Source organism: Aegilops tauschii, chromosome 4 (genome assembly GCF_002575655.3).
Source record: "Aegilops tauschii subsp. strangulata cultivar AL8/78 chromosome 4, Aet v6.0, whole genome shotgun sequence".
In the NCBI taxonomy this organism is placed as follows: Eukaryota; Viridiplantae; Streptophyta; class Magnoliopsida; order Poales; family Poaceae; genus Aegilops; species Aegilops tauschii.
Genome location: NC_053038.3, coordinates 415609026 through 415897383, shown reverse-complemented (window position 1 = coordinate 415897383; position 288358 = coordinate 415609026). Strand labels below are relative to the sequence as shown.

The following is a 288358-nucleotide window of genomic DNA, read 5'->3' as shown; positions in this document are numbered from 1 at the left end:
GGAGGCCCATGGCTACCTTAACAAAGGTAGAAACCCTGTCCATTTGCACATGTAGCTGCAGTTCCCGAGCACCTTGCCGGACATGCGCTCCTTGTAACTGGGCACATACACACAATCAATACACAAAATCAGGAGAGGGTTTTACGATTCACAACAGCCCGAACCTGGGTAAACCTCATGCGTTTCCGCTGACTCTACTCTTTGTGCTCATCGATCCCTCTCATTGAACCGCACAGGGATCACGATGGTCCCATAGATGGTCGTACACACGACATCTTTGGCGTGCCAGGTAAGGGGCAAACCTGTGGGCTTTCACTTAATAAAGCTTGCATAAAGGACCCATTTCCCTTGCCGCACATCGACTAGATTGTTGACTCCACTGCTGGATGTGACTTGCTATCATTCTTTGATGCCTACTCCGGGTATCATAAGATATTCATGTCAAAGGAAGATGAAGAGAAGGCCGCATTCATCACCCCATGTGGCACGTATTGCTTCATACGTATGCCTTTCGGATTGAAGTGTGCTGGTTCAACATTTGCAAGAGCATTCCAGATTGGTTTTGAACCTTAGCTACACAGAAATGTCGAGGCAAATATGGATGACATAGTGGTCAAAACAAAGGACAAGACAACACTAATACACTATTTAGAAGAAACATTTGCTAATCTCCACAAGATCATTCTGAAGCTCAACCCCAAGAAGTGTGAGTTTGCTGTTCCATCGGGCAAGCTTCTCGAGTTCTTTGTTTCTCAACGTGGAATTGAAGCCAATCCCAAAAAGATCAAAGCAATTGACGATATTGAAGCACCAAACCGTGTCTAGGATGTGGGCCGCCTTGCTGGCTGCATTGCTGCACTAAGCAGGTTCATCTCCAAGTCTGTTGAGAGTGCCCTTGCAATATTCAAGATCTTGAAAAAGGCGGGTCCAATGAAATGGACTCCGGAAGCGGAGGCAACGCTGCAAGACTTGAAGAAGTACCTCTCTTCTTCGCCAACACCAGTTGCGCCAAGATCACAAGTGCCGTTGTTGTTATACTTGGCGGCAACAAATCAAGTGGTCAGTGTTGCACTAGTGGCAGAGAGGGAAGCTGAAGGCAAAGAAGCAGCGGATGCAAGCCCATCAAGTGATAAGCCGGAATCTTCTCCGGGAAGTCTTGGTGTTGAAAAGTCAAGTGCAGAGCAAGCAAATGAATCAGAGTAGCAAGCTATGCAGAAGAAGAAGTTGGTGCAGCACCCAGTCTATTTTTTTAGTTCCCTTCTCCAGGGGGCTAGATCAGGATATTCTGGTGTTTGGAAGTTGCTTTTTCGTCTCCTTATGGCCTCAAGGAAGCTCCGCCACTACTTTCAAGCACACGAAATCCCCATCGTCATTTGCTTTCCAATGCAAAGGATCTTGAGAATCCAGATGCAACAGGCAGGATTGTTGAGTGGGTGTTGGAATTGACAAGATTTGATCTCAAGTTTGAAAGCACTTCAACTATTTAGAGCAGAGCCTTGGTGGAGTTCATTGCGGAATGGATGCCAACACTAGATGAAGAAATTCTATAAACCTCTTTCCCCAGCAAGGAAACAACCCAGGATTGGAGTATGTACTTTGATGGGCCTTTTGACTGCAAGGTGCCAGTGCTGGAGTGCTCCTTATCGCACCCATCGGAGAGCACCTCAAGTGTGTAATTCAAATGCATTTCCCCAGGGAGAAGGCGACGAACAACACTGCTGAGTATGAAGGACTACCAGACCTTAGAATCACAAAGCTTATCATCAGAGGCGACTTGCACTTGGTTGTGAAGCAAGTCAATAAGGACTATCCAAGTCCGTTGATGGGAGCATAGGTTCATGAAGGAAGAAAATTGGAAGAACAGTTTGACGGATTGCAAATAGAGCACATTCCTTGTGCAGAGAACAACATTGCATATGATTTTTCAAAGTGTGCCACACTCAAGCTACCTGTGGAATCAGGGACTTTTGTGATCCACTTAACTTAGCCATCCGTAACACCATCAGTTGGACAGAACAAGAGAAGAAAGTTGAACTCCAACTAGTATTTTCCTGCTGAGCTCCTAGAAACTGTCGACAAGGATGTTGCTGGGGACAACGACAAGCTTGTCGGTGAGCAGCAGGCTCCGGCAAGGAACGAAGTTCTTGCCATCGAGACAGGCGCTCCCATAGCTGAAGAAATGCCTCTAGTCCTGGTTGTCGAGCCACATGCTTCGACATGGGCCCAACAGATTGTCGAATTCCTCCAGACAGGAGAACTTCCCGAAGATCAGGAAGAAGCTGAAAGAGTAGTCCCTCAGTCTAGTATGTATCGGTTTGTCGGCAATGACCTATACAGAAAAAGACAAATGGGATGAAATTGAAGTGTATTTACCGGGAAGATGGACAAAAGATGTTGGCTGAGATACACAGGAGGGTATGTGGCTCACACATAGGATCAAGGGCCCTTGTTGGCAAAGCTTACTGGCAAGGTTTCTTTTCGCTCATTGCCCTCCAGAATGAAACTGAGCTAGCTAGTAACCAAGTATGAAGCATGCCAGTTCCATTCAAAACAGTCACATCAACCAGCTAAAGCTCTTCAAACAATCCCTCTCTCCTGGTCCTTCTCGGTCTGGGGGCTCGACATACTAGGCCCCTTCCCACGCGTTGTTGGGGGCTTTGAGTAGTTGTACGTCGCAATCGACAAGTTCGCAAAGTGGCCAGAACTGGAGCCGGTGAGGAAGCTGGCAACACGGTCAGCTGTCAAGTTCTTTAAAGGACTAGTTTACCGTTTTGGAGTGCCCAACAGAGTCATCACTGATACGTCTCTGTCGTATCTACTTTTCCAAACACTTTTGTCCTTGTTTTGGACTCTAACTTGCATGATTTGAATGGAACTAACCCGGACTGACGCTGTTTTCAGCAGAATCGCCATGGTGTTATTTTTGTGCAGAAATAAAAGTTCTCAGAATGACCTGAAAATCAACGGAGAATTATTTTGGAATTAATAAAAAATACTGGCGAAAGAATCAAGGCCAGGGGGCCCACACCCTGTGCACGAGGGTGGTGTGCGCGCCCTCTGCCTCATGGGCCCCCTAGAGCTCCACCGACCTCAACTCCAACTCTATATATTCACGTTCGGGGAGAAAAAAATCAGAGAGAAGGATTCATCGCGTTTTACGATACGGAGCCACCGCCAAGCCCTAATCTCTCTCGGGAGGGCTGATCTGGAGTCCGTTCAGGGCTCCGGAGAGGGGAATCCGTCGCCATTGTCATCATCAACCATCCTCCATCACAAATTTCATGATGCCCACCGCCGTGCATGAGTAATTCCATCATAGACTTGCTGGACGGTGATGGGTTGGATGAGATTTATCATGTAATCGAGTTAGTTTTGTTAAGGTTTGATCCCTAGTATCCATTATGTTCTGAGATTGATGTTGCTATGACTTTGCTATGCTTAATGCTTGTCACTAGGGCCTGAGTGCCATGATTTCAGATCTGAACAAATTATGTTTTCATGAATATATGTGAGTTATTGATCCTATCTTGCAAGTCATTAGTCACCTACTATGTGTTATGATTTGGCAACCCCGAAGTGAAAATAATCGGGACCACTCCCAGTGATGACCGTAATTTGAGGAGTTCATGTATTCACTATTTGCTAATGCTTTGGTCCGGTACTCTATTAAAAGGAGGCCTTAATACCCCTTAGTTTCCATTAGGACCTCGCTGCCACGGGAGGGTAGGACAAAAGCTGTCATGCAAGTTCTTTTCCATAAACACGTATGACTATATTCAGAATACATGCATACATTACATTAATGAATTGGAGCTAGTTCTGTGTCACCCTATGTTATAACTGTTGCATGAATAATCGCATCTGGCATTATTCTCCAACACCGATCCAATGCCTACGAGCTTTTCACATATTGTTCTCCGCTTAGTTACTTTACTGTTGCTGCTGTTACAATCACTACAAAACTATTATTGTTACTTTTGCTACCATTGCCGTTACTTCCATAATAGTTTGCTACTAAATACTTTGCTGCAGATATTAAGTTATCCAGGTGTGGTTGAATTGAAAACTCAACTGCTGATACTTGAGAATATTCTTTGGCTCCCCTTGTGTCGAATCAATAAATTTGGGTTGAATACTCTACCCTAGAAAGCTGTTGCGATCCCCTATACTTGTGGGTTATCAATCACCAACAACAACACACAGTTCATGAGCCACACCTTCATTTAATACCTTGATGACCTTGGCAGCAAGATCAGTTTTGCACTAGTTGCTCATCCGAGGAGCAATGGCCAGGTGGAAAGAAAAAATGATGAAGTGTTGCGCGAGCACAAGACGAGAACTTTTGACAAATTGCACAAGTGTGGAAGACGTTGGATTGATGAGTTGCCTATGGTTCTTTGGTCAATCAGGATGACACCAAATTGAGCCACTGGCCAGATGATACGACTCCAACGTATCTATAATTTTTGATTGTTCCATGCTGTTATATTATCATTCTGGGATGTTTTATAATCATTTAATAGTCATTTTATATCACTTTTTGGTACTAACCTATTGACATAGTGCCAAGTGCCAGTTGCTGTTTTCTGCATGTTTTTTACATTGCATGAAATCAATACCAAACGGAGTCCAAACGTAGCGAAACTTTTTGTGGATTTTTTTGGACCAGAAGCATCCAGTGGACCGAAGAAGCACCTGGGGGTGCTCTGAGGGGAGCACAACCCACTAGGGCACGCCTGGAGGCCCAGGCGCGCCCAGGTGGGTTCTGCCCAACTCGGGTGCCCCCTTAACCGCCTCTTTGCTCTATAAATACCCCAATATTCCAGAAACCCTAGGGGAGTCGACGAAAATCAATTCCAGCCACCGCAAGTTCCAGAAACACAAGATCCAATCTAGACACCATCGCGGAGGGGTTCACCACTTCCATTGGTGCCTCTCCGATGATGCGTGAGTAGTTCTTTGTACAGCTACGGGTCCGTAGTTAGTAGCTGGATGGCTTCCTCTCTCTCTTTTGATTCTCAATACAATGGTCTCTTGGAGATCCATATGTTGTAACTCTTTTTGCGGTTCGTTGGGATCCGATGAACTTTGAGTTTATGATCAGATCTATATTTTTTATCCATGAAAGTTATTTGAGTCTTCTTTTGATCTCTTATATGCATGATTGCTTATAGCCTCGTATTTCTTCTCTGATATTTGGGTTTTGTTTGTCCAACTTGATATATTTATCTTGCAACGGGAAGAGTTGCTTTGTGATGGGTTCGATCTTACGGTGCTTGATCCCAGTGACAGAAGGGGAACCAGCACATATGTATCGTTGCCATTAATGATAACAAGATGGGGTCTATTTCTACATAAATAGATCTTGTCTACATCATATCATCATTCTTATTGCATTACTCTATTTCTCCATGAACTTAATACTCTAGATGCATGCTGGATAGCGGTGGATGTGTGGAGTAATAGTAGTAGATGCAGGCAGGAGTCAGTCTACTATTCTTGGACATGATGCCTATATAATAATCATTGCCTGGATATTGTCATGATTATTTGAAGTTCTATCAATTGCCCAACAGTAATTTGTTTACCCACTGTTTGCTATTTTTCTCGAGAGAAGCCACTAGTGAAATCTACGGCCCCCGGGTCTCTTCTTTATCATATTTGCCTTTGCGATCTATTTTATTTGTTTTTATTTTCAGATCTATTAAACCAAAAATACAGAAATACCTTGCTGCACTTTATTTTATTTGGCGTTTGATCTATCAATATTTACAACTCTCTCACGTCCGTTTGCCAATTTCTGGCGCTGTTACCCAAAAGGGATTGACAACCCTTTAACACGTCGGGTTGTGAGTATTTGTTATTTGTGTGCAGGTGTTGTTTATGTAGTGTTGCTTGGTTCTCCTACTGGTTCGATAACCTTGGTCTCATCAGTGAGGGAAATACCTACTGTCGCTGTGCTGCAGCATCCCTTCCACTTTGGGGAAATACAAACGTAGTTCTAGCAGACATCAAAAGGAATTTCTCGCGCCATTGCTGGGGAGACATCATCAACATTTACCAGGTTCCTAATCACAAAACTCATCTCCTCTCAATTTACATTATTTGCCATTTGCCTCTCATTTTCCTCTCACCACTTCACCAAAAATTGCCGTTTTATTCGCCCTCTTTTTCGTTCGCCGTTTTCTTGCCGGATCTGTTTTTGAGTGCAATCTTGTTGCATAGTTACAATGACTCAAGAGAACACCAAGTTGTTTGATTTCTCAAATCCCAACAACAATGATTTTATTGGCACTCCGATTGCTCCTCCCACCACTAGTGTGGAAACTTGTGATATTAATACTGCTTTGCTGAATCTTGTTATGAAAGATCAATTTTCCGGTACTCCTAATGAGGATGCCGCATCCCATCTTAACACATTCGTAGAATTATGCGATATGCAAAACAAAAAATATGTGGACAACGATGTTGGGAAGATGAAATTATTTCCGTTTTCTTTGCGTGATTCTTAAAAATTTGGTATTCTTGTTTGCCACGCAATAGTATCGATTCTTGGAATAAGTGCAAAGATGCTTTTATCACTAAGTATTTTCCGCCCAAAAGAATTATTTCACTTAGAACCCAAATCATGAATTTCAAGCCACTTGAACATGAGCATGTTGCACAATCTTGGGAAAGGATGAAAATGATGCTAAGGAATTTCCCAACTCATGGGTTAAATCTTTTGATGATCTTACAAATTTTTTATGTGGGGTTGAATTTTGTTTCTCGTAATCTTTTAGATTCTGCCGCGGCTGGTACTTTTATATAAATTACTTTGGGAGAAGCCACCAAATTGCTTTATAATATTATGGCAAATTATTCACAATGGCATACCGAAAGAGCTTCTACTAGTAAAAAAGTTAATTCGGTTGAAGAAATTTCTTCTTTGAGTGAAAAAGTTGGTGCTCTTAAGAAATTGGTTGCTAGTAAAAGTGCTCCTATTGATTTTAATGATTTCCTTTGTCTACTTTGATTGAGCAAAATAGTGATGTCATAGATATGAATTTTATCTCGCGAAACAATTTCAATAACAATGCTTATAGAGGTAATTTTAATCCTAGGTCTTTTCCTAGTAATTCCTCTAATAATTATGGTAACTGTAGGAGATATGCCCTAGAGGCAGTAATAGATGATATTATTTATCTCCAAGTTCATAATTATGTTTATGTTCCATGCTATAACTGATGTGGTTCCCGAGCCCGTATATCCATAAAGGCTCTGGGGAGGACCCATATGCACGTGTGGAACAATAAACGGTAAAATGTATTTCTAGTCGTGCCTCTAAGACTAGCTCAAGTGTTGCATGATGATTATGTTTTGCCAATCATGGGCATGTCTATGCCAAGCAACTTTGAGGGCACAATGTCAGGAAGGACATTTGTGTTCAATCGACCCGAATTGATGTTATGCTATGAGATACATTCGTCACAAGTTAATGGTTTATAACATAGAGATAGTTAATGTTTGCATAATTCCTTAGACCATGAGAGTATCGAGTTTCTTCATGCTTGCTTCATGAACTTTGGGGTTTGTTAAACGTCATCCGTAACTGGATGGCTATTACGGCGGCTTACGGGTTCATGGGAAAGTATGTTAAGTAACTTGATAGCTCGAGATTGGGATTTGCTCATCCGACGATGGAGAGATATACTCGGGCCCTCTCGGTGTTGTGATTTGATCACGGGGATGCCGGAACACGAAACGAGAAAAGAGAACAAAACCGGTAACGAGGTAACTTGCATAGTGGCCAAAGTGTTGGCCCACGGGGATGCAATAAATCTCACCTCAGGTGTTTGTGATATATTGTGAAGCAATAGGAATAGCTCACCTCAACTGGAGGTTCACTCGAATATTCATTCGTGTGGGTATAGGGGTCAATATGGGTGTCCACGGCTCCGATGTTGATCATTGATCGGAAGGGGTTCCAGGTCATGTCTATACTTCACCGAACCTATAAGGTCACACGCTTAAGGGTCATCTATCTGCTGAATACTAGACAGGGAGTCTGAGAGAAAATCACCGAAAAAGTTTCGGACACCGAAGAAGTTTCGGACAGCGGAAAAGTTCCGTAGAGAGAGGTCACCGGATGAGTTCCGGTGAAACTGAAAAGTTGTTTCAGGGGATACCATAAAGTCAAATTGGTTTCGGCACATGCCTGATAATTCTTGGAGGATGCCAGAATCATTCTGGAAGCTTTCTGGAATTTTCCGGGATAATAACCGGATATGCTCCGGAGCTGCCAGAACCACTTCAGATGTTTTTCGCAGATGAAATTTACTAATCTGAAATTGTTTCAGAATGAATCCAAAATCATTTTAGTGGGTACTGGAATTATTCTAAGACCCACAGAAATATTTTCGGATTTAGTGGACGCGAAAGATTGTCTTCATGAATAGTGAAAACGCATTCTTGTTTGCTTTTCGCAGATGAAAATCACTAAACCGAAATTGTTTCGGAACGCGTTGAAAATTATTTTAGTGGGTAATGGAAATGTTCTGAGCCCACATAAATATTTTCAGTTCGAATGGATGCTGAAAAATGTCATCATGAATAGTGAAAGTGCTTTTTGCTTGGCTTCTTGGAGAAGCCACCTTGAGGGCCTTTTTGGTATTTCCCCCCTTGGCTTCTTGGAGAAGCCACCCTTGGGCTTGGCCTATAAATAGGGGTGGAGAGGGCTGCCTAAAGGATCATCCCTTGCTCTCATACACATGCCATGCATTATCTGGCTTCTTCACTCCCTCCCACGAAAAGAGTTTCGTAGAGCCGTAAGGCTGTCTGGGTTCCGGCAGGAACTAGTACTGGACGGCGAAGCCCTGCCGGATAGATGACACCATATGTGTGCATCTGTGTAGAGAGATCGTAGTTTCGGTCTTAGTTCATGAGTGCCTCCCGAAGGGCTGTCCGTGTGACCGTCCGAGTTTCGAAGGTCCTCCCGAAGGGCTGTCCGAGTGACCGTTCGAGTTTCGAAGGTCCTCCCGAAGGGCTGTCCGCGACACTGTACGGGGGGCTATTCATCCGCCTCCCGGAGGGCTGTCTGAGGAGCAGATGAGGGTATACATCCTCGCGTTTGGGAGGTTGTAAATCCTAGCTGCGGGGATCTGCACCGCCGATCGTCATCGACTCTACTTCCCGCTGCGCTACGAGTCAGTAACAAAAAAGATCAAACCATGTATGCAGTCTCCATAGTGGTCCCGGGCTGGTGCGTAGGTCGGGAAATTTTCGTTTTCTGCTGCGTTCCCTTTAGTGGCATCATGAGCCGTGCTATGTGTAGATGCAGGTTGCGATCTAGAATACATAGAGATGTATGGGTATTGCATAATATAATTAGGTAGTAGATGAGATCTATTGCTGAAAATTATTCATGTGGGTGACAGATGAAATCTGTTACCCGATGTTCTTGTTGCTTCCCTAGAATTTGCGTTTGCTCAATCTCGAGACAGCATGGTGGAATTTGACAAAGTTCTGGGAATCCGTGATCCTGATTGATCATGGAAGTGCTATCAGTTCTTTGGGTTCTCCCGTAGTCAAAAGAAAGATGAAATTCGCAGATGAAAGGGCATTGCAGATATGATCTACACGGGGGTCATGCGTATGACGAAGTTTAGTATGGGGTTCGAGATTTTATTGTCTCGTGCTTCATACACCCTGCAAAGTTAATCCAGCGACATGAACTATCATACTTGATGATGAACGTTGGTCGCTGCGGTTTAAGTCAAATCCTTAGAAGCCACGTAAAATAAATTTTGCATAAACCGATTAGAGGCGTCTAACTTAGTTTTGCAGGATGTGCATGTGATGTGGTATAGCAGTGCTCATACTAATTCGATTATGTATGAGGTAACTATATGATGTAATTTGATTAACATGACCTGCGTGTCATGATTCGGCATGATGGCTGGAGCCATATGATTGCACTTTAATGACCTGCGTGCCAACCTTAAGTAATGCATTAATTTTATACGCTATGGAGATAGCAATATTATGTGGTGCATCGACAAGGTGGTGGCAATCTTAGCGAAGGTGAACACCGACGCGAATGCCGAAGACGAAGAAATGAAAGACTACTCCGTCAGAAAAGGCTATACCATATCATGCTATTATGAATTGCCTGAGATGTTTATCCCTTATGATGCACCCTTCTTGATTGCGCGGTAGTCACTTTTATTAGGGTGATCTCTCACAAAACTACCAAGTAGTTAGTGTTCTCCCAAGTGTAGCACCGTCACGGCACCTATCTTTTCGGGGTGCGCCGTGTCACACGGGTACGAACGATTAGAGAAGTGTGAGGCGGGTGAGTTGAGACCTCGCAGCGGGATCACTTGGTTGTCTTGACGTTCAGGCATGACCGTCATGAGCTCGGAACACACGCATCGGAAGATGAACAAGAGTCACATAGAGATGTGATTGGCAAGTTGGCCTACCGGTTGAGATTTTTCGTCATCAGTGGTGTTACACCAATGGCGAACAATTGAAATGTGGTTCTTGTATCACTCACAATCAATTTTGAGAGATATTGATTTGAGTGGGACCACACTATTGAATTAACATGTTTAATTCTTAGTGCAATTAATTATGAACATTGTCTAAGTGTTATATGCTAAATAGTTGTAGAATAATGGCTCGCGTTTCCACCTTCCCTCTTAAAATTGAATAGCTGTTAAATATCTAGTTAAAACTTTACGATTGGTAACGTAATATGAGGATTGTCCTCAAAAGTGCCGAGAAGGACTTTGTCCTATCGCATGCTTTCCGTATCCTCCCGCTAATGCTACGGATCATGTGACTCTCGTCCTTCGATCCAAAAGCTAGAATTCTGTTACGGTCAAGTGAAATATGTTTGCTTCCATGAAACTCGAACTTTGAAAGTTTGGGATAGTTATGTGATATTCATGGAACTGGAAATTAATTTTCAGATACAAACAAAGGCTGAAAGATATGAAATATCCAAAGCAATGTTTGATTGCAAATTATTAGTAAAGTGTTTACTATGCATTAGACTGATAAGAGAGGGATCCAGCAGAACGCTGGTCATATAATGAAAGGTGAATAAAACAAACAACTTAAAGAGAAAGGAAATGTCCAAAGGGTGTTAGTATGACTTACACGCCTAGGAAGTCCGGGGCTAACGCCACTCTTAAGTTGGGTGCTTCTTTTGCGAGTAGGAGAAATACTAAAAGTTAAACTGTTAGAAGTATAAAGGCAGAAAGAAAGATGACTGGAATATCCAGCTCATGTATGAATGTCATACAAGTTTTTGATGTATAGTAGGCTGGTCAAAGATATAGTTCTTGGGAATTATGGTTAAACATGTTAATCACTAATTCTTGGGTATTGTGAGTTAATCACAAAGATACCCACTCGATTGCATTCTGTTACGAATCAATGTAAGAGCTACTATGGCCTAAAAGGCTAGCCAGAAATGAGGTTAAGGTATACACAGGGAACATAGTAAATGTTACTATACCTTCCATCGGTGTATTGCCTTCTGTATTTATTTTCATAATTCATTTAGAGTTTTACAAACTCTATCCCATTGCATAAGGTATCTTGCAAGAAGGTTGTTCATAAGAGAACCTTTTATGTTCGATGTTATGAATAACACAAGGGCCATACTTTCATTATGAATGAGATGTATGTTATGAATATTGATAATAATACAAGACCTCTGGGTTTACTTTCATAATTCATTTTAGAGTTTCATAAACTCTAGCCCATTGCACAATGTTTGTTGCAAAAGAGTTGTTCATAAAAACAACAATTGTTGTTAAGTATTATGAATAACATGAAGGGCCATGCTTCCATCCAAGACGGATCTATGTTATGAATATTGATGGTAATATAATACATCCATAACACTGATGCTAAATGTCGCAAGACTATGAGAATACCACACATGTGTGGCACTGTATTTGGTCACATTGGAGAAACCCGCATGGAAAAATTCCATGATGATGGATTTTGAAGTCGTTTGATTTTGAATCATCTGACACTTGCAACTTTTCTCCGAAAAGTGAAGTGACTAAAATACCGTTCACAGGCCATAAGGAATGAGCAACAAACTTATTGGTGATCATACATTTTGATGTGTGTAGTTCAATAAATCTTGTTGCAAGTAGTGGATTTATATATCTTCAGAAATGACTCAAGTAGATATGGATATTTGCTAGAAGAGACGTAAGTCTGGATCTTTTGAAATCATTCGAAAGGTTTTCAAAAATGAAGTAGAAGTTATTGTAACAAGAAAATTATGTTTCTGCAATTTGATTGCACAAAGGAATATTTGAGTTACATGTTTAGCGAATGTCTGATGAGTTGTGAAAGGAGTTTCATAACATGCACCTCCCGGAACACCACTGCAAGTGAAAAGTCCGTGGAGATCTAATCTAACCATTTATGACATGGTAAGGTCAAAGATGACATAAATAAATTTGCCATTATCCTTTTTAAAGTGATGCTTTAGAGACTGCGGATTTTACACTGAAAAGAGCTACATCGGGTCTGTTGAAATGAAGCCATGGTATGGTAGGTACAACCATGTTATATCTTTTCTTAACATTTGGAATATGGGGCTTGTGTAAAAGGTTACAAACCTATTCCAAATAAGACAAGTGCTACTCTGCAGGTCATACCAAAATGTTGGGTATTCCTCCCTCACTATACCGAGGCAAATAGTTTTGCCGCGAAACGGTGTGCTTTTAAAGAGAATGGTTCTTTCAAAAAGGTGAGTGGGAGAATAGTGCAACTTGACAAGATAAACAGTATCTTCGTCATCAGATCAAAGGAAAGAGACCTTGGAAGTAATTGCAGAGTTTCCTACTGCGACTGATACGGAAGTCTCTACAATAAAATGTATGAACTTCGGTCGAACTTGCAGCTGAACCACGTAGGCAAGGCTCATGCAAACATCTCAGGTGCGCAAACGAGATATTGTTGTTAGACAACATTATACCTACGATAGACAAGGAAGCGTTGATGGGCCCTGACTCCAGAATTGGCTAAATGCCAATACAACCCGAGTTAGTTTCCATATAAGTGATTCAAGATTAAAACCTTGATACACCTTTCGGAAGACTTAGAGTCTAACGAATATTTATGGAACTTAAAACTGATACGGATAAAAATATTTTATCCATAAAGCTCGACTTGTTGAAATAACAAGTTTAAGTGTTGACTACGATGAGGTTGTTTTCATCATAGCGATGCTTAAAGTCGGTTCGGGTTGAACTAGCAATTAATACATATTTCAATCATGACATATGAAACATGGATGACAATAGGATTTCCATCTGATGGAAATGAAACCAAGGACTTGCATGTGTTGCAGTCCAAGGCATTTTGTCTATCCAGAGGATGCTAGTAAGGGTGCAAACTTCAGAGTTCCAGCGATGGACAGAAGAGAGCAAAATGGAGTTGGAATCTTCGTGCTTTGATGAAATGGTCAAAGGGGTTTGACTTCATCAATGGGTAATGAAGATGCTTGTAATTCAGGAAAGTAAGTGGGAGCGTAATAATATTTCTAAAAACCTTGTGTGCTTGACACATTGTTAATTGGAAATAAATTTCTTGACACGAATTAGGACTTCATTTGAAAATAGTTTTTTGATGAAGTGCTTAGGCTAAATTGCCTCAATATTAGGCATAATGATCTATGGAGATAGATTTACCTAATAGGGCTAAGCAATGAATACATATTGACAAGGTGCTAAAACCTTTTAGCATTTAAAACCGCCAGGGAGTGATTCTTGCCGGAGTCACATGGAAGAGTTTTTGCAAGACTCGGTGTCCCAAAACACTGATGAGCAAAATACATGATGCAGATTCCACACACTTTTGTGTTTGGATTAATCATGTATTCCATGGTATGTAAAACAACCAGATATGTCCGATACTCCCAAGGTGTTGCGAGTATGGATACTAAAGTGATCAAATTACTGATCATGGGACAACAATGAAAGATGTCACAGAGTACTAGAGTAAGTACTGATGACATGGTTTTCTCGCAAGCAGAGATCATGAATAGTTCGTAGTAAAATGTTACATCGATACAGTCTTCATATTTTCTCCATGCGATTTTCGATTTAAATTAAGGGTTTTGTGTAACACACAATGTGGTGGCACAGTTAGTTGGAATTGGTTCAAACTAGTTACTGTGGCGAATTCTATAACAAGGGCTAAGTATGTTGACGCTTTAGAAGCGACAAAGAAGATGTTGAATCATATAGTTTATTCATGAACTTAGTATGGTTCCAAGATGGCTTCTGACAATGGGACACTACTGCAGGTAGTTGCTCCATAACTCAGTCTGAGGAATCCAGGTTCGACCTGTGATTCACATACATACAAAGCGAAGTCCACACAAAATATGAATTTTGTGAAAACGTGAAAACGCGAGGACATGCAAAGATACACACGGAGCTGAAGTCGTCATATCCATTGGACATCAGGCTATACCACAAGCGAAGCATATTTACACCGGTGTGCCACAGGTGTGAAGTGCATTAGCATTAACTAGATTATTGACTCTAGTGCAAGTGGGAGTCTGTAGGAGATATGCCCTAGAGGCAATAATAAATGATATTATTTATCTCGAAGTTCATAATTATGTTTATGTTCCATGCTATAACTGTTGTGGTTCCCGAGCCCGTATATCCATAAAGGCTCTGGGGAGAACTCATATGCATGTGTGGAATAATAAACGGTAAAATGTATTCCTAGTCGTGCCTCTAAGACTAGCTCAAGTGTTGCATGATGATTATGTTTTCCCAATCATGGGCATGTCTATGCCAAGCAACTTTGAGGGCACAATGTCAGGAAGGACATTTGTGTTGAATCGACCCGAATTGATGTTATGCTATGAGATACATTCGTCACAAGTTAATGGTTTATAACACAGAGATAGTTAATGTTTTCATAATTCCTTAGACCATGAGAGTATCGAGTTTCTTCATGCTTGCTTCATGAACTTTGGGGTTTGTTAAACGTCATCCGTAACTAGATGGCTATTACGGCGGCTTAGGGTTCATGGGAAAATATGTTAAGTAACTTGATAGCTCGAGATTGGGATTTGCTCCTCCGACGATGGAGAGATATACTCGGGCCCTCTCGGTGTTACGGTGTCCGTCATCGCCTGGCCAGACACTTTGTGATTTGATCACGGGGATGCCGGAACACGAAACGAGAAAAGAGAACAAAACCGGTAACGAGGTAACTTGCATAGTGGACAAAGTGTTGGCCCACGGGGATGCAATAAATCTCACCTCAGGTGTTTGTGATATACCGTGAAGCAACATGAATAGCTCACCTCAACTGAAGGTTCACTAGAATATTCATTCGTGTGGGTATAGGGGTCAATATGGGTGTCCACGGCTCCGATGTTGATCATTGATCGGAAAGGGTTCCAGGTCATGTCTATACTTCACCGAACCTATAGGGTCACACGCTTAAGGGTCATCTATCTGCTGAATACTAGACAGGGAGTCTGAGAGAAAATCACCGAAAAAGTTTCGGACACCAGAAAAGTTTCGGACAGCGGAAAAGTTCCGCAGAGAGAGGTCACCGAATGAGTTCCGGTGAAACTGAAAAGTTGTTTCAGGGGATACCATAAAGTCAAATTGGCATGCCTGATAATTCTTGGAGGATGCCAGAATCATTCTGGAAGCTTTCTGGAATTTTTCGGGATAATAACCGGATATGCTCCGGAGCTGCGGGAACCAATTCAGATGTTTTTCGTAGATGAAATTCACTAATCTGAAATTGTTTCAGAACGAATCCGAAATCATTTTAGTGGGTACTGGAATTATTCTAAGACCCACAGAAATATTTTCAGATTTAGTGGACGCGAAAAATTGTCTTCATGAATAGTGAAAACGCATTCTTGTTTGCTTTTCACAGATGAAAATCACTAAACCGAGATTGTTTCGGAACGCGTTGAAAATTATTTTAGTGGGTACTGGAAATGTTCTGAGCCCACATAAATATTTTCAGTTCGAACGGACGCTGAAAAATGTCGTCATGAATAGTGAAAGTGCTTTTTTTGGCTTCTTGGAGAAGCCACCTTGAGGGCCTTTTTGGTATGTCCCCCCTTGGCTTCATGGAGAAGCCACCCTTGGGCTTGGCCTATAAATAGGGGTGGAGGGGCTGCCTAAAGGATCATCCCTTGCTCTCATACACATGCCATGCATTATCTGGCTTCTTCTCTCCCTCCCACGAAAAGAGTTTCGTAGAGCCGTAAGGCTGTCTGGGTTCCGGCAGGAACTAGTTCTGGATGGCGAAGCCCTGCCGGATAGATGACACCGTATGTGTGCAACTCTGTAGAGAGATCATAGTTTTGGTCTTAGTTCGTGAGTGCCTCCCGAAGGGCTTTCCGTGTGACTGTCCGAGTTTTGAAGGTCCTCCCGAAGGGCTGTCCGAGTGACCATTCGAAGGTCCTCCCGAAGGGCTGTCCGCGACACCGTCCGGGGGGCTGTTCGACCGCCTCCCGGAGGGCTGTCTAAGGAGCAGATGAGGGTATAGATCCTCGTGGTTGGGAGGTTGTAAATCCTAGCTGCGGGGATCTGCACCGCCGATCGTCATCGACTCTACTTCCCGCTGCGCTACGAGTCGGTAACGAAAAAGATCAAACCATGTATGCAGTCTCCATAGTGGTCCTGGGCTAGTGCGTAGGTCGGAAATTTTTTGTTTTCTGCTGCGTTCCCCTTCAGTAATTCCTATGGAAATCCTTCTTATAATAATAATAAGAACACCTCTGATCTTGAGAATAATATTAAAGAATTTATCAACACACAAAAATCTTTCAATGCTACAATGGAAGAAAAGTTGAATAAGATTGATGATTTGTCTAGAAGTGTTGATAGAATTTCTCATGACGTAGAAAATCTCAAGATGAAATTTTTTGTGCCCAAGGTTGAGGAATCAATTAAAGCTCTTTATGTTTCTATGGATGAAACTAAGAAAAGAACCGCTATGCTTAGAGCTAAAAGAGAATTTTTAGAAAAAGCGTTTTCTAGGGATTGCTTTCATAAAAGTGATGAAGATCTTAAAATGATTGGTGTTTCTTCTATTGATTCATTTCTTAGTAAAATTAAGATTGATGAAAAAGGGACTAGAGAAGAGTCAACTTTAGCTAGAAGGTGTCCCAATAATTCGGAGGGTGAAAATCTTGTTGAGAAAATTGATAAAAGTGGGTTTGAAGAGGTCAAGACTTTAACTAGTGATGTGCCCACTCTTTTGGATTACAAAGACTTTAATTATGGTAGTTGCTCTTTGATTTAGTGTATTTATTTGTTGCAATCCATGATAAATTCACCCCATGCTTATGAACAAAATAAAACTTTTACTAAACATATTGTTGATGCTATGATGAAAGCTTTAGAAGAAAAGTTGGAATTAGAAGTTTCAATTCCTAGAAAATTACATGATGAGTGGTAACCTAATATCAAAGTCAAAATTAAAAATTATGAGTGTTTTGCTTTGTTTGACTTGGGTGCTACTGTTTCTACAATTCCGAAATCTTTATGTGATGTGCTTGGTCTTACCGATATTGAAGAATGTTCTTTAAATTTGCACTTGGCGGATTCTACTATTAAAAAGCCTATGGGAAAATTAATGATGTTCTTATTCTTGCAAATAGGAAATATGTGCCCATATATTTTATTGTTCTTGATATTGATTGCAATCCGTCTTGTCCAGTTATTCTTGGTAGACCGTCTTTACGCACTATTGGTGTCGTGATTGATATGAAAGAAGGCAATATCAAGTTTCAATTTCCACTAAGGAAGGGTATGGAACACTTCCCTAGAACAAGAATCAGGCCACCATATGAATCAATCATGAGGGGATCTTATGGATCTAGAAACAAAGATGACAAAACTTAGATCCTTGCTTTATGCCTATCTAAGGGCGTGAAACAATAGCGCTTGTTGGGAGGCAACCCAATGAATAAAATTTAGTTTTGCTTTTTGCTTTATGTTCTTGAGTGTTTGCACAATTATGATACTGTTATGATTGTGTTTTTTGTGTTTTAATTAGTGTTTGTGCCAAGTGAAGCCTTTAGGATCTTCTTGGGTGATAGTTGTTTGATCTTGCTGAAAAACAGAAACTTTCGCGCCGACAAAAATAATTCTCATTTTTAACAGAAGCATGATAAAATACCAATTCTTTTTGCAGAAGAGTAATATACAAATTTCCTAGGTCGTACTAATTTTCAAGATTTCTGGAGTTTCAGAAGTATCCAAAATATCCAGATTGCTACAGGCTGTTCTGTTTTTGACATATACTGTTTTCTTTGCACCGTATGTGTTTCTGTCCTTCCTGTTCAAAATCGTGGTAGAATTCATGTTTCTAGTCTATGTCCTAGCTTCGATCTGTTCATCTACTATGCTAGTCCACATGATTAGTATAATCTCTGTTATAGCCGGCACGATTTATTTTGTGCTTATTCGGACTAAATATCGTAGTAACTTGCTCATATATTAAACTGGCGGAACGTCCCCTATAGCCAGTCCCGTTTCATGGACGGCCTGGTCGATGCCTCCAAGGAGCCCTTCGTCTACTGCTATGAGTGCCCGATGCCGTTTTGGGGCTCGTCGGTGGACATCGTGCATCACCTCACGCAGGCGTGCAGCGATCACTACTGGCCCTTGGCGGAGAAAATCAAGTACGAGACGTGCTACCCGTTCACCATGCCGGAGTCGCTGGAGGATCACCACCGCCTGCTAGTCTCGGAGGAGGATGGTAGTGTGTTCCTCTTGATCGTTGTCACCGGCGAGGCCCGCGCAGGCCGCCGCCCCGTCTCTGTAGTGTGCGTCAGGGGTGACGCCGCTTACGCTGACACTGACACGAGGCCGATGTACGGGCGCGTGCTCACTATTACTACCCCTCGGAGGTACGTGGGCGGCGACACTGGCTACGCCAAGCTGACTAGGACTGTGCCGAGCTGGGACCTTCCCGCCGATGTGGACATGGAAGACGCATGGAATGATTTGACCCCCAACAATGTGCACGGGGACTCCAAGGAGGTTCACCTGGACATATGCCTTACCAATTTAAATGTTGATCATTACTCTTCGCTCAATGTAATCCGCTGTCTAAGCATGTGGAGACTTCCATGCATGATCTTGCTCTATTGGAGTATCGCGCATGAATAAAAGTGTATCCATTTATGGTTTAGTCTAGAATCTTCCATGTATGAAATGTTTGCTAAAGTACTGGTGAAAGACTTATGATGAACTGTTTCTTACATCTCCTCTGCCCCCTTCCAAGTCATCCTGATTTGATGCCTCCGTCTAGGTGTATAAGGGCATGGTTAATACTTAATAGTATAGCCAACTATTGACTGTAAGAAAGTGCCATGTCATCTATAGCCAACATGTATAACAATAGATACTCAAAAACTAATTCTTAAAGATCATTTCTTGCAAAGCACAATAAGTGTTATTTCTTCACAAGTTTTGGATGCAGGTTGAACAGTTGAACACTTTTGTTTGCAAAAGATACTTTTTTATCTATTTCACCCGGATGTTTGTGAGCTCTAGAGATGAAATAATATCCAAAGAAACCTATCGATGCCCGTTACACATGAGATGACCCCCACATCCTTTGTCAAAATAAACAACTCCCCGATCACTGCATTTCACTCTTCGGTGCAACGCACGGGCACCTTACTATGTATTGGTACGACCAAAACTTGAACTAACATTATATATAGTATGATAAATGCTGATGCATGTCACCTAAAATTATATCATTGAAAACTATGTTCAAATTCGAATCCAACGATATATTTTTTGTTGACATGCACTAACATTTTGTCAGTTAAATCTTTAGTCAAATTCAATGGGGGACTAATAAACCATGACCGATGTAGTACTAGTGTAGAGGGCGGCGCTGCGCGTGAGTCTCACCCCGCTCGTGGCGCGGCAGTAAAGTCGTCATATCACAAAACCCAACCACTCCCAGTAATAAGTGGCCTGGTAAAATAAACGGACAAGCAACCATCACATCCCTTTGTCTTTTTTGCATTTCATCTCCGGTTCATCTCGCACACTCGATCCCTAGCTACTACTCCTAGTATCCCTAGCTACTACTCCTAGGGCCAGCTTTTGGCGGCTTAAAAAATAAGTCGTCTCTTCCCCGGCTTTTCCCATAAGACTAGTCACAGTGGAGAGTAACATTAAGGCCCTGTTTGGTTCATAAGTCCTAGGAGTTTTTCTAGTCCCAACTAAAAAGTCCCTAGTCCCTAAAAAGTCCCTCCCTATTTGTTTCCAGGGACTAAAAAGTCCCTAGTCCCTCCCTGGAGGTTATTAAATGACCATGTTACCCCTAGTATACAGAAAAATAACAACCAAACAACACCATGGGCCGGCTGGGCAATGGGTGCAGGGAGGGTCATTGTTGGAAAAGTTCCAAAATGTCCCAAAAAAGACTCTCCTTGAGAGTCTTCTTCATTTAGTCCCAAAAAGCCACTTTTAGTCCCTAGTAGTCCCTCCTGTTTGGTTAAAAAGTATCTAAGAGGGACTTTTTCTAGTCCCTACACCAAAAATTCCCTGGAAACAAACACCCCCTAAGGCGCCTCACTCAATTATTTGGGCCTCTAAACTACTACTAGTACCTCCGTCCTGGTTTATTCGTCACCACTGTAATTTGTGCTAAATTTTGACCAAAGATTTAACTGATAAAATGTTAGTGCATGTGACATGCACTAACATTTCATTAGTTAAATTTATGATCAAAATTTGACACAGATTACAATGGGGACTAATAAACCAGGACGGAGGTAGTAGTTATGGGATTAGTAATCTAGAAGCCTAAAAGAACTGGCCCCTGGTACTCCTACTATAGTAGTAGTACTCAAGTTGGAATTCCAATTGCACGACACAACTTGTTAGGCTAGCCATAGTGGGGGTAACTTAGATAGTAACTTAACACATCCCAAGACAATTTTGCTTATGTGGCAAGTATTTAATGAGGAAAGAGGTGCTTGTGGTAACATAATATGTTACTGTAACATAGCGTTTTTCGAGGCAAAATGACTCTACGAGCTAATAAATGAAGAAACCTATGACACTACTACTATGTTACTTTGCACTATGGATATTGTAACTTAGACTAGTGTCATATGGATGACACTAGTATAAGTTACTCCCCACTATGACCAGCCTTAGGCAAAAAATTCAATACAGTGTGTAGGAAGCGGTTTGGGAATTTGCATGCCTTTCCGACCAGTGAGATACTCCGTACAAAGTACGGCAGAGAAATAACCACATAGAAGGAAGCTAAAAGTAAACAATCAAACGAACATTTTTGCATTTTTTTGCATTGAATCGTTTCACAAGCTTGACTAGTGCTGTTTTTCTACTTTTACAAAAACCGCATCGTAATGTTAAAACGTGCATTTGCACATACATAAGTAATAGTAGTACTCCCTCTACCTAGGTGTATAAGTCTTCCCTCCTTCTTGGTCATGGTGCACAACCAAAGATGACTTATTCACCTGGACGGAGGGAGTAGCACAGTCTGCAAGCATATATAGAGAGAGACATGTAGTGCGATAGTATATAGGAGTAGTAAAGTTGGTGCTATATGCACGTACTTACAAAATGCGTATGGATACACAAGGTTTCCAAACTTTCCCTTTTACATACTTAATTAAGGATGCTAATAATTCCTGAACGTTCGGGATTTATCATTTGCGTCCCAAAACTAATGAGACCGCCTTACGAAACAAAATTATACTCCTACTAAAAGCCACGGGGCTCGGAGGAGCGCTTGCGGCACGCCACGAGTGCCCTGGTGCACGGCCGTTTCCCAGCGCGCCGACACAACGCCTCTTCCTCAGCCTTGCAACTCGCGAGGTGCTGATTGGCGGCTTATCGGTGGGCAAGCGCGATCTCACCGGTGTGCTGATCCGACACCAACAGGTACTCGTCCTAGCTGGAAGCGTGCACCCGGTCCACATACCGCCTAGCGTATAAGAGGTGCTTGGGCCCGACTGCACTCAGGGCTTTGGCACAGGCATCCTCCGCCACCATCACGGCCCTCGCAGGAGCCTTCTGCCAAAGAGCCAATTGGCTGACTCTCTCGGACGCGATATAGGCCTGCCAGGCAGCTTGTCCCGCGACGCGCTTCTCTTCATCGACCTTCTTCTCCGCCTCTATTTTGGCATGCTCTGCCGGAGGCAAAGCTTCCCACAAGGCGACATCCATTTCTTTCCAAAGCTCCTCAAGGCTGGGGGTCTCGGCGGGCGGCGCGGTGTTCTCCTTGTAGTGGGGAGCCGACACGTCCTCCGACGCGCGTGCCGACGATATTCGGAATGCCGACGCGTCGTGGCGAGGAGCGGAACTTTGATGCGTCCTCCTCGACTAGTGGCGGCGAGGAACGGAACGGCGACACGTGACCGTCCGCGCGGTGCAGCGAGGGGTGCCATGGTGGTCGACGTGAGAGGGAGGGGAGGAGATAGCGATGAACGTGAGCGTTCTTCCAAATGCCGTGGGAGGCACAGTATTTATAGCGAGCAATGGCACACCTAGTAAGATATGGACTGAGCTGCACTGACTTAACTGCAGGTCCAGTTGCATCACTGACATGTGGGCCAGACACCTGTTGGGCCCATATGTCACTGACCCAATGCACCTGCTGTTAAGTAACTGAAGTAGCGTCCCGTAAGATATGTTGCGTGATTAACATAACAACTACGTGGGCATATTTTTTGAAGTAAATTACGGGGGAGGGAAGGGGTGGAAATATTGCTGGTCACAACGGATTGGACGAGCGCGGGGGGAGGAGAGTCATGCATGCAGATTTTTTCCACACGGGGTGGAGTGGTGGGACCGCCGGAGGGAGAAGGAGAGTCAAGTAGGCATATTGTTTTCACACATGGAGAGGAAAAGATTTGGAGACGAACTGGCTTCTTGCAGGTATGGGGAACAGTGCATAATAAGTCATCTTGCATGCCGGGCTAGGTATAGTCTCAAGTCATTAAAAACATACACGCCCCACACATGTTCATATTTCAAGGTGCACTAAATTATTGCATGCAATGATTAAGGATGGCCATAATGGTGGTATCTTAGTTGGTATCATGCACACGGGAATAGCAAACATGCTGATGTGGCAAAAAATTAAAGAAGAGGGGGGGTAGAGTAACTAGTGTGCACGCATGCATGCAATGTGATAATGCATTGGTAAACACATTTTTTGTGAAGAACGACAACATTAGTTGAGTACTTATGCATACTACAAAAACTATTCCACCGCCTCTATCTTGGTAAGAGTAGGTGAAAATTTTTAATCGAGCCCTTTAAAGTAGAAGGGAGGTAGTCTCTAATAGCTAACCTTGTTGTGATGACTAGATAGGACATGGCACACACCTAGACGGAGAAACTAGTCTGCATTGTGCATTTAAGTTTTGTCTGAAGTCAATGTACCTCTACTTTGACCAAACTTTTAGAAAAATGTATCAACATTCATAATGTCAAATCAATAGTTTTATACTCATTATGAAACGTAGTTCTTATACTCATTATAATCAGTATTGTAGATATTGATATTTTTAGTATAAATTTGGCCAAACACATTGCAAACGGTTGACGGAAGTAAAAAGGACCAGAGGGAGTATGATGCATGCGGACTAGGCAAAGGGCGCGACCGCTTGAGGGAGGTGAAGGTCGTTGGAGGCGCGACGGTTGATGGAATTGAGTGAAGTTACATCCACGCGCCGGCATGGCGTGCGAACAGGCAAAAGCTATACCGTCAGGCCTACGATATGGGTCTAGTAGACATGACATCTAGTGGGTCCCGCATAGTACTCAAGAACTCTTTGGGGGCTTGCAGTCGTTTATCCACCGGGCAAGCCAACAACCCCACGCCGTTTGCACGGCCTACTCGTCCCCGTCTTCTCCTACTACCTTACACCAGTTTGCTCCCAGTCGTCCCGTCCTTTCACATTACACCGGTTCAACTTCTCCTAACCCTCCTCCAAAATCCATGGCCTCCCAAATCTCCATGGTCGCCGCTGAGTACCAAGTTAGAGCCATCACCGGGGATGAGTTCATCGTCATCTACACACGTGGATCCGCGACAGTGAAAGCATGCCTTGCTCGCTTCCTACGCATGTTCAACAGTTCAAAGGATGAGTGGGTCGCTGGGCAAGATGTTGAGTACACCACAGTCTTGGAAAGAGAGAAGATTCTAAAGGAGGCAGAGAAGAAGAAGCCCGCCATGATCCAGGTTAGCGTACATAACGTGTGTTGGTCTACCACATATGCCATGCCGACGTTGAGTGCCAGGATTTTAAGAACTTCCTCAAGGACGAAAGAGTGAAATTCGTTACCGTAGACTTTAGGAACGACAGGGATGTCCTGGGTCGGATAAGCCTCGTTGTAGGCTGGCCCTTCGATATCCAGAAGGCAAGCCGGGTGTCCTCCTCTCTGCTGACCCTGGCAGCAGCCATGATTGATCCTTTGTACGCTAAACTGAAGAAACCTCACCACGAGTTTCATCATGCATTGGAGTCGAAGACATTAGATGAAGATCACATCCTATACGCAGCAATGGATGGCTACCTTTGTTTAAATATCTACAAGGGTTGGATGAAGAAGCAGAGCCCAGTGTCCGGCTCAAGCAAAGAAGCGTCGGCGAAGAGGAAGAGGAAGAGGGACGAGGACAAAGTCGAGGATGTGGACTCGGACCCCGAGTAAGATGGCAGTGCCGTCGCTCATGCTGGTTCTACTGCAGTGTCAAGCGGACTAGTTGCTTAGTTTTATTTCAGGGGTGTGTTGTGCTGAGCCCCCAGTAGAACTATGTTTATGTTCTTTCTCGTTATTTGAACTGTATGTTCTTTCTCGTTATTTGAACTCTTTAGTATGTACAGTAGTACTAGTACTAGTATGTCTTAGTACTGTTCTTCTTGCAGTTGGTACTACTGCTCGTATCTTCGTGTTCCTAGTGTACTTAATACGTTTGTACTAGTAGTATAATTTGGGTCGGTCGATTTGTGAAAGAAGTTCGACGGAGCGAAGGAAGAAAATGGCAGAGAAGCTACCCCAGTATCTATATTAGGGTGGAAGGGTGCCCATGATCTATCTTATGAGTGTTTTTGTGTGGAATGCAGTTCACCGGAAAAAATGGATCGTGCCAGGGTTAAACGGATGGCGAGGGTGGGGGGAGCATGGTGGTCGCAGGCGGTTCAGGAGAGGGTGGGGCGGCGGTAGGCAGTTAGGCGTGTGGCGGGCTGAGAGGATGAACAATGCATCAGTTTTGGAGGTTGAAGAAGCCCTTCTAGCCATCCATGTTGCATCCAACGGCTCACAAGAGTCGACTAACCCAAATTGTTCATTCAGATTGCAGGATCCACGTGGCATTCAAGGTCTCGAAGGTAGATTCCGCGTTCGCACCCGGTTTGCGGGCTCGGCGCGGGCGCGACCGGCTTCCCACGCGACAAACACCATGCGCGCCTCCTCCACACGAGCGGAGACGACAATAACATGCTAGTTCCTCCTCGCCGGTGTGCTGGAGCACGCGCTCGTCCTCCTCTTTGTACGCTGCGTGCATAGACACGGCTCCACCAGCTGCTTGCGTGCTTGGCAGCGCGGCGGCATCGCGAGGAGGGACTGCAGACGACGTGAGTGGGCGAGCCTTCGGTTTCATGGCACTGGGATGGCGGCGGGACGGCGGTGATGGGCGAGAAATTGGTTGCCGGATCAGGCAGGCGCCGGCATGCGCAATGGCGTCGGCGGCATATTGATGAGTGCACGTATGGGAGCTTAGTTTAGTTTTATATAGGGTTGGTCAAACTTAAAAGAAAACCGTACTAGTACACGTAAACATTAGACTAAGGAAGCGCTTATATTAGTTACCACAGCCACGATACGGAATCTTGTGCAAGAGCGTGAACCGCGACCGCCCGGTCGATCAAACGGTGCGTCACTGTGTCGCGCTCGAAGTACATCCATCGAACCTTTTTGTGTGTGTGAAAACAATACCCGAATATTACTCAACTTTTGTTTCCTGGAAAAGTTCTTGACGCTACAATATTTCCATATAGTTGAATTTAGCTCCAGTTCGTGTTTATTTGGATTTGGACGTTTCAGGTGTGCCCTAGTTTTTTTAATACTGATTTTGTGTGTGTGACTGAGAGAGAACGTGTGTATGTGTCCATATGTGTGTTGTGGCGGAAGGGAGATGTGGAGACGGTGTGCGTGTGATAGAGACATAGAGAGGTTTGAATGTGCAAATGATCGTGCATGAGTGAGACATAGACAGATGCCGATACGTTGTGTATACATGAGAGAACGGTCTTCTATTTTACTTGTGTGTGTGTGTGTGTGAGAGAGAGAGGGGGGATCATCCGTAACACAACAACCATCTCTCTCGATTCGTTCGTCCCTCGCACGATCGCATGTAACACATGCATCAACGCACACATTTTGACACCCTCACCCGGCCCCTGCCCACCTCAAGGCCCGCACATCGCTCTCTATGTCGCACGCACGATCTCTTCATGAAAACCCAATATCTAAAACACACCACACACACACACACCCTCTCCCCCGAGCACACAATTCATCCCCATCCACGGTTATATGGCGACCACTCTCGCTTGTGCTTCTTAGCACCCCAACATGCACAACACCTCAATCTTCAAAGAGGGCATCAAGGAGATCGAAGACGGCGACCACACTGCACTAGAGAATGCAGGGCCATTTGGAAGCAGGATGATGTGACGACGGCTGACTGACTCCTCCCCCCCTCTCTCCCGCACAAAATTACTAATCCCTCTCTCCCTGCACAAAATGATCAATCCCTCAACACACGAGATCCTTCCCCTCTCATCCATGTTTTTCCAGCTCTCTCATCAAACCTGTTGTCTCTTCTCCTTCCACGTGTACAGAATCCCGATGCACACGCATTTCACGTATATTACATGTCTCCATCTTTGTCACAGACCTAACTTGTTCCTCTCTCTTTCTCTCGCTATCTCTCTCTCTGTCTTGTTAGGTTTGTCTCCTACTCTCTCGTCCACATACATACAATCTTTCCCGCCCTATCTGCTCCATCTTCGCAAGCTCTCTCTACATGTTTCATTCCCACATTGGGATGTGTTCAAAATGTTGCTTTTATAATGGATGATGTAGAGTTATGGTTGGTTTTGTTGCATCCTACAAAGTAATAACTATGAAATGCATTTAGATTCTCATTTGACTAGGATTATGTGAGTTTGAGCATATTGTGAAGTACTATAGACCCCGTATACATCTTGGAATTCAACAATGATCGCAACTATTGAATTGTATAGACCACTACATTCGAAGTCAGTAGCCTAATATATTTATTTCACAATTCTGACAAATGATTAATTCAGTACAAACTAAGAAAACAAATGTGTACTCCCTCCGTTTTTATTTAAGTCCGCGTATTAGCATTGGTCAAAGTCAAGTTTTGTAAACTCTCAGAAAGTTAATAACAAAAAATATTAACATATACAATACAGTAACAAATAAATACCATTAGATTCATTATTGAATGTACTTTCACATCATACATGTTTGTTATGGTAAATGTTTATATTTTTCTATAAACTTGGTCAAACTTTAGGAAGTTTGACTTCGGTCAAAACTAATATGCAAAGTTAATAAAAATGGAGGGAGTACTAGTAGTTACTAGTACTACTCGCTAGTTGCTTAGCCCGATCACCCAGCACGCCACACAGGGAGTTCAGTGTCACAAAATTTTGACGTCGGCGGGAAAATCTCCCGCGACCCTGATTCGAGCAGTGAGAAGTTACCATCATAGCCTTCGGAACAGGCCTACGGACGACGCTTGGTAGGGGGCTGTTTTCGTAACTTCAGGTTCACCCTACCCAGCCAACCCCACCCCGGCACCCAAAGTAGTACACCTGAATACTCCCCATTTTCTATACCCACCGCAAAATAGACTTCTCCACGGCACCGCGGCGTTCATGCTCCTCCCCTTCTACATTGGGGCACTCGTCCACCGCAGCGCATCTGCCTCATTGACGACCTCGTACGCCGCACTGGAGCCGGTCCACCGTTGTCGTCGTACACGGAGCCTCTTCCCCGGCACCGTCTTCCATGATCTCGGATCTGCTTCCCGGAAGCCGACGCCAAGCGCAGAAGCACCACCGTCGTGGAAAATGAACTGACTCCCGTTGCCGACCATGATGCACAGAGGCCGCCGCGACCATCGTTCTCCTCCTCGATTGGTAATGTGTGTATTGAATCACTTAGCAGTACATGTGCAGTTCCAATTTTGTTCATACCTACCCTTCAAACTTCCTGGTTGCTATTGTTCCCATAAAAGTAATTTGTTATAGTCTCCATTGTCCAACAGAATATCAGCTTGTAATTGTGCGACGCTCCTGTATCGCGCTGTGCTTGGGTAGGTTCTTCATCTGCAACCAGTAGTGTTGCAAATCATGAAAAGTTTTTTAGAACTAGCGAGATGCCAATGTGTTTCACGCATCAATATGCATTTGTATGAGTAGTTTATCTTGTGGGAGAAATGGATGAACGAGGGAAGGTCTTATTTGCAAATCTAGAGAATGTTGTGGGTATCTTTCTGCAAAATCAACATAGTTTCCTTCCAATCCGTCGGATATAAATCGGACGGCCTATATTACAGGATGGCAGGCACACCATCATCACCAACTCTGTTTGTTAATTAAAATAAAAAAGAGTAGAGAGTAGAGAACTAGAAATAAATATTAAATATAAAATAAATATAATAGTAGAGAAGAGAGTAGAGATAGCAGGGACGTCGGGAAAGTATCGCGCGCGCGCGAAGAAAATCGGCCGGCGCACTTTATAAAATCCAATGCCCTCCCACCGCTTTGTGCCTTGCCACCGCACTCTCCCCGCTCTGTGCCTTGCCACCACTCTCTCTTTGCTCTTTCTCGCCTTGCCGCCGCCGCGCCACCATGCCGCCGCGTCGCCGGAAACTTGGGGATACCGTGGCGTCCGCGCGTGCCCCTCTGGCGGCTCTCTGCCGAGATCCGGTTCGACAGGATGCGCCTCGGCCTCGGCAATTTTGACACCGCCAACGAGGCCGCCCGCATTTACGACATGGTGGCGTGGCGCCTCCAGTGGCCTCATAGAACATTGAACTTCCCCAACGTGCCGACGTGGGAGCGGGCGCAGGAGCTCGCGCCTCTGATGTGGCTTATCACCGACGAGGATCATCGCGACAACCGGAGGTGGGAGCACCATCTTCGCATCACCGAGATGGACGGGGAAGTCATGGCGCCGTAGCGCCAACACTTCCCACAGGACATCATCAATGAGCATGAGTTCTACGTGCAAAGGAGGGCGGAGAGGGAGAAGAGGAGGGCAGAGTGAGCCGCCTATCGCGAGGACAAGCGTACGTGAAAAGCAGACGCTCAACTCAACATGAGTCTAGGTGTAGCGTCGCCCTGGGAATCCGACAACGATCGGTATCTTCACGCCTACATTGAGACGTCGGAGGAGGACATCACCGAGGAGGAGTCGGACGACGAGGAGTAGTTGAACTATCTATTTTTTTATCTATCTATGCTGAGAACTATCCTCTACTCTCTATCTCTACTTCTCGATCTCAGCACTGTATCGCTTTTTTAAAGCGCCGCGCGTTGCGCTTCTGTTGGAGATGATCTAACATGGCAGAAGGGTGCTTTAATGTTGCCCACAAGATGCGTGAGTATTACTAGTAGTATATTTTTCTTGCCATGTTGAGATTTTAAAACCACGAGTGCGAACATGCAGAGGAGCAATGAAGACCAAACACGGGATATTGGGGACATCTTCAAGGAGCGTGGCAAGTTAAAGAGGAGCTGCACCGAACCTGTAAAACGAGCTTTGGTAAGTAACACCCTTTCAATTACTTTCGTTTAGCCTCGTGTTCTTCGATGTGTATATGTTGTAGTTTCTGTTTCACTTAGCCTCGTGTTCTTTGATGTGTAATAAGAAGATTCTTAATCCTCCTAATGATTTCGTTTTTAGCTTGATGTTGGAAGTGGGTGTTCTCACCTTGTTGTCTCTTTTTGTATTTTTCCTTTTGAATTCACTTCTTCGAGTCCTGTTTATCTGGTTTCTACTAAATGGATCTGGGTTGCTCTGAGTATTGATCTAAAAAAGAAGTAACTTCATGTCAGGATGCAGTTCCTGCAAGGAGGGAAGTATGGTCAACCTCGAGATCATGTTTCCAAAATGAGGCTGGATTACACACAAGGTGCCAGTTCCCTAATGATGCTGGATTAGACACAAGGTGCAAATTCCCAGATGATGCTGGATTACACACAAGCCAGGTGGAGTCGTCATCTATTCATGTCCTCGTGGCTCTAGTAAAGGCTAAAAGAAAGGGTGAAGTAGCCATTGAGAATGTAGCTGAGTTCCTGAAGAAGCAAAAAGAGCAATCAGATGCTCTCTTTACCCAAGCCAAAGAAGAGATGGAAGAAGCCACAAATAAGCTAGCAGAGGCAGAGCAGGCTAGGCGTCTCCTGCTATCTAAAACTGTTGTCAATACAAAATTTCCTTCATAATAGCTAGGTTCAAATGTTTATCCAGTCAGCATGCCTGTTGTGATGTCCGTGCATCTATTGATGTGGCACAAAATAATTTTTTTTGGGTCATGTAACAACAGCAATTACTTTCCAAACAATAACACATGAAGCATTGGACATGGTATAGTTCACGCGCAAGCCCGACATTTCAAGTTCAACTTCCACATCAAACTCATGTTCACAGATATCTGCACTTTCATAGATAATGTCCACAACCATGATTCACTTCAAAGCCAAAAAAATGTGAGGAGAGTTATGATTAAATAAAAACCTCTAGTTCCTACTACCACTGCGAGCAAAACAAGTCAAGACCATGCGTAATTAATTATATTTTGGTCATTTTTTGTGTTCTAAAATGCCGGCCGGCTCGCGGAAGGACGTGTTGCCGGCACACGCATGGATTCAACGGAGGCAGGCGGGGCAGTCTGAAGCCGGTTGCATGCGGCGAGGAGGCCTGTTCAGCCTGGCCTGCAGCGAGTGGGGCCCTCTTGGCCGGCGCGCCGGTTCAATGCCTGCGCTATGAGAGGTCGCGTCCGTGTCAGAGCAATCACTCCCTCTAGTCCTTTTTTGTCTGGGTATAACAAAATTTCGTTTTCCATTCACATTTTACAAGTAAAATTCGTGGACAAACTTTGATCCAAACTACGATGGGGACTACTAAACTGGAACGGAGGTAGTAGTTTTTTTATCAAAGAGGTGTTTCCCCTTCTGATTTTCATTACTGAAAACCAACATCTAAACCATAGTATTTGCCCTAGAACTACCAGGTTCAACATCTTGCAACATAAACCCATACAACCATACGCCAAGGAGGTAGTAGTTATGAATTCCATTTTCGCTCCAAACCAATCGTTCTAAAAACTACTTACTCCGCTAAAAAAATGATATTTTAAACGTGGCTACTTGATCTGTGGCAACTGGCGAGCCACCGCCTCCAGGACGTTCACCTGTGGCCCCGACCATCAACTCCTATGGATCAAATTATCACGCGAGCTGACTAGTCCTACAAAGGTGCTCTCCACCACGTAGCCGGTACCCGCGCATGCAGCAGTCGTGCACCTAGGGTTTTAGGGTTTATTTGTTAATGGTGCCTTTACATAGCTCTCATGTGTGCGAGACAGCAAGAGACCGTTTGTCTGGTGTCCAAAAAATTATACAGTGGTAATAACTACTCCCTCCGTTCCATCATGTAGTGCCTATAGATTTTTTTGAAAAGTCAAACCTCACAAACTTTGACCAAGTTTATGGAGAAAAATATTTACATCTAGAGTCCGAAACATATATCACTAGACCCATCATATGATGTAGTTTCGCATTATATATTTTTTTATTGTAGATATAAATATTTTCTCTACAAACTTGGTCAAGGTTTGCAAAGTTTGACTTCTTAAAAAATCTATAGGCACTACATTGTGGAACGATGCGTTGCCACACGATCAAAGTTGATTAATACATATTCACCAATTTGATAGAAAAAGAGTCTAGTTTTGAAATACGTATATCACTAAAAATATGTTATGTTTCACTCAAAATATATTCCTTTGGCGGTTTTGATGAGATAAGGGAGGAATGTCGTTGGTTTCAAGATTCGAGAAGTGGTATATGTCTAATTTCTACTCTTACTTGCAAGATGCCCTTGCGTTGCACGGAACATCAAGATCTTGTGGGAGAAAAGGACGAACGAGGGAAGGCCTTATCTGCAAATGTGGAGAGGAGTGCGGGTAAATTGCCATAGTTTCCTTCCTATCCGTTAGATATAGATCGGACGACCTATATTGCAGGATGGCAGGCACACCATCATCACCGGCTATGCTTTTTATAAGAGTAGAGATAAAAAAACAGCGTTGGTGATGATGGTGTGCCAGCCATCCTGCAATATAGGCCATCTGATCTAGCGGATAGGAAGGAAACTATGGCAATTTTGCCAAAATATACCCACACCCCTCTCCACATTTGCAAATAAGGCCTTCCCTCGTTCATCCTTTTCTCTCACAAGATAAATTACTCATACAAATGTATCTTGACGTTTCGTGCAACGCATGGGCATCTTGCTACTTCTTGCAAAAAGCCCATGTGTGTGTGAGAGAGAGAGAGGAGGACGGAGTGCATGTGTGACAAAGACACAAAGAGTGTGTGTGCGAGAGGTATCAGCTTAAAATGAGGCGATAGTGTGTGTGTGCACGATCGAGAGGGCGTGTCTCAAGAAGTGAAAAAAAAATCTACATAGATACAAGGAGCGCGAGAGAGACATGTATGCGATAGTGGAAGCATGAGTGTGCGGGTGTATAAACCTATCTAGAGGCTAGTCGATAAATGTTTGTGAGAGAAATACGAGTCGGGGGTGCGAAAGCGAGAGTTTTGTGTGTGTGAGAGAGAGACGGTAGTCGGGAAGGGGAGTGGAGCAGGAGTTGTGTGTGTGTGTGTGTGTGAGAGAGAGAGAGAGGGGGGGAGTTTGTCTGATCGGTAAACAAATGAATAATGTCAGTTTTATAACTGGGATGGAGACGGAAAGGAGACCGCAACAAATGTTGTGTCTACAGGAGAGAGTAATTTTAGTGGTATGAGTCATATCTAGAGACATATAGGGTGTGTGAGAGAACCCCATAGAGAGAAAGACAAAGTGAAAGACGAGTGAGACTGTGTGTGTGGCGTTGAAAAAGAAAGCTTAGGTACCTAGTGATACTAGAGAACGGTAGAGACGTAAGAGATAATGAAAACCGTGTAATGCATAACGATAGGGAGAGTGTGACACTTCTCAAGGGAGACGTCGAGAGACCATGTTTGCGAAGATAGGAGAAACATGAAGTGAGCGTGCGGGTGAGCTGGAGAAAAGAGAGTGATAGCTACATGAAGGAGCATGCATGCGAGAGAGATAGGCGTGAAAGGAGTCAACATAAAAGGGATTGAAATATTTGAATTCGAGATGATGATCCATGTAATTCATACTCGAACCAAAATTGATCTATCAAACATGCATACTCATATGAATTCACGCGCATCTATGTTATTTAATATGTAGATATTACTGATCCATACATTTTAGTAGAACATAATTTGGTTTAAATTTTTTGAATTCCACCTTATATATGATTTTGAAATCATTGTATTTGTAAATCATATTATTATACATATAAAGGAGCAGAATTCTTTGATGTGCTTCTGAAAGTATGTATATAAAAAATGATGTATGTAGAATTTTATTCCAATCGAAAATGGATCTTGCCTGAACAAAAATAGAATACAAACTGGATTCGAATTGAGTTGGCACGGTAAACATGCACTCTTGCTCTGCAAAAAATTGAACAAAGCGGGGAAAGTCGCAGTAACCGCCCGAAACTAAAATCTGTGAGATGGAAATTACTGCCTATCCCTGCCATGCAAAGCCTATGGGCTCGGTTTCTAAAGGTTTCGATAGGGGTAGGTTTGTAATTTCACTCAGACGTGACATAACTGCCTCGCACCCGGATTCATACACGGTGGGTGCCAAAACACAGTGTCTCCTCGGCCGAAATCGACTCCCTCCCCGATTCATACACGGTGGGCACCAAAAACAAACTCTCGTCGGCAAATATTTGTTGTATGCGAGATTACCGTCCTATCCCCAACCGACTAATATTGCTGTGATGTAGGAAATTTTAAACGGGGGCTAAGTTTGTAAATTTCCTCGCATCTGAGACAAGCGCGCCCTGAAGACATGGTTTCCCCCTTCCTCTCTCCCTCCATTTCCCCATTCGTACTCCGTGGGCACCAAAACACCCTCTCCACCCAAGCCTCCTCCGTCTGCCACCCCATCCATCGCCGTCCTCCACCACCATGCCAGAGTTGATACCCCGAACCCGTCGACAGTTAAAAGAGATCGACCTCTCTCATCCACGGCTTCGGACCGGGATCCTTGCATCCCGTCCTCTCGCTTCATCCCCGCCGTCGTCCACCTTGTCGGCGCCGCTCCCACGACCGACTCGTCCACCGTGCCCCGCCGCCACTGTCTACTCTCCTAGATCTGCTTCCACGCCGCCGACAGCCATCGCTACCACAGCACAGTCAAATTCTCAGCAGATGCATACATGGCGCCGCACCAGAGGCGATACTCTTTCGTATCTGCTCAACTTATTTTTCGCAGCAAGAAAATAGATCACCACTGCTTTACTCTGATTTCTTGTCCATCACTTACTTGTTAGTTGAAAGCAAACATTGGTTGCGAAGTTGCCTTCGTTCGGTTTGCACCTTCAGTTCCGCCATGGCACGCTCAACAATATACTCGGAATGCTTATGGTTTTCCCCTTTTATATTCCACACTAGTTAAATGACAGTAGACTAAATTTCAAAATTGGGTCAGTCGATTTTTGAGAACGCGCCGGAGTTCGCTAGTGCGAAGGAAGGGGCTCGGGTGGGAACGATGGTTGTGGGTGGCAGTGGTGGGGCCTCGCCGAACAAAGAAAACTCGATGCCGGTGGGGGCAGGGCTGGGGGGTGGGGGTGGCGGAGCAACACAGGCGGTGGGTGCCAGTGGTTTGGCCGGCGGCCCGTGCGGTGTTCTATATGGGAAGAATCAGAGACGAGGAAGAAGATGGGTTAGGAGACGTAGGATCTTCATCCAACCGCCTGAAATGGTCGACTGACCCAAATGACAATAGTCATGTGACTTGCATGCACACATGCCTTTATATTCAGTACCATCATCGTACCTGCTTAGCACTGCTCCTAAATCCATCAAGCTAAACAACGTGCCACTCATAATTCAAAACTTGTTGCTCAAATACGAATCTGATATGATGCTGATATTACTAAAACAGATAACATTTAATTGGTCAGCTAATGTTCCTACTTTACTTTCGAAAAGCACAAGCACCACATACAAAGAGACAGTAGGGAGTTTCATTCTTAATGCGCTCTGGTTCATCATGTGTGGGCACTGCACAACGAACATTTTATTATCCAAAATCTGCTTGCTCTTCTTTAGCATGTTCCTCTTCTGTTCTTCTTTAATAAGTACTCTCTCCGTTCCTAAGTACAACTCTTTGTATAGATTCCACCATGGACTACATATGGAGCAAAATGAGTGAATCTACACTCTAAAATGTATCTGTATACATCTGTATGTGATCCATAGTGGAAATCTCTACAAAGACTTATATTTTGGAACGGAGGGAGTATGATAGTAGTACAGTATGTTCCTTGTCGTGAAGATGAGCAGGGACATTTGCAGTGTAGAGGTCTATACGGTCGGTTGTGATGGACACTTTGAACTCTTCGGGCCTCTTTGATTCGTAGGATTTTGTAAACATAGGAATAGGAATTGTAATGGCCTGCCCACTTGAATCCTGTAAGATTAGCAAGGAAATGCGGGGAGCTTTGTCGTCTTTGATAGTTACACGGATATTAACAGTACCGCACCTTCAGTTGAACAGAGCTGGTATTCGAAGCCTTTCTAGCCGTACCGGCAATACTAGCACATATATTCCAGCAAGTTCCACTTGTTGATCTTACTTGTGATGCTTACGGTTTTCCCGTTATATCTACAATATGTGTAGCTGCTTTGTGTCGCACTAGCACCAGTCCACTCTTGAAGCAAAACAACACACCAATCATAAGTCCAAAGCTTACTTCTTCAAATATGAATTGTGATATGATACTGATATTAGTTAACAGACACACCTTTAATTGGTCAGGTAATGCTCCCACTTGATTTTCCAAATGCATGTGGCCACATATAGAGAGACAGCATGGAATTGCATTTCTTTGGGCGCTATGATTCATCATGAGTGGGCAACCAACACTGTATGCAATGAAGCGGAACCTCAATAATATGCGTCCTCTTCTGTTCTTTAACATGTTACTCTTTTGTTATTCTGTATTTAGTACGTACAGTATGTTCCTTGTCAGGAAGGGGAGTAGGGACATCTGCAGTCAATAGCTGATAGAGCTGGCCTGTACGTGATCGATAGGCTTTCAATTAGTGGCGGCAATACAACACCTTAATTTCCAGCCAGTTCCACTTTCCGATTTATATATCCCGGTTATGGTGTACCCCTTTTGTGTAAACTACGATCTACCTAGTTGTTGTGTGCTCTTGTTATCATGGTTTGGCAATAAACTCTCTATAAAGTAGATTATGAACATATCATCTGCCAACTATCCTTACTTCTGGAGCCTATTTTTATGTGTACTTGTGCCAGATTATATTAATGCACGCACCATATTACAGCACACATGGGCTCTCTCATCAGAATCCAGTGATAGCACACAAGGGTTTACAGGGCGCCCCTATATTAGAATATCCGCTGCATTAGAAAGATAATCTCACTACTATTTATGTTTTCATGCTTCTCATATATTATACGTAATCACAGCGAGTATCAGAATCTGTGCATCAGAAGAATATTGTGGAACACTGCAACGACTTACAAAATTGGCACCAAGGAATTCAGTGCCATTCTGGATGCAATGAAACTCATACGCTCCCCACCTGTAGATTCTTCTTCAGAATATGATCCTAATGACTATTCTGACCTCGAGGAGTCAAAGGCAGATGGCCTGTCCAATTCACCATCAAGGTGCCTGTTCTAATTTGGCAAGGTTTTATTAATTGCGCGTATCTTGCATAAGTTGTCTTGCATTTCTTCGACTTTGTAGCACCGCCATTTGCTTAGTTTACTCATCATATATGTCAAGATGCCATGCCCATCCATTATCAATACATATTCCATCTGTCATCATACCATGTTTTTTCACTCAAATGTTGTTCTTGTGCATCAGACATCAGAAAGGAAGAGGGTGATCGCTGAACCTGAAGGAGCACCAGCAAAGTCCTTGAAAAACGTGGTGGTGCCGGAGAAATCAGACAACACCCCACCTATATTGGCTCTACAACCAGTGACACAAAACGTAGAACCGACACCAGCAGACTGTACCCATACATCACTAGCCCCACCACACAGGACCTGCACTCCAGCAAAAGGTATGCCGATTTCAGTTGCCATAGCACCAGCCGTACCACAGAAAAATCCCACTCCAGCAGAAAGTACAGCAAGTCCACCAGCCGAAGACCTATCTTAACTGCAGAGACGGCCAATTCCTGCAGATTGGAACCCCATTCCAGTTATTCCCAGTTTAAAAGACAATGCTTTCAATGTTGTTAGGGACTGCATGCATATATTCCCATCATGGGAAAATTATAGTGAAGACAAACACCATTTTCACATCTTCCTGTCCCACTTACGTGTAAGTGCTATTATTCATGGTGATTATTTTCCTGTTTTCTGCTGATTGAACACATCAATGATTTACATTACATTGTTGTAAGTAGGTGAGGGTCAATCTGGATAGTCATGACGAGCAAAGCTTGCTTGCGCTTTTCAAGGAAGCAGCAATATCGATGTTACCTGAGGAAATCACACTTTGATGGCAAGTCTATAAACGAGTTTCCGGTGAAGTCTCATGTGCTAAATTTAGAAGACATTGAATGAAAAACCTTGTTATGCACTGGTCTAGTTCCCAGGATGAGGTACTGTCTATGATATCACATGACAACTTGAACTTCTACTTTTCCGCATGTGCCTTACGGATCTTTTTTGCAGGAAATCTGCTCGAAGAAGAATTCCGGTTTGAAAAGGACGACAAGATATCGCAAATATGTTGCCCGCTGCTTTGCTCTTGTTAGTACCTGTTGTCCTATATCACTATACTTGCATACATACCTGGTTCATTATGTGACAGCTTGCTTATCAATTGTTCGCTCCAAATTATCAGATCTGTATGAATGGTTGCATTAGTGTAGGATATATCCAATGCCAATGAATTTTTTTAGCTCTGCATTGTTCTTGTAAGTACATGTTGTCCTTTATCAGTGTACTTATATTGACAGCTAGTTGTACATGTACCATCACTGTGTAGCTTATTTTCCTTTGCCCTCCATTTTCTACACATCAAATCTATATTTACTCTTACCATAAGGTTGGATAACACCGATGGTACTGAAGAAGTTTAGCTCTGCATTTCTCTTGGTTGTACCTTTTGCCTGTATCGCTGTACTTACATTTATAGCTACTTGGTTATGTAGCATCACTCTTCATCTTATCTTAAATATTCTCCATTTTTTCTTATATTATCACATCTATATTTACCAAAATGTAGAATAAAGGCAATGCTTATGAAGAAGATTCGGTGGTAAACTTCTTGAATTGCCCCCCCATTAGCATGGATAAGCGCTTTATAGAGCCTGTCTTCACCAATAATGTATGGTTGTCCTTCTCAAGCCTTCAAACTTTCTTGTGTATATTTGGCTAGGCATGACTGCAATAGCTGTTTATTTTTGGTGTTTGCATCGAATTGCATGTTTAAAGGTTATTATGTAGTTCATAACCAAAAGTTTGTCCTTCTCAATTTAAGTTTTCAGTTGTACAACCAACTTCCTTCTTCATACCATGTAAATTAAACTATACAGAGCAAGTGATCTTCTTTTGCACTGCATGTATGCTTCTGTTCTTGATCCGTAATCCAGTGGTGTCGTGAACCTACCCACTATAGCACAATGTCATATTCTGCAATGTCTTAACTATGAACAAGGTCATATCATTCTACTATTATTTAAACCGTCTCTTTATTTGCCAATCTGAAATGGGATAAATTGACAACACACTAACCATTGATACTTATGAGTTCTTGATCTGTAATCCAGTTGTGTCGTGAAGCTGCCAACTCCTTCACAATGTCATTTCCTGCCATGTCTTGACCTGAACAATACCATATTGTGTTAATGCTATTTTAAAGTGTGTCACTTTATTCGTTAGTAAGAAATGTGATGAATTGTCAGCATTCATACTTATATGTGCAAAACATGTCATATGTCTGCTTGTTTATCTTTCAGAGTGAGGAGGATATAAGTATCAAACAAGCGCAGTCTCGTCAGCTTGCTCAGCTGCTTGCGCTGCAGCTCCCGAGCAGGGCTAACCTTTCTTGAACTCTATTGAAGTGCTGACGGTTTTTTATATTATTTTGTCGGAGTGTTTATTTGCACTGGTGGCGATCTTTGATGCCAAGTGTATGTAATTTGCTCTCTGCTTGTGCATTATTATCATAGTGGCGAACTTTGATGCCAAGTGGATGTAATATGCCGTAATTTCTTTATTGTAGTCTAGGTTTTTTCTTATTCACGATGCTACAATTATTTTACTGTGTATATATCATGTCTTCGCAGTAAACCAGCCAAACCGTAAAATTACGGTACATAATCGGGCCGTCATGCAAATCACTATGTATGATCCGCATCATGGGCCCAGTCATTTTGTTCCGTTAACAAGCCTAAATGTAATCTTGCCCACAAGTAGATTTGGGCCTTTAATAGGCCGAGTAAACCACCGGCCCTATTTTTGCAAGAAAACTCAATGGGCTTTTAGGAGGCTGAAAAGTAGGTTGGGCCTGAAACGTGCCGAACAGCTCACGGGCCGGCAGCAGGCCGAAATAGATCCCGGCCCATGATTATGCCAATCACATCACAGGCCGTTAACATGCCAAAATTGTCTCGGTCCTTGTTTGTCCCAATCAGATTATCTGATGTGAGTAGGCCGGATGCAAACCGGGCCGTAGTTAGGCCCAACTATATGACGGGCTTTTAACAGGCCGAAATAAATATAGGGCCGAAATGTTAAACGGGCCTTTAATAGGCCGAAACTAATATCAGGCCTAATTACTAAATGGGCCTTTAGCAAGTGGGCCCAAAAGTATAGCGTCCAGTTGACGGGCCGAATCTAATATGGGCCATAATTTGGCCAAAAGCCTCTTAAAGGGTCGGATCTTATCTGGGTCGTAATTTGGCCCAGATGTGGTAGGCTTTTAACGGGACCAATCTCATATAGGCCTTTATTAGGCCCAGAACATGGCAGGCTGTTAATGGACCGGATCAAATATGGGCCGACATTTGGCCCAAGACATGGCAGCATGTGAATGGGCCGGCCCACTAGTGTCCTCAAAATCTTGTGGGCCTTGAGCTGGGCCGGCCCATTATGGTCGGCAAAATCTTGTGGGCCTTTAGCTAGGCTTACCCATTATGTTTCGCAAAATCTTGTGGGCCTTTAGTTGGGCTGGCCCATTTAACCTATGTGGCCTTTGTTGGGCCCTGCCACGTGTTGAAGTATCATAGGCATGTCTCCTCCAATGGACGGGCGACATCTGGCCCACCGAGGAGAAGACACGTGTTTCCTCCGGCCAATGAGAATTTTACACATGGAAAATCACCATTGGTCTGGGCTGTTAATGGGTTATCGGATCCAAAACCGGACCCGATAGCTTAACGGCGAGCCGTTACGGTGGATGCCACGTGTCGGTCACCCTTGACGAAAGCACTTCTATGACGTGGGATTTATTGTCATGGAAGTGGACACTTCCGTGATGATAATTTTGGTAATATCATGGAACACTTCTACGACAGCATATGTACGACTATCTTGATTCTTTCATAAAATCGTCATGGATGTACATGCATGATCGAAAACGCGACCTACTGTGACAATCACGTATCATCACGGAAGTGTATTTTTTTGTAGTGAGTTCAAGCTGCCGGCAAGAGTCATCCCCCTGTGCAACAACACTGCCCTGACCTCGATTATCGCCATGAGGCCGGTGTTCAACGCCTATGGCCTTGATCAAACTTGGGCCGAGCTATCTGCGGAGCAGGTGGAGGATTTCTTCTACAACTTGTCGGAGGAGGCCGTTCAAGAAGAGACGAACTTCATCCGCCCCACCACCGACGAAGAAGTGGCCTACATTGCCAACAGGGCGGAAGAGGCGGCCCTTGCTGAGGAGTCGGCAGCGTTGGCTTCATGGAAGAAGAAGCCAGTGCAGAGGAAGATTTCGCCGAGTGGGGGAGCCTGCCAGAGAGCGCAGTGGCGCAGCTGCCGAGGGCCCTTTTGTCGAAGAGACAGCCGAAGAGACAGCTGAAGAGGAGCCGCATGAGGATCCCCCAGTCTCGGGGAAGAAGAAGCGTGTCCTTCGGTGAGTTGGCTCCATCGAGCCAGTTCAGTGAGCTTCCTCGCACGAAGAGGTCCCTGACAAGGATGTTGCCAGCAAGGCTGTTGTGTGGCAAGGAGCTCAACAGCAATCCGTGCGCCAGACGAGGTGTACGACTGCGACAGCGAGGAAGGCAGCTGAAGCAGGCTCACATCAGCCTGCTGCTCCGACCACAGCCGACCGGCCCAGGTCCCCATCTCCACCGCCTCACGCGGACACCATAGGGGAGGTCGACTTCGACCTCTCCTCTATTAGCCCGAGTAGGGAGAAGAGGACAAAAGAAGAAGACGAGTAAGTGCCTTGCCACTTTCTTTATCCCGCAGAGTCTCTGATTTGGCTATCCTATCTTATTTGATCTTGCCTTGGCCTGTCTCCGCAGGGACACGGAAACGTTGGCGCAGAGGATGGCGAAGAGGGCTAAGACTTCGACTGGCGATGAACCCCCGGCAAGCATCTCGAGTGCGCCGGAGACGATCATAATCAGCCCCGAGTCCAACCCATGACACAGCGCCCAACCAAGCCCCCAGCGTGAGTCCATTACTCATTTCCCGCTGGCGGGCATTGGGGTACATATCTTTACTGCTAACCTTGTCGGGTTTGCAGGATAAGAACAACAATAGGAGGAACCTCTGAGGGCCACCCCTGACATGCCGCCTCTGTCAAACGCAACGTCCAGGGAGGGGTCCCCGGCAAGGGCTTCCATTGACGAGCCCTCCCGCGGGGAGGAAGAGCCGGCAAGTAAGGGCGCCGACAGTCCTATACTGGCGACAAATGTTGCCAGGGAGGGCGCCACCTCCCAATAGCTCGACACAGGTAAGCCACCTGCTTCCTGGCCCTTGTCATTTTTCCAGTATGATCTTTTTCACTTTTCTTTCTACTTTAAACTTCAACCTTGGATTCATATCTTTTCTCCTCCTTGGCTTTCAGATCTCCCCTTGGCGGATCCGATGGATGTTGACGCCACCATCGAGGAGACGGCCAAGGATGCTGCCGCCGAATCCGCTAAAGTCGTTGTTGATGAGGCCGCCAAGGACGTGCATGAAGAGGCCACCAAGGTGTCTGCCGGGGAGGCCGGCAAGGAGACTGGCGTCCGTACTGACTGCATTCCTGCCGCAGGAGCGCCCGACGCTACATCGGTCCCAGAGTCCTCAGTTGCCGGGGGGACGGTGGTCGAGGACCAACCGTCTACATCTGAGGCCTCCCCTTGGGCAGATACGTGAAGGTTCGCGACAATCTGTTCGTCAGCATCGTGGGGACGGCAAGAACCATAGCGCCAACCAAGGGGGAGGCTTTTGATAGAGAAGTCATTGCTGCCGCCGGGCTCAAGGTTGTCAACGAGCCGTGCGCCAGCAGCATCGGATCCAAAGAAGACCAACTCCTCTAGGCCATGAGTAACAATATCTAGAAGCTCCAGACGCTCCATCGCACCCGAAAGGAGAAGCTGGATTCCAGGGCCGCAGTTGTCGACGCGGCAGAGGCGGACCTCCAGAAGCGCATCGAGCAGATGCAGGTCTGGTTTGGTGAGCCCTGGCAAGAGCTGAGGCCTGGCCAGGGGTAGCTGAGCCAACATTGGGACGTGGTCCTTTTGAAGCAGTCTAACATTGAGAAGGCACAGGAGGAGGCCGCTCAACAGGTTGCCAAGGAAGATGCTCAAGTAAGGGAATGCCGTGTCTTGCTTGATGCTCACGAAGAGGACCTTGCCGCTCGTGAGGAGGCGCTTGCCGCCAAGCTCCGCGACAAGGATGAATAAATTGAGAAACTTGTCCCGCAGCAGACCCAAGGGCTGGAGCAGGAGCACAAGAAAGCGCATGACGCTCTCGTGTTGGACCATGCCGGCAAGCTGAGGGAAACCGTCAATGCCGCCGAAGCTGCAGAAGCCGCCAAGAATGAGCTGGCCAGGAAAGTGGAGAAGCTGGAGCTGGATCTGGAGAAACACGGCAAGGAGGTCTCGACGCTCAAAAGCAACAGAGTCAAAACTTCCTATACCTTGGCGGAGTTGCAGACCACCATATCCGATAAGACCAAACAGATCTCTGTCGCCAATGACTCCATTGCAGATTTGAAGCTGAAGCTGACCACACTGGAGGAGTCCCTTGAGGGAAGCAGGGCTCGTGAGAAGACCCTGCCCAACGACCTCCAGGAGAAGAAACTACTTGAGAGGGCCGCTGCCACCTACAACGACTATGTGAAATGCGTGGGGATCTAGACTGAGTGCCTCATCGACGTCGCAGAGAGGCTCACATCACAACTGTCCACCATGGGCCTGTCGAATTTAATGTATTCCCACAAGGAGAGGGTAACTCCGAGTGCCAGATTGACCATGTTCTTCGAGGCCCTTCTGGACGACCTGAAGCTGGTCCACTCTAGCCGAGCGACCCAATTGGCCAATGAATCCCGCAAGCTTTGCCGGGCCGTCCTTCTGAAGGTGCTCATCAAGGTGGCATATAGGAACCCCGGCCTCGACCTCACCAATGTGCTTCACAGCTTGCTAGAGGATGCAGACCGCAAGGCGCTTGAAGAGCACGTCGTGCCTATCGTCGACGTGGTGGACCAAGTCAAGAGGGTGGAAGGCCAGCGCAGGGACTAGTCGCTTCGCTTCTCCTTGCCGCTATGAACTCGTAACCAAGACAATTTATCTTTAAGTTAGAACTATGGCAACCATTGATGTAATATAACTTAATGTGTTTTGGATGAATGCATGCTATCTTTCTCGTCTGATTTCTCTTTGTATGGCATACACCCTACGCTTTATTAGGAAAACTTGCCGATGCGCTTACCCTTGCCGCAAGTGCTTTGAGGAACGGGTCCTTAGCAGCCTGCTAGGGGTGTCGCTGCCGGCAAGATACCTTGTCGTTCTTAGCACAACCACTTGAACTGTTGAGCGGACTCGAAACAGTGGCAAGGGAGCAACCAATCGTGACAAAGTTCCTTCGCGTGCAGGATTTCCATACAAGACCCGAAATCATTTGTCAGGACCCCGATCCTAAGCCACATCGATCTAGCATGTAACACATCATATCACTTTGCGGCCTCACGCACGGTATTCCCACGGGTGCCACCTTACCTAGCCCGGGACAGTTTGCGCCTTTTGGCTCACGTATATGATAGTGTCGCTACCATCCATATGACAGAGAACCCGGGCCGACATGACTAGTCGTGAACCCAATGTGGCACTAACTTACAGTGACAGGCATACATGACCCAGCAATGAACGTGTCGGTCATCAGCGAGTGAATTCGGGCTGTAGCAACTAGGCTAGCAGGACTCCGGGCTGTAGGAGGCTAACAGGACTCCGAAAGACACCGCGTGACATTTCCCCGAAGGGACAGACACATGATCGAAGAAGGACACATGCCGGCCAGTCTAAGTGTTTCGGAGCAGTAGCAACAGGGCTAACAGGACTCCGGTATACCGGGCTGTAGCAGACTACCATGGCTAAGTGGAAGCACCAGACTACATTTCCCCATAAGAGAGGCTACCAAGGATGGACAACTAGGTTGTCGCGATCCCACACATACCAAGCATTTCAAATCATACACACAATATGCTCGATACTTGCAAATACAACATGGCATCACAACAAAACTCTACAACTCAAAGTATTTATTCATTAGGCTCCGAAGAGCCATATATTACAAACATGGGTCTCATGACCCAGAATTCAAGTCATACAAGCAATAGCACATGCGGAAGCTTATCTTGTCTGAGTATAGACAACTACAAATGAAAAAGCCTGAGAAGCCTGACTATCTACAAGACCCTCCCAAGGGTACAAGATCTTAGCTGAGGTAACAAGCTTAACGTCGATGTCCATGCGGTACTACTAGTGAGACTGAAGTCTCTCTACGAAACATATATTAAGCAAACGTGAGTACAAATGTATCCAGCAAGACTTACCTGATAACTATCTACATATGCATCAGTATCAACAAAGGGGTGGTGGAGTTTAACTGCAGCAAGCCAGCTTTGACTCGGTGGCTATCCTAAACTACGACTGCAAGTAACTCTTTTGAGGTGGCGCACACGAGTCCACATATTCACCAATTAATGCACCACTATGGATCCGCTTCCATCTCCCTACGAGAACGCCATCCATAGCACTCACGCTCATCTTGTGCATATTAGAGTATCCACTTTCACTTGTCTATGAACTATATAGGCAACATAGAGGTCCTTTACCGCGGACGCGGCTATTCGAATAGATGATGTTAACCCTGCAGGGGTGTACTTCTTCACACACGCTCTCACCACTTACCGCCGTTTACACGACATGTACTCGGCAACCTTCAAGCGGAAGCCCAACGAGGGTGTCGGCCACGGCCTACCTAAACACTCATGTCTCTAGTCCAGGTTTATCGCCTATTTAGGTTCCATCCGCAGGGAGCCCGGCCGAGGTTTCAACATACGGCCCTGAATGATGTGTACAGGGTTCGGCGTCACCAAACGGGTGCCCGGCATACCCGGCCACATGCCTACCGCATCACACCCACCCCTGGGGTCAGCGCTGCGCACGACCTCCAGCATACTACAAACACCAGAAACTACTTTTAACTCCTGGACAGAGGACAAGGGTGGTTAAGAAGCCGAGAGGGTCCATTGGTTTCGGGCCCAATGTGTGGTAGTAGCTGTTCATGGATCAGAAACACAGAACTTAGTTCCTGAGGACGGTTTCTATGAGACAATCCACCATGTACTCCTACATGGCCTCTCACCACTACCTTTACCAAATCGTGTTCACACACACTTAGCTCACACAAAGTAGGACATGTTCATCACCATTCCAATTCATCCCCGATGAATCAGACCTGACTCAACTCTTAGCAGTAGTAGCCATGACAAACAAGCATGAATGAGTAGGCACATTAGGGATCAAACAACTCCTACTCATGCTAGTGGGTTTCATCTATTTACGGTGGCAATTTCAGGTCATGCAGAGGAAAAGCGGTTCAACTACCGCAGCATGTAACAGTTGAATCATTGTTGTCCTAATGCAGTAAAAGAGAGCAGGAGCGAAAGAGTGGGATTGTATCGGAATAAACAAGGGCTTTTTCTTGCCTGGCACTTCTGAAGATAGTAAAGCTCTTCATCGGTGTCATCGAACTCATCATCGGAACCACGTCTACTAAGAGGGGACAAATACCGGCAAACAAGGAAGAACACAATCAATGCAATGCAACAATATGATGCATGATCATGACATGGCAATATGAGTGTGTTGGGCTAATGCAACTACAACCAAATGGGGTTGAGCCATTTTGAACCAAAGGTTCAACCCCAAACTCATTTGTGATCTTAAATAGTGCTTTATCATGTTTTGCACTAAACAGCAAGTTAACTTGTTTAAACACGCATGAAACTAGTACAGATGGATAGATTGGATTTTTTTAATCATTTTTCATATATAACAATTTACATTTGGAGTTACAAATTAATTTCTCTAAATTTTTGAAGTTAGCACTAATTCCTGGAATTTCCTTAGTAAGAATAAATCCAGAAAAGGCATTACTGTGTCAGCACTGCATCCGCAGGTCAACTGGGCTGCCCCTGGTCAAACCTGACCAGTGGGATCCACTAGTCAGTGAACCAGTGCTGGTTAGTGTCACTGACAGGTGGGGTCGGGTCAACAGCCACGTCAGCAAGTAAGCACAGACGTGTGGGGTCGGTCAACATGTGACGTGGCCAGGTCAAACTGACCTGTGGGGCCCATGTGGTTAGTTTAATCTAAATAGGAGCTAAACCAAGGTTAGTTAGGCAGCAGGGCCCACATGTCATTGACCCAGGGGAGGTCAAAACCCTGGTCAATTGGGTCAACTGGCCGGTGTTTAGCCGCCGGCGACGACCGAACGCGGCGGAGGGCACGGGTTTTGCATTCCGGCGACCAAACGGGCGGCGGAGGGCATCTACGCGTAGCTCGGAGCGAGCCGCGTCGAGTGGTGGTGGTGCTTGAGCTCGGGGTCGCCGGTAACGGGGCCGGCGACGAGTTTGGCGGCTGCCGGAGCTCGGGTGAGCTCGGGTTAGATACTGTAGTGAGCAAGCGGGCTAGTTCTTGCGCTAGGCATGCTCTACGGGGCACTACGAATGCGTTGGAGTCGCCGGGGTGACCAAATGGTCACCGGAGCTACGTCGGCGACAAGCTCAGGCGGCGGCGCATTTTGGGCGTAGGCGGTCCGGTGGCTACGGCGGCCTACGAGGAAGAGGAGAGGGATGGCCGGGGTCAGAGGCTCACGGCGAGTCGGATGAGCGGGTCGGCGAGGTCGAGGACGAGCCGGAGCGGGCGGTGCAGCGAAGGGGATCTCCGGTGACGGGAGGTGAAGGCGAGGTCGGTGCAGCGACTCCGGGGCGAGCGAGCGCTCGGGGCTCGGCCTGCTCGACGAAGCGGATGGTGGCGGAGCTTCTGGACACGGCGGGGCGACGAGGAGGCGACGGTGGGCGCGGTTGCGGCGGCGTCGTCCATGGTAGGGGAGGGCGAAGGAGAGGTGCAGTGGGGCGAAAGAGGTGTCAAGGAGGTCGGGGCGACGAGCAGAAGTTCATCCACGCGTCAAGCAGCTCGGCGGCAAGCAGGTGGAGGTGTGGCGAGCTCGGGCTCGCCGGCGCTCACCTCCCTGCCTGCCTGGCGGGAGGAAGCAGCTGACTGGCATGGGCCAGCATAGTGCTGGGCCACCAGGTTAGTTTCGCCAGGTAAGTGCCTTTTCCTTTTTTTCTGTTTTCTATTACTCTGTAGACTTTAGGGCTTTATTAGAAATACCAAAACAAATCCAAAAATCATGAAACTGCTCAAGGCTACTGTTTGGATTATTTCAAACAGTAAACATGTCAGTTCATGAATATTTGGACAATTAAAATATTATATAGCATTTAAATGCCCAAATGTAAATAAGGTATGATTTAATTCAATGAACCAATGTTGTCCTAGAAAGATGTGAACCATTTTTGTCAGAGGTCCTAGACCAAGGCAAAGATGATGAACATTTTTTAAGGGCATTTCAGGTTCACTGAAAAAGTATTTTAGTAACCCTAGTTGGATTCAGTGGGGCTGGGGGTTTCTGTCATCCCCATTTCCAAGTTTCTAAGGAATTTAAACATGATGCAAACCAGAACCCGTGAAGTGACTATGACGGGGAAAGGAACTACTTCACCAAAAATTTATAAGATGAATTGCAATGGGTTGATATCCTCGAGATACCAGGGGGTAATACTCGAAGGTAGAACAAAATAGAGGTTGGGCAGGCGTACTGATCTGCAGAAGGCAAGTACTTTAACTTGTCCGAGAAATAGAATCAGAGGAGAACAATCATGGTCGGAACCACGGTTGCAAAGGATCAATTCACAGCTACCAGATGATATTTGTCCAGGAAATAGTTACTATTACAAGAAGCTTCCATGATAGGATCTACATCGTGTCCATGGGCATGAACACAAAGTTCAAGGTTGACTCCCACTTCTCTAATGCATAAACTTTCATTCACTTCTCGCCTTCAATGAAGTTGTAGTGTTGAAGTTTTTTCTGACATAACAACAGTGGAGTATGACCCGTAGTAGTTTCTAGGTTCACACAGATTTGAAAAGGCCTAGGTTCAACCCATTGGGGCATCTTAGGAACATATACCACCAACTTAAAGAGTAACTAACACAAGTTCAAAGGTAGAGCAAGGTTGACCAAAGGAGAGGATACAATTTAACAATGGCATTATGTATCCAGGAAGAACTCACAAGGTGATTAAATACGAGCGGCATTGTCGGGTAATGATCCAACAAAGGATGTGGTGGTCCACAAGGGATCTGATGTGAGCATCGATACTCAACCAGAAGAAGAAAGAATGCAAGGATATCAGATTATAGAAACAACTAACTAATTCGAAGGATCAGAAGCAGACGCTCTGATTAAGGATGGATAAGTAGAATAGACCTAGGGGCACAATCGATGACAAATGGATTGGTCGAGAACCAGCTCATGTTCAAAATGACGTCTGAGCCGGAATGATAATTTAGAAGGATCAGCTGATGATTGCGCGCTTTCACACACATGTTGAATCCATAGGAACAGAATGACAATCACGAAGAATTTTAAAGAATATTGCTAGACATATGGAATTAATCCTAATGCAAGCAGGCAAGGTGAATCAAGAGCAATAGGCTGCAGATGATTTTCGAAAGATCAGATATTATTTCCAAGTATTTTGGAAAGCATATGAACAACTGGGGATGAGCGGACCCCGGTTAAGTTAATTATCTACAGTGCAAAAAGAAGCCACAAAGCAGAAGGAACAAAGGATTCTCAGAACAACAGAGAGTACTAGGGGCATCTTGTAATAACAGGAGCAACTGGGTATGAAGGTACAAGCGGCAAGGATGTTACTTACGTGGATTATCGGTGGTCAGGAACTGCAAGGCAGTGGGCACAGGGTCTCGAGAAACATCGAGGAGTATCTGCAGAATCTTCTAGTGAAGCAAGCGATCATCGGTAATGTCAGAGCTCTCCGGGAGGAAGTGGGTACGAGAACCTAATGTCAGAGTTAGTAAAATGTTTAGCCCGAATAGACAAGAGATCAGAGTCCCAGAGTATAGACGAGGAATAAAAGATCCTAATACCACCCAATGGTGGCGTGGGCCGGTAAGCCACACAGCCAAGTTAGTAAAACAAGTTTGGATGACTAGACTCAACTTCGGCCAATGAGTTGGAAAGGGGGCTAAGTACAGGCAGTGGGCTCTGATACCAACTTGTAACGCCCTCGATTTGATCATACACTAATCATACACGCAAATGTGTATGATCAAGACCAAGGACTCACGGGAAGATATCACAACACAACTCTAGACACAAATCAAAATATAACAAGCTTTATATTACAAGCCATGGGCCTCGAGGGATCGAATACATAAGCTCGAATACACAAGAGTCAGCGGAAGCAATAATATCTGAGTACAGACATAGGTTAGACAAGTTTGCCTTAAGAAGGCTACCACCAAAAAGCAACATCGATCGAAAAGGCAAGGCCTCTTGCCTGGGAGCCTCCTAACTACTCCTGGTCGTCGGCGGTCTTCACGTAATAGTAGGAACCCTCGGGGTAGTACTAGTCTTCGGTGGTGTCGTCTAAATCCTGGGCTCCACCATCTGGTTGTGACATCCGAGAAGAATGGAAAAATGGGAAAAGTGGAAGCAAAGCAACCGTGAGTACTCATCCGAAGTACTCAGCAAGCAAGGATCTACACTACATATGCAACATTATCAAAGGATGGCTGTATAAGTGGACTGGGCTGGTCCTATCGAAGACTAGCATCTTCTGGAAACCACCATCTTGTAGCAACAGGAGGGAGTAGGGTAGCATAAATTAAAGTAGTAGTAGTGTTATAAACCACGGCTAGAGATCCTTTCTCGACTCCCTGCGAGAAAGCAATCCCAGAGCCATACTATCCATTTCTCATATCCATGTCTCATCTCAAGTATCTAGTTCTAGTTGTATCGATCGGGATACAACTCCAAGTGTCAGTTACCGCAGGACAAGCTATCGATAGATGTTTTCTTCCCTGCAGGGGTGCACCAACTTACCCACCACTGTCAATTAACTCCGGCCGGACACACTTTCCTGGGTCATGCCCGGCCTCGGTCAAACAATACGCCGCAACCCGACCTAGGCTTAATAGAGAGGTCAGCACGCCGGACTAAACCTATGCCCCCAGGGGTCATGGGCCATCACCCCGGGAACTCCTGCACGTTGCTTACGCGGCCGGTGAGCAGACCTAGCTACCTCCTTTAAAAAGGCAGGTGCTTACCGGTCCAACCCGGCGCGCGCCGCTCAGTCGCTGAAGTCTATTAAGCTTTGGCTGATGTTTACGACACAGAACGCCCATACTATGCCCACGTGATGGTTAGTGTATCAGGCCAGAGGCCCCTCGGATCAAATATCCAAATCGTAGTGGATTAGGAGCACGCGGTAACAAGCAGAGACTCACGAAAGATGTGACCCCGTTGCCCCATCACGAGGACTTGCAGCAAGGGCTAGGAATGCCTGGCCATGCCTTGTAATTATCTCGCGGGCACCCTCCAGGTCAACCCGTCTCCACATCACTCGCGGGTACCCCTCAGGGTCGACCCACCTTTCCAAGCAACAGTGGTAAAGTCCAAGTATCCGTGTGTCAAAACATCAAGGGGAAAACCCGAGGAATCACCCCCGGTGAATTCCACTCGATGTAATCATCAAGGTGAACGTAAGAGGAACCACCCGCGAGGTTCACGCTTGAGGGGTTGCACGACAGAGTCATATCGGAAGTGGTTAAGGCGGAATCACCCTCGATGACCACGACCGAATAGCTACACTAGAGGGTTAACATCAGAAGTGCTGTAAAGGTCTCACCCTCGGCACTCGATAGTAACCAAGTAGTGTCGAGCAACTAAGGGGAAAGTGATGTGCGGTGTCGAGGCCTGGTCTTCGATCCCGTTGATCGGGTCTTCAATGATGAAGCGGGGGCAACAAGGACAAGGTGGGGGTCACTGATGGATCACTAACCAACCTATACTAAGCAGTTTAGGATAAGCAGGTAGGTATCAATAAGCAGGTTACAAAAGCAGGCTATGCATCAGAATAGGAGCCAACAATAACAGTAGCAAAATCTAATGCAAGCATGAGAGAATGGAATGGGCGATATCGGGATGATCAAAGGGGGGCTTGCCTTGTTGCTCTGGCAAGGAGGGGTCGTCGTCAACGTAGTCGAACACAGGGGCAGCATCAGTCTCGGGGTCTAACAGAGAGAAGTAGGGGAAGAAACAAAATATAAAGCAAACATAGCATCACAAAGCATAACATGGAAATACGCAGCGCTAGGAGTGTTCTAACGCGGCACTACACGATACCGGCGAAGGGGGATGTCAACCAGGAATGTTTTCCCGGTTTTGGACCTGTGTCAGACAGATGACCGGAGGGGGAAAGTTCCATGTTCAGATAGTTAGAGGCATATGACAGGTAAACGGACCGCGTGTTTGGATTCTTCTCGCCGTTCTGAGCAACTTTCATGTATAAAACATTTTCATCCGAGTTACAGATTATTTTCTATGATTTTCTGAAGTTTAAAAGATTTCCTGGATTTCTTTTAATTCGAAAGTAAACAACAGATTGCTATGTGTGTACACACTGAAGTGTACACAGCAGTGGCATTAGAGGCTGACAGGTGGGGTCCAGTTGACTATCTAGTCAGCAGTCAACTGAGACCGTTGACTAGTCAAAGGGCCCAGGGGACCCGCACGTCGTTCACTGGGTGATCCCAGTCAGCAGTTTGACTGGTCAATGGGACAAGTGGGACCCAGATGTCATTGACACATATTTTAGCATTTTCTTTAAGTGGAGATTAAGAGGAGGGGGGTCCACCTGCCATAACTTAGATATTTTAAAACTTATTTATCTTTTCAACTACAAGTGGGGGGGGGGCACACGTCATTTGCACATTGACTAATTAAACAAATAAACAAATCTAATGTATTCCTAGACTAATCTAACTCTAGTTAAATAAGCGGCCAGAAGCACATCTGGTTGTGCACGTTCTGCACACACGCACGACCATGGCAAGGCCATGGCCAACAGAAGCGTAGAGTAGCAGCGGCAACACAACAGTAGGCAGTAGCAACAGCAAGCAGCAGCGCTACAAGGAGGAGGAGGGAGCAGCAGGAGCTTATAAGTAGCGGCAAGGAGCAGAGAGCAATAGCGGCAAGGAGCAGAGCAAACTTGCAAGCAGCAGCAGCTTGTCAACAGCAGTAGTGCATCACGCAGTAGCAGGGCAGCGTCGGTCACGAGGCCATGCGCGCATGTGGGTGCGGGCAGGGGCGCGTCCGCACGGCTGGCGCGGGGCTGGGCTGCAGAGGGCGCACGCGGGGCGGCCAAGGTTGCGGCCGGGGCGAGTAGGGTGTGGCCCGGGCGCAACAACGGCAGACACCGGGCGCGGCTACGGCGAGCATCGGCCACGGCGAGCAATGGTGCAGAGGGGCACGGATCGAGACCGCGAAAAGCAGTAATCGGATGAGAGGCTCCCCACGAGCTCGATGGTGAGGTTGGGGGGGCCGGGGACGGCTCGTTGGCGACGTATCGGAGCAGCGAAGATGACCTACGGCCATGGCGGCTAGCGGGGTTACGGGGACGAAGGGAGTAGGGGAGAGGGGGGACGTGCGGTGCTCACTGGGGAGGCTCACGATGGCCCGGTGGGGGCCTTAGTAGCTGCAGTGGGCGCCGGTGTTAAAGAAGACGGCGGCGAGCTGTGACGCCCCGAGACCGACGCTCCAGATGCCTTCCTTGTTTTTCGTTGTTGCCGTGTGTTTTATTTGCTTGTTGCATTCATCATGTCATCATGAGCATTGCATTCTCATGTTTTCATAGAACTTGCATTCGCTCGTAGTTGCCGCATCCCCCTTGCTTTCGTTGACCGTTTCGAGATCAACCTTGTTCTTCGTTTTCCCTCTTGCCTAAACCAGAGTCTCTTTTGCATAGCGCATCGACCCCTTGCCCGTGACCGAAACTGTTGGGAATCGTAGCATAATTTAAAATTTTCCTACGCTCACCAAGATGCATCTATGGAGTCTACTAGCAATGAGGGGAAAGGAGTGCATCTACATACCCTTGTAGATCGCGAGCGGAAGCGTTCCAATGAACGTGGATAACGGAGTCGTACTCGCCGTGATCCAAATCACCGATGACCGAGTGCCGAACGGACGGCACCTCCGCGTTCAACACACGTACGGTGCAGCGACGTCTCCTCCTTCTTGATCCAGCAAGGGGGAAGGAGAGGTTGATGGAGATCCAACAGCACAACGGCGTGGTGGTGGATGTAGCGGGTCTCCGGCAGGGCTTCGCCGAGCTTCTGCGAGAGAGAGAGAGGTGTTGCAGGGGAGGAGGGAGGCGCCCAAGGCTGTAGGTTGCTGCCCTCCCTCCCCCCTTTATATAGGCCCCCTTGGGAGGGGGGGCGGCCAAAAACCCATCTAGGGTTGTGGGGGCGGCGGCCAAGGGGTGGAAAGGGGTGCCTTGCCCCCCAAGGCAAGGGGGAAGCCCCCCCTAGGGTTCCCAACCCTAGGCGCATGGGGGGGGGAGGCCCAAGGGGGGCGCCCCAGTCCACTAAGGGCTGGTTCCCTTCCACTTTCAGCCCACGGGGCCCTCCGGGATAGGTGGCCCCACCCGGTGGACCCCCGGGACCCTTCCGGTGGTCCCGGTACAATACCGGTAACCCCCGAAACTTGCCCGGTGGCCGAAACTTGACTTCCTATATATAATTCTTCACCTCCGTACCATTCCGGAACCTCTCGTGACGTCCGGGATCTCATCCGGGACTCCGAACAACTTTTGGGTTTCCGCATACATATATCTCTACAACCCTAGCGTCACCGAACCTTAAGTGTGTAGACCCTACTGGTTCGGGAGACATGCAGACATGACCGAGACGCCTCTCCGGTCAATAACCAACAGCGGGATCTGGATACCCATGTTGGCTCCCACATGTTCCACGATGATCTCATCGGATGAACCACGGTGTCGAGGATTCAATCAATCCGTATGCAATTCCCTTTGTCAATCGGTATGTTACTTGCCCGAGATTCGATCGTCGGTATCCCAATACCTTGTTCAATCTCGTTACCGGCAAGTCTCTTTACTCGTACCGCAATGCATGATCCCGTGACTAACGCCTTAGTCACACTGAGCTCATTATGATGATGCATTACCGAGTGGGCCCAGAGATACCTCTCCGTCACACGGAGTGACAAATCCCAGTCTCGATCCGTGCCAACCCAACAGACACTTTCGGAGATACCCGTAGTGCACCTTTATAGTCACCCAGTTACGTTGTGACGTTTGGCACACCCAAAGCACTCCTACGGTATCCGGGAGTTGCACGATCTCATGGTCTAAGGAAAAGATACTTGACATTGGAAAAGCTCTAGCGAACGAAACTACACGATCTTTTATGCTATGCTTAGGATTGGGTCTTGTCCATCACATCATTCTCCTAATGATGTGATCCCGTTATCAATGACATCCAATGTCCATAGTCAGGAAACCATGACTATCTGTTGATCAACGAGCTAGTCAACTAGAGGCTTACTAGGGACACATTGTGGTTTATGTATTCACACATGTATTACGATTTCCGGACAATACAATTATAGCATGAATAATAGACTATTATCATGAACAAAGAAATATAATAATAACCATTTATTATTGCCTCTAGGGCATATTTCCAACAGTCTCCCACTTGCACTAGAGTCAATAATCTAGTTACATTGTGATGAATCGAACACCCATTGCGTCCTGGTGTTGATCATGTTTTGCCCTAGGGAGAGGTTTAGTCAACGGATCTGCTACATTCAGGTCCGTATGTACTTTACAAATATCTATGTCTCCATTTTGAACACTTTCACGAATGGAGTTGAAGCGACGCTTGATATGCCTGGTCTTCCTGTGAAACCTGGGCTCCTTCGCAAGGGCAATGGCTCCAGTGTTGTCACAGAAGAGAGTCATCGGGCCCAACACATTGGGAATCACCCCTAGGTCGGTAATGAACTCCTTCATCCAGACTGCTTCCTGTGCTGCCTCCGAGGCTGCCATGTACTCCGCTTCACATGTAGATCCCGCCACGACGCTTTGCTTGCAACTGCACCAGCTTACTGCTCCTCCATTATATATATACACGTATCCGGTCTGTGACTTCGAGTCATCCAGATCTGTGTCGAAGCTAGCGTCGACGTAACCCTTTACGACGAGCTCTTCATCACCTCCATAAATGAGAAACATATCCTTAGTCCTCTTCAGGTACTTCAGGATATTCTTGACCGCTGTCCAGTGTTCCTTGCCGGTATTACTTTGGTACCTTCCTACCAAACTTACGGCAAGGTTCACATCAGGTCTGGTACACAGCATGGCATACATAATAGACCCTATGGCCGAGGCATAGGGGATGACACTCATCTTTTCTATATCTTCTGCCGTGGTCGGGCATTGAGCCTTGCTCAATTGCACACCTTGCAATACAGGCAAGAACCCCTTCTTGGACTGATCCATACTGAACTTCTTCAATATCTTGTCAAGGTATGTACTCTGTGAAAGACCAATGAGGCGTCTTGATCTATCTCTATAGATCTTGATGCCTAATATATAAGCAGCTTCTCCAAGGTCCTTCATTGAAAAACACTTATTCAAATAGGCCTTTATACTTTCCAAGAATTCTATATCATTTCCCATCAATAGTATGTCATCCACATATAATATGAGAAATGCTACAGAGCTCCCACTCACTTTCTTGTAAACACAGGCTTCTCCATAAGTCTGTGTAAACCCAAACGCTTTGATCATCTCATCAAAGTGAATGTTCCAACTCCGAGATGCTTGCACCAGCCCATAGATTGAGCGCTGGAGCTTGCATACTTTGTTAGCATTCTTAGGATCGACAAAACCTTCTGGCTGCATCATATACAACTCTTCCTTAAGGAAGCCGTTAAGGAATGCCGTTTTGACGTCCATCTGCCATATCTCATAATCATAGTATGCGGCAATTGCTAACATGATTCGGACGGACTTCAGCTTCGCTACGGGTGAGAAAGTCTCATCGTAGTCAACCCCTTGAACTTGTCGATAACCCTTAGCGACAAGTCGAGCTTTGTAGATGGTCACATTACCATCTGCGTCCGTCTTCTTCTTAAAGATCCATTTGTTTTCTATGGCTCGCCGCTCATCGGGCAAGTCAGTCAAAGTCCATACTTTGTTTTCATACATGGATTCTATCTCGGATTTCATGGCTTCTAGCCATTTGTCGGAATCCGGGCCCGCCATCGCTTCTTCATAGTTCGAAGGTTCACCGTTGTCTAACAACATGATTTCCAGGACAGGGTTGCCGTACCACTCTGGTGCGGAACGTGTCCTTGTGGACCTACGAAGTTCAGTAACTTGATCCGAAGCTTCATGATCATCATCATTGACTTCCTCCCCAGTCGGTGTAGGCACCACAGGAACATTTTCCCGCGCTGCGCTTCTTTCCGGTTCGGAAGGGGTGACTATCACCTCATCAAGTTCCACTTTCCTCCCACTCAATTCTTTCGAGAGAAACTCCTTCTCCAGAAAGGATCCTTTCTTGGCAACGAAGATCTTGCCTTCGGATCTAAGGTAGAAGGTATACCCAATAGTTTCCTTAGGGTATCCTATGAAGACGCATTTTTCCGATTTGGGTTCGAGCTTTTCAGGTTGAAGTTTCTTGACATAAGCATCGCATCCCCAAACTTTTAGAAACGACAGCTTAGGTTTCTTCCCAAACCATAATTCATACGGTGTCGTCTCAACGGATTTAGATGGTGCCCTATTTAAAGTGAATGCGGTAGTCTCTAAAGCATAACCCCAAAATGAGAGCGGTAAATCGGTAAGAGACATCATAGATCGCACCATATCCAATAGAGTGCGATTACGACGTTCGGACACACCATTTCTCTGAGGTGTTCCAGGCGGCGTGAGTTGTGAAACTATTCCACATTTCCTTAAGTGCGTACCAAATTCGTGACTTAAAAATTCTCCACCACGATCTGATCGTAAGAATTTTATTTTTCTGTCACGTTGATTCTCAACTTCACTCTGAAATTCCTTGAACTTTTCAAAGGTTTCAGACTTGTGTTTCATTAGGTAGACATACCCATATCTACTTAAATCATCAGTGAGAGTGAGAACATAACGATATCCTTCGCGAGCCTCAACACTCATTGGACCACACACATCGGTATGTATGATTTCCAATAAGTTGGTTGCTCGCTCCATTGTTCCGGAGAACGGAGTCTTGGTCATCTTACCCAAGCGGCATGGTTCGCACGTGTCAAATGATTCGTAATCAAGAGACTCCAAAAGTCCATCTGCATGGAGCTTCTTCATGCGCTTGACACCAATGTGACCAAGGCGGTAGTGCCACAAGTATGTGGGACTATCGTTATCAACTTTACATCTTTTGGTATTCACACTATGAACGTGTGTAACATCACGTTCGAGATTCATCAAAAATAAACCATTGACCAGCGGGGCATGACCATAAAACATATCTCTCAAATAAATAGAACAACCATTATTCTCAGATTTAAATGAGTAGCCATCTCGAATTAAACGAGATCCAGATACAATGTTCATGCTCAAAGCTGGCACTAAATAACAATTATTGAGGTTTAAAACTAATCCCGTGGGTAGATGCAGAGGTAGCGTGCCGACGGCGATCACATCGACCTTGGAACCATTCCCGACGCGCATCGTCACCTCGTCCTTCGCCAGTCTCCGTTTATTCCGTAGTTCCTGTTTTGAGTTACAAATATGAGCAACCGCACCGGTATCAAATACCCAGGAGCTACTACGAGTACTGGTAAGGTACACATCAATTACATGTATATCACATATACCTTTGGTGTTGCCGGCCTTCTTCTTGTCCGCTAAGTATTTGTGGCAGTTCCGCTTCCAGTGACCACTTCCCTTGCAATAAAAGCACTCAGTCTCGGGCTTGGGTCCATTCTTTGACTTCTTCTCGGTAACTGGTTTACCGGGCACGGCAACTCCCTTGCCGTCCTTCTTGAAGTTCTTCTTACCCTTTCCCTTCTTGAACTTAGTGGTTTTATTCACCATCAACACTTGATGTTCTTTTCTGATCTCTACCTCAGCTGATTTCAACATTGAATATACCTCAGGAATGGTCTTTTCCATCCCCTGCATATTGAAGTTCATCACAAAGCTCTTGTAGCTTGGTGGAAGCGACTGGAGGATTTTGTCAATGACCGCGTCATCCGGGAGATTAACTCCCAGCTGAGACAAGCGGTTGTGCAACCCAGACATTCTGAGTATGTGCTCACTAACAGAACTATTCTCCTCCATTTTACAGCTGAAGAACTTGTCGGAGACGTCATATCTCTCAACCCGGGCATGAGCTTGAAAAACCAGTTTCAGCTCCTCGAACATCTCATATGCTCCATGTTTCTCAAAACGCTTTTGGAGACCCGGCTCTAAGCTGTAAAGCATGCCGCACTGAACGAGGGAGTAATCATCAGCACGCTGCTGCCAAGCATTCATAACGTCTTGGTTCTCAGGGATTGGTGCTTCACCTAGCGGTGCTTCTAAGACATAATCTTTCTTGGCTACTATGAGGATGATCCTCAGGTTCCGGACCGAGTCCGTATAGTTGCTGCCATCATCTTTCAGCTTGGTTTTCTCTAGGAACGCCTTGAAATTGAGGACAACGTTGGCCATTTGATCTACAAGACATAGTGTAAAGATTTTAGACTAAGTTAATGATAATTAAGTTCATCTAATCAAATTATTTAATGAACTCCCACTCAGATAGACATCCCTCTAGTCATCTAAGTGAAACATGATCCGAGTTTAACTAGGCCGTGTCCGATCATCATGTGAGACGGACTAGTCAAGATCGGTGAACATCTCCATGTTGATCGAATCTTCTATACGACTCATGCTCGACCTTTCGGTCCTCCGTGTTCCGAGGCCATGTCTGTACATGCTAGGCTCATCAAGTCAACCTAAGTGTATTGCGTGTGTTCCGAGGCCATGTCTGTACATGCTAGGCTCGTCAACACCCGTTGTATTCGAACGTTAGAATCTATCACACCCGATCATCACGTGGTGCTTCGAAACAACGAACCTTCGCAACGGTGCACGGTTAGGGTGAACACTTTCTTGAAATTATTATAAGGGATCATCTTACTTACTACCGTCGTTCTAAGCAAATAAGATGCAGAAACATGATAAACATCACATGCAATCAAATAGTGACATGATATGGCCAATATCATCATGCTCCTTTGATCTCCATCTTCGGGGCACCATGATCATCTTCGTCACCGGCATGACACCATGATCTCCATCATCATGATCTCCATCATTGTGTCTTCATGAAGTCATCACGCCAATGATTACTTCTACTTACATGGCTAACCGTTTAGCAATAAAGTAAAGTAAATTACATGGCGTTATTCAATGACACGCAGGTCATGCAAAATAATAAAGACAACTCCTATGGCTCCTGCCGGTTGTCATACTCATCGACATGCAAGTCGTGATTCCTATTACAAGAATATGATCAATCTCATACATCACATATATCATTCATCACATCTTCTGGCCATATCACATCACATAGCACTTGCTGCAAAAACAAGTTAGACGTCCTCTAATTGTTGTTGCAAGTTTTTACGTGGTTTGTAGGTTTCTAGCAAGAACGTTTTCTTACCTACGTATGACCACAACGTGATTTGCCAATTTCTATTTACCCTTCATAAGGACCCTTTTCATCGAATCCGTTCCGACTAAAGTAGGAGAGACAGACACCCGCTAGCCACCTTATGCAACTAGTGCATGTCAGTCGGTGGACCCAGTCTCACGTAAGCGTACGTGTAAGGTCGGTCCGGGCCGCTTCATCCTACAATGCCGCCGAAACAAGAAACGACTAGTAGCGGCAAGAAGAATTGGCAAACTCAACGCCCACAACTGCTTTGTGTTCTACTCGTGCATAGTAACTACGCATAGGCCTGGCTCATGATGCCACTGTTGGGAATCATAGCATAATTTAAAATTTTCCTACGCTCACCAAGATGCATCTATGGAGTCTACTAGCAACGAGGGGAAAGGAGTGCATCTACATACCCTTGTAGATCGCGAGCGGAAGCGTTCCAATGAACGTGGATGACGGAGTCGTACTCGCCGTGATCCAAATCACCGATGACCGAGTGCCGAACGGACGGCACCTCCGCGTTCAACACACGTACGGTGCAGCGACGTCTCCTCCTTCTTGATCTGGCAAGGGGGAAGGAGAGGTTGATGGAGATCCAACAGCACGACGGCGTGGTGGTGGATGTAGCGGGTCTCCGGCAGGGCTTCGCCGAGCTTCTGCGAGAGAGAGAGAGGTGCTGCAGGGGAGGAGGGAGGCGCCCAAGGCTGTAGGTTGCTGCCCTCCCTCCCCCCCGCCTTATATAGGCCCCCTTGGGAGGGGGGCCGGCCAAAAACCCATCTAGGGTTGGGGGGCGGCGGCCAAGGGGTGGAAAGGGGTGCCTTGCCCCCCAAGGCAAGGGGGAAGCTCCCCCCTAGGGTTCCCAACACTAGGCGCATGGGGGGGAGGCCCAAGGGGGGCGCCCATGCCCACTAAGGGCTGGTTCCCTTCCACTTTCAGCCCACGGGGCCCTCCGGGATAGGTGGCCCCACCCGGTGGACCCCCGGGACCCTTCCGGTAGTCCCGGTACAATACCGGTAACCCCCGAAACTTTCCCGGTGGCCGAAACTTGACTATCTATATATAATTCTTCACCTCCGGACCATTCCGGAATCTCTCGTGACGTCCGGGATCTCATCCGGGACTCCGAACAACTTTCGGGTTTCCGCATACATATATCTCTACAACCCTAGCGTCACCGAACCTTAAGTGTGTAGACCCTACGGGTTCGGGAGACATGCAGACATGACCGAGACGCCTCTCCGGTCAATAACCAACAGCGGGATCTGGATACCCATGTTGGCTCCCACATGTTCCACGATGATCTCATCGGATGAACCACGGTGTCGAGGATTCAATCAATCCGTATGCAATTCCCTTTGTCAATCGGTATGTTACTTGCCCGAGATTCGATCGTCGGTATCCCAATACCATGTTCAATCTCGTTACCGGCAACTCTCTTTACTCATACCGCAATGCATGATCCCGTGACTAATGCCTCAGTCACATTGAGCTCATTATGATGATGCATTACCGAGTGGGCCCAGAGATACCTCTCCGTCACACGGAGTGACAAATCCCAGTCTCGATCCGTGCCAACCCAACAGACACTTTCGGAGATACCCGTAGTGCACCTTTATAGTCACCCAGTTACGTTGTGACATTTGGCACACCCAAAGCACTCCTACGGTATCCGGGAGTTGCACGATCTCATGGTCTAAGGAAAAGATACTTGACATTGGAAAAGCTCTAGCAAACGAAACTACACAATCTTTTATGCTATGCTTAGGATTGGGTCTTGTCCATCACATCATTCTCCTAATGATGTGATCCCGTTATCAATGACATCCAATGTCCATAGTCAGGAAACCATGACTATCTGTTGATCAACGAGCTAGTCAACTAGAGGCTTACTAGGGACACGTTGTGGTCTATGTATTCACACATGTATTACGATTTCTGGACAATACAATTATAGCATGAATAATAGACTATTATCATGAACAAAGAAATATAATAATAACCATTTATTATTGCCTCTAGGGCATATTTCGAACAGAAACTTCCCCAAACCTGAACCGGACTATCGTTACCGTTGGGTCCGAATCATCCCCTAACATCCCTAAAACATCATCGGTTTCTCGTTGGACTCTCCTAAACTATTCTCGACCATCCGATTAAAAATCGGAGGGACCAAATACCCCTAAACCTAGCCCACTTCCTATATAAACTAAACCAACCTCATACCTAATCTAGCCTAACCCAAAAACCTAGGAGGTTTGTCCCTCCCCGCCGCCCCGCTGCTCCGAGACCCAAGTCCCGTCGATCTGTAGCCCGAGCTCGCGCCTGTCCTCGCCGGAGTCCTTCTCCTCGCCGCTGCCTTCGCCAAGTCCCTCGCCGGAGCGCTCGTCCCCATGTTCCGCGCCTCTGCCTTCTGCCTCGTCCTCTGTCTTCTGCCTTGTCCTCGTTCGAGCAGAGAACGAGCGCACGCTGCCGCCGCGCGTTGACCCGCGCCTGGGTCGCGTCCAACACGAAGGCCTAGCGCCTCTTCCACCGACTGGGCCGAGCCCATGGGTGAGCAGCGCCCAGCCCCTCCCCTGTGCATGTTGGGCCAGTCAGTTTCAGCCCAGTGCATGTTTTTTTTCCCGTCGGACGAATTTCCTAATTATCCAGAAAACTGCCACTTTACAGTTTAGTCCCTAGTCTTCTTGCATATAATAACTCGTAAACTATGCATCACATGTAAAAACTTCATGTATGTAAAATGCTCAGAAATTTGTGTAGTTTAATAATATCCAACTCTCATCCATGTTTAAAATGATTAAAATGATGTTTGTTTAAATTTGCTCGAATGCCATGTTAAAATGATTTATTTCATAGCTAAATAACCGTAGCTCCATTTTAAATAAACTTGATATGTAAATGGGGTAGGAAAATGCATAGATTAACATGGTGCACTTTATTTTGCTATTTATCAACATTAAAATTGTGATTATGGCAGAACAGTACCAAATCTAAAATATGCACACGAGGATTTTCCGGAATTGTTGTTTGTTGTTCCGGCCTCATTTAAACTTGCCTAAATAGTTAGTTTATTTATGCTTCACCTCTTGCCATGTTAATCAACATTTAATATTGTTGGGTACATAAACGAGAGAGAACTAAATATTTGATGTGGTGTTTCGTCAATATGAAACTAGTTGCATATTGAGCTCCACTTAATTTGTAGTATTGCTTGTTGCATTTTGCCATGCCATGCCTCATTAAATCGGACATGCATCATACTTCTTTGTGCATCATGCCATGTGTATGTGGTGGTTGTTTACTATGTTGTTTGTTTCTTGTCGGGTTGCTTCTCTTGTTAGCTTCGGTTTCGTTCCGGAGTTGTGAGGATTCGTTCGACTACATTCGTTTGTCTTCTTCATGGACTCGTTCTTCTTCCTTGCGGGATCTCAGGTAAGATCACCATACCCTCGAAATCACTTCTATCTTTGCTTGCTAGTTGTTCATTCTATTGCTGTGTCGCGCTACCTACCACTTGCTATATCATGCCTCCCATATTGCCATGTCAAGCCTCTAACCCACCTTTCCTAGCAAACCGTTGTTTGGCTATGTTACCGCTTTTGCTCAGCCCTTCTTATAGCGTTGCTAGTTGCAGGTGAAGTTGAAGATTCTTCCTTGTTGGAACATGGATATTTTTGGGATATCACAATATCTCTTATTTAATTAATGCATCTATATACTTGGTAAAGGGTGGAAGGCTCGGCCTTATGCCTGGTGTTTTGTTCCACTCTTGCCGCCATAGTTTCCGTCATACCGGTGTTATGTTCCTTGATTTTGCGTTCCTTAGGCGGTTGGGTGATTTATGGGACCCCCTTGATAGTTCGCTTTGAATAAAACTCCTCCAGCAAGGCCCAACCTTGGTTTTACCATTTGCCTACCTAAGCCTTTTTCCCTTGGGTTCTGCAGACTCAAGGGTCATCTTTATTTACCCCCCCGGGGCCAGTGCTCCTTCGAGTGCTGGTCCAAACCGAGCGATGCACGACGCACCCTGGGCAACCAGAGTCTATGCCAACCCGATGTCTGGCTCATCCGGTGTGCCCTGAGAACGAGATATGTGCAGCTCCTATCGGGATTTGTCGGCACAGCAGGCGGTCTTGTTGGTATTGTTTTACCATTGTCGAAATGTCTTGCAAACCGGGATTCCGAGACTGATCGGGTCTTCCCAGGAGAAGGAATATCCTTCGTTGACCATGAGAGCTTACAATGGGCTAAGTTGGGACACCCCTGCAGGGTATAAACTTTCGAGAGCCGTGCCCGCGGTTATGTGGCAGATGGGAATTTGTTAATGTCCGGTTGTAGAGAACTTGACACTCGACTTAATTAAAATGCATCAACCGCGTGTGTAGCCGTGATGGTCTTTTTTCGGCGGAGTCCGGGAAGAGAACACGGCTTTTGGGTTATGTTTGACGTAAGTAGGAGTTCAGGATCACTTCTTGATCATTACTAGTTGACGACCGTTCCGTTGCTCCTCTTCTCGCTCTTATTTGTGTATGTTAGCCACCATATATGCTTAGTGCTTGCTGCAGCTCCACCTCGTTACCCCTTTCCTACCCATAAGCTTCAATAGTCTTGATCTCGCGGGTGCGAGATTTCTGAGTCCTCGTGACTCACAGATACTTCCAAAACAGTTGCAGGTGCCGATGATACCAGTGCGGGTGATGCAACCGAGCTCAAGTGGGAGTTCGACTAGGACCTTGGTCGTTACGATGTTTCGTTTCCTGTTGATCAGTAGTGGAGCCCAGTTGGGACGATCGGGGATCTAGCATTTGGGGTTATCTTCTTTTCGTTTGGATTTGACCGTAGTCCGTCTATGTGTGTATTTTGAATGATGTATGAACTTATTTATGTATTGTGTGAAGTGGCGATTGTAAGCCAACTCTTTATCCCATTCTTGTTCATTACATGAGATTGTGTGAAGATGACCCTTCTTGCGACAAAACCACAATGCGGTTATGCCTCTAAGTCGTGCCTCGACACATGGGAGATATAGCCGCATCGTGGGTGTTACACGAGCCGAGGAAGAAGACGACCCGGGGCAGAAGCATAGGCTGTCCCCGTCATCTTGGGGCTCGTCGATGATGCGTAGTCGACGCCGGCGGAGAGGAGAGGCATGGCGGCGCAGCGTGGGGGCGGACGGTGGCCACGGTGGTCGTCGACGACAGCGACGAAGGCGCTTGGGACGAGCAGATCTGAAGGGGGAAGGAGGTGGAGAGGACGAGAGGGGGGACTGCGAGGGAGATATTTTGGAGTGAGTGGGGGGGGGGTTGCTGCCGTCCTTATCCTCGCCGGGACGTCGCCGACGAGGCGGTCTGGCGGGAGATGGCCCCTGTAGCGATGGGGTTGGGGAAACAGGGAAGGCGACCGGTGGGGGGAGTGGGCCAGGGTCCTTGTTCTTCTTATTTACTCTGCATTTTCTTTTTCCCTTTTTACCTTTTTTGTTTTCTATTTAGCTTAGTGCTATTAATAACTTTATAATATTGTTGGGTCTCCACCATAATTAGCCAAGGAATATTTCCAACACATTGAACATTTTAGTTTTCAGGTTTGACAAAATTGAATTTTGACTTTAAACTCGGTTTTGAATTTGAATTGCGATTTGGATCAAGCAGAATTAGCAATAGTAACATGATGACATGGCACCATTAACAGGGGATTACTGTAGCTTAATTATCCGGGCGTCACAATTCTTCTCCACTACAAGAAATCTCGTCCCGAGACTTAAGGGTGGAGTAAGGGGAAAGCTATACTGACGAATGTCTAAAAGGATCAGCATCCGGTAGTTATCTCTAGGAAGGAGATTATATAAGCACTAGGACGTATCGAGAGTGCTATTCAGAGATTCAACAAGGTTTTAACCAGGTAGGCATCCAGCTGATGCCTAAAATAGGTGATGAAGGGGTTCAGAGCAAAGAAGAATAATGTTGCCTCTGATACCGAAATGAAACATGGTGAGGAAGATAGCTCGTGTATTACATACGAAGCCGAGTGCCAAGAATAATTCGGAATCAAGGTTGTACAGGAGAGTCAGGTTCCAATCCTGTGGAACTGTGGGTTATGGGCCCACCATGTGGGTTAAAAAGTAGGAAGGGTGCTGATATCTTGTACGGTCCTGATAACAAGGCATGTCAGAGGATAGTCTGACAGTTATATTGGCAACAACGTTGGTAACCAAGGGCGAGGGACGAAGAGAACCATTTTCCTGCTCGTTAAACGTGGCAGACCAATAGGCAAGGTTCTCGTCCATCGGTGGTTACCGAAATGTCATCAACAATAGTAACAGGGTCTTACTGATAGAGTTGTACACCGAGGTGTTTACATAAGCAGGGAATTATTACTTCTTATATCATATAGATCACAAGAAGGGTTAAACAAACCAACGGAAAGGAAAAATATGATTATCGAATCAAACAACCGTAAGGAAAGAAGATGTGTTTACACATAAGAGTTGGGAGTATATCCTCCCCAAGGAAAAGCGGAGCAGGATATACATGATAGGATAGCAAGTTCAAAAGCATTTAGATAATGGGGAGAGGGAACAATCATGATATTACCCATACAACGGTGTGAGGGTAATTTGAACGAGAAACATTTTGTATTATGCTTCCTATGTTCTTGTTGATATTCGGAATACCACAGTCATGCGTCGATGGGGCAATGATATGGTGTCATGTAAAGATTGGGTTCGAAGATCTCAAGAGATACCGAGAAACAATTCCAAGATATCTCAGAATGTAAGGAATAACCAAGCACAACCAGGTCTGTGTTGGAAGAAAGTCAAGATGTCATTGATGATATCGCAAATCATTCAGGGGTAGGGATGGTATTTCTATCCATGAATTCAATTGACATCTCTAAAGCAGCCAAAGTGTAGACGGTGATCACGACAAATTTTCTCGAGAGACTCTATGAAGATGCCATTGAGCAGAAAAGGAAGGATGAAGTGAAAGGCTATTAGAACCACGGATTCGACACAAGCTCGAAGTCAAGCTTGTTGTTCGAGGTGAAATGATAAGATGAGGAATATCGCCGTAAGCTTAGCTCATTGTCGAAAGTTGCTCCGGGCATAAGGACCAAGTAGCACAGTTAAAAGTTGACACGATAAAAATATAGCCGATCAGGCTAGGAATGACGTAATGGAGTATTAAACTTCTCAACAACAAAGTACTGGGAGTACTGAACCTCAGTGTAGATTCGATTCACAAATCGGTGTTCTTGGTTGACGACAACCCAGAACCCGTGAAGTGACTATGACGGGGAAAGGAACTACTTCACCAGAAATTCATATGATGAATTGCAATGGGTTGATATCCTCGAGATTCCAGGGGGTAATACTCGAAGGTAGAACAAAATAGAGGTTGGGCAGGCATACTGATCTGAAGAAGGCAAGTACTTTAACTTGTACGAGAAATAGAATCAAAGGATAACAATCATGGTCGGAACCACGGTTGCAAAGGATGAATTCACAGATACCAGATGATATTTATCAAGTAAATAGTTATTATTACAAGAAGCTTCCATAATAGGATCTACATCGTGTCCATGGGCATGAACTCAAAGTTCAAGGTCGACTCACACTTCTCTAATGCATAACCTTTCATTAACTTCTCGCCTTCAACGAAGTTGTAGTGTTGAAGTTTTATCTGACATAACAGCAGTAGAGTATGACCCGTAGTAGTTTCCAGGTTCACACAGATTAGAAAAGGCGTAGATTCAACCCATCGGGGCATCTTAGGAACATATACCACCAACATAAAGAGTAACTAACACAAGTTCAAAGGTAGAGCATGGTTGACCAAAGGAGAAGATACAATTTAACAATAGCATTATGTATCCTGGAAGAACTCACAAGGTGATTAAATACGAGGGGCACTGTCGGGTAATGATCCAACAAAGGATGTAGTGGTCCACAAGGGATCTGATGTGAGCATCGATACTCAACCAGAAGAAGAAAGAATGCAAGGATATCAGATTATAGAAACAACTAACTAATTCGAAGCTCAAATGCAAAGGAATTATGATTTCCAAATCAAAGGATCAGAAGCAGAAGCTCTGATTAAGGATGGATAAGTAGAATAGACCTAGGGGAACAATCGGTGACAAATAGATTGGTCGAGAACCAGCTCATGTTCAAAATGACGTCTGAGCCGGAAAGATAATTTAGAAGGATCAACTGATGATTGCGCGCTTTCACACGCATGTTGAATCCATAGGAACAGAATGACAATCACGAAGAATTTTAAAGAATATTGCTAGACATATGGAATTAATCCTAATGCAAGCAGGCAAGGTGAATCAAGAGCAATAGGCTGCAAAGGATTTTCGGAAGATCAGATAGTATTTCCAAGTATTTTGGAAAGCATATGAGCAACTAGGGATGAACGGACCCCAGTTACGTGAATTATCTGCAGTGCAAAAAGAAGCCACAAAGCAGAAGGCACAAAGGATTCTCGGAACAACAGAGAGTACTAGGGGCATCTTGTAATAACAGGAACAACTGGGTATGAAGGTACAAGTGGCAAGGATGTTACTTACGTGGATTATCGGTGGTCACGAACTGCAAGGCAGTGGGCATAGGGTCTCAAGAAACATTGAGGAGTATCTGCAGAATCTTCTGGTAAAGCAAGCGATCATCGGTAATGTCAGGGCTCTCCTGGAGGAAGTGGGTACGAGATCCTAATGTCAGAGTTAGTAAAATGTTTCGCCCGAATAGACGAGAGATCAGAGTCCCAGAGTATAGACGAGGAATAAAATATCCTAATACCACTCAATGGCGACGTGGGCCGGTAAGCCACACAGCCAAGTTAGTAAAACAGTTTTGGATGACAAGACTCAACTTCGGCCAAGGAGTTGGAAAGGGGGCTACCTACAGGCAGTCGGCTTTGATACCAACTAGTGACGCCCTCGATTTGATCGTACACTAATCATACACGCAAATGTGTACGATCAAGATCAAGGACTCACGGGAAGATATCACAACACAACTCTAGACACAAATCAAAATAAAAAAAGCTTTATATTACAAGCCATGGGCGTCGAGGGCTCGAATACATAAGCTCAAATACACAAGAGTCAGCGGAAGCAACAATATCTGAGTACAGACATAGGTTAGACAAGTTTGCCTTAAGAAGGCTAGCACCAAAAGCAACATCGATCAAAAAGGCAAGGCCTCCTGCATGGGAGCCTCCTAACTACTCCTGGTCGTCGGCGGTCTTCACGTAGTAGTAGGCACCCTTGGGGTAGTAGTAGTCGTCGGTGGTGTCGCCTGGATCCTGGGCTCCACCATCTGGTTGTGACATCCGAGAAGAATGGAAAAAGGGGGAAAGAGGAAGGAAAGCAACCGTGAGTACTCATCCGAAGTACTCAGCAAGCAAGGATCTACACTACATATGTAACATTATCAAAGGAAGACTGTATAAGTGGACTGGGCTGCAGAAATGCCAGAGTAAGAGGGGGAGAAGCTAGTCCTATCAAAGACTAGCATCTTCTGGAAACCACCATCTTGCAGCAACAGGAGGGAGTAGGGTAGCATAAAGTAAAGTAGTAGTAGTGTTATCAACCTCGGCTAGAGATCCTTTCTCGACTCCCTGCGAGAAAGCTATCCCAGAGCCATACTATCCATTTCTCATATCCATGTCTCATCTCAAGTATCCAGTTCTAGTTGTATCGATCGGGATACATCTCCAAGTGTCCGTTACCGTAGGACAGGCTATCGATAGATGTTTTCTTCCCTGCAGGGGTGCACCAACTTACCCACCACACTCGATTAACTCCGGCCGGACACACTTTCCTGGGTCATTCCCGACCCTGGCCAAACAATACGCCGCAACCCGACCTAGGCTTAATAGACAGGTCAGCACGCCGGACTAAACCTATGCCCCCAGGGGTCATGGGCCATCGCCCCGGCAACTCCTACACGTTGCGTACGCGGCCGGTGAGCAGACCTAGCTACCTCCTTTAAAAAGGCAGGTGCTTACCAGTCCAACCCGGCGCGCGCCGCTCAGTCGCTGACGTCTATTAAGCTTCGGCTGATGTTTACAACGCAGAACACCCATACTATGCCCACGTGATGGTTAGTTATCCCGGCGTCACAGCGAGGGAACCTCCTATCCTTTGAGAAAAAGAAAGAAGAGAAAATAGGAGCATGGAACCTTGGCGGTTCATCAGTACTTGCCTGAAACAAATGTAGTACAGTATCCTGGACAGGCATGCATATAAATAAACATGGAAATCAACAAGAATTGTAGGTACATAAACTTATTGAACTGTGCACAGGGTCTGCGCCTGGCTCTGTACATAGGCTTATATGCCTTGCTGGCATGGCTAGTACAAAAGGGGGTTGCCGGGGGACCCGGCAACCGCGCCTCATGGGTAAAACTTGCGAAGATGTTCGATGTGTTCCAGGAGTTGCTCACTGGGATGGCATTCTCGGTCTCCACGCGGACTGCGCCAGGCCTGGTGACTCGTATTACCCGATAAGGGCCTTCCCACTTTGACGCCAACTTGTTGGAATTCTTGGCCGACTGAACGCGCCGAAGAACAAGGTCGCCTTCCTCAAGGCTTCGGGCATGAACTTTGTGTCTATGGTAGCGGCGCAAGGCTTGCTGGTAGCGCGCAGCTCGCACACCAGCCTGAAGATGATCTTCCTCAAGGAGCGTAGCATCATCTTGCTGCAACTGCTCTCTCTCAAGCTCATCATAAGCGAGCACTCAAGGTGACCTGTATATGAGTCCTGTGGGGAGAACTACTTTTGCCCCATACACCAGGGAGAAGGGCGTCTGGCCGGTGGCTCGATTTGGTGTTATCCTGAATGACCAAAGAACTGCCGGCAACTCATCAATCTAGCATCGTCCGCACTTATGCAGCTTGTCAAAAGTCCTTGTTTTGAGGCCCCGCAACACTTCAGCATTTTCCTTTTCTGCCTGGCCGTTGCTTCTCGGATGAGCAACAGAAGCAAAACAGATTTTGCTGCTGAGGTCTTGGATATACTGCATGAAGGTGCGGCTTGTGAACTGTGTGCCATTGTCGGTGATGACTCTGTTTGTCACACCAAAATGGCAAACTAGTCCTTTGAAGAACTTGACGGCTGACTGTGCTGTCACCTTTCTCACTGCTTCCACTTTCGGCCACTTTGTGAACTTGTCGATTGCGGCATACAAGTACTCAAAGCCCCCGACAGCACGGGGAAAAGGGCCCAATATGTCGAGACCCCAGACTGAAAATGGCCAAGAAAGAGGGATTTTTTGAAGAGCTTGAGCTGGCTGATGGAGTTTCTTTGAATGGAACTAACATGCTTCACACTTGGTTACTAGTGCAGCTGCATCCTAGAGGGCGGTGGGCCGAAAGAAACCTTTCCGGAAAGCTTTGGCGGCTAGAGCTCTTGACCCTATGTAAGAGCCACATATGCCCCCACGTATCTCTGCCAACAGCTCCAATCCGTCCTCCCGGGGAATGCACTCCAATTTCACACCGTTTGGTCTTTTTCTGTACAGGACATCATCCACAAACTAGTACATGTTGGACCGACGGGCTACTTTCTCCGCTTCTTCCTGTTTGTCAGGGAGTTCCCCTGTTTGGAGGAACTGGACGATGTGTTGCGCCCATGCTGGAGCCTGAGGCTCGACGACAAGTACTAAAGGCGTGTCTTCTGCCATGGGAGCAGTTGTTTCTAAAGATAGGGCTTGAGGCCCTGTCGGAGCCTGTTGGCCCCCGACAAGCTTTGCGTCGTCCCCGACAACTTCCTTGCCGGTGGCTCCTGGGAGCTCAGCGGGAAAGTACTTGTCGGAGCTCAACTTCCTTCACTTATTCTGTCTTGCTGATGGTTCAATGGATGGCTGAGTTAGTTGTTGCACAAAAGTTCCTGGTTCCACAGGTAACTTGAGGGCAGCACGTTTCGACAGGTCGTCAGCAATGCTGTTCTCTGCTCGAGGAACATGCTCTGCTTGTAGACCATCAAAACGCTCCTCCGATTTCCTCACTTCGTCTAGGTAAGCTTCCATCAATGGGCTTTGATAATCTTTGTTGACTTGCTTGACGACAAGCTGTGAATCACCTCTGACAGTGAGCTTCCTAATTCCACGGTCTGCCGCGATCCTGAGACCGGCAAGCAGTCGCTCATACTCTGCAGTGTTGTTTGTTGATCTCTCCCATGGAAAGTGCATCTGGACTACATGTGTGAGGTGCTCTCCGGTGGGTCCGACAAGCAGCACACCAATACCGGCGCCTTGCAGTGAGAAAGCCCCATCAAAATACATAACTCAATCACGGCTCGTTTCTTTGCCGGGGAGAGTGGTTTCCTGAATCTCCTCATCAGGTGTTGAGGTCCATTCTGCAATGAACTCCGCCAAGGCTCTGCTCTGAATTGTTGAAGTGCTTTCAAACTTGAGACCAATATTTACAACTCTCTCATGTCCGTCTGCCAATTTCTGGCGCCATTACCCGAAAGGGATTGACAACCCCTTTAACACATCGGGTTGCGAGTATTTGTTATTTGTGTGTAGGTGCTGTTTACGTAGTGTTGCTTGGTTCTCCTACTAGTTCGATAACCTTGGTCTCATCACTAAGGGAAATACCTACCGTCGATGTGCTGCATCATCCCTTCCTCTTTGGGGAAATACCCACATAGTTCTAGCAAACATCACCAAACACCACAACCTAGTCTATAGGGCAGAAGCAGTGCTCCCCATGGAACTCATGTACGGGTCACCACTAGTGCTCGCTTATGATGAGCTTGAGCAAGATCAGCTGCGTCAAGATGATGCCATGCTCCTTGAGGAATATCGTCTCCAGGTTGTTGTACGTGTTGCATGTTACCAACAAGCTTTGTGCCGCTATGCCTTGTTCTTTGGTTAGTTCAGTCTGCCAAGAATTCAAACAAGTTGATGCCGAAGTGGAAAGACCCTTATCGGGTGGTACGAGTCACTAGGCCTGGCGTAGTCCGCCTAGAGACCGAAGATTGCACACCAGTGCATAACTCATGGAATATTGAGCATCTTCGCAAGTTCTACCTATAAGGCATGGGTTGTCGGGCCTCCGGGCAACCACCTTTTGTACAAGTTTTCTGGCAAATCAGGTAATCCTTTGTACAAAGCCAGGCGCAGACCCTGTGCATAAGCGAAATAAAGCTAAGTGTTTCACAACTCTTGTCAATTCACCCGTTTAATTGTATGTGTTTCTCTGTGATGTTGTGATATGCTTGCCTTGTATGGATGATTAACGAACCATCAAGGTTCCTTAACATTATTTTCTCTTCTTTCTTTTTCTCAATGGACAGAAGGTTGCCTTGTATACATGTTTGCCAAGGGGAATGATGGTATGGACACCGGCAAGTGCCATTCAAGTTAATGTTCCACGGCAAGAAGTACAGGAAAAAAAAACTAATATGATTTTTTTCAAACAACTTCTTTGTTCTAGAGCTACTGACCTTGAACTCCTTGGCTTTTGTATGGGAAACCTACACGCAAAGGAACCTTGTCGTGATCGGCTGCGCTCTTATTTTGTTTCAAGTCCACCCAACAATCTAAGCAGCTGCGCCGGGATCGGCAAGAGACTATGCCGCCCGCGGCACTTCTAGCAGGCTGCTAAGGATCCGTTCCTCGAGTGCTCGTGGCAAGTGTGCACACCGGCAAGTTTCTAAACAACGTAGGGTATATATCATGCAAAAACAGAAACGAGCAAGAGAAATAACAAGCATTCATAAAACACAGATAGTTTATATTACATCAGATAATTTGGCGCGGCTCTAACCAAAGATAAATGTTGTCTTTTACATGAGCTGCTGGCGGCGAGATGAGGGATGGCGATTAGTCTCTACACTGTCCTTCGACTCTCTTCACCTAGCTCACCCTATCAACGATGGGCTGGATGGCTTCTTTAATGACTTTTGTGTTAGCATCTTCCAGCAGTCTTGTGAGAACATTAGAGAAGTCTTCCCTTCCCCTCTCTGGTGAGGGGTAAGGGTCGAGCTCGCGCATCTGCTGTCGCCACGTGGGCTTACCCTCGAGACCACGAGTGCATTCTAGCCACAACTGCGGGGATCGGCTCCATCGCTCATGGAAGGGCTGTGACCCGCAGCTGTGGGAAACGCGGCGTCCGGGGTCGGGGCGGCCACAACGGAATGCTCGCCATTCCGCCTCAGGCCATTCCGCCCAAGGAAGAGGGCCACACAGAGGAGACACTGCACGAATTCGTCGTGGAGCTGCGCAATCAACCCACTATTTTGATAGCAATGAACCCACTATCAAAATTACTAAAAGTGGGATTGAAGAGGTTAAAACTTTAGATAGCAGTGAACCCACTATTTTGGATTTCAAGGAATTTAATTATGATAATTGCTCTTTGATAGATTGTATTTCCTTCTTGCAATCCGTGCTAAATTCTCCACATGCTTATAGTCAAAATAAAGCTTTAACTAAGCATATCGTTGATGCTTTGATGCAATCTTATGAAGAAAAACTTGAGTTGGAAGTTTCTATCCCTAGAAAACTTTATGATGAATGGGAACCTACAATAAAAATTAAAATTAACAATCATGAATGCTATGCTTTGTGTGATTTGGGAGCTAGTGTTTCCACGATTCCAAAAACTTTGTGTGATTTGCTAGGTTTCCGTGAATTTGATGATTGCTCTTTAAACTTGCACCTTGCGGATTCCACTATCAAGAAACCTATGGGAAGAATTAATGATGTTCTTCTCGTTGCAAATAGGAATTATGTGAGGTTCAAGGCATGGTACTTGCAATTTGGGTTTGTTGCACCAATTATACTGTAAGGGGTTCCCTTACAGTCTTTCTGTCAAAATAGGAATTATGTGCCCATAGATTTCATTGTTCTTGATATAGATTGCAATCATTCATGTCCTATTATTCTTGGTAGACCTTTCCTTAGAACGATTGGTGCAATCATTGATATGAAGGAAGGAAATATTAGATTCCAATTTCCGTTAAGTAAAGGCATGGAACACTTCCCTAGAAAGAAAATTAAATTACCATATGAATCTATTATGAGAGCCACTTATGGATTTCCTACAAAAGATGGCAATACCTAGATATATCTTGTTTTTATGCCTAGCTAGGGGCGTTAAACGTAGTGCTTGTTGGGAGGCAACCCAATTTTAGTTTTAGTTTTTTGCTTTTTCGTTCTGTTTAGGAATAAATCTTTGATCTAGCCTCTGGCTAGATTTGTTTTTGTGTTCTAATTAGTGTTTGTCCCAAGTTAAACCTATAGGATCTTCTTGGATGATAGTTATTTGACCTTGCTGAAAATTCCAGAAACTTCCTGTTCACGAAAACAATTGTTAAAAATCACCAAAACGTGATAAAATACTGATTCCAATTGCAGTAGATCGATAAACAAATTATCTAGGTCTTCCTATTTTGGTAGAATTTTTTGGAGTTCCAGAAGTTTGCTTTAGTTACAGATTACTACAGACTGTTCTGTTTTTGACAGATTCTGTTTTTCGTTTGTTGTTTGCTTATTTTGATGAATCTATGGCTAGTAAAAGAGCTTATAAACCATAGAGAAGTTGGAATACTGTAGGTTTAACACCAATATAAATAAAGAATGAGTTCATTACAGTAACTTGAAGTGGTGTTTTGTTTTCTTTGGCTAACGGAGCTCACGAGATTTTCTATTAAGTTTTGTGTTGTGAAGTTTTCAAGTTTTGGGTAAAAGATTTGATGGACTATGGAACAAGGATTGGCAAGAGCCTAATCTTGGGGATGCCCAAGGCACCCCAAGGTAAATCCAAGGACACCAAAAAGCCAAAGCTTGGGGATGCCCCGGAAGGCATCCCCTCTTTCGTCCTCATCCATCGGTAACTTTACATCGAGCTATATTTTTATTCACCACATGATAAGTGTTTTGCTTGGAGCGTCTTGTATGATTTGAGTCTTTGTTTGTTAGTTTGCCACAATTATCCTTGATGTACACACCTTTTGAGAGAGACACACATGATTCGGAATTTGTTAGAATACTCTATGTGCTTCACTTATCTCTTTTGAGCTGTATAGTTTTTGCTCTAGTGCTTCACTTATATCTTTTAGAGCACGACGGTGGTTGTATTTTATAGAAATTGTTAATCCCTCATGCTTCACATATATTATTTTGAGAGTCTTAAAACAGCATGGTAATTTGCTTTAATTGTGAAATTAATCTTCCATATTAAGTTCATTGAATATCATGAGAAGTTAGATACTTGATAAGTGTTTTGAGATATAAAGGTGGTAATATTAGAGTGTGCTAGTTGAGTAATTGTGAAATTGAGAAATACTTGTGTTAAAGTTGGCAAGTCCCATAGCATGCACGCATGGTAAAAGTTGTGTCACAATTTTGACACATAGGTGTTCTTTTATTGCTTTCCTTATGAGTGGCGGTCGGGGACGAGCGATGGTCTTTTCCTACCAATCTATCCCTCTAGGGGCATGCGTTGTAGTACTTTGCTTCGAGGGCTAATAAACGTTTGCAATAAGTATATGAGTTCTTTATGACTAATGTTAGTCCATGGATTATACGCACTCTCAACCTTCCACAATTTTCTAGCCTCTACGGTACCGTGCATTGCCCTTTCTCACCTTGAGAGTTGGTGCAAACTTCGCCGGTGCATCCAAACCCCGTGATATGATACACTCTATCACACATAAGCCTCCTTATATCTTCCTCAAAACAGCCACCACACCTACCTATCATGGCATTTCCATAGCCATTCCGAGATATATTGCCATGCAACTTTCCACCGTTCCGTTTATTATGACACGCTTCATCATCGTCATATTGCTTTGCATGATCATGTAGTTGACATCGTATTTTGTGGCAAAGCCACCATTCATAAGTTTTTCATACATGTCACTCTTGATTCATCACATATCCCGGTACACCGCCGGAGGCATTCACATAGAGTCATATTTTGTTCTAAGTATTGAGTTGTAATTGTTGAGTTGTAAATAATAAAAGTGTGATGATCATCATTATTAGAGCATTGTCCCATGTGAGGAAAGGATGATGGAGACTATGATTCCCCCACAAGTCGGGATGAGATTCCGGACTAAATAAAAAAAAGCCAAAGTAAAAAAGGCCCAATAAATAAAAGAGAAAAAGAAAAGAAAAAAATGAGAGAAAAAGAGAGAAGGGACAATGTTACTATCCTTTTTCCACACTTGTGCTTCAAAGTAGCACCATGATCTTCATGATAGAGAGTGGGAATTTTTCATTATAGAACTTGGCTTGTATATTCCAATGATGGGCTTCCACAAAATGCCCTAGGTATTTGTGAGCAAGCAAGTTGGATGCACACCCACTTAGTTTCTTTTGTTGAGCTTTCATATATTTATAGCTCTAGTGCATCCGTTGCATGGCAATCCCTACTCCTCTCATTGACATCAATTGATGGGCATCTCCATAGCCTATTGATTATCCGCGTCAATGTGAGACTTTCTACCTTTTTTGTCTTCTCTCATAACCCCCATCATTATACTTTACTCCACCCAAAAGTGCTATATCCATGGCTTGCGCTCATGTATTACGTAAGAGTTGAAAAGGCTGAAGCGCGTTAAAAAGTATGAACCAATTCCTCGGCATGTCATCGGGGTTATGCATGATGAGAACGTTTGTGTCACAATATTGAAACATAGCCTAACTATATGATTTTGTAGGGATAAGCTTTCTTTGGCTATGTTATTTTGATAAGAAATAATTGCTTGGTTAGCATGTTTGAAGTATTATTGTTTTTATGTCAACATTAAACTTTTGTCTTGAATCTTTCGGATCTGAATATTCATGCCTCAATAAAAAGATTTACATTGAGAATTATGCTAAGAAGCATTCCACATAAAAAATTCTGTTTTTATCATTTACCTACTCGAGGACGAGCAGGAATTAAGCTTGGGGATGTTTGATACGTCTCCAACGTATCTATAATTTTTTATTGTTCCATGCTATTATATATTCTGTTTTGGATGTTTAATGGACTTATTTATACACTTATATATTATTTTTGGGACTAACCTATTGACCGGAGGCCCAGCCCAAATTGTTGTTTTTGCCTATTTCAGTGTTTGGCAGAAAAAAGATATCAAACGGAGTCCAAACGGAATGAAAGCTTTGGGAACGTGATTTTCTGAACAAACGTGATCCAGAGGACTTCGAGTGGACGTTAAGCAACCAACGAGGCGGCCACGAGGCAGGGGGCGCGCCCACCCCCCAGGCGTGCCCTCCACCCTCGTGGGCCCCTCGTGGCTCCACCGACCTACTTCTTCCTCCTATATATACCTACGTACCCCCAAACCATCAGAAGCGACGACGAAAACGTAATTCCACCGCCGCAACCTTTTGTACCCGTGAGATCCCATCTTGGGGCCCTTTCTTGCATCCTGCCGCAGGGGGCATCGATCATGGAGGACTTCTACATCAACACCATAGCCTCTCCGATGATGTGTGAGTAGTTTACCTCAGACCTTCGGGTCCATAGTTATTAGCTAGATGGCTTCTTCTCTCTCTTTGGATCTCAATACAAAGTTCTCCTCGATTCTCTTGGAGATCTATTCGATGTAATCTTCTTTTGCGGTGTGTTTGTCGAGATCTGATGAATTGTGGGTTTATGATCAAGATTATCTATGAACAATATTTGGATCTTCTCTGAATTCTTTTATGTATGATTGGTTATCTTTGCAAGTCTCTTCGAATTCTCAGTTTGGTTTGGCCTACTAAATTGATCTTTCTTGCAATGGGAGAAGTGCTTAGCTTTGGGTTCAATCTTGCGGTGCTCGATCCCAGTGACAATAGGGGAAACGACACGTATTGTATTGTTGCCATCGAGGATAAAAAGATGGGGTTTATATCATATTCCATGAGTTTATCCCTCTACATCATGTCATCTTGCTTAAAGCGTTACTCCGTTCTTATGAACTTAATACTCTAGATGCATGCTGGATAGCGGTCGATGTGTGGAGTAATAGTAGTAGATGTAGAATCGTTTCGGTCTACTTGGCACGGACGTGATGCCTATATACATGATCATACCTAGATATTCTCATAACTATGCTCAATTCTATCAATTGCTCGATAGTAATTCGTTCACCCACCGTAATACTTATGCTCTTGAGAGAAGCCACTAGTGAAACATATGGCCCCCGGGTATATTTTCCATCATATTAATCTCCCGTTATTTCCATTACTGTTTACTTTGCTTTCTTTACTTTTACTCTTTATCATAAAAATACCAAAAAATATTATCTTATCATCGCTATCAGATCTCACTCTCGTAAGTGACCGTGAAGGGATTGACAACCCCTTTATCGCGTTGGCTGTGAGGTTCTTATTTGTTTGTGTAGGTGCAAGGGACTTGAGCGTGACCTCCTACTGGATTGATACCTTGGTTCTCAAAAACTGAGGGAAATACTTACGCTACTTTACTGCATCACCCTTTCCTCTTCAAGGGAAAACCAACGAAGTTCTCAAGAGGTAGGAGCAGCTTAGGTCAGGGACACCTTCTCCATTCGGGTTGGTTGGATCTGATACAATCTTTGCGAAGTTCTTCGGGGCCTCCGGCAGCCACCTGGAGTGCTACACCGAGAGCTCAGGCAGTAGTGACATCGATTCCTCCAGCGAAAGCGAAGACGACGAGAGCTCTCCAAGCGTCAGGATCGAGGATGATGATTCAGACAGAGTACAAATGGTACTTCAGTTTAATCTTGAAGACAGATCGAGCCGGTGTCACGGGATATCCGCGGCCGCCTATGGGACCAGGAGGCCCCTTGCTGGTTTGGCAGGGGGACGTCACGTTGCACAAAGAGCAGACCAGCGCACGGCAGCACGACAGAGAGCACACAAGCAATTTACCCAGGTTCGGGCCGCCGTGAGGCATAAGACCCTACTCCTACTTTAGTGGATTGATGGTGGAATGAGGATTGTGGAGCATAGTACACTTGCCCGCCAGGGGTGGCCGTAGGGCAGCAGCGACTATGCGCGTATGGTGGTGTGGGTTCGTCAACTTTTCCAACCCTTCCCACGGGTGCCACGGGCCTCCTTTTATAGATTAAGGGGTCACCACAATGGCAAAGTAGTCATTATCCACTGATATGATAGAAAACAGTGTTATCATACCTAACTCTGCAGGCTGACAGGGTGCATTAAATGCATCGCTTAGTGTCACATCATTTGCTGCACAGCAAGACTTGTCGGGCTATTCTGTCAGCTCCACGCCTGTCATTCCCTTGACACGTCGCAGGACGGGTGTCATCTATGGGTTTCTTCTATAGGAAATGGCTGCCATGTGGCGAATGGCTGCCACTTAATCATCCTGTGGCTTGACACTACACTGATTGACGACGTGGGTCGTGCTTGAGTGGTTGGTGGGGTGGTTCTGCCCCAGCGAGCCCCGGCAGACCTTGCCGGGGTGCCTTGGTTGCCTATTTCTGGCGGCGGCCTCGCCCCTTGCCGGGCTCGCCTGCCCGACAAGGGAGGCCCTTCTCTTGCCGATATCTTGCTCCTCCAGTTTGATCATGGTTCCTCTAAACTACATGTTGGTTGTTCAAACCTCTTGGTCTCTCAATCTCTGACTTAGTCTTTGTGGCACCCCGGCTCGGAGCAACCGGTTTACCTTGCATTGCCAGCCCCGAGATCAAGTCTTCTGGCAATACACAACAACATGGTACAGAAACAACCGCTTTATTGATGCTAGCGGATTACATAGGTCTGATATTACATCGAGATACGAGGCCAAGCGGCACACCCGGTGCTGCTGGACAGTATGTACATTATTTAATGAACATGACGGGGGCCTCGATCACACGAACTACGCGGCAGCGGAAGAACGACGAAGTGAAACTCCTTAGCACAGGGACACCAATGTGGACACGGCCTAGACACGAGATGCGCTCCGATGCAAACCGACTTGCCTGAAAGCTTGCATAACACGCCAGGTCAGTACATTAATGTACTTGCAAGCTCACAACAAACATAAGCACGATGACAGACAATATCATGATAAATAATCAGATTAATTCAATGCAAGAAATACTACAGGTGCAATGCAAACAACACGTGCTCTGAGTCTCACGGACTCGTTTACCACACGGTTACCTCGTAACCCAAACGGTGACCATACCGGGGTCACACCTGAAACCAATCACTCATGAACACCTCAAGAGTTCATGATTCACCAATGCACCACAACAGTCACTTAGTTCGCAAGATTTATTATAAAAGTTGATCCATGTTGTGACTTACTCACGAGTTATGCCCATAACCGAGGACGCGGCTATCAATAGATTAAATACACTCTGTAGAGGTAGTGCACTTTACCCACACTACGGAACACCTGGCCTCGCATTCCCATTCGGGTAGACCAAAGCATTCCAACGAAACCCTCCCTTTGTCGTGCACTCTCCCGACCACTCCAACCAACTCCCTTTCAGGGCTAGGTCTTGGGTGGCCCCATGTCTACCAAAGACACCAAAGGCCACCGTCGTGGCAAAACTGTCCCAAACGGGGACAAGGTACCATAAAAACAAAAACGAGCACACAAGGTTATTTCTGCCTACCGGGCCAGGGTATGCACGCCCATAACCTTCCGTCGCGGGAGGCACCAGTGAGAGCCACAACAAAGGACTGAATCAAGACCTTCCCACAAGGTAAATGTGATCGCACTGGATTAAAAACCCGATTCAGTGGCACCATGATGTGATCAACATCATATTCAAGTTGAACTTAATCAAGTTTAGATTTGATAAAACTTTTTATCACAAACATAATATAATGCCATGATCATGCAACTACTCGACATGCAAAGAAAACTACTCATAGTCATGGATCAAACTTAACAACATAAATATCTTGCAATACTCATAATCAAAACTTCTCTGGTTATAACTCATTTTTATTCTCAAGCAATATTTTTATTAGTTCATCTTTTAATTGAAAATATTACTTAATAAAATAACTAGCATTAATTTCCATAGCAATATGTCTAGTGCAAAATCTTTCTGTACGTAGCCAAACAAGTTCATGCATTCAACTAGTAACTAAAATAAGCATATCAAGCATGATAAAGTAACTAGCAATTAACCAAATTTATTTATCAAATTTTAAATGCAAATAAGAACTCATATTCATGTAGAAAATCATAGATATTGAAATAACACCGTCCAAATGCTGGTGTGGCTTGCCTTAGTGTAGAGGAGGATCACACCCCTCTTGGTTTGCTTCAAGACAAGCTTCTCCTTTTGAAAAGAATTTAAAACCACAAAAACAATTATCAAAACACATTCTGAAAATCACCAGAAATTCTAGACAGCAAGGAAAAATCCACCTTTTGGTGTGCTGGAGTTTTCTGAAACAAAGACAATGCAAAAAGAATCAAATCATTTGGACTTATGGTTTAGAAATGGTGGCTGGTCAAAGTTTAGTGAAATTTCTGAATAATATTTGAATTAAACAGAAATCCGGGGGGGTGACGCCGAAGGCGTAAAACGGGAGTGCGCCTCCACTCGCACCGGTTCGGGGCACGAGTGGTGAGGTTGACACTGGGCCCCGCCCGTCAGGATAGAGAGAGAGGGATCAAGATCAGAGAGGGGCGGCGCTTCGCCGGAGCTTACGCCGGCAACGAGGGTGTTTGGGACTAGGCTAGAGCGATAGGATTGAAGCTGGGCTCGTGGCGCACCTGCCCGTACCCGTGGCTTGGCGTGGGGTGGACGGAGCTTCTCGCGGTCGGGCTCGCAAGCTACGGTGGCGGACGGGTTTCGCCGGAGAGGTTGCAGATGACGGCTAGGGGCGGCTCCGAGTGCTCAGCGGCGTCCAGGCAGCACCAACAGACCCCCAATGCCCCGCCCAAGCAGTTGGTTGAGCGCGAGAGGCACCGGAGAGCGGCGGCTGGACTACAGGGGTCGCCAGAGAACTCTTGTCGGGCGACGGCCAGAGGCCTGCCCGACCGAGCTGGGGTCATTCTATCTGTTCGTGGAGGTGGTGTGGAGTGGTGCGTGGATAGGAATGGAGGAGGGGGGCGCTATATATAGCCGAATCGAGGGGGGGGACGTGTCGCCACCGGAGCTCTCTGGACACATGGCGAACGATGACGAGAAGCTCCAATGCGAGGGGGCAAACACTCAGCGTCGACGCAGGAGCTTGCCCACGCTCGCGGACGAGCATAGGAGGCGGCGGGAGAAGTGGGCAAGCGCATGCGCGTACTGTGGCATTTTGGCCACGACGCGCCCGTGCTTGCTGCGGCGGCTCCGGCGTCGGCGAGCGCCAGGGAGAGTTCAAGGGCGATGTCAGGACCCCGATTCCAAGTCACATCGATCTAGTCGGTAACACCTCATATCACTTTGCGGCCTCACGCACGGTATTCCCACGGGTGTCGCCTTACCATGGCCCTGGACCGTTTGCGCCTTTTGGCTCACGTATATGATAGTGTCGCTAGCATCCATACGACAGAGAACCCAGGCCGACATGACTAGTCATGAACCAAAAGTCATTAACTTACGTGGACAGGCATACATGAATCAACATCGAGCATGTCGGTCAGCAGCGTGCGAATCCGGGCTGTAGCACTGGGCTAACAGGATTCTGGTGAACTGGGTTGTAGCAGGCTAGGCAGGACTCCGGATGTCACCGCGTGACATTTCCCAAAGGGACAGACACAGGAACGAAGTGAATCACATGCCGGCCAGTCAAGTGTTCCGGAGCAGTAGTGCTGGGCTAGCAGGAGGTGGCCGTGGCTTGGCTGTGCGCGCGCCACGAGCAACGCCAGTAGGCGCCAGGAAGACGACGCGCGAGGGGCTAGGCTGGGCCTAGCAGGCCGACTATCTACTGGGCCGCTAGTGGGCTGCCAGTTAAGGCCGGGTGAGTTCTCTCTCTCTCTCTCTTTATTTGTTTCTGTTTTCTATTATTCTGTAATTTTAGGGATTTAATAAAAATACCATAACAATCTCAAAATCCATGAAACTTCTCAAGGCTACTGTTTCGAATAATTCCAACAGTAAACATTTTAGTTCATGAATATTTGGGCATTTAAAATATTATATTGCATTTAAATGCCCAAATGCAAATAGCATATGGTTTAATTCAGTGACCTTAAGATGACCTAGAAAATTGTGAACCAATTTTGTCAGAGGTTCTAACCCAAGACAAAAATGATGGACATTTTTAGAAGGGCATTTCAGGTTCATTGAAAATGATTTTAGTAAACCCTAGTTGGTTTCAGAGGCGGTGCTGGGGTTCTGTCATCCCCATTTCAACTTTCTGTGAAATGTAAACATGATGCACACATGAAGGGCTAGCCTAGTGATACCAGAACTAGGGATGTGACAACTCACCCCTACTAAACAAGAATCTCGTCCCGAGATTCAGGCGTACGGTAAGACGACATAGGGACACCAGCTAACACCATCTTCACGGTCCAGATGTCTTTCTCGAGGATGTTGATTCATTGCATCACCTTGATCTCGACGTCTTGCTTTGAGAACTACATCCAACATGACAACGAGTAGAAAGGGAGAATTTTAGAAGAATCGATCTTCCAGAGGTTCGAGCAGCTTAGGATCATCTTAATGATCACAAGATCAACTCACAGAATGAGACGTAGAAACATCTCTGGAGCTGAGAGGCAAAACATGCATCCGGAGGGACAGAAGAAACAATTTGACGAGGGTTTCAAAGTAGTGAGGAAACAATTACCTTGATCCCATAACGGGGCACCTTAGGGGAGGTGACTCGTAGAGCTATTCCCTTAAGTGGCAAAAAGAATTAGTTTTGACCCACAGATCATTGAAACTCTTTATACCAGCCTAAGGCAATCACAATCGATCGTTTGGCGGAGTTCAAAGGAATGGCATATCCGGATTCGAATGGATGATGTGGACTACCTTGTTGAAGACAACGGGATGATTTTGCTTGCGCATGCTCTCAAGAACTTGAGCATTTCCATATTCATCAAGGTTCTACCAACATCCGTGTCGAGGATCCTGGCAAGACATCTTACTACCTTGACGAATAGTGATGGACAATGCAGATGCATAGAAAGACAACCCTTTCTCAGATTTCACCTTAGCGAGGCCAAGGGAACGAAATCTGGATGATCGACCGAGAGACATTTAGCACTCCGCTTCTAATGTTCTCCTTGATGTACTGGTTACCACAGACATGCTTAAAGCATCAACACAGCCATCAAGTAGTGGTCGGACTTCGGAATACAAAGGATCCATAAGGAACAACTTCTGGAGTAAATCCTACGAAATCCTTATGGGGAGGTGGCCAACTTTCTCAATCAAGATACTACAATAATAAGTCTTCCGGTTGGGTGTGTTGGCCACAACATCCACTTCACCGGGTTACAGAGAGACCAATATTATAGTTCTTGAGAAACGTTCCAACCATCATATATGCCTGAGATTCAGATCTGGTTGGTGTCAGGATAATCCAGACTCATCGGGTCTGGAAAGAAAAATGAAAGTTTGCAACACAAATCTACGAGATGACGTTGCGAGATTCTCGGGGGAATGAACTACGGTAGTAAGCTCCAAAACATGAGCCGGTTCTGCTACAAGCATGTGAACATGATTTCCTAGACAAGCATGGTCACCTGGTAGTCTTACAACGAAACACTACCGAGTTCAGGGGGGAACCATCAACGAGGATATCGAAGTCCTTGCGTAAGTCTAGCTCTTAAGAAGAAACTTCTTCTCCTTGAACAAATCAATCAGTGGCTTGGTGTGCTAGGGACACATATGGACTGGAGGTAGCGAGCCTATCAAACCATAGAATACTTCGCACATGCATGACTAACTTGGGATGACTCCAAAGGAAGCAAAAACAAGCTTTCTCGAATCCACGGCGGCAACTTGCATCAGATGCACATGAATTAGAGGAAGTCACATCTTTCAACCGGACATATGCTTCATGAACGGGACATGAGGGCAATGCTTATAAAGTTTCCAACACTAGTGTATGTTCAACATGAATCATGGGGGAGACAAAATGCTGCTGATGGGCTCAATAGCAACTCATCGAAATTTCCATATCACTGGACTTCCACCATCATGTGAACACGGTGATAGCATTGGTCAAAACAAAAGATGTAATGGTGTATGCTCGAGGGATCAACCACGAGTAAGACAACATTACGAACATCGTTGGTTCTGATTTGACTTGACGATAGCCCATACTCAAGTCAAAGTTTTGACAAGACAATAGATCCAACAACTGATCACGAGGACCAATCGATGGAGATATCATCTTTCTTCAACACACACACACACAAAAAGATATCCCTTAACATGAACTAAGTCAGACAAGCTCTTATCTTCCAACTCTCCAAGTTGTTGTTTGGCTTAACCAACTAGCTCAGGGGTATCCAACACAGATTCTTGGAGAATGGGTGGTTTGGAGGAAAACCAACATGATCACGAACTCAACATAGTGGTCAGGTGACAACCTGGTAATACTTCCGAGAAGATTTTCGGAACATCACAAACCACCGATATGTTACTAAGCTCGAGAACAATCTTGCTTTTCAGAGCAAGACGATATGATCAAATAAGCAAGGGATTGAATAATCCTAACTCATTGATCGAAGAGTGCACCAGAAATAAGGATTAGGTAGCACAATCTATCTTAGAATGATGATTCAATAACCAACACGCTAAGAATGAGAATATTGTCCATTTACTACCAAGCAACAGAGTTGCTACGAGTATTGATTTCACACATCACGATTCACTTGTCGGCATTCCGGTTACAACAACACAGAACCGAGGAATGAACAATGATGGCAAGAAGTATCACTAAATCAATAATTCATAAGAGGTGGTGCAATTCTTATGACATTCTTGATAATAAAGAAGGTGACACTCCACGGCAGAACAGAGCAAAGGCTAGATTGGCATTTTGATTTGCGGATTACAACTGCTTTGGCCTGTCCGTGCACGAGTCAGGGGAAAATGCATACCCCTGTATATTTTCCCCGACATAAGCCCCTGGGCCTGAGCCATACGTGTCGCGTGGCACGTTGGGTTAGGCCCCAAACAGTGCGTGGACACGTGGAAGAGGAAAGGGCTGTGCGCGCCATTTCGCCATGGCGACCAGTCAATGCAAGGTCCACCTTGCGCAATTACTGCGCGTCGTGGGGTCGTGGCAGTATTGCAGTTATGGTAAAACGGTAACTTTCTGAAGCGTCGTGCCCCTGTTCCACTCTTCCCTCTTAAGAGCAGGGAAAATCAGAGCGGCATGATTCCTTTGTCTCTTGCCCCGCTCCTCCTCTTCTTCCTCCGCAAGCCAAGCGACATCCCTTCCACTCGTTTTCTCTTCCACCGCTGCCCTCCCCATCGAATCTCTTTCCCATCCGCACCGCCGCCAACAGAATGGGGAAGAAACCCGCGGAGAAGAAGAAGCAGACAACCACGGTGAAGGAGGCCGCCGCCGAGGGAAACAAGAGAGTGGCGGAGATGAGCATGAAGCGGAGTGAATATGTTGTCTTGATCCCGTCGACCCTGAGCGGCCCCGTCATTCAAGCAAGGTATGGGTATCTGTGGGGGCGGCCCATTGGGAAAGGGCATAGGGCGCCCGTAGTTTATGAGGCGGGGGAGGTGGATCCTCCAGATTCTTACCGGATCTTCGCTGCTTACTTTATCTGCGGCCTTTGTCCCCCCTTCTCCGAGTTCTTTGAGGCAATCATGAATATCTATGGGTTCCACCTCCTAGATTTCATGTCGAATGCTATGGCGACCATGGCCATCTTCGCGCATTTGTGCGAGAACTTCGTTGGGATTAATCCCAATGTGGATCTGCTCTGGCATTACTTCGTTCCGCGGGTGGAGAGAAAGGTTTATCGCTCCAGAATCATCAGCTGGATGCCGCACGTGGCAAGGAAAATTTTGGATTACCTTCCCGGGTACCAGCGCAAGAGGTGGGACGAATGGAGAGGGGATTGGTACTGGATCCAGGATAAGGGAGCCCTCGAGTTCTGCGAGCCGCGGAAGGAATGTGTCGAGCGGGGCAAGGGTTGGAGCGCCAAACGCCTTACTGAGGATAGGGTGCGCCCGGCAATCAATTGGATCACCCGTGTGGTGGCTGCCGTGCTAACCATTGAGCATGGTGGGGCTGATTTTCTTCTCCGTCGCATCTCACCGCTGCAGGAAAGGGATAGACCTGCGTGGCTGTATGGCGACGCGGCAGACAGGATGAGATTACTCCCGGGGTTGGCCAACAACCTGTCGGTTTATGGCCATGGCTGGTTATGTGACCAACTGTTTGGTCTCTCCGAGTTGTTCATGCTCCCGGCAACCGTCACTCTTCTGAACATCAACTCCGCGTGGGACCAGGTACTGAAGTGGATGCCAGTGTGCAATGCTGAGGGAGTATCGAGCACTTGGCAGCTCCCCACTTTCGACGAAGAGCTCAAGTGGTCGAGCACCCTGGTGGAGAAGGCCACCAGGACCAAAGATAGGATGTACAATCGCTCCTCCGCTGCGCAGGTGGCGTATATTCTGAAGAGGGTTGAGGAGGACAAGGCTGCCTACCTCGCGTAGATGGAGAAGGCCGCGAAGGCCGAGAAGGGCAAAGGGAAAGCTGGGAACGAAATTTCATCTCAAGGCGGTAGCGAGGTGCTAGCCGTAGAAGGATCTGCCGGGGAAGGGCTTGCTGGGGTTAATTTTGCCGGGCTGGACGTCCTAGCCACGGCAGCAATGGAGATCCAGGAGGGAGAGGAGCAGGAGAGGGAGGAGGATGCGGCAGCGGCTCCTGGAGAGGAGTGGCTTACAGCTGGACCGCAAGCCCCCGCACCAGACCCAGATCTGCGCACCCGTAGGCGCGCCGCAGGCCGACGAGCGGCGCCTCCAACCCAGTGCAGCCACCAAGAGGGTGAAGAAGACCTCCACTAAGTTAACCAAGGCCGAGGTAGTGTGTCGCCAATCTCCTCGCCTTACTGAGGCAAGGCTCCTTCCGCCAAACAGCCAGCAGCCATGGAGGCGGAGTCCAGCTCCCGCTCCGGTTGAAGCTCCTTGTAGAGTTCGTCCTCTCCGGAGCCCCTGATGTCGCGGCAGGCACCGAAGCTGCCGGGGAGTTCCACCCTTCCGTCTCTGAAGAGGGTACGATAGTCTCCTCCTCCGACGGAGTTCAACTTGAACTCCATTTTCATTGAGGAAGAGTAAGGAAATTTTCCCTTTGCAATAGATATCGTTTAGAATGACTCGATTGCTTTTACTAACTAACCTCTGTTCTTGTTGTCGCTGGCAGGGAAGTGGAGGAGGTCACGGAGACCCTCATCCACGTTCCCGGAAGAAGCTCCGGTGCCTCGCGCCGCTGAAGGGCGCAGAGGGCTCTGCTTCGGCAGGGAAGGACGCAGAAGACCTCATGCCGAGCGCCCAGTCCAGCCCCCGGCCTGGGAGCGGAGACTTGACCCCGCCCACTGGAGATAATGGAGGCAGCCCTTCCGCCCTCGCACGTGAAGGAGGTGGCGAGACGGTGCAGGGCGAGCCCCTCCCCGAGGGGCATGCTACCTCTGCTGCTGAAGCCGAAAAGGCCGCCATAGAATCCTCCGCCGTGGAGACTGTGGAGAAGGCTGCCGAGCCCACCCCAGCAGAGGATGAATCCCGTGACCCGGCAACTACTACTGCCTAGGAAACGGAGACTCCTGCCTAGCACACTTCCCCAAGTATCTGGCCGAACCCTTCTTTTCTTTTATACTCTGGTTGCCTCCACTAGTTGCTTCATTCGCTCAAGATTTCTGTTTCTTCAACCTCAGCAGCCCCCAAACTGAAGAACGGGATTTTGTGGAGGTGGTAGCTGACATAGGGGTGTCTGCCACGGACTATGCCACGATGCTCGCAGCTGCTGAGGGTCAGGACCTTGCCGCTGGGGATGTTCAGGGTTCCTTGGCGGTGATGGACCGTTCTTTGGAAGACGCCCCGGTAGGGGAAGTGGTCGTCGAGCTGAAGATCCCACTTCAGACCACGGGCCCGCTTCCCACAGCTGGGACCACTGCTGAGAAGATTACGCCACCTCCCTTGAGTACGCTGGCAATGGTGTTGTCGTTGCCTGATATCAGAGCCCCCGGCCTGCCCTTGGCAGACGCAAAGCTTCTTCAACGCCTTTTGGCACCGCTGTATCTGGGAGGCGTGGAGGCTGATGACTCAACTGCCATCAATATGGATTTGTCCTTCATGAATTCCATAGCGGCAGGCGTGAAGGAAATGCAGGCCCGGCACCGCCAAAAGTGGCAGGAGCTTGAGGAACGGCGCAAATCCGTCTGCAAGGTGGATCAGAGGTTGAAGGACAAGTGCCTGGAGCTCCGTGAATGCCACGACAAGCAGTTCAAGGCGCTCATGAGGCAGCAAGAGACCCTTCAGATGATGAGGGAGGATGTCATGGCTCGGGAGGGATGCCTGGCGGATCACAAGGCATCTTTACATGCAAGGGAGCGAGAGATCTCTCTTCGGGAGGAGAATCTTGAAGCTACCCTCTATGCCAAGGATGAAAGTTTGGAGGCCTTGGTGCAGTAACGCACCAAGGAATTGGAGGACAAGCATGGGGCTGCTCTGGGCACCCTTGCCACTGACCATGCTGCCTAGCTGAAGAAGCTTATTGAAGATTTGGACGCCGCGTCTTCCGCCAAGGCCGAGCTCGACAGGAAGGTGGCCAAACTGAATGAAAACCTTGCCGAGAGCGCCTAGAAGGTGGAGGTACTCGAAGAAGGAGCATGACAGGCAGAGCTCCACCTGGCTGATGTGCAGTTGCAGCTCTCCTCCAAGACCCAAAGCCTTGAGATGGCCAATGGCAACATCAGCGACATGAGGGCGAGGATCGGCACCTTGGAGAGTGTGGCAGAGTCCATCGAGTCTCGCCAGCAGCTGCTGTCCAAGGATCTGGACACCGCCAAGCGCCTACAAAAGGACGAAGAGGATAAGCTGAAGAATTACTCTAAGCATGTCACCCTCTAGACCAAGAGCCTTATCACCGTCGCCAAACGCCTTTCTGCCCAAGCTGCAGTGATGGGCATGGACGTCCCAGCCTTCTTGGTAAGCAAGCAAGAAGTCCTGAGCGCCAAGCTTGGGGTCTTCTTTGATGAGTTGACGGAGAAGTTGAATGTGCATGAAGAGGGGAGGGCCGAGCGCTTCGCGAGCGAGTCCCGGAAGCTTGCTCGCAACGCCCTCTTCATGGTCTTGAGCAACATCGCCTGCCGCCACCCAGAGCTCGATCTTGACGATGGATTCAAGAAGCCACCAGCAGGTGCCGATGTCGCAGCCGCCGAGAAGAAAGCCGCTCCCCGCACCGACAGTGTTCTTCATGTTTAAGTTGTTCCTTCTGGCCGCCGGAGCAAGCGCCGGGCAACTGTCATTTCCACCTAGCCCTGTAATGAGACATGACACATATTTTGTGTTTATTCGTTTTATCTATAGTGTTTGTGCGAAACTTATATGTCGGTGCAACAAACCCTTGCTCTGTTTCCCAGCTGTCCACAGGCACAAGATCAAGATTGAAGCACCAGCTTAAGTCAAAATTGAAGAACCAAGAGATTTGAAGAACCAACATGCAGCCCAGAGGGACCAAGGTCGAGCCAGAGGAGCAAGATATTGGCAAGAGGAGGGCCTCCCTTGCCGGGCCGGTGAGCCCGGCAAGGGGCGAGGCCACCACAAGAAGCAAGCAATCAAGGCTCCCCGGCAGAGCCCTCCGGGATTCGCAAGGGTAGAAACACCCCATCAACCACTCAAACACGACTCACGTCGTCAATCAGTGCGGTGTCAAGCCGCAAGATGATTAAGTGGCAACCATTCGCCACATGGTAGCCATTTCCTACAGAAGAAACCCGCAGATGACACCCGTCCTGCAACGTGTCAAGAGAACAGGTGTGGAGCTCGTAAGATAGCCCGGCAGGCCTTGCTAGGCGACTAGTGATGTGACACTAAGTGGCGCATTTAGTGCACCCTCTCAGCCCGTAGTGTTAGGTATGATAGCACTGTTCGCTATCATATTAGTGGATAATGACCACTTTGCCAGTCCGGTGACCCCTTAATCTATAAAAGGAGGCCCATGGCACTCGTAGGAAGGGCTGGAAAGTTGATGAACCCAAGCCACCAAACGCGCGTAGTCCCTGCAGCCCCGAGGCAGGAGTAGGGTCACCACACTCATTCCATCATCAATCCACGAAAGCAGGAGTAGGGTCTTACGCCTCGCGGCGGCCCGAACCTGGGTAAATTGCTTATGTGCTCTCTGTCGTGCTGCCGCACGCTGATCTACTCTTTGTGCAACGCGACGTGCCCCCGCCGAACCAGCAAGGGGCCGCCCGGTCCCATAGGTGGCCGCGGATATCCCGCGACATCTTTGGCGCGCCAGGTAGGGGGCTCGCTTGCGCGAACCTAAAAGCGTGCACAACGCATCATCTTCATCGCCATCTTTATCTTCGACGACGCCATTGACCATGGTGCCTAAGAAGAAGAAGTCCGTCCCTTCGGCCCATCCGTCCACCTCGAAGGCTACTCCCCCACGCACCTGCTAGGGGCGTGGTTGGAGTAGGTGGTGCCATTGCGACTCCCCCTGTGGCCGACACGGGGGCTGAAGACGTTGGAGGAGGACAACATCAGCAATGCCTTGGCTGTCATGATCCACAAACTGCGGGCAAGGGTGTCACTCCGTCCGCACCCTCTGCCCCACCGACGAGCAGAGCCATAGCAACGGCGCTCGGTCCAGGGTGAACCATCGCCCTCCGGCCGCCCCCACTATGGGAGCGACTCCAGCCAACGTGCCTCCTCCCGGACAAGTCGACCAGACCGCTGCGCTCGACGGAGCCACTGACCCTCGAGCACCACCGCCGCGCGACCCCGCTGCCCAAGTGGTCATCCCACAACTGCGTGGACGCGACACTACTACCGTGGCCGCCGCTGGCGCCATCAGGAGCCAGGCAACGGTGCGGTCGACGTCATCAACATCTATGCCGGGCACAGCCACAGAGGCTATGGCTTGAGCTCAGTTGCTGCTGAGGTTTCCGCCAGCAGCCGAGCAGATTGATGAATGGCGTGCCACTATCCAGAGCCTCGCGTCTCACAGCAGGCTGGCCCGCCACGATCTCCCCAAGCGACAACAACCTCCCGTACTGCTGGCCGAATGGAGGTGGCCGTCCCCACTGTGCAATCCCCACCACGATAGCCAACGCGGGTGCTACCTCTTGAGCACTGCGTTGGTTTTCCCTTGAAGAGGAAAGGGTGATGCAGTAAAGCAGCGTAAGTATTTCCCTCAGTTTTTGAGAACCAAGGTATCAGTCCAGTAGGAGGCCACGCACGAGTCCCTCGCACCTACACGAACAAATAAAATCCTCGCAACCAACACAATAAAGGGGTTGTCTATCCCGTCACGGTCATGTAACGCCCACGATGCGGCTATATCTCCCACGTGTCGAGGCACGACTTAGAGGCATAACTGCATTGTGGTTTTGTCGCAAGAAGGGTCATCTTCACACAATCCAATGTAATGAACAAGAATGGGATAACGAGAGTTGGCTTACAGTCGCCACTTCACACAATACATAAATATAATTCATACATCATCCAAAATCCACACATAGACCGACTACGGTCAAATCCAAATGAAAATAAGATAACCCCAAATGCTAGATCCCCGATCGTCCCAACTGGGCTCCACTACTGATCATCAGGAAAAGAAACATAGTAACGACCACGTTCCTCATCGAACGCCCACTTGAGCTCGGTTGCGTCATCTGCACTGGCATCGTCGGCACCTGCAACTATTTTGGTAGAATCTGTGAGTCACGAGCACTCAGCAATCTCACACCTGCGAGATCAAGACTATTTAAGCTTATAGGAAAACGATGGTGTAATGAGGTTGAGCTGCAGCAGGCACTAAGCATATATGGTGGCTAACATACGCAAATGAGAGCGAGAAGAGAAGCAACGCAACGGTCGCGAAGCTAGAAATGATCAAGAAGTGATCCTGAAGCTACTTACGTTCATGCATAACTCATACCGTGTTCACTTCCCGGACTCCGCCGAGAAGAGACCATCACGGCTACACACACGGCTGATGTATTTTAATTAAGTCAAGTGTCAAGTTCTCTACGACCAAACATTAACAAATTCCCATCTGCCTCATAACCGCGGGCACGGCTTTCGAAACATAATACCCTGCAGGGGTGTCCCAACTTAGCCCATCATAAGCTCTCACGGTCAGCGAAGGATAAACCTTCTCCCGGAAAGACCCGATCAGTCTCGGAATCCCGGTTTACAAGACATTTCGACAATGGTAAAACAGGAGCAGCAAAGCCGCCCGAATGTGCCGACAAATCCCGATAGGAGCTGCACATATCTCGTTCTCAGGGCACACCGGATGAGCAGTCCGTACAACTAAAACCAGGCCTCAAGTTTCCCCGAGGTGGCGCTGCAAAGGGCTCTAGTTTGGACCAGCACTCAGAGGAACACTGGCCCGGGGGTTTAAATAAAGATGACCCTCGGGCTCGCGAAAACCCGAGGGAAAAGGATTAGGTGGCAAATGGTAAAACCAAGGTTGGGCCTTGCTGGAGGAGTTTTATTCAAGGCGAACTGTCAAGGGGGTCCCATAAATCACCCAACCGCGTAGGGAACGCAAACTCAAGGAACATAATACCGGTATGACGGAAACTAAGGTGGCAAGAGTGGAACAAAACACCAGGCATAAGGCCGAGCCTTCCACCCTTTACCAAATATATAGATGCATTAATTAAATAAGAGATATTGTGATATTCCAAAATATCCATGTTCCAACATGGAACCAACTTCAACTTCACCTGCACCTAACAATGCTATAAGAAGGGCTGAGCAAAAGCGGTAACTTAGCCAAACAACGGTTTGCTAGGAAAGGATGGTTAGAGGCTTGACATGGAAAATATGGGAGGCATGATATAGCAAGTGGTAGGCAGCGCAGCATGGCAATAGAATGAATAACTAGCAAAGTAAAGATAGAAGTGATTTCGAGGGTATGGTCATCTTGCCTGCAAGGTTCTCAGAGTTGTCGAAAGCTTGACCATCGTAAGCGTACTCAACAGGTTCCTCGTTCACGAACTCGTCACCCGTCTCTACCCAAAACAAGAACACAAGCAACGGAACCACAATCAATCACGGGAAATGCACAAGCAACATGATGCAAAACATGTATGATATGCGAGATGTGATATGCGATGCATATGCGTGCTCCGGAAGAAAAATGATGAACAAGGCAGTAACTTGGCAAACCAAGTGTGCCACTGGAAAGATGTGATGATTTCAATCGAAATCGATATAAAGATCACCGGAAACGGATGCACGGTTTGCAAATGGCAAGCGAAACAAGAATGACACGATTCTGCGATTAACAGCATGATAGCACTTAAAATACACCAAGTAACTATGCTACAGCACTCCAACATAGCAACAAAACAGATGGCAGTAATCTACAGAAGATTCTTGACAAAAGATGAACACTGAGCTACGGCTAGATCACAACATAACAGGTTCAAACAAGCATGGAAAAAGTGCAAAAGATAACAGGTTCACAGACTGAAATTACTGGATATGGCAGAAACAACATCAGGTAGCAAAGTTCAGAGCAAGCAAAACACATGATACAGGAACTTAACATAGCAAAACAAGGAATGGCATGAATCTACTAAAATTATATTAAAAAAGTCCCTTACTGACCATGAGCCAAAAAGGATCAGAAGATAATATGGCAACCATGTAAACATAGCAAGTCTCGTTAACAGGTTTCAGACACCAGAAAACAGAGCATGGCAGAAACAGACATTATGAGGGCATCTTGGTGAGCTTGATGCACTCATCACAAAGCAATGCATGACAAAACAAGCATACCTACAGCTAGATGGCATGTTTATAAACCTATCCATGGCAAGACAAAATACATAGCATGTAAGAAACAACTATAACAACCTTGGCAAAATTGAATAACACGTAAACAATCTGCCAGGAACATTTTATAGCAAAAGTAGAGCAAGATTAAGACAAGCTATGTCACTCCATAACTGCAAACAGGGGCATGGATGGATAGAGCACAACTATATCTACAAAACATCCTTACTGAAGGTAACCAAAAGGAGCATGGATCTCTCTGTAGCCACATGGATACAGGGAAACAAAATAACAGCAGTACCAGACAGTGAAATTACTAAGTCCCTGAAATCAGAAACATCACGAAGCCTAGTTTGCATGCTTGTGCTAGTCACCACATAGATCACAAAAATACATGGCATACACCTCTGTAAATATGGCATGGCATACATCAAAACACATGTAGAGCTCATGCCCATAAGATGCACACATCAAATGCAACCAAAAAAACAAATCCTCAAGTTCTGATAAGTAACAGCAGTTAACAGCATATAGCACTCTTGCACCAGAGATTTGGGTATCAAGATGGACTCAAATAAACATGGCACAATGGAACAAAATGAAGAGCATCTCGAGGCGAACATTTCTATATATTGGACGCACGAAACGGAGCTATATGCAGAGAGTTATGATGCGATGAACATGAGCACATTATGCAAGAATTACGGGACTTGGAAGATTTCGGGGAAGGGGAGAAGAAGTCAACCCGAGTGGATCTAGATCGGATCGGGCGCGGCTCGTCGGAGAAGAAGAAGCCGGCGGCCGGAGCTCGGGGCCGGCGAGGACGGAGAGGGAGGAGGGAGAGACGCGGCGGTCGGGAACGCAGCGGGCGGAGGCGGTCATGCTCGACGGCGGCGGGGTCGGCGACGGCGACCTCGGGGCGCCGCGGTGGTCGGCGCGCACAGCGGCGCCGGCGACGCGGCCCGGCGACGGCGGGAGGACGAGGGCGGCGCTGGGCGCGGGAGGAGCCTCGGGTGGCGGCGGGCGACGGGCGGGCCGCGGGGGCCGCGCGTGGGCTTCGCGGGCTCGGCGGCGGCGCGGCGTACGGGCGCCACGTGGCGTGCTATGAGTGGGCGGGGGCGGCGGCGCAGTTCGTCCGGCGGCGACGGACGCGTCGGGCTGCGGAGAGGGGAAGGGGACTATGGTTTGCACCGCGAATATTTCGGAGGGGGAGGTGTATATATAGGCATAGGGAGCTAGGAGACTCCAAATGAAGCACGGTTTTCGCCCACACGATCGTGATCGAACGACCGAGAGCATGGAGGTGACTTAGAGGGGTTTTGGGCTGTTTGGAGGGGCGTTTTTCTGCAACACACAAAGGGACCTTGCGGTTACCCGGTTAACCGTTGGAGCATCAAACGACCTCCAAATGGAACGAAACTTGACAGGTGGTCTTCCGGTGGTGTACCAAGGCCACTTGGCAAACCTTGGTCCATTCCGAGAATGTTTAACACCCGCTCACGAAAAGAAAACAAGAGGGGTGCGCCGGAGGAGGTGGGAGTGCCGGATTGTAAAACGGACAACGGGGAAAATACTCGGATGCATGAGACGAACACGTATGCAAATGAGATGCACATGATGACATGATATGATATGCATGACATGAACAAAATGCAAAACGAAAAACAAAACCTGACCACGGAGGGAATACCATAACACATAGCCGAAAATGGCAAGAGTTGGAGTTACAAATATGGAAAGTTACATCCGGGGTGTTACAACACTTACGAAAGTGAGATCTGATAGAAATGATAAGATAATATTTTTGGTATTTTTATGATAAAGATGCAAAGTAAAGAAAGCAAAATAAAAACGGCGCCAGAAATAGCTTGTTGTCGGGAGATTAAATATGATGGAAAATAGACCTGGGGGCCATAGGTTTCACTAGTGGCTTCTCTCGAGAGCATAAGTATTACGGTGGGTAAACAAATTACTGTTGAGCAATTGACAGAATTGAGCATAGTTATGAGAATATCTAGGTATGATCATGTATATAGGCATCACGTCTGCGACAAGTGGACCGACTCCTGCCTGCATCTACTACTATTACTCCACAGATCGACCGCTATCCAGCATGCACCTAGAGTATTAAGTTCAAAAAAACAGAGTAACGCTTTAAGTAAGATGACAAGATGTAGAGGGATAAACTCATGCAATATGATATAAACCCCATCCTGTTATCCTCGATGGCAACAATACAATACGTGCCTTGCTGCCCCGACTGTCACTGGGAAAGGACCCCGCAAGATTGAAACCAAAGCTAAGCACTTCTCCCATTGCAAGAAAGATCAATCTAGTAGGCCAAACCAAACTGATAATTCGAATAGACTTGCAAAGATAACCAATCATACATAAAAGAATTCAGAGAAGATTCAAATATTGTTCATAGATAAACTTGATCATAAACCCACAATTCATCTGTCTCAACAAACACACCACAAAAGAAGATTACATCGAATAGATCTCCACGAGAATCATGGAGAACTTTGTATTGAGATCCAAAGAGAGAGAAGAAGCCATCTAGCTAATACATATGGACCCGAAGGTCTAAGGTAAACTACTCACACATCATCGGAGAGGCTATGGTGTTGATGTAGAAGCCCTCCGTGATCAATGCCCCCTCCGGCGGATCTCCGGAAAAGGCCCCAAAATGGGATCTCACGGGTACAGAAGGTTGCGGCGGTGGAATTAGGTTTTTTGCTCCGTATCTAGTAGTTTGGGGGTACGTAGGTATATATAGGAGGAAGAAGTACGTCGGTGGAGCAACGTGGGCCCCATGAGGGTGGAGGGCGCGCCCCCCTACCTCATGCCTTCCTGGTAGCTTTCTTGACATAGGGTCCATGTCCTCTGGATCACGTTCGTTCCAAAAATCACGTTCCCGAAGGTTTCATTCCATTTGGACTCTGTTTGATATTCTTTTTCTACGAAACTCCAAAATAGGCAAAAAACAGCAACTCTGGGCTGGGCCTCCGTTTAATAGGTTAGTCCCAAAAATAATATAAAAGTGTATAATAAAGCCCATTAATGTCCAAAACAGAATATAATATAGCATGGAACAATAAAAATTATAGATACGTTGGAGACGTATCAAGCATCCCCAAGCTTAATTCCTGCTCGTCCTCGAGTAGGTAAATGATAAAAACAGAATTTTTGATGCGGAATGCTTCTTAGCATAATTTCAATGTAATTCTCTTAATTGTGGTATGAATATTCAGATCTGAAAGATTCAAGACAAAACTATAATATTGACATAAAAATAATAATACTTCAAGCATACTAACTAAGCAATTATGTCTTCTCAAAATAACATGGCCAAAGAAAGTTATCCCTACAAAATAATAAAGTCTGGCTATGCTCTATCTTCACCACACAAAGTATTTAAATCATGCACAACCCCGATGACAAGCCAAGCAATTGTTTCATACTTTTGATGTTCTCAAACTTTTTTCAATCTTCACGCAATACATGAGCGTGAGCCATGGACATAGCACTATATGTGGAATAGAATGGTGGTTGTGGAGAAGACAAAAAAGGAGAAGATAGTCTCAGATCAACTAGGCGTATCAACGGGCTATGGAGATGCCTATTAATAGATATCAATGTGAGTGAGTAGGGATTGCCATGCAACGGATGCACTAGAGCTATAAGTATATGAAAGCTCAACAAAAGAAACTAAGTGGGTGTGCATCCAACTCGCTTGCTCACGAAGACCTAGGGCATTTTGAGGAACCCATCATTGGAATATACAAGCCAAGTTCTATAATGAAATTTTTTGCCACTAGTATATGAAAGTGATATCATAGGAGACTCTCTATCATGAAGATCATGGTGCTACTTTGAAGCACAAGTGTGGTAAAAGGATAGTAACATTGTCCCTTCTCTCTTTTTCTCTCATCATTTTTTTATTTGGGCCTTTTCTCTTTTTTTATGGCCTCTTTTTTTTAGTCCGGAGTCTCATCCCGACTTGTGGGGGAATCATAGTCTCCATCATCCTTTCCTCAATTGGGACAATGCTCTAAAAATGATTATCATCACATTTTTATTTACTTACAACTCAACAATTACAACTCAATACTTAGAACAAAATATGACTCTATGTGAATGCCTCCGGCGGTGTACCGGGCTATGCAATAATTCAAGAGTGACATGTATGAAAGAATTATGAACGGTGGCCTTGCCACAAATACAATGTCAACTACATGATCATGCGAAGCAATATGACAATGATGGAGCGTGTCATAATAAACGGAATGGTGGTAAGTTGCATGGCAATATATCTCGGAATGCTATGGAAATGCCATGGTACATAGGTATGGTGGCTGTTTTGAGGAAGGTATATGGTGGGTGTATGATACCGGCGAAAAGTGCGCGGTATTAGAGAGGCTAGCAATGGTGGAAGGAAGAAAGTGCGTATAATCCATGGACTCAACATTAGTCATAAAGAACTCATATACTTATTGCAAAAATCTACAAGTTATCGAAGCAAAGTATTACGCGCATGCTCCTAGGGGGATATATTGGTAGGAAAAGACCATCGCTCATCCCCGACCGCCACTCATAAGGAAGACAATCAATAAATAAATCATGCTCCGACTTCCTCACATAACGGTTCACCATACGTGCATGCTACGGGAATCACAAACTTTAACACAAGTATTTCTCAAATTCAAAACTACTCAACTAGCATGACTCTAATATCACCATCTCCATATCTCAAAACAATTATCAAGTATCAAACTTCACATAGTATTCAACACACACATAAGAAAAAAAACTAATCTTGAATGCCTATCATAATTAAAGCAAATTACCACACTGTTTTGTAGGACTCTCAAAATAATCTAAGTGAAGCATGAGAGAACAATAGTTTCTATAAAACAAATCCACCACCATGCTCTAAAAGATATAAGTGAAGCACTAGTGCAAAAACTATATAACTCAAAAAATATAAGTGAAGCACATAGAGTATTCTAACAATTTCCGAATCAAGTGTGTCTCTCTCAAAAGGTGTGTACAGCAAGGATGATTGTGGAAAACTAACAAATAAATACTCAAATAATACAAGACGCTCCAAGAAAAACACATATCATGTGGTGAATAAAAATATGGCTCCAAGTAAAGTTACCGATGGAAGTAGACGAAAGAGGGGATGCCTTCCGGGGCATCCCCAAGCTTTGGCTTTTATGTGTCCTTAGATTATCTTGGGGTGCCATGGGCATCCCCAAACTTAGGATCTTGCCACTCCTTGTTCCTTAATCCATCAAATCTTTCACCCAAAACTTGGAAACTTCACAACACAAAACTCAGCAGAAAATCTCGTGAGCTCCGTTAGCGAAAGAAAACAAAACACCACTTCAAGGTACTGTAATGAACTCATTCTTTATTTATATTGGTGTTAAACCTACGGTATTCCAACTTCTCTACGTTTTATAAACTATTTTACTACCATAGATTCATCAAAATAAGCAAACAACACACGAAAAACAGAACCTGTCAAAAACAGAAGAGTCTGTGGTAATCTGTAACTAACGCAAACTTCTGGAACTCCAAAAATTCTGCCCAAATAGGATGACCTAGAAAATTTGTTTATTGATCAGCAGCAATTGGAATCATTATTTTATCACGTTCTGGTGAATTTTAACAATTATTTTCGTGAACATAAAGTTTCTGGAATTTTCAGCAAGATCGAATAACTATCATCCAAGAAGATCCTATAGGTTAAACTTGGCACAAAAACTAGTTAAAACATAAAAACACATCCAACCAGAGGCTAGATCAAATATTTATTCCTAAAGAGACGCAAAAAGCAAAAAAAAACTAAAAATATAATTGGGTTGCCTCCCAACAAGCGCTATCGTTTAACGCCCCTAGCTAGGTATTGCCATCTTTGGTAGGCAATCCATAAGTGGCTCTCATAATAGATTCATAAGGTAATTTTATTTTATTTCTAGGGAAGTGTTGCATGCCTTTCCATAACGGAAATTGGAATCTAATATTCCCTTCCTTCATATCAATAATTGCACCAATCGTTCTAAGGAAAGGTCTACCAAGAATAATAGGACATGAAGGATTGCAATCTATATCAAGAACAATAAAATCTACGGGCACATAATTCCTATTTGCAACAATAAGAACATCATTAATTCTTCCCATAGGTTTCTTAATAGTGGAATTCGCAAGGTGCAAGTTTAAAGAACAATCATCAAAATCACGGAAACCTAGCAAATCGCACAAAGTTTTTGGGATCGTGGAAACACTAGCGCCCAAATCACACAAAGCATAGCATTCATGATCTTTAATTTTAATTTTAATAGTAGGTTCCCACTCATCATAAAGTTTTCTAGGGATATAAACTTCCAACTCAAGTTTTTGTTCATAAGATTGCATCAAAGCATCAATGACATGTTTGGTAAAGGCTTTATTTTGACTATAAGGATGTGGAGAATTTAGCACGGATTGCAACAAGGAAATACAATCTATCAAAAAGCAATTATCATAATTAAATTCCTTGAAATCCAAAATAGTGGGTTCATTAATATCTAGAGTTTTGATCTCTTCAATCCCACTTTTACCAATTTTGGCAATAGATCTAAAAACTCCGAATTTTTGGAACGCCTTCTAGGTAAAGGTGGATCATATTCAGTACCATCATTATCAAGATCCATATTGCAAAACAAAGATTTAAGAGGGGACACATCAATAACTTTTAGATCTTCATCTTTATTTTCATAGAAACTAGAAGAACACGCTTTCACAAAACAATCTTTGTTAGCATGCATCCTAGCGATTCTTTCTTTGCACTCATCAATGGAAATTCTAATGGCCTTGAGAGACTCATTGATATCATGTTTAGGTGGAATAGATCTAAGTTTCAAAGAATCAACATCAAGAGAAATTCTATCAACGTTCCTAGCTAATTCATCAACTTTAAGCAATTTTTCTTGAAGCAAAGCATTGAAATTCTTTTGCGAATTCATAAACTCCTTAACACTAGTCTCAAATTCAGAAGGCATCTTATTAAAATTTCCATAAGAATTGTTGTAGGAATTACCATAATTATTAGAGGAATTGCTAGGATACGGCCTAGGATTAAAGTTTCCCCTATACGCGTTGTTACCAAAATTATTCCTAGCTACCAATAAAATTCACATCCATAGATTCATTATTATTCTCAATCAAAGTAGACAAAGGCATATCGTTAGGATCAGAAGAAACACTTTTAGTAGCAAATAATTTCATAAGTTCCTCCATCTTTCCACTCAAAACATTAATTTCTTTGATCGCATGCACTTTCTTATTAGTAGATCTTTCAGTGTGCCATTGAGAATAATTAACCATAATATTATCTAGGAGTCTAGTAGCTTCTCCTAAAGTGATTTCCATAAAAGTGCCTCCCGCGGCCGAATCTAAAAGTTTTCTAGAAGCAAAATTCAATCCGGCATAAAAATTCTGTATAATCATCCACGAATTCAAACCATGTGTAGGGCAATTACGTATCATTAATTTCATCCTCTACCAAGCTTGTGCAACATGTTCATGAACAAGTTGCTTAAAATTCATAATATCGTTTCTAAGAGAGATGATCTTAGCGGGAGGAAAATACTTAGAGATAAAAGCATCTTTGCACTTATTCCATGAATCAATACTATTTTTAGGCAAAGACGAAAACCAAGCTTTAGCACGATCTCTAAACGAAAATGGAAATAGCTTCAATTTAATAATATCATTGTCCACATTTTTATTCTTTTGCATATCACACAAATCAACAAAGCTGTTTAGATGGGTAGCGGCATCTTCACTAGGAAGGCCGGCGAATTGGTGTTTCATGACAAGATTCAACAAAGCGGTGTTAATTTCACAAGATTCAGTATCGGTAAGAGGAGCAATCGGAGTGCTAAGAAAATCATTGTTGTTGGTATTGGTAAAGTAACACAATTTAGTATTATCTTGAGCCATCGTGACAAGCAAGCAATCCAACACACGAGCAAACAAGAAGCAAGCGAAAAAGAAGCGAACGGAAAAGAGAGGGTGAATAAAACGGCAAGGGTGAAGTGGGGGAGAGGAAAACGAGAGGCAAATGGAAAATAATGTAATGCGGGAGATAAGGGTTTGTGATGGGTACTTGGTATGTTGACTTTTGCGTAGACTCCCCGGCAACGGCGGCAGAAATCCTTCTTACTACTGTAATGCCCTGAGACCGATGCTCTAGTTACCTTCCTTTTATTTCGTGGACGTTGTGTGTCTCAATTGTTTGTTGCCATGATCATGTTGAATGCCATTGTCATATTTTGCTTCTTGCATCATGTTCATCATTTTTTATATTGGTTTGTGCCATCCTTGTTTGTTGCCATGCTCATCTCACTTGTTAAGTTGCATTGTGCCCTTGTCATTTTGCATTACATCATGCTCATCATATACATTGTGAGATTCATCTTGTTTTTTTAATTGCTCTATGTGTGTGTTGATGTTCAACCCCTTGTTTCCTCTCTCAACCTATCAATGCACCATCACCTCCTCCTTCTTTTTTCTTTCTTTCATTTTTGCAAGTGACATTTTTCTTCCTCCATAAATGTTTATATTTTCCCTACAAATCTTGCTCCATGCCAACAACCTCTCTGTCAAGTTTCAGCTCTTTTGGGTTTGATTTGGTTGGGTTCAAAAATAACTCAAGTTTGAATTTAATTCAAACTTGAATTATTTTTTCTATCTATAAAAATTGCCAAGTCAATTTATTCAAATCCTGCATAATTCCTGGAGTTTAGATATATTCTCACTCCTTTCGAATTTGTCCCCAATATCCCTGGGATTTTCCCTTTTGATAGATGTCTATTTATGGTCAGAATTAAAAGAAAAGAAAAGGACTCACCTTATCCGAAGCCACCTAGGCCTTTTCCCTCCAACCAGCCCGCCTCACTTACCTCTTTCAGCCCAGCGAGGCCACCAATGCCGATCCCTCCTGTTCTTCTTCTAGCTTCTATATGGCAGCTCATCGAGTAGGTCCACGTCGACGCTTGTGTTGATTTGACGGCCGGAGCTGCTCCCTTCACCCTATGAATCATGCCCCCAACCCTAGGGTTCCCTGGTCGCTCCATTTCCCCCTCCTCCTTCTCCTGCCGCCGCCAGGTGAGACCTCTCCATGCAATAGCCGTCGCCATGGCCGGGAGGAGCTCAAGCTTGTCCCCGGCTTGTACGCCTCCGTCGTCTGCGTTGCTGCCAGGGGGAGAGAGTCGCGGCACTCGACGCCGTCTCCTTTGTCCACACACGCATCCACGAGCCTCGGATCGACCTCCCCGACGACCTCTGCTTCCCCTGCTTCCTCTGCTTCACGGACGCCAAGTCGGAGGCCTCTTCTCGTCGCCGACCTCTCCTTCTTCTTCTTCCTCGGGTCTACCTCGCCGCCGGCTAAATTCGTCCCGTCCCCGAGCTTGATCGACTCCTCCGAGCCCCTCTACGTGAGCAGCCGCGCTTCCGTGTACCTTTTTCTCGTTGGTTGCCTCCTTTGTCGCCAGTTGCTTGCATGCCTGATAGTTCCTCCGCTGTCACTTTGGTCACCGGCAAGGTTCCTATGCTTCCTCTGTTTCTTCAGCACACGCAGCGCCTCGTCTGCAACTCGCGCGCATGCACCAGGGCCTGCCCAGCTTCTTGTTCACCGTAGATCTCTGCCCCGAGTCGAGCTCCTGCTCATGCCCGAGCGCACGCACGCACACGACTCCGGCAAGAAGCTGCCGCTCGCTCGCACACAGCCTCGTCAGTTTCCGCACCCCCGCCGGTGATCTGCTGCACCTGCAGCCACTGCTTGCTCCCGTCGCCGGCAAGCATCACCAGGCATCCATGGTCGTAGCTGTGGTCATGCCTCTCCACAGCTCCTACCCTCGCCCAACCGAGCCAACACACGCACGCGCGCACCCACACCACATCCCCGCACGCTCGCCGTTGCTGTGCTGCGGCAGCAGCCGCCGCTTCACTCGCCATACTCGCCGGCCACTTCTCTGCGTCCTTGGAGTCCAGAGTCCGCCTCCTTGTTTGCCCTTAGAATGTTTTGCCGCTCGTATGCCAAGTTCACTTAGCCAGCTCGGCTGGTCATCCCAGCGTAGCAACAGCAGGAGGTCCTGGGTTTGACTCCCAGGCACCCAACTTTTGCCCCGTTCTTCATTTATTCTTCTTGCACAGCCAGCCACTTAGGCCTCATTCTCTTCTGGGCCACTGCACTGCGCTGGAATCCGGCCCGTGCATATTTTTTTCCACTCTGTGATTTTGGCATATTTTCAGAAATGCCATTATTTTGCGTTGCTCATATCAAATTATCCATGCATCATAATAGATCATGTCATATATGTAAAATGCTCAGATTTTCCTGTACTTTCATGATCTGCAAATTTCCTCCATGTTTAAAGTGTTTAAATGGCTGTTTGCATTATTTTGCATAAATGCCATGCTAAAATGGTTTATTTCATAACTAAATAACCGTAGCTCGGAATTAAATTTTCTTTATATGTAAATGGCCTAGAAAAATGCATAGATTAACATGATGCACATTATTTCTCCGTTTAGCAACAATAAAATATGGTTTAGGGCAGAAAAGTACCAAATTCAAATAATGCATATGGGATTTTCCGGAATTGTTGTTTGTTGTTTCCGGCCTCATTTAAACTTGCCTAAATGGTTAGTTTATTTATGCTCCACTCTCTTGCCATGTTTATCAACATTTAATATTGTTGGGTACATAAACGAGAGCAAACAAAATAACTTGAATTTGGTGTTTCGTCAATATGCAACTCGTTGCATATTGAGCTCCACTTAATTTGTAGTACTGTTTGTTGCACTTTGCCATGCCATGACTCCTTAAACCGGACATGCATCATACTTGATTGTGCATCATGCCATGTTTATGTGATGGTTGTTTACCATGTTGTTTGATTCTTTCCGGTGTTGCTTCTCCTTGGTAGTTCCGGTAACGTTGCGATTGTGACGATTCGTTCGACTACGTGGGCTCGTCTTCTTCATGGACTCGTTCTTCTTCCTAGCGGGATTTCAGGCAAGATGACCGTCACCTTGGATCTCATTACTATCATTGCTATGCTAGTTTCCTCGATGCTATCACTATGCCGCGTTACCTACCACTTGCTTATCAAGCCTCCCATATTGCCATGAACCTCTAACCTTTGTCACCCTTCCTAGCAAACCGTTGTTTGGCTATGTTATCGCATTTGCTCAGCCCCTCTTATAGCGTTGCTAGTTGCAGGTGAAGATGAAGATTGCTCCATGTTGGATTATGTTTATGTTGGGATATCACAATATCTCTTATATTATTAATGCACCTATATACTTGGTAAAGGGTGGAAGGCTCGGCCTTATGCCTGGTGTTTTGTTCCACTCTTGCCGCCCTAGTTTCCGTCATATCAGTATTATGTTCCCGGAATTTGCGTCCCTAACGCGGTTGGGTGTTATGGGAACCCCTTGACAGTTCGCTTTGAATAAAACTCCTCCAGCAAGGCCCAACCTGGGTTTTACATTTGGCTAACAACCTATTACACTTCCCTTGGGTCGGCCAACCCGAGGGTCATCTTTATTTTAGCCCCCCGGGCCAATGTTTCTCTAAGTGTTGGTCCGAAACGAGCAGACTGCGGGGCCACCTCGGGGAAACTTGAGGGCTGGTTTTACTCGTAGGATGTCTCATCCGGTGTTGCCCTGAGAACGAGATATGTGTAGCTCCTATCGGGATTGTCGGCACATCGGGCGGCTTTGCTGGTCTTGTTTTACCATTGTCGAAATGTCTTGTAACCGGGATTTCGAGACTGATCGGGTCTTCCCGGGAGAAGGAATATCCTTCGTTGACTATGAGAGCTTGTGATGGGCTAAGTTGGGACACCCCTGTAGGGTATAAACTTTCGAGAGCCGTGCCCGCGGTTATGTGGCAGATGGGAATTTGTTAATATCCGGTTGTAGTAAACTTGAAGTAAACTTAATTAAAATACACCAACCGCATGTGTAAACGTGATTGTCTCTTTTCGGGGTTGCTCGAGAGGAGAACATGGTTTGCGTTATGTTTGACGTAAGTAGGAGTTCAGGATCGCTTCTTGATCATTACTAGTTGGCGAACGTTTGCTTAGCTCCTCTTCTCGCTCTTGTTACGTAAGTTATCCACCATACATGCTTAGCCGCTGCTGCAACCTCACCACTTTACCCCTTCCTTACCCATTAAGCTTTGCTAGTCTTGATACCCATGGTTATGGGATTGCCGAGTCCTTGTGGCTCACAGTTTACTACACCAACAGTTGCAGGTACAGGTTATGCGATGATAATGACGTGAGAGCGATGTTTATTTGTGTTGGGGTTCTTCTTCTTCTTCATCGATCTTGGGTTACGTTCCTGGTCGGCAGCCTGGGCTAGCAGGGTGGATGTCGTTTGAGTTTCTGTTTATGTGTCATCCATAGTCGGATGTTATTCTCATGTATGTTGATGTATTCTTTGGGGCGGTTGTGACTTTTGTATGTATCCCCATCTATTATGTAATGTTGATGTAATGATATCCACCTTACAAAAGTGTCTTCAAGATGCGCTCCTATCCTTGGTGGGACCTTGGAGTTCCTTTAGGATAGGGTCGCATCTTGGGCGTGACAGCTACCTCTTGAGCACTGCGTTGGTTTTCCCTTGAAGAGGAAAGGGTGATGCAGTAAAGCAGCGTAAGTATTTCCCTCAGTTTATGAGAACCAAGGTATCAATCCAGTAGGAGGCCACGCACGAGTCCCTCGCACCTACACAAACAAATAAAATCCTCGCAACCAACACAATAAAGGGGTTGTCAATCCCTTCACGGTCACTTACAAAAGTGAGATCTGATAGAAATGATAAGATAATAATTTTGGTATTTTTATGATAAAGATGCAAAGTAAAGAAAGCAAAATAAAAACGGCGCCAAAAATAGCTTGTTGTCGGGAGATTAAATATGATGGAAAATAGACCCGTGGCCATAGATTTCACTAGTGGCTTCTCTCGAGAGCATAAGTATTACATTGGGTAAACAAATTACTGTTGAGCAATTGACAGAATTGAGCATAGTTATGAGAATATCTAGGTATGATCATGTATATAGGCATCACGTCCGCGACAAGTAGACCGACTCCGGCCTGTATCTACTACTATTACTCCACACATCGACCGCTATCCAGCATGCATCTAGAGTATTAAGTTCAAAAGAACAGAGTAACACTTTAAGTAAGATGACATGATGTAGAGGGATAAACTCATGCAATATGATATAAACCCCATCCTTGTTATCCTCGATGGCAACAATACAATACGTGCCTTGCTGCCCCTACTGTCACTGGGAAAGGACACCGCAAGATTGAACCCAAAGGTAAGCACTTCTCCCATTGCAAGAAAGATCAATCTAGTAGGCCAAACCAAACTGATAATTTGAAGAGACTTGCAAAGATAACCAATCATACATAAAAGAATTCAGAGAAGATTCAAATATTGTTCATAGATAAAGTTGATCATAAACCCACAATTCATCGATCTCAACAAACATACCGCAAAAGAAGATTACATCGAATAGATCTCCACGAGACTCATGGAGAACTTTGTATTGAGATCCAAAGAGAGAGAAGAAGCCATCTAGCTAATAACTATGGACCCGAAGGTCTGAGGTAAACTACTCACACATCATCGGAGAGGCTATGGTGTTGATGTAGAATCCCCCTCCGGCGGAGCTCCGGAAAAGGCCCCAAGATGGGATCTCACGGTCAGAAGGTTGCGGCGGTGGAATTAGGTTTTTGGCTCCGTATCTGGTAGTTTGGGGGTACGTAGGTATATATAGGAGGGAGAAGTACGTCGGTGGAGCAACATGGGCCCCACGAGGGTGGAGGGCGCGCCTGGGGGGGGGGGGGTAGGCGCGCCCCCCTACCTCGTGCCTTCCTTGTAGCTTTCTTGACGTAGGGTCCAAGTCCTCTGGATCACGTTCGTTCCAAAAATCACGTTCCCGAAGGTTTCATTCCGTTTGGACTCCGTTTAATATTCTTTTTCTGCGAAACTCTGAAATAGGCAAAAAAACAGCAATTCTGGGCTGGGCCTCCGGTTAATAGGTTAGTCCCAAAAATAATATAAAAGTGTATAATAAAGCCCATTAATGTCCAAAGCAGAATATAATATAGCATGGAACAATCAAAAATTATAGATACGTTGGAGATGTATCAGCGGGCGCAGCTGAATCAAGACCTCGACGATGTCTCGATGGCCACTTCCGACTCTCGAGCACATCCAGGCAAACGTCGAGCACTGGAGGATAGGCGGCGCTGAGACGCGCGCACCGTCATGGATCGGCGCCACGACGACCTCCGCCAGACTGACGGGTGTGGCGGCCTCAACGTCGACGAGCCTGCGCTCGGTGTTGGCGGGTGCCTACCTTTTGAGGTCGGGTGCCCTGCCTTTACACGTGAGCTGTGGCAAGTCCGTTGGCCGTCCGTTCGCACATTCAAGCCAGAGATGCCTGAGAAATACGATGGGAGGCTGAACCCGGCAGAGTTCCTGAGCATCTACACCATCGCTGTTCATGCTTCCGGGGGAAGAGACGAGAAGGTTTTCGCCAACTACTTCCCTTTGGCCCTCAAGTCCAATGTGAGGTCTTGGCTGATGCACCTGCCGGAGAACTCCATTTCGTCATGGGAGGATCTGTGTCACGAGTTCATCGGTGCCTTCACCGGTGGCGAGCAAGAGCCTCGCAGGCCCAGTGACCTGCAGCTTCTCCAGCAAAAGGAAGGAGAAACCCTTCATAAGTATTTACAGAGATTCAGTAAAGTTCATAGAAATATTAAAAAATATCCATCCGGCAGCTGTTATAGCAGCCTTCCAGTCCAATATGCGCAACCGTCGCATTCACTCTAAGATGAATGTGCGGTTGCCCAAGACTGTGAAGGATCTATACACACTGGTGGATAAGTGTGCTCGGATGGAGGAAGGAAGGAAGTTGCCCGGAGAGGAGGATTGCATCAATGTTGATTTAGAGGATGAACATGAATCAACCAGTCAAAGAAAGGTAGTGATGGCTGTAGAAGGTTCGGTCACACCTAGTACCGGCAAGAAGGCCAAGGCTGAGGCCCCCGGCAAGGAAGCTGCCGCGTGCGCTGGTTGCCTGGAAGCCACTGCCGCGAAAAAAGTTGGGAAAGGTGATGGGTCGTACTGCAAGATCCACCGGACCAAAGGCCACGACCTTCAGGAGTGTTATCGGGTTGAGCAGCTTGTCAAGAAATAGAGGGCAGAGTATGATAAGCGTGATAAGGAAAAAGGCCAGAATGCTGCTGGCGATAAGGGCCGAGGCGGTGGAGCAAATCGCCCCGGCAAACCCTTTCGGAACCAAGGAAAATCCACCATGGGCCAAGAGAAGGAAATCTGTCATGACGTGAGTGATGAAGTGAATGAAGAGGAAACCAGTGAGCAGGAATTTCAGAAGGCCACTGACGCCCTATGCATTGATGGAGGTGGATCTTTGCACACCTCTCGTCGCCAACTCAAGCGATGGGCACGAGAGGTCAATGTTGTAGAACCAGCGTCAGAGGCCCGGAAGCCGCTCATGTGGTCCCGCACGCCCATCATCTTTGATGAGGAGGATCACCCTGCCGCAACATAGCGGTAGGGTGTTTGCCACTGTTGGTCTCCCCAATAATTCGCAACCTCGAGGTCACAAAGGTGTTAGTGGATGGCAGGGCCAGGTTGAAATCTGATTTCCTCGGCAGTCATCAACAAGCTTCAGATAGGAGAAGAAGAGCTAGAAGTCACCGGCACGTTTCAAGGAGTCAATCCTGGCAGGAGCCATCCCAAGGGAAAGATTACGTTGCCGGTGACGTTTGGGGGAGAACTAAACTGTCGGACTGAGAAGATTGTGTTTGATGTGGTTGATCTCCCCCTGCCGTACAATGGGATTCTAGGACGCCCGGCCCTGCCTAAGTTCATGGCAGCATCGCACTATGCTTATAACACTTTAAGGATGCAATTATCTGCGTGGACAAGATGTACCGGGATGCAGTCACAGCAGAGGCTGCGGCTGCAGCAGCTCCCGCCATGGAAATCAAAGGAAAGAAGAGAGATTGTAGGACCTCCGGCAAGGAGTTCGGGAAGCGTGCCCCCTCCGAGTGCACGGCACCCATTGACGATGTGCCGGACTGTTCCAACAGCAAGATATCCAAGGTTACTGCACCCCAAGTGAAGAAGGTCCCGATAGGGCTGGCTGGCATTGATGGTACTTTCACTATCAACGCCACCCTTGATGAAAAATAGGAAAGCATGCTCATTGCCTTCCTGCAGGCGAATATCGATGTGTTTGCCTGGCAACCATCTGATATCCCCGGTGTTCCCAGGGAGGTAATCGAGCACCACCTTTCTGTTTGCCCACATGCCCGACCCGTCAAGTAGAAAGTCCGGAAGCAGGCCTTGGAGCGGCAACAATTCATTGCCGAGGAAATCAAGAAACTAGAGGCAACTGGTTTGGTCAGAGGAGTACTGCATCCTACATGGTTAGCAAATCCAGTGGTGGTCCGGAAGGCGAATGGGAAATGGAGGCTTTGCATTGATTTCACACATCTCAACAAGGCTTGCCATAAGGACCCGTTTCCCTTGCCGTGCATCGACCAGATCGTGGACTCCACTTAAGGTTGTGATTTGCTCTCCTTTCTAGATGCATACTCCGGATATCACCAGATCATCATGTCCAAAGAAGATGAGGAGAAGACATCGTTCATCACTCCATGTGGTACGTACTGCTTTGTCCGCATGCATTTCGGATTAAAGAGTGCCGAGTCCACTTTTGCAAGAGCAGTCCAGATTGGTTTTGAGCCGTAGTTGCACAGAAATATAGAAGCCTATATGAACGACATCATGGTCAAAACCAAGGATAAGACCACCCTTATCCAGGATTTGGAGGAGACATTTGCTAATCTGCACAAGATCAACCTGAAGCTTCATCCGGAGAAGTGTGTATTCGGTGTTCCCTCCGGCAAGCTACTTGGATTCTTCGTGTACCATCGGGGGATCGAAGCCAATCCCGACAACATCAAGGCCATTGAGCAGATCCAAGCACCAAGGACAGTTAAGGATGTAAGGCGCTTGACGGGATGCGTTGCCGTGCTAAGCAGATTCATTTCAAAGTATGCCAAGTGTGCCCTGTCGTTCTTCAAAATTTTGAAGAAAGTAGGGCCTATGAAGTCGACCCAGAATCAGATGCTGCTCTGCAGGAATTGAAGGCCTACCTATCGTCTGTGCCTACCTTGGTTGCACCCAAACCCGAAGAGCAGTTATTGCTTTACTTGGTGGCAACCAACCAAGTGGTTAGTGCACCCTTGGTAGCACAGCGAGAGGTGTATGAGGCAGAAAGTGGCCAGTTCACGGCAGAGTGAGAAAAGGATCAGAACAGCAATGAGCATGACAACGAGAGCAACCCCAAGGACGCGGTAAGGAAGAAAGTGGTGTAGCGCCCAGTATACTTTGTCAGATCCTTGTTACAAGGGGCTAGATCGAGGTACTCTGGCGTGCAAAAATTGATCTTTGGCCTCATCATGGCCTCAAGGAAACAACGCCACTACTTCCAAGCCCATGAGATCACGGTTGTCACTCATTTTCCATTGCAAAGGATAATTCGAAACCCTGAGGCCACCGGCAGAATAGTGGAGTGGGCTTTGGAGTTATCCAACTTTGGTTTGAAGTTTGAGAGCACATCAACTATTCAAAGCAGGGCACTGGCAGAGTTTATTGTAGAATGGACGCCAACCCTTGATGAGGAAGTGACAGAAACAGCTCTCCCCGCCAAGGAATCACCCCAAGAATGGATTATGTGTTTTGATAGTGCTTTTTCCCTACAAGGTGCGGGGGCTGGCGTGCTTCTTGTTGCCCCCTCCGGGGAGCACTTGAAGTACGTCGTCCAAATGCACTTCGCCTGGGAAGAAGCCACCAACAATACAACTGAGTATGAAGGGCTCCTTGCCGGGCTCAGGATTGCAACAGAATTCGGAATTAAGAAGTTGATCATTCAAGGAGATTCACAGCTTATTGTGTAAGAAGTCAACAAGGATTACCAAAGCCCATTGATGGAAGCATACGTCAAGGAAGTGAGGAGACTGCAGGAGCACTTTGATGGGTTGCAAATAGAGCACGTATCCCGTGCGGAAAATAGCATAGCTGATCACCTATCAAAGTGTGCTGCACGGAAGCTTCCTGTGGAACCAGGAACTTTTGTTCTCCATCTCTCTCAGCCCTCCGTATCACCAGCCACAATGGCCCGGAAAAGGAGAAAATTGGTCTATAGTAAGCCTCTCCCGGTCGAGCCGTCCGCTCCCGGCGGAGACCCTGCCGTAAACGACTCCTCACAGCCTGCCGGACCACCCCCTCCAGCCGGGCCTATGGACCCCACAAACGAGGCAGGTGCTCCCGCAGTAGAGGAGGTGCCGCTAGTCCACTTTGCTGAGCCCCAGGCTCCAACTTGGGCAAGGCACATTGTCCACTTCCTCCAAACTGGACAACTCCCTGGCGACCAAGATGATGCTGAGAAAGTAGCGCGGAGGGCCTGTATGTATCAGTTTGTCGATGACACTCTGTACAAAAGGAGGCCCAACGGTGTGAAATTGAAGTGTGTCTGCCGAGAGGATTGAAAGGAACTGCTGGCTGAGATTCACAGAGGAATATGCGGCTCACACATTGGATCAAGGGCATTAGTTGGGAAAGCAATCCGGCAAGGATTCTATTGGCCCACAGCCCTCCAAGATGTAGTTGAGCTCGTCACGACATGTGAAGCCAGGGGCTTTGAATTCTTGTTCGTTGCCATCGACAAGTTTACAAAGTGGCCGAAAGTGACTGCCGTGAGAAAGGTGACTGCTCAGTCAACTATCAAGTTCTTGAAATAATTGGTGTGTCGTTTCGGAGTTCTGGCAAGGATCATCACTGACAACGGGACCTAGTTCACGAGCCACGCCTTCATGCAATACGTTCATGCCCTCGGATGCAAGTTCACATTCGCTTCTGTGGCACACCCCCGGAGCAATGGACAAGCTGAGAGGGCGAACGCTGAAGTGCTTCATGGACTCAAGACAAGAACTTCCGATACGTTGCAAAGGCACGACAGGCAGTGGATCGAGGAGCTGCCGGTAGTTCTCTGGTCCCTCAGAACGATAGCTAACCGAGCTACTGGGCAGACTCCCTTCTCCCTGGTCTACGGGGCAGAAGCAGTTATCCCCACGAAACTCATTTACGGGTCCCCTCGAGTGCTTGCCTATGATGAAGTAGCGCAAGATAAGCACTGGCGTGACGACACTGTGCTACTCGAGGAGAACCGTCTTTGTGCTTCTACGCGTGCTGCTCGCTACCAGCAAGCCCTGCGTCGCTATCATAGCCGCAAGGTTCATGCCCGGTGTTTTGAGGAAGGTGACCTTGTCCTTAGGCGCGTTCAGTCCGCCAAGGGTACAAACACCCTGTTACCAAAGTGGGAAGGCCCTTACGAGGTGGTACGAGTAACCAGACCTGGTGCAGTCCGTCTGGAGACCGGGGATGGCACTCAGTTGCAAAACTCATGGAATATTAAACATCTCCATAAGTACTACACGTAAGGCGCGAGGCTGCCGGGCACTGCACGTCAGCCACCCTTTTGTACAGACCTTGCCTCAGCTGCATTTAACCCCTTGTACAAAGCAGGGGCGATGACCCCGTGCAAGATAAAATAAAGAAGTGCTGTAGGGGGGCCCCAACTAAGATTGCATGCATGCACCAGCACACCCTGATCACTTCATAAGCATTTCATGAGCATTTGCATACGCATGTAGATAGGATTGCATCCTGCATTTATTCTCATCTACATGGAGTTGCAGGTTCCTGCCGTGAACTTGGCTTTGACAAAGGACGAGAAGATTGCACGGCACAGCGATCCTCGACAAACCCAACAGATAAGTTTACCTCTTGTCCGTTAGTGTTCTGTAAAGCTATAACTTTGCATGAGAAAACCTCGCCTCTCTTTTGATACTTAGGTGCTCCCATCTATGACTCGAACGTTGCTTCAGTCAGGATGGTCGCAGTAGCCTTTGGTAAAAAGGAGTTGGCGGGGGGCTGGCCCCTCTGTCTGTTCCCCAGCAGACGGAGCTCTCCGATAGACAAAGACGGTGCCGGCAGGATATCCTGCCAGGGAAAACTTGTTTATTTTTATTAAAGAGGCACTCCTCCTTTGCATGGACAGACACATGCACGGGTTCCCGGCAAGGTTCATCTTTTTCATTTATATGCTAACACAAGCACTAGTATGTGTCGGTGCTATACAAACGGTTGTTAACCCCTTTCCGCGACGGCATTTGGAACCGTCGCCTAGTGAGTGTGGGCGATAGGGGGCTCCTTCCCACACGACCCAGAAACCATCGGGGATATGCCCTCCTGGCACACACGCTCGGCAAAATGAGGTCGTGTGCGACCGGCGAGCGCTCAAATACGGAAATACGTACAGTAGAGCTAAAAATACAATTTACAGGCGAAATTGTTTCCGGTTGCAAGTACATCCCACACAGTCAGTCCCCGCCAAACATTTCCGTTAGTATGTACATCCCACATAGTCGCTACGAGGAAAACGTTTCTGTTCATAGGTACATCACACACAATTTTTCCCATTAAATTGTTTGCTGTGTTGAATGCATCACACACAGTCCGTAGAAGAAACTGTGTGGCAAAGGTTGTCCATCACACACAGTTTTTATGTGGTAAACGTTTGCGCAAGGTGGCCTCACGCAAACAGTTTTCAAGAGAAAGTCGTGTGTGATTGTTCATTGATCCAACACTGTTTATTCCAAGAAACTCTGTGCGTTGCCTGAGGTCTATTTATTCAATAACCATTTGCAATAGCGAAACCCAATTAGCAGGCTAATTCTCCATTAGTAGGACAATTGCCCTATTATTAATAATCCATTTATTAATCTAATTGACATTCATATTAAAAACATAATATATTTCATTTACATATTAAGGAAGGGGATTTTCATAATTGAAATACATCAGAGTACAACATGATATAGCTTCAGCACTCAGCTACCCCATTACACAACTGCACCAGCACCAAGTTTCACATGCAACATGTAGAACCTTTCGAAATTAGCATCATACACAGCATATAGACAGATGCATCTCATCTGGAAAACTGCTGAAGCGGAAGGCGAATATTGAGCCTTCATTCATGTTGAAGGTCTTTGAAACTTTAGGCCAGTGCCTGTGGATGATTGACCGTCCGTCCTTCGTCCTCTTCAGGAACACTTCAATATTGAACAGTGGGTGTTGTATGAAAACCCTCCTCGCCTCCTGACCATGGAGGTGGTTTGAGAGGTAATCATCAGTGAACTGTTTTGGAAAGGCCTGAAAACAAGGATGTGCATAAATATCTTCTCTATATTGGAAATGGGGCAAAGGAATAAAAAAAGGCAAGGTATAATAGTTAGTACCATCTTGTAGTGAACTGATGTCTTCTTCATTGTGCAGACAAAGATCTTGTTGTTTTTTGTCGCTAATTTCTTTATCCTAACAATCTTTCTGAGTTTCTTGATTTGATTGATATTCATGGACAACTCATTTCCCCATATGCAAAAAGGGTCGAACAGTGGGTCAAAACCTCTAACAGCAGGACCTGCATGTGCAAGAACAAATTGTTAAAAACCTAAATATTAGAATGGTTCCTGCAATTGCACAATAATGTGCTATTAGACAACAGACCATGCACGTGCTAACCGTGATTGTAAACCTCAGTGCTTCCCGTTGTTTCCCTGCAACACATATAAGGTAGTTAGTCATCAGGTTAAGTAAGGGTTCGCATGCTATCAGTAAAATATGTTGATGAAAAATAAGCACATTGCATATTCATCAGATTTATTCAAGCCACAAGGAACACCAATTTATCCAAACCAAGCATGATTAAGAACTAGGAAATATAACACTTGTATATGTTTCTCATGTATTAAGTGCAGCCAAATTCAATTGATTCCTCACATGCACAACAATACAAAATTCTACCCACGACAATTGGACATCGCATTGCAGAATTGAACCAAGCAGTTAACTAAACACCACAACAAATGAACCAAACATTAACTGAGCACCACATTGCATAATATAACATACTCCTAATAGAAGATCAGACAGTTAACCAAATCAAGCATGCTTAACAACTTGGAAATATAGGAATTGTATTTGTTTCTCATGTATTTACTACAACCAAATTCAATTTATTCCTCACATGGTATACAATAACAGAATGCACCCACAACTATTGAACATCGCATTGCAGAATTGAACCAAATAGTTAACTAAACACCACAACACAAATGAACCAAACGTTAACTGAGCACCACATTCCACAATGTATAACCAAACCAAGCATGCTTGACAACTTGGAAATATAGCAATTATATTCGTTTCTCATGTATTTTGTAAAGATAAATTCGATTTATTTCTCACATGGAAGACAATACAAAATTGCAGCCTAAAGAAGTGAACATCACATTTACGGAATTGAACCAAACAGTTAACTGAAGACAACAACTAATTAACAAAACAGTTAATAAGTGAGCACCAGACTGCACGACATATAGAACATATACACTAGAGCAATAGATTGCATGGTAAAATTAGATAGCACAATTCACTAGAATTTGTGAAGGAAAGGCAGGAGCAGCACATGCAACGGGTAAACCGAGCACGCTTAACCGGCCTAGCTAGCAAATGGCAAGGTGCTCCTCCAAGATCTAGGGGTCGGCACGAATGGTAGCCATCGCGTCCTCATCCGCGCGTGCGGCCGCCATTTGCTTCTCCGCTGCCAAATGCTCCGTGAGATCCTGGCTAAACTGCGTGCACCATGGCTTTGGGCGGTGCTTATTTGGTGGAGGGGTCAGTGATTTGGGTGGAAGGTGCCGCGCTCGCGCCGGCGGTCGGGGCATGTGGGATGTGGAAGGAGGAGGAGGATGGGGGTCGGGTGTGGATTACCTGCCGGGATAGACGAGGCCGAGCAGCGTGAAGGAGGGTCGCCGGCGAGGAGTCGGCGCTGCAAGCAAGGAGTGAAGGTTTCAACTTGGAAAGGAAGGCGGAAACAGGGGAAATGTGGCTTTTGGTAAGGGGGAGGGGGCGGGGAAGTAGATATTGAAGGAAATATGCCCTAGAGGCAATAATGAAGATGTTATTTATATTTCCTTATATCATGATAAACGTTTATTATTCACGCTAGAATTGTATTAACCAGAAACTTAGTACATGTGTGAATACATAGACAAAACAGAGTGTCCCTAGTATGCCTCTACGTGACTAGTTCGTTAATCAAAGATGGTTAAGTTTCCTAACCATAGACATGTGTTGTCATTTGATAAACGGGATCACATCATTAGAGAATGAAGTGATGGACAAGATCCATCCGTTAGCTTAGCATAATGATCATTTAGTTTTATTGCTATTGCTTCCTTCATGACTTATACATGTTCCTCTAACAATGAGATTATGCAACTCCCGAATACCGGAGGAACACCTTGTGTGCTATCAAACGTCACAACGTAACTGGGTGATTATAGAGATGCTCTACAGGTGTCTCCGAAGGTGTTTGTTGGGTCGGCATAGATCAAGAATATGATTTGTCACTCCGTGTATCGGAGAGGTATCTCTGGGCCCTCTCGGTAATGCACATCACTATAAGCCTTGCAAGCAATGTGACCAACGAGTTAGTTGCAGGATGATGCATTACAGAACGAGTAAAGAGACTTGCTGGTAACGAGATTGAACTAGGTATGATGATACCAACGATCGAATCTCGGGCAAGTAACATACCGATGACAAAGCGAACAACGTATGTTGTTATGCGGTTTGACCGATAAAGATCTTCGTAGAATATGTAGGAACCAATATAAGCATCCAGGTTCCGCTATTGGTTATTGACCGGAGATATGTCTCAGTCATGTCTACATAGTTCTCGAACCTATAGGGTCCGCACGCTTAACGTTCGATGACAATTTGTATTACGAGTTATGTGATTTGATGACCAAAGTGTGTTCGGAGTCCCGGCTGAGATCACAGATGTGGCGAGGAGTCTCGAAATTGTTGAGAGGTAAAGATTCATATATTGGAAGGTTGCATTCAGACATCGGAATGGTTCCGAGTGGTTCGGGCATTTTTCCGGAGTACCGGGAGGTTACCGGAACCCCCCCGGGAGAAGTATTGGGCCTATTGGGCCTTATTGGAGGAGAGGAGAGAGGCCACGTACACGCCCCCTTGCCCAAACCGAATTTGACTAGGGGTGGGGGCCGGCCCCCCTCGTTCCTTCTCCCTCTCTCTCCCTTCCCCTTTTCCCTCTCCGGTGGAAGGAAGGAGGGGGGGCCGAATCCTACTTGGACTAGGAGTCCAAGTAGGACCCTGCCCTTGGCGTGCCCACGTTTGGGCCTGCCTCCTCTCCTCCCCCCTTTATATACGTGGGAGGGGGGTACCCCAAAGGCATACCAAGTCTTCTCTTAGCCGTGTGCGGTGCCCCCCTCCACAGTTACCACTACCAAAAAAATACACTTCCGTGATGATACGTGTTTGTCACAGTGGGTCATGTTTTATGTCATACATGTACATCCATGACGATTTTATGACAGAATCCAGATAGTCATACCTGTGCTGTCGTAGAAGTGTTCCATGACATTACCAAAATTATCATCACGGAAGTGTCCACTTCCATGATGATAAATCGCGCGTCATAGAAGTGCTTTCGTCAAGGGTGACCGACACGTGGCATCGACCGTAATGGCTCGCTATTAAGCTATCGGGTCCGGTTTTGGATCCGATAACCCATTAACAGCCCGGACCAATGGGGATTTTGCACGTGTAAAATTCTCATTGGCCGACGGAACCACGTGTCAGCTCCTCGTTGGACAGATGTCATCCACTCATTGGACAGGAGGCGCCTATGATACGTCGACACGTGGCACGGCCCAATAGAGGCCCATTCCGGTCAAAAGGCCGGCCCAGCTAAAGGCCCATGATGTTTTTTCAGACACTAGTGGGCTGGCCCATTAACAGCCTGCCATGTTTTGGGTCAAATTGAGGCCCATCTCAGATCAAGCCCGCTCACAACCTGCCGAGTTTTGGGCCAAATTACGGCCCATATCGGATCAGGCCCGTTAACAGGCCACTGTACCTTTGGGCCCATTCTAAGACAGGTTTGTATTTCAGCTTGTTAAATGCCCGTTTACCAGTTCGGCCCGATAATAGTTTCAGCCTGTTAGCAGCCCGTGGAGTATCTGGGACGTTGTCGGCCCGGTTTTACTTTAGGCCATTTAGCGGCCCACGTAGAAACTGGGCTATTTCTTGTCCAAAGTAACTTTAGGCCTCCTAATGGCCCGTAGTCGTGGTGGATAAATTTCAGCCCAATTGGCCTATCGGCCTGTTAATGGCCCGTGTAACAGTTGGGCCTAATTACAACCCACATTGAATCCGGCCTGCTTACAGCCCATCTGATAATGGCCCGTGACACTTTTGGGCCTATGGCCCGCGTGGATACCGGCCTGCTTAAAGTCCATAATTTTATTGGGCCAAACAAGCCCGAGATATATTTTGGCCTGTTAACTGCTCGTCCTATTTGGGCCCAACATGGGCCTTAGGCAGTTTCGGCATGTATTGGCCCGTGAATTTTTCGGCTCAACGCTAGCCCAATCTAGGTTTTAGCCTGTTAAAAGCCCATGGTATTCTCTGGCCCGGCTGTCCAGAACTTTACTCGGCCTGTTAAAGGAGGGAAAATACTATAGGTTTAGACCTGCTAATGGCCCAAGATGATTTTAGGCCCACGTTTTGGCCCATATGAGTAACGGGCCGGCCTGAAGACCGACAACACTAAGATCCACTGAACCTTCCAGCCTAAATTACAGCATACCGACCAAAGAGTAAACCTAGACTATACAATAAACAAATTACAACATATTACATCCACTGGGAATCAAAGTTCACTACCGATGATAATAAAGCGCAGCATGACGGCGGATTACATACACTGGGCATCAAAGGTCGCCACCAGTGCATATAAACGCGCCGACAAAAGAATATACAAAACTGAGAGCACTTCAGAAGGCACTAGGCCTTGCAAGGTCGTGCCCTGCAAGAAGCCGAACGAGCTGATGAGACCTCAGTTGTGTCAACGATAGATGCTTCATACCTAGCTGTATGGCACCATAGTGTGCACGGCAGTCCCCTGACATCTTCATTATATCTTTGACATCAAGTCGGAGCTGAGCTGAAGCAAGCTTTTCTGCTTTAAGTTGAGACTGAATAAGTCGAACTGATTGAGGCAGCGACTGCATAGAGGTTGTCTCACACCTGCTGGTGAGTAGCTTCAATTCACTGTCTTCATCAAGACAGGACCTTGGGGTCATCTCGCTATCCTAAAGATGATTTGCCTCACTATCTTCCCTAAAGTTCTGCCTGGCATAAGAGATACAACTCTAAAAGAGAAATAAGGAGACGCGTAAGAGGTTTCACAATTATATAAGCAAATAAATGGATCTGTTCTGCATAAGGAACATATTTTTACAACTACAATTTAAAACCGGTAGTTGTTGCAAACATCCAATCAGATGTAAACAGCAAAGTAAACAGAAGTGGAGGAAAGGATGCCTATCCAAATCTATACTAGAACAAAGTTTGAAGGCTTGAGAAGGATGAACTTACATTACATGTTAACACGGGCTGGACAAAGCCCTTCTCCATGTTGATGGAAGGATACTTCAATAAATTCCCCAAAGAAAATTCTTTATAAGCGTTGCCATTATTCTACATTTTGCAAAGAGTAAATATAGATCCAATTATATTGGAAGAAACAGAGGATAATGAAGATCAGGTGCAGAATGATGATACATAATCAAATAGCAATTAATTAAGTACAGCGTTACAAGGCAAAAGGTACTGACAAGAGTAATGCAGACATCAACGTGTGCAGTGGCATTGGCTTTATTCAACATTTTGGTAAGAGTAAATGTAGGTATGATAATTTGGAGAAAGTGGAGGGCAGGGCAGATAAGATGTAGAGTAATGCTAGACAATCAACTATCTCGCGATGCAAGTACAGTAATACCACCACCGTCCGTTATTACTTGTCGCTCAAATGGATGTATCTAGCACTATTAAGTTCTAAATACATCCAATTGATCAACAATTAATTTGATACAGAGGGAGTACATGACAACAGGTACTTACATGAGCAATCCAAAACGTCATAACTGTTGTGTTAATTTTACATTTATCTAAGAGTAAATTTAGATCTTATAATTTCAAGCAAAGGGAGTATAAAGAAGCGAACATTTACAGTGATGCTACATAATCAAACAGCAATGAGTGTAAGTATGCTGACAAAGGGCAAGAGGTACTGACAAGAGCAATGCAGAGCCCAGTATTGTCGTGAGATCCTACGATCCTTTGAGCTAGGAGATTCATCTGAAATTAGTTTTCATACAAGAGAGAAGGTAAGGCACATGCACAAATTTAGGAGTTCAAATTTTGAATTGATATCATAGATAGTACCTCACGCTGGGCTCTCCGCAGTTCTAATATGGGTTTGGCCACTAGATTAGGGGTAACGTGTGGTACAGTTCTAATATGGGTTTGGCCACTACCTTTTCCAAATACCTAGTTTGTACTCCTTGAGGATCTGCACTCACCCTCTTCCTTTTGGACATCTATTACGAAAGAACATTTGACTAGAAAAACATAGTATGACGAGACATGGAATAGGTACAGAAAATGGATAGGTATGGCATATACACATATCTGATGCTTAAAGTAAGCAGATGGTGTAACAAAGTAGAAGTAATGCAAGAGGTCAGATGCAAAATATGTGCGACCAATACAACCTTGCCAAGTTAGAGCAAGCACCTTGATGGGTGAATAAGATAGGCCATCCTCCACCATGCCAAGTTTGTTAGCCAGTGGATTGTTCCGCAATATTCCTCGCATGCGCCCATTCTCATATTCATTTTGATAATGTACAATACCTGACATGCATGAAAACATAAAAACAAGTAAGATTATCTTTGTAATGCAGAAGTGATTCTAATCCAACACTTCCTCCGTGTAAACCACTTTGTGCTTTCTCTGCAATTTTTCTAAGAGGTGCCATGCATGTTGTAATTTGGTATGTGCATTAATATAATGTGGCCTACTACTGAAAATATGATAGCTCCGGAAGTGATGATACTTCGCAGATGATAGCTTCAACATATAGTAAAGAAGAACAAGTCATCCTGACCTGACAGATTCAAAATATACTAAGGGAGAATAACTCGACCTGACCAGTCGACCGCAAGAGAAGAGGATCATCTTAAAGAAGAGTAGAAGAGCAAGCAGATAGAAGATATTACAAGTGTTTCTATACAATGTCGGTTGGCCACCCATGATGTGGCTCACATGCATTTCGAAACTAAAGTAGGAACATTTAGCTAACCAATTAAACAGCTCTCAGTTTTACTAATATCAGCATAATATCAGATTTGAATTTTTACAACTAAGCTTGTTTAGCTCGATGGGTGGAGCAGTGCTATTACGACACGAACCACGTAGGCTGATCATGGTCATCATAAAATGGGGAAGCTGTAAGCATGATGAGTATAGTGTTCACCGTGGCAGTGGGATGGCAGATCTGAAGCTGCAAACCACGCAAAGGGTAGTTAGCAACCGTTATTTGATTTGAAATAACAACTAAGATTTGGTATGGACAAGCAAGTACACTCAACAAGTGACAAAGAAATGCAATTCTGCTGTCTCTCAATATGTCGCGACATGCATTTGGAAACTCAAATGGGACCTTTAGCTAACCAATTAAATGTGTCTGTTAACTAATATCAGTATCATATCACAATCATATTTGAATAACTAAGCTTTGGAATTTTGAGTGTTGTGTTGTTTAGCTTGAAGGGTGGAGTAATGCTAGTATGACAGAAAGCACCTACGCAGATCATAGTAGAGTAGATAAAAGGGGAAAACCCTAAGCATCAAGAGTAAAATCAGGAAAGTGGAACTAGCTGGACCAGTGGGTGGCGCACATGCTTTTCGAAACGAATATAGGAACATTAGGTGACAAATTAAACATTCTATGTTTTAGTAATATGAGCATCATATCAGATTCGTATTTTAACACGTAGGCTTTGGAATTATGAGTGGCATGTTGTTTCGCTAGATGGGTTGAGGTCTCGAGGAGCAGTGCTAGCACGACACGAAGCAGTGAAGCACCTACGATGATGGTAGTGAATACAAAGGGGGGAAACTGTAAGCTTTACGAGTATAGTAATCGTGCCATGGCGGATCTGAAGGTGCAAACTGGACAAAGCTACTTCGCAACCACTGTTTGCTTTCAACTAGCCACTACAATTTGGTACGGACAAGAAAAGTACAGTAAACAATTTACGATCTATTTTCTGGGTGAGATCAATAACTTAAGCACATATGGAAGAGTACCACCTCCCTTGCGATGCCGTGTAGGCCCCTGCTGATTCGCTGAGGGTGCTGCGGGTGCGATGGATGTCGGCGGCGGGGAAGAAGACTTTAGACGGCAGACGGTCGGGTCGGGGGATAAGTCCTGTTGCCGTGGACGAGGCAGTCGTAGGAGCAGCAACGGCAAGGTGGACAACGGCGCCGATGAAGCGAGATGACGCCATGATAGGATCCTGGTCTGGCGCCGTGGATGAGAGACGTCCATCTCTTGCAGTGGACGACGGGGTAGGGGTAGCGGGTCCGGCAAGGTGGAGGATGGGGTGGCGGACGGAGGAGGCTGGCCGCAGTGGGGAGGTTGTCGTGGCGCCGACGGTGTATGCATGGGGAAATGGAGGGGGAGAGGGATCTCATACTTTGGGACGCGCTTGTCTGAAATGTGGGAAAGTTACGAACTTATCCCCTGTTTAAAATTTCGGACATCACGTCGGTTGGGGATAGGACGGTAATCTCGCATCTCCCAAATATTTGCCGGTAACAATTTTTGGTGAGGAGAGAGTGTTTTGCCACCCACGGTGTATGAACGGGGCTGACAGGTAGGGCGGTTGTGTCATGTCTGAGGGATGTTACACATCTGCCCCTATTTAAAATATTAGCCTACATCAATTTCGGATGAGGAGAGTTTGTTTTGCCGCCCACCGTGGATGAATGGGGAAATGGAGGGAGAGACACATGTCTTTCGGATGAGCTTGAATCAAATGTTATTTTCCGCCTAGGTTTGGCGCCCACCGTGTCTCAATGGGCTTGGAGACTGTCATGTCACGTCTAATTGAAGTTACTAGTCTACCCCTATCGACAGCAGTGTAAATCCGATCGATAAGGATGTCAAGTGACAGGGGTAGACAGTAATTTCCATCTCGCAAAGACTTGCATCGGGCCGCCCAAAAATGATAGTGGGTGTTTAGCTGCTTTGTTCAAAACATGGGAGAATTAGCATTCACGTTTGCCCTGGGCCCTGGCAACTAATTCCAAATCCATTTTTTCTTCAATTATGAATATCCATAGATAATTCTATGTTTTGTTATTTATTTCTTCTAAACCACAACAAAGATTTATTCCACCTTTATATATGATTATGATTTACAAATGCCATGATCTTTGAATTCTGTAGGTTGGATACACTTTGAGTCAAACAGTTATTTCATCCAATACAATATGCTCACACGAAAAATAGTTCACCTTATGTCAATCATACAAAGTACTGAGGATTACCTCGCCTACAAAATTCGGATCATTACAACTCATCGACAACATAGGGGGTCTTACAACATAATCCATTCAGAGACATGACACAACATGCAAGTACAATAATCTAATGACAATTTCAACTGGTATCTAAAGAAGAACTGGGATTACCCTGGGCTTCAGATAGCAGAAGCAGCAGGATCACCTTCGTCTTCAAATGCAACATTCTTACTTCCTCCAATTCTTGGGTAGCTTGGATAATGCGTGCAGCTAATTGCATGATTTCCAGCTTCAAGATCGAGATTACCTCATTCATGGTAGCCACACCATCTCTTTCTGCCTCTAGTAGAGCCTCAAGAACTATAATATCTATGCTCAGACTGCTCTACCGCGGTGTTGCCTCTGAACTGCTACCATCTAGAACATGGATGGCGCACTGCTCCCACAAATAGATTCTGGGGTTGTACATTGTGTCCTAGTGTGAACGGCATCCTGAAAGATTTCCGCTGGACATAAGTATGAGATGGTTATCGCATGATCCAGGCAGTAAGCTTACATGGTAAAAGACATATGAATTATTGCCAAGCATGGCAAGCCATATTTAAATGGTTCGAAGCAACATCAGCCGAAAAGAGATTAAAATGGTGAGATGAAACTAGCGATGTAAGTGGCAAATAAACGACATCCGCAATTCCCATCCAGTTAGTTTTTGCTAGCTCCCCAGTTCATTTTCCTCAAAAAACAAAAACTCTTTTGAACTACCATACCACTAGTGGACTTTAATCGGGATTAAACGGGACCGAGTTGACATCCCTAGTTGAAAGGGAGAGTACCACCGCTCTATTTAAGTTGCCAAGGCATCTAAGGAGTTGAAATAATCTGAGAAAGCACTTAACAGTGTGGCCTCATATAAACTACGAAGACAGTCTTGTGATGAAGTTTAGAGGAAAATTTAAGGACTCAAATGAACTAGGCATGCATTTCTTTACGATAGTACAGTAGGCACTGCTGACATATTGGCCAACTCAGGTATAGCGTAACAAGTAACAAACAAGCATTCGAATCAAGCAATACAGCAAAGCAGACAACTAAACTATTTGTAATTCTGTAGGATTATAGGTTGAGGGCACAAGCCAAGAAAGCAACCGACACACATTATATTTCACATGTACTAAAACACACTGGCTTACCATATGTTGCTGTGAAGACTCGCAGCTGTTGCAATGTTCTTTGAAGATATCGTCAGCATCCCATGGTTGCAAATCAAGTTGTTGTAGTTGATTCTGCACCCTCTATTTAGGTAAAATCAATTTTAATCGCATGCACTGGTTCGAATTGATCATCAATGGTTCATCTAAACTAATGAAAGAAGGGTGTGTGCATACACGACAATATATATGTTTCCCTCTATTTTTATGCTTGTTCGAGGTGCCAGCCCCAAAAGAACAAATATTTTGCTTGATGGGGTTGGCAGCTCCATAATTAATAGAACCATCAAATTAGTCATGCAACTTGGGAAGATCAAGAACACACAAAAAATTAATGAATAGAGGCTCGGAGCAGTGATGTAATAGCTAGCATGAGAAAATGTAGGGTAAAACGAACAAAAAGCAGCGGAACCACATGCTAGTTTGCTGATGTGTAATTAAGCATAGAGAACATGAAGCAGTCTGATGGAACCAACAGGTGGCATCAGAACAACCCCATTATCATAAATATAGCATGCAAGAAGTAAAATAGTAGGCAGTCATATCTAGGAAGTACAGTAATACTTAGGACAACACTAAAGCATATTAATTATATGTGCACTAGTATGTAATTTAGCACATGTAACATGTTCACTGCTAGAAGTATGGCCCTACAGGGACAAGAAAAATAAAGCGTCTCATGAAAAATTGAATGATGTCCTGAAGAAATTCAAAGGTGCGGTGCTTATGCTAAGAAAGTGAACGTAGGCGCCGGCCGTGGGATAGTACCTGATTCTCGGCGGCGTATGGGTATCGTTGTCATACTTGACAGCTAAGGATCGTCGATGGTGCTCGTGTTGCGGTTGAGTTTGGGCCGGCTGTCGCTGTCGCTCAAGCGGCTCCGGTGCTTCGGTTGCGGCGCCTGTCGACATGCAAGAAAGCTCATCTATGGTAAGTGACCAGTTGCATGATCAAGAAAAGAAAAACCTAGGGAGTACAAATCAAAATAACCAGATGAGGCTGCGGCGTCAGTAAAGCAGGGCCGGTGGAGTTGAATATGGCATCCGTGGAGCGGGTCCGGTTCAGTGGACGAAGGCTTCGGCAGGCGCGGTGTACAGTGCTTTCGGTGAGGCGGATCTGTTGCGGCGGACAAGGGCTTGTATGAAGGGCCAGTGATGGGGCGGACGAGGGAGTCAGTGAAGGGCCTACACTGTGGTGGACGAGGGCGCCGGTTAAGCTGATCCGGTGCAGTGGACCATGATGGCGGTCAAGGAGATCTAGAGTGGTGGACAAGCCAGTAGCTGAAGCGGCTCCGGTGAAGTGGTGAGTTGGCAGTTGGGGGTTCCAAGGTGTGGAAGGTAGATCCGGCGGGGTGTGAGGTCCATCGCTGCGGCGGAGGACTAGATTTGGCGGCTTTCCGGGGTTGGGGGTGGTCGGGGAGGGGAAGGGGAGGGGCTCTGGGGAAGAATGTTGGGGGCAAAGAGGGGAAAACAATGGAGTTACCAAAGCAGCACTTTTACGTTGGCAGGGGTAAAACAGGAATATCGCAGGGCTAAACTTTCGGGCGCGAGATATTTCGATGTGAGCGGGAAGTTTCAAAGATTTTGGCTCCTAAAATTATAAGTGTTCTGCTCTTGTACGGCCGACTATGATATCATGGCCGACAATTTATTTGTTTTGCACGCAAAAAAAGTGCAAGTTTTGAAAATCAATGTCTCCAACTCGAAACTTGGATTGTCCATTCAATTCAAATATGGATCATTGAGCTAGTACAAGTAAATACCATCATACAGTCCACTTCAAATGAAATTCCAAATGTGTTTATCCTAAATATGATGACAAAAGCAAAGATGTGTATGTGTATGAATAAAGTGGATGATTATAAAGTTTGAACATGTCCGTATGTGTATATCTCTAGGTTTGATATATGAATTTGAAATTACGAAATCCCGGCTTAAAAAATGTACCTCCATTTAAATGAATTACAAAAGCTAATGATGGAGTCGAATTCCAAAATTCCAATCTTAGGTTTGTAATTCTGGTACATCAAGGTATATCACGCTTGTTTAAAAGTATCGTTATCTCATAGTCCAAACTGTGAAACAAATTTCTCAACCATGAGTGCACACACTATTGACCATATACACTACAAAAAAAGACACATCCGTGACATTTTGGGCCGAACGAATTTTTTTCTGTCATACTTATGACACTTCTATGACGATAATTGTGACAAAACACGGTATCATCATAGATGTGGTGGGGTCCTACTTCTATGACAAAAAATCATGACAGAAAATGGGCTTTTCGTCCTGGGCGGGCTGGAGACGCAACTCCATGACATTCTTTGGGCCGTCCATGATGGAAAAAACCGTGGTAGAAGCGAGGGCGAGGAAAATATGGGGGTGTTCCCGGTTACGGTGGGTGGTCGCGGCTGAGCGATGTGCGTTTCTCTCGTACACGCACACGCGTGGGTGCGAGGCGTTGGGCTCTAACTGAACGCGAGCGAGGCTTTGGGCTCTAACTGAACCTGAGCAATTGCACTGCAGTCTACGCTTTACTGAACCCGAGCGATCGATCGATGGTTGTTAACTGAACCCGATCGAGCGATTCCTTCGGTACTGCTGCTAACTGAAGCCGATCGATGCTGCCTCTAGATGAACAGTGAGCGTTGCTGGGGGGTTTGGATGAACTGTTCCCGGTGGGGGTGGATGAACTGGACCCCATGGTGTTGCCTCTGGATGAACAGGACCCCGATCGATTGAGCCGGTTGGGGCTGGATGAACAGGACCCCGTGGAGGGCTGGATGAACAGGACCACCCCATGGAGGGCAGGATGAATAGTAGATGGTGGAGGGCTGGATGAACAGTAGCCCGTGGAGGGGTGGTTGAACAGGAGCCCGTGGAGAGGGCTGGTTGACAGTATCTAGTGGAGTAGCGCGCGGTGGAGGCTGGATGAACAGGAGCCCATGGATGAACAGTCGCAGGTGGAGGTTGGAGGAGGTCGTGGTGGATGAACAGTAGCCCGTGGAGGCTGGAGGGGGTTCGACGGTCGAGATGAACAGTATCCCATGGAGTCCCGTATTGCGGTACGCCACACCCCTCCCGATGACCAGGACCCCTGTTTCCACCGTAGTGCTCCAACACAAGTCCGTTTCCTCCATTTTGCGGTACGCCACACCCCTCCTGATCAACAGGACCCCCGTTTCGACCGTAGGAGGTCCGTTTCCTCCGTTTTGCGGTACGCCAGACGCCTTGTTTCCATCGGCTGTTCCGTCCAAGCCCTCCCGATGAACACGACGACGCATTCCGTTCCGACCTAGCCGGTTGGCTCCCCATGAACACGACGACGACGCAGTTTCTCTGTTCCGACCCAGCCATGTACAGGAGCCCTGGTCGTACGTATGCGCGACTAGGCATTCGAGACCCTGCCCGTATGTACGTACGTGGCCGTATTTTCTTTCTTGCACACATGCCACTATACGTACATGTACATGCTACGTGCGCGCCTCTACTACGACACGTGCGCGCCTCTACATCGACCAGTATGTACGTACACGTTCGCGACCAGAATGACAACGCTACGTACGCTTCGACCAGGTGGGTCCCGACTGTCAGGCACTTCCGTGCGTGCGAAGATGTAGCTGGTGGGTCCCACCAGTCAGGGGGGCGAATCGTTTTTTTGCCCAGACGCACTTCCTTGCGTGCGAAGATCTAGCTGGTGGGTCCCAGCAGTCAGGGGGAAACGTTTTTTCGCGAAATGCGGTGGCCCGTCCGGTGGGTCCCCGCTGTCAGGTGGAGGAATAATTATTTTGCGGCACTTCCTTGCTGCGGCCGTGGACCCAGCTGTCAGCCTCTCCATGTATAGTTCACGTCCGATGGAAGCCGTTCCTTGACCACGTTGACCACGCCGCGCCAAGAGCACCAGGGTGGTGGACGACGGCGAGGTCTAGGAAGGGGACGACGCGGAGCCGGGGAAGACGCGGCAGTGGAAGCCCGCACGGAGAGGAGTACGAGGGTTCACTGGTTCGGCTGCGGTGTGAGGCTGCCGTCGCTGCAGGGCCTGGCCAGCGGTGGGAATAGTAGGGGCTGTGAGGCCTCCGCGGCAGCACAGCCGGCCACGGGTGGCAGGAGCATGCGGCACGACGGGAGCTGCTTTGGGTGGCTAGAGCAAGAAGACCAGAGGTTGAAGAAGCACTACGACCATTGGATGGACATCGTACGGTCACTGGAGCTAGAATCGTTCATATTGACTAAGTTGACAAAGCACACCGTCCCCATCAACTTAGTAGGCCCACAAGTCAGCCACCCACCAAGGTGGGTCCCAACTAGTAGGGGGAGTATTCATTTTTTGTGCGTAATAAGGAGGCACTTCCGGTGGGTCCGAGCTGACAGCGGGGGGAACGTTTTTTCGCGAAATACGGTGGCCCGTCCAGTGGGTCCCAGCAGTCAGGGGCGAAACGTTTTTTCACCAAATATGGTGGCCCGTCTGGTGGGTCCCTGCTGTCAGGTGGAGGAATAATTATTTTCCGCGTAATAAGGAGGCACTTCCTTGCGGCTGCCGTGGACCCAGCTGTCAGCCTCTCCACGTACAGTAGACTTCCGATGGAAGTCGTTCCTTGACCACGTTGACCACGCCGCGCCGAGAGCACCAGGGCCGTGGACGACGGCGAGGCCTAGGAAGGGGACGACGCGGAGCCATGGAAGACGCGGCAGTGGATGCCCACGCGTAGAGGAGTATGAGGGTTCACTGGTTCGCTGCAGTGTGAGGCTGCCGTCGCCGTGGAATATCAGGGGGTGTGGGTAAGTCGAGGGATGGCCTGGCCAGTGGTGGGAGTAGTAGGGGATGGTGAGGCCTCCGCCGCATCGCAACCGGCCATGGGAGGCAGGAGCACGAGGCACGACTGGCGCTGGTTTGGGCGGCTGGAGCAAGAAGACTAGAGGTTGAAGAAGCACTACGGCCGTTGGATGGACATGGTACGGTCACTGGAGCTAGAATCGTGCATATTGACTTTGACAAAGCCCTCTGTCCCCGTCAACTTAGTAGGCCCACAAGTCAGCTTGCCACTATACTGGGTCCCAGCTAGCAGGGGGAGTATTCATTTTTTTGTGCGTAATAAGGAGGCACTTCCTTGCGTGCGAAGATATAACTAGTGGGTCCAAGCTGTCAGCGGCCGTAACGTTTTTTTCGCGAAATATAGAGGCCCTTTCATTGGGTGACAGATGTCAGGTGGAGGAATCATTATTTTTCGCGTAATAAGGAGGCATTTCCTTGCGTGTGGCCGTGGAGCCAGCTGTCAGCCTCTCCACGTACTGTCCAGTTTAGATGCATGTCGGTCGTTGACCACGTTGACCAGGCCGCGCCGAGAGCACCAGGGCGGTGGACGACGGCGAGGCCTAGGAAGGGAACAACACGGAGGTAGGGAAGACTCGGCAGTTGTTTCCCACGTGGAGGGGAGTACGACTGTACGAGGGTTTACTGGTTCGTCTGCTGTCGCCGGAGAATAACAGCAGGTGCGGGTGAGTAGAGGGATGGCTAGGCCAGCGATGGGAGTACGGTGGGGCGGTGAGGCCTGCGTGGTAGCATAGCCGGCCGCCGGGAGGAGAGAGCAGGCAGTCCCGCCGACGCTTGTTTGAGCGGCTGGAGCAGGAAGAGCAGAGATTGAAGAAGCACGATGGCCGTTGGATGGACATCCAACACTCACTGCTTGTGCGTCAACCTTTTTTTAGGAAAGCCTCAAATCTATGGAAAACATCATACAACTCATCTGCCATTATTTCTAATAATTTACAGCCCATTTTCTAATTCTTAAGGTGTTTTTGGAGCCCATATTATTTTTGTTAGCATTACAGCCCATATTGTGGCAACGGTTAAAAAATTATACGAAATTTTGCATATTTCGGTGCGGTCCGAACTGTTTTTAATCCCGAAATTTCGAGTCACATTCAAACTGATTTTAAAAATAAATACATATCAATATAAAATCCAACAAATTGTCCATGCATAAAAATCAATGCAATTTAAAATCTCGAAATGAAAAAAAAGTAATTTGAAACTAATTGCTGGTTTGATGTGTTTTAAAAATGTAGAGCCCATTTCTCATTATTGAAGCTCTCCTCGTCTTGAAAGATTTGCAGCCCAATAGGCCTGACAAAGCGACTTACTTGCCAAATCACAAAAAACTAGGCTGTGGCCGTGGACCCAGCTGCGGCCGTGGACCCAGCTGTCAGCCTCTCCACGTAGAGTACTCTTCCGATGGAAGTCGGTCGTTGACCACATTGACCACGCCGCACCGAGAGCACCAAGGCGGTGGACGACGGCGAGGCCTAGGAAGGGGACGACGCGCAGCCGGGGAAGATGCCGTAGTGGATGCCCACGCGGAGAGGAGTACGAGGGTTCACTGGTTCGGCTGCGGTGTGAGGTTGCGGTCGCCGCAGAATAACAGGGGGTGTGGGTGAGTAGAGCGATGCCCTGGCCAGTGGTGGGAGTAGTAAGGTGAGGTGAGGCCTCCGCGGCATCACCGCCGGCCACGGGAGGCAGGAGCACGTGGGACGACCGGTGTAGGGGATATAACTACTGGCGTAACCCGCCCAGGAGGGGCCGGGTTACGTTATGGCGATTCGTCATATGAAGCCCAATATCAAGCTTTGAGATGGCGGTTCAGTAAAGGGCCTAAAGCCCATAGGCGACTTAAGGCCTGTAGTGATAAACCGCCATAATGGCATGACTTGTAAGGCAAGAATAGTTAAGAGACCGAGCCGGACACTGTTTATGAGCCGGCCGGGACTCTGAGAGCCGCTGGGTGTTAACCTCTGTATATAAAGGGATGACCCAGCGGCATTTCGAGAGAGCTAACATCAAATCGGTAGCTAGGCATAGCGGATTCGCTCCCTGGTCATCGAAACCCTAGTAATTCGACCTTAACTGGAGTAGGCTTTTACCTTCACCGTAAGGGGCCGAACCAGTATAACCCTTGTGTCCTTTGTCCTGCTTTAACCCCTTTAAGCTTCCTAGTTGCGATGGCTCCACGACTAAGTCCTTTCACGAGGACATCGGCCGTGACAATTCCACGACAGTTGGCGCGCACCGTGGGGCCAGCGCATGGTGGATTTGAGTTCTTGAAGGGCAGCTTCGAAGGGCTCAAGGGATACGCTGTGGGCCGGATGACCAAGAGTCGTCGCGGCAAGCTCTACATCGACAACGCAGGCTGGGGCCCCGACGCCGACTCAATCGAGTACGGGTACCGGGTCCCCTTTGGCGGAATCCACGTTTTCATTGGCAAGATTGGTGAGCCAGGCCCTGAGCCGGACATCTGCACCGACCTCGTCGAGACGGCTCAGCGTGCGAGACCCGCCTGGACTCTGCCTACCTTGAAGCGTGCTTTCGTGGGATGCATCCACGGAGGACTCTCTGAAGGATCTGGCGATGAGACAGCCGTCGGCTCTGATGGTGAATCGTCCACAGGTGAGCCGGACTCGATGTATCAACTTCAAGACGGCAGACTCGCGGGTTGTTCCGACGGCGACAGTATTCCGGACCCCTTTGAGCCGCCAAGCCGTTTTGGAATCTTCATGGCCGGCACGCAACCTGTTCAAAACTCCGCCGCTGGGGCAGGAGGCCCGGTGCACTCGCCGGCTCAGGTGCTGATGGATCTCACGGATAAGATGACTGCCCTGTTAACCGCCACGGTTGTCCTAGCGGATCAAGCTCAACATGATGCAGAAGTGGCACAGTTAAAGCTGGATATAGCGCAAGCCAAGGAAGATCTGGCAGCGGAAGGAATCAGGATGGCCGCAGAACGGGCGGCTCTGGACGCCCAGACTCAGCTGATTCAAGCGCAGTCTTTCCGGCTCACAATGGATCAGAATGCATCCAATGAGGTCATGAGAAGGAGGCATCAGAAGGCTCAATATCGGCTCCCTCCGGTTTATGATCCTCGAAACCTCTTCAACACGCCCGGTGCAGGGCCTAGTAACCTGCCAAAGATGAACCGGATCACAGCACCCGGGGTTGGAACGCTGGTTCAGCCACAAGTGATCAGGCCTCCCCATGTGAATACTACCCCACCTCGATACATACCAATACCACCAGGTCATTACTCTAACCCATTGGAAAACAAGATCGCTGTAGCGGCACGACTGGCGGCTCTCCCGGTCGAGGGCGATTCCCAATGGCCGTCGAAACCCGCATGGTCAGAGAACTTCTTCAGATGGCTTTGGCACAACAGGAGGCATATTCATATAGCCGGGACTGGATTCATTCAACCCCTCGTCCAAATCGGAGCCCGAGTTATAACAGACACATGGTTTCGGCGGCCGGTTCAAGCAACGTCCGGTGCCGTGACTTGTCAGGTGGGCATGCCCCGGCGCATCATGGAGCCTTTTACGCGGTAGATCAAGATAGAGCACGTCAAGAGGCTGAGCAGGCGGCTCAGCTGACAGCTTACCAGCCATTTCCGGTTTACCCGACGGCTTCTACCAAGGCAGGCATAGCTACGAGGACCGGAGGTGTCCCTTGTCTGGTGTCGGCTCTCCGTAACGAACGTCTACCCAAAGATTTCAAAGGACCTAGGAAGGTACCTAATTACACGGCTGATTTACAGCCCGGAGCATGGATTGAAAGCTACGAGATGGCTATGGAGTTGCTGGAGGTCAGTGAAGCGGCGATGGCCAAATACTTCACCATGATGTTAGATGGGACTGCCCGCCCTTGGTTGAAGCGACTGCCACCTAATTCCATCAGGTCATGGGTAGAGCTGAAAGCCCGGTTCATCCAAAACTTCAAAGATACATGTAAGCAATCTATGTCAATTGTGGATTTGACTAGCTGCAAGCAGCAAGAAGGCGAGTCTACAACCCATTGGGTACGCCGGGTCAAGGAAATAATACATTTGTCTGATAAGATGGCTGCCGGCTCTGCAGTCTTAATGTTGGAGAAAAATTGTCGTTTTGTGCCCCTGAAGATGAAGCTTGGGCGGCTCAAGCGCGATTGCAACGATATGGGTACGCTGATGGCGGCTCTGGTCAAGTACGCCGACTCTGATAGTACCAAGGATCCCGCGTCTGATGATGAAAAGACAGGGAAGGGAAAGAAGAATGGCAACGGCAAGGGCCATCAACATAACCCGGCGAGTCAGGGAGGTAATAAACGTAAGGATGATGATAGTATGGAGTTTGTGGCTAACACCAACGCGCAGGGTAACAATCACCGATGTAAGGGGAGACCACCTCCCCGGTCTGGCGGGTCAGGCCTGACGCTTGAGCAATTGTTAAATGAGCCCTGTCCAAGGCATGGCTCTAGGGAGAAGCCAGCCACTCATCTATGGAAAGACTGCGCGATCATGAAAGCTTTCAAGAATTCCAGCATGTTCGACGGTAACAATGGGCAGGGCGGCGGCTCAGGTGGCGGCGGCTTTCATGGCCCGGGCGGCGGTTCAAATTCCTATTTTCAGAATTCTCAAGGGAATCAAGGTGGTTTTAACCAGCAATCTGGCCAGGGTAATCAGCAGCAGCAGGGGGATACCAGACCCATCCAAAGCAGCTCAATAGTGAACAGTATCATGTGTTTACTACCAGTTTGTGCAAGCGAGACCAGAAGCTTCATAAGAGGGCTGTGAACACTGTTGAGCCGGCAGTTCCACGTTACTTGCGATGGTCTGAGCAGCCGATTGTATGGAGCAGGGAAGATCACCCTCCCCGGGTTGATAATCCGGGTCACCTGGCCTTGGTGGTGGCTCCTCAGGTTGGTGGGTATAAATTCACTAAGGTACTCATGGACGGAGGTAGTAGCATCAACATCCTCTATTATGAGACCTTTCGTCGTATGGGATTAACTGATAAAAACCTTAACCAGTCCAATACAGTTTTCCATGGCGTGGTGCCCGGTAAGTCGGCGTATCCAGTTGGTAAGATCGAGCTGGAAGTAGCCTTTGGAGATGAGTACAACTCCAGGGCGGAAAAACTGACTTTTGAGGTGGTCAAGATCAGAAGCCCGTACCATGCTCTATTTGGGCGGCCGGCTTACGCCAAATTCATGGCACGGCCGTGTTATGTATATTTGCAGCTCAAGACGCCGGGTCACAACGGGACCATTACGGTTCATGGCAGCCGAAAGATATCTTTGGTGTGCGAGGAAGGTGACGCTGCTTATGCCGAATCTGTTTGTGCGACGGAGGAATTAAAGTTTTACAAGGATAATGTTGACCTGGCAGACATGACGTCTTTGAAAAAGCCGACCATAGAGCATGAGCCGGTAGTGAAATTTAAGTCGGCCGATGAGACTAAGCTTATTGAATTTGTTCCAGGCGACTCATCTAAGCAGTTCAGCATCAGTGCCAATCTGGATCCCAAATAGGAAAGCGCGCTCATAGAGTCCATCCATGAGAACCAGGACATCTTTGCATGGAAACCTTCTGACATGCCGGGTGTACCGAGAGAACTCGCTGAGCACACTCTTAATATTGATCCAAAATTTAAGCCAGTCAAGCAATTTCTCCGGCAGTTTAACGAGGACAGGCGGAAAGCCATTGATGTGGAAGTAGCCCGGCTCTTGACGGCCGGGTTCATCGTCGAAGTCTTTCATCCAGAATGGCTAGCTAACCCGGTGCTCGTGCTCAAGAAGAACGGCACCTGGCGTATCTGTGTGGATTATACAGATTTAAACAAGGCTTGTCCGGCTGATCCTTTTGCTCTCCCTTGTATTGATCAAATTATTGATGCTACCGCAGGTTGTGAGCGTTTGAGTTTTTTGGATGCTTACTCTGGTTACCATCAGGTCAAAATGGCAGTTAAGGACCAAGAGAAGACAGCGTTCATTACTCCTTTTGGAGCCTTCTGTTATGTGTCTATGCCTTTTGGGCTCAAGAGCGCCCAGGCGACTTACCAGCGGTGCGTACAGAATTGTCTTCATAATCAGATTGGGCGCAACGTTCATGCCTATGTGGGTGATATTGTGGTAAAATCCCGAGAGAAGGAGACCTTGATAGACGATCTGAGGAATACCTTTGGTAATCTCCGGGTCTACAAGATGATGCTTAACCTGGCCAAGTGTGTTTTTGGTGTTCCTGCAGGCAAGCTCTTGGGTTTTCTAGTTTCTCATAGAGGCATTGAAGCTAACCCGGAGAAGATCAAGGCAATCACCTCTCTGGCTAAGCCGGCGTGTATAAATGACGTCCAGCGTCTGGCAGGTCGGATCGCTGCTTTAAGTCGGTTTATAAGCCGGTTGGGTGAAAAGACCATACCGCTGTATCAGATGATGAAGAAAACAGACGACTTTGTCTGGAGTGATGCTGCCAATGCCGCCTTTGAGGATTTGAAAAGACAGTTAGCTTAACCGCCAGTTCTTGCTGCTCCTGTTGATAAGGAGCCCTTATTATTGTATGTAGCCGCTAACACACGAGCCGTCAGTGTGGCCATCGTGGTGGAATGCAAGGAGGCGAGTAAGGAACATCCGGTTCAGCGGCCGGTTTACTACGTCAGCGAAGTACTTATTGAGTCCAAGCAACGGTATCCACATTGGCTGAAGCTTATTTATGGGGTATTCATGGCAAGCCGGAAGCTTAAGCAGTATTTCCAGGGCCACCCTATCACTGTGGTTAGTTCTGCTCCTTTAGGAGATATCATCCAAAACATAGAAGCCACAGGAAGAGTCGCGAAGTGGGCCATTGAACTTGGGCCTCATGGTCTAAAGTATGTGCCACGTATTGCTATCAAATCTCAAGCATTGGTAGATTTCATCAACGATTGTACAGAGCTGCAGATGCCTGAAGAGAAACCGGATAACACATACTGGACTATTCACTTCGATGGGTCCAGGCAATTGGAGGGCTCGGGGGCTGGAGTCATGTTAGCTTCCCCTCGAGGTGACAAATTTCGATATGTGTTACGGTTGATGTTTCCCTGTACTAACAATGCAGCTGAGTATGAGGCCTTGCTCCATGGTCTTCGGATGGCTAAGGAGATGAGCTTAAGCCAGGTAAGGTGCTTTGGTGACTCAGATTTGGTTGCTCAACAAGTATCAGGCAAGTGGGACTCTAAGGACCCCCTCATGGCGGCTTATCGCCGTGAAGTTGATGCCATTGCCGAGCATTTTCAGGGTTACCAAGTGGAGCACATTGACCGCAGAAAGAACGAGGCGGCTGATGCCTTAAGCTGGCTGGGCTCTCAGCGAAAGCCGGTGCCGCCTAATACTTTCTTGGATATTCTGCATAACCCTTCTGTCAAGTTACCTACAGAGGAAGACTTGGTTGTTCCTGACCCAGAAGCACAGTTGGTGGCGGCTCTTCACATGATCCCAGATTGGACAGTGCCATACCTGGCTTACATGACCCGGGGAGAATTGCCTGAGGATGAAACTTTGGCCAGACCAATAACCCGGCGGTCTAAGTCAATGATAATTGCCAATGGCGAGTTGCATCATCGCAGTGTCACTGGGGCTTTTCAGCGTTGTGTTTCCCCTAAGGAAGGTCAAGAAATTTTACGTGAGATTCCTGAGGGGGATTGTGGCCATCATGCCGGCTCAAAATCCCTTGTGGACAAAGCTTTTCGTCATGGTTTTTATTGGCTGACGGCTCATGCTGATGCAGAGGACTTAGTCAGTAAATGTGACGGTTGTCAGAAGTTCTCAAGGAGTGCTCAAGAGTTGAGGATGATCCCAATCACTTGGTCGATTGCAGTCTGGGGGCTTGATATGGTTGGGCCATTCAAAAGGTCCAAGGATAAGAAGACCCACCTCTTGGTGGCGGTTGACAAGTTCACAAAGTGGTTGAGGCAGAGCCAGTTAGTAAGTGTGATGCAGCCACGGCGGTTCAGTTCATGAAAAAGGTGATACTTCGCTTTGGTTTTTGACACAGCATTATAACTGACAATGGTACCAATCTGTCTAAAGGAGCCATGGAAGAATTTTTTCAACGGGAGCATATTCGGCTTGATGTTTCATCGGTGGCTCACCCCCAAAACAATGGCCAAGCTGAGAGAGCCAATCAGGAAATCTTGAAAGGCATCAAGCCCCGGCTTTTGGTCCCTCTGCAGCGGACGCCGGGTTGTTGGGTGGAGGAATTACCCTCTATGATATGGAGCATCAATACTACTCCTAATAGGTCTATGGGTTACACGCCTTTCTTCATGGTTTACGAAGCCGAGGCGGTTCTCGCTAGCGACATCCTTCATGACTCGCCTCGTGTAGCGGCTTATGTTGAGGCGGACAATGAACAAGCGCGTCAGGATGCTCTTGACTTGTTGGACGAACAACGTGATGGAGCAGCAGCTCGCTCGGCGATTTACCAACAAGACCTGCGCCGCTATCATAGCCGCCGGGTTAAGTCCATAACCTTGCAGGAAGGTGACTTGGTGCTCCGGCTCATCCAGGATCAAACAGATGCACACAAGTTATCCCCACCTTGGGAAGGGCCCTTTGTGGTCAGCAAGAACTTGCACAATGGGTCATACTACCTCATCGATGTTCGAGAACACAAAGATTCACGTAAGTCGGAGGAGGAGACCCGCCGGCCGTGGAATATCGTGCATCTTCGGCCTTATTACACTTGAGCCACCGGCTCTCATAATGTACATATTTCTGTAACCATGTATATATTATGATAAATAATAAGGCAGGACCTCTGTACTTTTTCCCCCCAAAGGTAAATGTGTCATTGTTATTTTCATTGTGACCTCACATGATCACTTGGGGGCTTCCTATTCAAACATAGGTCGTATTCGAACCAAAGAGAACATAGCTGTCGATACCCTTTTGATCGGCACACTGCCGAGCTCACTGGGAGTTTCTTGATCATATTTTAATCATAGCTCAACCCCCTTTGGGAACCGACGTGGATCGTATTCGAATCAGCGTCGTTAAACAACTCTCAAGGTCATTTGGGGGCTTCCTGTTCAAACATAGGTCGTATTCGAACCAAAGAGGACATACCTGTCGGTACCCTCTTGATCGACAACGCCAAAGCCACTGGGGGCTATATGATCGTATTCGAATCTTAGCTTAACCCCTTTGGGACGGTTTTCTGGTCGTATTCGAATCAGAAGCCTCCAAATTTTTGAAGTCTCTTTTTGCAAACAATTTTTTGGATTTTATTTGAAGTTCTTTCGATCATGTCTAAAGTGTTCAAAGGTGGTTTCTATTCCACCGGCTCAACCTTGATCAATAAAGTTGATCGCACATAATAAACATCATATTACAGAGTTGGGTTCTCACCCTCATTTTTTGGGTCACATAAACTGGCAGTGTAATCGAAGAATCACAGGTATGCTGTTATGATTGTCTCAAAGATATAATTGAGAACCGGTTTTTTATGATTTTGATTCATACTCCGGGTTATATGTAAGATATATGACCCTCCATGCGGTAAGCCGCCAAGGGACTTGTGATTTGTTTTATATGCAGGACAATTTCAAGGAGCTATTTGAACGTAAGGAAAGCAGAGGATTAAGCATAACCCGGGGGAATATAAGAGGGCGTCTTAAGAAGTGTTGAGCGCCACCCAAGTGCGCGATGGCACGACAAAATTAAGCGTTTTTTCTACCCTATTACATGACTCGCCGAGTCCAAATAATGAAGCATTGTTTTCACTAAGACGTAAACATGAGCCGCTTGAAGGATTAAAGATGTTTTGGGCCTGCGGCTTCCAGTTCATCCTTTTCCGCTCCTCCAGCGGTTTCCCTGTCCTAGAAGGTTGATGATTTCCAGTCAATGCCACTCAATGCTTCAAATTCAGCTTCATCATCAATTAACCCGGCTGGATCAACTTCAGGGGCGAAGGTATGCTTATGAGTTGGAGGGATCAGGCTGATTGCTTCATAATGTGGTGTTGGAATTCTCTGATTCTCGGGGTCATAACCCGGTTGGTATTTGGTAAGATCCGTGTCATTACCGATCAGAGTGGCCACAGGGCGTATGTCCTTCACACAAGCGGCGAAATCCTTCTGGTTAAATGGGGTGCCGTCCTCCTTCAAACTGGGATACCCAAGGGCGATGTCGGCCGGGTCTAGCTCCGGTAGCCATGCCTTGGCCCGGCTTAAAGCGGCTATGGCTCCGGCTTTTGCAGAAGCTCGTCTCAATTCCTCGAATCGTTGAGGTAGCATGGCGAGCCGCCTTAGCACATCCGCCAGATGAGTGGGAACTTCATTGGACAGAGCCACGAGGGCTAAGGCACGTTGTGACCCGGTGTAGAGTTGTTCCACCAGGGTATAAACGGCCTTCAACTTTGTCAGCATGCTTTGGTTGAGATTGGAACTCCTGGGGCCTGCATTACAAGGTCAGGTGAGCTGATGACAATTGAGATGCTTGTTGAAAAAGATTTAAGCTAGCTAACACTTACAGAGTAACTTACCAAAGATTGCTGAGACCATCTAAGATACATGGCGTTTTAAGCCGGATAACTCGGCGGTTGCTTCTGCAAGATTGGCCTCCGCCTGTTTAGCCCGGTGAAGCAAAACAACCTTTTCATCAGCCCAGGCTTTTCTCTCAGCTTCAAACTTTGTTTTCAGTTTTTCTTGTTCGGATACACTAAATTCAAACTTGGAATTGGCCTTTTGGGTCTCACTCTCTTGAGTTTTCAGGCGAGTCTTCAGTTCATAGATCTCCGATTCAAATTGATTGATGGCGGCCTGCATAAATTCCGGGTTACTGTTAGGGTTATCATAATGCAACATTAAGTCCCAAGCACATTGCAAGCAAAGATACTTGGCACTTGGGGGCTAATGTATGCTGAAGAACTCTATTTACAGTGGCGGTTCATGGAAGTAAGTCCCAAGCACTTTGCAGGCAAAAGTACTTGGCACTTGGGGGCTAATGCATATTGTTGTTCAAGTACTTGGTTAAAACACGGTGAGGACCGGTTCAAATATGCTGTTTAAACCGGCCCTTGGGCGCTACCGGATAAGCCGGTTTTCTTGCAGTGATTACTAAGCTGGTGTTAAGTACACAACATATTTCATCATAAGTAATAGACTTGGGGGCTGGCATAGTAAGGATAACTAAGGAATAAGCAACGAGAGTTATACCTCAGATTTTTGGTATATTTGTTTCACCATATCAATTTCCAGATCCCGGCTGTTGTGCACTTGGTTTACATAACCAGAGACAATGTCTCCAATACTCAGATGAGCATAATCAGTGATGTCCAGCTTGGCTTTGCGGCGTTCCAGCAATTCTTCCTTGGTGGAGCACTTAGCCAGCACGGTAGGTCTCCCCGGCTCAACAAAGTCAGTCCGGGTGATTTCAACGTCCGGATCATCCGCCTTGGCCGGGCTAGGGATCTCCGGGTTCTCAGAACCTTCCATAACTTGTTCGACAGACGGATCAGTAGCGGGAGTTGGAGCATTATGGGCTGTTGCGGCCGGCGGCTCATGAGCGGAAGCATTAGGAGCAGCCGTTCTGAGTTCCGGTTCAGCTAAGATCGGCTCTTCGGCCGGCTTACTTCTCTTCGCCCTCTTGCTGGGCTTTACTTGTACACTGAAAATTAAAGGGTTAGTACAAAAACATGAGTAACATAAGCACAAGATAAATAGATTATCATTACCCTGGAGCAGTTTTGACAGCCGGCATGCTGGACTGCATTGATTTGCCGGAGGAAGGTGAAGTTCCCTGGTAGTTTGAGTCAGAAGAATTGAGTGGTTGACGAGTGAAACCCGCCAAAGGGTACAAAGAATATAAATCGGAGATAACCTCAGTCTGGCGTTTCCTTGTTACATCGGGTAGGCCGGAGGAGAGGTCCGCATCTCTACTGGTCCGGGTCTGCCTCCGACTCTCGTGAATCTGTCGCTTCAAAAGAAATTGAGGATCTTGATAAGCTAAAGGATGTGAAAATCTTACTTTCCGGGTTACCCTTCGGACTTTCTGTTTCGGCAAAGGTTCGGAGTCGGAGGAAATTATAGTTACCTCTTCAATTACTACATGACTCACTCCTGTGTCCTCCTGCTGATAATCAGTGTCAATAAGATGGTTAAAAAAGGAGCCTAAAGAGTCAAGAGCTACCTCTGACTCGGAGGTATCTTCCAGATGAAGCATATCCGAAGCGCTAGCCTCATGGTCATACTTGACAATCCAGAATTTATCATCATCCTGCAAAATATAGCAAGAGTTTTTGAGTAAAGACGAAATTGTCAAAGTGGAAAGTAAGATGCTCAAGTTAATGGTTTACCACCGGAGCTGGGTTAGCCTTGCAGAAAGGGCTTAAGCCCGCTTTCCCGCAATCTGACATACTCTCGTTCAGAAGAGACTTGGTCATATCATCGATAACATCCTCAGGTAAGTCGTCGGGGCTGTGCCGTAGAGGATCAGTCTTCTGGCCCGTGTAATCGCACATCAAGCCGGGACGGCGGCTCAAAGGAATCACCCGCCAGGCAATCCAAACCCGGACCAAGTCAATGCCGTTTAGGCCGTTCCCCAGAAGAGCTTTGATCTTGTTTATGGTGGGGGCAAGTGTTTGACGTTCAGCCGGAGATAATTTGTCTGGTAAGGGGTGAGTTGACTCCAGGCGCAGGGCGTGAAAGCCGGGCAGAGGGTTCTCATTAGCCGGAGAAGTGTCTTGACAGTAGAACCATGTCTGGTTCCAATCTTTAGGGTGACTTGGCGGCTCGACATAAGGGAAGAGACAATCTCTCCGTCGCTGGATTGAGATTCCGCCAAGTTCCAAGCTGGGCCCATGGGCACATTCGTTTTGATGGTTCAGATAAACTAGCTCTCTAAAGAGTAGTAAGATGGGTTCTTCTCCAAGGTACACCTCACAAAACACTTGGAAATTGCAGATGTTTGACACGGAATTGGGTCCGATGTCTTGAGGTCGCAGGTCAAAAAAGTGCAAGACGTCTCTGAAATTTTTTGAGCCGGGTGGAGCAAAACCCCGGTTCATGTGATTAGTAAAAATGACAACTTCCCCATCCTTGGGTTGAGGCTTTTCTTCTGACGGATCAGGAGCACTATAGGACATGACCTCTTTCTTCGGCAGATAACCGGTCTTCACGAAATCGTTTAAGATGCTATCAGTGACGGTGGATCTAACCCAGTTGCATGTGACGGGTGCTTTGGGAGCCTTGGGCGGCATTATGAAGATGGAAGCCTATGACAAAATAAAAATTTCCGGCTCAAATTTAAGCCAGAGAAAATATTTCAATTCATATTCAAGATGGCAGCTTATGAAGGGGCCTAATGATATATGGCTAATTGTGTCAGATTGTTTAAGCCGCCATGGGCATCATAAGCAATTAAGTTATTTAAATCCACTATGAGTGATCAGGATTATTCATTGAGCATTGCCTCTTTAAGCCGGCGATAAGAGCCGCCATGGCTGACGGATACAGTTTTTGCCTAAGTATCGCACAAACAGGTTTCACAGGTTGCAGCTGTTATTTTGGATCAAACGGTCGTTCAGAAAAGAAAATATTCTAGACCTAAAAACTGGTACAGATGAGTTCGTGAGCTCTAACGAGGTCTTTTTACAAGCAAAAGGCGTCTGCTAGTATTGAAAATGGACGCAAAACAACTACTGCATGAGTTCTATACTACTTTTGGATCAAAGGAGACCGCTGTGGAAGAACTATGAAAAAACCGTGATGAACTACGAAGAACACGGAAGAAGGCGGAAACCCTAATGCAGATCTGACATTCGAAAAAAGGAATACTTACTGGAGTTGCTGAACAGCGGAGGTGCGTCGCAGTTCTCTGGTCAAGACAGGTTGATGCAGCGGCCTTGGCTGGTGCAGACGCGAAGGTCGACGGCGGCGGCGGAGTTCGGGCTCTGAGGCGTCGAGAGGAGGAAGACGATAGAAAGGGGGAGAATGAGAAAAAGACCTGGTCGTGCTTATTTATAAGGCAAGACTGGTAAGTGGGCGCGAAAAACGAGGAGGCCAAAAACATGATTATCCAACGACTGAGATGCCTCAATTTTCGGGACGGTTATTAAGATAAGGATCTGTTGAGATACGTTGGGCAAAACGTGCATTAATGGCAGATGACGTCATGGTGGGTCACCAAAAATCCAGAAGATGACGTCATGACGGGTTATAACTTTTGCACAGACAGAAGCCAGAAGGTTTTTTCTTAAAGTATTAAAGATTGACATGAACTAGTTCAAATCAATCTGGGGCGTAATGTTGGGGATATAACTACTGGCGTAACCCGCGCAGGAGGGGCCGGGTTACGTTATGGCGATTCGTCATATGAAGCCCAATATCAAGCTTGAAGATGGCGGTTCAGTAAAGGGCCTAAAGCCCAGAGGCGACTTAAGGCCCTTAGTGATAAACCGCCGTAATGGCATGACTTGTATTGTAAGGCAAGAATAGTTAAGACACCGAGCTGGACACTGTTTATGAGCTGGCCGGGACTCTAAGAGCCGCTGGGCGTTAACCTCTGTATATAAAGGGACGACCCAGCGGCGTTTCGAGAGAGGTAACATCAAATCGGTAGCCAGGCATTGAAACCCTAGTAATTCCACCTTAAATGGAGTAGGCTTTTACCTTCACCGTAAGGGGCCGAACCAGTATAACCCTCGTGTCCTTTGTCCCGCTTTAACCCCTTCAAGCTTCCTAGTTGCGATGGCTCCACGTCTAAGTCCTTTCACGAGGACATCTGCCGTGACAATTCCACGACAACTGGCGCTGGTTTGGGCGGCTGGAGCAATGTAACGCCCACGATGCGGCTATATCTCCCACGTGTCGAGGCATGACTTTGAGGCATAACCGCATGGTGGTTTTGTCGCAAGAAGGGTCATCTTCACACAATCCCATGTAATGAACAAGACTGGAATAAAGAGTTGGCTTCCAATCGCCACTTAGTATGCAACAAGAAGCTAAGCTACTACACTCCAACATAACAACAAAGCATATGACAGTGATGTACTCAAGATGCTTGACAAAACATGAACACTGAGCTGCGGCTAAATCAGCATGCCAGATTTAGTAAGGAAGTGCAAAAGATATCAGCTTCACAGACTTAGTAAAAATACTAGCATGCCAGAAATAACATCAGGAAGCCATGTTTAGAGCAAGCAAACCACATGCTACAGGAACATATTGTAGCAAATCAAGGCACGGCATGAATCTAGTAAATGCATAGAACAAAAGACCCTTACTGATCATGAGCCAAAAAGGCATCTTTGCGAGCTCGATTCACTCATCACAAGGCATTGCAAGACAAGATAAGCATAGAATCAGCAAGAAGACATGTTCATGAAACTAACCATGACAAGAACAAGCTCATATCATGCAAGGGTTAACCACAACAACCTTGGCAAAATTGATTAACATGTAAACAATCTGCCAGGAACATTTTATAGCAAAAGTACAGCAAGATTGAGACATGCTAGGGCACTCCATAATTGCAAACAGGGGCATGGATGGATAGAGCACATATATATGTCCAAAACATCCGTACTGAACATACTCAAAAGAAGCATGGATCTCACTGTAGCAACATGGATACATGGCATCAAAATAACAGCAGGAAAAGGACTTGGCAAAATCCTAAGTCTCTGAAAACAACAACATCACGAAAATACATGGCAAGCACCCCTGTAAAGATGGCATGACCTAGTTCAAAATACATGTAGAGCTCATGCTCATAAGATGCACACATCAAAAGCCACAAAAATGACAAAACATCATAATCTGATAAGTAACAGCAGAAAACATCAAATAGCACTCTTGCAACGATGATTTAGGCATCAAGATGAGCTCAAACAAGCATGGCACAATGGAACAAAATTAAGAGCATCTCATGGTGAACATTTTGATATATCGTGCACGCAAAACAGAGCAGCATTCAAGGAGATATGAGATGATGAATAGGAGAACATGATGTGAGAATTTCGGGACTTGGAAGAAAAACGAGGTGGAAAGTCAACCTCAGATCTAGGGTTCGTCAGGGCACGCGAAACGAGGCGGGGCCGGCTCGCCGGAGATGAGCAGCGCGGCGCCCTGAGTGGACGGGGGAGGTCGGATCTGGCGCGGACGGGGCCGGCTGGACCTCGCCGGATCCGGCGCCGGCGGAGGTGGCGACGGGGCCGGGCGGCGCGCGGCGGCGACCGTTCGTGCGGCGGCGGCGGCTCACCGGATGGCGGCGAGCTCGGGCGGCGCCGGCGGTCGGGCAGAGGAGCGGGACGGGCGGCGGAGACGAGCCGCGGGAGGCGCGGGCGACGATGGGCCGGGCGGGCCCGCCTCGGGCTCGCCGGGCCGCGGCGGCGGGGCGGCGACGCTTTCCACGTGGCAGCGCGGGATTGGTGCCGAGGCGGTGGCGATTTCGTCCGGCCCGTCCGGCGGCGCGAGGGGAGCGGTGACTAGGGTTTGGACCCGGAATTCGGGGGAGATGCACATATTTATAGGTAGAGGGAGCTAGGAAGCTCCAAATGGGGTGTAGTTTTCGCCCACACGATCGTGATCGAACGGCGGAGAGCATGGCGGGGGCTTAGATGGGTTATTGGGCTGTTTTGGAGGGGTGTTGGGCTGCAACACACAAGAGGCCTTTGCGGTTACCCGGTTAACCGTTGGAGTATCAAACGGTCTCCAAATGGAACGAAATTTGACAGGTGGTCTACCGGTGGTGTACCAAGGCCACTTTGCAAACCTCGGTCCATTACAAGAACGTTTAACACCCGCTCACGAAAAGAGACAAGAGGGATGCGCCGGTGCATGTGGGAGTGTCGGATTGCAAAACGGACAACGAAACATGAGACGAACACGTATGCAAATGCGATGCACATGATGACATGATATGAAATGCATGACAAGAACAAAATGCAAAATGAAGACAAAACCCAACCACGAAGGGAATCTCATAACTTAAAGCCGAAAATGGCAAGAGTTGGACTTACAAAAATGGAAAGTCACATCCGGGGTGTTACAACACTCCACCCCTAAGAGAGGATCTCGTCCCGAGATCTAGGACTGAAAGAACTCCGGATATTCGGAACGGAGGTGGTCCTCGCGCTCCCAGGTGGCTTCTCTACGAAGTTGGAGGGAAGTTCAACTTGATAGGCGAGGTCGCCTCTTTTGCCAATGATCTTGAAGGGACCCACGTATCTAGGGGCAAGCTTCCCTTTGATACCGAAGCGATGAGTGCCTTTCATTGGAGAGACGTGGAGATAGACATGGTCTCCGATTTCAAAAGCCACATCACGGTGCTTGTCATCATAATAGCTCTTCTGGCGCGATTGCGCGGCTTTGACATTCTCACGAATGACTTTGCACATTTCTTCGGCTTCTGTGATCAAGTCGTTGCTAAGAAGTTGGCGTTCACCTGTCTCGGACCAATTCAGAGGAGTACGACACTTCCTGCCATAGAGAATTTCGAATGGGGCCTTGCCCGCACTTGCTTGGAAGCTGTTCACTACTAGGAAAAGGCCTACTAGTGGCGCACCAGTTTTGCCTACTAATGGCGCACTACTGGTGCGCCACTAGTACCACGCCACTAGTATTAAATACTAATGGCGCAACACTGGTGCGCCATTAGTATCTGGTATACTAATGGCGCATCACGCCGTGCGCCATTAGTATAGCCCACCGTGCGCCATTAGTATGCCTCCCAGGGGGCCATATTTACCCATGTGCTTTGCCATACTAATGGCGCACTACGGGGTGATGCGCCATTAGTATCCTTTGGCATACTAATGCCGCACGTTGGGGTGATGCGCCATTAGTATGTATATTAGGCATTTTTTTTCTTTTCTGATATTTGCACAGATTACAAAATATATTATTGGACAGAATTTAAACAGCACCACACAGCAACAGCAGATTCATCGAATACAATAGAAGATTAGTCTACGAATACAATTCATCATATTAGTCTCCGAATTCAAAAGACCGAACAAAGATAGAACATTACAAGTCTCGAGACCGCGAGTAGTGAGTTTGTCTTCACATTACAAGTCGATATCGATCATCTAAACTACCATCACATAGAAGAAAGCTGCGGTCATCACGATGAGCATCATCGCGATGAAACTGGTCTTCATCAGGATCCTCCAACGCTCCCTCCTCTCTCCCGCTAGATAGCGTGTGTATCTAGATTCCGCCTCTGCCCTATTGGTGTACCCTTTGTAACTGTTACCGCTGAAACGATGAACCTGTCTCCGACACTCCTCCCAATCGTCGTACACTCCGGGAACCTTCCCCTTGTACACGACATACGACGGCATCTCTATGCACTAGCCAAACAACAGACAATACATAAGCAATATATAAGTATGCAACAAAAGGATCGGAAGAGAAAAGCAAGACATTAATAGCACAATTCATGGTCCTACTAATAAATAGCATCGATTACATCTAAGTTGAACGACTGTCCAAACCAAAGAGACATACAAGTTCATTAAAGTTTAATTACAACATGAGCTAATCAATGTTTCAGAACTACATATAGCATCACTACTTTCGACTCGACTCATTGGACCGGAGCATGGATGAAGCCGCCGTCTGTCATGATGGTCATGAAGTCGCGGGCGTTGTCAGCCTGCATTTGTAGCGTTGTGTCTATCTCACTGTTGGACGGTTGATATTTGAGGTAGAACTGCCCCGAGGTATGAAGGACATCTTGATGGATGATTTTTGCAAACTCCGACTGGATGCGAAAGAATTCTTGTCAGATGTCCGCGTCCTGGATTGCCGCCCAGCTTGCGGCCCAATCTTTGAGATTATTTGGTAGCAGAAGGTGATTATGGTCCCGTACGATCGCCCGCATGTGATGGAGGGCGTATTAGGCATCCTTCTGACCGCCAGGCGGCTGCTTGACGCAGGGGAACGTCGTATTGTGGGTGAACACGTGCCTACCGTACCTACGAGCTGGCCTCTTAAAGGTGCCTCCAGATGCGGTGTAGCCGGGGAGAGCATCATCAAGAACTTTCTTGATATTTGTGTAGTCTATCTTGGAGTCACGGTCCGGGTCGAAATACGTGGCCATGGAATATTTCGGGCTTAAGAGGATGAGTGTGCAATGTGTGTCACTACACAGAACACGGAATGTTAGAAAAAAAAAGAACGATCGAAATCTAAGAAATCATATGTTACGGGGCGGTTAGGGGATGACTTACTCGGGAAAGTAAGGCACGAGGAAGTTATCCTTATCTGGGTTTGCCAGAATGACGCCTTCAAGGTGTGAACTCGCGACTTGCCGGTCCCCAGCGCTGCCCAAGATCTTGGCACGCATGTAGACGGGGTCGACTATCACAATGTCCGGGGTCTTGTCTCCAATGATCCGCATCTCCATACTCAGCAAAAACAGACGAACGAAGGTGTAGTGCAGCGGATGAAGGTTAAGCATAGCAAAGATGTCATCAAACCGCAGGACGATCGTACCCCCGACGGCGCTATCCACAAAGCCCTTGCCCTCTGGCACCTTGGCCACGAAAACCGGGTATGCCACATCATTCTCTCTGAGACACCGCTTCTCCAAAGAAAGAACACTGTCATGCAGACTCCGCATAGCACCGGTTGCAGCATTGAGCATATTTGTCGATAGCATCGCCCTAACCGCCACATGCACCCTCCTCGGGATATCCTTAGGTGAAGGTGGCCCGTCCTGAGCACGGATCGTACTCGGTGCCGGCTGGCTCGCACTCCCGCCCTTGTTAGTGTTTCGTTTCCGGCCCTTCTTCCTGATCTGCTATAATGGGATCGAGTTCTGCTCACAAACCGCCTTCTTGAGCGTGTTGGGGCTGATAATATTTCGCACCTCAGCTATCTGTGGCTCGGTGAAGGCGGCAGCTGGAGGCGTCTCCTGAGAACTGAACGCCAGATGACACCTGTTGCAATTGGGTTTCTCCGTCGTACCAGCTAGATCGCGGACGTCTTTTTCAGGGTTGGGTTCTTGAGAAGGAGGCCCGCAGAACTCGTCACCATACCCATGTTCGGCAAAGTACTTATCGACGGTTGAAAATGTACCGTCGTCGTTGTCGTCGTCGTCCGGATCCTGTGCCATATGCATGTCCGGATCCTATGCCATAGGGATGTCTGGCATGTCCGGTAGCGTTGTGGCGTTCTTGCCATGGCTTGGCGCGTGGGGTGGTGTCCACCGCCCCCAAATGAATCTGGCTCTTCGGCCAAAGCAGGGGCCAGCTTACGTAGGCGCTGAGGGTCATCACATCATCTTCGTCGGCCCCAGCGGGTCGAATCGGAGGTAACAACTCATCGTAGCCTGGCAGCACCCGAACCAGTTCAACCCTATACAAGGTGGGTGGCATTGGATTACCGTGGAACATGCGGTTGCCCGGTTGAACGATTCTGCCCTTGGCGACATCGACCAACTCGCCACCCACGAAGTGCAGGAGAGTGCAAGGAACATCGGCGGCGCCCTGCAAAAACATGTAGGGCGTCAGGGATGCCCAGTCAAAGGCAAGGAGATGAAGTCAGCGGCCGAGAGGCTTAGTTACAGTGATGCCGTCGAGCTCGGCTAATGTCGAGGCACCGCCAACGGCGGGCGTGCAACTGACGGAGGGGCCGCTTGCTGGTGAGGTGCCGGCCGGCGTACACCCAGGTGCATTAAGCTCCAATGCCCGTGCCGGCGCCAGAGACATGAATACCGCCTCCGCCGGAGACACCAATGGCGCCGCCTGCGTGTTGCGCGAGTTGCTGGCCGTGAAGCTGGGAATCGGGGGAGGCCCCTGTCGGGCGCCCGCAATCCACGTCGTCAGCCCCTGAATCAAGGTAGGCACAATGGCGGTGAGCGTCGTTCCCAGTTGTTGTTGCACTTGCTCTTGGACAATCTCCGGAATCTGCGCCACTTGTGCCTTGAGTTCTTGAACCTCGCGCGACTGGCTTTCCGAGCTGGTCATTTTCTCCTTTCGCCCACCAGCGGTATAGTATGACGACCATTTTGTGACAAGCCTTTGCCGGCCACACGACCAGCTGACGACGGCTTACTGAGCTTATCCTTGTTTCTCATTACGTTCAACGCCCTTTTTAAAGGGCTGTCAAAAGGGGAGGTCTGAGACGACCCCGCGCTACTGCTTTCAGCCTCCTGTGGAAGGAATGTGAACCATTCAGAAATTTGGCTTCATTAATTAGAATGCAACCATATGGAGCTAATTACGCGGGGGTGTATTCCTTAATAGAACAAGCTCAAGCGCCCTGGTCTTCGGATCCGTGGTAAGCTCCTTTGTTACCGGGTCCTCCTTGTACCGGGCCCTGACAAAGTTCCTGGTCTGCTTGTCACGGAATTTAGCGGGGCGGTAGGCCTTGCTCGGCACGCTCCGCGTCCTCCTTGTCCCATATAGGCTCCGCCACTCTGTAACCGCCGGGACCGAGTTGGTGGACCCCTAAGTTCAACTGCCGCATTTCTTTCCCCCACTGACTTGATTCGGAGGTTGCGCTACTCTCGCACTTGATCTTGAACTCCTTGTAGTCATCTGTGCTCCTCAAAGGATATTTCCCCTTGATCTTCTCATAAATATCACCTTTTTCAATCATGCCTTCACCGTGCTTCTCCATGTAGACAGGGCCGTGCTCATCCTCGTGAGGGCGGCACTGTTCACTTTATTCCCTGAGAGGCGTGTGTTTGCAAACTCAGCGGGCAACTTGTATCGTTCGTGCAGCTTCGTGAAGAGGAGGCTGCGCAAATTCCCTCGGTCCTTATGCCTTAGGTTCTCGGTGTTGATCGAGACGGTGCTCCGGAGAATGCACCCGAGCTGAACCGAGTACCCCTTGACTACTTGTTTGGGCGCCGTTGGATGCCCGTCGGAGTTCACTTCAGTAAATTCCACCTTGACGGTGCCGAGCACGCTCAGGCGCCGGTCCTTCCGTTGCCTCTTCGGTTGGCTGCCATCTGTGCGTGCGCCGCCTCATCAGTGGTGGCATCCTCGGCGGCACCATTAGTGGTGTCAACCCCGACGCCACTAGGGGTTGTGTAGTCAGGATCGGTGTCTTCCGCGGCGGCGTCCTCATAGTGGTGAGGTTCTTCCTCCATCTCCTGGGACAGCTCCCAGAATTGCTTGCCGCCCGAACCGCCGGCCTCATCGTTGTGGGCCATGTTTCGCTCTAAATAGGAAAAAAGTTTGGTCAAAAAGTTGGTTATTGTCAAGGAACAAGATCATGGTCTCATCATTTAGGGTTTGTTGACACCGAGGCATCCTAAAAGCTAAGCTTTTATCATTTAGGGTTTGTCGATGCCGAGGCACCATAAAAGCCTAAGCGTACATCATTTAGGTTCTCATCGACACCGAGGCACACTAAAAGCTAAGCTGGGAAGGAGAATTCTAAGTTGGGCCTAATCACTTGGCTCTATTGCCACCTATGGTTTAATGCAGCAAGAATAAAGGGGCAGTTGATCCTACTTAATTAAGTACTAAGACCCCGACCCATGCATTAGTCACAAGTACCCCATATGTCTTATTTTTAGCAAAGTCATGCTAAAATTTATGGAAACTTTCAGCATGACCTTTGCTGAAAATAGGACATATGGAGTACCCGAATTTACCGTAACGGATGTTAATCGACATTCCAGCAAACTCAAGGGCCTCTCGGGGTACAACAGCAGCATCACAAGTTGACAAAATTCCCAAGTAGTACAGTAGCAGCATCACAAGTAGTACCAATGAACATATAGTCCAGCACATTCTGAATTTCGATAAATGACAGCAAGTTAACTCATGCTGACAGCAACAAACTTATAACAACATAAATGAAATTGCAGTTCATACACAACACGTGGCCACATGGCTGCTCCCTCCCTCTCTCTCTCTTAGTTTGCTGGAGAGCAGCTTGATGACATTGCTAATCCATATTTACCCACTGGACTGGAGTAGTACTAACTGATCCATTAATAAATTAATTAAGATAAATAGTTAGGTTAATCAGTGAAAAGCGAGTAAAAAATGGCGCCACCAGTCAGTATGCACTCCAAACATCAACTCTGACCGCTGGTGAGGTGATAACAACACATATATTCCCTTCCAAAAAGAAAAAAGAAAGAAATGTATGCGTGGACACATTGCTCATCATCAGTCTAGAATAGGTAGCACATGCATCTGCTACTGTTTATAATTAGCCCCCTCCCTCCCTAACTAACTAGAGTAATTACAGACTTGCTGTCAGCATCACAAGTAGTACCAATGGAAGTGGAGCATTAGTACTCTACAGAAAGATAACGCAATGTAACAAAAGTGTAACTCTATCTATCTACAATGAGTGGAAATGGCCAAGCCTAAACAACTTACTACTCGATTGATTAAGCATGTGGATTTGTCAATGATTAATGTGATATAAGTGTAACTCTGAAATGAAAGACCATATAGATAAAACAATGCAACAGAAATGAAAGACCATGTGGATTTTCTCAGAACTTTAAGAGCAAATGTCAAGAGCACAGAGTACACATTCTCAAAGAGAAGTTCAGTTCTGCAATCGACAAACGAGACACTTTAATTTTTATCAAGGAAGGGTTTACCCCTCCGATTTCCATTAAGAGAAACCAACAGCAAACTACAAGAACCAGTTATCTTACAAAGATAAAACCAAAAGCTACTTACTACAGGAGCTTATGTCTGGACCTGATGACAACACTGCTTATGGACCCTTATAACGCTAAAAAAAGTCGAGAGATTTTACAGAACAGAACTTAGTTACCAACTTATCGACCTCGTTACAGATAATCCTTTTGTAGGTACCGGCCTTGATGCTTTTCTTTGGAGGTGACTGTGTTTTGTTATACGCACCAAAACTTGAATTAGAATATTTCCAAATCATAAACAGACAATAAAATGCAAATTTGGAGAAATTTGAGCAAATAGATGAATTGTGTAGGTATGCATGGATTTAAGATTTTTTGTTCAAAGCCAATTTGTCAATGATTAATATGATATCTCAATTTCCACCAAATAATACATTTGTTATACACCACATTTTCTTTTCCTTTGGAAAAGAAAAAAGCACATTGGAGATTTGCCCCCCCAAGAAAAGTAATGGTATCAAAATGGGGCTGCTAAACTAATCTGATGTCAGAAATCCTCAATGGAACAGGTATTCCCACAGCACTGTCCTGCTTGTGTTTAGTTGGGATATTGTACTGCACGAAAAATATTGTTCCTTCCATGTGCTTGACAATGCATGTACTACTATGAGGTCCTTACTGATTATTAAATTGAAGCACTGCATCCATCAAGACTATCTCTAAAATGCATTGATGCCCCAAAATAAATACAAGTGAAAATTGAACCCAACACTATCCTGCTTATGTTTGGTTGTAAGATTATAATAAATAAAAAGATTAGTTCATCGATGTGCTTGACAATACATGTCTTGTGAGAGGCCCTTTCAAATACTAAAATAAAGTACTGCCTCATGAATAAAACTAAGTCTAAAATGCCTTAATACCCCAAAAAATGTACAACTGCGGGGTGGTGCTGCTGGAGATGCTGTCGGGGCGGCGGGCATTGGACAAGAAGGAGGAAGGAGGAAGGAGGAGAGGACCTGGGCGGGCGCGGCCGGTCGCCGAAGGGGTCGGGGTCGGGGTCGGCTGCGGCGTCAAAGGGATGGCTCGAGGGCGTCCGAGCTCGTCCGGGTCCTCGTAGTCGAAGAGGAAGACAACGACGGTCCTCCTGGGCGCCTCGGTTGGTCGGGGGGAGGCCGGCGGCGACGTGCTTCGCGGGTCAGCGCGGAGGCGACGGCGCGGGGAGCTGCAGTGGTGGGGGCGCGGGGGCGGCGGCGCGGGGGAGCTGCTGTGGTGGGGGGCGCGGGGGCGGCGGGGGTGGAGTCCGGCGGGGGTCGGGGCGGCGGCGTCATGGGTCAGGTGAGCACGCGGGTGGACTTGCGAGGGAGAGGGACGAAGGGGATCTAGCGAGGGAGAGGGAGGAATTAGCTAGGGGGAAACTTACTAATGGCGCACCCCGAAGCGGTGCGCCATTAGAATGTTTTTTCTAGATAGCAATGGCACTCCCACGATCGGTGCGCCATTAGTAATCTTTTTTTATATAGCAATGGCGCACCGGCCAGAGGTGCGCCATTAGTAATCTTTTTTTATATAGCAATAGCGCACCAGGCAGAGGTGCGCCATAAGTAATTTTTTTTTTATTATTTTGCATCTAATAATTTTTTAGAAAATGAATATGAATATGAAACAGTAATAATTTTTTATAAAAACAGTAATAATTTTTTGTGACGGTGGAGCGGGCCGGGGAGGGTGCGGGGGGTCTTCGGCGGTGGTGGAGCGGCCCGGGGAGGGTGCGGGGGGTCGTCGACGGCGGTGGAGCGGGCCGGGGAGGGTGCGGTGGGTCGTCGGCGGCGGTGGAGCGGGGGAGGGGCGGGGGGTCGGCGGCGGCGGCCGGTGGAGCGGGGTAGAGGGTGCGGGGGGTGCTCGGCGGCGAGGAGGACCGGATCTGGCGAGGTGGGATAGCGATCGAGATGGAGGGGGATCGAGATCGAGTGTCCATGAAATTTAAAAATATTCATGAGTTCAAAAAGTGCCCATGAAATGCAATCGAGAAATGAAGGCTACAATTTAAATACAATCAATCTTAGCTAGCTATCTGTTCACAATCTTCTTGCCCTTATTTTTCGTAAATGGAGTTCTTCTGTTGAACGGACGTCCTTTAGGTAGGGTGGTCCTGCTTCTTCTTGTGGTGTATGCTGATACTTCATCGTCGCCGTCATGTTCCATCTTCGGGTCGCCGTACTTGTCGAAGTCTTGCTCATTGGTGACTCCATCCATTCCGATGATCTTCCTTTTGCCTCTCCTCACGACAACACGACTGGGCTTTGACGGGTCGGTAATGAAGAAGCATTGGTCCACTTGGGAAGCCAGTACCCATGGCTCATTTTTCGCGGTGACATTCGTGCCGGCGGTCTTGGATTTGGCTTCGGGTATAACCATGGTGGTGAAATACCGGTCTTCTTTTATGACGCTCTTGGCCCATCTGACACAGAACATCGGGACCTTCTCTCCAGCGTAGCTCAGCTCCCAGATCTCCTCGATCCTTCTGTAGTATCTGTCCTTGTCGTTACCGGTGTAGGATTCCATCGTTACCCCGGAGTTCTGATAACCATCGCTCTTCATGTCCTTGTCCTCGGTGTAGAATGTGTAGCCGTTGATATCGTACGCCTCATACGTCATCAGGTTGTGCTCGGCGCCCTGTGACAAGGCGGATATGAGTTGTTCTTCTGCGGAAGAATCCTCATGTAAAGGGTACGATAGAAGCTTCTGCTTGAACCAACGCGTGAAACATGAGTTGTGCTCTTTGATTATATCTCCGTCCGTCCTCTGTTGGCCTCGGTCATTGTACGTCTTCTCAATAAAGGTTTTGTGCTCTACCACCCAAGGATCGACCACGTCTATGTGTTGTAGCGCGACTAGGTTTGCTCTTTCAAAGTCGGTGAGTCGACCCTCGAAGTCGACATGCATTTCGCGGCGACCCTCACAGTGACCCCATCCAGCGAGCCTGCCGAGGTGCCTGTTGACGGGCAGACCAACGGGGTTCTCGATGCCTAGATAATTCATGCAGTAGGAGATGCACTCTTCGGTCAGAAAGCCCCTGGCTATGCTTCCCTCTGGACGTGACATGTTGTGAACGTATCCTTTGATGACACCATTCATCCTTTTGAACGGCATCATGCTGTGCAGGAACGTCGGCCCGAGTTGGATGATATCCTCCACGATATGGACCAGCAGATGCACCATAACGTCGAAGAATGCGGGTGGGAAGTACATCTCAAGCTCGCATAGTATCACCACGATCTCTTCCTGTAGCCTTCTGAGTTGCCTCACGCCATCCGACTTCCGAGAGATGACGTCGAAAAAGTTGCATAGGCCAAATAGTGTTTCACGGACGTGCGCGTCCATGATCCCACGGATTGCAACTGGAAGTATCTGCGTCATCAGCACGTGACAGTCGTGAGACTTCATCCCGCTGAACTTCTGCTTCGCTGAGTCTAGGTATCTGCTTATCTTCCCCATGTAACTGTAAGGAAGTTTTACTCCTACGAGGCAGGTGAAAAACTGATCAATCTCCTCCTGACTTAGAGTGAAGCACGCGGGAGGGAAGTCATTTTCGGTCTTCTTGGCATTTTTGCCTTTGCGACGACTTTCCGTGTCCTGCTTCGCCTCATCATCATCATCATTAGCGTGAAGCTCCTCCCTGATGCCCATTGATTTCAAGTCTGCCCTTGCTTTCGACCCATCTTTGGTCCTCTCTGGCATGTTGAGCAGGGTACCAAGCAGACTCTCGCACACGTTCTTCGTGATATGCATGACATCAAGGCTGTGAGGCACACGGTGGATCTTCCAGTACGGCAAGTCCCAGAAAACAGACCTTGTTTTACATACCTTCAGCAGCGGCGCCTTTTGCTTCTTTCCCGGCAGTGGGCATCTTTCCAATTTTTCAACAGCTCGTCTATTTCCTCGCCGCTCCTTGTACGTGGGCGTCTTCAGGGTTCGGTTTCACCATCGAACATATCCTTGCGTTTCGTCCACGGGTCATCGTCGCGAAGCCACCTTCGATGTCCCATGAACACGGTTTTCGAAGACCCGGGATCTCTATCTAGCTGGCATTACGTTGTGTCATCGATGCACCTGACGCATCCAGAAAATCCATGGACCACCTGCCCCGCGAGATATCCGTAACCGAGATAGTCGTGCACCGTCGTGACTAGTGCGACTCTCATAGGGAAATATTCTTTGTCTGCGGCGTCCCATGTATTGGCTAGCGTTTTCCACAGCGTGTCTAGCTCCTCTTTCAACAGCCCCAGATACAGATTGATGTCGTTCCCTGGTTGTTTCGGCCCTTCAATTAGCATACTCATGTGAATGTACTTCCTCTTCATGCACAACCAGGGGGAAGGTTGTACATCCACACAAACACAGGCCAGGTGCCTTGTGTGCTTCTCTGGCTGCCAAACGGATTGACTCCATTGGTGCTCGCACCCAGCACGATGTTCCTTGGATCCTTCCCAAATTCTCGGTGTTCGAAGTTCAACGCTTGCCACTGGCTCCCATCCTTACGGTGACTCAGCATCTTGTCTTTTTTATTTATCTCCGGATCATTTGCGTCCTCTTCTTGCTTCTTCTCCTCCCTATCCGCGTGCCAACGCAGGAGCTTTGCTACCTTAGGGTCCGCGAAATACCGCTGTAGACGAGGAGTGATCGGAAAGTACCACACCACTTTTCGAGGAGCTTTCTTCCTCTTCTTGTATCGAGTGACGCCACACACCAGACATATGGTAGACTCCGCGTGCTCTTCCCGATAAATGATGCAATTGTTCATGCACACATGGTATTTCGCGTCCGGTAAATCCAGAGGACACACGATTTTCTTTGCCTCCTCGAAACTGGTCGGGCACTTGTTCCCCTTGGGAAGACGTTCGTGCCAGAATGACATGTTCTCGTCGAAGCATGCGTCGGTCATTTTGTGTTTTACCTTCATCTCCAGAGCCATGAGCGTTACTTTCAGGCGGGTATCCTAGGGCCTGCATCCTTCATACAATGGAGTAACCGCGTCTATCTCCAGTTGATCCAGCTTGGATTTCTCTCAGGCGGCAGCTCTTGCGTTATCCGTCTGCTTGAGAAGCAGCTCTTGAATATGAGGGTCCTGCACCCAGCCCATCGATGGTCCGTCGTCGTCTGCTCCGCCGGTATCTTCATCTTCATGATCATGCCCTTCGTCTGCTCCGGCATCTTCCTCATCATCATGTCCGACATCTTCTACATGATGACTGTGTACAGCATCACCGTCGTGATCATGTCCTGGAGATTCTTCGTCTTCTCGCCCGCCCGAGCCGCGGTGGTTGTCTTGCTGCCCATCCTCATTTCTTGCCCAGACCCCATGGACGACTTCATAGTCATCTTCATCACCTTGCCACCGATAGCCATCCATGAAACCACGCAAGAGCAGGTGGTCCCGCACCTGCCCGGAATCTGGGTCCGCAATAAGGCTCTTCAGCTTGCATCTTCGACACGGACATCTTATCTGCGTCTCGTTCTTTTCAACATCTCGGCCTTCGCGGAGCTCAAAAACCTATTCACGATGCCTTCGGTCATCATGCAGACCATGGTCGCCTGCGGGGTAGAGCAAAATGATATTTTTGAACCAAGAAAAAATTTGGCATGACTTTCCCTAAAAATAGGACCAAAAAGAATGCATAGTACCAAAATTCTCGCCGAAACAGAAATGAATCAACATTCCGGCAAAATATTGGCAACTATCGCATTTCAAATACCGGTACCTGCAAACACAAACATATATGCAACACCACAAACATATGCAACACCACAAACATACATAGATCTAGCTAGGACATAAAATGTGCATGTGCACGTTGTTCGAGGGAGAACAACATAAAGATAGCTTCCCCCTTACTTACCTATAAAAAAAGGGGGTTCAACCACTTAATTTGGATGAATTTATGGTGCAAATGAGGTGAGGAGGAGGAGGCAGCCGAGACAAGCTTGGAGGAGGAGGTGGAGAGAATGAAGTGGGGAAAGTGAGTGGGTAGGTGTGGCTGTCCAAAATATATAGCTGGTCCCAGGTTACTAATGGCGCACCACCTACAAATGCGCCATTAGTAACCATGGTTACTAATGGCGCACCTGCTGGTGGTGCGCCATTAGTAGTTTTGCAAAAAAAAATTACACTAATGGCGCACCGGGGAACAGTGCGGCATTACTTGTTTAAACTAGTAATGGCGCACTATACACTGGTGCGCCATTAGTAGTTTTGCAAATAAAAATATATATATAGTAGTGGTTGTTGTAGGAGAACTCGGCATATGGGAGGCAATCTTCCCACTTCATACCGAAAGAGATGACACAAGCCCTGAGCATATCTTCAAGGATTTGATTGACTCGCTCGACTTGGCCACTAGTTTGAGGATGGAAAGCTGTGTTGAAGCGAATGTTGGTGCCCATGGCCTTCTGGAAGGAGTCCCAGAACATAGAAGTGAAGATGCTTCCACGATCTGAAGATATCAATTGTGGAATATCGTACAAGGAGACAATCCTGGAGGTGTATTTCTCTGCCAACTGAGCTGCTGTGATAGATTCTTTGATAAGGAGAAAATGAGCCACTTTAGTAAGCTTGTCGATGAGAACGAAGATAGCATCATTACCACGCTTGGACTTAGGAAATCCAGTCAAGAATTCCATTTCGATATGATCAAACTTCCATTCTTGAATAGCAAGAGGTTGGAGGAGACCAGATGGACGTTGGTGTTCTGCTTTCACCCTTCGACAGACATCACATTCGTTCACGAATTGAGCGATTTCTCTCTTCATTCGAGTCCACCAATACGACTGCTTGAGGTCATGGTACATCTTCGTACTTCCAGGATGAATCAAAAGAACAGAATTGTGTGCTTCGTTCATTATGACCTTCCTTAGATCACCTTTAGGAACCACAATCCGGTCCTCGAAGAATAAAGTGTCTTTGTCATAAATGCGATAGCAGTTGTATTTGGAAAGACCCTTGGCAATCCCACGTTTCACCTTCTTCACCATGGCATCAAGAAGTTGTGCCTCACGAATTTGATCTTCCAAAGTAGGAGAGACTAGGAGGTTGGCAAGAAAGCCTTGAGGAACAACTTGGAGGTTCAGTTTGCGGAAAGCTTGACAAAGGTCCAGTTGGAAGGGCTTGAGGATTAAGCTACTGCAATAAGCCTTCCTGCTCAAAGCATCTGCAATGACATTTGCCTTGCCTAGAGTATATTCAATACTCGGATTGTACTCTTGAATCATTTCGACCCATCGAGTTTGCCTGAGGTTGAGATTGGGCTGAGTGAAGATGTACTTGAGACTCTTGTGATCGGTGAATATGTCCACTTTCCTTCCCAACAAGAGATGTCTCCATGTTATTAATGCATGGACAACTGCCGCCAACTCAAGATCGTCAGTGGGGTAGTTCTTTTCGTTGGGCTTCAACTGACGAGAGGTATAGGCCACAACTTTCTTCTCTTGCATTAACACAGCACCGAGACCTTGAAGAGAAGCATCACAGAAAACTTCGAATGGATTGGATTCATCAGGAGGAGTTAAGACAGGAGCTGTGACAAGTTTCTCTTTGAGAGTGTTGAAAGCCACGTCACACTCAGGAGTCCAGACATACTTCACATGCTTCTGGAGGAGGTTGGAAAGAGGCTTCGCAATCTTAGAGAAATTCTCAACAAATCTTCGGCAATAGCTTGCAAGCCCAAGAAAACTATAAAGCTGCTTGACATTCTGAGGAGGTTCCCAATTCACAACTGCAGACACCTTCTCGGGATTAACAGCGATGCCCTTGGCAGAGATGATGTGACCAAGGTAAAGAACTTCATCAAGCCAAAACTCACGTTTGGAAAACTTCGCATAGAATTGATACTCTCTGAGCTTGTCGAACACCAATCGCAAATGTTTGGCAGGATCCTTCTTGTTCTTGGAGAAGACAAAGATATCATCGAGATACACCAGCACGAATTCATTGGTGTAGGGGTTGAAGATGAAGTTCATCATTCTAGAGAATGTTGGAGGAGCATTGACAAGGCCGAAAGACATGACAGTATATTCATAAGAACCAAAGCTTGTTCTGAATGCTGTCTTGGGAATATCTTGTTCGCGAATGCGAATCTGATGATAACCCATACGAAGGTCAAGCTTGGAGAATACTTTAGCACCTTTAAGTTGCTCGAATAGCTCATTGATGTTGGGAAGTGGATACTTGTTCTTTATTGTCTTCTTGTTCAATGGACGGTAGTCGACACAAAGTCGGTCCGTGCCATCCTTCTTCTAGACAAAAAGAACACCACAACCCCACGGAGATGAACTTGGTCTGATCAGACCTAGACGCTCTTGTTCATCGAGCTGTTTCTTCAATTCTTTCAGCTCCTTGGGTCCAAGCTTATATGGACGCTTGCAAACGGGTTCCGTGCCAGGCTCAAGATCGATAACGAACTCGACTGGCCGTTGAGGAGGCATACCCAGAAGCTCTTCTGGAAAGACATCTTGGTACTCACAAACGACTGGAATCTGAGAGATTGCGTCTAGCTCACCCTTCTCATTGGGAGAGAATAATCGAATGGTCTCATCACGAGCGGCATAGATGATCACATCCTCAGAAGAGTGTGTCAATTGAATTTCCCTGGCAGCACAATCAAGTTGAGCCTTGTGCTTAGAAAGCCAGTCCATCCCGAGAATTAGATCAATATCCGAGTCACCAAGGACAAAAGGTTTAGACAGAAATTTATAGTTGCCCATCTTGATAGAAACATCCGGAATCATTGTGGTAGCCCTCAAAGAAGAGCCCGGAGAAACAACTCCCATGGGGATTTCCAACATTTCCGAAATGAAATCATGCTTTGCAACAAATGATCTTGACATGAAACAATGTGATGCACCAGTGTCAAAAAGAACTTTTCCAGGAAAGTCGTTAACAGGAAGTATACCCATTATCACATCAGTAGATTCCTCCGCTTGAGCTGCATTCATCATGTTCACCTTTGCAGACTTGGGATTATGCCTGACCACTGCATTGCTTGCTGAACGAACAGGAGGAGGAGGCGGAAGGCGCCTTTGGTTGAAGCACTTGTTCGCATAGTGACCTTTCTGCTGACACTTGTTGCAAGTCACCTCTGAGAGCGGACAATGATAAGGAGCATTCGACCTTGGAGCTTGATTCTGAGACTTGTTCTGATAGCCGGGGTTGGGTGGGTGGGAAGATCCATGGCCACCTTTGTTCTTGTGCTGGAAGGGCTGACGAAACGGAGGAGGAGGAGGCAACCAGAACTTCTGTTGCTTAGCAGCCACTAGTGAGGAAGAAGAAGACTGAACTGCGTCCCTGACTCTCTTCTTAGAAGCCTCACACTTGAGCTGAGCAGCTTCTTGCTTCAGTGCCATTTTGTAGAATTCATCATACTTGGTCGGCTCAAAAAGCACGAGAGCTAATTGCAGATCTTCTCTAAGACCACCTCTGAATTGATAAATCATGCTCTTTTCATCAGGGACGTCTTGCTTAGCGTAGCGAGTGAGTTTCTAAAACTGGGTATTGTATTGATACACGGACATGCTGTCTTGCTTGAGATTGCGGAACTCCTCACGCTTGCTCTCAACAACACTTTGTGGAATGTGGTGAGCTTTGAAGTCTCGGCGGAAATCATCGCAGGTAATCACACGACCTCCTCTGGAATCTTTGTATTGTTGATACCACTTGGCAGCTTGATCCTTGAGTTGAAAAGAAGCAAACTTGACAAAGTCCTCAGGCCTGACATTGCTACATTCAAAATGCTTGTTGATGTCCACGAGCCAATCATCGGCGTCTGTGGCCTGGGCACAGTAGCTGAAAGACTTCGGCTGATTTGCAAGGAACTGGTTGAGGGTAGCGAAGTGAGGCTGATTGTTGCCTTGCCCTTGATTCCCTTGGTTGCCTTGCCCTTGGGTGCGCTCTTGCAAGAGTTGCAAAATCATCTGGGCATTGGCGTTGGTGGCTGCCATGATAGCTTGCCATGCCTCCAGAGGCGGAGGTGGTGGCGGAGGATTCGCCTGACTCCCATCATTGCGTTCCGGATTCTGACGTGTTGGCGGAAACCTTTAGAAATTATTTACCTCAACCTTCAAAAAGCATCCGTTATACGAGTTATGGCAATACTCCCGAACTCCCGCCCCAGTACTGGGTGGCATCGAGGTGATCTCACCAACAACTGCATAAAAGAGATTTTCGATGTCGGCGAAACTCAGGTATTCCAGAACTGCAACGATAAAATTGTGACGACAACACCTCGGAGCTCAACTCCCCGGGACACTGCCACAACCCCTAAATGTTAGGAGGCACCAAGAACAATGTTCTCGTCACCAAACCATCGGAACGATTCCAAGATACCCGCGTGATGCTAATTTTTTTTGTGAAATTTAAGGAGAGGAAAGGCAAAACATCTACGTCAGGAGACCTGACCAGAGCGACGAAGGGACTGAGGAGTAAAAATAATCCTACTCTCCGATATATATAATCCTAAGACTCAAAACTTTGTGTTCTAGACTCAACAACGCCAACGATTCGATCAAGCAGGGGGCTCCTATGTTGGGGATGGCTCTGATTACCAACTTGTAACGCCCACGATGCGGCTATATCTCCCACGTGTCGAGGCATGACTTGGAGGCATAACTGCATGGTGGTTTTGTCGCAAGAAGGGTCATCTTCACACAATCCCATGTAATGAACAAGACTGGGATAAAGAGTTGGCTTACAATCGCCACTTAGTATGCAACAAGAAGCTAAGCTACTGCACAACAACATAACAACAAAGCATATGACAGTGATGTACTCAAGATGCTTGACAAAACATGTACACTGAGCTACGGCTAAATCACACCAGAGCAGGTTCAAACAAGCATGGCAAAAGTGCAAAAGATATCAGCTTCACAAACTTAGTAAAAATACTAGCATGCCAGAAATAACATCAGGAAGCCATGTTTAGAGCAAGCAAACCACATGCTACAGGTACATATCATAGCAAATCACGGCATGACATGAATCTACAAAATGCATAGAACAAAAGTTCCTTAATGATCATGAGCCTAAAAGGCACAGAAGATATGATGGCACCTCTATAAACATAGCAAGTTTTATTACCAGATTCAGACAGCAGAAAATAGAGCATGGCATTAGAAGAATTATGAAGGCATCTTTGCGAGCTCGATTCACTCATCACAAGGCATTCCAAGACAAGATAAGCATAGAATCAGCAAGAAGACATGTTCGTGAAACTAGCCATGACAAGGACAACCTCATAGCATGCAAGGATCAACTACACCAACCTTGGCAAAATTGATTAATATGTAAACAATCTGCCAGGAACATTTTATAGCAAAAGTAGAGCAAGATTCAGACAAGCTAGGGCACTCCATAATTGCAAACAGGGGCATGGATGGCTAGATCACATCCATATGTCCAAAACATCCTTAATGAACATACTCAAAAGAAGCATGGATCTCACTGTAGCAACATGGATACATGGCATCAAAATAACAGCAGGAACAGGACTTGGCAAAATCTTAAGTCTCTGAATACAGCAACATCACGAAGCCTAGTTTACATGCTTGTGCTAGTCACCACATTGATCACAAAAATATATGGCAATCACCCCTGTAAAGATGGCATGACCTAGTTCAAAAGACATGTAGAGCTCATGCTCATAAGATACACACATCAAAAGCCACAAAAATGACAAAACATCATAATCTGATAAGTAACAGCAGAAAACATCAAATAGCACTTTTGCAACCATGATTTAGGCATCTAGATGAGCTCAAACAAGCATGGCACAATGGAAAAAAATGAAGAGCATCTCACGGTGAACATTTTGATATATCACGCACGAAAAACGAAGCAGCATGCAAAGAGATATGACATGATGAATATGAGCACATGATGTGAGAATTTCGGGACTTGGAAAAAAAATGAGGGGGAAAGTCAACCTCACATCTAGGGTTCGTCGGGGCGCACGAAACAAGGCAGGGCCGGCTCGCTGGAGACGAGCAGCGCGGCGCCCGGAGTGGACGGAGGAGGTCGGATCTGGCGCGGACGGGGCCGGCCGGACCTCGCCGGATCCGGCGCCGGCGAAGGTGGCGACGGGGCCGGGCGGCGCGGGACGGCGACCGGGCGTGCGGCGGCGGCTCACGGGATGGCGGCGAGTTCGGGCGGCGCCGGCGGTCGGGCGGAGGAGCGGGACGGGCGGCGGAGGAGCGGGACGGGCGGCGGAGCCGAGCCGCGGGAGTCGCGGGCGGCGATGGGCCGGGTGGGCCCGCCTCGGGCTCGCCGGGCCACGGCGGTGGGGCGGCGGCGCTTGCCACGTGGCAGCGCGGGATTGGTGCGGAGGTTGTGGTGATTTCGTCCGGCTCGGGCCGGACGTGTCCGGCGGCGCGGGGGGAGCGGTGACTAGGGTTTGGACCCGGAATTCGGGGGAGATGCACATATTTATAGGTAGAGGGAGCTAGGAGACTCCAAATGGGGTGTTGTTTTCGCCCACACGATCATGATCGAACGGCGGAGAGCAGGGAAGGGGCTTAGATTGGTTATTTGGCTGTTTTGGAGGGGTGTTGGGCTGCAACACACAAGAGGCCTTTGCGGTTACCCGGTTAACCGTTGGAGCATCAAACGGTCTCCAAATGGAACGAAATTTGACAGGTGGTCTACCGGTGGTGTACCAAGGCCACTTGGCAAACCTCGGTCCATTTCGAGAACGTTTAACACCCGCTCATGAAAAGATACAAGAGGGGTGCGCCGGTGCATGTGGGAGTGTCGGATTACAAAACGGACAGCGGGGAAAATGCTCGGATGCATGAGACGAACACGTATGCAAATGCGATGCACATGATGACATGATATGAAATGCATGACAAGAACAACATGCAAAATGAATACAAAACCCAACCACGAAGGGAATCTCATAACTTAAAGCCGAACATGGCAAGAGTTGGAGTTACAAAAATGGAATGTCACATCCGGGGTGTTACAAGCAAGAAGACCAGAGGTTGAAGAAGCACTACTGCCGTTGGATGAACATCGTACGGTAACTGGAGCTAGAATCATTCATATTGACTAAGTTGACAAAGCCCTCCATCCCCATCAACTTGGTAGGCCCACAAGTCAGCCTCCGACGATGCTGGGTTCCAGCTGGCAGGGGGAGTATTCATTTTTTGTGCGTAATAAGGAGGCACTTCCTTGCGTGCGAAGATAGTTGGTGGGTCTGACCTGTCAGCGGGGGGCACGTTTTTTTCGTGAAATACAGAGGCCCTTTTGGTGGGTCCTAGATGTCAGGTGGAGGAATCAAAGACTTGAGAAGGCGTATAGAACAAGCTAGTGTACCAGTAAAGAGACGTTGCTGAGTTTTAGAAAAAGAGAGACGTGCTCGTAGCTGGTTTGAATCCAAACCTAGACTATGACTATATATTGTGCTATGCTACTCTGGAAGTAATGAAACTGACATATCCAACGTTCGCTTCTCCTCTTCTCTACTTACTCTGCCTAGCACCAGAAGCTCTGGCCGCAGCAACCATGTCCGCTGGCTGCTCATCCACCTGCTCTTCAACAGCAACAACCAAATATGCGCCAAGTCACCACCCGTACCATCGCCTATGGGTCTCATCACACCCCCGCCAGCACGCGCACCGCCGCCGGTTGCTCATCGCAACCCGCTGCCGTAGGTGTGGTGCCACTGCTGCAAATCACGCAGAGTCATGCGTCGCGTCTCAACCACAATCCTCAACCCTGGTCGAGTCTTCTACAAATGCCCGAATCATGGGGTAATAATATGTTTAAGTCTTGTTCTGCTGCTTTCAGTTGCTGATTTTTTTAATAGTTTGGTTGATGATCTTCCAATTTGATTCATGCAGAAAAGGGAAGATTCGTGTGATTTGTATTTCTGGGAAGTTGTTGATGTGGGGGAGTGCAACTACGCTGATTATTTGGTTAGCCGAGGAATCCCAATACCAGCAGGTTGGGGTGTTGGACAAGTAACTGATGGAATGGCAGAAGAGGAAGATGCAGAGCAGAAGGTTAAAGATGCAGTTCCTCTGATAATGGCCAAGCAATACCTGCTGAACGGCCTTGACTGCAATGAGGAGATGAAAGAGCTTGTGAAAATAATGGGCAAAATCGATGTGCTCTGTAGGATGATTGTCCCTTTATTTGCAGTGTATGTAGCACTCGTGATGTATTCAGTGGCTATGACATGAGCACTTTGCTGAAACTAGTAATGAATGAAACCTGTGTAGCAGGCTGGGTGTAGTGTTGTGAACATCTAATCATTTTATTAACGAAAGTCAGGGGGTATCCCCTTTTACTCATAAATAAATAAATAGCACAGGCCCTTTTGGCAATAAATAAATAAATTAGCAGAGGCCCTGTCGGGTCAGCTTTGTTCTCATTCGAAGACGTCGAGCAAATTGCAGTCCAATAGGAAACTATGTCATCAAATTCAAGTTTCACAGCCAAATATGATTACAACTAAACAACAATGTCATCATGTTTTCGTCGTCATACAATCACCAAACACAAATCAGCATACATAACAAGTGATGTTCTCACAGGAAAATACTAAACAACATGTTCATCAGGTTTCTGTTGTCATAGCAAACACAATTTCACATAGTAGATAAAAAAACATCTTCTGACAGGAAAATACGACAAAACCAATGTAATCATCATCCGAAGCAGCAGCGTCAACATCTTCGCAATGTGTATCAGTCTGAATCGTAATTCCCCACGGTGTCATCTTCTTCTTTGTCCTCAACGTCCTCGAACGTTGGCTTCTTCTTGATCAACTCTTGTATGTCCACAACACGACAGACAATCCTTTCGCCGGCGTCAATGACGTGATGGTTCTCAAAGATATTAGGAACATCTGTGTTATCTTGTACATCAGGAGCAGTGTAAGCATCATCTTGTTGTGCAACTTCATTAAACGAATTCCTCTACTCAAACCTTTGCAATACTCTCCAGTCATCGCTACGTGCAAATGTGTCTTCCAAGAAAAATATTTGTGTTGCTTGATTTGCCAAAATAAAAGGCTCGTTGGTCTGGTACGCCGCCTTGACATTGATGGATTTGAAATAATCATCAGCTCTGGGTTTTGTGATCCTGGAAAACAGGTTATACCAACGACAGCACAACAGAACCACACACCGATGATCCTCGAAACTAGAGATATACTGCAACTGAACAATGTCTATTATGTTAGCATACATTTCAGTTGTCTCTTTGTCATGCGTATCCATGCTCATGATGGCATTGTTTTGTGTCTTCCTGCCTTCGTCTCGTGCAAGGGTGTTGTAGCGCACATCTCCAACAACGCAAGATTCATAATGTTTTACCCGAGTATCAGGACCCACTGCTAGTGAGTTAAGGGCGTCATCAACTGCCAGTGCAATTCAAAAGCTTACATGGCTCTTGAACCATTTCGCAAATCCTTCCATAACCAGTTTGTCAATGTTTCTTGGATTTTGCGGCAGTAAATCCTTTTTGTAGATGCTGCACAACATAGTGATCGCATCAAACATCTAAATATATAAGAATGTGCTGCAATTTTAGTAGATTACAATGTATAAGCTGCAGTACTTAGCACTTACTTGATATAAAGTAGTATCTCAGGACAGTTATTCAACACATACCAAACCATTTTGTCCAAATCTCTAGGTTTGTCCTCTTGTCGACTCTTCCCTGTAACTCGAACAGAATAATCAAAAACATTGAGCCCAGGATTGTCTTCATCCACCTCTTTGCTAAGCTGATCAGCTGTTTCAATGTATTTTGAGCAGAATGTCAACGCTTCTGTAGCAATGTAAGCCTCTGCAATGGAACCATCGGGTCTAGCTCTGTTCCTAACATAGCCCTTGAAAGTGCCTAGCCGCCTTTCAATAGGATACATCCAGCCATACTGTACTAGACCTCTAAGTAGTGCCTCATCAGGTAGATGAACAGCCAAATGCACCATCACATCAAAGAAGGCTGGCGGATATATCTTCTCAAGGTCGCATAGGATAGTTGGTATCTTGTCTCTAAGACGCTCCAAAGCATCTATCCTGATATTTCTACTTCAGAGTTCCCTGAAGAATTTTCCCAACTCTGCAACTGCTCTGTATATGTCAGGGCGGCCCATTCCTCTAAGGATAATAGGTAAAACCCTTTGAAGTAGGACGTGGCAGTCATGTGTTTTCAACCCTTGTACCATGTTTCCGTCTGCACTGACTCTCCTTTCAGGGTTGGAAGCAAATCCATGTGGGAATCTCACATGTGACAGGACCTCGCAGAATCCTTTTCTTTTTAACTTGTCCAAGATGTACACAGCTGGTGCCATATCCCGTGGTTTACCTTCATCTTGCACCTGCAAATCCTATCTGATACCCAGGTGTGTCAAATCAATCCTAGATTTTAAGGTATCTTTCGTATTGCCTTCAATATTAAGAAGTGTGCCAATAATACTGTCAAATATATTTTTCTCGATGTGCATCAAATCATGATTATGCCGCAGATCCAAATCTTTCCAATACACCAAGTCCCACAAAGTGGACCTGCGGGTAAACAATAATCTCTCTTCTGCCCTGCCATGCTTCCTTTTCCCACACCATTATCAGGATGGTTTCCTGGTGTAATATGCCTGACCTTCTCTAATTCCACTTGCAACTCATCTGCGGTGAGCCTCTTTGGCGCATCAAGGTTTTCATGCTTTGCATTGAACACATGTCTTGGGTATTTTCTAGGATGCGGCTTGTCCTTGGCAAGGAAACGGCGGTGTCCAATGTAACAGATCTTGCTAAGTATTGCGTATGACAGCGGATTCCTGTCACAGCGAACACATGCATTGTAACCATGTGTCATTTGCCCTGACAAAGTGCCCAAAGCTGGATAATCATGGATGCACCAAATTATAACATCATGCAGAAAGAAATCAGCTGGTGGGATGCTATATAGGTCTCGAGTGAGAACACCCCTCCATAGCTGTTGAAGTTCCTCCACAAGAGGCTCCATGAACAAATCAAAATCCTTTCCAGGACTTTTTGGACCTGGGATGAGCAAGGCCATCATGTAGTTTGATTCTTTGGTGCAGACATTTGGAGGCATGTTGTAAGGGATAACAAGCACTGGCCACATGCTATATGTGGCGCTCTGGTGGCCAAATGGGTTAAATCCATCTGAAGCTAAGCCAAGTCTAATTTTTCTCGGGTCAGCAGCAAACTTTTCATGCTTCTGATTGAAGCTTTTCCACTCACTACCATGTGATGGATGGCTCATTACATTCTGCTCTCTGTACTCCTGGTTCCTAGAATGCCACAGTACATCCTCTCTTGTTTCAGCATCATGAAACAACCTCTGCAATCTTAGTGTAATTGGAAAATGTCTCTTAACATTATGAGGAATCCTCTTCACAGCATCGCCATCTTTCCATCTTCATGATTTGCATTTCGGGCATTCACTTAAGTTGGCATAATCCTTCCGGAATAGAACACAATTATTCTTACAAACATGGATCATATCATATCCAATTCTAACTGCACGAAGGAAATTCTTCATTTTACTGTAGGTGTGTGGCAGCTCAGACGCATCTGGGAAGCTTTGCGGAAAGAAGCCAACATCGCATCGAATGATTTGTTGGTCATCCGCTCAGATGTCTTCACCTGAAGAAAGGTGACCATAGCTAAGAATACTGACAACTTATTTCCTGGGGTGACAGCCATGTTGCATTGTTCCAACATGTGGGCTGAGGGAGTCCTAGACTAAGGGGTCCTCGGGCGTCCGGCATGTTATCCATGGGCCGAACTGATGGGCTGTGAAGACATGAAGGCCCAAGACTGTACCCGTGTCCAGATTGGACTCTCCTTGGCGTTGAAGGCAAGCTTGGCGACCGACTATTAAGATTCCTTCTTATGTAACCGACTCTATGCAAACCCTAGATCCTGTCGGTGTCTATATAAACCGGAGGAGTTAGTGCGGAAAGGATATACACATTACCATAGTCATACAGGCTAGACTTTTAGGGTTTAGCCATTATGATCCCGTGGTAGATCAACTCTTGTAATACTTGTTGTGGTTTTGTCACGATAGATGTCCTAGAGAAAGGACTTAGTCATGGAGCCATCGCTACGGGTTAACTTAAAGGGGTTAAAGCAGACAAGGGACGCAAGAGAGTTTTATACTAGTTCGGCCCCTTACGATGAAGGTAAAAGCCTACGTCTAGTTGTGATGGAATTGATGGGGTTTCGATGACCAGGGAGCGAATACACTTTGCCTGAGTCTCGAGTTGTTGTCTGTTGTCCTTGAACCGCCGCCGGGTCGTCCCCTTATATACATGGGTTGATGCCCGTCGGTTTACAGACTCCGAGGCCGGCTCATAATCGTGTCCGGCTCGGTCCCTGCTACTTCTATCTTACAACACAAGTTTACATCTCAATGTCGGTTTGTGTCTACAGGCCTTAAACCGGCTTTGGGCCCTGGGCCTTCATGAAGTGTCACTGTATGTCTTCATGGGCTTCAGATACAGATGAACTACTTATGAAGTTAACCCGGCCCCTCCTGGCCGGTTTACGCCAAGTGGTAATATCCCCAACATTAGGCCCCAGATTGATCTGAACTGGTTCATGTCAATCCTCAATACTTAAGAAAATTTCTTCTTCAACATCTTCACACAATCTTGTAAACCGCCATGACATGATTTTCTAGGATCATGGTAAACCACCGTGACGTCACCTGCCATTAACGAGCCTCCGACAATCGAGGCAACAACATCACCTCTTATCCAAAAATCCGGCTCCTCGATTTTCGCATTTGTCGTTTACCTCCCTTATAAATAGGGCCAAGGGGTCTTTCCATTTTCCCCCTCGTGCCTCTTTGCTTCAGCGTTATCCTCGCGACGCCCGACCCTTCGACCTCGGCCGGCGCCATCAACCTTCGACTGCTGCACCAACCTTGGCCGCTGCATCGACCTGAACGTATCAGAGCTCCTCCGCGCGTCGCCGCTGCTCAACAGCATCCGTAAGTCTCCCCTTTCTCTTACAATAGATCTGCACTTAGGGTTTCTGTCGTTCATCAGTGTTCGTCGCCGCCCTTCTTTTTCCCTATTTATATCCATGGATTAGATCCAAAAACCACATAGATCTCGCGCGGTAGTAGTTTATGCCACATAGATCTCGCGCGGTAGTAGTTTCAGCACCTGTTTGATATCCAACTCATCTTAACTTGGTGAACTTTTAGTACGCTGGAATTTAGGTCAGAATATATTTTGTTTTCCTACGCGTGGTAGATCTGAAACTACCATAGCAATATGTGAAACTTGTTTCTTCCTTCACTTACACCCTTTGAATACCAGATTGGCCGGTTTAACTTCACAGAAAAAATGATGACCCGGTAGATACCATTAGTCCCCTGTTGAACCGTCAATGCATTATACCGTTCCATTGTCAGACTCCGGTTTACGAATAACCAAATCCGGTTTACCAATATGCTTGTATCCTCATACCGTTGTATAGTTGTCCACTTTAAATCTTAAACCGGTAATAATCATTTTTCAGATTTTCCTTATCATGGCTAAACAAGTCTATGAGTGTAATTGGGCTCCCTCTCGAGTAACCGAGGAGCAGTTAAACAACCTTGTTAAAATGGGCGCTTTAGCCAGGAAAGATGTCATCCACTAGAGGGTCCCTGGCCCGGAAAATCCTCCTACACCCACGGATGGAGAAGTAGTCGTGTTTGCTGATCATCTCGGACGAGGTTTTAGCCCTCCCGGTTCAAAAAACTTCCGAGATGTGCTAGCCAATTTCCAGCTGCGCCCTCAAGACATCGGTCCCAACTCTATTAGCAACATCTGCCACTTCCAAGTATTCTTTGAAGTTTATCTGCAAGAAGAACCTACAGTTGAACTGTTTAGGGATTTCTTTCACTTAAACCATCGCACCGAGTTCTCAGATGGACCCAATACGGAATTGGGCGGAATGGCGGTTCAGAAGAGGAAAGAAGTCACCTTCCCCCATCCCTAACTCCACAGTCACCCCAAAGAGTGGAACCAAACTTGGTTTTACTGCATGGATACCTCTGCATCTGACGAAAACCCCCTGCCGGGTTACCGCCCTGAACGCCTGAGCAACACACACCCGTTTCCTCAGAGGTTGACAGCAAGAGAACGGGCCAACTATGCTCCCCAACTATCAAAGCTTAGAGCCTTCATGGCGAACGGTTTGACTGGAGTTGATCTTACTCGTTGCTGGATAAGCTGGAGCATTCTTCCCTTAAGCCGGCGCCCTGGATTGATGTGTGAATACACGGGGAGTTTGAAGGATGCTCAGTGGCACATTGACATTCAGCTTACAGACGAAGAAGTCACCGAGGCTCTAAAGAAAATACTGAACGAATCGGAGGCCGTCTGTGCCCAAACCGGACTACTCCCTTTCTGCACCTTCAACAAACCACCAGCTGTAAGAATCATATAATCCTTTTATCTGACGTTGCTTCTGTCCAAATATTCTCTTAAAGTGTGATTATTTTTTGACAGGGTGACGATCCGTTCTAGAACAAGAAACCGTCACAAGACAAACCGGCGAAGCCGCAAGACAAATCGGTCAAGCCAGTTCGTCCAAATACCAAGGTTATTAAAAAACCTGCCAAAAGAAGGACCACCGCATCCTCCGATCTACCCGCTGATGACGATGTGCGTAATCCAGAACCAGAGGTAGAACTTGACTCTCTTGGTTAATTTTTCGTACATCTCATTGACAATGATTATTATTAGGACAATGCTGAAGGTAGTCACGCTGAGGACGTAGAGGTAACCATTCTTTCCTCCGATCCGTCAAGCAAACCGGAAAGTAATCTTTTCTCACCCTCTTGCTTACTTGGACCCAAACTTTATTTTGAAGACGCAGCAGCACGAAGCTCGCCGTACAACTCGGCACAGCGGCCAGGTAGTTACCTCTGCCGGTTTACCAAACAGTCCAGTTCGGAAACGCCGATCAGAGGTCTCTTATCCCATTGATACTTCATGCCCAAAAGCAGGTTGTTTTCGCCAACCTCTTAACCCGTCTGATTCAAATTATCAGGGTAATTCTCACTCATCCTCTGGCGATTCATCGGCCACACAGCTTTCACCCCTCAAAACAGTTCCTGGGTGAGCTATGCACATGTCTTTACTCTTGATGTGTTTTACATACTGCACTGATCCTTATGTCTATCTTTTCTCAGTGCCAAGCCAAGACCTAGCAAAAAAGCTCGGTTAAACAAACCGGCTGATGATAATGTGGCTGCTGAACCGGAAACAACTCCACAGGCGGAAGAAACCGATGTTGACGCCATGCTTCACGATCTGCCGCCTCAAGACCATGACTTCCTTGCTGAACAAGTGCAAGTTGACACTACCAGCCATGCAGACCGGCCAGCCAGCCCTGTCCGAACTGATGACAAACCGGTCAGTCCAGTTAAGGACACTGATAAGCCGCCAACTCTGGTGAGGGCTGCTGATGAAGAAGAAGATGATATTATGTTTACTGGCACTGGCCACACCACTCCTGGCAATCCTGTAGCTTTGTCAAAGCATACTGCCAAGAATGATCTCTCTGCTATCGGCAAAGGCAATTGGAATGCCGATTTATCAAGCTACGCCCATCTCAATGCTCAAGACATTCACTCTGGTTTCTTGAACCGTCTATATACCAGCCGTGATTATGAAGCTAGTTTGGTAAATTTGATGAAGGAGCGATATGAGGTAACTACCATTTTTCTCTTTTGTCCAATTGTAGTTTATCAATTCCTAGTAGCCCCCAAGTGACGGTTTATGATACCGATCTAAACCAGGACTCTTTCACCGGTATAGCCCCCAAGGGCCGGTTTAACTTTATAAAGATGAACCGGGATTGTAGAAGAACTCCCATAGCAACAGCTTTTTGAGCAAATACACATTAGCCCCCAAGTGCCAAGATTAATACTTGTATTGTGCTTGGGACTTGTAGAAATTTCTGATCAAGAGCAAGCATGCATTAGCCCCCAAGTATCAAGGGCATAACTTGTTATGGGCATGGTAATTCAAATATGTAATGTCAACTCATGATACATCTATCCCTTTACAGGCGGAGCTGAGCAAGAAGGAACGCCAAACCGCTGATCTGCAAGAGAACATCAAAACCGAGCAAGCTGAAGCCTCCAAAGCGAAGGAAGAGTTGACCCGTGCTCTAGGCACTATGGAGAAACTGAAAGAGGGCTTCAACAAAGAGCGGGCGGATTGGGAGACTGAAAAAGCCGCTTTGATAAAAAGTCTGAAAATGCAGAAGCTGCTCTTAAACCGGTGGTTGACGAGCGGACTGGTGTAAAGCGGCAAGTGCATGCTATGACCGCTGCTGTGTTTGGTAAGCATCCTTCCTTTATGCTTTCAACATATCCTCCCATGCGTTGCTGGTTTACTAATGTTTGTAATGATACAGGAACTCGCATTAGCCATCTGGGCTCTGATGTGCAGAATAAATTGAAAGCTGCCTACACGCTGATAGAGCAACTGTATACCGGCGCACAACGGATTATCTGCACCGCTTCTCACAATAAGCCACCCCCGACGTTGATCAAGGATACCTTAGCCAGGCTATCTATGCTACCTGCCCGGATAGAAGAGCTGAAGCGGTCTGCTGCAAGGGCTGGCGCTCTAACCGCACTAACCCGGGCAAAAGCATAGGTGCCTGATCTTAATCCGACGGACGTGGCTAAAGGCTACCCAGGCTTAAAAGAAGACGGATCAGAGTTTGGCACTGAAGATCTCCGCGCCATAAACCGGGAAGTACGTCCACTGGCTTGTCAACTTGCTAAAGAGGCTGATCTTTCATTTTACTAGGCGAGCTATGATACTAATAACAAGTGGGTTGCCGCACCAACTCCTGAGGCTCAAAACCTGATCCCTCCAATCCGTAAGCACAGTTATGCCTCTGACATTGAACCGTCGACCCTTATAAGCCACGAAGCTGTTTTCCAAGCTTTAACCGGGATCGACTGGACAACTGTTGACTTCCAGCCGCTGGGCAGACACGAAGAAGATGAACCGGTGCAAGATGATCCGCAGCCGTCAGGTCAAGCTGCTCAGCGATCATAACCCGAGGGCCGGTTTAATCTTCCATACTTCAATGTTTATTGAGAAACAATTATTCCTTTGGGCACTAAAACTCCTTGTAATAGGCTAGTTAAACACTTGGTCTGTCATGCCTTCGTGCATATTTATCTGCAACTGATGCGTGTTAATCCGCCATGCTTGAGATATAATGTTCATAATCCATAGCTATTTATTCCAGTTGTTCCTGCAGATAAAATGCTTAAAGCGCCCTAGCGGTTTACCACCGAGCGGGTCATGATACCAAACTATATATATGACCAAGGTTTAAAACCAAGGTTGTCTAAGATAACCAAATATGGAAATATGTGATACCTACGACCTTTAGGCATAGTGTTGGCTGACCAACCTTGTAATGAGGGTAATAACCTTAATCCGGAGTAAAAGTATCTCCTGTTATATAATGCCGGTTTACAACAAAACCGTTCCGGGTTGTGATAAACACCGGTTTATTCCATACTGGTGACTATGAGTCAAAACCAGACCGGGCTGATAGTCTCCGGATTATAACTTGGTCATGTACTGACAACTTGTAGTTGACAGCCTAGCCGGGTTGATAAACACTGATTTGAAAACATCACAAATCTTAGCAAAAGAAAAAGAAACTTAGCAAAAGGCAAATAAAACCGTTGTAGTCAAGGCTTTTCACAGGCTGCCAGGCCCCAAATTTGATCAAGAGGTGTTGCTATGGTTCGGGTTCGACCAAGCTGCCAAGTGATGCTTTGGCATTACGCCGATCAAGAGGTGTTGCTATGGTTCGGGTTCGACCAAGCCCCCAATTGATGTTGTGGCATTACGCCGATCAAGAGGCGTAGCTATGGTTCGGGTTCGACCAAGCCCCCAAGTGATGCTGTGGCATTGCGCCGATCAAGAGGCGTGGCTATGGTTCGGGTTCGACCAAGCCCCCAAGAGATGCTGTGGCATTGCGCCGATCAAGAGTTGTGGCTATGGTTCGGATACGACCAAGTCCCCAAGTGATCTAATATCAAGCTTTAAGAAGCTAAATCAAGGGGTAAACCGAACGCCGCTTTGTAAGCTCCATGTAACCACACGCGATGTAAGAAAACAACAGATACCCCGCTTCAGTTGTGGTTCCGGTTTATTATATTGATCATAATATATACAATGTCATAATATGTACAAAAGCACAGCCTGTAGTTCAAGTATAGTAGGGCCAAAGATGAGCAATATTCCACGGGCGGTTGGTCTCCTCCTCCGATTTACGTGAGTCTTTGCGCTCTCGAACATTGATTAGGTAGTACGACCCATTGTGCAGATCCTTGCTAACCACAAAAGGTCCTTCCAAAGGTGGGGATAGCTTGTGCATATCCGTCTGATCCTGGATGAGTCGAAGCACCAAATCTCCTCCTTGAAAGGTTCTGGTTCTAACCCGGCGGCTATGATAACAACGCAGATCTTGCTGATAAATCGCCGAACGGGCTGCCGCCATGTCACACTCCTCATCTAACAGGTCAAGAGCTTCTTGCCGTGCCTTCTCGTTATCCGCTTCAACATATGCCGCTACACGAGGCGAGTCATGACGGATGTCACTAGGAAGAACCGCTTCCGCTCCATAAACCATGAAGAACGGTATGTAGCCTGTCGATCTGTTGGGTGTGGTATTGATGCTCCATAACACTGAAGGTAACTCCTCAACCCAACAACCCGGCGTCCATTGCAAAGGAACCAGAAGCCGGGGTTTGATGCCTCTCAAGATCTCTTGATTGGCCCTCTCCGCTTGACCATTGGACTGGGGGTGAGCCACTAATGACACGTCAAGCCGGATGTGCTCACGTTGACAGAACTCCTTCATGGCACCCTTTGACAGATTGGTACCTTTGTCTGTTATAATGCTGTGTGGAAAGCCAAACCGGAAGATCACCTTTTTGATGAATTGAACTGCCGTGGCTGCGTCACACTTACTAACTGGCTCTGCCTCCACCCACTTTGTGAACTTATCAGCTGCCACCAAAAGGTGGGTCTTCTTGTCCTTGGACCTCTTGAAAGGCCCAACCATATCCAGCCCCCAAGTTGCAAACGGCCAAGTGATTGGAATCATCCTCAATTCATGAGCTGGTACATGAGCACGCCGTGAGAATTTCTGACAGCCATCACATCTTCTAACCAAGTCCTCGGCATCAGCATGAGCTGTCAACCAATAGAAACCGTGACAAAACGCCTTGGCCACCAAAGATTTTGAACCGGCGTGGTGCCCACAATCTCCTTCGTGGATCTCACGCAAAATTTCACGACCTTCCTCAGGAGATACACAGCGTTGAAACGCCCCTGTAACACTGCAATGATGTAACTCTCCATTGATAATAGTCATGGACTTGGACCGCCGGGTTATCTGTCTGGCCAAAGTTTCATCCTCTGGTAACTCGCCCCGGTTTATATACGCTAGATACGGAACCGTCCAATCCGGGATAACCTGTAGAGCTGCCACCAACGGAGCCTCCGGGTCAGGAACAGCCAAATCCTCTTCACGAGGGAGCTTGACGGACAGATTATGCAAGACATCCAGGAAGACATTAGGTGGAACCGGTTTACGTTGGGATCCCAGGCGGCTTAAAGCATCTGCCGCTTCATTCTTCTGCTAGTCCACATGATCCACCTGATAACCTTTGAAGTGACCTGCAACAATATCCACCTCACGACGATATGCTACCATTAATGGGTCCTTGGAATCCCAAGTGCCGGACACTTGTTGAGCCACCAGATCCGAGTTACCGAAGCACTTAACTCGGCTAAGATTCATCTCCTTAGCCATCCGAAGACCATGGAGTAAGGCATCATACTCAGCTGCATTATTAGTGCAAGGGAACATTAAACGGAGAACATAACAAAACTTATCACCTCGAGGGGAAGTTAACACGACTCCAGCCCCCGAGCCCTCCAATTGCATGGACCAATAAAAATGAATAGTCCAATAAGTGTGATCCGACTTCTCTTCTGGCGCTTATAATTCTGTCCAATCATTGATGAAATCCACAAGTGCCAGAGATTTGATCGCCGTTCGGGGTATGTATTTCAACCCGTGAGGCCCGAGCTCAATAGCCCACTTAGCAATCCGACCAGTTGCCTCCCTATTCTGGATTATATCCCCCAACGGAGCAGAGCTGACTACCGTGATGGGATGACCTTGGAAATACTACTTAAGCTTCCGGCTTGCCATGAAAACCCTATACACCAATTTTTTCAAATGCGGGTACCTCTGCTTGTATTCAATGAGTACCTCACTAATATAGTAAACCGGCCGTTGAACCGGATATTCCTTTCCTGCCTCCTTGTGCTCCACCACAATAGCCACACTAACAGCCCGAGCATTAGCTCCACATATAGCAACAATGGCTCTTTGTCAACCGGAGCAGCGAGAACCGGCGGATTAGCTAGCTGCTGCTTTAAGTCCTCAAATGCTTCATTAGCGGTGTCACTCCAGACGAAGTTATCCGTTTTCTTCAGCATCTGATACAAATGGATGGCCTTCTCGCCGAGGCGACTGACAAAACGGCTCAACGCAGCAATCCAGCCAGCCAGGCGTTGAACATCATTGATACACTTTGGTTTAGCCTAGGAGGTGATGGCTTTGATCTTTTCCGGAATAGCCTCAATGCCCCTGTTAGACACCAAAAAGCCCAGGAGCTTCCCTGCAGGTACACCAAAGACACATTTGGCCGGATTAAGCATCATTTTATAAACCCGCAGGTTATCAAAGGTTTCCTGCAAGTCATCAATCAATGTCTCCTTCTTCCTTGATTTTACCACAATGTCATCCACATAGGCATGAACATTGCGGCCGATCTGTTTATGAAGACAAATTTGCACACACCGTTGATAAGTTGCCTGTGCACAATTGAGCCCAAAGGGCATGGACACATAGCAGAAGGCTCCAAAGGGAGTTATGAAGGTCGTCTTCTCCTGGTCCTTAACTGCCATTTTGATCTGATGATAACCAGAATATGCATCCAAAAAACTTAACCGCTCACAACCCGCCGTGGCATCAATAATCTGATCAATACGGGGGAGGGCAAAAGGATCTGCTGGACAAGCTTTGTTGAGATCTGTGTAGTCCACACACATACACCAAGTGCCATTCTTCTTGAGGACCAGCACCGGATTAGCCAACCACTCAGGATGGAATACTTCAACGATAAATCCAGCCGCCAAGAGCCTGGCTACTTCTTCTCCAATAGCTTTGCGCCTTTCTTCATTGAACCGGCGGAGAAACTGCTTGACCTGCTTATACTTAGGATCAACATTGAGAGTGTGCTCAGCGAGTTCTCTCGGTACACCAGGCATGTCAGAAGCTTCCATGCAAAGATGTCCCGATTCTCATGGATGAACTCGATGAGCGCGCTTTCCTATTTCGGATCCAAGTTAGCGCTGATGCTAAACTGCTTGGACGAATCACCAGGAATGAAGTCAACAAGTTTAGTCTCATCAGCCGATTTAAACATCAGGGCCGGATCATGCTCCGTAGTTGGTTTCTTCAACGGTGTCATATCTGCCGGATCAACATTGTCCTTGTAAAACTTCAACTCCTCTGTTGCACAAACCGACTCAGCATAAGCCGCATCACCTTCCTCACACTCCAGAGCAATCTTGCGGCTTCCATGCACGGTTATAGTTCCCATGTGACTCGGCATCTTGAGCTGTAGATAGACATAACAAGGCCGTGCCATAAACTTAGCATAAGCTGGCCGTCCAAATAGGGCATGATACGGGCTTCTTATTTTTACCACTTCAAAGGTCAAGGTTTCTGATCTCGAGTCATGCTCATCTCCAAAAGCCACCTCCAGAGCTATCTTACCAACAGTATATGCCGACTTACCAGGCACCACACCATGGAACACCGTATTGGACAGTTTAAGATTTTTATTTGCTAGCCCCATGCGACGGAAAGTTTCATAATAAAGGATATGGATACTACTCCCTCCATCCATGAGTACCTTAGTGAACTTATAACCTCCCACCTGAGGTGCCACCACCAGAGCCAGATGACCCGGATTGTCAACCCGGGGTGGATGATCGTCTCTACTCCACAAAATGGGTTGCTCGGACCAGCGCAAATAACGGGGCACCGACGGTTCAACGGCATTCACCACCCTTTTATGAAGCTTCTGATCGCGCTTGTCCAAGCTAGTGGTGAAGACATGATACTGTCCGCTATTAAACTGCTTCGGGTTGCTCTAGTAACCTGACTGCTGCTGCTGCTGATTGCCCTGATGATTATAGCCACCTTGGTTACCTTGATTACTTTGATTGTTATGTCCACCCTGATTGCCATGGAATCCTGAACCGGAATTTCCTCCGCAATAACCCGGCCCATTAGAGCTAGAGCCCGAACCGCCTCTTGATCCATGATCATACCGGAAAGAATCAGAATTATTGAACTCTTGCATGATATAACAATCTTTCTAGAGGTGTGTAGATGGTTCCTCCTTCGTCCCATGCTTTGGACAGGGCTGGTTCAACAGATACGACAAACGGTCCGGATTAGGATTTGGCATTCCATTGCGCCGGGGCGGTTTACCCTTACGCCGCTGGCCCTTGTCGTGTGTATTAGTGTTAGCCACAAAGTCTAAACCGTGGTTCGCTTTACGCTTGCCGCCGTTTCCATGACCCGCCGGGTTGTGGTGCTGCCCCTTGGCGTTGCCGCTCTTCTTTCCTTTCCCTGTCTTCTCATTGCCAGATTCGGGATCCTTGGTACTATCAGAGTTGGCATACTTCACCAGTGCAGCCATGAGGGTTCCCATGTCATTACAATGATGTTTGAGTCGTCCCAACTTCAACTTCAAGGGATGAAACCGACAATTGCCTTCCAACGTTAAAACTGCGGTGTCAGCGTTGATGCGGTCTGATGAATGCAAAATCTCCGAAACCCAGCGCACCCAATGGGTTGTTGACTCTCCTTCCTCTTGGACACAGGCAGCTAAGTCCACAATTGACATGGGTTGCTTGCATGTATCCTTGAAATTCTGAACAAACTGGGCTCTCAACTCGGCCCATGACCTGATAGAATTAGCCGGTAAGCTCTTTAGCCAAGTGCGGGCCGTTCCCTCTAGCATCATGGTTAAGTACTTCGCACATGCCGCAACATCCACGTCCAGCATCTCCATGGCCATCTCGTAGCTTTCAACCCATGTTTCAGGGGATAAATCGGCGGTGTAATTCGGCACCTTCCGCGGGCCCTTGAAATCCTTGGGCAGGCGCATATTGCGCAACGCTGGGACAAGACATGGCACTCCCAAGGAACTAGAGGTAACTCCTGGTTCCACCGATGTGGTTGGACGAACCGGAGTAAGCTGACGGGCCTCGTGCTGCACCGCTAACTCACCCTCTCTGCGTGCCCGAGCCCGGTCCACCACCTCCTGAGCATCACCAGCACTACCCGCCGGGTTATGGCCACGGGGCGGATCACGGTTCCGCGCAATGCTTGATACTGCCGGTTCATCCATACTCCTGCTGTAACTCCGGCTTGGACGGGAAGTGGAATGAATCCGATCGCGACTATATGAATAAGCGTCCTGTTGAACCAAGGCTGTCTGAAGAAGCTCCTTAACCCGACGTGTCTCGACCGTTGTTGGAGAATCACCTTCGATCGGGATGGCCGCCAGCCGTGAAGCGGCAGTGACAATGTTGTCCATTGGGTTAGAATAATGACCCGGTGGCGTGGGGACATGAGGTACCACAATGTTGTTTTGACGAGGCGGATCCACCAAACGTGGCTAAACCGGCGCCCCTGCTCTAGGTGCCTCTTCCCGGTTTACCACCGGCGGATTACTGGTCCCTGGTCCTGGGGTGTTAAAGAGATTTGTAGCGTCATAAACCAGCGGCAGGCAAGATTGGTGCCTCCTCTTCAGGACTTCGTTCGACGCGCTCTGATCCAGCATAATCCGGTAAGCTTGTGCATCCAAAGCGGCCCGCTCCGCGGCTATCCTAGTATCCTGAGCTGCTAAGTCGGCTTTTGCCTGGGAGATCCGATCTTTCACTCAAATCAGATAGAACCTGAGCTGGCGGTCGCACAGGGCCTCCTGCCCCAGCCGCTGCCGCCGCCGCTGATCCGGAAATCATCGCTGTTGCGGTCGAAGAGTGGAGCGCTGGTTGCATGCCGGCCATGAAGATCGCCACCTGGTTCGGTAGATCAAAGGGGTCCGGAATACTGTCGCCATTGGAACAGCTCCCAGTCCGGCCATCTTGTAACTGATATAACGACTCAGTCTCTCCAGTCGATGACTCGTCGCCGGAATAAACGACGGTCTCACCACCAGATTCGGATCTATCCTCAGATTCCCCTCCATGGATAACTCCCACGAAGGCACGCTTCATGACAGGCTTGACTGGGCAGATCTCGCACGCTAAGCTGTTTCGACGAGGTCGGTGCAGATGTCCGGCTCAGGGCCCAGTTCGCCGATCTTGCCAATGAAAACGTGTATGCCACCAAAGGGGACCCGGTACCCGTACTCGATTGAGCCGGCCTCGGGGCCCCAGCCTGCATCGTCGATGTAGAGCTTGCCGCGACGACTCTTGGTCATCCGGCCCACAGCGTAACCCTTGAGTCCTTCGAAGTTGCCATCCAAGAACTTGAAACCATCGTGCGATAGCCCCACGGTTGGCGCCAACTGTCGTGGTTTTGTCACGGCAGATGTCCTAGAGAAAGGACGTAGTCATGGAGCCATCGCTACGGGTTAACTTAAAGGGGTTAAAGCGGACAAGGGACGCAAGAGAGTTTTATACTAGTTCGTCCCCTTACGATGAAGGTAAAAGCCTACGTCTAGTTGTGATGGAATTGATGGGGTTTCGATGACCAGGGAGCGAATACGCTCTGACTGAGTCTCGAGTTGTTGTCTGTTGTCCTTGAACCGCCGCTGGGTCGTCCCCTTATATACATGGGTTGATGCCCGTCGGTTTACAGACTCCGAGGCCGGCTCATAATCGTGTTCGGCTCGGTCCCTGCTACTTCTATCTTACAACACAAGTTTACATCTCAATGCCGGTTTGTGTCTACAGGCCTTAAACCGGCTTTGGGCCCTGGGCCTTCATGAAGCGTCACCGTCTGTCTTCATGGGCTTCAGATACAGATGAACTACTTATGAAGTTAACACGACCCCTCTTGGCCGGTTTACGCCCAGTGGTAATATCCCCAACAATACTCATATTCATCAAGATCAATCAAGCAGGAAGTAGGGTATTACCTCCATAGAGAGGACCCGAACCTGGGTAAACATCGTGTCCCTTGTCTCCTATTACCATCGATCCTAGACGTACAGTTCGGGACCCCCTACCCGAGAGCCGCCAGTTTTGACACTGACATTGGTGCTTTCATTGAGAGTTCCACTGTGACGTCGATGAAAGGTTCGATGACTCGCATTGTCCTTAAAGACAACATCACCCCCGGGGGAGTCTTGGCCCCGGGCCAAACCCTCCGGCTGGGCAGCTTTACCATGATCGCCCGTTCGGCCATTAAGCCGACGATGACCTCTCGGGCCATCGAAAACCCCCTTCGCATCAACTCCGAACACTCCAAGCAGATGGATCCGACAGAGTTTTCGTCCTTAAACGAGCTCCTAGATCGCATCGCCGCTTTGGGAATTGTCGGTGTCAAAACCGGCGGATCTCGGGTAGGGGCTCCCGAACTGTGCGTCTAAGGCGGATGGTAACAGGAGGCGGGGGACACAATGTTTACCCAGGTTCGGGCCCTCTCGATGGAGGTAATACCCTACTTCCTGCTTGATTGATCTTGATGATATGAGTATTACAAGAGTTGATCTACCACGAGATCGTAGAGGCTAAACCCTAGAAGCTAGCCTATGGTATGATTGTTGTTGTCCTACGGACTAAACCCTCCGGTTTATATAGACATTGGCGGGGGCTAGGGTTACACAGAGTTGGTTACAAGGGAGGAGATCTACATATCCGTATCACCAAGCTTGCCTTCCATGCCAAGGAGAGTCCCATCCGGACACGGGACGAAGTCTTCAATCTTGTATCTTCATAGTCCAATAGTCCGGCTGTCCGAGGACCCCCTAATCCAGGACTCCCTCAGTAGCCCCTGAACCAGGCTTCAATGACGATGAGTCCGGCGCGCAGATTGTCTTCGGCATTGCAAGGCGGGTTCCTCCTCCGAATACTCCATAGAAGATTTTGAACACAAGGATAGTGTCTGGCTCTGCAAAACAAATTCCACATACCACCGTAGAGAGAATAATATTCCCACAAATCTAATCTGCTGACACATTTTGCAGCATGACATCACACCATGGCCCGATCATTATTCGAACCGTTTTTCACAACCAGCCACTGCACATATCGTGAGGCAGTTTCCTTGGCACTTCTTGTCGAAGGAGAGATCGTGGGCCCTTATCACGGGATTCTCATCAATACGGGTGTGGGTAACCCAACCGCGCCATCAATTACGGCGCTTGGGGAATAAGTGGTTTTACCAGGAAAGTGGGGAGGCGCAGAATCCCTGCTGCCTTTATAAGGGGATAAGGAATCCCTTTCGCACCCATGCTTTCTACTTCCCGATTCATTCCCCTCCGCCCAAGCTCCGGCGCCCAAGCGTTCATCTTCTCTACCCACAAAAGGCCTTCCGAAAATGTCCGGATCGGAGCAGGAGGCAAGTGGATGGCCTCTACCGTCCGGGAGAAGGATATCAAAAAGCTTTGGGAGGCCGGGTATCTGGCCAAGAAAATCAGCCACCGTCTCCCGACGGCAGGACAGATCGTCCCTACTCCAGAACCACACGAGAGGGTTGTATTCCTCCCTCACTTTGTCCGCGGGATAGGGTTTCCCCTCCACCCATTCGTTCACGGCATCATGTATTATTATGGGATCGATCTCCATGATCTGTCCCCTAATTCCTTCCTCAACATCTCGACATTCATTGTCGTGTGCGAGGCTTTTCTCCCCATCTCGCCACACTTCGGCTTATGGCTGAAGATTTTTAATGTGAAGCCCAAGGTAGTGGGCGGCGAGCACGCTGAGTGCAGGGGCGCTATGGTGAGCAAGATGCCCAATGTCACATGGCCAACAGGCACTTTTAACGATTCCGTCAAGGAGTGGCAACAGCAGTGGTTTTACATCACCGAGCGGTGCGGCACGGAATGGACCGCTACTCCGGAGTTTCGATCCGGTGGCCCTCTGCGGCTTACATCCTGGGTCAAGAAGGGCCTGAGCTGGTCTTCGTCCGACGAATAGTCGGTGCTCCAGACGCGCGTTAAAGACATGGGAGACAAGAACATTGAACTTGTGAATGTAGTCTTGGTGATGTTAGTTCGCCAGATCCTGCCTTGTCAACACCGGACTTGCAATCTATGGGAATTCAATCCGTCCAAGCACCAGACCTTGCGAGAGCTTTTCAGCTCCTCACACAAGGAAATCTGCAAGGTGCTCTTCAAGTCCAGCAAATCATGGCCGGACTCCGCCGAAGACCGCGGGTACCAACTGCCCGCCCTGCAAGTTCGGTAAGTCATCATACTTTTTATCCGCATAACCCAAGGGAAGCGCTTAATGTATTTTCTACAACTCTCCAAGGGCTGGAGGAAAAAGGCGGAGCGGATACATTGTCCGGCCCCGCTGCCCGAAGAACCGGCCGTCCCACTTCTGACGAAGATGCTGGTCCTGGCGCCTTACAAGGTGCCGAAGAAGACAGCCGAGAAGGAGGCAAAAAAGACCTGGGGCAGCCTTCGTCGCCGCGGCACTTCGGACACAATATCCGAAGACTCTGATGCCCGTTCCACCTCCGAAGAGGACGAGGAGGAGGAGGAAGATGAATCCCCAGCGGGGGGAACAAAGAAGAGGACGGCCTTCGCACACTTGGAGGCCGAGTCGCCTAAAAGGGGAAAAGCTCCTCTTCTAGAGGAGTCCACTACCGCCGCCGACAGCGGCCCGGCATGGGATCCCAGGGCCCAGCCCCTGGTGAATTCGTGAGTATATTGAATCCGAGTACGTTTATGCGTCCAGACTCATGATGGCATAATATTTTAACCTGAGCCATATTTTTGTAGTCCGGCGAGGTCCCGTGCCAAACAATCCTCATTAGAGGATTCGCTGATTTCGGATGCTATGGAGAGCGGGACGCCCTAGTAGGCCCCTTCCTCCAAAAAGGTGAATAACATCGAGGCTTTGTCCCAGAGGGACCCCGGCCAAGGAGGAGAGGAAAAGATCGTGAAGGCAGCGCCTGGAGGTCAAACTTCAGGGGCCGGACACATGGGGGAGTGAATTCCCATGGGAGGTGACGGCGGGGGCCATATTGAATTCGGCACCGAGCCGGATGCAATTCCGGAGGCCAATACGGCTCCAGAATGAACCAAGCAGCCTTTCTCAGCTCGAGGGGGAATGCCTGTTCCACCGGCAACCTCTGTCCAACCAGAGGTGCCGGATGCTTTGTTGGTGGCGCTGAAGAGCGCCTCCATCGTCGATGAACACCGTGCCCTTATGGGTGCGGTGATTGAGAAGATTCAGTCTGCTGAGAGTGGACTGAATGAAGCCTGTATCTGCCTTATAAAAGGTTTTGAGGTATGTTTTATGAGGTTTCGAAGAGTGTCATGGTATGGATAGTAGCCCCTGATACACTGTTCGGTGAAAGAAAGAACCGGATAGAGGATCAAATTTATGTTCGCAGGAAGACTCACTGGATGACATCTATTTCTCTTCTGTTATAAGCAGGCGTCTGTAGCGGCTGCTGCCTCTCATACTGCGGAGGTCTCCAGACTGAATCAAAGTCTGGAACGGGCCAAAGAAGAACTTGGCCAGTTGAAAATGCAGTTGGGAGATAAACAAGGTATGCGCAAGTCTTGTTCGCATTTATTGCGAATGAATTTTAATTATGATGAAATATGTTTCATGATTTGCACTAGGGATGATGACCGAAGTCGAGGCTCTTAAGAAGGCTGTGGTCGGCCGAGAAAAAGGCAACCACTGAGCAGGCTCTTCATGAGAAGCACGAGGCCAGGGTTATTAAAACTGAGCAGGAGCTGCAAGAGGCCGTGAAGAAATGCGAGGCCTTGGAGCAGAGTTTAACAGAGAAAGAATCTGAACTCACCAAGGCGCATTAGGCCACAAGCGATGCCCGGGGGGAAACCCAAAGCGCCCTGTAGGGGATCCAAGAGGCGAGGAAGATCGCAGCGGGTAAGGCTTTTTCTGTGTAAAGCAAGTATTTGAGGAGAAAGTTATGTTTCTAATTTTGAATTCGGATTTCTCCAGGGGTATTTGCCGAGCTGCCTCGTAGCATCTCCGATGCCGCCCAATTCTGCCTAGCCGAAGAGAGGAACACCACAGATAAGCTCTTCTGGTCGCAGTATTTGGCGCTGAATTATCCGGTACCTTTTGCCGATCAACTGAAACAGCTGATCGAACTGCATAATGCAGCGGAACTAGCCATGAAAGATCTGGTTATCCGGCTATGGCCTGCCGAGCCGATTCCAAGCAGCTACTTCGGGCTCGTGAAGCGGCTTGTAAGCGCTTTCCCTCGACTTGACGTCATCAAGCGGTTGGTCTGTATAGAAGGTGCGCGAATGGCCTTCGCCCGCGCAAAGGTGCACTGGGGGAAGATGGATGCCGAAAAGCTGATGACTGAAGGACCGCCAAAGGGGAAGGAGCACGGCAAGCCCGAATTATATTATGAGAGTGTCATGAAAGGATCCTACCTTGCAGCGGAGCTATGCACCAAGGACATTATATTTCCATGAATGCCAATCATGTTGTCCTTTGTAATGTTTGAACAAGGTCATTTATTTGTCGCCTGTTATATAAAAGTTTACCCTCCTGTGCGTCCGTTTTATATGTTAAACCTGAGAGTTGGCCAGTCGTCGGCTTCTGCCCCCCACGTAAGAAGTACGGGGGTGTTCAGGATAAACCTGAGCACTCTTTATCCCAGTTCTGGGTCCATCTAAGGAGGTTCTCAGCACAACGAACCAGGCAATCGGACTATAGGGCTTCATCACTCTCACTTAGCCATAGGAGCTTTAGTATGGTAGGCGCAGCCCCTGGTGTTCGGAAGACCGTACTAGGGGCTTTAGAAGCACCTGATCGGAGAAAAAACCGATCCATCGCACGCTACATTGGTTGTGGAATTATACGGGAGAAATCCTTAAAGATTTTGTGACCTCTCGAACAGCTGACCAGCTCTCGCCGTATCATGACAGTCAGTTTTCGGCTCTCTCTACTGAGGTGCTCGTCCGGAAGAACCGGGACACAATCGCAGTAGTCACTACTAGGAAAAGGGCTATAGCTGATATGGACATTAATGGCACACCATGTATGTGGTGCGCCATTGCTATATAGCAGTGGCGCACCAGATACAGGTGCGCCATTATTGACATATTACTAATGGCGCACCTGGTGTGTGCTGCGCTATTAGTAGTTTTGAAAAAAAAATTGTTAGCAGTGGCGCACCAGGGGATAGTGCGCCATTACTAGTTGACATAGTAATGGTGCACCGCACCCGCCGTGCGCCCTTAGTAGTTTCGAAAAAAAATTAAAAAAATTGTTAGTAGTGGCGCACCATGGGATAGTGCGACTATCCCATGGTGCGCCACTACTAAGAATTTTTTTTCAAAACAAGTAATGGCGCAACTAGTAATTTTTTCAAAACTACTGATGGCGCACCACACACCAGGTGCGCCATTAGTAACCCTGGTGCTAAATGCACCCCCCCTGTGGACCGCCTTTTCAGTTTAAACAAATAAAAGAAAATGATGGAAATGTCAAAAAAATAAAAGAAAATAAGTTTCCCATGTGATATGTGGTCTAGTTGGGAAAATTTACAAATATGAATTTCGACTTTATTTGCAAAATCTCTCTGGAATTTAGTAAAATGGGCATAACTTTTGCATACGAACTCGGATTAAAAAGTTTTTTATATGAAAAATCATATACTCGAAAAGTTGCATACGAACCCCGTTCAACATCTTCAAAATCCCCAAAAACCTAACAAAACGAAAGATACGGGGCTTTTAAGATCTAGAGGGGGGAAAATGAAAAAAAATTCAAACTTACTAGTGGCGCACCATTTGCTAGGTGCGCCACTAGTAACAGAAAAAAAAATTGGTTTCAAAGAAAAATTTGGATTTTTTTTAAATATGATACGTAATATGACCGGGATGTTTGAAATATTTTTTCAAAATTTCATCACACTCATGAACATGAACGAAGTCCTAGACATCAACAAGGTTTAATAGGATTGATATGATAGATATATCTACAAGTGCCTGTGAAGTGAGCTGGTGCTGGGGTTGGATAGAACTGCGAATTTAAGCGTGCTTGGGCTGGAGTAGTTTGAGGATGGGTGACCTTCTGGGAAGTTTGACTATGCAGTGCGATTTGACTTGAGATTAAGCATATTGACCTGAGATTAAGCCATAGTGACCCGAGATTAAGAAAAAAACGAAAAAAAAAATTTGAATTTTTTTTAAATTTGAAAAAAAATCTGAAAAAAAGTGAAATTTTTTTGTTAGTAATGGCGCACTTCTTGACGCATCAGATAGGCATAGTAATGGCGCACTATAGGTGCCATTACTATCTGGGATACTAATGGCGCACCAGAGGTGCGCCATTACTATTTTGTTACTAATGGCGTGATAATAGTGGCGCACCTGTAGTGCGCCATTAATGGCAAAAACAGGTGCGCCACTAATTAGCCTTTTCCTAGTAGTGAGTTCTCCCAGTGCTACCTTAGCCGATATAGCGGAACGTAAGGTACCAAAACATGGGAGCCGGGCAAACCCAACTATTGACCCTAGCATATTTTAAGGCATATCGCTATGTACGGATGCCACTTGAGAAAATGATTTCAATAAGAAATAACAGCAGGTAAACATCATATAAATCCACATGCTGTATTTGAATAGTACGTCTATGCGTATGGGTACAAGTAATGTGATAAAAAAGGAATATGATTGCGGAACTTGCTGAGACCAGGGGGAAGAGGCTGAATGCGGATCTGTAATATAGCCGGATGATCACTGCGGGGAATGTCTAAGGATTCCCTTACGTGTTCAAGCTGCCTCCGTGTAGACCGTCCAGGTCAGCGCAAAGGTGAACCTGCGAAGGAAATGTAAGAAATATTTACGTGCCGGAGGGCGGTTGAGCCGCTGAGTTCGGCCTGTCCTGGCCTTCGCCGGAGTGTTTAGTTGAGCTATGGACGAGCCGAGGTATCCTACCGCGAAGTAGTTCGGAGTCCCTTGACGGTGTCCGGGAGCCTGGTCGTCGACTCGACGTTCGGCTGCGAGGTGCTGCTTGTTGTTTCTGCTGCTAAGGCAGTGGTGTATTTGTTGGTGCCGAGGGAAGGTTCGGCCTTGCCATTAACCGTGATAACGCCACGTGGACCGGGCATCTTGAGCTTACGGTAGGCATAATGTGGCACCGCGTTGAATCGAGTGAACGCGGTTCGTCTAAGCAGTGCTTGATAATCACTGCGAAAAGGGACGATTTCGAAGATTAACTCTTCGATACGGTAATTTTCTGGTGATCCGAATACTACATCAAGGGCAATGGAGCCTGTACAGCTAACCTCCACACCTGGTATAAAGCCTCAGAAAGTGGCTTTAGTGGGTTTGATCGTCGAATGATCGACGCCCATCTTGCGCGAGTGTCCCGGTAAAGCAGATTTAGACTGCTACCTCCGTCCATAAGGAATCGAGTGAGGTGGAACCCGTCTATTATTGGGTCGAGGACTAGTGCGGCTGGATTGCCCTGATTGGCGTTAACCGGACGATCCGTGCGGTTGAAGGTGACCGGCTCTAGTTTATATTGTGGGACGACTAGTTTCGTTGAGTCGCCATCCCTAAGGGTGCATATCTGGTCCGAGTTGGTAAGTTGGGTGGTATTTACCACATTCACTGATTGAATATGCGGGGGAAATTTCTTTGCCCTCCTATGTTTGGTGATCTGGGCTCTTCGTCGCTATCGTCGCTTTGAGACCTCCCTTCATCTTTGGCGCCTGCCCTGCCGGCTTATTTGAAGACCCAGCATTCTCTGTCGGTATGGGTGGCTAGCGTTTCTAGGGTGCCATGAATTTGGCATTGGCGATCGAGTATGCGGTCAAGACTGGATGGACCCGAATTTTTATCTTTGGGTGGCCCTTTCCGCTAACCGGACTTTCAGCTCCTGAACACGGCATTAACTGCCGTATTTTTGGCCTTTTCACCATATTTGCGGCGCTTGTGTTTGTTGCGTCGTGGTTTGCCGTTGCTATCCCTGGCTTCTGATATGCCAGGCTTGCTTGCTGTATTGGTACTACGAGCCAACCATCTATCTTCGCCCGCGCAAAAGCGGGTCATAAGTGTCGTGAGGACTGCCACAGATTTTGGCTTCTCTTGGCCGAGGTGCCGGGCGAGCCACTCGTCACGGATATTATGCTTAAATGCCGCTAAGGCCTCTGCATCCGGACAGTCAACTATTTGGTTCTTCTTGGTTAGGAGCCGGGTCCAGAATTTCCTGGCCGATTCCCCTGGCTGCTGAGTTATATGGCTTAAATCATCAGCGTCCGGCGGTCGCACATAAGTGCCCTGGAAATTGTCCAGGAATGCCTCTGCTAGGGTCTCCCAACTTCCGATGGAGTTTGCCGGCAAGCTATTGAGCCAATGCCGTGCCGGCCCTTTGAGTTTTAGCGGGAGATACTTGATGGCATGTAGGTCATCCCCGTGGGCCATGTGAATGTGGAGGAAGAAGTCTTCTATCCATACCGCGGGGTCTATAGTACCATCATATGATTCAATGTTTATGGGTGTAAACCCTTCTGGGAATTCGTGATCCATTACTTCATCAGTGAAGCATAGGGGGTGTCTTGTCTGCCGTGTTCGGCTCGGCTGGATTTGCTTTTAGTGCATCCGGCGTGACGATCATCGTCATGTGTTGGTGCGCGCCCCCGTGATCCGTAGATCGATCTTGCATGTTTTGTCTTGTTTTCCACTACGTCTCGCAGGTCCTGCGTGTTGCCCCGGGCCTTGGTATTTTTGTTTGAGTGGCGGCGGGGTGCGGGCTGGACTTCGGGCTGATATGCCTCTCTGACTCGGCCACGAGGTCGCCGATCTGCCGCATCATACGCTGGTGGTGTATGTTTTAATGCTTCCTCCTCGAGTCGAGGTAGCAACCTGCGCTTTGGGTAACTCTTGGTTGGGCGCTCGAGTTCGTATTCCCCTGCTGCCAGGACTTCAGTCCATCTATCCGCCAGCAGATCTTGATCAGCTCGAAGCTGTTGTTGCTTTTTCTTCAGGCTGTTTGCTGTGGCTATAAGCCGGCGCTTGAAGCGCTCCTGCTCGACGGGATCCTCAGGCATGACAAATTCTTCGTCTCCGAGGCTCACTTCGTCTTCGGAGAGAGGCATGTAATTGTCATCCTCTGATTCTCCGTTTGCTGCCTGTTCCAGAGGGCTAGCTTGTTCATCCTCCCGCTCGAGGTTTTGCTGGAGGGGATTATCGTCATCTTCGGCACTATCCGTAGCGTTATTGTCTCTTGTGCCGGTATCGCTGCTTTTACTATGGCGGGACTTAGAGTGGCGCCGCCGACGTCGGTGCGGGGGTTGCTTCTTGGAGGGATTATCCTCCGTTGTCTTATCGCCATACCCTTCTTTGGGGGTGTCCACCATGTATATGTTATACGATGAGGTGGCAGTCCAGCGCCCTGTGGGCGGTGGTTCTTGTTTGTCTCCTGCATCGTCGTCCATACCGTCGATGTCTTCGGAGCCGAAGTCGAGCTTGTCGGTTAAATCGTCGACAGTGGCTACTAAGTGGGTGGTGGGTGGGTCGTGAATTTCTTCGTCGTCCGCATCCCATTCTAGCCGGACATAATTCGGCCAAGGGTCTCCCGACAGGGAGAGAGACCTTAATGAATTTAGCACATCGCCGAAATGCGAGTGCTGAAAGACATCCGCGGAGGTAAACTCCATGATCGGCGCCCAATCAGATTCGATGCGCACGGACACAAGCGGCTCGGAGTCCGTGGCCGGGGACGAATCCAACGGTTCGGCAACACGGGTCTCGTAGGAGGTGAAGTCAGTATTCGGTGCTATCGCCACTGAGTGTGCGGCCTCCGTGGCGGGGTCCAGCCACCCGTCTACAGATGGCGCAATTTGTTCCGGATTGAGGGCCGGAGTAGTTGCAGGTGTGATCTCCTGAACACAGTCCGATGGCAGAGCTAAATCATGCTCGTCGTGATTGTGCGGCGCACCTGACATGGGCTCAAATCCGTCGAAGATCAAGTCTCTGCGGATGTCGACAGTATAGTTCAAGTTTCCAAACCTGACCTGATGGCCAGGGGCATAGCTATCGATCTGCTCCAGATGGCCGAGTGAGTTAGCCCGCAGTACAAAGCCGCCGAACACGAAGATCTGTCCAGGGAGGAAAACCTCGCCCTGGATCGCATCGTTGCCATCGAGTTGTCCGATGATCGAAGGAGCCATCAAGCCTTGCGGTGACGGCACAGTGGAACTCTCAATGAAAGCACCAATGTTGGTGTCAAAACCGGCGGATCTCGGGTAGGGGGTCCCGAACTGTGCGTCTAAGGCGGATGGTAACAGGAGGCGGGGGACACAATGTTTACCCAGGTTCGGGCCCTCTCGATGGAGGTAATACCCTACTTCCTGCTTGATTGATCTTGATGATATGAGTATTACAAGAGTTGATCTACCATGAGATCGTAGAGGCTAAACCCTAGAAGCTAGCCTATGGTATGATTGTTGTTGTCCTACGGACTAAACCCTCCGGTTTATATAGACACCAGAGCGGGCTAGGGTTACATAGAGTCGGTTACAAGGGAGGAGATCTACATATCCGTATCGCCAAGCTTGCCTTCCATGCCAAGGAGAGTCCCATCCGGACACGGGACGAAGTCTGCAATCTTGTATCTTCAAAGTCCAACAGTCCGGCCAAAGGATATAGTTCGGCTGTCCGAGGACCCCCTAATCCAGGACTCCCTCAGTAGCCCCTGAACCAGGCTTCAATGACGATGAGTCCGGCACGCAGATTGTCTTCGGTATTGGAAGACAGATTACGATCGGATCGGGCCTAAAACCGACCGGGGAGAAACCGAAACTCCACCGGTCACCGACCAGATGGCGATGTCGAGGAGCAGGACGACCAGTCTTCTTGGATATCGAAGAAGGACTATGTCCGGACTGCCGATCAGGAGGAACCGAATGCCCACCAACGAAAGGATGCAACCAGCCCTCCGAACATAGAATCGGACGGCGGTCATAAACAATCAGAAGATACTCAGGAGCCCGTACTGTTAATCCCGGAAGGTCTTGAAACTCCGGATAATCGGTCAGGTCGGGGTTCAGATTTAATTCCACCCACCCACCCGGACATAGACGCTCTCATGAGCATAAAATAGGAGTCTCAGGAAACGGTCCAGCACTTCTGGCCAGACTCCTCCTTGTCAAGGACAAGGTAAAAGATTGCCGTGACGAGGATGCAATATCAGCGTTCTGTAACAATTGCACGGATGAAGGAATCCTCAACGCCATCAATCTCCGCCGCATACTGAAATTCGCTGACTTAGCAACCATCGTACAAAAGTACAGCGCGATGGAGAGCGCCATGGATTAAAGCCAGTCATCCGGTCCGGGGGCATGGGTGTTTCGGTTGTAGCCGGAGGGGTAGCTCCCCTAGTTTGCGCGCGGTATAAATTTTGTGATCCCATGCTATGTCGAGGTTGTAGCCTCCCCACTTAGAGTTTTGCTTGACAGGTGTCGTGGGTGATTCCAGACACCGTTAAGTTAAGCTGGTGTGTGCAGGTCAGGCGTGTTTTCAATTAAAAGACAGTAGACGGAATTAGTCCCGATGGACTAAAGAAATCCGTTACCCGTGGGTAAAGAGTACACCCTCTACAGAGATTATACATCTATTCGAATAGCCATGTCCATGGTTAAGGACTACAGTCTGGGATAGGTCAAGTGTCGGTCTTAGTGTCGGTCTTCGGAGGAAAAACTGTTAAACCAGAACATGGATCATGACTTGTGACTTGTGACGATTATGATTACTATTATTGTGGACTAACCATTTACATTATGTATTTTATTGAGTATCCCTGGGATAGTTCTACCTCCTGGATATTCACTGTGATTATTATATATATAAGCCCTTTTTGTGGTGTCGCTTAGACGCCCGACTGTGGCATGCTTGGTGTTTCTTTTATATATAAGCCCTTTATGTGGTGTCGCTTAGACGCCCGACTGTGGCATGCTTGTTGTTTCTTTTATATATAAGCCCTTTATGTGGTGTCTCTTAGACGCCCGACTGTGGCATGCTTGGTGTTTCTTTTATATATAAGCCCTTTATGTGGTGTCTCTTAGATGCCCGACTGTGGCATGCTTGTTGTTTCTTTTATATATAAGCCCTTTATGTGGTGTCGCTTAGACGCCCGACTGTGGCATGCTTGTTGTTTCTTTTATATATAAGCCCTTTATGTGGTGTCGCTTAGACGCCCGACTGTGGCATGCTTGTTGTTTCTTTTATATATAAGCCCTTTATGTGGCGTCGCATAGACGCCCGACTGTGGCATGCTTGTTATTGCTGTCATTTATAAGCCCTTTATGTGGTGTCGCTCAGACGCCCGACTGCGGCATTGCTAATTTATTTGCACCCTTTTCGAGGAGTCATTTCAGACACTCGATCTCTGCATTCTATTTCTATATTGCATATTCATATTTTACCCACATGCGTGCATCATGGTTTTCGTATATTTCGTGACAGACGTTGTGATCATGGTATAATCCGGAGCATGTTTGATATATTATACCCGTGTTCTTGATGTTTGCGAGTACATTCAAACATACTCACTGGCTTGTCCCTGGCTATTGTCTTGGCCAGATTTCCTTGCGTGGAGAAGAGCGTTGCGACGACAGCCCCGGAACCTACGCAGTATTGTCAGCAGCCTCGCGAAGATAGGAGTTATCCTGGTCAGCTGTTCTTGTGGGAAATGGAGTCCCATACACGCAGATGCACCGCAAACCGCTTCCGCCATCAACCATTAGAAACCAAGTGTTGTACTCCTAGGCCACAATGGTCTTGTACTACATATTTTGTACTTTGCTTGGAATTCTTGTATCAAGTTGGTGCCTCATCAGCTAACAGTAATCCTGGGGCTGGTGAGCATAAGGCCCATTTTCTGGAGAATTAATATCCCGAAAATCCGGTCCTGACAGACTTGGTATCAGAGCCAGGCTGGCCATTGGCTAACCCTATCTTAGCCAGGTCAATAAACCTAGAATAACCAACCCACCAGACCTTAACCCAACCCCGGCCAAGCTTCTCGTGTAAGATAGCCACCCAGTGACGCCGACGCTTTTGGCAGTCGGTGCCCAACCTATCAGCCTAGCCTGTCGATCACGCGCCAGTGACCGACACCTAGCATGTCTCATTCGCAAGCGTGCGAAGAAAGACTCCGCCCCTTTTTGCTATAAAAAGGACGCGCTAGCCTCAACCCAGCACAGCACAACCTCTTTCCCAAACCAAGTCTCGATGCCTGGCCCCATTGTTCACAATGAGACCACAGCAACCAACCTTGGAGGTTTTGTGACCGTGCTCGCAAACCTCACCCGCCGTGCCTATGCATTAGAGGAGCCCCCAGAATATGTTGTGTACCAAGAGCTCATGAACGATGAGAGCTGTCAGTTCTGGGCCACTGTACACATTTATGGTAGGGGTCTATCGCCAGAACGCCCCTACAGGTTCACTGGAAGGACCACTCCCTTTGAGCCACAAGCCATCCAACTGGCAGCCCGAGAAGCTATAGTTCAACTCCGGCACTTGTCGCCCAGAGTTAATTGTCGCTCGTTCTACTACTACCCCAGTCGTAACGGGTATGGTAGGCCGCCCCAGGTTGCCAACGGAGAACACGAGACGGATCCTGCACTATTGCATCTGGTGCGCTATATAAGTGCACTAGAAGAACTGTTCGATCAAATCACCCTTGATCTGATCGCAGCTCGGGGAGAACTGTTTCGCCGAGCCCCGGCAAGAGGAGAAGGGGAGCCAAACGCCGACAACCCAGTCGTGCTGTTCGAACACCCGATCGAGCCCTTGAGGTCTGCCCCAGCCTCCGGCCAAAATACTTTGATGTCCCCAGAAGCGCTTCGTCGCCTTTTGGGAACACACTCCAGCGGGATTGTGGCCAACAACCCCCGCGATGGTCATCACCGCTACCCCGACCCTGCAGCCCCTCAACCTCAACCGGCTAATCCCAACGGTGAAACCCGTGGGGAAGATTCGTCATCCTCTAGACAAGCCCGCCTAGATATTAACAGAGTAGACTAAGTCGCTCGAGTAGTAACGAGCCTTGTTACTTCTACGCCTTGTAATCTTGTGATTCTGTATCACCATTATTAAAGAATGTCTGCTTGTGCCCCCCAGTACCAGAGACGTTTTCTCAGGACCTTGTCCTTTTGCCGTCTTTATTATAAACGTCATAGCTATGTTTGTTTGTGTGTTGCAGCTTTATGTTTGTACCTTAAATTTGTGCTATGCGCCAACTCTTGTTTTTAAACTAATGGTAGCATTTTTTTTAAGCAACCGTTAACAAATCTCGAGGACGAGATTTTTTTCTTAAGGGGGGTAGTGTTGTAACACCCCAAAAATTTGACCTTGTTTTATTAATTAAAATTTTGCCAGGAAATAAATTTTTTATTTTTCTGTATTTATCTTTGATTTCAGAAACCCCTCTTCTCTTTAATATTGGATTTTCCCTCAAGTGGAAACTTTCCAAAACTATTATTGGACTTGTATGCCCTCTTTATAAAAATCAATTCTTTATCAGTGGATTTATTTGCATAATTATTTTTCATGAGCTTTATTCTTTTAAAATGACCTTTCATAAATTTGGAGCTCCTTTTTGCACTGCAACCATTTGATAAATGCTTTTAAAAATTTCACCAAAATTTGGGGATGTCATGTGAGGTTTCCCCATCACTTTTATGCAAAAATATCTTTTGGTTATTGAAGAATTTTGAGCTCTACATCAATTTTTTCAAATCTGGTCCAGTAGGTATTTTGCACTACAACCTATTTAAATATTGTTCTAAAAATTCTTCCAAGTGTTTGGAGAGGTCAGTGGATGCTTATAATGCAACTTCATGCAAAAACCCAGTGATGTTCTTTGAAAAATTTGAATGAATCATCCTCATCTTCATTCTGGTCCAGTTTGGTGATTTGTACTGCAACCATGTTTTATTTTGCTCTAGTGCCCTTGAGCTTTTTCCTACTTATAGTCCTCCCTACCAAACCCTTATGTCCAGGAGATTGGACCCATTGGAGTATTTTGGTGCATGCAATGATAGCCTATAGTTTCTGCCCAAATCTGGTTTTCTCAAAAACTTGCACTATCAACTTCCTGTTTTTGCCAAACTAACTTTACCACTTTCCATAACTCCTAAAGAGACTACGATCTGGAGATTGTGGCCACCCCAAGTATTGCCTAGATGCCCATGGCATTCTGTCGAACACCCAGTGTGCAGGAACAGATTTGGCATGTCTTCTGGTTTGCATTGTGAGCTTGAGCCCCTGACCCATCCAGCATGTCCACTAACCTCCCAGATGTCCCTAACCCTGACCTGTTAGCTACCAGCCTCACCCAAGCTCTCTAGCGCGCACTGGCATTTCGTCGAACACCTGCTGTGCGTGCTCTGGGCGCGGCCGAAGCGCGCGTTTTGCACGTGCGTGCGCTCGGGTCGACGCGTCCCGTCACTGGCCCCAGCTCGCCTGCAGAGCTGCGCCATACACTCGCCCCCTCGCAGCAAACCTCCAAGCCGCACTGGCGCCCTACAGCGTCGCCGACAGAGCTCCCTTGGTGGCACGCCGGCGTCGGCAGCGGGCTCTGCCGTGGACGGCGCCGCCCAAGCCACCCGCGCGCGCCAGCTGCCCCCGGGGAACAGCCGTGCTTATCCACATGCTCGTCGGCATGCGCTCGTCGCCGCCACGACGCCCTGTAGCTACAGCAACGGCGACTCATCGTCGATCTTATCCACCGCCGCGGAGCCAGCCCCGTCGCGCTATAAAAGGAGACCCCGTGCTCCCCCGAGCACTCAGGCAACCCCAGTCCACCCCCATAGTGCTCCCGCAGCCAGCAATCGACGAGGCGTGGCTTTCTTCTTCGTCTCCGGCCAGTTCGGCCGCCGCCGAGCTCCGGTGCAATACACCGCAGCCAGGCCCTCCCCCGCCAAATCCAACGCGACCAAGAGTTTCCCCATAGTCGTGCGGAGCTGCCTAGAGCCTCGGCCTCGACCATTGACCACCGGAGCCCAAAACCCACTCTGCTCCCGAACCACCGTCCGCCGCGAAGCTCGCCGCCGGTAACTTTCTCCGTCCCCATCCGCCTAGCACCCACCGGGAGGACCGCCTCGGTCTGGCGGATCCGTCCCTGCCCTCGGGACACCGTGGAGAGCTGCCGATCGCCCAGCCCCGCCCTGTTCGGGCAGAGAGAAAGGAGGGAGAGGAAGAACGGTCAAACCTGACCAGTGGGCCCCTGGACCCACTGTCAGTGACCTGCGCGGCCGTTCTCTCTGTTTAAGTGAAAGCGCAGAATCCGGAGTACGTGTCCTCTGCTTTGAAAGCGTATTTTCCTCGAAGCATTTTCTTTTCTGGTTTTATTAAAAAAACAGAACTTTGACTGATCTTTGACTGGCTATAACTTTTTAAATAAAACTCCAAATGAATTGATTCTTTTTCCTACCTCTCTCAAATTTCATTTAGTTTATTTTACGATTTATTTCAAAAATAGTTGGGACAACTTTTTGTACTGTTTTTGAAATGTGTGTTGTTTGAATATTTTTCAAAATAGGATTTTGGAGATAAAGGCAACCTTCAAAAATGCACCCCCACATGCATACACTTGAAGGCAAGCATTCTGAACCCTGGCTTAATATTTTTGGATGTTGTTGATACAGTTACAACATCATCTTGACTTGGAGCTTACGTTTTTTTATGTGACGGTAAGATCATACGCATGAGTGAAAAATGGAGTTTTTCCTTTGCTGTTATAAATGGGTATGCTGATGATGGTGATCGTCCTCGTAAGCTTCTCATGCATGCCGGAAGGAAGCCGGGAAAGTCGCGGTCTTGGGTAGACGCGAGCTTGTCCCTAGTCCCTCGTTGAAACGAGTATGTCCGGTATGGCATGGTGGGGCTTGATGAGTGTTAAGCTTATCTGTTATTGGAAATATTTTTGTTATGCTAATCCTGCAGGGAACACTGGAACCTCCTGAGTCGGCCTTAGATCGAGGCTTGTCCAGTAACCCCCATACTTGCCTGGTACTACCACTTGTCCCCGCCTTAGGTAGGGTACGGTTCAGTAAGTTGTCAACCCCTTTCTAGCACACACCGTACAGAGAGGCCGTGATGAGGGTCCCATGGCCATGGATTAAAGCCAGTCATCCGGTCCGGGGGCATGGGTGTTTCGGTTGTAGCCGGAGGGGTAGCTCCCCTAGTTTGCGCGCGGTATAAATTTTGTGATCCCATGCTATGTTGAGGTTGTAGCCTTCCCACTTAGAGTTTCGCTTGACAGGTGTCGTGGGTGATTCCAGACACCGGTAAGTTAAGCTGGTGTGTACAGGCCAGGCGTGTTTTCAATTAAAAGATGGTAGACGAAATTAGTCCCGATGGACTAAAGAAATCCGTTACCCGTGGGTAAAGAGTACACCCTCTACAGAGATTATACATCTATTCGAATAGCCGTGTCCATGGTTAAGGACTACAGTCTGGGATAGGTCAAGTGTCGGTCTTAGTGTCGGTCTTCGGAGGAAAAACTGTTAAACTAGAACTTTGATCATGACTTGTGACTTGTAACGATTATGATTACTATTATTGTGGACTAACCATTTACATTTTGTATTTTATTGAGTATCCCTGGGATAGTTCTACCTCCTGGATATTCACTGTGATTATTATATATATAAGCCCTTTTTGTGGTCTCGCTTAGACGCCCGACTGTGGCATGCTTGGTGTTTCTTTTATATATAAGCCCTTTATGTGGTGTCGCTTAGACGCCCGACTGTGGCATGCTTGTTGTTTCTTTTATATATAAGCCCTTTATGTGGTGTCGCTTAGACGCCCGACTGTGGCATGCTTGGTGTTTCTTTTATATATAAGCCCTTTATGTGGTGTCGCTTAGACGCCCGACTGTGGCATGCTTGTTGTTTCTTTTATATATAAGCCCTTTATGTGGTGTCGCTTAGACGCCCGACTGTGGCATGCTTGTTGTTTCTTTTATATATAAGCCCTTTATGTGGTGTCGCTTAGACGCCCGACTGTGGCATGCTTGTTGTTTCTTTTATATATAAGCCCTTTATGTGGCGTCGCATAGACGCCCGACTGTGGCATGCTTGTTATTGCTTTCATTTATAAGCCCTTTATGTCGTGTCGCTCAGACGCCCGACTGCGGCATTGTTAATTTATTTGCACCCTTTTCGAGGAGTCATTTCAGACACTCGATCTCTGCATTCTATTTCTATATTGCATATTCATATTTTACCCACATGCGTGCATCAGGGTTTTCATATATTTCGTGACAGACGTTGTGATCATGGTATAATCCGGAGCATGTTTGATATATTGTACCCATGTTCTTGATGTTTGCGAGTACATTCAAACGTACTCACTGGCTTGTCCCTGGCTATTGTCTTGGCCAGATTTCCTTGCGTGGAGAAGAGCGTTGCGACGACAGCCCCGGAACCTACGCAGTATTGTCAGCAGCCTCGCGAAGATAGGAGTTATCCTGGTCAGCTGTTCTTGTGGGAAATGGAGTCCCATACACGCAGATGCACCGCAAACCGCTTCCGCCATCAACCATTAGAAACCAAGTGTTGTACTCCTAGGCCACAATGGTCTTGTACTACATATTTTGTACTTTGCTTGGAATTCTTGTATCAAGTTGGTGCCTCATCAGCTAACAGTAATCCTGGGGCTGGTGAGCATAAGGGCCATTTTCTGGAGAATTAATATCCCGAAAATCCGGTCCTGACAGCAACTATGACCCCTACACCTAGTTTTCCATGCATACCCCGGCCTATTCGGCCGCGACGGTATTCGGAAACACTCTGCACCTTTGGGTCCAGAGCTTGAAGCGAAAAGGTCTGCCATGACAAATGATATACAATTCAGCTAGAGTTCCACATGATGAGGAAAGTACATAGTCACTTTGACTCGAACACTTCCTCCTCTACACCGTCCAACAGGCAGTCTAACTTACAATCCTGTTGGGAATATTTGGCAGCCACCTCTACATGGTCACATACTAAACTAACGGGAATTTCTTCCCCATTTGACCCTTGCGGTCCAACCCGGGCCATGTGATTCGGATCCATCTTGGTATATCGCGTTTTCACCATGGCCCAGGCCTCTCGCGCACCCTCTTGGCAGGCCGATATCTTCCATAGTCGGATACGCCACCGCGCTCCCTTGAACAGCTCTACAAGCTCCTCCATACTTCCTGGAGGGGAGGCGGATGGCCATAAGGCCTTGGCAATGCTCCGCATGGCCACCCAGGCATGCTCGTGCACTTGCGGCAGTCTTTGCAGTCGATCACTTGAAGATCCGGACACCTCCTCTTCAGGACGGCCCGTCAATATACCTGCAAACATAACTATATCAGTTCCAGTTATCTCTGAATTATTTTAAAAATAGTTCAGACACATACTGAATATGCCGCCCCGCAGCTTCTTGTTCTCCTTCACGGAATCGGCTAGCTGGGCTCGAACATCTTTAAATTCTTCACCCAACGTAGTGTTGGAATCCTGTAGCTTGTTTTTCTCGTCTCTAACGCGGGTCAGCACACGCTCTCCTGCGGCGTGTTGCCTTTTTGCCTCTTTTTCTCCCTCTTGGGCGATCTTCAACTTCTCTTCAAGATGATCAGGCGACCCTATTATGCGATCAGCAGCAGAATTAGCACAGTTGGTATACAATTATTGTTCCTCAATGGAGGGGAACGTTACCAGAAGATGACTTCTTGAAGTTGTCTAGTTCGGCGGTAGCAGCATTTAGCTGCGCCCGACACTGCTCCAGCTCTTGGGCTAGCAAGCCATTCTTCTCTATAAGGAGCTGGTCGTAAAATGATCCTTAAATCAGTTGTGCAAACTGCTTTCAGTCTCGGGGGCTACGGGCATATTGTTATCCTTTTTGGACAAAGAAAACTTACCTGCACATCTGTCAGATATTGCTTCGTGGCTCTTCTAAGCCCGTTTCGAGCAGCTCGGATGTATGCGTCGCCCGAGCTAAAGGCATTGAATGCCTCTTCCAAGAACTTGGGGTCTCGCAAGACAGCCCTGCAGCGCCAATGGTTCATGGCACTCTCTACCTCCGAGTTGGTGACGGACATATTTTCCAAACCCTCGGCCGAAGGGCAGTAAGGCGTTGTTCCTACACCGGCCCCAGTCTCCCCGATTGGATCTAAATCCTGGTTGTCGGGAGCATGACCGACCGGGCCCCCAGACACAGTTCGGTGATCCTTTTTCCTGTACCCAAACAAACACACAAGTCACAGTCGGATGCGGCCGCTAAAAAGCATATTTATCCATACCTCCTCGATGAAGGCCTGGTTGTGTCTTCACTGGTCTTCCTCTTCGAAGGCTTTCCCGGCGCAAGAGCCGATCTCTTCGGAATCGCCGAACGTCTCCCCTGTGGAGCATGATACAGTGCGGTGGGTGAGGCAGAATAAGAGTACTCTTTTAGAGAATGTGTTTCTTGATTATTTACATGTGAAGCAGGAAGAAGGCCAGGGTTGTCGGCGATGATGGCCACTTCTGTGCCATCATAGCTTGTCTTGTAAAACACTCCCTCCGCGAGCACCACGAATATATCTGAATCCTCTTCAAACCCAGGATCTAGCTCCCGGTTGTGGTTCTCCGGCTATGGGGCGGGACTATGAAGTCCTTCGGTGACCTTCCGCCAGTGCTGTCATAACAAACAGACTTGAAATTTATCAAAAGTAATCCAGAAGTGGAATGAGTGTAGCAGACGGGTTGAAGCTTACCCAACTGAGAGGATCATACATAGAATACCCATCTCTACGGTTAATGCGAAGAAAATCCTCTCCCTCCCCTTTAAACAGCTCGGCCAATATTTTGGCCAGAGCGGCGGGGGTATCCGGACCCTTCCGGCCACAGCGGGAGGCGTCATCCTCTCCATTATAGTGCCACATGGGCAGCCCTCTGTATTGTAGCGGTTGAACCCCTCGCACTATGGAGGTTGCCATTACCTCGATTATTGTGAGTCCGGACTGAGCGAGCGTCTTTATCTTGCTCATGAGCTGACGAACTTCTGCGCTGTCATCCTCTTCAAGACTCCGGGGACGCCAACTTTGGTATTTCTTCAGCGGAACGCTCGCAAATTCACGAAGACCCTTTCGAACTGGGTCAGGAAGCGCAACGTCCTCGACATAGAACCACTCGGATGGCCATTCTTCGGATGCCTTCCTTAGTGTGCCGGACAGATATCGGGTATTGGCGATACGCCATACTTCGGCTCCGCCCACTTAAAATATTGACCCCTTGTGATTACGCGGGACAAGACAGAACAACTTCCTCCACATCTCGAAATGAGCCTCAATGCCCAGAAATAGTTCGCATAAAGCGACATAACCCGCAATGTGCAGAAGGGAGGCAGGGGTGAAGTTGTGCAGCTGGAGGCCATAGTATTCCAGAAGCCCTCGGAGGAACAGATGGATTGGAAATCCGAGGCCTCTTAGTAGGTAGGGGACGAAATACACTCGCTCCCCCTTGATGGATTGGGGAAGGCCTCTGCCTGTGTCTCTGATAATCCCCAAGTGCAGGGAATCATCGTAGCAATTTCCAAAGGTGGAAGTGATAAGTATGGAGTGTCGAACCCACAAGGAGCTAAAGGTAAGATCAATATACTCTCAAGCCCTATCTGCCACCGATACGACTCTACATATACCGAACGTTTGCTTCCAACTAGAAACGAGAAATAAAACTACGTTGTGGGTATGAAGAGGATAACTTTGCATGATATCGGAGAGCTAAAACATAAATATAGGTGATGTTATCATAAAGTTAGAATATGTTACTAAATAATATAAATAGCGAGTGTGGAGTAATGATGGGTCGGTGTGCGGAATTATCCTAGGTAATCGTTAACAAGACCGGTAGTCATCATTGCAATTTCATATGAGGGAGAGGCATAAGCTAACATACCTTCTCTACTTGGATCATATGCACTTATGATTGGAACTCTAGCAAGCATCCACAACTACTATAGATCATTAAGGTAAAACCCAACCATAGCATTAAAGCATCAAGTCCTCTTTATTCCCATACGCAACAACCCCCTTACTCGGGTTTGTCTTTCAGTCATACACCAACCCACTATAAGCGAATCATGAACGTATTGCAACACCCTACAGTGGGAATCCCTCACGCTTGCGCGACACGGAGGGCACCATAGGACAACACCAAAATAAAACAAACAACTCGTACCAATCTAGATCATCAATCAACCCAAGGACAAAAGATATCTACTCAAAACATCATAAGATGGCAACACATCATTGGATCATAATATGCGGCATAAAGCACCATGTTCAAGTAGGGATTATAGCGGGGTGCAGGTGAGTGGACCGCGTAAAAGAGATGAGGATGGTGATGATGATAGTGATGTTGATGAAGACGATCACCGCGACGATGATTCCCCTCCCGATGGAACTCCGGCGCCACCAAGAGAGAGGAGGAGAGGTTCTCCCCCTTGTGCTACCTCCTCCATGGCCTCCCCCCTAGATGGGGAAAGGTTCTCCCTTTGGTCCTTGGCCTTCATGGCGATGATGGCCTCTCCGGGATACTCCTCCATGGCCACCGGTGATTATGGCCCCCTCCGGCAGGGTGCCGGAGAGGGCCTAGATTGATTTCTCGTGGCTACAGAGGCTTGCGGCGGCAGAACTTCCGATCTAGGTTAATTTTCCAAGGTTTCTATATTTATAGGAATTTTTGGCGTCGGTCTCATGTCAAGGAGGTGCCCGAGGTGTCCACGAGGCAGGCCCACGCGCCTGGGGGGTGGGCGCGCCCCCACCCTCGTGGACACCCCGGGACTCTCCTGGCCCAACTATTTTACTCCGGGGTCTTCTTTTGGTCCATAAAAAATCATCAAAAATTGGCACGTCAATTGGACTCCGTTTGATATTCCTTTTCTGTAAAACTCAAAAACAAGTAGAAAATAGAAACTGGCACTGGGCTCTAGGTTAATAGGTTAGTCCCAAAAATCATATAAAATAGCATATAAATGCATATAAAACATCTACAATTGATAATATAATAGCATGAAGACTTCATAAATTATAGATATGTTGGAGACGTATCAGTCTCACCGTTGAAGGAGTCTAGCCTCGCTCGAACAGGGACTAGATCTGCGGGGGGAAGAAATCCCTGTGTCTGCAGCTTCGCTATATGACTATGGGGCACAGAACACCTCTCCCACTCGCCTTTCTCTGGGCCGGAATGGGAGGAGGAGCTGGGAACGCTAGCCATGTTGTAATGGTTTCTCCTAGCAGCCTCCCGGGATTTTCTCTATGTGGTGCCGAATGGATCTAGGATCTAATCTCTTTAAATAGGCGCTCTTCCCTGCATGGACGGGGTGTTATTCGCAAAAATGCCCTGACCTTCCACACATTCGCCCGACACGTGGAAGACGAAGTTATTTGACGCGCAGAAGCCGAGGGGAGCGACACTGGGTCAATGGCCGAATACATTACTTGGAGATCATTAAAGGAGGAACCCGCCTTGCAATGCCGAAGGCAATTTGTGTGCCGAACACCTCGCTATTGAAGACTGGTTCGGGGGCTACTGAGGGAGTCCTGGGCTAAGGGGTCCTCGGGTGTCCGGCATGTCATCCATGGGTCAGACTGATGGGCTGTGAAGACATGAAGGCCGAAGACTGTACCCGTGTCCGGATTGCACTCTCCTTGGCGACCGACTATGAAGATTCCTTCTTATGTAACCGACTCTATGTAAACCCTAGATCCTCCCGGTGTCTATATAAACCGGGGGAGTTAGTCCGGAAAGGATATACACATTACCATAGTCATATAGGCTAGACTTTTAGGGTTTAGGCATTACGATCTCATGGTAGATCAACTCTTGTAATACTCATATTCATCGAGATCAATCAAGCAGGAAGTATGGTATTACCTCCATAGAGAGGGTCCGTACCTGGGTGAACATCGTGTCCCTTGTCTCCTATTACCATTGATCCTAGACGTACAGTTCGGGACCCCCTACCCGAGATCCGCCGGTTTTGACACCGACACGGGCCCACCGTTTTTCTTCTACAGGTGAAAGTTCACGGAATGCACGAGCATTTCGTAACATTGTTTCAATGTTGGTCAAACTCACTGGCTCCGCCACCACCTCCTCCTCCTCTTCCACCTGAGCATCAGGCAGATCAAGATGGTGATCTGCTGCTTCCACGTAGTCAATAACATTGACGTTCATAGCTTCACCATGATGAACCCACCTAGTATATGTGACCGACATTCCATACAAGCGTAGATGATTTTGCACAGTTGACTGGGGTCTTATAACTGAATTCATACAACTGCTACACGGGCAGAGCACATCTGATTTCGGACCACCGTACTCAACTGTGATAAAGTTCATGAAGTTTTCAGCCCCCTTGACATATGCAGCGGAGAATCTTCGAGCAGAAGTTATCGAAGTCCTGTCCATCTGTTAGACATACAAATTAGTTCTTCTACTAGATATTATAGGAAAAACATATGTGCTTTTTTATGATGTCCAGAAGAAAATACCTAGGTCGATGTCTAAAGCTATGGCAAGATATTTGGACGAGCAGATCTAAGTAACGAAATATATGTAAAGCTAATTCAGCAAACAGATTTGAGTCCTAAATTATGGCAGGCTGTTTCAGCAGTCAATGAGGCCGAGCACACAGCCATCGAACTATCGAAGGCCATCGCAGCAACAAAGATCGAGTATAAAACGGTGTAGAGCTATTTCACCTAATAGATTGGCTACTAGACCATGGCAATCTACGTCACAATAAATATATGGCAGGATATTTTAGCAACTAATCGGCCTTGGCATGCCATCTCAGCTAAGCAGATTGAGTGCTGAACAGGGCAAGGAAGCTTCTTAAGTAGAGCATATTGACTGTAAACTACTTCGGCAAACAGTGAGATTAATAGTGTCTATCAGCTAACATTCAGCACTACACCGACATGCACGGGGCCTCAGTCTAGAATGCGCGTACCATGGGAGAAGCTGACCGCCGTGCGTCTCCACACGAACGTCGCCAGCGGTGGCGGCACTGAGCGCCGTGCGCCTGAGGGAGTCCTGGACTAACGGGTCCTCGGGTGTCCGACCAGTTATTCATTGGGCCGGACTGATGGGCTGTGAAGACATAAAGACCGAAGACCATACTCATGTCCGGATTGGACTTTCCTTGGCATGGAAGGCAAGCTAGGCGACGATCTGTGAAGATTCCTTCTTATGTAACCGACTCCATGTAACCCTAGATCTCTCCGGTGTCTATATAAACCGGAGAGCATAGTCCGGATAGCACACATTCATTACCATACTCATATAGTCTAGGCTTCGAGGGTTTAGCCATTACGATCTCATGGTAGATAAACTCTTGTAATACACATATTAATCAAGATCAATCAAGCAGGAAGTAGGGTATTACCTCCATAGAGAGGGCCCGAACCTGGGTAAACATCGTGTCCCCCGTCTCCTGTTACCATCGATCCTAGACGCACAGTTCGGGACCCCCTACCCGAGATCCACCGGGTTTGACACCGACATTGGTGCTTTCATTGAGAGTTCCACTATGCCGTCGACAAAAGGTTTGATGGCCCCTTCAATCATCGATGATGACGTTGTCCAAGGAGAAACCTTTTTACCCGGACAGATCTTCGTGTTCGGCAGCTCCGTACTGCGGGCCAACTCGCTTGGCCATCGGGAGCAGATCGACAGCTGCGGCCCTCGCCATCAGGTCAGATTCGGAAGCTTGAACTATGTTGCGAACATCCGTGGAGACTTGATCTTCAACGGATTCGAGACCGCGGCAATCGCTCCCCGCCTCCCCGATGGACATGGCTTAAACCTCTCATCGGGCCGCACCCCAGGAGATAGCTCCTGTAGCAACTCTGGCCCTAGATCCGGAGCAGATCAAGTCGTCCCAGGATGGGAAGCTCAACCCCATCACGGGGGCTACCGATTCCGCCGCGTTGGAGCCGCACACAGATTCTATTGCGTATGGTATCCGCATCAGCGGAACCCCAGACTCGTCCCCAGCGACACGCTCCAAACCCTGCGAGTCTGCAGATGCCGAACTCGATAGGTTATCAATCTTCAAGTTCAGTGCCGCAGACGTCTTCCAACACTCACCCATGGGCGATGTACTAAGCTCGCTAAAAAACCTATCTCTGGCAGGCGACTCGCCACCGAACTATGTTCGGTTCGAACTCACGGCTGTCGATGGAGAATTTTGCTCCCCACCCGCCACCCACTTCATAGCAACTGTCGAAGACCCAACCAACACGCTTGACCACGGCCCCGAAGACATCGATGGTATGGACGATGATGAGGGGCAAGGCCAGAACTCACTACCCGCTAGACGCGGGATGGCCACTTCATGGTACGGCATGTGTATGATAGACACACCCAACGACGCTTTCGACGATGACAAGGAGGACCCAGTTGAGGATAAATCTCGTGGTGCACAGTCCGAACACCGGCGCGCCCTGCGCCGCTGTAAGTCACGACGCTCAAGGGAAATTAATACCAGCACCGGAGAAGACAACACTCCGGACAATGAAGACCCTGTTGATGTAGAATCCGAACAGGAGGAATAGGAAGGCGGGCAAGACAGCCCTGATGAACAGGCAACATATGGAGACTCAGAGGATAGCAATTATCTCCCGCTCTCCGAGGAAGAGGAGATCCTCGACAACGAGGATTTTATCATGCCTAAGGAACCTCTCGAGCAAGAGCGTTTCAAATGCCGGCTTATAGCCACTGCAAGGAGCTTAAGGAAGAAGCAGTTGCAGCTTCAAGCAAGCCAAGATTTACTCAATGATAGATGGACCGAGGTCTTGGCCGTTGAAGAATACGGCCTTAGTAGCCCAGACAAAAGCCACCCAAAGTGTAGGTGGCTCCCTCAATACGATGGCAGGACGCTGGAGCCCACACCACCATCGAACAATGCGGTGGGCCGGCCACAGTTCGGTCCAGACAAAGCAGCAGCCCAAACAGAGCAGCATACCAACCCATCCGGCCGTCAAATCAAGAGCAAAACAGCTCGAGCGAACACTCGCAACATCAACCAAGACCCGGAGGATAGAGCAGGGCGCACAAGATCGATGTATAGATCACGGAGATACACCCCGACCGACGATGATGGTCACCCATTCGGACAGTACAGAGCTGACCACGCCCGGTCCAAACTCCGTAAACGGAGTCCGCCGGAAGTGCTTCATAGTGTGGCTCAACATAGAGGAGCCGCACACCCTCTCTGCTTCACTGACAAGGTAATGAAGCATGAATTTCCAGACGGGTTTAAAACCATTAACATCGAATCATACGATGGAACAACAGATCCCGCAGTATGGATTGAGGACTACCTCCTCCATATCCACATGGCTCATGGAGATGACCTTCATGCCATTAAATACATACCTCTCAAGCTTATAGGGCCAGCTCGGTACTGGCTAAACAGCTTGCCAGAAAATTCTATTGGCAGTTGGGAAGATTTGGAAGATGCCTTTCGAGACAACTTCCAAGGAACATATGTCCGGCCACTAGATGCCGATGACTTAAGTCATATTGTCTAGAAGTCCGGTGAGTCAGCCAAGGAGCTCTGGACTAGAATCTTAGTCAAAAAGAACCAAATTGTCGACTGTCCGGATGCAGAAGCCCTCGCAACCTTCAAACACGGCGTCCGGGATGAATGGCTAGCCCGTCACCTCGGCCAGGAAGGACCCAAATCCATGACAGCCCTTACCGCTCTAATGACTCGCTTTTGTGCTGGCGAAGACAACTGGCTCGCTCGTAAAAGCAACAACGCCAGCAACAACGCTAACGGCAACGGCAAGCCACGACGAACCGAACACAACAGTCGCAATAATACTGAAAGATTACGCGACACAGCGGTCAACACCGGATTCCACAATCCGAAACCCGGTCAACGGAAGAAGCCACTAAAGTCAAACCAGGATGGATCATCCACCCTTGACAGAATATTGGACCGACCTTGTCAGATTCACGGTCACCCTGATAAGCCAGCTAACCATACCAACAGAAACTGTTGGGTGCTTAAGCAGGCAGGCAAGCTTAACACCGATAGTAAGGGGAGCAGGCCACCAAGCGATAAAGATGACGGAGCGGCTCGCCAGCCGAACATCAGGGGCCAGAAGCAGTTTCCCTCCGAAGTTCGACCACTCCCAGAACGGAAATAGCAGTGTGGCTTCCGCCACCCACATACCATACCGGCGAGATTTACACCACGCGTACATCCCTACACACTCAAGATACCATGGGCATCGGCGGAAGCACAATATGGACAACCCTGCAGGAATCCCCGTAATGTTTTTATCCATTTTTCTTATTTTTCTGTATCATTTCTTAAGAACAGGTGACCAACACGACAGCATCTACAACGGACTCTATCGGAGTTCGGATCCGTACACTCACCTAAGGGGCTACTTCCGTTAAGGATTCCCCTCCCCGAGGACGGGCGACGCAGACGCGTGACAGGAGGTCCAAAATAACTTTTTGTAGACCAAACTCTTTATTCCGAGCCTGTACTATGCCCTTTTTCCTCTGTTCCTGACCCTAAGCATGTCAAATAGCCGGGCTTGTGGTTCCTTTTTTATTATCTTATATATACATAAATTCGTCATTGGTGTATCGCTCCGCTCCTAGTAAACCTCGTCCGAACTAATCTTTCATACTCCTTCAACAATGAATACGGCCTACACGGCTGCCTTGCAAATGCACCTTGGCATAACCTGCCAGGACCTCGGTATGGGAACAAACGAGTTGCCAACAGAAGTCCGAACATCTCTATAGCGTACTTCGGCGTCGCAAGTTTGGCCTTATATGCATCAGCTCCGAATCATTGTCTTGGGTCAATAGTTGGGTTGCCCGGCTCCTGTGTTTGCTATCCTACGTTCCGCTCTATCGGCTACGGTAGTAAAGGGAGAACTACTGCGATTGTGCCCTGGCCTAAACCGGATGAGCACCTCAGTAGAGAAAGCCGAAAACTGACTGTCATGATGCGGCGAGAGCTGGTCAACCACTTGACGACTTATTGGAATCTTTAGCGATTTTCCGTCTAACAGGAGGGATCTTTTTCATATCAGATATGCAAGGCATTATACGCCGCATACATACCAGGGGCTATGTCGTAGCCCCACTATAAAACTCCTATGGCTAAGTGAAAGTGTTAACGCCTTATAGTCCGATTGCCTGGTTTGCCGCATTATGACCTCCTTTACGGACCAAGACGTTGGATAAAGAGTGATGATATGCTTTTCCGAACACCCCCGTACTTCCTACGAGGGGGCTGAAGCCGACGACTGGAAAACTTTTAGATTATATTAAAACAGCTGCGCAGGAGGAATTCAAGCTTTGGAGCAAAAATATAAAATAGATCAATTATAAAATTGTCTTTTACAATTCTAATACACCTCACTCGAACATTATGTTCTTCGAGCATTGACCCTCTATCAGGCGGGCGGCTTCAGGACGTCTTGAAAATAATGCTCCGGCTCATTACGGTCCTCGTCCTTGGGCGAACTCTTCGCCGCAACATCGATGGCCCTCATCTTCCCCCAGAATGTCTTGACTCGGGCAAAGGCCATCCGTGCACCCTCAATACACGCCGACCGTTTCGCAGCATCGATATGCGGCACCGCGTCAACAAGACGCCGCACCAGGCCAAAGTAGCTCTTGGGAACAGGCTCATTCGGCCACAACCGGATTATGACGTTCTTCATGGCGTCGCCGGATATCCTATGAAGCTCGGCCCATTGGGACATCTGTTCATTCAGCAACAGAGGGCGCTTTGATGCGCCAAATTGTGACCAGAAAAGCTTCTCCGTTGCATACCCCTCTTGTGTGTGGTGAAATTGGGCCGCATCGGAAGAACTCTTCGGCAAGTCCAAAAATTCAGCCGGAGAACTCCAGACATGGTTTAGCTGAGCATAGGCCGGATCACCAAACTTGGTCTGAAGCAAAAAGGGCTTACCGGCCGCTATCTCGTTGGCCTGCCAAATCTCTTCACGAGCTGCCCTAGATTCAGACCGAGCTTCACTCGCCTCTCGTACGGCCTTATCAAACTCAGCCATTTTGGCTTTATTCTCCTTCTCATGGAATTCACAGCGGCTGGCAGTAATCTTCAATTCAAGCGCCAGTGCGGATATTTTCTCCTCACTTTGGCGCCGAGCTGCTTCTTCAGCTCTTAGATCAGCCGATGTCTTCTCGGCAGCCGCATCACTACGCCGGGCCTACTCCTTGGCCCGGGCCAGCTCCGCCCGAAGAGCTTCAATGGCGGCAGCACCATATGCAATTATGCACATTTCATATAAACACTTTTCGGCGTCAGGCCTACATTACAAGCACATTGGTGTAAGGAATGCTCAAAATATATACCTTGAGAGTCGTCAAGACGCCTGTTGATCAATGCAATGTCATCTTCCGCAATATCCAGCTTTCGCTGCAGTTCGGCCACTTCCGTATTTCGGGTAGCCGCTGGAGGGGAGGCAGCCTGTATTCCAAGTTAAATCAAGGTTAGTAATTGAGCATATATTTTTGATCCTCCGATCACTTCCGTCAGAAGGCAATCCAAGTCTCAGGGGCTACTGCATATACAACAGGTGCATTCTGTCAATATTATTCAATTGGCAAAACTACATCACAAACCTCAAAACCCCTTAGGAGGCTCGTGAAGGCCTCGTTCAACCTGCTCTTCGCGGATAGAAGGTTTTCGACCACCGTAACCATCAAGGCACGGTTTTCCTCCGAAACGGACGCTTGTCGCAGCATGTCCGTCAGCATTTCCGGCATTTCTGGGTCTTCGGAAACCGCCGCCGGAGTACGGCATTCCTTTGAAGGAATCCGCCCACTCGCCCCAAGGATCGTCTCCGGCTGTAAACAGGATAGGGCGGGGCCGCCATGCTTGATTCCCGAACCCTGAGTGACAGAGGCACCACCATCGGGTAATGCCCACTTCGTTTCCTGCACTGCTTGTCGACCGGGAGGAGCCCCCCGGGACGATACCTCAGAATCATCCGCCCTGTTGGGCGAGGGGGCCAGAGAAGGCGTGTCACTCTCCATCATCTCTGGAAGAAGGCCTCCTGAGGAGGAGGACGATTGGGAAACCCCCGGCGTTAACCTGCGAGGACATACGTATGTCGGAGGATTACTTCAGTAATAAGAAAGGAAGGAGGTATGATTAAAGTACCCTGCAGCACTTACGGTTTGGCCAGAGGTTTATCCTCATCATAAAGCTCCATGTCAACATCGCTTGCCTGGCCCAAGCCGCCCGTCGATGGTGTTTTCCCTTTCTTGGAAGGTTTCCCCTCCTGACCTTCAGAAGCGGCCCTCTTCTCGCCATGGAAGGCCTCCTCTGCACCTTTGCCCTCGGGCAAGAGGGTTTCGGTTTCACCGAACACAACGTCTGATTTATCCTGGGGGCAGAGACCACCTCCGGCCTCCCTGTTCTCGTCCTCCTCCGCAGACACCTGGTACGGTGTCAGCGTCAACATCCTTGTTAGTAGGGCGTTCGTAGAGTCTTCAGGAAGGGGCGCCGGACACCAGATCAACACCGCTTTCTTTATCCAGTCCTATGAAGGGACGGATTGTTCAATATCTTACCAAGAGATACTCGAATAATGGGTGTGCGGAGATCGAATACTTACCCTGGTGTCCGGATGATTGCAGTTGAGGCCAACATCTTCGGTGGTGTCCGGCCATTGCTCACGTTTCCCCAAAATATAATTTCCACATTCCCTCGTGTGTAGTGCCGAGGAAGTGCTGAAGAGTCCACCGTCCTTAGGGATTAATCTCCCACATACGGAGAGGCCACCGCTGACATGGCAGGGTCCGGCGGACTAGCATTACTTGAACGACGTTCACAAGACCGATGCCCTTCTCGGTAAGGCTTCGACTGCGACCTTGCAGAGTCTGCACTTCATTGACGGATCCCAGTCCAGTCCCTTATTGATCCATGAAGCAAGCTGAATTGGAGGGCCGGGTCGGAACGCAGGCGTAGCCGCCCACTTGGAGCCCCGCGGCTCGTTGATATAAAACCACCCCTGCTGCCATAGGTCGGAAGTCTTGGCGAAAGATCCTTCAAACCAAACTGTCACGACCGGTTTTTCAATAAAATAATTATTGAGAAACCAATCCCTGTTACGGACCAGCGAGGAAGAATTCCTTCTCACTGATAGACAATACATTGGTCACAGAAGAAAAAAATACCAGGAGTACTAAATATAATACAAAGTTGAGCAGAGACTGCCCAACAATTTATTACATGCACGCCGATAAAACAATACGGCGGATAGGGTGGCAGACTACTAACTCACGATAATGACGATGGTGGAGATATCACCGCGAGGCGAGTGATATGTCTCCAGAAGACTACAGCTCTTCGAGCGTCGGAGTGAGACTCGAGAAGACTTATTGCGGGTGGCGGAAGCGTATACGATACAAGTGACCAAAATCCGGGATCGCGCAGGACTGACTGGGACTCCTCTAGGCATCGGACGCGCTATCAAACTCTTCATCCAAGAGATCGCCTTCGTCAACATCTGGCCAAATCAACAAGCCAGGTGAGTACGATGAAAGTACTCGCAAGACAGTTCGGACATAAGGTATAACAAATGCAAACATGAAACACATGAATAAGTTAACAAGTGCGATCAGACATAGAGATAATAAATACTGGGTGCCAAGCGAGGGTCTGAATGACGCCTCGAGCGGAAACTGCCGAATAGTAATACGGGTGCCAAACGAGTGTCTGAAAGACTTGCGGAATAATAATACAGGTGCCAAACGAGTGTCTGAAAGACTCCTCGAGCGGAAAATGCGGAATAATAATGCAGGTGCCAAACGAGTGTCTGAAAGACTCCTCGAGCGGAAAATGCGGAATAATAATGCAGGTGCCAAACGAGTGTCTGAAAGACTCCTCGAGCGGAAAATGCGGAATAATAATACAGGTGCCAAACGAGTGTCTGAAAGACTCCTCGAGCGGAAAATGCGGAATGATAATGCCACAGTCGGGCGTCGGGGCGACACCACATAAAGGGCTTATAACAGAAAGTAAAGGCAGTGCATGCCGCAGTCGGACGTCTGAGCGACATCACATAAAGGGCTTATATCGAAAGTGAGAAATGAGTACACGCCACAGTCGGACGTCTGCGCGACGTCACCTAAAGGGCTTATATCACATTTCATTATTACAACAGCTCGGAGACATAAATTATCACAAGCATGAGACACAAAATAAAGCTTGTCCATCCACTGGAATAACAATAAAACCTGAGATTTTACCACTTGAGTTTGTTCACCGGGGACAAGTTTTTCACATGGATAGATATGGATATAATGTATACACTACTGATCATGGATACGATGATTTGGAAAGAATTGACTCTGCAGAGTTTGTACTTAACCACAGCCAACGGATTTCAGTAGTCACGGGGACTAGTTTCGTCTACGGTGTTCTGGAAGGAACACGTCTAACCAGTACACACCCAATTCAACCATCCGAAGCCAGGGATCACCCTCGGCAACATTCAAGAAAAACCTTGAGTCGGGGAGGCTACAACCTCGCGTAGCATGGGATCAAATTTCTATACGCGCGCTATAAGGGGGTGCCCCCCCTCTCGGTCCCAACCGGAAACACCCATGCCCCCTGACCGAATGACTGGCTTTAATCCTGGGCCAAGGTACCATCATCCCGGCCTCTCTGTTTTGTGTGTACACGGAAAGAGGTTACCAACTTACTAAACTGTATCCTGGCAATGAGACATGTGGTAGCACGGAAAGGGGAAGGGACGATAACACGGCTCCAACCATGTTAACGTCGGAAAAGTCGGATGACACAAAGCTGGCATGCTACAACAGTACCACCTTGCTGCCCTTCATGTCACCACATGATTAGGCCACCTCTCATCAGAGGTCATCGCAACTTTGGAACATGCGGGAAAAGATCGATAACGTGGCTCCAACCATGTTAACGTCGAAGAATGTCGGATGACGCAAGGCTGGCATGCTACAACAGTACCACCTTGCTGCCCTTCATGTCACTACATGATTAGGCCACCTCTCATCAGAGGTCATCGCAACGTCGGAACAACCGGGTCGTTGCCTTACGAGCAACGAGATATTACCGACACTCATATGCCACACACAAACTTTCACATGAACATGCAAAACTTCTCCCATATCAAATGTCCAAACATGCTTGCCTGGTTCGGAGAAGTCAGAATCTAGCTCGGCGAAGTTCGCGGCTCCGTCACCTCTCCCGGAACCTACGGCAATCACGAAACGGGTACTAACGTGAAAACCAACACATGCACAGAAACTTTGCCAAATATTTCCCCAATAAATCCCATAAAAAACTAGACAAAATTTTAAGAATGTCAGAAAAAGAATCACTCAAAAATACCTTTTTATTAAAAAGTTATAGAGGTTTCTGTCCAGGGACCTTTCTGTAATGAAACAGAAAAGTTCCAGGGTTTTAACTGAGAAAACAGAAAACGGTTCGTTTGGAAATGCGCAAGCGCAAGAGAGAAGACGTATTTTGCCCGAAGGCGTCAATAGAAAACGGTTCGGGGAAATAGAACAGAGGCTGACACGCGGGGCCCGCATGTCAGGTTTGAAAAGGCTCGCCGGCGCCCGAAGACGGCGGTGGACGCCGGTGTCGAACCACGGCGAGTTAGGAGAAACGGAGGGTACCAAGAGCTTCGGTGTCTTCTTCCGCGTCGGTGGGTGGTGGACTCGTCCAACGGGGAGCACCACGTCGACGGCGACACTATCTCCGGCGGACGGCGGCTCGGGTGAGGATGGGGAACTCCGGTGGAGGGCTCCAAGCTTCAAATTGAAGTGCGGGTCAGAACGAGAGATGCATGGTGAAGTTACTGGCAAGAGAATGGAGGCTGTGGAGCACAGACGGGGGCGAATCGGGCTGGATCCCGTGGCGGGTCGCGGCGGCCGGAGTCGGGGAAGGAGACCTCCTCGGGGCTCTTCCAGTGGCTAGGCGTGCTCTAGAGGAAGTGCAGGGCTGGCGGGTGCTCGAGTTGAAGCTCGGGACCTCTATTTATAGGCAGATCGACGGGGTGGCCGTGAACGGAGAATCTCCGGCGAGCGATTACGGCGGAGCAGTGGGTTGGCAGAGGGTTTGAGCGGTCGGGCAGCATCGGTGGATGTTACGGGACTCGTTTTGCAGCTAAACGGAGCTGGCCCTGGCGTAATGGCGTCTGCCCACGGTGAGGTGACCGCACGGGCTCAACGGCGGCAGAGAGCGCGCTCCGCGCCCTGCGGTTCACGACGAGAGCGGCAGCGCATTCGGGGGAGTGGACGGCCACACGGCGGGCTCCGGTGGTTTGGGCGGCGCTGGGTGGAGTCGTCGGCGCCGTGTCTCCCGCTTGCGTCCGCAAAGCCGCCGCCGGCGTCGGTCACGGGGCGGCGCACCTCCTGCTGCCCGTCGCCTACGCCCGCAAGGTGCCAGGCGCTCGTGCGGTGCAGGAACAAGTGGGCGAGGACGAGGAGCAAGGCGACGCGGCGGTACTGGCGAGATCGATGCCCGTTTCTGAAGAAAACGACATCAAGCACTGAACTGAAACTCTGAAGTTACTGAAACTTGACAGTGACCATGCATTGCAGGTGTTCGACAGTAGGTTTTGGTAAAGAGGTAAATTTTGCTGGAGCTGTAACTTGGTGAGATGACCACTCAAAGCACCCAGGGGCTGCATGAATTTATTTGGAATTTTTGGAGAAGGTTTTGAATGAATTTCACCAAATTTGCCAAATCTGGTCCAAACTTGCAGCTGATGTAGTTTGAAAATTTTGAACTGGAGACCAGTGGATCTTCATGGTTCTAGGTTGAGGGTTCAAAGGACTAGGAGGGGAAAGAAGTTTGGTGGTAAAAGTCCAAACAGAAAATGGAGTTCCTTTGTAAATCTCCAAGAGGTAGAATTGAAGGCAGAAAATATTTGAATAGAAAATAAATACATGGGGAGGTTCAACTTGCTGGATTTGATGTAAATCATGATCCAGAGGTGAGGGAGTGTTTAGGAGAGAGGATTTGCACTTATGCCATGGCAAGAAGGAATAGTTGAAAGTGGCAAAGTACCTTCCAAAAGCCATAGTGCAAATTCAGAAAAAGGTTTTCAAAAGTTCTTTTCCCAAATGAAAAAAAAACATTTTGTCTTGAGTCCAAATGAAGAGCAAGAACTCCCAAGGTCAAAGGCAGATCTTGGGTGAATCCAAATAAAATTTTTGCCATAAAGAAAATATATGAGAGGGAGAGTTCTCTTGAAGAAAAAATTTTAAATCACTCCACTCAAGTCAAATAAAATCTTTTCAAAAAAATCCAAATAAAAACTTGGGTGCCACAACACCTACCCCCTTAGGAAATATCTCGTCCTCGAGATTTCTGCTGATCCTCAAATAGATATGGATACTCTACTCGAAGGAAATCCTCCCTTTCCCATGTAGCTTCATCCTCAGTGTGGTTGCTCCACTGAACCCTGAAAAACATTGTCGTTTTCTGACGGGTCCTCCGTTCAGACTCTTCTAAAATCTTTACTGGCCTTTCTCTGTAGGTGAGATCTGGTTGTATATCAGTGTCCTCATGAGGTACATGTATTTCTGGGTTGCTTACACATTTCCTCAACTGCGAGACGTGGAATACGTCATGGACGTCTGACAGCTCCTTGGGTAGGTCTAGCTGGTAGGCTACCGTGCCTCTTCGTACCTTCACACAAAATGGTCCAATAAATCTTGGGGCTAGTTTCCCCTTTATTTTGAACCGTTGCAGACCCCTCAGAGGAGATACTCGGAGGTATACGGAATCACCAGGTTCAAAGCTGACCTCACGATGCTTCTGATCATAGTAGCTCTTTTGTCGGCTCTGTGCTGTCTTGAGTCTGTCCCTGATTTGTTTAACTTTTTCCTCGGCCTCCTTAAGCATATCTGGGCCGAAGATACGGCTGTCACCTGTTTCTGACCAATTCAATGGGGTACGACACCTCCGTCCGTACAATGCTTCAAAGGGTGTCATTTGCAAGCTGGCTTGGTAACTGTTGTTGTACGCAAATTCGGCATAGGGCAAACTCTCTTCCCAACTGGATCCATAGGTGAGTACAGAGGCTCTTAGCATATCCTCTAGGATTTGGTTTACACGCTCTGTTTGTCCATCTGTCTGAGGGTGGTATGCTGTACTGAAAGCCAGTTGTGTGCCCAGAGCTTGTTGTAGGTGTTCCCAAAATTTGGAGACGAATTGGGTGCCTCGGTCAGATATTATAGTCTTTGGGACTCCGTGCAAGCAAACTATACGGGAGAGATAGAGTTTTGCCAGTCTTTGTGTGGAGTAGGTAGTCTTCACGGGAATGAAGTGTGCAACCTTGGTTAGTCGGTCTGTGATGACCCATATGGCGTCATTTCCGTGTTGCGATCGGGGTAATCCGACAATGAAGTCCATTCCGATTTCATCCCATTTCCACTCCGGTATCCTTTTAGGCTGGAGTAGCCCTGCTGGCTTTTGGTGCTCGGCCTTGATGCGCTGACATGAATCGCAACAAGCAATGAATGTGGCTATATCTCTTTTCATACCGTGCCACCAAAATCTTTCCTGGATGTCCTTGTACATTTTGGTTCCTCCAGGATGGATCGAGTATGGGGCGGTGTGGCTTTCCGTCAAGATCTGTTGCTTGAGTTCCTCAATGTTAGGTACGCAAAGCCTGTCCCGGTACCATAATGTTCCTTCACTGTCCGTGACGAATTCTGAAGTCTTACTACGGTTCATTTTCTTCTTTATGCCTTCGATACTGGGGTGTCCCTGTTGGGCCTTCTTGATTTGTTCCACTAGGGTGGGTTGTATCTCCAGGTTCGATATGGTGCCCTCAGAGACTAACATCATGTTGAGCCGAGTGAACTCTCGCTGAAACTCAGGCCTCAAACTTTGCTGACCGTCACTGTCCGGGCTGGGGTTTCGACTAAGGGCATCGGCCACTACATTTGCCTTCCCTGGGTGGTAGTGAATACCGACGTCATAGTCCTTGACCAGTTCCAACCAGCGTCGTTGGCGTAAATTCAGCTCTGGCTGTGTGAAAATATATTTGAGGCTCTTATGGTCTGTATATATTTCACAGCGATTTCCCAACAGAAAGTGCCTCCACTCCTTGAGTGCATGTATAACTGCTGCTAGTTCCAAGTCATGTGTTGGGTAATTTTCCTCATGTTTTCGCAGCTGTCTGGAGGCATATGCGACAACTTTGCCATCCTGCATTAGCACACATCCGAGACCTTTTCGGGACGCGTCACAATACACCTCAAAGCTCTTGTGTATGTCTGGTACGGTTAAGACTGGTGCGGTTGTTAGCTTCTCCTTGAGTTCTTGGAAGCTCTGCTCACATGCTTCCGTCCATACGAATTTCTTGTCCTTCTTGAGTAACTGTGTTATAGGTTTTGCCACAGTGGAGAATCCTTCAATAAATCTCCTGTAATATCCGGCCATTCCTAGGAAACTCTGTACATCTGTAACATTCGTGGGTGGCTTCCAGTCCAGTATGGCCTTGACCTTTTCTGGGTCTACGGCCACGCCTTCTTGGTTCAATATATGGCCCAAGAAACCAACTTTTCTTAGCCAAAATTCGCATTTGCTAAATTTGGCGTACAACTGATGTTTCCTCAATTCTCCCAAAACAATTCTGAGGTGCTCAGCATGTTCTTCTGGTGTCCTTGAGTAAACCAGAATGTCGTCAATGAATACCACCACAAATTTGTCCATGAATTTCATGAATACTTTGTTCATGAGGTGGACGAAATATGCGGGGGCGTTTGTTAGTCCAAACGGCATCACCGTAAACTCCTATAACCCATATCTGGAAGTGAAAGCTGTCTTGGGAATATCTTCGTCCGTACCTTCAATTGGTGATATCCCGATCGCAAATCAATTTTTGAGAATACCTTGGCCTGTGCGAGCTGGTCAAACAAATCATTTATTCGTGGCATCGGATATTTGTTTTTGATGGTGACCATATTGAGGGCTCGATAGTCTATGCACAGCCTTAAAGTCCCATCCTTTTTTTTGGCGAACAACACAGGCGAACCCCAAGGTGAGGAGCTGGCTCGAATAAATCCCTTGTCCAATAATTCTTTTATCTGCTTCTTTAACTCCAACAATTCTGAGGGTGCCATTCTATATGGCTTCTTATAAATGGGAGCGGTGCCAGGTTCTAGTTCGATGCTGAATTCGATCTCTCGGTCTGGTGGCATGCCTGGTAGTTCTTCCGGGAACACATCAGGGAACTCGCATACCACTGGCACTTTTCTTAATTCTGCGATGTCCATCTTGTTCAGTTTTGGTTTCTGTGATCGTGGCCTTTCTTGAGCGGAAACTCTTATAGTCTTGCCGTGATGGTGAGTGAGAATCACTGTCCGATTGAAACAGTCGATGAATCCTTTGTTGGTGGTCAACCAGTCCATTCCTAAAATGACATCCAGTCCTTTACTTTCCAACACGATGAGATTCGCGTGGAATGGTAGTCCTTCGAACTCAATGACCACTCCTTGGCAGTAACCCTGAGCAATTTGCTTATTTCCGGGGGACTTGATGATCATAGATTTTTCCAAGGGGAGTATCGGAAAACCATGTTGCGAAACAAAACTCTTCGAAACGAACGAATGGGAAGCTCCAGAATCAAACAAAACCGTGGCAGGTACTGTGTTGACAGGGAACGTACCGAGCACGATGTCTGGGGCATTCTGCGCTTCTTCCCTGGTCACATGGTTCAAGTGACCCTTCCTGTGGTTGTTGCTGGGATTGAAGTTGTTGCGCTTGGGGGCTGGATTGTTTCCACCATTGTTCGGCTTGGGTGCCGAGTCTCTTGGCTTCGGGCACTGTTTAGCATAATGCCCTTGTTGACCACAAGCATAGCAGGTGACCCCTGGACGGTATGTGAACTCCTTGTCTCTGGCATGAAATTGTCCGACGGGTCTTGGCTCAGTAGTCGTGGATCTCCTCGTGTCTGTCCTTGGGACCTCAGTCTTGCCTCGGTTGCTGCGGGCAAGAGTCGTCTTGTCCCTCTTCCGCTTGCGGATATCTTCCAGACTACGGCGCTCATTCTCCAGGGTGATGGCCTTGTCCACCAGCGTCTTAAAATCCGGAAAGGTGTGTACAATCAGTTGGCATCTTAATGCTGGTGCCAGGCCGTCCAGGAATTTTTCCATCTTCTTGTTTTCTGTCATGTGCTCGTCGTAGGCATAACGAGACAGTTGGGTAAACTGGCCGGTGTATTCTGTGACGGTCATGCCTCTTTGCTTCAGGTCATCAAACTCTCTCTTCTTGATCTTTAGGATGCTCCTGGGAATGTGTGCCCCACGGAAGCCTTCCTTGAATTCTTCCCAGGTGATGTTGTGTTCCCTGGGGTGCATGTGTAGGAAGTTTTCCCACCATGCTGCGGCTGCTCCAGTAAGGTAGTGTGGTGCATAAAGCACCTTCTCATGATCTGAGCATTGAGCGATAATCAGTTTCCTTTCAATCTCGCGAAGCCAATCATCGGCTTCCAGTGGCCTGTCGGTGTGAGCAAAAGTTGAGGGGCGAGTCTTCTGTAACTCAGATAACTTGGAATGTGGTTGATAGGGTTCATGGTGGTTTCCCATATTGATGACATGGTTCATCATCTCCTGGTGCTGTTGCTGGCTTTGCTCGAAGAGACGGCATACTTGAGATAGTGCCGCTTCGTTGTCCTATTGGCTGGACTGACCCTGAGTGAAATTGTTGCTGGTCTGTGTTCCGTAAACCTCTTCTGGCTGATTGGGCATAGAGCGAGTCCAAGGGCGAGACATTTTTCCAGTCTGGGGTATCATTTGCAAAACCCATGAGAAAAACCGTGTAGCGCAGGAAAACCCTTGCAAAGGCAATAATCAAAAAGGCTTCAAGGTTTTCAAGAAACACAAATGATTTTCACGGAGAAGAAGTGCTTAACACAAATCTTACATGCGAAAGCAAACACAAGATACAGCACTCAGGTTGTGCGTACACAATCCTGACATGTTATTAAAAGCTAGCGTACTACTCCGGAAGGCAGCAAACACACCAACACAAACTAGCGTACAGATAAAAACAACACATCAAGCAAGCAGGCATAACACGCGGCTACTTGGTGCTCTCAGTCGGAGATGGTGAAGATCTCCTTCCCCTTGCCGAGGGCAAGGCTCAGCGGTCCAGGAGAATCAACCTCCTCCTCTCTAGCTGGCTCCTGGCGTGCGACGTTGCGCTGCGGTGATGGTGCGGGGGCGACTGGCGGTAGAGTGCGTGCGGCAGGCGGTGCGGCTCTGACTGGAGTAGGAGCGATGACTCGGTCGAACTCCTCAGTGGTAGGCAGACGGCGAGCAGTGGCCAAAACGGCCGGTGCATACGAGGCTGAAGACGAGACGAATGTCAGAGGCGGCGCCGTGTGGAGAAGCTCCTTCCTGCTGGCAGGACCGCCCCGGACTAAGTCCATGCGGGCAGCCACAAGATCATCTACGAGGTTGTCGAAAGACTCCTCCAGAGCCTTGAGATACTCCACAACCATCTCGATGGCTTCATCTCGCTCTCCCCGATGGCAGGCGTACGCATAGTGGCTGGTGTAAGGTACATGGCATGGGAGGTAGCGGTAGCGACGAGTCTTCATCGTAGGAAGGATGTCCCGAAGGCGAGCTATCGCCTCCCGGGCAGCCATCTGCATGGCATGCCTCTCCGTAGGCATGGCCCTTCCCACAAAACGGAAGTGGCGTGCAGCTGAACGTCCTCCCTTGAACTGCACCACAGCCTGGTGCATAGAAACGTCGTCACTGAGCTTGTGCTGATAGAGGGTGAACTCCGGGCGAGCTGCTGGCCCGATCGCGAGCTTGGTGATGGAGACGAGGAGCTTGACAAACCCCTCGGGCACGTTGGTGAACACTCGATTCTCACAGCTGTTGCCAGCCATCTACAAAAGTAGGCAAAAATTCTGAGTAGTCATGTCATAAATTTTATGATGACCAACAGAAAATAGCTACAATTGCAAAATGCTGAAGAAGCACAAAAGACGCTAATCACTGATTAGCGGTCGCACCTAGTGGCTTCCTACAGTCAGCCTGGCTCTGATACCAAGCTTGTCACGACCGGTTTTTCAATAAAATAATTATTGAGAAACCAATCCCTGTTACGGACCAGCGAGGAAGAATTCCTTCTCACTGATAGACAATACATTGGTCATAGAAGAAAAAAATACCAGGAGTACTAAATATAATACAAAGTTGAGCAGAGACTGCCCAACAATTTATTACATGCACGCCGATAAAACAATACGGCGGATAGGGTGGCAGACTACTAACTCACGATAATGACGATGGTGGAGATATCACCGCGAGGCGAGTGATATGTCTCCAGAAGACTACAGCTCTTCGAGCGTCGGAGTGAGACTCGAGAAGACTTATTGCGGGTGGCGGAAGCGTATACGATACAAGTGACCAAAATCCGGGATCGCGCAGGACTGACTGGGACTCCTCTAGGCATCGGACATGCTATCAAACTCTTCATCCAAGAGATCGCCTTCGTCAACATCTGGCCAAATCAACAAGCCAGGTGAGTACTATGAAAGTACTCGCAAGACAGTTCGGACATAAGGTATAACAAATGCAAACATGAAACACATTAATAAGTTAACCAGTGCGATCAGACATAGAGATAATAAATACTGGGTGCCAAGCAAGGGTCTGAATGACGCCTCGAGCGGAAACTGCCGAATAGTAATACGGGTGCCAAACGAGTGTCTGAAAGACTCCTCGAGAGGAAAATGCGGAATAATAATACAGGTGCCAAACGAGTGTCTGAAAGACTCCTCGAGCGGAAAATGCGGAATAATAATGCAGGTGCCAAACGAGTGTCTGAAAGACTCCTCGAGCGGAAAATGCGGAATAATAATGCAGGTGCCAAACGAGTGTCTGAAAGACTCCTCGAGCGGAAAATGCAGAATAATAATACAGGTGCCAAACGAGTGTCTGAAAGACTCCTCGAGCGGAAAATGCGGAATGATAATGCCACAGTCGGGCGTCGGGGCGACACCACATAAAGGGCTTATAACAGAAAGTAAAGGCAGTGCATGCCGCAGTCGGACGTCTGAGCGACATCACATAAAGGGCTTATATCGAAAGTGAGAAACGAGTACACGCCACAGTCGGACGTCTGCGCGACGTCACCTAAAGGGCTTATATCACATTTCATTATTACAACAGCTCGGAGACATAAATTATCACAAGCATGAGACACAAAACAAAGCTTGTCCATCCACTTGAATAACAATAAAACCTGAGATTTTACCACTTGAGTTTGTTCACCGGGGACAAGTTTTTCACATGGATAGATATGGATATAATGTATACACTACTGATCATGGGTACGATGATTTGGAAAGAATTGACTCTGCAGAGTTTGTACTTAACCACAGCCAACGGATTTCAGTAGTCACGGGGACTAGTTCCGTCTACGGTGTTCTGGAAGGAACACGTCTAACCAGTACACACCCAATTCAACCATCCGAAGCAAGGGATCACCCTCGGCAACATTCAAGAAAAACCTTGAGTCGGGGAGGCTACAACCTCGCGTAGCATGGGATCAAATTTCTATACGCGCACTATAAGGGGGTGCCCCCCTCTCGGTCCCAACCGGAAACACCCATGCCCCCTGACCGAATGACTGGCTTTAATCCTGGGCCAAGGTACCATCATCCCGGCCTCTCTGTTTTGTGTGTACACGGAAAGAGGTTACCAACTTACTAAACCGTATCCTGGCAATGAGACATGTGGTAGCACGGAAAGGGGAAGGGACGATAACACGGCTCCAACCATGTTAACGTCGGAAAAGTCGGATGACACAAGGCTGGCATGCTACAACAGTACCACCTTGCTACCCTTCATGTCACCACATGATTAGGCCACCTCTCATCAGAGGTCATCGCAACTTTGGAACATGCGGGAAAAGATCGATAACGTGGCTCCAACCATGTTAACGTCGAAGAATGTCGGATGACGCAAGGCTGGCATGCTACAACAGTACCAACTTGCCGCCCTTCATGTCACTACATGATTAGGCCACCTCTCATCAGAGGTCATCGCAACTTCGGAACAACCGGGTCGTTGCCTTACGAGCAACGAGATATTACCGACACTCATATGCCACACACAAACTTTCACATGAACATGCAAAACTTCTGCCATATCAAATGTCCAAACATGCTTGCCTGGTTCGGAGAAGCCGGAATCTAGCTCGGCGAAGTTCGCAGCTCCGTCACCTCTCCCGGAACCTACGGCAATCACGAAACGGGTACTAACGTGAAAACCAACACATGCACAGAAACTTTGCCAAATATTTCCCAAATAAATCCCATAAAAAACTAGACAAAATTTTAAGAATGTCAGAAAAAGAATCACTCAAAAATACCTTTTTATTAAAAAGTTATAGAGGTTTTTGTCCAGGGACCTTTCTGTAATGAAACAGAAAAGTTCCAGGGTTTTAACTGAGAAAACAGAAAACGGTTCGTTTGGAAATGCGCAAGCGCAAGAGAGAAGATGTATTTTGCCCGAAGGCGTCAATAGAAAACGGTTCGGGGAAATAGAACAGAGGCTGACACGCGGGGCCCGCATGTCAGGTTTGAAAAGGCTCGCCGGCGCCCGAAGACGGCGGTGGACGCCGGCGTCGAACCACGGCGAGTTAGGAGAAACGGAGGGTACCAAGAGCTTCGGTGTCTTCTTCCGCATCGGTGGGTGGTGGACTCGTCCAACGGGGAGCACCACGTCGACGGCGCACTATCTCCGGCGGACGGCGGCTCGGGTGAGGATGGGGAACTCCGGTGGAGGGCTGCAAGCTTCAAATTGAAGTGCGGGTCAGAACGAGAGATGCATGGTGAAGTTACTGGCAAGAGAATGGAGGCTGCGGAGCACACACGGGGGCGAATCGGGCTGGATCCCGTGGCGGGTCGCGGCGGCCGGAGTCGAGGAAGGAGACCTCCTCGGGGCTCTTCCAGTGGCTAGGCGTGCTCTAGAGGAAGTGCAGGGCTGGTAGGTGCTCGAGTTGAAGCTCGGGACCTCTATTTATAGGCAGATCGACGGGGTGGCCGTGAACGGAGAATCTCCGGCGAGCGATTACGGCGGAGCAGTGGGTTGGCAGAGGGTTTGAGCGGTCGGGCAGCATCGGTGGATGTTACGGGACTCGTTTTGCAGCTAAACGGAGCTGGCCCTGGCGTAATGGCGTCTGCCCATGGTGAGGTGACCGCATGGGCTCAACGGCGGCAGAGAGCGCGCTCCGCGCCCTGCGGTTCACGACGAGAGCGGCAGCGCATTCGGGGGAGTGGACGGCCACGCGACGGGCTCCGGTGGTTTGGGCGGCGCTGGGTGGAGTCGTCGGCGCCGTGTCTCCCGCTGGCGTCCGCAAAGCCGCCGCCGGCGTCGGTCACGGGGCGGCGCACCTCCTGCTGCCCGTCGCCGACGCCCGCAAGGTGCCAGGCGCTCGTGCAGTGCAGGAACAAGTGGGCGAGGACGAGGAGCAAGGCAACGCGGCGGTACTGGCGAGATCGATGCCCGTTTCTGAAGAAAACGACAGCAAGCACTGAACTGAAACTCTGAAGTTACTGAAACTTGACAGTGACCATGCATTGCAGGTGTTCGACAGTAGGTTTTGGTAAAGAGGTAAATTTTGCTGGAGCTGTAACTTGGTGAGATGACCACTCAAAGCACCCAGGGGCTGCATGAATTTATTTGGAATTTTTGGAGAAGGTTTTGAATGAATTTCACCAAATTTGCCAAATCTGGTCCAAACTTGCAGCTGATGTAGTTTGAAAATTTTGAACTGGAGACCAGTGGATCTTCATGGTTCTAGGTTGAGGGTTCAAAGGACTAGGAGGGGAAAGAAGTTTGGTGGTAAAAGTCCAAACAGAAAATGGAGTTCCTTTGTAAATCTCCAAGAGGTAGAATAGAAGGCAGAAAATATTTGAATAGAATTTGAATGGAAAATAAATACATGGGGAGGTTCAACTTGCTGGATTTGATGTAAATCATGATCCAGAGGTGAGGGAGTGTTTAGGAGAGAGGATTTGCACTTATGCCATGGCAAGAAGGAATAGTTGAAAGTGGCAAAGTACCTTCCAAAAGCCATAGTGCAAATTCAGAAAAAGGTTTTCAAAAGTTCTTTTCCCAAATGAAAAAAAAACATTTTGTCTTGAGTCCAAATGAAGAGCAAGAACTCCCAAGGTCAAAGGCAGATCTTGGGTGAATCCAAATAAAATTTTTGCCATAAAGAAAATATATGAGAGGGAGAGTTCTCTTGAAGAAAAAATTTTAAATCACTCCCCTCAAGTCAAATAAAATCTTTTCAAAAAAATCCAAATAAAAACTTGGGTGCCACACAAACCGCGCTGGCAAGCTTGCCTATTGTGATGCCGCCGCACTCTGCCTGCTCCTCCTCTGTCACTTGCGGCTTCACGTCAAAGGTCTTGAGCCACAAACCAAAGTGCGGAGGAGTTCCGAGGAAGGCCTCACACGTGACGATAAATGTCGAGATGAGGAGAATAGAGTCCGGGGCCAGATCGTGAAAGTCTAGCCCATAGTAGAACATGAGCCCCCGGACGAAGGGGTTAAGCACGAACCCTAACCCATGGAGGAAGTGGGATACAAACACTACCCGCTCACCGGATTTGGGGGTAGGAACGACCTGACCCTGTGCGGGAAGCCAACGAAGGATTTCCGGGGTCAGATACCTCGCTGTGCGGAGCTTCGCAATATCCTCCTCTGTGACAGAAGAAGCCACCCACCGGCCTTGACGGCTGGATCCGGACATGATTAGGGCTGGTGGCTATGGGAACCCGAGGGTTGGAACTTGGGGTGGCTAGGGTTGAGGAATAAGCAAGCGCGAAGAAAGCAGACGATTCTGGGACCCTATATAAAGACTCCAAATACTAAGCGTATCCACTTGGGTATCGAAACTTACCTATCACCAGAGAGTTGTACCCAGGGGACGGTTGGGTTACCCATGCCTGCATTAATGAGAATCCCGTGAATAAGGGAACACGATCTATGCCTTGACAAGACGTGCCAGTAAAACCGCGTCCCAAGACGTGGGGCGACGTGCCAGCGAACGGTTGGAAAATAGTAACCAGGCAGGCGTGATGCGATGTCATAAACAGTTACCAACAAATTAGACTCGTGGAATATTGTATTTTCTGCGATCATATATACAGGTCCGGATATATCTACTACATCCGAAGACTATCACGGAGTTCGGAAGGAGGGAACCCACCTTGCAATGCTGAAGCCAATCTGCGCGCAGGACTCCTCGTCATTGAAGCCAGGTTCAAGGGCTACTAAGGGACTCCTGGACTAAGGGGTCCTCGGGCGTCCGGCGTGTTATTCATTGGGCTAGACTGATGGGCTGTGAAGACATAAAGACCGAAGACCATACTCGTGTCTGGATTGGACTTTCCTTGGCGTGGAAGGCAAGCTAGGCGACTAGCTGTGAAGATTCCTTCTTATGTAACCGACTCCATGTAACCCTAGATCTCTCCGGTGTCTATATAAACCGGAGAGCATAGTCTGGATAGCACACATTCATTACCATACTCATATAGGCTAGGCTTCTAGGGTTTAGCCATTACGATCTCGTGGTAGATCAACTCTTGTAATACTCATATTCATCAAGATCAATCAAGCAGCAAGTAGGGTATTACCTCCATAGATAGGGCCCGAACCTGGGTAAACATCATGTGCCCCGTCACTTGTTACCATCGATCCTAGATGCACAGTTCGGGAGCCCCTACTCGAGATCCGCCGGTTTTGACACCGATAGCGCCTCCACAAGAACGTCGCCAGCGGTGGCGGCGCGGCTAGAGGACGGCAGTCTATGAGAGCGTACTGTGGGAGCGAGAGGATCACCGTGCGTCCCCTCGACGAACCGCGGCGCCGACGTATCAGCGTGGCGGGGAGGGCGGCTTTGGCGGAGCGAATGGAGTGGAGGGGGACGGGGGGAGGGGGTTTGGGGAATATTATTGGCTAGTTGGCCGAAGGTCGGTTGAATCTAGGATTTGGGGGGAATTTTTGGGTGGGGCGAGGATTTTTGCGTGGTGCGCAGGGGGAGTTTGGCGCATGGTCGGTTTCTCCAAGTGCAGTACCACATGTCAGTGAAGAGGCAAGCCGAAGCGCGTTTCGTTTGCGTGAGCCGTGTGCAGGACCGAACGTGTGTGTGGTGCAATGCAACCGCGATAGGGGTGCTGTGAGTGTACCGCCTTCTTTCCTTTTAAACTAGGTGCTTCGCCCCCTCAAAAAAACTTGTTGCTTCGCGTGATCCATCGATACTACTACTAGTAATCCGGTAATCCCGACTAAAATGGCGTGGCCAGGTCTTTTCCACGCGATATGTTGGGAGGTTGGCTTAGTTGGGTTTTTTAGGACGAGTAATGCTACACCTACGTAGTCCCAGTTATGTAATTAACATAATGTGAAACGTGTGAGCTGTTTATTGTAGATTGGGGGGAGGGAGGGGCCCACCACCATGAAAATCAGGGGAGGAGAGAGAGAGGCAATTTATGTTAACCCTTTCGTAGGTTCCCGCAGATGTAGAAAGATGTGAAATGCATGAATGTGCATTTGCAGATAAGGCCTTCCCTCGTTCATCCTTTTCTCCCACAGGATCTTGATCTTCCGTGCAACGCACGGGCATCTTGCTAGTACTCCTACAATGTACTATATTATTGTGAAAGTTCATATACACCGGCCGAGATTAATGCAAACACAACAGATTTTCATTACATTTCGAACTTTTATAGGACAGAAAAATAAAAGAAACCCGACCCTAAACCTATTCTACGGTGGTGACCGATGTCCTCCATCTGCGATCTCCATGTACGGGGGCAGGGTTCAAGACCCGTGAAGTGAAGGTGCGGTCTCCGGCGAGGAAAAGTAGAACACGGGAGACGGACCGGCCAATTGGCACACCATGCCCTGCCGCCTCCCATGCCCTACTCATCCTCGGAGGAGTCCCCGACCTCGGCGGTGCCGGACGTTGGACTGCGGCAAGTAGGACGCGTGGCTGACGGTGCTCTCGTCGTCGGCTGCCAGCGTGGCCACCGCTTGTGCGGCGACTTGAGCGAGGGCGGCGAACTCGAGCTCCATCCCCGAAGACAAGCTCTTCCACAGAGCGTTCGCGCTTGCGGTCATGGCGGATGTGGTGCCAGGTAGGAGGACGATGCGCTATGGTGTGGAGGTTAGCTGGCATTGCCGCTTTAAGTAGTGCATTCCGGTGAGGCCACGCATCCTTGTGCGTTATTAAGTCGCCGGAGTTGGCTCCTCGGGCACCGAGCCTCTTAACGACGGCATACGGACGGACGGCATGAATGCGGGCAGCTGGCGACGACTGGGAACACACCGCGCGATGGCGTGAGGGACGAGGGTTTTTGGTGTGCCAGGGTAGTCAGCTGCGGTCGTGGAAACGTTGGAGATGCCCTTTGCTCACATGCAATTGACGCGTGTCATTGAGAAAGCAAGACGACCCGGCATGGTCTCAGGTCCTGAGGATGCAGTTGGCTGCGCTACACCACTTCGCGGACGCGTCCCGGCTCCCCGCGCATCCTTGACGAGCCGGGTGTTGGGGTGTGTTTGGATTTTGGCCAAAGTGCACCTTACCAAAATTTTGGTCATGACCCAAAGATTGGTCTTTGTTTGGATGGTTGCCATTTTTTTGACATGCCAATGAACTCTAGCCAACTCTGGTTCATTTTTCTTGCCGATGTCGGCCAAATCATGGGCAACCAAAACCTCAGCCGAAATTTTGGCTACCCAATGCTTTGATGGGGAAACCTTGGGCACAAACCAAACATAATGTTGGTCGTGCCACAGCACTAACGCCACCCTCGACACACTGAAACCGACCGTGTCTAGCGACGATGAGCATGTCGCTCACCGCGGTCGCCCTGTCCAGCTGGAGCTGCGCCATGTTGTTGGCCCCCACGACCACATGAACGGTTGCCGGTGGCGAGGAGGTCGTGGGCAGGCTCCTCCATTGGACTAGTTTGCGCTACGTCGTCCCGAAAGGTGTGCCCCACATGTCGGTTTCCCTATTTTCCCGGGCATATTCGAGCGTCAGTGCTCCGCGTTGCGCATTAGGCCTTTCACTATGTAGGCCAAGCGAGGCAACTTATTGTTTATTTGAGCCGTTCAAGTATAATCATGTGGCGTTTTCTTATTTCTCATTCCTCTCCAACCCTCTTCTCCATCGATCTTGTCGCCCTCCGGTCGAGTCCATCCTCCCGCATGCCTCATTTGAACATTCCGCCGAGTATCATTCGCATGTGGGCCTAGACCATGCTTGTATTTCCAATGTTTATATGTAATTTGTCCGACATGCATACAAACAAACGGTTCGTTTGAAGTTTCACTTTGCCTCTACTACGTGTCGCTTCGCGTCTTAGTTTTGACATCCCATTCGGTTCATGCCCCGACACATGTTAACGAGATCGATTGATGTTCAGAGATCAGTTGCGTGTCGTGCAAGGAGATAAAGGTTTGGTCTGTTTCTATGATAGAAATGATCCGCGGGGGGGGGGGGTCTATGGGGATCAGAGGGAGTATATTGTACATTGATAAGCGAAATGAACGTATTGTACCCACCCTAGTCCTCTTTCAATCGATCTTCGGACCCCAAGATGAAATCGAGAGAGAACCAGTGGGGGCATGTGTGATACCTAAGGCGGATTCAAAATTTTGAACCGGTGATCATAGCATCCGCAAATCATATATAAAGGGTATTCAATGTTCGTTTTGTTTTTTAACGTACAATATACTACCTCCTATCTTTTCTAGTTTACATATAAGTTTTATGTGTAGTCAAAGTATCTCTACTTTGATAAAAAAAAGTATCAACATTCAACAACGCCCAATCAATATTATTAGATTTGTATGTACTCCTAGATTTGTACTCGATATGGTTTCAATTTGTTTTCAACCACGTGAATGTGCTTGTTCTCGCGCATGCTCTTCCTACTAGGATTTCACCACATATAGCCAGTCCAATAGTAACTTTTTTTAAGCTCCCTGTCTAATAGTACTAGTGGAGTACTGACAACATCTGTACTAGAGTATGCAGTGCTCATAGTTGTACTCCCTCCTTCCATTTATATAGGGCCTATGTGGAGGAGAGAGATGTGAAAAAGTAAGGGGAGTGAGATCTCATGCAAGAGCCTAGCTATATATGCATTCCTAGTTAAATATGTACAATAAATATGAAGAAAGAGATGGAGAGGAGATGGAAAAAAGTACTAATACAATACCCAACCTTATAACTTTTTTGCGGGAAATAGCGAACCTTATAGCCCACACTACTGTATGAGTGCATATAATAGATAATGGCTATAGATGACATGGCAGTTCCTTATAGCCATCGACTGGCTATATTATTAACCATGCTCTTATGCATTTATTAAAACCGCATTTGACTATTGACAAGATTAATAGTACATGAGATGTATAATTTGAAAATTATGTCATTGGAAGCTCCTTTCACATACGTATCCCTGCCTTACCCTCCCTTTCGGTCACTTACTAGCGGACCCCATGCTTGCTAGGCCCCGCATGTAAGTTACTCAATGGGTTCGGCCACGTCAGGGGATCCTCATCCGTAGTATACTCCCTCTTTTTTATTTACTCCGCATAAAATGATGCGGGAGGGGGAGGGGGAGGGACGTCGGTTTGCTCTCAACTGCGGTCCCACAAGCGAGCGAAAACGCAAGACAACGCGCGTTCCATTCGGTGAGCAACGTGGAGGGTCCAGCGTGCCGGGCTGCAACGCGAACACCACAAGAGCGATGTATAGTCAAAACCGATTGACCGGTCGTCACTGGAACCACTATTCACACCAGAACATTCGCTGCTCGGCCTACGCCAGCCACTGCCCTAAAACCACACCTAATCTCCAGCCCTTCCCTCACCTTTCGATCCCCTAGCCCGCATCAAGCGTCCCCTAGTTTGCCGGAAAGCCATGGTGCACCGCAAGATCACGTACTATAAGATGCTGATGCCGGAGCGCCGCGCAGAAATCACAGCGGCGGTCGGCGCCAGAGACCTCCGTTCCCAAGCTCGCTTTGCGGCGGGCCAATCCCCGAGTTCTCTGGAGCCAGGATATGAGGAGGAGGAAGCCGATCCAATGTTCATGGCGGAGGTCGTGGCGCAGAAGGCCCCCGATGGGTATGAGACGATGGACATCGACTTCGTGCCGGCGTCCGAGTCCCCCATGGTGCAGGCGGACCAGCGGTTCAACCTGGCGATACTAAAGGAGGACCGAGAGGCAGAGGCTCAACTCAACGCGGAGCGCACGCATGCCGCTGCCATCGAGGCTCTCCTGCAGGCGGAACCGGATGTCGTGGATGTGAACCGGCGGCGGAGGCTCAACTTGAGGCGAAGCGTGCGGATGCCGCTGCCATCGAGGCCCTCCTGCAGGCAGAACTGGACGTCCTGGACTTGAACCGGGCGGCAGAGGCTCAACTCGACGCGGAGCGCGCGGATGCCGCTCTCATCGAGGCCCTCCTGCAGGTGGAACCGGATGTCCTGGACTTGAACCGGGCGGCGGAGGCTCGACTCGACGCGGAGCGCGTGGATGCCGCTGCCATAGAGGCCCTCCTGCAGGTGGAACCGGGCGTCCTCGACTTGAACCGGGCGGTGCTCTCGTCCGTGCAGAGCGCCCGCACGCTCCACGTGAACGAGTAGCTGGAGGCCGAGGACAACCACGGTGTGGAGACACACGTCGGTAGCTACGGCTGGTTCGCGCCGGCAGCCAAAGACAACGAGGCCGTCTCGTTCCGCGAGCAGTGATAGTTTTTCTTTATGTTGTTGTTTCTATGGATCTTTTGCTGTGTAAAAACATATATTGTTATGCAAGTCGCCTGACTTGGGTCAGTCTACCATTTCAGGCGGTTGGATGAATATCCTACGTCTCCTAACCCTTCTTCCTCACCTCTTCTTCTTCCCCAACAGACCACCGCACAGGCCGTACGGATACTCCCCAACATGCGATTGGATAGACATACTCTATGAACGAAAATTATGTGTGAGCGGTAGGATGGCTGAGTTTGGTTTGTTCACATGCGATAGCACTTGTGAGTGAGGGTGTGTTCCCTTGGTTGGGTTTGCGGCATGCAGGAGCAACTGTGCATGTGAGGGTGCGGTGCGACCGTGGCGTGCATGAGCGACCGTGTGAAGGTGCGGTGCGACCGCGACAGACGTGCGCAAGTGTACCTCCTTTTCATTTTGAAAACTTTAGGCAAACTTGGAAAAAATGTGTGGCTAAGTATGGCAATGCAAGGCCTAGACCCAAACAGGATAAGTACGTAGTACTACGTACTAGGAGTACTAGTGTTAAAAAAGAAAGGCGGGGTTTTCCTTCGCGGGATTAATCGATACAAATCCTCGTTTCACGTGTCAATTAATGCGTATTTTTTCTCCAAATCCCAAAGAGCTAACCATCTTACTCCTCATCGCTTGATTAATGCAGCGCCATGGAAGCCAGCCTTCTCACTTCCGCATGCATGCAGGGGATATTAATGTCCTTGGTTGCTAGTACGAGGCAAACCCCATCAATTTTGCCTCGATTAGTGTTAGTGGCCTTTTGCAAATTGTAATTTTGATATACTGGCCTTTTGTACAAAAAATGGAGGTAGTAACTATATTTGACTTCGTCCCCACTGCGGTGACGTCGACGATATCTCGAATGTTGTGGTTTGGCGAAGTGCGTTCGACGGAGAACACCATTGAGGGAGACCACGGTATGTCGTTCGCAAGTGCCTCCTGCAAGCCGAGACAACCGCCTTATTTGCATACAGGAAGTCCATTGAACCAAAGGACGTGTAAATGTACTAGTACTACTCGTACACAATAGCGTCGTCCGTCCAGCTTAGTGCAGTGAGATGGTTTCTCGAAGAAGACGATGGAGAAGCGGAGTCAGCAAAGTGTGAAATGATGGTTGCTTCATCCGTGCTTTGTGATTTTACGCCTCACTGCTTTGTGATTTATGATAGAAGGGATAGGGGAGTAGACTCTGTCACCTATACTGTACATGCGTCCAAGCACGGGAGAAAGAGGAGAGACGTTGCATTTTTCTATTCCTTCAATCAATCAATCAGGGAGCTTCGGTTCCATCCTTTTGGCTTTGGCAACACCGTCCACAATGGTTCCCACGATGCCAAAAGCTATTTTCACATTTGGCTACACATTGTGGATGCCCTTAACCGTACCACTTGGTTTTGCTCCTGTGTGCTATCTATACAAATCTCAATTATATTGATCTAAAAAATTATAGAATCAAGATTAGTAAAAAGGAGCTGATTTTGCCGCGCAGATGGCGGGGGAGGTTTCTTAATTTTAGAGGACGTTGTCCTGGCGGTTTGCTAACATGCGGTCCCACGTGTCAGTGCTTTACCAAGTCGATCCGCTTCCCACATGAGGCAGAACAACGGCAGAAGCAACACGTGGTTAACTTGAAGAAGATGAGGGAGAAGCGGATTCAGCAACGAGTGAAATGATTGTTGCCTCGTCCCTCCAACTTCTTTTTTTAGCATTATTTCTTCGTCCCACCAACTTAACTGCGGGAAAGGTGCACCTTTGTGATTTGACGCCTCACTGCTCATTACTACGCCGGCGCCATGACTGGGTGCTTCACCCCGGCTGCTCTGCACTGTATTCTGGTATGGCACGTGGACCCGGTAGCTTGATGCCCCACATGTCGGCAAAAGGGACTAGAAGATTTATGAAAGTGAGCGCTCCACTCTTACGATGGAGGAGTACATGACATGACGGCCCAGTGAACTGTCACTTGTATTGTATATAGTACTATAGTTTTGCTGTTTTGCACAATCCATCGATACAAACCCGATTAAACAGGAAAGGGAGGGATTTTTCCCGTGCGGTATATGATACTGGCCATACATTTCAAAGGCAATTTTAATGTATGCAAACTGAATAATTAAGTAACAATATGATATCTAGTAAAACTAAAAACACATATGATTTATGGTGTTAGAGTGTAGTAGTAGTGCTGTATTGCATGGTTGTCAGATGTAACATGCGAGAACGTGTAGAGATGTAGTTTTGGAGGGCCTACAGAGAGAAAAGCGTAATACGTTCACCGAACTTCAGAATAAGCTGATTACGGTCACTATATACGCTTTGCGGTGATTATACGATCACTTGCTCACGGTTCAGCATCGGATTGCACTCTGTTGACCGGCCAAATAGTCTGCGTGGCAACATGTTGACTAGTTAAATTGACCATGTTCCTTGTGGGTCCCACCTGTCAGTTCGCATACGGAAAAGGTCAGATAAACACAAATTTACGCAGGCGCAACATGACTCCACCCCATGCGCGGGAATCACCTGGTTGTGTATGTGTTTGTCATGGCCTGATGTGTGCGCATGCACGTGTAGGTTGAGCACTTGAGCGTGAGAGTGTGTGTTTGTCGGGTGGTGTACTGGTGTGTGCATGCATGCGTGCGTGGGTGCATGTGAGTGTTGCGTGCGTGCGTGGCTATGTGTGTATGGGTGAGTGTTGCGTGCGTGCGTGGGTGCATGTGTTCGTGTGAGTGTTGCGTGCATGCAGTTCGTGTGCATGCGTGCGCGTGTGTATAATCACCACACCAGCTCATGTGTGTTAAAACAGACGGCTCAGCATACCAATACAAGGCCACCTTGTCCGCTGTGCCCGCGGTCATGACTTCGAACCATCGTCCAATATTTTGTTGTTGTTTGTTTTCATTCTTACTAGCAAGATGCCCGTGCGTTGCACGTAACATCAAGATGCATTTGTATGACTAGTTTATCTTGTGAGAGAAAAGGATGAACGAGGGAAGGCCCTATTTGCAAATGTAGAGAGGTGTGTGGGTACCTTTTTGCAAAATTGTCATAGTTTCTTTCCTCTCCGTCAGATATAAATCGGATGGCCTATATTGCAGGATGGCAGGCACACCATCATCACCAACTCTGTTTTTTATAAGAGTGTATTTTATCCCTACTCTTATAAAAAGCAAAGTCGGTGATGATCGTGTGCCTCCATCTTGCAATGTAGGCCGTCTGATCTATATCTGACGGATAGGAAGGAAACTATGCCAATTTTGCAAAAAGATACCCACACCCCTCGCCACACTTGCAAATAAGGCCTTCCCTTGTTCATCCTTTTCTCCCACAAGATAAACTACTCATACAAATGCATCTTGATGTTCCATGCAACGCATGGGCATCTTGCTAGTATTTTATAAGAGTGTAGATGTAGAGTAGATACAAGCCGACAGGTGGGCCCGATGGTAGTGAGATAATGTGATGCAACACTACAGGTTCCACGTGGAGCGTTTAACTGGTCAACTAGTCGTGTCTTGAGCAAATACAGAGTTGTACGGTGAGCCCGTGATTGTATAATAACCACAAAATGTAAATGGTGACCGTAATGATGGATTCTGAAATCCAATGTACGTATCGTGCTTTCGCTTCAAATACAATGATCGTCATTGTATATATCGCGAGAGAAAGATGGAACATGCGTGAATGTGCTGGGGGCTCACTTTTAGAGGACCTGGAGATAGTTTGTGTGCGTACGTGAAAGGGGCGTAGAGGGGGGTATGCGATGGAGAGAGAGATGCTCTTCGTTTCTCTTTATTATGACTAACTTTATATATAGTATAAAAATATAAAAATTCACAGTGTAGAATAAATATCATTGTGGGCACCATGCAATGCAAGCGTTCATACTCCTCCATATAACTTTGTAATGTTGTATATATGTAGAAATTCTAAAATATTTTTTTGGCCACACTTTATTCAAAAGGAATGTTGTATGCGAAATAAATGTGAAGAGAGGGCTTTTTAGATCAATGGGGTACGTGATGTAACATGTGTGAATGTTTAGTTGATGCATTTGGCAGGGCCTAGAGTGGTATGTGTGTGTATTACGTATTCGAGAGAGGCATGGATAGAGGGGCCGACAGGGGCGGCATGGGAGAGATAGCACGAGAAATGAGAGTGGTCTAGAGAGAGCGAGACGAATATGACGTCACGGCGGGAGATTCCCTTGAGTGTGTATATGCAAGGGGGAGTGGATAGAGGCACCAGGAGAATATATTTTTGTATGTGGTGTCTATGTTGGTATGTGTGGGTGTGAGAAGATAACGAGACGTGGGGGCAGAGGGTGTGTCACCGCGTGAGGTCCCGTGGGTCGAGGTGAGGCCCTTCGTTCGGTTCCGTCCTGCGCCACATTGGTCGGCCCGTGACGCATTTAGGGAGACCCATGGATGACTAGTCGTACAAGACAAAGACAGCATAATTGTGAAGGACTCTATGTCCACTGACAAAGCCGGCTAGGATTTGTAACCCTAGGTTCTTAGACTAAGGTAACCCCTTTATCTCTGATATTACTATTCATCCAACCTAACTTTAAGGGGCATCCTACAGAATGCTTTGCTAGAATCATACTCGTCGATTAGGAAGAGAGGTGTGAGACAATGAGTGAGAGACATGCCTAAATATAATGTGCGTAAAGGAGACACGTAGGCAGGTCTATGTATATAGAAAGGGTCGATGGGGATTGTGCATGTGTATGCTTGCGAGGGGAAGAGTGCTTGTGATAAATGGTTACGAGAGGGAGGGAGGGTTATATCGAGAGCATGTGTGCGAGAAAGACACCTCGGGAGAGAGTGTGTGAGCATGTGTGAGAGACCACCGATGGAGAGTGAAACTACACGTACAAGACTGATGTACACATTGATTAAAGATATAAATTGTATCCAAATATTAGGATGGGATCACGATATTTGCAATTCGCGTAAGGAATGGTCATTAATCCATCAGACATCTAGATTCTATCGAATTTGAGCATGTCTATGTTATTATTCGACACAATTGTCCACATAGTTAGTATTTTGAACTCCAGACAATGCATCGCTTTAGCAATCGAATATAAACGTGAGTATAGCTCATGTTGTGTGTGTAAAGCACATTATACATACGAAAGTTACACAATGAATATTATAAATAGCTACCTATGAACTAGCATACATTTGAATTCAACTTAAGGTGGTTTAAAAAAATCGAATCAACATGAAGTCCATTCAATTATTTGAATTTGATATCATGGCATTTGTAAATCATACCTAAATTATGGGGGCAACAATCTTTGCTCTGATTTTTTACATAATAGCATATGTAGTCGTGAACAAAATAGATTCTAATTTAGCTCCTCCATTCCAAAATAATCATAGTTATAGGATTTTCAAGTGTCAAAATTTCAAAAAGAAGCAGATAATTTAATGAGGTTTTCAAGCATACAAGGTCAAATTTAACGTTGTCTATTTAGGTCAATCCTCAAAGTTCAAGAGTACTCTAAACGTCAATGCTTGTGTTTCAAAATTTCGAATGAAGCGCCAAAAGAGCCTCTACTCGCCCGAAACCGCGTGAGACCAATGTTTGGTAGTACAAGGAAATAACTTTTCTAATAACTCCGACCCGTGAAACCTACCGGCCCGACGTCCAAAGGTCTAAACCGGGGTAGGTTTGTAGCTTCATCTAGACGCCACGCAACCGCCTCCGAAAAACATTCATACACAATGGCCGCCTAAGCACACATGCGCGCGGCCGAAATCGCTCCCGCCTACTATTTGGGACACATGGGATTACCATCCTACCCCCAACCCGCAGTAGGTCCGAAATTTAAGAGGGGGGCAAAGTTTGTACTTTCCCCAAATTTCAAACAAGCGCGTCCCATCTTCTGTTCAAAAAGCCAAAAACAAGCGCGTCCCAGACCGAAACATGGTTCTCCCCCTCCCCCCCGCCCACCCGTCCGATTCCCCATTCGTACTCAGTGGGCGCAAAAACTACCTCTCCACCAGCCGCGAAACCCCGGCGTCCTCCGTACGCCACCCCATTCCACCCATCAACCGCCGCCCTCCTCCATCACGCCGGAGCCGATACCCTGACGTCGTCGTCCACCACAACCTCAACCGCAACGCCCTCCATGGCTAGTAGTTGAAGCCGAGGCCGAGCCGTCCGTACCCGAGCCAGTTCAACCACGCCGTCGTGCGCCACACCGCTGCCGCTCCAACTTCGCCACCCTCCACCGCACCCGAGTTGTTCCTGCTACGCCATCCTTCGCCGCCTCATATCTGCTTCCCCTCCGCCGACATACGGCCACGGCAACACAGTCAACAATTTGGCCATGGGTTCGTCCAAGCGTGCACCCTCCTCCAGAACATCGGTTTCCCCGGCAAAAAGAAGAAGATCGGTGCGACATGTGGAGGCAACCACACCGGCAACCGAAAATGGTACTCCTCTTCCCTTATTCGTGCAAATCTTACGTGTCTGCTTGCACGGTATTCATCCCACAGAAGACACTAGTTGACTGCTTCTTCTTGATAGTAGATGTTCCTAGTAACTCGTGATGCACAAGGTTTCTCCTCATATACTATTTCACCTTAGCTAGAGGTCCATCGCCCCCCTAAATTTCAATTCCTGGTCAGTTGATTCCCAATTAATGGAAGCATTCCCCAGCGTAACGGGCGCTAGTCCGGCTATTACGTCGGGGAAGCAGCGCCTCAGTGTTTATCTTAGGGGCGTGTGGGGCCTAGAGCTACTGGCACCCGATCTGGAGATCTGCCGGGATTAAAGGGATGGCCTGGGGGCGCTGCCAAGCACGGCGGTGGTATGAGGTCGAGGGGAGGGTAGGGCGACGGAGGCAGGGGTCTGGGCCGGTGGTCGCTGGCGGTTCGAGAAAGATCGTCAACAGTGACTGGCGGGAGGTAGACGAAGGCCATCTACCCGTTCCTTATAGATCGGACGGTTCATTAAAAAAATCGACTGACCTATTTATTTTCAGTCGACTGTTATCTTGATATGACCACATGTGGTGGTGTGCTGGAGGAGTACCTGCATTTCCTGTGCTCATATATTACAAAATCATACGGAGTAGAATCTAATTTTGTTTGCCATGCAATGTTGTAGAGGTATCATATGTCTCCTGTCATTTATTTTTCAGCCACCTGCTATCTGCTACTTTTACAGTGCACTAGTTCTGCACACACTTCAACCATACTCTCGCTACTGTGTTTTTATGCAAGGGTATTTCAGACTCTGCTTCTATGAGAGAAGCAAAAAAGTAAAGAGAGAAGTCGCTCCAGCGTCATACGCGGATAGGCCAGACACGTTTCAGCCTTATAATAGGTGCAGTGTCAGCAGATGGAGACGGTAAACGTAGCTCTGGAGTTGATGACCTCGTTCGCAATGAACCACCATCCCAGGTGCTTGCTTTAACTTTGCGGTGTCATATGTGGTTGCATGTTCCATATGGTGTCATATGTGGTTGCATGTTCCATATGGTGTCATATGTGGTTGCATGTTCCATATAGTGTCTTCCAATGTGGTTAAACTGCATGTGCTATTCTCCTTAGCTTATACATTATACCTGTTAATGTGACATACCTTCCTGTATTTAGTACATAGTACATCTTTCTATTAAGCATTTCCTCACATAAAACTATTGTTTTTTTGTATCCCGCATAAATCAATATGACGACACACCTTCAGTATATGCAGTGTGATATTAGTTGCATCTTTGATATGATTTATAGCATGCACTACTTCTAATTTGTTGAAATGCCATTTATGATGGGACACTTTTAACTTGGCAGAGTCATATTGGTTGCATCTTTCACGTGGTGTCTAGCTTGCATTGCTTCTTATTTGGTGAAATGGTTTCTGCTTAGTTTACACAAACACTTGTGAATATGCCATGTTGTCCTATTTTTCGTATTATTCCATCCTGGAATCATGTGTTTGCCTTACATCATACTAGTGATTTTCATAATCATGCACGAATGAGTTCTGAAGAGTGAGTTTTATTGCTTTTTCTTGTCGGTTTTACTTGACAATTCAAAATCAATAAAGCGGAAGGAAGTTAGCGAGGCAGCGGATGAAGGTGCTCCTTCCAAATGGAGGGCCTCTACAGATTCTACTCCTCCATCCCCCCAAGATGATTTCCAAGACAACACATGCATAGACACTCAACGTAGCTGTGTTGGTGATCAGCACGTCTCCCCTAGTGCACCATCATAGGTGCTCCCTCTAACTTAGCACTGTTATATGTGGTTGCATGTTATGTATGATGTCTAGCTTGTATTGCTTCTAATTTTGTTGAATTTCATTTGCTTACTTTACACATTATACTTCTGACTAAGACACGTGTTCCTGTTTCTAGAACACACAATATCTGTCTATCACACCATGTTCTTACATCAAAGTACATTTGTTCTGAAGAACTAAATTGTTATTTGTTTTTCTTGTCGGCTTGACTTAACATGGCACAGAGAAAGAGGAAGCAAGACAGAAACAGGGAAAGGGAAGCGGAACAATCCTGCAGATTCTGTTGGTACTGATGGTGCAATAGAAGGTCAAAGTCCAACGGAAAATTTTACCGACAGGGTATCCCGTGCTACACGAGCTGCAGAACAAGCCAAACAGAAACAAATAGCTACCACCAAACAAGCAGAGACAGCCCTAGTTGTTGCAACACCTTCCACAGTACCACCAACTGCATGATTTACTCGTTGGTCAAATCAGCTAGCAGCACGTTCCCAAGCTCCCTTGCCACCTAACACTACTTCTGAAGCACTCTTAACACAAGATGAGTTGGCAAGATCATATGAACTTTGTGAGCTTCAACAGCAAGAAGGTAGTTGCTGGAGTCAAGTTAAAGTTGCATGCTTCTTTATATGTAGTCTCACAGTTTGATGTACACTAACACTTCCTATGTTTGTTGTTGGACTAGCACCTATCCGCAAGAGGAAACAAACATCAGGGATAATGCTCGATGGGTTAACTAAATCTAGAGGAGGAAGAATGGAGATCCGTTTCGAGGCAGGTTTAAAAAGGCCACGTGATGCTACAGAGTCAGCCAAGTTAGCATCAGAGGCAGCGGTTGTTGTTAGGTGTCATGTACGTATCCTCCCAACATGGATTCAGTACAGGAATGACAAAGACGAAACCCAGTTCAACACCTTCCTCGACCATTTATCTGTAAGTATGGTTATGTATGGAAACTAGTAATATTGTCTTGCTCTGTCCAATACTTTCTAGGTTGCTGATAATGAGACTCCCATAATTTTCAACAGACGAGGTTCAAGTTGGATAGCCAAGATGATGCAACCAGACAAGCTTGCACCCATGTTTTCAAGTCTGCTCTGCGACAGTATTGGTATAACTTGAGGAAAACTCACTTTGAAGGCAAGGCTAACAGTGAACTTACCCAAACATCTCCAGTGGAAAATATATCTCATGAAGACTGGAGAGGCCTCGTTAAACTCTGGTCCGATCCGAAGTATCAGGTACATTATATATATGTGATCAGATCACATGTTGAAGTCCTATTTACGGATGTGCCACACAAATCTATCTTCTTGTAGGTGAACTGTTGAAAGAACAAGGCCAACCATACGAAAGTGAAATTCCAACAGACGACAGGATCTCGTAGCTATATTGCACACTTCTAGGCTCTTGTAATTAGCTTCTGTTTCACTCTTTTCGTTGTACCATATTATCAGATCTATATTGACTTGTTCCAAATTCAGAGGAAAGCCCGCAAGGACCAAAAAGTACCTGAACCAAATGCCGTGGAAACCTTCAAGGACTGTCACACCAGCAAGAAGAAGGGCATGACTACACCAGTCAAAGCCGCTGTTGTAAGTCCAATCCTCATGCCTTTTAACTACTACTTACTCTGACTTGTGCCTTGAACTGCATGGTTTGCAGCCAATGTCTATTAATCTTTTCAATTTTATACACAATTGTCTTAGCGTATCATTGCACCTTGCAAGGTTTAAAAGAGAGGAGTGATGTTCCTTTGATCTTGACCTGTAATCTAGTTCCGTGCTGGACTTGCCAACACAACATTACAATTGCATGTTTGTCTGTTCTCAAATGTTTTGTGATATGAATGATGTCATACTATGCTTACCGTATTATAAACTTCGTCTCTTTATGCTTAGCCCTCAATACAATGTGAAGAAATAGACAATACATTACCGATGGTACATGGTCATATGTTTGGAACCTGGTTTTATTTTGTACTTTGCAATAAAATACAACTATTATTTTACATGGGTTCACCAGAATAAGTTCTGTATATAGACCAAAGCTATTTTGTTTGGTTTTGCAGCCTCCTCAATATCTCCTGTTCTGGTACTACTAATATAAAACCACAACTTTTCAGCGAGCTATGGAAAAAAATGGTGGAACCACCACCTTCTGAACATGGCGAGGCAACTATAACCGCAATGTCAGCTCTTGCTGCATTGGGTTGGTTCCTATCCACTAACAGTGCCAAAAGCATTGTCCAAATTGCCTCATGATGAAGATATGCAAGCTCAAAACAATGTTGTATCTGTGCTCCAGACACAATTCCATTCACCAACAGAGACCCTTTGTGAAACAAGGAGAGACATTATTCGATGTTGTCAAGATATGCATGGTTTTGAAACCAGACTATCAGACATTTTCTATGTTGTTCAGGAGCCTAGGAGAACTTAAGGCGAAAGTTATGGTGCTCCATTGGACAATACAGCATGAAAACGTAACAGTCAGGCCAAATGTACTGAGCTTCTGAACTTCTGGTGGTGCATTTATCTGCTAGACTGTTAACTTTTATGCCAACCTTCCTTTTGTTTTATAGTTGTAATTTGTTTTGGTGCGATACAAAATTTGTTCTTAACGTGCAACCACTGGCTGAAGAAAACAGCAAGCCATTTTTGTATAGTGTATAGTGTTCCCTATATTTGCACTAGTGGCGAACTTTGATGCCCACCGGCTGTAGTTAACATGGGCCTCCTACGGGCCGTAGAAACAATGGGATTTCTAAGGGTCGTAGAAACAATGGGCCTTCTACGTGGCGTAGAAACAATGGGCCTTATACGGGCTGTAGACACAACGGGCCTTCTATGGGCCGTATCATCAATGGGCCTTCTACGGGCCGTATGATCGGTTGGCCAAACATGGGCCAATAACAGACCACATTATGGCCGTAAATGGGCTAGAGTTGAAATCGTCCGTTCATGGGCCGACCATAATGGGCCGTCGTTAATCGACCGTATTTTGATGACGCTATGAAAATAGCCCAACGTATTAACGGGCCACAAGCGGGCCGACTGTAACCACGGGCTGAATTTGGCCCACAAGCAGAAAATGACAGTAACGGGCCGTAAGTAAACGAATGTGGAAATGAGCCCAAGAATAAATGGGCCCCGAGAAGACCGAAAGATAACATGGGCTGGAAACGGCCCAACGGAATAATGGGCCGCTAATGGGTATAAAGTGATACACTGTTCATTACGGGCCAGTTTCACCACATGCCGTTAATGGGTATAAAGTGACACACTGTTCATTACGGGCCAATTTTACCACGGGCCGTTAATGGGCCGAGAGTAATAAGGGCCTCATATGGGCCGAAAGACGTCATGGGCCATACATGGGCCGGAAGTTAAAACGGGCTGGAATTATATTGGACGGCCTAGATGACGCTACTGGGCCTAATTCGGATAGGCCGTAAACGGGCCCTAGGTTAGCGGGCTGTAAATGGGCTATATGCGAACAAGTCGTTAACAAGCTTCCCATGGGCCGGCCCGCCTCCTTTTGACCAAGTCAAACGGGCCGACCTTTTCACAGGAATGGGCCTCTGTTGGGCCATGCCACGTGTCGACGTATCATAGGCACTTTGGGCCCAATGAGTGGATAACATCTGGCCCAACGGTGAGCCGACACGTGTTTCCTCCAGCCAATGATGATTTTACACGTGGAAAATCCCCATTGGTCGGGGCTGTTAACGGGTTATCGGATCCAGAACTAGACCCGATAGCTTAACGGCGTTCCGTTACGGTGGATGCCACGTGTCGGTCACCCTTGACGAAAGCACTTCTGTGACACGCGATTTATCGTCATGGAAGTGGACACTTCCGTGATGATAATTTTGGTAATGTCATGGAACACTTCTACGACAGCACAAGTATGACTATCTTGATTCTGTTATAAATTTGTCATGGACGTACATGCATGACAGAAAACGTGACCTACTTTCGACAAACACGTATCATCATGGATGTGTATTTTTTTGTAGTGATATATCTCAATTACACAAGTCGTTCTCTCCCCCATACATGAACACACGAGCACATTAACACCCCCCTCTCTTCTAAAGTCTGGACCCCAATATATGTCTCTATCTTGTCTCTCGAGCATGCACACATCTCTTCCCCCACTCTCTAGGTCTCCCGGCATCTCTCTTTGCCAAGCACATGCACTATGTAGAGTGTATATTTCCCATACACACAAAACGTCACCCCCCAAACGTCTATCTCCCTAGTTATGTGGTTCTCGCACACTCACCTCACACACCACCCCCACTGCAAACAAGCTCACTTTGTCTCCTTATGCACCACTCTCCTCTTTCTATCTCTCCCACATGCGGACCCGCCCCAGCTCCTTCCCTGTATACATATATGCCGTGACTCTTTCGATAGCTCCCTAATGTATCATCGTTCTCATTCTCGCACGTTGATCTCTACATCGTCTATTCTAGATCTCTCATGAAGTCCCTATCACACACACGATGACTCGCTTCCCTTGCGTCTCCGTACATAGGCCAATTTCGAACAACACCAACATTGTCTCCCTATCTATACGCCATTTATGGACACAAACGACCCATCTCCCCCCCTCTCTTCCTCTCTAAGTCTCCCTCTCTCTCTCTGTATCGTTCTCTCTCCCTGTCACTCTCTCGCTCGTTCTCACACCCCTCTCCCACACACACTCGATGTCTCTTCCAAATAGTCTACTCCCCGCCCGCAGCCACGCTATCCCGCTACTCCACATGCCTTTCTCTCTGTGACACACATGTCACACCATTCCCCCTTCCCTTATACAAGGTTTACATCATTAGTGCTCTCTAATACGTCTCCAACGTATCTATAAGTTTTGATTGCTTCATGCTATATTATATTCTGTTTTGGATGTTTAATGGGCTTTATTATACACTTTTATATTATTTTTGGGACTAACCTATTAACTGGAGGCCCAGCCCAGAATTGCTGTTTTTTGCCTATTTCAGTGTTTCGCAGAAAAAGAATATCAAACGGAGTCCAAACGGAATGAAACCTTCGGGAACGTGATTTTCGGAACGAACGTGATCCAGAGAACTTGGACCCTACGCCAAGGAAGCAACCAGGAGGGCACGAGGTAGGGGGGCACGCCTACCCCCAGGCGCGCCCTCCGCCCTCGTGGGGCCACGTTGCTCCACCGACGTACTTCTTACTCCTATATATACCTACGTACCCCCAAACCAACAGAGGCATCCACGAAAACCTAATTCCACTGCCGCAACCTTCTGTGCCCGTGAGATCCCATCTTGGGGCCTTTTCCGGCGTCCTGCCGGAGGGGGCATTGATCACGGAGGGCTTCTACATCAACACCATAGCCTCTCCGAAGATGTGTGAGTAGTTTACCTCAGACCTTCGGGTCCATAGTTATTACCTAGATGGCTTCTTCTATCTCTTTGGATCTCAATACAAAGTTCTCCACGATTCTCGTGAAGATCTATTCGATGTAATCTTCTTTTGCGATGTGTTTGTTGAGACTGATGAATTGTGGGTTTATAATCAAGTTTATCTATGAACGATATTTGAATCTTCTATGAATTCTTTTATGTATGATTTGCTATCTTTGCAAGTCTCTTCGAACTATCAGTTTGGTTTGGCCTACTAGTTTGATCTGTCTTGCAATAGGAGAAGTGCTTAGCTTTGGGTTCAATCTTGCGGTGTCCTTTCCCAATGACAGTAGGGGCAGCAAGGCATGTATTGTATTGTTGCCATCGAGCATAACAAGATGGGGTTTACATCATATTGCATGAGTTTATCCCTCTACATCATGTCATCTTACTTAAAGTGTTACTCTATTCTTTTGAACTTAATACTATAGATGCATGCTGGATAGCGGTCGATGTGTGGAGTAATAGTAGTAGATGCAGGCAGGAGTCAGTCTACTTGTCTCGGACGTGATGCCTATATACATGATCATAACTAGATATTCTCATAACTATGCTCAATTCTGTCAATTGCTCAACAGTAATTTGTTCACCCACCGTAATACTTATGCTCTCGAGAGACGCCGCTAGTGAAACCTATGGCCCCCAGGTCTATCTTCCATCATATTAATCTTCTAACACTTTGCTATTTTTATTTCCTTTTATTTTACTTTGCATCTTTATTTCTCTTTATCATAAAAATACCAAAAATATTATCTGATCATATCTATCGGATCTCACTCTCGTAAGTGACCGTTGAGGGATTGACAACCCCTTTATCGCGTTGGTTGCCAGGTTCTTGTTTGTTTGTGTAGGTGTGAGGGACTCGTGCGTGGTCTCCTACTGGATTGATACCTTGGTTCTCAAAAACTGAGGGAAATACTTACGCTACTTTACTGCATCACCCTTTCCTCTTCAAGGGAAAACCAACGCAGTTCTCAAGAGGTAGCAAGAAGGATTTCTGGCGCCGTTGCCGGGAGTCTATGCAAAAGTCAACATACCAAGTACCCATCACATACTCTTATCTCCCGCATTACATTATTTGCCATTCGCCTCTCGTTTTCCTCTCCCCCACTTCACCATTGCCGTTTTATTCGCCTTCTTCCCGTATGCCTTTCTGTTGTGTTTCCACGTGCCTTCTATTTGCTTGCATCTTTGCTTGCTAAAAATCTATTGATGTGGATCCACTTAAAGTGTTCTACTTGGATCATCTTCGATCCTTATGCGCTCGTGCCGAAACCCCAACTAGCCTAGTTGATGGGAAATCTTTAGATGAGCATGCTCATTTTGTGCATCACCTTTTGTCTGAAAAAGGGAGACTCTTATGGAATCAAATAAACAAATTGTTGTGTTATGCTTGGAATCTTTGTGAAATTTGTGATATTACTTGTTGCTCTAAGAACCCTAAAAAACACCTTCCCTACTTATGTGAGTTTAATGAAAATGAAATCTTATCTTCTTATGCAAAGGGTGTTTATAGCTACTATGATATCAAACAAATTGAAGAATTTGTTGCTTTTAAGGGTTCTTATGAAGTTGCTTCTTTGATTGAAAAGTATGATACTACTCTTTACAAATCTGAAAATTGTGACATACTTGAATATTGCTATGAAAACTATGCTCATAATTTCTATGTCAAAGAATTTATTGAAAGAATGACCGTTGCTTCTAAAGAAAATAATGATATGCATGAATCTATTGATAATTATGATTCCGATGATTTGACTGAAATATCCCTTGATGAACATGATGCTTGCCATCCTTGTGGCCATGATGCCAATATTGATGAAGATGAATTTGCTATAGTTCCTTACGTTAAACATGAGCTCGTTGCTATTGCACCCATACTTGGTAGTTCCTTCGCTGAAAAGAATGATTGGAATAATTTTACTATAAATTTTCTTGATGTCAATTGTGCTAATATTATGCAAAACCCCAAGCTGGGGGATGCTAGTTTTGCTAGGTCTACTACTTGTTGCAACGATCATGATTGGGGTGATTCTTCTTATGATCTTGAAAATTTATTTAAGCCCCATGATGAATATGAGATTGATAATAATGTTTGCAATAATATTGAAAGTGGGTTTGGAAGAGTGTCAACTTTAGCTCCCACATATTTGGATAATGTACAATCTTATGAAGTTTTTGATAAAAGTGGGTTTGGAGAGGTCATGACTTTAGTTTATGTTATTCCCACTATTTTCGAAGAGTGTCAACTTCGCATGCATGTGGATCGTGTTGAGAATATGTTATGTGATAGCTATATTGTTGAATTTGCTTATGATCGTACATGTAATTATTATGAGAGAGGAAAATATGGTCATAGAAATTTTCATGTTACTAAGTTACCTCTCGTTATGTTGAGATTGCTATCGTTTCTTTCCGCTTCCTTGCATATGCTAGTTTTTGCATGCCTTGATAATTTGTTTGTATATAAGATGCCTATGCATAGGAAGTATGTTAGACTTAGATGTGTTTGTCACATGTTTTATGATGCTACCTTTGTGCTTCAATTCTTGTCTTTTATGTGAGCATCATTGAAATCTTTATGCCTAGCTAGGGACGTTAAACGATAGCGCTTGTTGGGAGGCAACCCAATTTTATTTTAAGTTTTTTGATTTTTCCTTCTGTTTAGGAATAAATCTTTGATCTAGCCTCTGGTTAGATTTGTTTTTATGTTTTAATTAGTGTTTGTGCCAAGTTAAACCTATAGGAACTTCTTGGATGATAGTTATTTGATCTTGCTATAAATTCCAGAAACTTTCTGTTCACGAAAACAATTGATAAAATTCACCAGAACATGATAAAATATTGATTCCAATTTCTGCTGATCAATAAAAAAATTGTCTAGGTCTTCCTATTTTGGCTGAATTTTTTGAGTTCCAGAAGTTTGCGTTAGTTACAGATCACTACAGACTGTTATGTTTTTGACAGATTCTGTTTTTCGTGTGTTGTTTGCTTATTTTGATGAATATATGGCTAGTAAAATAGTTTATAAACCATAGAGAAGTTGGAATACAATAGGTTTAACACCAATATGAATAAATAATGAGTTCATTACAGTACCTTGAAGTAGTGTTTTGTTTCCTGCGCTAACGGAGCTCACGAGATTTTCTGTCAAGTTTTGTGTTGTGAAGTTTGCATGTTTTGGGTAAAAGATTTGATGGATTATGGAACAAGGAGTGGAAAGAGCCTAAGATTGGGGATGCCCATGGCACCCCAAGATAATCTAAGGACACCAAAAATCCAAACCTTGGGGATGCCCCGGTAGGCATCCCCTCTTTCGTCTACTTCCATCGGTAAATTTACTTGGAGCTATATTTTTATTCACCACATGATATGTGTTTTGCTTGGAGCATCTTCTATGATTTGAGTCTTTGCTTTTTAGTTTACCACAATCATCTTTGCTGTAGACACCTATTGAGAGAGACACACATGATTCGGAATTTGTTAGAATACTCTATGTGCTTCACTTATATCTTTTGAGCTATATAGTTTTTGCTCTAGTGCTTCACTTATATCTTTTAGAGCACGGTGGTGGATTTGTTTATTGAAACTATTGTTCTCTCATGCTTCACTTATATTATTTTGAGAGTCCTACAAAACAGCGTGGTAATTTGCGTTAATTATGATAGGCATTCAAGATTAGTAAAAAAAATCTTATGAGTGTGTTGAATACTATGAGAAGTTTGATGCTTGATAATTGTTTTGAGATATGAAGATGGTAATATTAGAGTCATGCTAGTTGAGTAGTTTTGAATTTGAGAAATACTTGTGTTAAAGTTTGTGATTCCCGTAGCATGCACGTATGGTGAACCGTTATGTGATGAAGTCGGAGCATGATTTATTTATTGATTGTCTTCCTTATGAGTGGTGGTCGGGGATGAGCGATGGTCTATTCCTACCAATCTATCCCCCTAGGAGCATGCACGTAATACTTTGCTTTGATAACTTGTAGATTTTTGCAATAAATATATGAGTTCTTTATGACTAATGTTGAGTCCATGGATTATACGCACTTTTCTTCCTTCCACCATCGCTAGCTTCTCTAATACCGCGCACTTTTCGCCGGTATCATACACCCACCATATACCTTCCTCAAAACAGCCACCATACCTACCTATCATGGAATTTCCATAGCCATTCCGAGATATATTGCCATGCAACTTACCACCGTTCCGTTTACTATGACACGCTCCATCATTGTCATATTGCTTCGCATGATCATGTAGTTGACATCGTATTTGTGGGAAAGCCACCGTTCATAATTCTTTCATACATGTCACTCTTGATTCATTGCATACCTCGGTACACCGCCGGAGGCATTCACATAGAGTCATATTTTGTTCTAAGTGTTGAGTTGTAATTGTTGAGTTGTAAGTAAATAAAAGTGTGATGATCATCATTTTTAGAGCATTGTCCCAAGTGAGGAAAGGATGATGGAGACTATGATTCCCCCACAAGTCGGGATGAGACTCCGGACTAAAAAAAAGAGGCCATAAAAAAAGGCCCAAATAAAAAAATGAGAGAAAATGAGAGAAGGGACAGTGTTACTATCCTTGTACCACACTTGTGCTTCAAAGTAGCACCATGATCTTCATGATAGAGAGTTTCCTATGATATCACTTTCATATACTAGTGGGAATTTTTCATTATAGAACTTGGCTTGTATATTCCAATGATGGGCTTCCTCAAAATGCCCTAGGTCTTCGTGAGCAAGCGAGTTGGATGCACACCCACTTAGTTTCTTTTGTTTAGCTTTCATACACTTATAGCTCTAGTGCATCTGTTGCATGGCAATCCCTACTCACTCACATTAATATCTATTAATGGGCATCTCCACAGCCCGTTGATACGCCTAGTTGATGTGAGAATATCTTATCCCTTTTTTTCTTCTCCACAACCAGCATTCTATTCCACGAATAGTGCTATGTCCATGGCTCACGCTCATGTATTGCGTGAATATTGAAAAAGTTTGAGAACACCAAAAGTATGAAACAATTGCTTGGCTTGTCACCGGGGTTGTGCATTATTTAAATATTTTGTGTGGTGAAGATAGAGCATAGCCAGACTATATGATTTTGTAGGGATAACTTTCTTTGGCCATGTTATTTTGAGAAGACATAATTGCTTAGTTAGTATGCTTGAAGTATTATTATTTTTATGTCAATATTAAACTTTTGTCTTGAATATTTCGGATCTCAATATTCATACCACAATTAAGAGAATTACATTGAAAATTATGCCAAGTAGCATTCCGCATCAAAAATTCTGTTTTTATCATTTACCTACTCGAGGACGAGCAGGAATTAAGCTTTTGGGGATGCTTGATACGTCTCCAATGTATCTATAATTTTTGATTGCTTCATGCTATATTATATTCAGTTTTGGATATTTAATGGGCTTTATTATACACTTTTATATTATTTTTGGGACTAATCTATTAACCGGAGGCCCAGCCCAGAATTGCTGTTTTTTTTGCCTATTTCAGTGTTCCGCAGAAAAAGAATATCAAACGGAGTCCAAACGGAATGAAACCTTCGGGAACGTGATTTTCGGAACGAACGTGATCCAGAGGATTTGGAGCCTACGCCAAGGAAGCAATCAGGAGGGCACGAGGTAGGGGGAGCGCCTACCCCCCCAGGCGCGCCCTCCACCCTCGTGGGGCCCATGTTGCTCCACCGACGTACTTCTTCCTCCTATATATACCTACGTACCCCCAAACCAACAGAGGCATCCACGAAAACCTAATTCCACTGCCGCAACCTTCTGTACCCGTGAGATCCCATCATAGGGCCTTTTCTGGCGTCCTCCCGGAGGGGGCATTTATCATGGAGGGCTTCTAGATCAACACCATAGCCTCTCCGATGATGTGTGAGTAGTTTACCTCAGACCTTTGGGTCCATAGTTATTAGCTAGATGGCTTCTTCTCTCTCTTTGGATCTCAATACAAAGTTCTCCACGATTCTCGTGGAGATCTATTCGATGTAATCTTCTTTTGCGGTGTGTTTGTTGAGACTGATGAATTGTGGGTTTATGATCAAGTTTATCTATGAACAATATTTGAATCTTCTCTGAATTCTTTTATGTATGATTGGTTATCTTTGCAAGTCTCTTCGAACTATAAGTTTGGTTTGGCCTACTGGATTGATCTTTGGGTTCAATCTTGCGGTGTCCTTTCCCAGTGACAGTAGGGACAGCAAGGCACGTATTGTGTATTGTTGCCATCGAGGATAACAAGATGGGGTTTATATCATATTGCATGAGTTTATCCCTCTACATCATGTCATCTTACTTAAAGTGTTACTCTGTTCTTTTGAACTTAATACTCTAGATGCATGCTGGATAGCGGTCGATGTGTGGAGTAATAGTATTAGATGCAGGCAGGAGTTGGTCTACTTGTCTCAGACGTGATGCCTATATACATGATCATACCTAGATATTCTCATAACTATGCTCAATTCTGTCAGTTGCTCAACAGCAATTTGTTCACCCACCGTCATACTTATGCTCTCGAGGGAAGCCACTAGTGAAACCTATGGCCCCCGGGTCTATCTTCCATCATATTAATCTTCCAACACTTAGCTATTTTTATTGCCTTTCATTTTACTTTGCATCTTTATTTCTCTTTATCATAAAAATAACAAAAATATTATCTTATCATATCTATCAGATCTCACTCTCGTAAGTGACCGTTGAGGGATTGACAACCCCTTTATTGCGTTGGTTGCGAGGTTCTTGTTTGTTTATGTAGGTGCGAGGGACTCATGCGTGGTCTCCTACTGGATTGATACCTTGGTTCTCAAAAACTGAGGGAAATACTTATGCTACTTTACTGCATCACCCTTTCCTCTTCAAGGGAAAACCAACGTAGTGCTCAAGAGGTAGCAGTCTCTCTACTCCACATACACACACTCCCTCTCACACACAAACGCGCACACAAACACATACAGACACGCACAAACACCCATTTATCTAGATACTCATCTCTCCCCATGTCCGCATGTGTATCTCACACACTCACTCTCTGATTATGTGTACGTGTATCCACGTTACACAACACAAAGCCCCATGTACATGTCTCTCTCTATCCTCCACACACATAGACACAAAGAATCTCTTATCATTGCCTCAGTCTCTAGACATATCACACACGCACACTATCTCTCTCTCTCTCGCAAACACACCCAACAAGGGTTTCCCTGTAAATAACTTACCATCTATTCATCAACAGTTGTGGTAGTACGGCGAACACGAGACGTGAAAAAGAATAAATCTACACGTGCGTAGATCACCTAGTATGACTACTAGGACTAGAGCAAGCCAAAAACACGCCGCCGTCACCCCTCCTTATCGACGACGGGAAAACCTTTGTTTTACACAGTCGAGAAGTCATTGTGCTAAGGCCCCACATGCTGAGGCATTGAATAGAATGTAGATCCTAGTTTACGGAAACAAGTATCGATAATACGTTTCTATCTCCATACATATATTTCTTCTCTTATAAAAAACCGAGTTGGTGATGATGGTACGCGTGCCATCTTACAATATAGACCGTCCGATCTATATCTGACGGATGGAAATTAAACTAAAAGATACCCGCACCTCTCCACACTTGCACACAAGGCCTTCCCTCGTTCATCCTTATCTCGAACAACCTCATTATTGAGCAATTAAAAAAGGAAGCCTTTGGAACAAACTGGCCTGGTGGCTGCTGCCGGCGTCGTCCATGCCCATGCCTCCGCTCAGTCCGACCACCAATCACCACCACATGGAATTACTCCCGCATGGGTCAATCACAACAAGTGTTTTATAAAAAAATGCATCCTGATGTTCCGTGCAATGCACTGACATCTTGCTGGTACTCCTACAGAAGACTAAGTTGGTGATGATGGTGTGTCTGCCATCCGTCATTTTTGACCATTAGATCTACATCTAACGACTGTGAGGTAAGTTGTTTCCTTCTCTCACCAACATCCCACTTCTCTACCAATTTGCAGAAAAACCCATACTTAGTATCTTAAAACCAGCCACATCCCTCCCTCACCTCACCAAAACAGCCCAAGGGATATATTCTGATTGAAACATAATATATCTCTAGTGATATATGTATATCAAAATTAGAGTGTTTTGTATCATGTTTGTGAATAAGTATTATTCTAATTATGATCCGTTGCAACGCACGTGAACATTGCTAGTATTTCCAACCACGCAATAAATGCTAGTATTTCCATAGTTTCGAGTTTTCCATCAAGATATTAGTCACTCATGGTTGATATTTACTTTCAATCACGTACACATATGCACTATGTAACTAGCCTTGCTTATTGGATTCCAAAGCTTAACTTTCACTCCTACTTACAATATGTACATCGCACTACTAGTTGAGATAGCTGTACTACTACTGCTATAGTACGAGTATGTAGTAAATAATAGCCTCACCCCTTCGCTAAGGAACGATCGAGGAGCTACAGTTGGAAGGGACGAGGCTCTACGGTTACTATGCTCTCATCTCCTCCTCGCCAGTTCCCCTCCCCCGAAGACAAGGCAGTTCGTCGCTGCTCCCAGGGATTCGACAGGCAGTTCTCCTCCTCATCGGGGCTGGGTGACCTTGGACGACGATCCTCTGGGAGAAATCGCACGCTGCTCTCACGTCCTCACCGCCGCAAGACTCGGTGCTTCCTGCACCAACTTTTTCAAGACGGTGCTTACATAGGCTTGGGAAAAGGCCATGCTTGTTGGTATTCCATGCGTCCTCGAGGAGAAGGTAATTCTATGGGACAATCCTTCAAACAGTCCATCGGTCCCTGGCCATGGTTGCACGTTGACTCCGCTAGAGTTGCCGATGTTGAGAGGTAGTCGGATTTTGTCCGATGAGCAGGTCAGTCATGGAGTTTGATCATGTAGTACTTAGTTATTCCATTTCCATCCCGTAATTTCTCCGCTGCCCACCATCTTATATATAGGTCTGGGTCGGTGCGGCCGTTCCCGTAGACCCTTGTCAACCATTGGGATCGGCCTTCCGGACTGGCTCGACTTGAATACGTATGATGATGCTTACATGAGATTGAAGAAGATAGCAATTGCACACCCGCCGACAAAGCGACGCGGCTACGATGATTACTATCTCATTGCGGTGTTTGACATAAGGATTGCCATAAATGCAAGAGGCAGTAACGGCAGAGGCTGGCGCATGTTGGCCACGACAGATTTGTACCCCTACACGTTCGAAGACGCCGTGCGCCATCTAGGCCGCATCTTCATGGTGACAAGCCAGGGGACTTGTTTCATCTGGTTGCTATCCTATGGTACGGGAGATTACAAATGGAATGCACAAACCATCATTTGCATCCCTAACGGTACTCCACAATTTTGCACGCACTAGTCATCCCCCGATCAAAATAAGATTGCCGATCCTAGATGAGCATTTGCATCCGCGATTCGGCCTAACCTGGAACCTTGTAGCTGACTTTGGCATATTGGGATCAACTATCTTAGCGTTTGTTACCCATGGTACCACTGATGTGCAACATGGTCACACAATCTACCACGATCGGACCGTCACCATCTACCCAGGTATTCCATTTAGTATTATATTTTTTAACCCTCTCGCCTTCTCTTTCATTGTTGTACTACTTACTAGTACTAGTAGGAGTACTTTTTACCTTGGAGGACGCGTATAGCTAGCTAGGCCCTTGAAGACTATCTCATCCATGTAGCCAAGAGTGGCTATATATAATAAGCCGGTTATTTTACTTCCTCTATACCGGAGTAGTACTATTTGCTGCACAGTATTACTGACCGCCATATTTGAGCACAATATTATTATGCATGGACCTAGACTTTGTACGCCACCATGTGTCCAGATCTAGGTTGCCATGTGTACCAGATGAACGGCGCCGAGTTCGACCCCCGTGATGATACGTGGGTGCCGAGGAACACTCTTGGAGATTACTCGCTTTTCATTGGGGACAGCTACCCCATTGTGAAGCGGATGTCGCCTTCCGTGCGCGACACCGAAGGCCTGCCGTTCATGAAGCATTGTTGTGTCTTTAGTGCGCACCGCCGGATGAACGACATGCTGGGACACTCTATCCCTGATTTATGCCGCTTCAGCTTGGATGAGTCTCCATCATGTGCAACCGGAATAGAAAGCTGTGACTATGATTCCCGTTGCCCACCGCTATGGATCGTGCCCTCCATAAAGAACACATGGGACTGGAACCTGGAGGAGGACATGTAGCCCATCTATAACGTGTAAGTGGGGTATGGTGAATTGTGAACGGTAGCGCTGTGAATATATGTAGACTAGTCGTGCACAAATTTATCGAATGAATGTGTGGCATACTAGCATTTGTCCTTTAGAATTTATTACTAGTAAATGTGTTTTGTGTACGTGCAACTTGTGTGGTTGTTGCACGGGATCCAACACGCTCATTGAGAAAAAAAGGTGGCACAGCTTTGGGTATAGGTGACGTGGCGGCATAATACAGTAGCATCGTTCGCCATAATTGTAATACTCCTACTAGGACGACAACTCCTATAAAACCTTGCACTTGGCTCTTTGCCTCTTCGGGAGGTTCAACAGTTCATACTCGTGTGAACCTTGCACTTGGCTCTTCGCCTCTTTGGAAGGTCCAACAATGATGATACTATAGTACAATATGCTTCTGGCAATCTGACACCGATTAAACTATTGCACGTCCACCGCGAGGGGGAGGGCGAGCGAGAGGGAGAGGGAGAGGGCGCTGTAGTCAAAACCCTCTCCTTGTCCTGCGAGCCACCACATGCGTGGGCAAGGGAGAGGCGTAGTAAGCAAGCTTCTCCTCATTCGGTGTGTTGACGGGACACATCAAAGCAGCACAAGTACTAGTCCTTTCCGGTTAAATATGGCTTAATTTGAAACGAGAAAAATACACTGGCGGCCAACGTATGTAACAATACGCTCTTTACGGTCACTATATGTAGTTTTGCGGTGATTATACGATCACTAGCTCATCGTAGAGCACCGTATTGCACCCTACTGACCAGCCACATAGTTGACGGGGCACTTTGTTGACTGGTTAAATTGTCATCTGGTATCTGGGTCCCACCTGTCAGTTGGCAGAGCAAAGAAATCAGTTGAACAAAACTTTACGCAGGTGCGATAGGAGTCCAACCCTTGCGCGCGAACCACCCTGGCTGTATATGTGAGTGCATGCATGTGTACTCCCCGGTCTTCCAACAAAGAGTGTACATCGGCTCAAAGACAAAGAGTGTACATCTACACTTCCAATGCATTTAGCCTTTAATCTAAAATCGATATTGATTGACTAATGCACCATCTTGTGCTCTAGCTATAGGCTACATGTCTATCCTTAATTACAGCATGCAACAACCTTGATTTAATCTTCTTCTCTCAACGGTTGCGCTACTTTTGGGCGTTAATTATGCCCTGGTCAACGTGTAAATCTTTAAATGTATAGTCTTTCACGGATGTAGGGAGTAGGTTGAGCACTTGAGCGTGAGCGTGTGTGTTGCGTCGCGTGCTGTGTGCGGCATGTGTGCGTGAGTGTTGCGTGCGTCCATATGTACGTGTGAGTGTTGCATGTTGCATGCATCCATGCATGCATGCATGAAGCGTTTACTCCCTCCCATTGACATGTTCATATTTCATGCTTCCTCTGTTCCCTCCATATTCGATACTCCCTCTGTTCCCAAATACGGAGTAAAAGCCTCCCTCTGTTCCCACGGAGTATTTGTCTCTCTAGAGATTTCAACAAGTGACTACGTACGGAGCAAAATGAGTGAATCTACACTCTAAAATATGTCTACATACATCTGTATGTTGTATTCCATTTGAATATCTAAAAAGACAATATTTAGGAATGGAGGGAGTAGCAAATAAACATTAAGTTCTCTTGTTTTTGCCTCCTTGGTCACTGTGCACAACCAAAGATGACTCACCTGGATGGAGGGAGTAGATGGTCAAAGTTTGACACAAAATTAATGCATTGGTAAACATAATTTTTTGAGGAAAACAAGTGCATTAATTGAGTGTTTTTTCAAACTACAAAAATTATTCCACCACTCATCATCTACCTTGGTTGATGAGATTTTTGAATTGAGCCCTATAAACCGGAAAGGAGGTAGTACTAGTACTCCTACATTATTGGTGTCGGGTACCTTGGCTAATGTTTCATCTTGTTGGACAGGATGCATCGATGCTTACATGGGGTGCTAAGCACATTAAAAACTTTAGCAACTAAAGCTCCCAATGCTTACATGTACAGGTGCTTAACTTGTTGGTGCTAAGCATCCTTTATTTAATGATTTTGTAACTAAAGTTCTTCATGCATTGGTGGGATTATTCCATTTAAGTCTTTTGTCTAGGTTCTCGCGCTTAGTACTGGGGTCACCACACTTATTCAACAAGTACTGCCATAATGTTTGCCAGTGGAGTGACAATACACGCAGCAGCAGATGGGACACTTGATTAATAAGCTGAACCTGCGTGTTGGTGTTACTAAATCAGCCTTACCCAGTACTTCCATAATGTTTGCAAGTGGAGCATGCTTCCGCAAATACGACTACGCACCTCTCTCCTCCATTAGCTAACATATGGGCCCTCTTGAGGTAGACCGACATGTCATCGGCGTAACTATTTACACTCCGAAGGACGGTATATCCTGGTAGTAGTACTAGTAGAATTGAGATTTAATGCACTTTCTTCCCCGTCTTTCACTCTTCTTCCTCCTGTCTTCCACATCGTCGGCTGCACACCATTTCCCCCCGCTCACTGCTCGCCTGCCCGCGCCATCTTCCTTGGTAGCTCGCGCGTACCATATCCCCCCGCTCACCGCTCGGACACACACGCCATCTTCTTCGCTCGCCCACCCGAATCCACTTCCCCGCTGGCTCGCAGGCACCGAAAACCCCAGCCACTTAGTGCCCTAAAAAAACCTATGGCAGAACCGACTGATACGCAGAGCCGCGATTGGAATTCCCTCCCCGATGTTCTCTTGTAGCAGATCTGTAATCATATGGACCTGCTCAGCACCGTCCGTCTGGCCACATGCTCAGTGTTTTTGTACCGTCTAATCATCTGCAACCGGCCGGCTGTTTTCAAGACACCCTGCTTGTTGATGCCCGATCCTCGCAGGTGGCCCAGACACCGACTTGACGATCCTACGGAGGTTGTTGTGGTGCCCCTCGACATGCTACCACTACCCGTCCACCTGTCCTTCATGCGCGGCCACTACTGGGCGGGCATGAAGGCCAACAGGATCGTCCTCATCAACCAATCCGATAGTCCGTGGCGTCTTGTGGATATCTACACCCAGCGAGAGATCACCCTTCCATCGTTGGATACCGCCGCCAACCAGCCTCGCGGCCCGCCGGACACTCCTGCCTACTACGCACGAGACGCGCCGAGCTTTTGGCTCAACCTCTGTTTGCTGAAGGTTGTAATCTGTGAAGTGCCCACACCATCACAAGACTACATGGATTACAAGCTCATTGTCGTGTTCAACATGGGATTAGTCTATCTGGAATCCGGTGGCCATACATGGTTATGGCTCATCGTCAATCCTCTTCACCCAACATTTCTGTCTGATGCTATAGTGCACGATGGCATCGTTTATGTGGTCGACGCACAGATTGGCTGACTAGTGGAATCTATCGTCATGTAGTTGTTCTATCTCATCTCATGTTTACCTTAAGAATACGACTGCCTGTTCATTGTTACAAATTTAGAATATATAGTATGTCTATAACCACATCATTGCTATATGTTCCTCTCATTTCCTAGACTTTTATGACCACACATGTTATTGTTAGAGTTGATATGAGAACAATTGGCATCTAATGATTGTTAGAATAGATATTATGAGTATAACCTCATGATTGCTATATGTTACTATCATTTCCAGGATTTTTATAACAACGCATGTTACTGCTTAGAGTTGATATGATAACTGTAGTAAGTGCTATGGTAGAATATGAGTAGGCCCTGTCATATATGTTTTCCTCTCATTGTTACATGATGTTTGAACCATGATATATTGCTAGAATATGAAAGCCATTGGCTTATTTTTTTAACTTGGGGTATGATTATGACCACAGCATTGCAATTCTCTGTCTATGATATGTGTCTCTCTTATAATAATCTAAATTCCACACATACTCTGAACATGATTGTTTATTTTTGTCCTTTTGGTCTCCAATTTGAATTATTGCGGCAGACGCAAATGCGCTGGCCTTCATGATTCCAAGACCTGGAATCATACCAGCCGATGTGTGGTGGTTTATCGCTCGTTCAGCTGATGGCGGTCATTTGATGCTCATTTGCACGTACCAAATTGACCAAACCATTTCATCAAACCACATGCAGTACAATGCCTGGGGCATTCGTGACATTGATGGCTATGGCTACTTCATGTTCGAGAAAGATCCCAGCTCTGTTGGGCCAGGCGTATCCAACTAGAGGCGGGTTTACAGCCTCGGCAACCACTCCATGTTCATTGGGCTCAATTATCTGATCATCCAATCAATCATCGATCATATCACCGGTGATGATTACCGTGCTATGCAACTTCCATTCGCCAGGGGGAACTGTGTTTACACATCATACCATGGGTTTCATGAATCACCATATCCCGAGATTCGTCGACACAGCTTATTGCCAGATAATCTTTAGTGTGTGAAAGGCATCAAGCTTCCATGCGATGGATGTCTTTTGCAAACCCGACATGCGGCGATGTGGTTCATGCCAACAGCAAATATGCACAACTTGATTCATATTGGTGTCTAGACTGAGCCATGTGTCCTGCTGCTGTAGCTTGACCCTCTTTTGTTGGATATTATGTATTGTTGTTAGTTTGAAGCACTCCTCTGGTTACAAGGATAGATACCTTTCTGGGATCAAGTGCATCCTAACTCACCTGCGTAGGATGTACTGATAATGATGATGGAGATGCTATGGAGAAGCCATATATATATATATATATATATATATATATATATATATATATATAATGATGATGGAGATGCTATTGGAGAAGCCATATATATATATATATGTATATGTATATATATCAATTAGGCTTCAAGTGTGTACTTGTTGGTGAAAGTGTTGTCCAATGGGAATTATATTTTGTATTACTCATGTAGCCTACAAAGTCTGTCGCACAGCCTTGTAACTTCTTACCCCATTTCTAAATTTGTACTAGTCCTCTATACCGTGTATTGCGCTACTCGTACTACTACCTCCCTCCTAGTTTACTGGCCCCCTTCATAATTTCTGTCAAATTTTGACCATAAATTTCACTAACTAAATATTAATGCATGTCACAAAAAATTATATCATTTTATTCGTATTGGAACATAGTTTTGAATGGAATAATTTTCGGTGACATGCATTGACATTTTGTTAGTTAAACCTATGGTTAAAATGTGACACTAAATACGACTAGTAAGTAGTTTAGTAGCAGTACTAGTATACGTCGGTCAAATTATTCATCATGTCCACACATTGAATTGATGTGACAACACGCTGCGCGTGAGGTGACACAATAATCCCAGCGGCGCCTTCGGGTATTGTGGACTTCAGACTTGGAGTATCACTTATCTGTTGAAATCTTTCATCATTCACTTCAAACAGTCGATTGATCATACATTGAGTACCATATAACTGGAATTAATCGATGCAAGTCCAAGAAGGATTGGCCGGTGCTGCCGGCTGGCGTCAAGGTTGATCCCACGGATCAGGAGCTAATTGAGCACCTTGAGGCCAAAGTGACTGCTGAGAGCGCGAGATCTCACCCTCTCATCGATTTATTCATACCAACCATCGACAACGAGCACGGCATATGCTACACCCATCCTGAGAAACTTCTAGGTAAGACCACGATCGGCCATCTACTTGCACAAACATATTCCTTTGTTTATAGCTCTATTTTTCTTTTTAGACGCAAACCTATATAGTGAAGCAATTACAATTTGACAGTTAATAAAAAGTGAAACAAGTGACTGCAACATGCCAAAGATGTTATGAAAATGCCAACCACGTACACCAAAACCTGTATTCGACAATACTGCAGGTATCACACTAAGTGGCCTAAGCAAGCATTTATTCTAGTGCAATTCCAGGGTGTTGAAAAGGGGCACGTGGATGCGTCGCAAGATACAGTCGGAGTGCGGCATGCACGCAATGTGGCACAAGACCAGCAATACCTTGCTGGTAGTGGTCAATGGCCGGCAGACGGGCAACAAAAAGGTTCTGGTGCTGCACACCAACAAGAACTTCGACTAGCAGAGGACCAACTGGGTGATGCACCAGTACCACCTCGGGGACCTGGAGCAAGAGAAGGAGTGGGAGCTGGTCCTCTGCAAGATTTTCTACCAGACGAACACTAGTGCCAGGAGGAAAAAGATTATAAGTTAGTTTGGTATTAGTACTTGTACTACCTTGTCGTCCGCAAGTTGGTATTGTTGTTAACGATCTTTCGGTATGAACTTAGCATTTGCTTCCAACCATCATGCCGAGGGTTGACGTGGATATAAAGCTGAAGCATTTGTTTTGAAACAAATTTTCAGGCACCTGATTTTTATTTGATGGGTAGCATAAGCACCTGTCGTTCGAATTCCCAGTTCTACAAAATTTTCGAAACACGGCCCTCGTGCATGTAGCCGTGCGGCCGCCGCCAGCTTGATCTCCTCGCTCCGGCCTGCTCCGCGTCCGGCGAGCCCAGATCCGGCACCCCCGTGACGCGCTCTCTCCGCTCCACCAGTAGCCCTCTCTGTTCGTTCGCCCGCCATGGCTCCCCATGGTCCGGTGTCGGTGGCCGCCGCGGCCTCACTGGCACCTCCTGCCGGTGTCCTCCTCGCTTCGTCGATGGTGGCCGCTCCGGCATCTCTGGCGCCTCCTACCGCCACCACCGCTACACCGACGGAGGCCTCCCCGGTCTCTCTAGCTCCTTCTGCCGGTGCCACCACCACTACGATGACGGAGGCCACCTCAGCCCGTCTACCGCTGCCCTCTGTGGACGGCGCCGCTGCGGCCTTTCTTGCCTCCCGCAAGGCCGACCCAACCGTGCGGGGATGCCTGCAACCGCTGCGGCCCTCCACAACTGAGACACGGCTCAGTTCCAATCTGGGTCTGGCGACTCCGACGCCTACCACGCCGCTCGTCAATGCTGCTCGAGACGATGGTCTTCGTGGAGCTCTCTCTGTTGGCCCCGATTCAGACGTGGATGACGATGAGGAGGTGGCCCCCCAGACGCCGCCGGTTGCCGCCAAGGTCATCGACTCCGCCGAGGTGCATGTGGGGCACATGCCAGACATAGAAGGGGGTTGGCAGGAGGTTCTACTGCGGCATGGATCGCGTCGTCCGTCGTCGCTATCCCCAACATCTGCCCACCGTCCAATCCCCACTTGGCTCCACGGTAGATGTTGTCGTTGCCTTGCTCCTGGGCACCGAGGCATGGATTGCAGAGATCCGTTCAGGTGCTCCCATTGCCCTGGGAATGGTCATCATGCGCGCGGGTGTCGCAATGCTTGGCGCCCACACAGCCTATTGGCAACCTCAGTCATATCGTAACCACACCACCTCGTCAATCAGCATTGTCAAGCCCAAGCTCCTGCTCCACAACATGCCAAATCCAAAGGATTTCAGTGTCATTCCGGGGCAGTGGTTGTTGCTTCTTCCCCCACTGTCTCGATGTCCTCGAGTTTTGCAACCTAGCAACCTAGTTTTGCAGCGCAAGCCGAGTTGTTGTGCTCTAAACTACAAGGATTGGCGTCGCTTCAACTGAAGGAGGCATTGGAACCTCTACGTGATGTTGCCGAATCGATGCAAGGTTGGCTACTTCGGTTTGGGGGCTTTATGGAGTGTGCGGAAGTTGCTCTAGACAGGCTCTCTATTGCTTTGATTGCGAAGCAAACCACCCCTGCATCGTCTCCTATGGTTGATCTTGATGTTGGAGTTGTTGATGGGAGTGATATGGAGCTCTATGGTTGCTTTTCGCCTCGTTCCAAAGCCAGTTCGCCGTCACTTCATGCTCTACCCGCTGCTCATGTTGACTCTGTGGGAGAGGCCACATACGTGGTCTTGGCCCCGGTGATGCAGACCATGCCTGAGCTTCAGGGGATATGTGAGGAACCAATTTCACCGCTACTTGGGGAATTGTTGGTGCCTGTGGCTCCTGCTCCAACCACCTTGGGGCTTAGCCAAGTGCCAACGGAGGTGCTGGATGGTGTGCCCATCTTGGACTTGGGTCTTGCAGAGGCTCGTGTGAGTTTCTATGATGAGAATATTTCAACCTTGCCTTTGACTGGACCCATCAGGTCGGTGATGCCTGAAGTTAAGGAGGTTGATGCGGCCGCTGTCTTGATGCGTGCTAGTGGCAGTTGCTTAGTTGATGAGAACTACACCAAAAACTACAATGAGTTCTACAATTTCTTTGACAAATGGGTGTCTGATCACCGTGTAACTAGCAAGACTGTTACTGGCGTCATGAAGGAGAAACCTGAGAAGAACATTGGGCAAGTGGTGTCTGTGGGTGATGAGGTTGAAAAAGCAAGTGTGTAGACAACTAATTCTGAGGCTCTATCATGAAAGAGATCTATGAATTGCTTGCTAGTTGGAAGTGGCTAGCCCCGGATCTGGCAAGGCGATTGCTTGCATCCTGACGAACAAGGCTACAACGGGCAAAATCGAGAAGGTGGAAAAAGCTCTTAGGAGCATAGGCAAGAAGTGTGGCGCCATAGGAAAGGTGTCCGTCGCTACTTAAATGGATGATCCAAAATGGCTTCGACCGTCCCCATGGTGGTGTTCGTTGTCTTCAGTTGACGTGTTCCTGTTGGGTGTTCCATTGTGTTTTGAAAGTGTGAAGGTTTGTCGTTGTGTGTTGGTTATTTCTTTTGGATCGATCGTGCGGTTGTGGTGTTCCATACTTTGTGAGTAGTTTCCATGTGGCGTATTTATATTTGTTTTCGCCCGGTTTTCCATAATTAACTAGGCAATTTTCTTCTTCTTAATGAATTGATGAGGCAAAACTTTTGCCTCCGTTTCGAAAAAAATAATTCGAAACAAGTGCATGCACTTATTATCTATATGAAAAAACAATATACCTGCTGCATCCCAGTTATCAGTCATAGTAGTGGCACGCACGTAGCATGTACATGTACATACAGCGGGCGGGGTCTCGAACGCCTACTCGCACATACGTATGACCAGGGCTCGTGTACATGGCTGTGGATCGGTCGGAACGGAGAAACTGCGTTGTCGTCGTGTTCATGGGGAGCCAATGGAATGCATCGTGTTCATCGGGAGGCAACGGAACGCGTGCTGTTCATTGGGAGGCAACCGGCTTGGACGGAACATGCGATGGAAACGAGGCCTGGCGTACCGCAGAACGGAGGAAACGGCCGTGTGTTCGATAGGCCATGGTGGAAACGGGATCCTGTTCATCAGGAGGGGTCTTGCATACCGCAAAATGGAGGAAACGGGCCTCCTACGGTCGAAACGGGGTCCTGTTGATCAAGAGGGGTGTGGCGTACCGCAAAATGGAGGAAACAAACTTGTATTGGAGCGCTATGGTCGAAAGGGGGGTCCTTTTCATCGGGAGGGGTGTGGCGTACCGCAAAACGGGACTCCACGGGATATTGTTCATCTCCACCGTCGACTGCCTCCACGGGCTACTGTTCATCCACCGTCGACCTCCTCCAACCTCCACCTGCGACTGTTCATCCACAGGCTCCTGTTCATCTAGCCTCCACCGCGTGCTCCTCCGCTGGCTACTGTTCAACAAGCCCCCTCCACGGGGTCCTGTTCAACAACCCCTCCACGGGCTACTGTTCATCCAGCCATCCACCGGCTACTGTTCAACCAGCTATCCACCGGCTACTGTTCAACCAGCCCTCCACGGGGTCCTGTTCATCCAGCCCTCCACGGGGTCCTGTTCATCCACCTGCTCGATCGATCGGGGTACTGTTCATCCAGTGGCAACGGCCTCTACTACCACGGGGTCCTGTTCATCCAAGCCTCCACCGGGAACTGTTCATCCAAACCCCCTCAACAACGCTCACTATTCATCCAGGGAAGGAGGCAGTAGTGTTCGATCAGCTTCAGTTAGTAGCAGTAGTGAAGGAATCACTCGGGTTTAGTTAACAGCAAGGGATCGATCGATCGCTCGGGTTCAGTAACGTGTAGCCTGCAATGCAATCGCTCAGGTTCAGTTAGAGCCCAACGCCTCGCTCGGGTTCAGTTAGAGTGCAACGCCTCACACACAAGCGCGTACGTATGAGACAAACGCTCATCGCTCGGCCTCTGACAACCCACCGTAACCAGGAACTCCCCGATATTTTTCTCGCCCTCGCTTCTACCACGGTTTTTTTCGTCATGGACGGCCCAAAGAATGTCATGCAGCTGCGTCTCCGGCCCTCCCAGGACGAAAAGCCCATTTTCTGTTATGATTTTCTGTCATGGAAGTAGGAGCCCACCACATCTATGATGATACCGGGTTTTGTCACAATTATCGTCATAGAAGTGTCATAAGTATGACAAAAAAATTCGTTCGGCCCAAAATGTCACGGATGTGTCTTTTTTTTGTAGTGTACACACCTCGGTCATATCGTCATAGTGCTTAGGCGAAGCCCTGCGTCGATAACTTCAACATCACCATCACCACGCCGTCGTGCTAACGGAACTCTCCCTCGGCCTCAACTGGATCAAGAGCTCGAGGGGACGTCATCGAGTTGAACGTGTGCTGAAGGCGGAGGTGTTGTACGTTTCGTGCTTGGATCGGTTGGATCGCGAAGACGTTCGACTACATCAACCGCGTTAGTAAATGCTTCCGCTTTCGGGCTACAAGGGTATGTGGACAAACTCTCCCCGCTCATTTATATGCATCTCCTAGATAGATCTTGCGTGGTCATAGGAATTTTTTTAAATACTATGTTCCCCAACAGTGGCATCCGATCCAGGTCTATGCGTAGATGTTATATGCACGAGTAGAACACAAAGAGTTCTGGGCGATAATAGTCATACCGCTTACCAGCAACGTCTTACTTTTTTCGGCGGTATTGCTGGATGAAGCGGCCCGGACCGACATTACATGACCGCGTTCATGAGACTGGTGCTACCGACGTGCTTCGCACACAGGTGGCTGGCGGGTGTCTGTTTCTCCAACTTTAGTTGAATCGAGTTTGGCTACGCCCGGTCCTTGTTGAAGGTTAAAACAACACACTTGATGAAAAATCGTTGTGGTTTTGTTGCGTAGGTAAGAACGATTCTTACTAGAAGCTCGTAGAAGCCACGTCACAAAGTAGAGGACGTCTAACTTGTTTTTGCAGGGCTTGTTGTGATGTGATATGGTCAAGACGTGATGATATATAAATTGTTGTATGAGATGATCATGTTTTGTAAAAGTTATCGGCAACTGGCAGGAGCCTTATAGTTGTCGCTTTACTGTATGAAATGCAATCACCATGTAATTGCTTTACTTTATCACCTAGCGGTAGCGATAGTCATAGAAGCAATATTTGGCGAGACGACAACGATGCTACGATGGTGATCATGACGGTGCTTTGGAGATGGAGATCAAAGGCACAAGATGATGATGACCATATCATATCACTTATTTTGATTGCATGTGATGTTTATCTTTTATGCATCTTATTTTTCTTAGTACGGTGGTAGCATTATAAGATGATCCCTCACTAAATTTCAAGGTATAAGTGTTCTTCCTGAGTATGCACCGTTGCTACAGTTTGTTGTGCCGAGACACCACGTGATGATCGGATGTGATAAGCTCTACGTTCACATACAACGGGTGCAAGCAAGTTTTGCACACGCAAAATACTCGGGTTAAACTTGACAAGCCTAGCATATGCAGATATCGCCTCGGAACACTGAGACCGAAAGGTCGAACGTGAATCATATAGTAGATATGATCAACATAGTGATGTTCACCATTGAAAATTACTCCATCTCATGAGATGATCGGACATGGTTTAGTTGATATGGATCACGTGATCATTTAGATGACTCGAGGGATGTCTATCTAAGCGGGAGTTCTTAAGTTATATGATTATTTGAACTTAAATTATCATGAACTTAGTCCTGATAGTATTTGCATATCTATGTTGTAGATCAATAGCTCTCGTATAGCTTCCCCGTTTTATTTATGATATGTTCCTAGAGAAAACTAAGTTGAAAGATGATAGTAAGAATGTTGCGGACTAGGTCCGTGATCTGAGGATTATCCTCATTGATGCATAGAAGAATTATGTCCTTGATGCACCGCTAGATGATAGAACTATTGCAGGAGCAGATGCAGACGTTATGAACGTTTGACAAGCTCGGCATGATGACTACTTGATAGTTTAGTGCACCATGATTTATGGCTTAGAACCGGGACTTCAAAAATGTTTTGAAATGCCACGGAGCATATGAGATGTTCCAAGTGTTGAAATTGGTATTTCAGACTCATGCCGGAGTCGAGAGGTATGATACCTCTGACAAGTATTTTGCCTACAAGATGGAGGAGAATAGCTCAACCAGTAAGCATGTGCTCAGGATGTCTGAGTACTACAATTGCTTGAATCAAGTGGGAGTTCATCTTCCAGATAAGATAGTGATTGACATAGTTCTGTAGTCACTATCACCAAGTTACTGGAACTTCATGATGAACTATCATATGCAAGGTATGACGAAAACGATTCCCCGAGCTCTTCGCGATGCTGAAATCGGCGAAGGTAGAAATCAAGAAAAGCATCACGTGTTGATGGTTGACGAGACCACTAGTTTCAAGTAAAAGGGCAAGGGAAAGAAAGGGGACTTCAAGAATAATAGCAAGCAAGTTGCCACTCCCATGAAGAAGCCCAAAGCTAGACCCAAGCCTGAAACTAAGTGCTTCTACTAAAAAGGAAATGGTCATTGGAAGCGGAAGTGCCCCCAAATACTTGGCGGATAAGAAGGATGGCAAAGTGAACAAAAGTATATATGATATACATGTTATTGATGTCTACTTTACTAGTTTTCATAGTAGCCCCTCGGTATTTGATACTGGTTCGGTTGCTATGATTAGTAACTTGAAACAGGAGTTACAAAATGAACAGAGACTAGTTGAGGGCGAGGTGACGATGTGTGTTGGAAGTGATTCCAAGGTTGATAAGATCACCATCGCACACTCCCTTTACCTTCGGGATTAGTGTTGAACCTAAAATAAATGTTATTTGGTGTTTGCGTTGAGCATAATATGATTGGATCATGTTTATTGCAATACGGTTATTCATTTAGGTAAAAGATTAATTGTTATTCTGTTTACATGAATAAAACCTTCTGTGGTCATACACCCAAGGTGAATGGTTTATTGAATCTCGATCGTAGTGATACACATATTCATAATATTGATGCCAAAAGATGCAAAGTTGATAATGATAGTGCAACATATTTGTGGCACTGCCGTTTAGGTCATATTGGTCTAAAGCGCATGAAGAAACTCCATGCTGATGTGCTTTTAGAATTACTTGATTATGAATCACTTGATGCTTGCGAACCATGCCTCATGGGCAAGATGACTAAGACTCCGTTATCCGGAACAATGGAGCGAGCCACTGACTTATTGGAAATAATACATACCGATGTATGCGGTCCGATGAGTGTCGAGGCTCGCGGCGGGTATCATTATTTTCTGACCTTCACAGATGATTGGAGCAGATATGGGTATATCTACTTCATGAAACATACGTCTGAAAAGTTCAAAGAATTTCAGAGTGAAGTAGAAAATCATCGTAACAAGAAAATAAAGTTTCTACGATCTGATCGCAGAGGCGAATATTTGAGTTACGAGTTTGGTCTTTATTTGAAACAATGGGGAATAGTTTCGCATCTCACGCCACCTGGAGCACCACTGCGTAATGGTGTGTCCGAACATCGTAACCGCACTTTATTAGATATGGTGCGATCTATGATATCTCTTACCAATTTAGCACTATCGTTTTGGGGTTATGCATTAGAGACAACTGCATTCACGTTAAATAGGGCTCCATCTAAATCCGTTGAGACGACACCGTATGAACTAGGGTTTGGCAAGAAACCTAAGCTGTCGTTTCTTAAAGTTTGGGGCTACAATGCTTATGTTAAAAATCTTCAACCTGATAAGCTTGAACCCAAATCGGAGAAATGCGTCTTCATAGGATACCTAAAGGAGACTGTTGGGTACACCTTCTATCACAGATCCGAAGGCAAGATATTCGTTGCTAAGAATGGATGCTTTCTCGAGAAGGAGTTTCTCTCGAAAGAAGTGGTTGGGAGGAAAGTAGAACTTGATGAGGTAGGTGTACCTTCTCTCGAGTTGGAGAGTAGTTCATCACATAAATTAGTTCCAGTGATGCCTACACCAATTCGTGAGGAAGTTAATGATGATGATCATGAAACTTCAGATCAAGTTACTACCAAACCTCGTAGGTCAACCAGAGTACATTCCACACCAGAGTGGTACGGTAATCCTATTCTAGAAGTCATGTTACTAGACCATGACAAACCTGCGATCTATGAGGAAGCAATGATGAGCCCAGATTCCGCAAAATGGCTTGAGGCCATGACATCTGAGATGGGATCCATGTATGAAGAACAATGTGTGGACCATGGTTGACTTGCCCGATGATCGGCAAGCCATTGAGAATAAATGGATCTTCAAGAGGAAGACGGATGCTGATAGTAGTGTTACTGTCTGCAAAGCTCGAATTGTCGCAAAAAGGTTTTTGAAAAGTTCAAGGTGTTGACTACGATGAGATTTTCTCACTCGTAGCGATCCTTAAGTCTATCCGAATCATGTTAGCAGTTGCCACATTTTATGAAATCTGGCAAATGGATGTCAAAAGTGCATTCCTTAATGGATTTCTTAAAGAAGAGTTGTATATGCTGCAACAAGAAGGTTTTGTCAATCCTAAAGGTGCTAACAAAGTGAGTAAGCTCCAGCGATCCATCTATGGACTGGTGCAAGCATCTCGGAGTTGGAATATACGCTTTGATGAGTTGATCAAAGCATATAGTTTTATACAAACTTGCGATGAAGCCTGTATTTACAAGAAAGTGAGTGGGAGTACTACAACATTTCTGATAAGTATATGTGAATGACATATTGTTGATCGAAAATAATGTAGAATATTCTGGAAAACATAAAGGAGTGTTTGAAAGGAGTTTTTCAAAGAAAGACCTTGGTAAAGCTACTTACATATTGAGCATCAAGATCTATAGAGATAGATCAAGACGCTTGATAAGTTTTTTCAATGAGTACATACATTGACAAGATTTTGATGTAGTTCAAAATGGAACAGTCAAAGAAGGAGTTCTTGCTTGTTTTGCAAGTTGTGAAGTTGAGTAAAGACTCAAAACCCGACCACGGCAGAAAATAGAAAGAGAATGAAAATTCATTCCCTATGCATCAGTCATAGGTTCTATAAAGTATGCTATGCTGTGTACCAGACCTATTGTGTAACTCACCATGAGCTTGGCAAGAGGGTACAATAGTGATCCAGGAGTGGATCACTGGATAGCGGTCAAAATTATCCTTAGTGGAATAATGATATGTTTCTAGGTTATGGAGATGACAATAAGTTCGTCGTAAAGGGTTACATTGATGCAAGCTTTGACACTGATCCAGATGACTCTAAGTCTCAATCTGGATACATATTGAATGTGGGAGCAATTAGCTAGAGTAGCTCCGTGCAGAGCATTGTAGACATAGAAATTTGCAAAATACATACGGATCTGAATGTGGCAGACCCGTTGACTAAACTTCTCTCACAAGCAAAACATGATCACACCTTAGTACTCTTTGGGTGTTAATCACATGGCGATGTGAACTAGATTATTGACTCTAGTAAACCCTTTGGGTATTGATCACATGGCGACGTGAACTATAGAGTGTTAAATCACATGACGATGTGAACTATTGGTGTTAAATCACATGGCGATGTGAACTAGATTATTGAATCTAGTGCAAGTGGGAGATTGAAGGAAATATTCCCTAGAGACAATAATGAAGATGTTATTTATATTTCCTTATATCATGATAAATTTTTATTATTCATGCTAGAATTGTATTAACCGGAAACTTAGTACATGTGTGAATACGTAGACAAAACAGAGTGTCCCTTTTATGCCTCTACTTGACTAGCTTGTTAATCAAAGATGGTTAAGTTTCCTAACAATAGACATGTGTTGTCATTTGATAAACGGGATCACATCATTAGAGAATGATGTTACGGACAAGACCCATCCGTTACCCATAATGATCATTTAGTTTTATTGCTATTGCTTTCTTCATGACTTACACATGTTCCTCTAACTATGAGATTATGCAACTCCCAAATACCGGAGGAACACCTTGTGTTCTATCAAACGTTATAACGTAATTGGGTGATTATAAAGATGCTCTACAGGTGTCTCCGAAGGTGTTTGTTGGGTTGGCACAGATCAAGAATAGGATTTGTCACTCCGTGTATCGGAGAGGTATCTCTGGGCCCACTCGGTAATGCACATCACTATAAGTCTTGCATGCAATGTCACTAATGAGTTAGTTGTGGGATGATGCATTACGAAACGAGTAAAGAGACTAGCCGATAACGAGATTGAACTAGGTATGATCATACCGACGATCGAATCTCGGGCAAGTAACATACCGATGACAAAGGAAACAACGTATGTTGTTATGCGGTTTGACCGATAAAGATCTTCGCAGAATATGTAGGAACCAATATGAGCATCTAGGTTCCGCTATTGGTTATTGACCGGAGATATGTCTCGGTCATGTCTACATAGTTCTCGAACCCGCAGGGTCCGCACGCTTAACGTTCGATGACGATTTGTATTATGAGTTATGTGATTTGATGACCGAAGTTTGTTCGGAGTCCTGGATGAGATCACGGACGCGACGACGAGTCTCAAAATGGTCGAGGGGTAAACATTCATATATTGGAAGGTTGCATTCGGACATCGGAATGGTTCCGAGTGGTTCAGGCATTTTTCCGAAGTACCGGGAGGTTACCGGGACCCCCCGGGTGAAGTATTGGGCCTATTGGGCCTTATTGGAGGAGAGGAGTGTTCGCACACAAACACGTCACCGTGTACCCTCGACGCCGGGGGTGATGCACTGCAGCTCACGTCGAAGGAGACCCGTCCGGAAGCGTGGTACGCAGGCGATCCGGCGGGCGCTTTTGTTGACCCGAAACCCCACATGCCCGGGAGGGACCCCGTCAGGGCGCACGTCGGCTATGGGCTGCCCTAGGTCGACCTGATCGCCCCTAGGGCCTCGAGGTTCGCCGCCCTGCAACAAGAAGAACAGACGAAGAACGAGGAAGAAGAAGAACTAGGGTTAAGGAGAAAAGATAAAAGATAAAAAGTGGTAGATGATTTGATCGATTGTGTGTTGTTCAATCGGCGGTCACCCCTTAGATAAATACGAGGCGGCTGGACTTCCCGTGCAAGGAAAAGGCTTGGATACACGTCCAAAACCCCAGTCAAATTCGGATTGGTTTTGTCCGAACTTTCCAAAACTGTTCGGTTTAAACTAGCTGCACCTTGCAGGTCTTTTTTGTGGTGGTAAACGATCTCGGATGGAAACGATACCAAAATCAATCTTGACAGTTTCGACGAGACGAACAACTTTCATGTTGAACGTTTTTTGATCCGACGTTATATTGAGGGTCAAATCGGTCGCGCAAAATAGGCTATTCCCTTGCGCTACCCATCAGACATGTGTTTGGTGGGGTGCGCCACATGTCGCCTCGTGACTGGGCTGCACTCCGATTGCTCTAAATTTTGCATACGAACTCGGAATTGAAATATTTTTCTATCAAAATCGATTGTTTCAACAAGGCGAAGACAACCCTGGTAGATCATTTTTCCATTTCAGGTCGTCTTGGTGGCTTAATCGGCCAAACTGTAATCTGAATATAAGATCTTAGTACTTTGAGCATAGTTTCGGCCTTCGAAATGAAATCGGACGGGGATGACCCAAACTTCAAAGATGTTCATATCAACAATACAGAACTCTTTCATGTAGATCACTTCTCCATTTGAGGCAATCTTAAATAAGTTCTTGACCATGCCAAAATCTGGTGTCAACACATGCCCCCCTGTTTTTCGGCAAAGCTTGTGTGCCGAAAAATAACTTGCACATAGCTTGCTCTAAAGACGGTGTCAACACTCCATCGGCCATTTTGCATATGCTTAGGACGATAAGTTTATATCGGCAATTGCTTGTGTGAATATTTTGATGCAACTTTGGGTGACTTTCCCAACTTCATTAATCCGACCATAAAGTTCCTTATGTATGCATGTCAAGACCATACATCAACCATCTTGTCCACCCTTCTGCTAGGATCTTGCAGATAATCAACAATGAACTTTCTTGAATCCTTACTTTGTCTGCATAAAAGTTTCATTAGTGGCCGAGGTGGTGAGCTCCAATTCGGCCTTACCTATTTTGGCAAGAATAAGCATCGGCTATTGATAGATGTGCAATAAACCATGACCGACGTGGTAGCCGGATGCTTACTAAGCCAACTATCTCCAATTATCATGTCTAGATATATGAGCAATGCTAAAATAATCCAAAGTAGAAATTATATCTAGACATTTATCAAGATAAATATGAAGTGATTCGTCAAAACATTGAAAAACTTTGGATATTAGTTGCACTACTAATAACGAATCACCAAAAGCCTCAATATGTGTATCACCTATGGCAAACAACATCTCTAAACTGAATAACAATGCTTCATATTCGGCCTGATTATTATGCAGAAATACTCTAAACAGCACGAGGCTTTCAAAAAACAGAACCATGAGGAGATATATAAACAACACCAACACCTTGGCCATTGCTACAAATTTAACCATCAGTATATAATCTCCATAGTATTACAAAGACAAGGCTAATATCAACATTATGCATGTCATTAATCCGATGTTCAGTAATAAAATCAGCTATGATTTGGCCTCTTATAGATCTCAAAGATGTATAAGCCAAATCATATCCAAACAAAGTATAAGCTCACTAGCCAATTCTACAACTATGAATTGGTATATGCAACATATATTCAATGACATCGGTCATGATGTCTCAACTCCATTCAATCAATAATATAGGCATACATATAAATTTCCATGAGCACGTACCTTATCTCGCTCTCCAATCGAACTAAGGATGATGTTAGAGTACTACACCGGCCATGCGTTGACATAATCTTAGGACGATAGATAAATATCGGCCATTACCATGCAAACTTCATTCAAATCACATATAGCCGAAATAAACAAATGAAATGAGAAATCAAGTATTTCGGTCCTTCGGATCAGCAACAAACTTGTAGCTGATGACGAATTCCATGGCATAGGCTATGGCATCCCGGCTCAGAGCGAACGGTTTACCATGCATTGCCAGCCCAGAGACCATGTCTTCTGGCAACACACAACATCTTGGTACAGAAAACAACCGCTTTATTGATGCTAGCGGATCAGAGTTTATAATACAACCGATGTCGAGGCCAAGCAGCACACCCGGTGCGGCTGAACAATATATATGTACATTATTTAGTGAACATAAAGGGGGCCTCGATCACAACAACTACGCGGCAGCGGAACAACGTCGTAGCGGAAACTCCATAGCACAGGGACACCGATGTGGACACGATCTAGACTCGAGCAGCGCTCCTTTCCAACGAGACTTTCCTGAAATCTGGCATGACATGCCAGGTCAGTACATTGAATGTACTTGCAAGCTCACAACAGGCATAATCATAATGGCAAACAATATCATGATAATTAACCAATTAATAATAATGCAACACTATATGTCCAACATGCTGTGATCATGCTCGAACGTCCCTCGGGACGAACTTACCAACCGTGATCATTCTGGGACCACAAACAAACGACCATCATGGTCTTGACAAGAGTAACTCATGATCCTTACGGCGATCACAGCCACAACCAATATTTGGTCCTGAACATCTCGATGGCCGTCCAGCCATCATCAACAGTGCAAAGTTCATAACTTAGTGTGCAGATTTTATTTAATGTTGACTCATGGTGGGACCTACTACGAGGTGTCCGTGACCGTGGACTTGGCTATCGATAGATTATACACTCTGCAGAGGTAGCACACTGTACCCACACCACGGAGCCCATGGCCTCGCAATCCCATTCGGGTGGACCAACGACATTCCGACAAAACCCTTCCATTGCCATGACACTCTCCCGGCCACTCCGACCCAATTCCCAACGGACTAGTCCTGGGTGGCTCCGTGTCTACCAAAGACACAACGACCACCGTCGTGGCCAAAACGATCCCACTCGGGGACCCGGTACCATAATCTCAACAACGGGCACACAAGGTTATGCCTGCTTACCGGGCCAGGGTAAGCATGCCATAACCTTCCCTAGTTGGAGGCACCGACCAGAGGCAATGTCAATGGACCGAATCAAGGCCTTCCCACAAAGGCAAATGTGGTTGCACTGGGAAAAACTCGATTCAGCGACACCATGACCCAGTCAACGATATATTCAAGTTGAGTTATGTTCAGGTTCAACTTAAAATGAAAATGACCGGTGTCATAGCATGCCATGAAATGCAGAACTACACATGCATCACTTATTAACGAAAATGACCGATGTCAACCATATTCACACTAAGCATAAACATCAACAACTTATTTTACTTTGCTGGTCAGGGTAACTCACATTTTAACCAAAATATTTTGCAGCAAGTTTTATTATTTTCTCATGCAAGAAAATAACTTCGATTACTTTCTCATATGCATAGCAAAAATTATACCACAAACAAATCCTATTTTCTTTACCAACCAAGTGAGGTTCAAATATTCTGTAAGTCAAGTAACATGGCTAAACAAGTAGTTAACAGAATATTTTCTGACAATTTTTTTTCTATTTTATTTATGCAAGAACATAACTTTAAATAACTACTAACATGCATAACAAAATTATTTCTATCATCACCACAAATAGATCTTAGCTTTGGTTTACCAACTAAGTTAGTTTCCACATTCTGTAAATCAAGCATATTAACTAACAAACACTGAACAGAATATAAATAACACAATAGTTATTTACATGCATGGAGTAATCATTTCATTCAAGTAAGAAAATCATAAATATTGAAATGGCACCATGAAAATGTTGTTGTGGTTTGCCTTAGTGCAGATGAGGTTCACAAGCCTTCTGGTGATCCTCAAGACAAGCCTCACCCTCTGAAAATAATTTTAAACACAAAAAGAAAATATCAAGAACACTTCTGAAAATCACCAGAAATTCTAAACAGCTCAGAAAAATCTCATCTTTGGTGAGCTGCTAGATTTCTTTGCAAAGAACAAGATGCAAAAAGAATCAATTCATTTGGACTTATGGTTAAGGAGTTATGGTTGTTTGAAGTGTTCTGTAAATTTAAATGAATTTGAATAAAAATAAGCAGACTGGGGGGGTGACATCGAAGGCGTAAAGCCCAGGGGCGCCACCACTCGTACCGCTTCGCGCGCGTACAGAGTGGCTGACTAGCAGGCCCCGCTAGTCAAGTGACAAGGAGGGGGGAAGGAAACAGAGGGAGTTGCAGCTCCGACGGAGCTCTCGCCGGCGACGAGGGCTCCGTGGCCAAAACAAGAGGGAGGGATCGAGAGAGGGGGTTGAGGCGCACCTGCCCGTACCCGTAGCGTAGCTAGGGGCGGTCGGACGGCGTCGGAATCTTCCTCGCAAGCGGAGGCAGAACGCGGTGGTCGCCGGAGATGAGGAAGACGGCGAGCAGAGGCTACTCCAGGGGTTCCAGAGGGACGGGATGGCTTCACCGGAGAGAGGCGGAGGCCCTGGAAGGATCGCCCTGGCCTAGGAGGGGCTGGAGCTACCACGGCGACCAGAGGGGATCGCCGGCGAGCTCGAGCTCGAGGACGGCGGCCCGCGGCTTGCCCGGCCGGGCTACGGCTTCCTACTCGCTTGTGGGGTGTGTGGGAGTGCTGGGTGGTGCTCGAGGGCGCTGGGGGCGGCTCCATTTATAGGCGAGCGGAGAGGGGGGTTCGGGCTCCGCCGGTGGACACCTGTCCACGGCGCCCGGCGACGAGCGGCGTTAGTGAGAGGGGGAGAAGGCGACGCAACTCACGCGGTAACTGTGGGTGAGCGGGGACGAGCACAGGAACGAGGGGACGGCGACAAGCACAGTGCGCACCGCACTGTTGGGTTGGCCGGACCGTGCCCGGGCTCGCTGCGGCGAGCTCCGGCGTCGCCGAGCGCCAGGGAGGAGTAAATGGCGTTGAGACATTGATGGTGGCGAGGTTTGGCACGCTTAGGTAGGTGGGGAAGCGAGCACGCGAGCAACAGAGCCTCAGGCGCATCGCAGAGCGCGTCGGCTGCATGCCAGCACGCCTGGACGAACGCGGTCCCCGCGTGACTATGACCTCATGCTGACCTAAGCCCAAACTTCATGTCTGGCAGGTTGTTCGTGGTAGTTTTGAATGTTACCACGCTTTGGTTTGGATCCAGGTGCTGTAGAGAAGTTTTTACATGCCAAGTAAGTTTCTGGTCAGTAACTTTGGGCAGTTACTATGGCCAAACGGCTGGGAGTTGGAGGCTGTGCTTTGGAGGTTAGCCATGAGTTACTAAGGTGAAGATGCACAAGAAAAACCAGGCACAGTGGAGCAAGTAAAATGGTAGTTGCTGTAGAAACCACCATTTCTGTCCAGAACAGAAAATGTTTTCTGTAGCAAAAATATTCCAAAAAGTGATGAAATATTTTTGCTCAGGAAGGTGCCCTAGGGTTCAGAGAATATTTGTGAATTTTCTCAGATTTTTCTGGGCCATAAAAATTGGGGTTGCTTTGGAGCATGTAGAGCTAGCTAGGGTTTTTGGAAGAAAAATTAATATTTTTCATTTAAGAAAAATATTCCAAAGATTATTTTGGGGTGGATCAGAAGGGGAATGGTGATTAGGGAGGGAAATGAAGCACTTGGGTGAAAGCCAAGGGGACCCAAGTGTTTAAGTCCATATGAAAAGATTCAAAAACCCAAATTTCAAAATGACTTCAAATGAAAATCAAGCAAATGAGAGAGGGCAAAAACCAGGCTGTCACATAGGCGTTAATGGCATTGTTGAAGAATATGGACAATGTGTAGACCGAACTTTCTGAAACCTTCGACTTGGTCCTTCATAATTTTCAATCTTTTCCTTCTTCACCTTTGCCGCACTTCTTGTAATGGAAGCTTGCACATAATTCTTATGTTGAGCACTTTCTTTGGGAACCCATGCCATGTTCCTTTCTTCATGTTCTTGTGCACTAAGTTTTTGTAATTTCTTCTTTTGCCAATACGATAAGCCGAGTGGGCATTTCGGTTGTGATTCTGTTTTGACCAATGTCAATTCTTTTTTGGCCTTGT

The 288358-nt window shown here is 46.9% G+C and overlaps 1 pseudogene; it reads left to right on the top strand.

Annotated features, from left to right (window-relative positions):
- The first annotated feature begins 111022 nt into the window (after window positions 1–111022).
- LOC120963479 (NAC domain-containing protein 75-like) lies at window positions 111023–271355 on the top strand (annotated as a pseudogene).
- The last annotated feature ends 17003 nt before the right edge of the window (window positions 271356–288358 follow it).